The sequence below is a fragment of the Acromyrmex echinatior genome, chromosome 3 (genome assembly GCF_024713525.1).
Source record: "Acromyrmex echinatior isolate Ae372 chromosome 3, ASM2471352v2, whole genome shotgun sequence".
Classification (NCBI taxonomy): Eukaryota; Metazoa; Arthropoda; class Insecta; order Hymenoptera; family Formicidae; genus Acromyrmex; species Acromyrmex echinatior.
Window position 1 is genome coordinate 18,080,757 of NC_141854.1, and position 288,358 is coordinate 18,369,114.

The 288,358-nt window shown below is 30.9% G+C and overlaps 30 protein-coding genes, 2 long non-coding RNA genes and 1 pseudogene across 70 annotated transcripts in view; 24 read left to right on the forward strand and 9 right to left on the reverse strand.

The window, feature by feature from the left end:
- The first annotated feature begins 2,388 nt into the window (after positions 1–2,388).
- Positions 2,389–5,294, forward strand: LOC105149597 (malectin). The gene is made up of 4 exons (XM_011062145.2): positions 2,389–3,070; positions 3,145–3,327; positions 3,630–3,687; positions 3,760–5,294. Exons 1-4 carry the CDS (start codon positions 2,711–2,713, stop codon positions 3,966–3,968), a joined length of 810 nt encoding a protein of 269 aa, XP_011060447.1. The 5' UTR covers positions 2,389–2,710; the 3' UTR covers positions 3,969–5,294.
- A 6,709-nt stretch (positions 5,295–12,003) lies between these two features.
- Fabpl (FABP-like protein) lies at positions 12,004–16,456 on the forward strand. The gene is made up of 3 exons (XM_011062133.2): positions 12,004–12,565; positions 15,970–16,074; positions 16,330–16,456. The coding sequence occupies exons 1-3, from the start codon at positions 12,266–12,268 to the stop codon at positions 16,384–16,386; spliced, it is 462 nt and encodes a 153-aa protein (XP_011060435.1). The 5' UTR covers positions 12,004–12,265; the 3' UTR covers positions 16,387–16,456.
- LOC147910300 (uncharacterized) lies at positions 12,587–15,974 on the reverse strand. Its single transcript, XM_087404168.1, has 2 exons — positions 13,045–15,974; positions 12,587–12,978 (listed from the first exon to the last, which is right to left on the reverse strand). Exon 1 carries the CDS (start codon positions 14,332–14,334, stop codon positions 13,270–13,272), a length of 1,065 nt encoding a protein of 354 aa, XP_087260294.1. The 5' UTR covers positions 14,335–15,974; the 3' UTR covers positions 12,587–12,978; positions 13,045–13,269.
- A 97-nt stretch (positions 16,457–16,553) lies between the features above and the next one.
- Positions 16,554–87,287, reverse strand: LOC105151496 (uncharacterized). The gene is made up of 10 exons (XM_087404149.1): positions 86,850–87,287; positions 84,232–84,341; positions 83,537–83,742; positions 83,183–83,371; positions 82,955–83,098; positions 81,395–81,491; positions 77,696–77,860; positions 38,159–38,902; positions 21,307–21,587; positions 16,554–21,216 (listed from the first exon to the last, which is right to left on the reverse strand). The coding sequence occupies exons 1-10, from the start codon at positions 87,029–87,031 to the stop codon at positions 18,238–18,240; spliced, it is 5,097 nt and encodes a 1,698-aa protein (XP_087260275.1). The 5' UTR covers positions 87,032–87,287; the 3' UTR covers positions 16,554–18,237.
- On the forward strand, positions 59,852–86,303 carry LOC147910301 (uncharacterized). The gene is made up of 2 exons (XR_015544449.1): positions 59,852–60,452; positions 86,164–86,303. It is a non-coding gene; the product is annotated as an uncharacterized LOC147910301 (long non-coding RNA).
- LOC147910302 (cilia- and flagella-associated protein 299) lies at positions 81,499–82,948 on the forward strand. Its single transcript, XM_087404172.1, has one exon. The coding sequence runs from the start codon at positions 81,778–81,780 to the stop codon at positions 82,495–82,497; it is 720 nt and encodes a 239-aa protein (XP_087260298.1). The 5' UTR covers positions 81,499–81,777; the 3' UTR covers positions 82,498–82,948.
- A 1,172-nt stretch (positions 87,288–88,459) lies between the features above and the next one.
- On the reverse strand, positions 88,460–90,126 carry LOC147910303 (synaptic plasticity regulator PANTS). Of its 2 annotated transcripts, none has more exons than XM_087404174.1 (4): positions 89,903–90,126; positions 89,752–89,810; positions 89,506–89,670; positions 88,460–88,831 (listed from the first exon to the last, which is right to left on the reverse strand). In XM_087404174.1, exons 2-4 carry the CDS (start codon positions 89,803–89,805, stop codon positions 88,607–88,609), a joined length of 444 nt encoding a protein of 147 aa, XP_087260300.1. In that variant the 5' UTR covers positions 89,806–89,810; positions 89,903–90,126; the 3' UTR covers positions 88,460–88,606. The 2 variants fall into 2 exon arrangements, with proteins under 2 accessions (XP_087260300.1, XP_087260299.1); XM_087404173.1 differs by having other exon boundaries at positions 89,891–90,126.
- Positions 90,127–90,150: 24 nt separating this feature from the next.
- On the forward strand, positions 90,151–92,655 carry BCL7-like (chromatin remodeling complex subunit BCL7B-like protein). The gene is made up of 4 exons (XM_011062078.2): positions 90,151–90,411; positions 91,126–91,201; positions 91,284–91,389; positions 91,478–92,655. The coding sequence occupies exons 1-4, from the start codon at positions 90,320–90,322 to the stop codon at positions 91,594–91,596; spliced, it is 393 nt and encodes a 130-aa protein (XP_011060380.1). The 5' UTR covers positions 90,151–90,319; the 3' UTR covers positions 91,597–92,655.
- A 681-nt stretch (positions 92,656–93,336) lies between these two features.
- Positions 93,337–99,292, reverse strand: sni (SDR family oxidoreductase sniffer). 2 transcript variants are annotated; one of them, XM_087404171.1, is made up of 5 exons: positions 99,170–99,292; positions 97,583–97,634; positions 94,349–94,539; positions 94,118–94,270; positions 93,337–93,607 (listed from the first exon to the last, which is right to left on the reverse strand). In XM_087404171.1, exons 1-5 carry the CDS (start codon positions 99,278–99,280, stop codon positions 93,383–93,385), a joined length of 732 nt encoding a protein of 243 aa, XP_087260297.1. In that variant the 5' UTR covers positions 99,281–99,292; the 3' UTR covers positions 93,337–93,382. The 2 variants fall into 2 exon arrangements, with proteins under 2 accessions (XP_087260297.1, XP_087260296.1); XM_087404170.1 differs by lacking the exon at positions 99,170–99,292 and adding an exon at positions 98,927–99,060.
- Positions 95,590–103,230, forward strand: Trxr1 (Thioredoxin reductase 1). 3 transcript variants are annotated; one of them, XM_011062100.2, is made up of 8 exons: positions 95,590–96,527; positions 99,703–99,926; positions 100,310–100,437; positions 101,276–101,505; positions 101,607–101,821; positions 101,903–102,085; positions 102,272–102,630; positions 102,721–103,230. In XM_011062100.2, the coding sequence occupies exons 1-8, from the start codon at positions 95,714–95,716 to the stop codon at positions 102,848–102,850; spliced, it is 2,283 nt and encodes a 760-aa protein (XP_011060402.1). In that variant the 5' UTR covers positions 95,590–95,713; the 3' UTR covers positions 102,851–103,230. The 3 variants fall into 3 exon arrangements, with proteins under 3 accessions (XP_011060402.1, XP_011060410.1, XP_011060421.2); XM_011062108.2 differs by lacking the exon at positions 95,590–96,527 and adding an exon at positions 98,572–98,788; XM_011062119.2 differs by lacking the exon at positions 95,590–96,527 and adding an exon at positions 99,264–99,423.
- Positions 103,231–106,894: 3,664 nt separating this feature from the next.
- Positions 106,895–118,040, forward strand: LOC105151487 (uncharacterized). 10 transcript variants are annotated; one of them, XM_087404163.1, is made up of 9 exons: positions 106,895–107,044; positions 111,889–111,928; positions 112,033–112,048; positions 113,093–113,216; positions 113,329–113,585; positions 114,103–114,372; positions 115,403–115,530; positions 115,764–115,929; positions 117,015–118,040. In XM_087404163.1, exons 5-9 carry the CDS (start codon positions 113,331–113,333, stop codon positions 117,408–117,410), a joined length of 1,215 nt encoding a protein of 404 aa, XP_087260289.1. In that variant the 5' UTR covers positions 106,895–107,044; positions 111,889–111,928; positions 112,033–112,048; positions 113,093–113,216; positions 113,329–113,330; the 3' UTR covers positions 117,411–118,040. The 10 variants fall into 10 exon arrangements, with proteins under 10 accessions (XP_087260289.1, XP_087260284.1, XP_087260285.1 ...); XM_087404162.1 differs by lacking the exon at positions 106,895–107,044 and adding an exon at positions 111,566–111,806; XM_087404164.1 differs by lacking the exon at positions 106,895–107,044 and adding an exon at positions 111,566–111,806 and having other exon boundaries at positions 111,899–111,928.
- Positions 118,041–119,253: 1,213 nt separating this feature from the next.
- On the forward strand, positions 119,254–128,699 carry LOC147910304 (uncharacterized). 3 transcript variants are annotated; one of them, XM_087404156.1, is made up of 7 exons: positions 119,254–119,441; positions 123,335–123,409; positions 123,528–123,775; positions 124,181–124,450; positions 125,711–125,841; positions 126,063–126,228; positions 127,068–128,699. In XM_087404156.1, the coding sequence occupies exons 3-7, from the start codon at positions 123,530–123,532 to the stop codon at positions 127,464–127,466; spliced, it is 1,212 nt and encodes a 403-aa protein (XP_087260282.1). In that variant the 5' UTR covers positions 119,254–119,441; positions 123,335–123,409; positions 123,528–123,529; the 3' UTR covers positions 127,467–128,699. The 3 variants fall into 3 exon arrangements, with proteins under 3 accessions (XP_087260282.1, XP_087260281.1, XP_087260280.1); XM_087404155.1 differs by lacking the exon at positions 123,335–123,409 and having other exon boundaries at positions 119,259–119,441; XM_087404154.1 differs by lacking the exons at positions 119,254–119,441; positions 123,335–123,409 and having other exon boundaries at positions 123,485–123,775.
- Positions 128,700–130,199: 1,500 nt separating this feature from the next.
- Positions 130,200–139,161, forward strand: LOC105149528 (hypothetical protein). 4 transcript variants are annotated; one of them, XM_087404151.1, is made up of 6 exons: positions 130,200–130,551; positions 133,922–134,163; positions 134,642–134,911; positions 135,578–135,708; positions 135,930–136,095; positions 136,877–139,161. In XM_087404151.1, exons 1-6 carry the CDS (start codon positions 130,443–130,445, stop codon positions 137,288–137,290), a joined length of 1,332 nt encoding a protein of 443 aa, XP_087260277.1. In that variant the 5' UTR covers positions 130,200–130,442; the 3' UTR covers positions 137,291–139,161. The 4 variants fall into 4 exon arrangements, with proteins under 4 accessions (XP_087260277.1, XP_011060301.1, XP_087260278.1 ...); XM_011061999.2 differs by lacking the exon at positions 130,200–130,551 and adding an exon at positions 132,322–132,582; XM_087404152.1 differs by lacking the exon at positions 130,200–130,551 and adding an exon at positions 133,493–133,612.
- A 1,968-nt stretch (positions 139,162–141,129) lies between these two features.
- On the forward strand, positions 141,130–148,261 carry LOC105149531 (uncharacterized). Of its 4 annotated transcripts, none has more exons than XM_087404167.1 (7): positions 141,130–141,425; positions 144,302–144,449; positions 144,657–144,953; positions 145,358–145,627; positions 146,274–146,404; positions 146,661–146,826; positions 147,667–148,261. In XM_087404167.1, exons 3-7 carry the CDS (start codon positions 144,711–144,713, stop codon positions 148,063–148,065), a joined length of 1,209 nt encoding a protein of 402 aa, XP_087260293.1. In that variant the 5' UTR covers positions 141,130–141,425; positions 144,302–144,449; positions 144,657–144,710; the 3' UTR covers positions 148,066–148,261. The 4 variants fall into 4 exon arrangements, with proteins under 4 accessions (XP_087260293.1, XP_011060332.1, XP_011060324.1 ...); XM_011062030.2 differs by having other exon boundaries at positions 144,709–144,953; XM_011062022.2 differs by lacking the exon at positions 144,302–144,449.
- A 5,816-nt stretch (positions 148,262–154,077) lies between these two features.
- On the forward strand, positions 154,078–162,663 carry LOC105151480 (uncharacterized). The gene is made up of 6 exons (XM_011065204.2): positions 154,078–155,337; positions 156,701–156,942; positions 158,158–158,427; positions 159,087–159,214; positions 159,444–159,609; positions 160,761–162,663. The coding sequence occupies exons 2-6, from the start codon at positions 156,703–156,705 to the stop codon at positions 161,157–161,159; spliced, it is 1,203 nt and encodes a 400-aa protein (XP_011063506.2). The 5' UTR covers positions 154,078–155,337; positions 156,701–156,702; the 3' UTR covers positions 161,160–162,663.
- A 1,784-nt stretch (positions 162,664–164,447) lies between these two features.
- Positions 164,448–178,855, forward strand: LOC147910305 (uncharacterized). Of its 2 annotated transcripts, XM_087404111.1 has the most exons (6): positions 164,448–164,558; positions 165,915–166,162; positions 166,633–166,902; positions 176,489–176,619; positions 176,858–177,023; positions 177,746–178,855. In XM_087404111.1, exons 2-6 carry the CDS (start codon positions 165,917–165,919, stop codon positions 178,142–178,144), a joined length of 1,212 nt encoding a protein of 403 aa, XP_087260237.1. In that variant the 5' UTR covers positions 164,448–164,558; positions 165,915–165,916; the 3' UTR covers positions 178,145–178,855. The 2 variants fall into 2 exon arrangements, with proteins under 2 accessions (XP_087260237.1, XP_087260236.1); XM_087404110.1 differs by lacking the exon at positions 164,448–164,558 and having other exon boundaries at positions 165,857–166,162.
- A 3,151-nt stretch (positions 178,856–182,006) lies between these two features.
- LOC105149552 (uncharacterized) lies at positions 182,007–186,493 on the forward strand (annotated as a pseudogene). The gene is made up of 5 exons (XR_015544434.1): positions 182,007–182,293; positions 182,739–183,003; positions 184,550–184,680; positions 184,901–185,061; positions 185,744–186,493. The product of XR_015544434.1 is annotated as an uncharacterized LOC105149552 (transcript).
- Positions 186,494–187,707: 1,214 nt separating this feature from the next.
- Positions 187,708–194,556, forward strand: LOC105151471 (uncharacterized). Of its 2 annotated transcripts, XM_011065191.2 has the most exons (6): positions 187,708–187,834; positions 190,327–190,574; positions 191,757–192,026; positions 192,334–192,464; positions 192,671–192,836; positions 193,572–194,556. In XM_011065191.2, the coding sequence occupies exons 2-6, from the start codon at positions 190,329–190,331 to the stop codon at positions 193,968–193,970; spliced, it is 1,212 nt and encodes a 403-aa protein (XP_011063493.2). In that variant the 5' UTR covers positions 187,708–187,834; positions 190,327–190,328; the 3' UTR covers positions 193,971–194,556. The 2 variants fall into 2 exon arrangements, with proteins under 2 accessions (XP_011063493.2, XP_087260235.1); XM_087404109.1 differs by lacking the exon at positions 187,708–187,834 and having other exon boundaries at positions 189,357–190,574.
- Positions 194,557–196,436: 1,880 nt separating this feature from the next.
- LOC147910306 (uncharacterized) lies at positions 196,437–201,973 on the forward strand. 3 transcript variants are annotated; one of them, XM_087404468.1, is made up of 6 exons: positions 196,437–196,565; positions 199,160–199,419; positions 199,834–200,103; positions 200,431–200,561; positions 200,779–200,944; positions 201,505–201,973. In XM_087404468.1, the coding sequence occupies exons 2-6, from the start codon at positions 199,162–199,164 to the stop codon at positions 201,895–201,897; spliced, it is 1,218 nt and encodes a 405-aa protein (XP_087260594.1). In that variant the 5' UTR covers positions 196,437–196,565; positions 199,160–199,161; the 3' UTR covers positions 201,898–201,973. The 3 variants fall into 3 exon arrangements, with proteins under 3 accessions (XP_087260594.1, XP_087260593.1, XP_087260592.1); XM_087404467.1 differs by lacking the exon at positions 196,437–196,565 and adding an exon at positions 198,598–199,073; XM_087404466.1 differs by lacking the exon at positions 196,437–196,565 and having other exon boundaries at positions 198,598–199,419.
- Positions 201,974–204,287: 2,314 nt separating this feature from the next.
- Positions 204,288–211,407, forward strand: LOC105149559 (uncharacterized). Its single transcript, XM_011062065.2, has 6 exons — positions 204,288–204,428; positions 207,382–207,632; positions 208,034–208,303; positions 208,541–208,671; positions 208,913–209,078; positions 209,629–211,407. The coding sequence occupies exons 2-6, from the start codon at positions 207,384–207,386 to the stop codon at positions 210,019–210,021; spliced, it is 1,209 nt and encodes a 402-aa protein (XP_011060367.2). The 5' UTR covers positions 204,288–204,428; positions 207,382–207,383; the 3' UTR covers positions 210,022–211,407.
- An 818-nt stretch (positions 211,408–212,225) lies between these two features.
- On the reverse strand, positions 212,226–215,636 carry LOC147910307 (uncharacterized). The gene is made up of 3 exons (XR_015544382.1): positions 215,547–215,636; positions 214,954–214,989; positions 212,226–212,779 (listed from the first exon to the last, which is right to left on the reverse strand). It is a non-coding gene; the product is annotated as an uncharacterized LOC147910307 (long non-coding RNA).
- Positions 215,637–215,826: 190 nt separating this feature from the next.
- On the forward strand, positions 215,827–218,738 carry LOC105149522 (uncharacterized). Its single transcript, XM_011061987.2, has 5 exons — positions 215,827–216,215; positions 216,558–216,827; positions 217,453–217,583; positions 217,787–217,952; positions 218,212–218,738. The coding sequence occupies exons 1-5, from the start codon at positions 215,961–215,963 to the stop codon at positions 218,599–218,601; spliced, it is 1,212 nt and encodes a 403-aa protein (XP_011060289.1). The 5' UTR covers positions 215,827–215,960; the 3' UTR covers positions 218,602–218,738.
- Positions 218,739–219,017: 279 nt separating this feature from the next.
- Positions 219,018–224,531, forward strand: LOC105151458 (cilia- and flagella-associated protein 251). Its single transcript, XM_087403939.1, is given in 15 exon segments — positions 219,018–219,603; positions 219,691–219,837; positions 219,915–220,018; positions 220,112–220,266; positions 220,505–220,617; positions 221,344–221,464; positions 221,552–221,681; positions 221,756–222,042; positions 222,044–222,223; positions 222,352–222,460; positions 222,550–222,761; positions 222,862–223,013; positions 223,129–223,337; positions 223,804–223,933; positions 223,999–224,531. Coding segments are annotated over 15 exon segments (2,307 nt in total). The 5' UTR covers positions 219,018–219,462; the 3' UTR covers positions 224,116–224,531.
- Positions 224,437–226,863, forward strand: LOC147910308 (cilia- and flagella-associated protein 251-like; the record flags this gene model as incomplete). Its single annotated transcript, XM_087404426.1, has 6 exons — positions 224,437–224,562; positions 224,636–224,727; positions 224,975–225,209; positions 225,583–225,856; positions 226,519–226,649; positions 226,754–226,863. Coding segments are annotated over 6 exons (933 nt in total), but the record flags the coding sequence as incomplete, so codon positions are not given.
- A 1,914-nt stretch (positions 226,864–228,777) lies between these two features.
- Positions 228,778–236,272, reverse strand: MESR4 (misexpression suppressor of ras 4). 3 transcript variants are annotated; one of them, XM_011061964.2, is made up of 2 exons: positions 235,645–236,272; positions 228,778–234,801 (listed from the first exon to the last, which is right to left on the reverse strand). In XM_011061964.2, the coding sequence occupies exon 2, from the start codon at positions 234,775–234,777 to the stop codon at positions 229,006–229,008; it is 5,772 nt and encodes a 1,923-aa protein (XP_011060266.2). In that variant the 5' UTR covers positions 234,778–234,801; positions 235,645–236,272; the 3' UTR covers positions 228,778–229,005. The 3 variants fall into 3 exon arrangements, with proteins under 3 accessions (XP_011060266.2, XP_011060259.2, XP_011060275.2); XM_011061957.2 differs by having other exon boundaries at positions 228,778–234,805; XM_011061973.2 differs by having other exon boundaries at positions 228,778–234,805; positions 235,641–236,272.
- A 2,169-nt stretch (positions 236,273–238,441) lies between these two features.
- Positions 238,442–246,727, forward strand: Not3 (CCR4-associated factor Not3). 2 transcript variants are annotated; one of them, XR_846605.2, is made up of 10 exons: positions 238,442–238,905; positions 240,368–240,600; positions 240,712–240,867; positions 240,961–241,140; positions 241,232–241,519; positions 241,692–241,947; positions 242,073–242,689; positions 242,918–243,127; positions 243,283–243,913; positions 246,425–246,727. XR_846605.2 is itself a non-coding variant. In XM_011061942.2 (9 exons), exons 1-9 carry the CDS (start codon positions 238,881–238,883, stop codon positions 243,379–243,381), a joined length of 2,064 nt encoding a protein of 687 aa, XP_011060244.1. In that variant the 5' UTR covers positions 238,442–238,880; the 3' UTR covers positions 243,382–246,727. The 2 variants fall into 2 exon arrangements, 1 of the variants encoding a protein (XP_011060244.1); XM_011061942.2 differs by having other exon boundaries at positions 243,283–246,727.
- Positions 246,728–247,849: 1,122 nt separating this feature from the next.
- Positions 247,850–251,008, reverse strand: pths (probable ATP-dependent RNA helicase DDX47). The gene is made up of 9 exons (XM_011061931.2): positions 250,864–251,008; positions 250,671–250,756; positions 249,587–249,680; positions 249,356–249,520; positions 249,127–249,293; positions 248,816–249,052; positions 248,480–248,703; positions 248,128–248,389; positions 247,850–248,051 (listed from the first exon to the last, which is right to left on the reverse strand). Exons 1-9 carry the CDS (start codon positions 250,928–250,930, stop codon positions 247,923–247,925), a joined length of 1,431 nt encoding a protein of 476 aa, XP_011060233.2. The 5' UTR covers positions 250,931–251,008; the 3' UTR covers positions 247,850–247,922.
- Positions 251,009–251,955: 947 nt separating this feature from the next.
- Positions 251,956–254,885, forward strand: LOC105149461 (uncharacterized). 8 transcript variants are annotated; one of them, XM_011061919.2, is made up of 5 exons: positions 251,956–252,137; positions 253,221–253,470; positions 253,614–253,842; positions 253,939–254,013; positions 254,119–254,885. In XM_011061919.2, the coding sequence occupies exons 2-5, from the start codon at positions 253,400–253,402 to the stop codon at positions 254,566–254,568; spliced, it is 825 nt and encodes a 274-aa protein (XP_011060221.1). In that variant the 5' UTR covers positions 251,956–252,137; positions 253,221–253,399; the 3' UTR covers positions 254,569–254,885. The 8 variants fall into 8 exon arrangements, with proteins under 8 accessions (XP_011060221.1, XP_087260911.1, XP_087260913.1 ...); XM_087404785.1 differs by lacking the exon at positions 251,956–252,137 and adding an exon at positions 252,144–252,412 and having other exon boundaries at positions 253,093–253,470; XM_087404787.1 differs by lacking the exon at positions 251,956–252,137 and adding an exon at positions 252,445–252,463 and having other exon boundaries at positions 253,093–253,470.
- Positions 254,886–255,117: 232 nt separating this feature from the next.
- On the reverse strand, positions 255,118–256,228 carry Rpb11 (DNA-directed RNA polymerase II subunit RPB11). The gene is made up of 4 exons (XM_087404790.1): positions 255,953–256,228; positions 255,784–255,873; positions 255,527–255,701; positions 255,118–255,424 (listed from the first exon to the last, which is right to left on the reverse strand). Exons 1-4 carry the CDS (start codon positions 256,003–256,005, stop codon positions 255,389–255,391), a joined length of 354 nt encoding a protein of 117 aa, XP_087260916.1. The 5' UTR covers positions 256,006–256,228; the 3' UTR covers positions 255,118–255,388.
- Positions 256,229–256,898: 670 nt separating this feature from the next.
- On the forward strand, positions 256,899–266,601 carry rl (Mitogen-activated protein kinase rl). The gene is made up of 8 exons (XM_011061891.2): positions 256,899–257,269; positions 260,881–261,007; positions 261,093–261,203; positions 261,307–261,558; positions 261,652–261,819; positions 262,055–262,243; positions 262,324–262,456; positions 262,541–266,601. Exons 1-7 carry the CDS (start codon positions 257,142–257,144, stop codon positions 262,447–262,449), a joined length of 1,101 nt encoding a protein of 366 aa, XP_011060193.1. The 5' UTR covers positions 256,899–257,141; the 3' UTR covers positions 262,450–262,456; positions 262,541–266,601.
- Positions 266,602–266,826: 225 nt separating this feature from the next.
- Positions 266,827–270,703, reverse strand: LOC105149446 (uncharacterized). Its single transcript, XM_011061879.2, has 7 exons — positions 270,160–270,703; positions 269,918–270,075; positions 269,678–269,826; positions 269,224–269,589; positions 268,739–269,130; positions 268,163–268,662; positions 266,827–267,706 (listed from the first exon to the last, which is right to left on the reverse strand). The coding sequence occupies exons 1-7, from the start codon at positions 270,247–270,249 to the stop codon at positions 267,562–267,564; spliced, it is 1,800 nt and encodes a 599-aa protein (XP_011060181.2). The 5' UTR covers positions 270,250–270,703; the 3' UTR covers positions 266,827–267,561.
- A 2,708-nt stretch (positions 270,704–273,411) lies between these two features.
- Positions 273,412–285,461, forward strand: LOC105149437 (solute carrier family 23 member 1). 3 transcript variants are annotated; one of them, XM_087404778.1, is made up of 13 exons: positions 273,412–273,699; positions 279,787–279,915; positions 280,571–280,728; positions 281,285–281,490; positions 281,591–281,717; positions 282,323–282,443; positions 282,673–282,928; positions 283,136–283,264; positions 283,347–283,505; positions 284,068–284,147; positions 284,389–284,530; positions 284,601–284,745; positions 284,822–285,461. In XM_087404778.1, the coding sequence occupies exons 1-13, from the start codon at positions 273,667–273,669 to the stop codon at positions 284,871–284,873; spliced, it is 1,737 nt and encodes a 578-aa protein (XP_087260904.1). In that variant the 5' UTR covers positions 273,412–273,666; the 3' UTR covers positions 284,874–285,461. The 3 variants fall into 3 exon arrangements, with proteins under 3 accessions (XP_087260904.1, XP_011060160.2, XP_087260905.1); XM_011061858.2 differs by having other exon boundaries at positions 282,673–282,856; XM_087404779.1 differs by lacking the exons at positions 273,412–273,699; positions 279,787–279,915 and adding an exon at positions 279,932–280,180.
- A 283-nt stretch (positions 285,462–285,744) lies between these two features.
- Positions 285,745–288,358, forward strand: part of LOC105149433 (sphingomyelin phosphodiesterase 4) — a 3,952-nt gene continuing 1,338 nt past the window's right edge. Inside the window, exons 1-9 of the mRNA XM_011061845.2 lie at positions 285,745–285,947; positions 286,296–286,595; positions 286,675–286,777; positions 286,858–287,089; positions 287,182–287,407; positions 287,518–287,630; positions 287,712–287,870; positions 287,938–288,109; positions 288,187–288,358. The exon at positions 288,187–288,358 is cut by the window's right edge and continues 14 nt beyond it. Coding sequence (XP_011060147.1) covers positions 285,921–285,947; positions 286,296–286,595; positions 286,675–286,777; positions 286,858–287,089; positions 287,182–287,407; positions 287,518–287,630; positions 287,712–287,870; positions 287,938–288,109; positions 288,187–288,358 — 1,504 coding nt within the window. The 5' untranslated portion in view covers positions 285,745–285,920. The remainder of the gene's footprint in view (positions 285,948–286,295; positions 286,596–286,674; positions 286,778–286,857; positions 287,090–287,181; positions 287,408–287,517; positions 287,631–287,711; positions 287,871–287,937; positions 288,110–288,186) is intronic.

Consider the following 288,358-nt stretch of genomic DNA (forward strand, 5'->3'; position numbering starts at 1 on the left):
CAATTATTTTAATGTATTTATTTAATCGAGATTTTTATAAATATTTGTACTGCAATATGTTTTTTGTATTAAAATCTTTCGTTCATTTTGGCACAAAGAAAACATCGTCTTGACCTTGTTCTCTCTTTTTCTCTCTCTCGCTCGCTTGATCACGTTTAGATGACCTCGTCCTTTCTTTTTCCAGTAATATATATATATATATATATATATATATATATATATATATATATATATATATAGGATGTTCCGGAATATTCAACCTTCGTCTCAATGAAAGCCAAAAGAATTCCTTGAACATTCAGACTAAAAAATAAAAGGTGAATTGTACAGTCATTTAAAATTTGCTCTTCGATGCCACACGAAGTTGTTTTCCTTAACAAAAATTCGCAGTTTCGTGTTTCCTCTTCCTGAATTATCTCATTATTTTTAATAGATATTAAATACTTGAATGACCAAACTCTAAATTAAGATTCTGTCAAAGCAAGATGCACTTGAAATTATTATATATAGGAAGATATAGGAGAAGTGAGATAAAATTTCTCATTTTTCATAATTGTTTAAATATTGGAAAATATATTTTTTAAACAATTATGAAAATAATGAGTAATAATCTGTTGTCGGAGAACGCATCCTGTTTACTTATAATGGTATATAAACGTAAAAGCGAATCATGTGTTTATAAAAAATGAAATTTTTAATGTAATTTAAGACCACGTTTTGTTATAGCTATCAATTATTTCTAAACAATTTTTTTGCAAAAAGCAAGAAGTATATAAATATGTCTTACGCGAGCGGTATTTTTAATTTTCATTGAAATTCCTTATTATTTAAAATAAACGGAGAGGCCTCAAGTAAGTACAGTAACGATTAACGATATAATAAGACCACGATTTTATCTCTGACGGCAAATTGCCAATGTCGCTTGTAAATAGCAATAAATTCGATGATCAAATTGATGTAGGAGTATAAAAAGAAAGTGATGGAAATCAGTCGTTTCTCTTTCCTAAGAGAATCTTATCTAAAGTATTTATACGTAAAATGAATGCAACATTATTTCGGTTCGTTTATCATATTGTCAGTGTGTTTATCGTATATCAATTATTGATAATGAGATAAGTAAATACGATAAAATAATCAAAATAAAGGTATAGAAATTAAATTAAAAATTTATATGTTATTATTATATTTATTGTCTTGTGATAGTCAATAAATATATTATTTTATATTGAAAAAATTTAATGTGAAGATTGATGCCGATATAATTTTAATCAATTTTATTTCCGATATTATTAATGTGCAAAAAAAAACTGTCAAATCATCGTTTATTGTACAAACTTAGCGAATTTGTATTCCATTTCGATTCTCGATTTTAAGTCGAAATTATGAATTATCTATTCCCGAATTGATTTTGTTATAATTTGTTTCTAATATAAATTTGATTTTTTGTGTTAAAGATACTATAGACAATAGAACTAGAGCGATACCTGTCATATTCTGTCACGAATAGATACATAAAAGTTATATCGATCCTGAGTCGACGTTTACGACATATAAAAGACAAAAAAATTTAACGAATCACCGAAAATCTCACATATATATAAATATCTATATATTAAATTCGAGAAGACTTATAATTGTTAAATCTAAATCTTTTTCTCCTTCTTTCCTTTTAATAGTTCTTGATTTTCTTCAGCAAATTCGATACGGAATCATAAATTTCTAATCGAGTAAGTTCAAAGATCAGTTTCATTAAAAATGCAAAAAACTTGGTCTGTACTTTGTGCAGGTTAATTGAGACAATCTGGACACATATAATAGAAAATCGGATTCTGATGTTTTAAAATTATTCCATAGAAAATACAATAGAAATGTAGGGAATAATTGAATAATTCCAATTGTAGAATCCATTTCGAATAATTCCATAAAACTGATTCTACAATGAGTTGATAGTCGGTAGTCCTAAGTCTTATCGATGAATCGATGAAGTTGGCCAACAGCCAACTTTTACGACTAAGAAATCATGTATTGTGGAATACATAGTTTCTGATAGATTGAAATTCTTGTTCTCTGTTCTCTTTATTGTGCGGAGCCTCTAAAACTATCGATTTTCTTAAGACTGATCAAATTCGACTTTATTCCTTCCCATTAGTTGAATTAAACGACTCACTGCACAATTAACAACTAGTAGATGCGAAAATATCATAGTCATCTATTTAGGTTAGACTAGTAAAAACTTAAAATTTCCGATTACCAATTCATTATAGAATCAGCTTAAACATACATATCCAGTTTATCTCCGACTATGCAGTCTGTTTTGAAGCGGAAAGTCGAGGAAATATGAGAAGATAGTGTCCTCTGATGGAGGTTCTCGATATTGCGCGAACTACTATCTCGTGTCACGTCGGTAAGTCAGCGATCTAACCGGGTAACGTTGCGATATTTCAGGCCGCACAGCTGGACTACAATATTTTTTCCGTTAGCGGGATAGTGTGACGTGCCATGTGGGTTCGGTTACGTACGATATAAGATCAGTCTTATTCGTTCTTCCATGCGAGTCCACGCGATCCCGGACACGAAGTGTGCCGGACGACAACATCAGCAACCCGCTGGACAACAAGCAGAATCCGTAGGACGAGTTATGAGTACACAGCTGTTCCGGTGAATGGGTCAAATCTCATCTTAAAGTCGCGAATGCATAACAGCTCTAAGAATGTGGTTGCCAACGGGGAACGATGACCTCCCGATCTTCTTGCTGTTTCTGCTCGGTGTACTTGCCTCTCGGTCGTACTGCCTTGAGGTGATATACGCGATTAACGCAGGTGGCGAGGCGCACACGGATAGTTATGGGATACATTTTGCCAGGGATCCTCTCATGGGGAAAGTCGGCACGGCCTCCGATTATGGTAAGCAGCTTATCATCGGGCGCATCGGCAACGTGGACCAGATATTATACCAAACCGAGCGTTATCATCACAACACTTTTGGATATGACATCCCAATCAGCCAGGATGGGAATTACGTTATGATACTTAAGTTTTGCGAGGTGTACTTCAACTCGCCAAACATGAAGGTGACTCTCTTCGTGAAACATATTTGTCCCGTTAAAAATCTCTCAAGTCAAATATATAATTTATTTCATTTTAGGTCTTTGACGTGGTGCTGAATGGCGATCATACTGTGGTCACCGATTTAGACATCTTTGAGAGGGTTGGTCGAGGTGTTGCACATGACGAATATGTACCGTTTAGGGTACAGGGTGGAAAGTTGATATACAATGATGAAGAATCAGACATTCTTGCAGGGAAGATAAGAGTAGAATTTATAAAGGTAATTGATTAATATATTTTTACTGTATACTACATTCTATACATTAATATATTTCTTTACATTTGCTTGGTTTTCAAGAGGCACAGATGGTACAGTGAAATGCAATGAATTAGAGACTGTATTACAATTATTATTACAATTTAGAACCAATTCTTCATAGTATATATGAAGATTGTATAGATTGTATAATTTTTGATATAATTCAAATGATTGCAATCAACGTTAAAATGAAATGATCGCTGTGTTACTGTCTCTTGTTGAATATATATTTATTAGAATACATCAATTTTGTAATTTTACAGGGTTATAGAGACAATCCAAAAATAAATGCTATAGCTGTTGTGAAAGGTGTTTTGGATGGTTCGTATATTTTCTTTTGTTAAAGAACTTGTTTGCAACAAAAATATTATATGTGAGTATTATATTTTTTAGATGTACCACAATTGGGACCGATACCGCCTGATCCAGAGGATTATCACGGTATGCAAGAAGAGGAGGAAGAAACTACTATGCGTAGTAGACACACGAGCGGGCCCAGGACACCTGATCCGTACTTGATAGACGATTCGTCTGTAATGTTACCTGTTTTTGTAGCCATCGGCGCTTTTATTCCATTATTGTTTTGTTTATGTAAATTATAAGTGGACACACACGTACATAGAAATGCCTTGTACTTAACGGTAACAGTGTTCCCAATTATTTAGGCTTGCTCAATCTACAAGAGGATGTCTAAATAGTGTAAATAAATAAGTAATCAGTTATCTAAGCTCCTTTTTGCATTGCTAGACTTAGCATGTGAGAATATTTATTTTTAATTTATAAATATAGTATTACGTGAAATGTGTTCCTCACGTTTATCTAATTATAGATTTTTGAAGTATTTTATAATAGGAACATTGTTTTTTCGATAAAAATTGATATAATTTTTTCATAACTTCTAAGTATTTACTAAGCAATTTCACAATTAGAGAGAGAGAGAGAGAGAGTTTAAATTACAACTTAAGATTATACTAATTCTTAAACTAATTCTTAAAATTAAAGTAAATTAAAAAAAATTTACTTAGAATAAACTTGTGTTATTTACATCGCTGAGTTTTTCAATTACAAAAATCATTGTATTTCCGATTGCATAAATTTAAGAAAATTAATATACTGAATATTAATAGGTGCTCCAAAAATAAATAGACTATGAAGATACCTGATATAAAATGTGCTTAAAAATCTTCAATGTTAATTTTAATAACAAATTTTTGATAAATTTGTAATCGATGCTTAGAGAACATTTCGATGAATTTGGAGAGAGATCCTTATTTATTATTTACAATTTTTTATATGTACCTTTAAATTTCTTGATCAAATCCTGTTAAATTCTAAGAAAGTTATGTAGTATTATATATTAGCTAAAATACATTAAAATGTTATCGTTTAATTACGACACAGATATAATATTTACAAATTTTTATTTTCAATTTCATCGATTTTTTAATTCGAAAATGTTAATTTGACGTTACGTTCTAATTAAATTCAGTTGTATAAGTCAATTAAATAATCTTACTAAAATTGAGGTATTTATATTATGTTGTGAGTGATCTAAAAACCTATAATACATATACATATATCGATTGTTCCAGAAATTAAAACATTAAAACATTCAAGAAGATATGATTGTGCTATGAAATTTTTTCATTATGCTTTCCGTATTCATTCTAAATATCGGGTTTTATAAGTCGTGATTTATTACGAAACGTTCCATCTCTGATCATTACACAATTTGATCATAAAAGATTTGAATGCCGGCATAGCTCATGAAAGTAATTTTAATATAATCTTTTAGTTTTTAGGACGATTATCGAGATACTGTAATGCAGTCTTGTAATCCATTGAATACCAAAGCATGTCGATTCATATAATATAATTAATTTTTTGCACATTGGAATAAATAAAACTAATATTGAATGAGTGCAAAAGTTTGTGCCCGATTTATTATTCCAACTTCAAACAGCTGCTATTTTTGTTAAAAATAAAATAAAATCTATTCTATCTTATTCTATCTGATGAAAGAATTTAAGAAACTATTTTTTTAAATTATGATGGTTTTGATAGAGTTATGAGTAAAGTTCTTAATTTTCCAGAAAAATAAAATCGAGGAAAAAACCTGGGTTTTTTCCAGTTTTTTCTGAAAAATACGGAAAAATTTAAAAAATGCTCTTTTAAAGTATTCTTAATTTTTTGGAAAAATAAAATCGAGGAAAAGTCTTGTATTTTCCCGGTTTTTCCCGAAAAAATACAGAAAAAATAAAAAAATACTCTCTTATAGTGTTCTTAATTTTTCGGAAAAATGAAATGATGAGGAAAAAAATTAAATTTTTCAAAAAAAAAATTTTAAAATTTTGGGTTCTTTTTCGCCTATATTTGAATATAATGATAGAATGTTGCTTTAAATTATTTAAAATTATTTTTTACAAATAAATGGAAGATTTTTCTCCGTTTAGCATTATATGACAGGTTTTTCGGGTGTACTGATTGGCTGTAGGACAAATTCTCGCGTCTATTTTATGCTGCAGCCAAATAACATGAACAGCTTAAATATTTAACTATCGTCGTCATTGTTTTCTTAGAAATGACACATAATACAGAATTTTAGCAGTACAAAATAGTGCAAATTCAATCGTATTGATTTCTGATATTATTTTTTTTTTTTTTTGTTTCGAATTAGTCTTGCCAGCTTAATATTAAGCCAGCAACGTCATGATTTTTTTCGAAATGGCACACGGTACAAAATTATCATTATTAATAGTATTATTAATAGTACATCATTATTAATAGTATTAGGTGTTGGAATTAATTCGTAGCGTTTTTAATGAAAGAATGTTATTTATTTCACATGAGCATTAAAAAATACATTAATGAAAGTACTTCCCATCACTTGTAAAACGCTACGAATTAATTCCAACACCTAATACAATTTAGTACAAAATGAGTACTAAAAATTCCGATAGGTCCGATTTGATTCTGCTGATTTGGTTCTGCTAACTTTATTTCTTAGAATTTTTAAAAGTAAAAGAAATTAGCAATTTAATGACATAAATGAAATTATTGACATAAAAAACAATAAAAATAAAATTATCTTAAAAGAAAAAAGTCGTAGAAAAATATGGTAAGGAAGAAACCGGAAAAAAACCCGTTTTTTCTCAAAATTTCAGAATTTATTCGGACAAAGAACACTTATGAGAATAGTTATGAGCAATCAAAGTCAAAATATTCATTTTATTTAATTTGCAACAATTCAAGTAACAAAAAATCGTAGGAACATTTTTAAAAAATAATTTTGTAGGGAAAGCTTCAAGCGAAAGTCGAAAATTTTCTCAAATTTTTTTGGGTACGTTACGGATCTACAAAATGAAAAGAAAATTTTTCATTTTCTTCAGTAGTTTTCTATATGTAAAAATGACAAAACTCACATAAACTAAAAAAATATAGTAACCATTCGAACATAGAGATTTCAACCCTTTTTTTTTAAAACATTAAAATTACATATTAATTTTATTTTTAACAAAATTGCAGCTATTTGAACTTTGAATAATAAATCGGGCACAAATTTTTGCACAGATTCAATACATAAGACGTATTGCTTTCCCTATAAAATTTTGTATAAAAGTAATAAAGCCTGAATCGCGTTTATTGAATCGTTATCCTGTATAATACTAGTGGATATTATGTAATAATGGATATTAGCGATATCTTATACCGTAAGTTGTCAGATATAGATAATATGATCAAGTGCGAATCTTATCTCGTCGATTCTTACGTATTTTTTAAGAAAAAAGATATGATTACACATATTATTTGTGTCTTTGTTGTTCTTCAAACGTTCAGAATCTGATGTTACTTAAATTTATGTTTGTTTCACTCCAATTTGTTGCACGGTTTAGAGTGCAACAATAAAAGATAGACTTTTTATTATTTTATAGATTTTGAGGCTCTAATTGTAGGTAATGATAGATAATCACTTGAAATTCCTGTTTTTCCTTGTCTCCTGATTTTCAATATGTAGTCTGTTTGTGTTACTTGCACTTCAATTTATTTCGATTTATTAATTTATTTTTTTATTTATTTTTAATTTTTTTTCACTTTCAATTTATTTTTTTTGTGATGTAATAATTGAATTTACCAGAAGCACTATTATATATGTCCAATATTATGTCCTTGGAATGTTATAAATCATATAAATGGTCAATTTATTGAAAGACCAAAAATAAATAACAATTCAATAATAGGATCGATATATTAATTATTAGTGATTATATCGTTCGAAGATTCAAGTGTAAACGAATGCATTTATTTACATTTGAACTTTTGGACGAAACGTTTGCATACCATGAATTATAATAGTTCATTCCAAAAAAAATATATTAGGTGTTGGAATTAATTCGTAGCGTTTTACAAGTGATGGGAAGTACTTTCATTAATGTATTTTTTAATGCTCATGTGAAATAAATAACATTCTTTCATTAAAAAACGCTACGAATTAATTCCAACACCTAATATAATAAAAAATTTATATAAAAAAAAATAAAAAAATTTATCTGCACACCTATAATCCGCGCTGACTCTTATTGGTGACTTTTAATCTATCATTATTAGAATTTATTTTTAGAGCCATTATACTTAATATTATTTAAATATAATAATAAATAACATTTAACGAAGAATAGTGTTTCTATTTATTCCTTTCCTCAAAATAAATTCACAAATTTCGTCTTTAATTTGATTTTTTTAAATAGTATAAATTGTTACATCAGTATTTTTAATTAATGAAATTTTTATCGATCGCATATTTGATATCCCGTGCAAATCATCAATAACTACAATTCGTCCTATTTAGCAACATTGAGACGGAAAAGGATGAGGAGAAAATCGTCGAACTTGAACGAGGGAGCGTCGTCTACCATCAATCGCGCGATTATTCGTAAACCAAACCGGCAAATGGGACAATATATATACATAGGTACAATAAATTCAATTGAGCGTCCCGCAACGTAAAGAATCGTACGTTTGGGAACAAGCTCATTCATCCCGCATGAGACGACGGGACGTCACGTGACGGGACCCAACGCGCCAGAGCAGCGCGTCCTCGTATCGCATCGTCGAAGTCTTTGATGTGTGCTCATCATCGGCAATTAGCTGTCAATTCATGCGGCTGTACTTGTTTCGGAACGGCGGGACCGGCGAGATAGTCGATCCGCGCGATCCGGAGACGGAGATCCCCTTTCTCTCCCCGGCTTTGCGAGTCTGCTTTCCTCCTTGCCTTTGAAGCAAAGAGCTTGCGGACAAGTGCTTACTTGTAATGCCTCTTTATTTATATAACGACTGATGCATCAAAGATCAAATATTCTCACACGTAGCGCAATAAGCCTATCGGTCGCCGGCAGATATTAAATAACAGTATTTCGTCGATCGGAGTTAAACTCTCATCGAACGCGAAAAAAGATATTGGAGTAAAGAAAGCTGTAAAGGAGCGAATAAAATCTAAGTTGTGTCGCTCCTCTTCGCTCTTGAGGCTACTTCTCTTGGAATATTTATCGCATTGATCAAAATAATTGTTTTTCTTTTTCTTTGATAAAATATATAAATATAGGAAACATTTTTTTTTCTTTTTCTAGAATAAAGTATTCTCTAAAATGCATCAATATTTTATATTTTATTGTAGAACCGTCAATTCTTTGGTTGGATCTCGAACTTGGAAAGAAATTACTGAATATTTCTTCGCTCTTGAGGCAACTTCTCTTGAATATTTATCGTGTTGATAAAAATAATTCTTTTTTCTAGACAAAATATGTAACAAATATATAGAATATGTAGAAAATATTTTTTCTCATTCTAGAATATAAAATATTTTAGAATAGACTTTTTTTTAATTTTATGTTTTATAATCGACAATTTTTAATTGTAGTCTGATCTTGAGTGTGAAAAGAAATCGTTTTCTAGATACTTACACGAAAAAAAACTTAATTTTTTTTTATTCATAGTCTTTCATTAAGGAAGTCAAAAATTTACATTCTGTTTTTATGGCCAAAAGAAATATCATAAATCGACGTTCATTTTGGTCGAAAAATTATCAAAATTAGGGTGGAGAGTTTTAAAACGTTCTACGCGACAATGTAGAAATAAGTTTTTTCTATCAATTTCATTCAAAGACGAGGCTGACGCATTTTCCTTTAATAAACGAAAACAATAATGTCTCTTATGACAATGATTATTAACGAGAGATGACTAATGGAGAGATGAATATTGACCATTCCGTCTACCGATCAAAACGCAGAGCGCTCGCTGAAATCGTTCTTTTAATCTACGGTCGAGATATAAGTACGTATGTACACATTATGTCTCGATTATTTATCTATCGGATAAATTTAGATAAACATTTTTGTAAACGCCAATACGACGATAAAGGCATTTTTGATCGGCGTATAGTTTCCGCGCGCGAGATCGTCGATGTATCGGAGGAACTTCCATCATCCTCCCTCATAAAAAGAATGTTAACGAACAGGTGACAGATTGATGCGACTTAACGTTTGGACATATGTGACTTGTTTTTTGTATCTAACATGATCAGCGTAATCTGTATCTCAAGTATTATTATTCAAATTATAGCCGATCCATACGAGAATCATCTGCAATATATTATCTGTTCGTTTAATTTTGTCCCCTGCATGATAAATGGCGGAAATATCGTTTGCACGTTTATAATAAAAGATTTATTATGCACGCATATTAAAGTTTAGAGGATTATTAATAATTGGGAAAGACACATTTAAAATTAAGGTTACGATATTCACTTTCAGTACTAAAAATATACACTGAAAAAAATTATGTTATATCAATAGCATTTATATTTTAATAGAAATCCTATTTCAATCAAAGCATCAAATCAATCTTTGTGCTTAATAATACTAAATGCGAAATTTTACAGTTATTTCAATTTTGAAATAATTTAACTGAATATTTTGCATTAATTGCATATTTACAGATGGTAATCTCAATCTTTTTACTTTTTAATGACTCTTTAACAATCGACTGCTGAAACAGTCCAATGGTTAATATTCAGTTAAGTATTTTGCATAAATATTCAGTCTACTAATAAGTATCTTAAGAACCTGTAAATAATAAATATTGTTTTAACTGAAAATAATTTTAATTTATAACACTATTGATGAAACAATGAAAAAATTAAGGGGCGTATAAGAGTCAATGGTTTATGATTAAAATTAGAATAAAAAATATAAATATATTATTAGGTGTTGGAATTAATTCGTAGCGTTTTACAAGTGATGGGAAGTACTTTCATTAATGTATTTTTTAATGCTCATGTGAAATAAATAACATTCTTTCATTAAAAAACGCTACGAATTAATTCCAACACCTAATATAATGTAGAACGTAAGATGTAAAAATTAGATATAAATTAATTATATAAATTATTACATATTTCCCAACATAGTGCTCTCTTCAGATAAATAGCAATTTGAAAATATGAGACCAAGTGACTGCCTATTAATAAAACAAATAAAATTTTATTAAAACAAGACGTATTTGTATCATTAATAGTGTTATTGTGATTTAATAAAATTATTTTCCATTAAAATAATGCTGTTACTATGTCATTTTTTTCAGTAGCATAATATATTACAGATTTTCAGCGCTGGTAATAATTATCAGAACGCAGTCCAAATAAATTGCAACTGCTCTATTCCTCTGAATTAGTCTAATTCAATGAAACATGTTGATACATTTTACAAATAATAATAACGATCGCAAATACTGATTACTTTCTTTTTACAATGTAAACACCTCACACTTTATATCTAGTATCAATTTACTTGACACTCTCATACATGATATTTAGATTTCTTGGAATTTGAGTGAGTGTACTTTTAGCGATTACTTTATCAATTCAATACATGTTCTAGACAGTAATATCAACGAAACAAAGACACGATTGAATGATAATCGTATTTCTTTTTTTCTAATCTTTTTTTTAATTAAAACGAAAGATATATGGTAAAAATGTACGTCCAACTCATATTTTTATAAAAATAATATAATAATTTCTTTACAGTAAGAGTTGATCAGTGATTATATAAAGTATTAGAGTTCAAAAATAAAGGATATATAAAAAGTTTGCCGCAAGATAAACGACAAAATTGATTCTGTGCCGGTATGCTTCTAAGACATGAAGAAAGACATTAAAATTCACTGAGTCACACTGCAGGATGTAAGCCGCGAGCAGACCAGTACATACAGATGCAAATAAATGCAGCTCTCTTCCGTCCCTCGTGTACACCCACCATCATATGTGAAGGGTACATTAACAACGATGATGGAACGACAGGACAGACCGGTCTCTATCAGCCCGTCGACAATAATCCGAATACTTTATCTGGAATCATCGTAGATTGACCGGTGATTCTCTCTCTCTCACTCTTTCTCTCTCTCGCGGGACCGACGAGTCTCAGTGCGCCGACAAGGCAAGCAATAAGAACGTAGTGCAAAAAGGACAGAGCGATAATAGTCGGCACGCTTCTAACTAACCAAGTCACACGGACACGGGCTCATGCTTGTGTTGCTACCGGTTGCGCCAGGCCGCCGATCGGTGGCGCTGATCGCGTGCTGCAAGCGGCGCGGAATTCGCATCACTGTCTCTGTCAGCCCGTCGACGATAATCCGAATACTTTGTCTGGAATCATCGTAGATTGACCGATGATTCTCTCTCTCTCTCTCTCACTCTTTCTCTCTCTCGCGGGACCGACGAGATCCCTTAATGAAATCCCCTCCCGGATGTCATTATAAAAGCTGGTGCGACTCGGCGCGCTGTTTGTCTTTCTTCGGCGATTGAGATCCTGACTTGTGCGCGCGACAAGCTATCATCACGATCATCATGGTGCAGATAGTTGGCAAGTACCGATACGTGTCGAGCGAAAACTTCGAGGATTACATTAAGAATCTTGGCAAGAGCGAAAACTTCGAGGATTACATGAAGAATCTTGGCAAGAGCGAATTCGTCAACATCTACCTGCAGATTACGCCGATCGAAGTGGAGATCGAGCAAAACGGCGATCAGTGGGTCATAGTCACCGTCAGCCAGGACAAGACCAGTACTATTTTCACTATCACTACTACTTTCAACCTTGGAGAGGTCTACAACGAGCAATTTCCGACTTCGGATCTCATCTTTGAGGTAGATCTCATCGAAAGAAAAATAGAATTACTTCAATCGTTAAGTATCACGCGAGAATCATATTACGTCGTCAAATATGAATATTAAATTAAAAGTAATATAAAAGGCTCTGTAGTAATAAGCAACAGGTAGTATAAAAGAAGGGCAATGACGCAAATAAAAAATTATAATTCAGATAAGAAAACTTAATACAAAAACAATTAAAATACAATAAAATGAAACAAACGTTTCAACTCCAATTGAGTCATTTTCAATGCCATCATACAAATGACAACAATATAAATGTCGTTCTAAATTAAAAATTAATACATAATCTTACAATATTCTTAAAATTAACAAATAATTCTTTCCTCTTTCGGTGTAATACGCTGTGAGTCATTTTTATCAAGAATTAACAAAGTCATAAGAAAGTTCTGGAAAAGTAACCGTATACAAAAAGAATTAATATTAATCATATAAAAATTAAAAATATGATATACCTTAGTAAATCTGTTAAAAGTCCCATAATACACAACGAGAAAAAAATGTAAAATGTGGTCCATTTTGTGGTACAGTAAAATAGTCTTTTTAATTTAATAGGTTATTAAAGCAAATTCGCAAAAGTAACGAGCATCTGACTTAAACAATGTCACACAACGAGTCAAACAGAAAAACATTGTCGATAAAAAAAAAAAAGGAAAAATGGAGGAAAAAGACAGAAGATGTTAGAAAGGAGAAAGTGAATGTATAATGTCAGAATACAAATCCGGCAAAGACTCCGTGTCATTTTGTCTATTAATCCCATGCTTCTGTTTTTTAATATGAACCATTTCTGATATCAACCTTTTGTATGAAGGCTCAATATCCAATATTTCAACTTTATCCCATTTAAAGTTATGATTCTCCACCATATGATGGTTGGAAATCACTGATGGAGATTTTGAACTTATATTGATATCAGAAACATGTTCATGCAATCTGGTCTTTAATTGTCTTTTAGTTTGGCCAACATAACTGGCATCACAATCATCACAGGATATTCTATAAACCACATTTTGACTCTGAACGTGTTCCAAATCATCCTTTCCTCTCCTTATAAAACTTCTCAATGTGTTAGGAATAGTAAAAGCCAATTTACAATTAAGCATATTAACAACAGGTATGAATCTTTTGGATATCGTATTAACATATGGAATCGTAAAGAACCTTCCCCCAGTGTCATCCTTATTCTTATTTAAATTATTAAACTTATTAATGTGATATTTAATTCTATTATGAATGGTCGAAAAAATAAAACTTAATGGATATCCATTCTGTAAAAAAACCTTAATAGCGTCAATCAAATTATTTTGTTGGAATTTCGGATGACACAAACAAAATATCTTATCCACGACTCCATAAATCACACCTCTTTTATGACAGAGCGGGTGGTGTGAATGGAAATTAAGAAATCTGCCGGAAAAGGTTGCTTTACGGTAAACATCAAAAATGAGATTCCGTTCATCAATAATTACCATCGTATCTAAATAACTTATTCTTCCATCACCTATCTCCATGGTGAACTGTAATCTAGTATGTAATGAATTGAAAACATCCAAAATATCATAAATACTTTCAGAAGGAGCGGCTAAGATAATATCATCGACGTATCGGTAGTAAAACAACAGACGACAAGGCAGCATTCCAATAGCCATCTTCTCGAAATCCTGCATAACAATGCTTGCAACAACCGATGACAAAGGTGAACCCATGGGGGTTATGGTGTTACTAAGATACACAAACAAAACCATCCTTTGAGAGTTATTGTCTCATCGGTAAATAGCCCGTTTTATAATTTGGCATTATTTTTCATACAACAAAAGGTTGATATCAGAAATGGTTCATATTAAAAAACAGAAGCATGGGATTAATAGACAAAATGACACGGAGTCTTTGCCGGATTTGTATTCTGACATTATACATTCACTTTCTCCTTTCTAACATCTTCTGTCTTTTTCCTCCTATTTTTCCTTTTTCCGTTTATCGACAATGTTTTTCTGTTTGACATTTCGTTGTGTGACATTGTTTAAGTCAGATGCTCGTTACTTTTGCGAATTTGCTTTAATAACCTATTAAATTAAAAAGACTATTTTACTGTACCACAAAATGGACCACATTTTACATTTTTTTCTCGTTGTGTATTATGGGACTTTTAACAGATTTACTAAGGTATATCATCATATTTTTAATTTTTATATGATTAATATTAATTCTTTTTGTATACGGTTACTTTTCCAGAACTTTCTTATGACTTTGTTAATTCTTGATAAAAATGACTCACAGCGTATTACACCGAAAGAGGAAAGAATTATTTGTTAATTTTAAGAATATTGTAAGATTATGTATTAATTTTTAATTTAGAACGACATTTATATTGTTGTCATTTGTATGATGGCATTGAAAATGACTCAATTGGAGTTGAAACGTTTGTTTCATTTTATTGTATTTTAATTGTTTTTGTATTAAGTTTTCTTATCTGAATTATAATTTTTTATTTGCGTCATTGGCTCGTTGCCCTTCTTTTATACTACCTGATGAATATTAAATTTAAAAATTAATATAATAGATTATTCTTCTATATTGGAATACAATGTACAGGCTACGTTCAGTAGAATAGTTGGAAGTTTTTTTTTTGCGCTGATTGCATTATACTTTTTGACCTAGGGAAATAGTTCTATTTTAGCAAAGAAAACTTTCAATAGTTATAAAATAAATATTTTGCTGAATGCAGCTAATGCATTCAAGGCTCGTCCAAAGTTACCGAATATCTTCTTCCATGCAGCAAAAAAGCTACGAGATTCTGAGATTTGATATTCCGGAGAAGATAAGTTAGAAAGAATAGGACTCTTCGTGTGCAGAAAATCATTAGATAAAACAACTTCCGCATGTCGATTTGCGAGCTAAATAGTGATTCTTCTTTTTCTATTTCTCTCGCATAAAAGTGCGAAATAATTCAACGATAGTTGAAGAATACAAAGATCTAAGAAACTCCAATTAAAAATTAGCCGCGTTCAGAATGTTTATTTTGCAACTATTAAAAATTTTTTTTTCGCTGAGAAATAGGACTATTTTTTTAAATCTAAAAAATGATCTAATCGGTAAGAAGAAAAACTGTCAATCAGTTGCAAAATAAACATTCTAAACACGGCCAATTTTTAATTTAACATTCTACTGAATATGGCCATCATGTACTCTAAAATTTTTTAAATAAATCTCATGAAGAGATTGAAAATTGAGCAACTCTTCCAAAACTGGTTCAATTTTTATTCTGTAGAGTGAAATACCATTCTAAAGAATTTAGATACATCTTACACGTTCTAATGGTATTATTTTTGCAATAAGTATAGATGATTATTACATCGTTATGTATTCATTTTATGTCGTAGAGCGTAACCACGAAGGAAAGAAATGGTCTCAGAACGGAGACCACCTTATCCACAGGTATCACAGCGATCCGAAATTATGAATTCACAGACACTGAAATGATTGTGGTAAGTGATTTCAATAACAATGTGTTACATAAACAATAGAATATAAATGATTCTGAGAAAAATGTCTGATTCTATTCAGTTGAAAATAAACAAATCTGAATTTTCTGAATTAATCTACTAGAAATCTAATCGAGATAATCGAAATACTGATTGATATAATCAGAATCTTCTGATTCGTCCAGACATTTTTCTCAGCGTGCGACGCAAAGTGACAAAGTGCACGAGCACTTACACGGTTCTTCTTTTCCGTTTCAGCATCTATCTTCCAATAAGAGCGACGTTCAAGCCAAGCGTATATACAAAAGAGTGTAAAGCCAGTTTTCCTAATTTAAAAATAGCAGTACATAATATCACACTTCATTAAAGAGATTGAAATGTACAAGAGTACTTTTTTTTGTCTACTCCATTTCCCCGAGACGAGACGAGGCAGCAAGGTGTCAATCGGGCAGGACAAGAGGATGTATATATAATGCTGGATATAACACTGTTCAAACGTAATATTTATTTATTCAATTATGAATTCTGAGGAAAAAAAAGAATAAAATGGTGACAAATATGCGTACACAAGAAAGTCGGAATAACATGTATACGAAACGCGCATGTGAAACGCTAAGCTACGCTCCCTCGTACGCCTTGATGCGGAGCTGCATTTTAATGCATATCATATCGAATATGTGTGCGTGTATACAGGATACATATTCTCGAGAATCGCATATGAAAATGTACGAAAATGCTACAGTATATATTACATGTAACATAGATTTTTCTACTATTTTCACATGCGATATTTTTCAAGAATAAAACTCCTGATCGATAGCGTGAGTCGCTTACGCAGTGGACTCGCCATTTGCATTAAACGTATTCATCTTAAAAAGAGTTGCCGGTCTTTTAAATCCTTGATTTCATCGTGCTTGTGGGAAGGCTCATTTAACGCTCGCGTTGTGGGCGCACATAAAAAATATTGCGAGCATGTATCGATTCTGATAAAATAAGACGAAAGTATATTTCACGATCGGAAGTCAAACAGGATAAAAAAAAGGGGGGAAACCATTTTCGATCGAAGTTTCCACAGTATTAGATATCGTCGAGTGCGCGTTCCAACAGTGGAAGTTCGAAACGCAAGAGAAAAGAAAATTTGAGATATGTGCGGTGTCTGAAAGCTTTAAACGCGCGCACACGACGACTATCTACATCGATGATCGGCGCTGAGAAAAGCAGGATCCAAATGTTTAGTTAGAGAAGATTTAATAAAAGCAATCAAAATATTATATCAAAGAGATATAGTATTTGATTTTCTTTGATGAATTTTCTCTTTTTCACTGAACTTTTCGATTCCTTTTCTCTTTCTCCGTTCATATACATATATAAACTTCTTCTGGCTTCTCTAGTGCATATTATTCGAATTTATTTAATATAGTACTGTAAGATATATCACATTAAACCATAGGGTGCTGTACACATAGATTAGATAGTATTATATTATCATGATTACGAGTCAGTATATATCTCGCAATGAATTCAACTTCAAAAAATAGGAACAAACAAGAATAAATATACGCTTCCCTCTCCTCCATTCCTTTCCTTTTTTGTGATTCGAGTAAAATTATGTCGCGAGTAATCGTTATCAATTATAATTGCGCATATAAAATTAAAAAATTGTAAAAAATCCATATATTTTATCGAGTTTCGTTAAAGATTAACATACTGCCATTATCGGAGCAGAGTCTATTTTCAGAAGCCGCCACAAGCACCTGAGCCTTCTCTCAGACAATCTCAGGCCCGCGGATCAGTTGAAAATAATGACGCATGAAAACGCATCCGAATTATATTTACATAACAAGACTATCGATCCTTATTACGATAAGGCAGCAGTTATTAAAAGCAATGTTTAGGGTATGCCTCCCGTTCTTGTTAGACTAATATCTCTGTCACATATGTATGCATTCACGTAAGAACAATAAAAAATTTTTCGGTTTGACATGCATGTATAAATCCCTAAACACTACTCTAGTGGATGTCCCGACGCGCAGTCGTGCTCTGTCCGTTAAACAATAATAAGAAGGAGAAACCTATATGTCGGTTCACCCGCGACGACGTGTAATTCCTAGGCCGACGTATGTTGTCGCGAAGCGGCGGACAGTTCGCAGCTTATCGATCGATTGTTCAATCGGCGATCAGTTGATTATCGAGCGGCATATTCACCGGTGACGCATCCTTTAGCGGTACGTCGTCCTCAGGCTTCGTTGCTGTTATGACGGCGTCCTCCTTGGAAATTCCATTCTGCAATACCTTGGCCTCACTCGATATTCGCTTCGTCACAGTAGTGGAGGTTCTTGACGTAGACTTCGACGGAGTCAGAGTTTTCTTCGTTGGCGAGATCGCGGAAGCGTTTCCAGACGATTTCCCAGCCGATGTGCGAGTCTTTGCAGTGCCAATAACTGTACCGATAGGTACGGAAGAGCGAGCACTCGTCTTAGGCGCCGATGCTCCAGAACGAGAAATTTGCTTATTGACTGTCTCTTTGCTCTGTTTGTCAATCAACGGCGACTTCCCAGTGGCTGTGACCGTTTTACTTTCACGTGGCTTGGTTGTGCCACCAGAAGTCGGCGCAGTTTTGGGTCGCGATGCACCGTTAACGCCAGTTGTAGATTGCTTTAATGTTGATGTAGATTTAGTAGCTGAAGTCGCAGACACGGGTCTTGGTTTTGACGTTATGTTGGATGTTGATGTTTTTGTAGCCGTTGACGTTTTGACAAGTGTCTTTGCGGTTGTGCTAGTGGTTGTTGTTCTAACAGTGGTGCTCGCTGGTTTCGTGGTGGCGGGTTTACTGGCCAATTTCGTGTCACCGCTCACCGTTGACTTCTTCTCGATCGATGCTGGAGTACTCACTTTCGACAAGGTAGTGGTGGTGGTGGTAGTTTTTGGTCTCGTTGTAGCGGACCGTGGAGAAGCGCTGGTTCTCGTCGCTGTTGTCGTACTTTTGGGAATCACCGTTGTCTTTGTGATGGTGGTTTTACCGCTAGTGCTTGAGACTGTCGTTTTAGTCGATCCTTCTAATTGCTTAGGACGAGTCGCGGTACTTGTAGTAGGTTTTTTCAAGGTTGATTGTGATGCTGGTAATGACGTCGTAGTTGTTCGCATGATCGTACTGATAGGTTTAGAAGGCGAAGTTGGCGATTTCGTTGCTGTTTTCGTTGTTGTTTTCGTCATGGTAGTTTTTGTTGGACGTTTCGCGCTCGTTGTAGTGGTCGCCTTCGCTTTCGAGCTCGCAATGACAACGGCTGCCGCCGTTGCACCGATAGCGGCTTCCACTGATACTTGCGCGACTTCCGAAACTTCTTTCGACTTGTCTATCGTTGCGATATCTTCAAGAACTTCTACAGTCTTTTGCAATTCAATCTCTTCCTGTTTCGGAAGAATAGTTTCAAAAGTAATTTCTTCCTTTAATACCTCCTCATCAACATTAGCCGATACAAATTCCGCAGTTTTTTCTTCTATTTGCTCTTGCTTAATTGGCTCATTAGTTAGTATTGTTATCGGTACAGATTCTTCAAACATCTGGTTTTCGTGTTGCAGCTCCTCCTCCATAAAATTAGATTTGTGCATCGAGTCAGACGATATTAATTCGGTTGTACTGTCCGGTTTGAAGTCATTTTTATCGCTGTCTTTGTCTTCATCACACAATTTTTCGATATCTTCTTGTTTTTTACTTTCAAAGAAGGAATCATTTTTGTATACATCACAGTCAGGATTTTCAGTTTGTAGTATCGCCTTTTCTGTTTTACAATAATCTGTCCAATCAGAAGATTGGTTTGACTGATTTTCTGTATTGATCAGTGGTTCAATAAGATTTTCCAACTTTTGAACATTATTTTCAAGATTGACAGCGCAATAATCTAGCTGCGTCTGTAACGTTTCGTCTGGCACCGTGTGTTCTAAACTCACTAATTCTGATAACAACTTTTGTTCTGAGAGATAATGTTGTGTGGTATGTATTGCATCATCTAAATCTGAATGACTTGTTGAATCTGGAAGATTTTTCGACACTTCGGATTCCACATTTTCTGTTTCTAACATTTTTGCACTATCATCCAACGACCTCATAATAAAAGTTTGCGCGTCTTCAGCATCTTTATTATCTTCTTTTTTACATAAATTTTTGTCCTCTTCTGTGTCAGAAGAATTTTCTATGTCATAAACTTCTTTGAAGGTTTCCGTATGTTCTTTTGGGATGTTTTCATCGGATTCATATCCTTGTATGTCTATTCCTGGTACATTATTGATTACCTTCTCCGCAGTACAGCTGAGTTCTGTTTCATGCGAGAATGGATTGCTATCAAATGAACTTTCCTTTTCGTTTATCTTTGTTTCAGAGTTAGTAGTTTCAGAATTTACAGATACAGAATCATCTGGAGGCTGTGGTGTTGATGTACATAAGACATCGATCGAATTCTTGTCCTCCAAAGAAGGTGTGTTCGGACGATCCTCGTCGTATGTAATCTTCATAGACGGCTCGGGTGAACGCGGTGGTGTGCTCGCTTGTTCAGCACCATCTGAACTATCGTCCAATATGTGTAAGGCATTCAAATCAACTTTCAATTCGAACGCTTTGAAGCTAGCTGGAGTTAACGATACAGCCATAGGATCGTCCTTGGTGACGACACCGCCATCTTCTAAATCAGAACCCGCATCGTCATGCGCCTTTTCGTTCCACTGAGAAGAGATATCCGTCTGCCACTGTGAGGTAGACATTACATGCATCATGGATTCGTCATCACCGATTTCGGCTTTGGTCGACGAAATCTCGGATATGTCCAAACTCTGTGAACTATTATTCTGTAGCTCTGCATTTTCGTCGTGCGATTCCTCGCCTATCTCCTTTGGTCGACAACAGACTTCCTTGTCGAATTCACTCTGGCTCGGTACACGAATATCATCCATCGTCTGTGTTGTTTTCAGAGGAGAGCCACTAATGGCAAAATCCCGCAAGCGTGTGTTGCTTCTGTTGCATACTAACGGTGGTGATAACGGCACGAATTCTGCTGCCTCCGGATTCAATTGGAAATCCATATTGTTCTTTTCTTCCTCTAGAATACCTGGATAAATTGGAGTCAATTCGATCAACTCTTTTTCGTCGTTTATCTGAAAATGCAATGGTATTATTCGAAATACGTGCTCTTACAATGAATAATAAATATTTAACAACGAAGAAAAGTACCAAGATAGACTTACATCGATGTCGATCTCAAAATTGGGCTCGAGAAGTTTCGATGAGTCTTCGCATTTAATATCGTCTTCTGCTCCCGAAGACTGAACTTCCAAGCTAGCTTCCGCGACAGACTCGGTCTCCTGTACACTTTGCTCCTCAATGTCTTTGCGGGATTCGTCTGCCGTAACAGCTGTCACTGCAGATTCCTGCTTGTTCGGATCGGCACGATAATAATCCCACTCGTCCTCGGAATCTTCGCTGTCCGCTACATTATCCGCTACGATCAGTGCATGCTGAAGAGGTTCTGGAATAAGCGTAAGAGAAATTAGATACATTGACGAATAAATTCACTTTGTTACATTTCTTACGTCATGTTATTTTCATTTATTGATAAAAATCGTGTTCATTGATATTATATCATTTCCTTTTTTATATAGTATCTTTTAAATAGTAAATCGAGAAACCAAATCCCACAACGTGGCTTTTCATCACAAAGTTTCAAAGAAAAGTGAATTCAGTGCGCACGTATTTATATACAAATAGACGTGTGACAAGTACGTTTCTTTATCTAATAATTTAATTACTTTCTTGAATTTTTACAGATTCTCTTGCGTTATTTTATGCAGATAGCAATATTTAATAGTATCAAGTATATTATATTACAATATTAAATTTTTTTACCTGTTTTATCGATTTTTCTATAATAAATTCGTATTTTTTTTTCAAAATTATTTAAAACGAGTTTAATACCAAGAATAATCTGGCTAAACTGACAATCCATAACATAGTTTAATATAAAATCGTATTTAAATAGCTCTTACGAATTAGACTTACTTTTCACCTTTACATCGAATATTTCAATTATCGAATTATATTATAGCTTTATTTCACCATCATGTAATCATCGAGAATTTATAAAATTCTCGATACTTTCAGCAAAAACTAACGAAAGATGATTTTCGACGAAAATTGCTAGGCTAGATAATTTCAACGTAATACAGAGCAAAATTAAGAACAAAAGGAAATGTTGAAATGGTATATGGGAGCGATATGGAAATACCTCATTCCAGATAATTACCAGCTTACAAAAGAGACATGCGGTTCTCGCATCCATATTACGGAAATCATTGCCAATAATTACACGCAACAATGGGACAAGATAAATAGTTCCAGCATAATTCGTTCGATAATTCAAGGAGTATCACCCTCGAAAACTATACGCTCACTCGCACCGTTCACGTAACGAGACGATACGGTGTACGTACCTGCAAAGGTGTTCTGCGGTAGAAATATTGAAGGAAATATGAAATATCGAACGAGGAGTTCTCGGGAATCCGAAGTGAATACGAGCTATCACGTTTCGAAGAGTACCTCAGTTAATATTCAGTGCGATTATCCCGGATCATTTTACACGTCCATACAGCATTGATACGCGCGAGACGGACCCCGATACGGAGAAAGCACACCTCTCGTGAGCCGAAGTGGCTCCAACATGAAGAATACCTCCTCGTAGGTGCGATCGCCCTCCGGTGACTAAGAGGTACTACGCCCGCCAAGAGATGCATTATCGATCTAGCCCAGAGCCCCCGGAGCACTCTCTCCTCCTTCTCCATCTCTTTCTCCCCGCCCCTCTACGCACTGCCACCACCCACCTGTGAACCGTGACAGTTGGAGGAGAATTACTCTCGTCCGATTGGATGGACCTCGGAAATCGTCGAATCAATTGACCCCTTCGATACATCTATTCGCGTGAAATACTCGCGTGACAAAGGAAGGGTGCTTTTTCGCAAGTACATTTTATCTTTCCACCTTTCACATTTGACTCTGCAGCAGTGGTGAGGGAACGAGGACAACAAAAGACTACGACATTTCTATTCCGGCGTAAAAAAATTTTCTGTCACTACGATATTACAGTCGCAGTTAGATTAAATGGATCTAAAAATCGATCTGATTGTCATACTCGATACATTAATTTTTTTTTGATTAAAACTCAACTGCATTTCCTCGTATCTTTTTGTATTTAGAAAAACTTCGGCAATTTTGTTCTGAAACCAAGAATTTCCACGAGAACAATTAATGCAATATTAATTATAAATAAAGTAATCCTTTTCATCACCATCATCATCATCATTATTATTATTATTATCATCATTATTACTCAATTAACACAATAACTAAAAAATAACAAATTAATTTTAATTAACGTAACGTAATAGGTAATTTAGATACGTAATGAATTCGTACTTATTACATAAACCTATCGTAATTTAAACGAGCTGCCGAAATATAATAACACTAATTAATATTGACCGTTCATCAATTTATATTATATATCATTTAATGTATTAAATTCATAAATAGAGACAACAAATTTAGTGGACTGTGTGCGTTTCTTAAAGAGTTTCACTTGTCGGAAAAAGTTGTGGAAACATTTGCATCTTTCTCTCTATAATGAATTTATAAAAAATGTAATTAAAATTAACTGTCGCTCTATAAAAAAATTAAGATTAACGAGCAAGAATATTTGAAATTATAGGCGAGTTTTCTGCAGAGATGGTCGCGTGAAAAATGTTGGCTCGGCACTGCCGCGGGAATGAAACAAAATGAGAGCACGTCCGGAGGAAGGGAAGTAGAAAAAAAAATTGTAGAAAGGCGTAAAGAGCAGCTGATAGAAACGTCCGTCGGCCCACCTGGCCGAAGCCGGAAAAATGTTGACGTGGAAACTGGTTAAGGGACGCTGAAAAAAAGCGCAGCCTACGCACAGAGCGTTCGCTTAACAACCCGTTCTTAATTTCGTCCCAAGTCTTGGCCACCAACGCGAACTCGTGCCAACTCGCAAGGTTCTCTCCCACACGCTTGATCGCTTCTAACGCACTTTGAATCCGTGTGGATTATCGCCAAAGACCGCCATAATCTGATTATATTACAACATGATTTCGGGTAATAATATCCTGCGCCGTTTCGCTGCCATGTGTCTTGAATCTCAGGACGTTGACCTTGCAAAAGTCTTCTCCGAGAGATCGTCGATACGTAAAATCCGCTTGAGATGTTCCTCCGATTCGCCTCTTTCGACAGCTTTCGTCGATATCGCGTAATCCCCTACAAATCCTCTACAAAATTCTAATTACTATATTGGTTCTAATGAACTTCGAAGAATACGCGTAGAGATCAATCCTTTTTATTAGTTGTTACACGTTGAAACCATCTGTCGATACAGGACAATAGAAAAATATAACTTACAATCTACAGTTTTCTATATGCTTCATCAATAGCTTAAAAAAGTAGCTGTAAAATTCTTGTAAATTACTACATTAAGCTCTCCTTAGCCCGCATTTATAGAGTTAATCGGCTCTTTCTTGATTAACAGACCCCTTTAATCCCCCCCTCCCTCTCCCAAAAATAAATTGACATTCAGGTTATTCTACACTTACTTATTCTACAGAATATTATCGCAAAAATGATAAGATTGTTCGTTGTTTCTTATACAAGCTTGCGTGTAAAAAAAATGTCTGGTACATGGACATATAAAATCAGACTGCGATCGTTGTAGTCAGTCATTCTAATGTCGTCGTGTTAACGCTGTCGAAATATCGCGGAATTTCTCAAGAACGGTTAAGAAATTTGAAGCAAAATCCATCTAAATAAAATATCTTTTCTGAAATGCGACCATTGCATTCCATGAGGAGTCTCTATTGAAAAGACGTCGCGACGAGCGACCAACGCCCGACGTCGCGCAATTTCAGTTCGTCGGGAAGCACAGTGGAATCCTCATGGCATGCTCGTCATACGAGTTAAGAGAGGACGAAGGAGGAAAAAGGGCGAGCGTCCTCTCCTCTCTCCTCCTTTCTCCCGTATTTTTCTTTTTCATTTTCACAGTGAGTGCCACGTCTCGCTGCGAGTCGCAAAGAGTAAGAGGGAGAGTTAATTTTAAACCAAAGTCACACATAGAGGAGGACCGCAGGGGCGAGCATGTATATGTGTATGTATATGTATATGTATATATTATATTAGGTGTTGGAATTAATTCGTAGCGTTTTTAATGAAAGAATGTTATTTATTTCACATGAGCATTAAAAAATACATTAATGAAAGTACTTCCCCATCACTTGTAAAACGCTACGAATTAATTCCAACACCTAATACATTTTGCGTGTGTGAGAAAAAGAGAAATAGAAAGAGAGAGAGATCAGTTTCTCTTCTATAACTTATATTGCGAGACGTAAGAGATTTTGGTGTACAAAAGGGAAACTTCGGGAAAACAAAACTGAAAAAAATTGAAAATTTCTGATAAAAATACAGATACAGCTTTTAAAAAAGTATATAAATAGTAAAGAATTTAGATGATGATTATTTGAGGACAAATAAAAGGAAAGAATGATTTTGCTGAAGTATGCCGGGCAATGATGCAAAAAGTTTTGACATTCTAGCAACTAACTCCTATAATTATTTTGACAACAAGTAATTTGTTGCTCATTCAAATTTGGTACGGAGACATTGTCTAAATTTATTGCTCTCAAGATTGCAAGCAACAAATTCGTAACTTGCACATCTTGAGAGCAATAAATTTAGAGAATATCTCCGTACAATTTTAAACAAGCAATAAATTTTGTGCTGGTACTTAACCTTTGTATCGTTTACACGCTGAGAAGTTTTTCCGATATTATTTACTTATTTTGTAAGTAACTGATTCAAAACTTGAATATTTCGACAGCAACAAATTTTTACGTTATTTTAAAATATAATTTCGTTGTTTTATATATATATATATATCTGCTGATCTTCCTTTAGCGGAACATCATTAAAAAAAAACTGACTAAACAAATTTCTTTCTTTAACAACTTCTTAGCTACAAAAGAGCAACAAATAAAATGTTAGAATCGATTCTGCTCATTTTATTCCACTAACTTACAAGATGTTATTTTCAGATCTTTAAACTAAACTTTTTACTTCAGCAAAACCATTCTTACTGTGTAAAGTATAAAAGAAAAAATTGTACCCTTGATGTACTTTACATTTTTAGCATGCTCTTTCGCAAAGATAAAGGGGAGAGAGAATTTCTTTTAATTATCAATGTCTTGTTCATGCAATTATTTGCGGAACGACGACGAAATGACTGCTTATAATGGCTCGCTAATTTACATACGAAAAACGCCAGGGTGCAGCGACGCATATTTCACGCCCGAGAAACCAGACGCGGCCTAAAAAGGAATTGCACGGGCTCGAGTCGCGAGTATAAATGAAACCGATCGCAAAAGTAAATAAGATACTTGCGCTTGATGCGGCAACCGCCGATCAAGCGCAATACAAAAGTTGCGTCGACAAAATGAATTTCTGTACATGTCACGAATCAATCAGGTTTCTTCCTTTGCGCTTCAAATGTTCCGAAATATTTCTAAGCAATTATCAGATTTTCAATTGATGTTTTTTTGTCATTACAGTAGATAGACTATATTAAACCTTTCCATCTCGCTTTCGCCAAACTTCAAATATTAATTAAGTACAAGTATACCCTAGATTAAAAAATAATACCCTTAGTTTATAAAAATAGACCTAATTGATAGAGCTCTGGTATTCCGTCAAAGAATTCTAACAATCAAACGTAAAAAAAAAAAAAAAGGATTTGCCTGAGAGAAGTTCAATCAATTTTTTAAATCGAGTTTTGGACAGTCTCTCTCTCTCTTGAAAGGTATAATTTTTAATACACAAAGCAACAAAGTAGCAAATTTCCGATAATTTTTCCTCGGATAGATAAAGGATGTCTCCCAGCAAGAAACATAGATAACATAGTATGACACAATGAATCATTACCTCCTTGTTGTTTCCAATATTAAATAAAGATAAAATAATCTGTGTCACTTGCTGGAAAGCACCATCTTTCAAGTGTCTGTGCAATTTTTCTGTACAAATATTCCCTTTCCGAAAAAGAGGAACTTATATGTTACTTTACTTTATATATAGAAAGTAGGAATTTTTTTTTTTAAGCAAAAAAGATTTCTTGTTTCTCGACTCTTTCATTTCGGCGCAAAGAAGCTTAACCTTGGGATTCGCGCGAATATGAAAGACGAATAAGTTACTTAAGAGACACGTGATAAGTTTCTATTTTAAGTCGCAAAATGATACTCGTATACATAGCTCGCCAAAGTGTGAAAGGGAAGGAGAAATTATAAAAAAAAAGAGAGAAAGAGAGACAAGGTCTATGTTAAAAAGAGCGATAGGCGCCTAATTATTTCGAGATAATAAATGGCAAGTTTAATTAGCCGGCACGAGACGCATCATGCCGGTGGTGCAGTTGTTCGTTCGTTCGCCTCGGCAACAGAGAGCCGCCGACGCACATTGCTCGTTACGTAAATAGTTATCCGAAGTAATGACGGAGCGTTTATTTAAGAACAAACGATGCATACGGGTAAATTCCTCGGCCATTTTCCGTTCAAACCCGAAAGTCACAACTCTTCTTTACAATCGTCGCTTTGCACTCTCGTTGCAACCAGAGTTATATACCTTTTTGAAGAAGACATAAAACTTCTGGTCATTAATTAAAATTTTATATTTATAAAATTATCTTAATAAGAATTGTCGATAAAAATTATTTTAGAAATTTTATTTTATTAAGTACATTAATTATCTACGTTAATAATTAGAACATAATAGTTAGAACAATTATGCCTCTTGCTTCCCTGGATCATCTTTTTTTAAAAAGTATACATACATTGAAAAAAAATGATATTATATCAACATTATTTTAATTTAAAATGATTTGTTAATTCATAATACTATTAAGGAAACAAATAAAATTTTATTGAAACAAGAGTATGATGTACGTTTCTTTAATAGTGTTATTATGTGTGATTTAAGAAAATTATTTTCAATTAAAATAATGTTGATATAACATAATGTTGTTAATATCTTTTTTTTTTTCAGCGTATTCTATTCATTTTTTTGTAATTTAGAAAACTCTAATCGCAACATATTTTTGCAATGTTCGCGCGATTTTTATTTTTCTACTACGTATTTTGTAACTCTTAATGACAATTCGTTATCGTTATATTTTCGCTGCGCAGCTTTTTTACTATGTATAATACATACACAATGACAATAACAATACCGACATTGTCATTAAGTACTACAGAAGGCACAGGAAGCCTATTCTTTTATATCGCATATCTGTAATATACGTAACATATATAGAATTTTCTTCGTATGCGATATTTTTCAGGAATAAAGCCTCAAACGTTTCATTAATTCTGAAAAAATATCGCACATGAAAATACTGCAGCATACGTTACGTATATTCTAGATTTTCATAGGCGATATAAATTCAAAGAACATAGGCTTTAAATCTATAATTATAAATTTACTTTTTTCAGCTTGCACTCTTTTGCGCGGGTTTTTGTCTGAAACGCGATTTTATATTGGTACTCGTGCTTTGACGAAAGAAAGAAGAGCAGAAAGAAACGTGGAATGCATAGATAAGAGCAACAGACTATGTATGGAATTTGTGATGCGCAGTGTACGGCACATGACATTTGGACAGCGTTAAATTATAGTTATTAGAATCTAGAAAAACGTCTATTATCCGATATTAACGTGTTCTTAACGTTATTGCTACGGTTGTTGCAACTAATACCGCCATAAATCCGCTTCAGTTCCTTCTAAATGTTTTTGCACAATTTCAATTCTGCGCAGCGATAATTTTTACTCTGTATGGTCGCTTTTTAATCTTCAAAGTGCGTCAGCAACTGTCTGTTTAAAATTTACAAGATTCATCAATTTCTTCTGTATCGATGAAATTAGCAAAAACTAAATTTAAAAAAATCTTAATCTTAAAATCTTATCTCGAATAAAACGTTCCTGAGGTGGTGAAAAATTACGCTTATTATACAATCTTATGTACAGAAAACTCGCGGATATTTCACTTAAATACTATCGCTAAAAATAGCAAAAATTAATTTATATGGAATTTCGCCTTGAATAAAATATTGGTACGGAGAATTGAGTCACGCTTGTCTTATCATAATCCTACAGAAACTTCGCCGTTACTATTGTTTGTTTAAGGCTCGTCCCCACTGGCGATCAACGATCGGCTTCAGCGTAGACAAGCCTTTACGTTATAAATTTATTACTTGCATTCTTTCGAATTACGAGAAAATTGTGCAGCTGTGCACAAGGATTAATATTATCGCAGCAGTTTGCCGAGATTAATGCCGCAGCCTCCACCACACAAGCGTTATTTCTTGAAACCTACTCTTCGCTTTTTGCGCGGCGCAACGATAATTCTTGCCATGTAAGCTCGCTCCGAGAAAGAAAAAAGAAAACCGCGCAGACGCTTCTCAATCAGATCGTAGGTTTGATTTTTTTTTTGGCCGTACTAGTCGCACCCGTTTTTCATCTTTTCTCTCGTCGGAATACGCTCATTTTGATCTTACAACCGCACATCTATCGCAGCACTTCGCAAACTGCGAAGTGCGAACACTCATCGAGAAGCGGAAAATGGGCAAAAATCATAAAATCATATCAAAAACGATAATAATCTAATTATATTATTAATAATTTTTATCTTTTTAATTTTAGTACCTAATGTCAAGAGAAGTTCAAAACTATAGACATCGAGGACTATACTTGAACAAAACAAAGTTTAAAAATATTTTTATCTTATTTTAATTTTAATATCTAATGTCAAGAAGGATTTCCCTCCTTTTTGAGAATAGAAAATCTTCTTGAACTAACGGTGGACTTCATTCAATAATAAATCTTATTGTTATTATTATTATTATTATTATTATTAAAATAAACTTAATATATTCATTCTTTTCTGTATAATTTTAGTTTGGTTCCTTGAAATTGATTAGTGTCTTTTAGTCAACATAAATTAAATGGTTTTCATAGATCACTGAAGTTCAGTTTTTTTTTTCTGATTAATTTGTGATTAGATTTAACCTTATTTAACTTGATGATAATACAAAAATGTTATTTCTGTAATTACGATCAATTACTACACTGATGATTTTGTAGTGATAACTTTAAAAGTTAATTACTACAAAACTATTAGTTAAGTGATAAACCATGATAATTACAAAAGTACAATTTTTACATTATTATCTGGTTAACCACAATTAGATAATAAAAAACCAAACCTGTGTTACATTTTGATCTTTGTTTTGGAAGGTTAAAATTTATATCGAGCAGATTAGATCTGAAACAAAGTTTAAAATCCTAATTTTTATTTTATTTCAATTTTAAGTCTCCATCTGCAATCCGAGACTTTATTGGCACAAGCAAAATTTCACTCTCAAGTTTCATCCTTATTTTGCTCAGAGGGAGTAAAAATATGACTGTAGATAAAGAGTTAATGTCAAGAAGATTTAAAAGATTGGCATCGAGTCAACTATACCTGTACGAAATAAAGTTAAAAATAAAATATTAAAAGAACAAAATACGAACAGAATACGATGTATGATAATGTGACAAATTTACATACGTGCAGTTCTGCGTCAAGATAACTTACTTAAATTCAATGTCAAGTGAGACCAGTAACAGTGCTTCCAAGTGTTGGCGATAGATCCGATTACCTCGCGCCACGTTCAGGAATCACCTGAATGTTCAGTTACGAACATCGAGACGAACGCGCGCTTTACTTTCGAGTCTATAAATATACGTAGAGACGACACAGCACGCGACGCAACAACATGCGATCGGTGAATTAATTACATCATCATCATCATAAAGCCACTGGGGAACATTTTTCGTCAAAGCGTCGCGCCGCTGGTTATACTACGATTATACATATGTATATTATTCGCACTGATTTCCGCAATTATTTCTCGCCCCTGTCGCCATCGATCGTCGGTCCTGCGCTTGTATACATGTCACATGAGATAAAAAGAAGCGTCGAATCATGAGACCGAATTGTAATCTGTCTGTCAACGAATTTCGACGACCTCGGCTCTCCCCTGTCTCGTATTCTATCGCGTTTGATAAAACTTGATAAAAATTTTTTAAAACTAGATAAAACTTGATAAAAACAGAAATTTTAAAATTAAATATATACTCTTCGTCCTTTTAAAAAATCTAATTAACGTTTGTGATTGAGTATGATAAATTTAAATAATCTCTAATGTCATAACAAAAAAGATGTTAAATCATTTTGATTTCATTAAGTCCAAGAGAACCAAACTTGATTTAAAATATTCTAAAAATTTCATGTTATCATGATTTGACTTTTATAGTTAGATTAATTGAAATTTAATAATCTTAATAATCGTGCTATATATTTTCATCTTATTGTTAGTAAAATCAGATTAACATTCTGCAACTTGAGAATTTCCTTACTCTTTCTTTCTTTTAAATTTTAAAAATTAAGCATCAAAATTGTTTTGATTTTCAAGGGATTGCTTTTAAAAGTAGCTCTTTAAATATTATATAAGCGCTCACCGCGAAAATAATTGTGTACTTATTATTCAAGTGCTCGGCCTTTGTTTTGTTTTTGCTGAAATGGTCTTAGCATTGTGTGTGTTGGCGTAGATTTGACTTTTTTTTGAGTTTTCATAATACATAAACGTTCTGTATACAAAAAAAACCAGCTGTAGTTTAAACGGAGTCTACAATGACATTTTAAGATGTAAGACTTAAACTTTAAGGTGTAAGCCTCAAGCCGTAAGAAATTGACCAATCACAGTTGAAAATGGACAAATTAGAATTTCCTTAAACTTGTTATAATCCAGGTTGAGATAACCAGAGTTCTGATTGATATAATCAGAATCTTCTGATACATCCGTTTTTTTTCTTAGTATATGAAAAGAGTAATTTACTATGATTGATCAATTTCTTATGGCTTAAAGTTTAATGAGTTTTATACAATAAACCGTTAGTAATCAAGAATCAGGAGCGAATTATAAACGAGTCAGTAAGAGAGTAGTATATTACAAGACAACAATAAATCAGTAATCAGTGATTGCGTAGAAATGATGAAATTTCTTACAATTCAAAAGTTACATTGTGTTATGAATAACGAATCATATAGTATATTATTATTTCCTCTGAAAATCATCCTTTTAAATGGTTGAAATATTGTGACGTAATCTATTGTAACATAATTTATTCTGAATGTATTTCCTAAGATTTGTGACTAGTATGACTTATCACTAGTATGCTGTATGAGTGATGACTAATAGCTTATTGTATACAGAAAACCTATATGTACTACATGTTATTTGATGTTTTCCAGCAAGACATAGTGTAACATGGTAATCGCTTCATCTTTATTTAACATTAACAAACAAAGATATAATGATTCCCTGTGTTATACTATATCATCTGTGTCTCTTAGAAAGTACTCAAATACATTTTCCATTGGAAAAATTAGTGCAACACTGATGCAATGAATGTAAATCGATTAACATATTTTCAGTATTAATAAATAATTTAATCCTTTTAAAGTAATGAGGTTATCGCAAATAAAGAAATATGTAAACGATTTAATAAGTCAATAATATCTTACTCTATTTTTCTGGTCTCTTTTTAAAAAGTTACTGACTTATCAAACTATCCACATATGTAATTAAAAGGGTCAAATGATTGAACACTGAAAATATTTGAATTTATTTGCATTCAATTGTATTCAGTGTGTATCATTGCACTAGTTTTCCCGATGGAAAACATTAAAAATGTCATTGTAGACGTTTCCGAATGATTCACAGTCGAAGAATTGTCATTTTTTAATAGCACCTTGATAATCATCGAGAACCACCACTATCAAAAATTTTTAAAACATAACACATTTTAAATTTGTAAAAGATAACTATCGTTCGACATAATTTTGAATTTTAAATAGTTACATAACAATGTAAAGTAAAAAGTGCATCATTCAATGTACAATCAGTGAGAATACGTGTTTTTAATCATATTCAATGATATTCTATCACTATAGTAATAAAAATTATTAATTACACATAATAAGACGTACAAAATTCGCTGAGCAAATATGTGTCTATTTTCGAGAAGCCATTTAAGAAATTTTCTTTGTTCACGACGGAAGAATTTGTATGTCATTAAATTAGCTTCAAATTGATCCTTAAAATCAGTATAATTTCGATATCAGGGAGTTTTTGCAATACCGTGTATTCAGATACGCGCGGTATCGCAAAAATTCTCTATTAATAAAGAATTTCCACGGAATTATCTAAGTTTTCTATTAGTCGACAGAAACACAAGACGAGAGGCGTAAATTCTTTCGCTTTTAACATTAAATTTTTAATTTATCGAAACTGCATCAAAATTTGACTGCAAAACGGAGCAGCGTGAATCAATTTGACAAATCGTGAAATGCGACTTTGTTTTCTCAGTGCAACAGCGACGATGACGACAAATACACAATGCAATTTCACAACACGTTATTTTCGGGCACGCTTCGCATGACGCGAGGCACTGCCTTTTTCTTTTTCCCTCTTGGACTCTCGTCCCTCTGTCCTGAGAATGCTTCTTCTTTCTCGTTTGTATGTGCTTATGAGAGACGGAAATCGAAGAACTAAATTCGTCGAATGTTCGAGAAGGATCAGGCAGAGCAGGCCTTGATTTAAAATCGACGCAATTAGTTCCTGCGATCACCACGAGGGAGAGAAAAAGAGGGAAAAGATATCAGAACCGTAACGTTCACCTATACCATCCAGAAAGAGAGAAAGAGAAAGAACGAAAAGAAAAAGAAACAAAGAGTGGGGGAACATCGATGTAGTTTAGAAACCGGTATACCGTCAATGAGTTCGGTTTTTGTTGTAGACACGAAAACGATCTCTACGTTTATTTCTGATAACGGCGACCATCGCGTCGTACAGAATCGTCGTCGGAGAAACAACGTCGGTTTTTTCAACAGCCGGTCACCGGCCGGCAACAACATGGTTTGTTGTCATCGCCGCTTATTCCAAAGACTTGTGGACAACGCCGCGCGATGTCCCCCGCCACGGCGTCACTTCCAAATTTAAATACGCAATTCAGGGTTCTGCCCGGATTCCTTGGCGATAACCGACTGCGAAGGAACACGAGCGCGCAACGTACCTCGGAGAACGTATCTCTCATCCCTCGTCCGCGTCGTGTGTCTGTCCTCACGTCCGAGAAGTGCCGGCGGTAACGGTGTGCCTGAAGCCGACGGTATATATCTGGTATAAAAGCCGGCGATCACAGATCGGCACGCGAACCAACACGATCGTACCAGGAAAATTCACACGAGAACCGCAGACGCGCACTCATAACCGTACGAGCTCGAGAGGAACTGCCGGAAGCCCCTTCCACATGGCCGGCGACAATTGGCGGCACGCTGCCCAATTGGCCGCCATATGACGAATCAGCGACACGAGCGCATCACGTCGACCAATTGCGACGCGGCGGCGCGGTTCTCGGCCATTGCGCGCTCGATTCGAATGTCTGTAACGGGACTAAGCGGGCATGCGAGAGACACATGATGGTACTTGTTAATTAACTGAAATTGCTGCCGATAACGATAATGGCGAACTGTTGTACTTCTGTATCTGACGATTGCCTGAAATATACATGGCAAATTAATTATCAACCCTTATCGCACGTAAGCACATTTCTCGTTTCTCAATATTTAAAAATATCGTCGTTAACAGAGTGGTATAATGATTTTTGTTTAGCCTATAAAAATTCGTTTTCGCGCGATAGTGATGAGAGTTTAATAGAAAAAGTAAAATTAAAAAAAAACATGAGAATATAAAGCAGAATATTAAAATAAACGTTATCAATTTACTGTTATCGCGCGTAAACACGTTTCTCATTTCTCAATGTTTAAAAATATCTTCATTAATAGAACGGCAGAATAATTTTCCTATAGTACGTAAAACATCCGTTTTTGTATGTGATAATAACGGTTTAAGGAGATCTTCTACATTAGGAGGCCGAAAACGAGGTGATTTTTCATAATTTTTTTTTTTCATATGGAAGATTAATGTTTATCGACTTCAAACTTTTTGCATGTTTCAATATAATTATTATAGAGTACGTACACAATTTTTATGTGAGAAAAAGTATTCTAAATAATAAAAATATAAACATTTAGTTTAGTGGCACGACGTAACAATTTTCTATACATCCAGCGGCTGTAATTCTTGCCTGAATCAAAAAATTAAAAAAGATTTTTAATTTATATAGAATATCATCCTATGTAAATAATTAAAAAAATATATACGAATTATAATTTTGTCCGATTTTAAAGAACAAAATTACGATTTTCACTAAGTAGCAACCGTTTGTTTAGGCAAAAAAAATTAGCTAAAGAATGAGTCCTAAAAGAAGTCAATCGGACAAATATTTTCTTCTCAATCGTGTTCACAAAATTTTAAAAAATGCAAAAAAACGATTTCGAGAAAAACGCGTTAAAAATTTTCGATGTATATATACACTGTATATATAATCTGTATATACAAGCGCAGAATTTATACTGAAGGACTTCGAATTTCGTTCTAAAATTTTTGAGGGACATGTTCTCGTAGAGTACTATCAATTTATAGAAAAAAAAATCGAATTTTTTAATCCTCTAATGTAGGAGACTTCCTTAAGAAAATATAGATAGAGAATACAAAATTAAAAAAAAATTTAGAATTAAAAACAGAATATTAAAAACATATGTTATAGAAATGATTTTGCTTTAACAAATGCAAATATTTTTTGAAAAATAATCGTTGTTTGCAAATTTGTATCTAAGATAATACGCGGAACAATAAGCAATCATCAGCTCATATATCATATATCTTATTTTAATAGACTAATTTTAACAGACTAACTAAACATTTCGTTTGTAAAATAATAATAATAATTTTTTTCACTGTATCTTTTTTTTTCAAATTTAAGATAACATAATTTTCTAATACTAAAGTTACTTTATTATTTTTCATTAATTTAATTAGTGGATGAATAATCTTTATCTTTATCTTTTAATTTTTCATAATTAGAGTAATATATACCGTTGATTACTACATTGCTCTGAAACAATATTATCCATTTTTTGCCATAAATAATCATGATTTAGAAGCTTTTCCTTCGTTTCTAGACATAATGAGCATTTAAAAAATTGCTTATCTAATAATATAAAGATTTACGATGTCCAATTTACGCTAACGAGACTCGTTTACCTGATATTCAACATTTCCGCTTATCGAGAAAGCGTTAATAGCGTAAACGGTGCTTTTTATTACCTTTATTGAACATCAATTTCCATTTTTTGCAATGCTACCGATGCGGGTTAAAATCAATTTCAAAGTCAATTAGAGAAACAGGTTTTCTCGTACGGTATATTCGTTAGCATATCCGCTACTTCCGTCAACTTGCTATCTTTCGAACTTCCATGTTCATTAGACTGTACATGAGTCACAATAATGAAACTCATTTTCTATTTAGCGAAACCCAACTGATCTCGATAACGATTTAAAAATTACGATTTTAGCGCCATCAACATTTTTAAAGCTGCAGTTGATCATAGCTATGGCTTCGCACAGCGACATGGCATATAGGTCATTAATAAAGATAACGTATCTCCGTGACATAAAAAAACGGGAGAAACGCGATAATTTATCTGTGTGACATTCTACCGACAAGAAAATAGCAGCTCTGACTAATCTCGAACTTTATTTATCCATGTAAGATCACGGATGTAACGGATGATCGATGCTACAAGTGCTCGCTGTACTTCTGTTACCAAGGAGAGTAGAATGAGGAGGCCATTTGTGGATCGTACGTAAGTACGAAAAGCGGGTCATTACAGGATGTACTCTTTAGACCCCTAGTCTGTAACTCTTAATGACAGTATCGTTATGTTATCGTTGTGCAGGTATTGTATATGATAAAAAAAACTGCAGTTCAACGATAGTATAACGGTACTAACACTGTTGTTAAGAGTCAGAAAATGGAGATCTTAGTCATGTAAATCACATCGAATGCACTATGCATTCGAATGCGTTTCAATTTTATTCTTATATGCGTTGCATTTGCATATGTAAGAAATGTGATATGAAAACTATATATAACACATATCTACCAATAGCTGCGTACAACAGACTTGCTTTTTCGTACTCTCAAAAAAAGCGATATTGTTAACAAGCGATACTGTCCACTGGAGTTTCTAGAACTATGTCCCCATTGCAAATTTTAGTAATGAAACATTAAGAAAGATCAAGAAACTTTTGGCAACAAGCAACTTTTGGAAAACAAACAAAACTTTTATAAGAAACATCAATAAAAAGTTCAGGATATAATATATAATATTTTTATCAATAATTTTTTAACTTGAAGTCATGTAATTATAGATTAAAATTATATTGAAGAGGACTCAGAAAGGTCGGAACGATTACGTTTTTTTTATTTATATCTCTTAGATAATAAGTTTTATGCATGCGAAGTTTCTCGTTGTGTTGCAGCAATCGGGACATAGTTTAATGTTAAAAATATATTTCAGCGTTCGAAAAAATCGAAGATATTTTGCATCATTTCTCAAAGACACATAAAATACTTCATACTGCGGTATGTATAATAACTAGCGCAATCTTATCGCAGAGCATACGACGATGATTACATCGTGTTATGCGACGATTAATCCGCTGACATATCGCTGACATGTACACTTCTCGATTTCGTCCGTTTCGGTCCTCTATGACTTTCCGGTATAAATGAAGATGGAATCTTTGAATCATCTCTTGGGAGGCCGATTAAAACGCAAAGACACGGCTCAATTTTTACGTAGACCAAAAATGTGAGCGGCGAACGAATTCGAGATGTAGTTCGCCAACGACACGAACAGATTGCTCACCGCGTGATAAGCGTAACCGTATACCAGCACGGCGCACAGCCGAGCCTTTACAACGGACAAGTTGCACTTACTAGCAGCTCGCGGCGAGGGTGGCGACTCGTCATCGTCCACGACAGTATGCATGCCAGCGGTCTCGATACGCGCGACGTCGTGGTCGTCGTCACCGTGGTCGCGCAGCGTTTCGTCGTCCGCACCGCGAACGTCTTTATCATTCGGTCGGACACGATTGTCTAGATCATCATCGTTTACTACCGAATCCACCGGGCAGACGTTCGCGTTATCGCGGTTAGAATAATCGTTGTTGTCGTTCTTGTCGTCGTCGTCGTTGTTGTACTTCTCAATTTCTATCGACGGTTTCTCGCTCTCGGGGGTAGGATCGAGCGACGACGATGTGGCGAGGGCCGGGTAATTGTTGTCATGCACATCCTCGCCGGCGTCCACATCAGTCTCCGGACCTATGTCCGTATAATCATATTCAGCATCGTCGTCGTTCCGGTGCTTGCCGTTCCTGGTCATACCGCACACGGAATTTTTCAAAAGTAAATCGAAATCGGGGCGATCCATGTCGTCGTCGATCAGCTGTTTGATGTAGGCCGGTTTTACATCGAATTCATCATGATTCGACGGGATCGGATTATTCGGATCCATGTTGTTTAGTAATAGACCATTCGGTGCTTGATACGTCAGAAGCGGATTCGAGCGCGAAGCGATCTCGATCGGCGGCGTCAGGAACACCACGATTACCGTGATATTATCCAAGGAACCCGCACGCTTAGCACTCTGCAGCAAAGCCTGATGTACGTGTTTCAGGTCGTCTGAAAATATAAAATAGCGTTCGTTAGAATTTTCTTGCGGTTGTACTTTGGCATCAACTATGATTACGTCTTATGCCCAATTTCTTCACTTTCAGATAAGTTGCGGAGAACCTTATCCAGGAAATATCTCCATTGTACTCTGAGAAATATCTCTTGGATAAAATTATTTAGAGATGAAGAATTTAGGCACTAACTCGTAAAAAAAAACAAATTTTTTGATGATAAAGAAATATATGGGTTCTTAAGAGCTATTGAAGTTTTTGTTATTAGTTCCTTTTTAAGATTTCTTTAAGTTTAAAATTGTGACAAATTGTAAAACATAAAATTATTACAAATCGTGATTATTTAAAAAAAATCTTAAGGTCACCAAAGTTCACCATTGTTCCAGTTACGGATTAATTACTATTATATCGTCAAGCATAAATTAGAAACCGTTGCGTGGTCTCATTGTTAAGTCTTCTACGAAATTTCGTGGAAACATTTCGAAGTAGAAGACTTGATACGAAAGAGAGCAAAAATCTAACACTGGAAAAAGAGTCGAGTAGTAGCTATCAAATGTTGAGCGAAATAATTTCCAAATATTCGATTCATATAACGAAAAATTTGTGTTACATTGAACACATCTCACGTGTTCCAAACGGTCCACTTAAATTTATATATTAATTTAACACAAAATAAATATGTTAGAAGATAACAGAAATATCATTTAAGAAGATAAATACAAAAAAGTAGTATTGATACATTAAATAAACCGTGAAAGTATTTTTTTTTTCAATAAAATTCATATTTATAATATGCTAAATTAATATACTTTATTCATTAATCTTAGAATTTATATATTTAAACATTATTTTTATGTTTGTCCACTTGTCATTTTGACACTAAAAAATGTTGAATATTAATTTAACACAAAATTAAATAAATTTAAATAACATAATCATATTATGTTAAATTAACAATCGAATGTTCAACATAAAATTTTAACAAATATGTGAGCGGACCGTTTTCAACACAAATACAAAATATTTTTTACTATGTGTTATATTAACCGAACATTTGATTGGAATTATTTAACTCAACACTTGATAGCTATTATTTCACTTTTTTCAGTGCAGACATATTTTTCATATTGCGTTGTTCCGTAGACAATTAACTTGGCGTGAGTCATGGTAATAAAAGTACGGTTTATAGTCAGCGGAGTCAATGGCTCGTGAATAAATCGAAGCTCGAAGATCACGCGATCGCGTTGAAGACCTTCGTAGCATTGCGATATTGTTTCCTACAAAACACAAATTTATGTAATTGCATAATTCTTCAGGATCACTGCAAAGACAATTTGCAGAATTATTATTGTCACACTTTTCATCTGTATTATAAACTGGATGCAACACAATCAATTATCGTTTGCCGGATCAATGGATTCTATAATATCTCTTGAATATTTAAATGTCTCATGTCATGCAGATTTTACGGTACTTTTACCGAGTACTGCATTTACTTCTTCAAGTGACAATAACCACTTCCTGTTTCTCACACGCATGGATATTCATAAATTTGAATGTTCCGTAACTTTAGATTACAGGACATTTCTTTATATTGCTGTTGCTGCACAAAGATGTATTTTACATGAAAAAACTGTCATGAATATAAATTATATATCGTATCTTTTTATTTTTCATTAACTCTTTTTACTGTTATATTTTGTTTAAGAGACGGAAAAATCCAGGGAAATATTGAAACTGCTAGATATATAAAGTCAGATTTAGATTAAGCAAACGAGCGTGTACGAAACACAAATGAACAAGTTGCATCAATGAGTTCGAACTGCGATATTCCTGGTACCTTTCACATTCATTAAAGTAAGCTATTCATTCGCGTTTGTTTGCTTAGTCTGGATCCGGCTTAATGCGTCATACTAAATTTTTTTTTTGGAACATGCCTTTCTCAAATGGCAATTTTATTTCACATTTAGCGAAATAATAATAACAATTATATAAAGTGATGACAAATATACCAGTTTTATATGTAGAATTAATATGCACAATTGAGTAACGGTTTTATAGTTAGTTACATATAAAACTTGTTGTTACCTTTACAATTATCACTTTTTCTCTAAGTGCAAATTTAAAAAGAAAGTTTCAAACTTTCTTTAAGTTTACAAATTCTACAATACATTAATCACATAGACTGATAACAACCTTTTTTTTTTCATTTTGAAATTAAGTTCGGACACGTCTTTCTTTTTTTTGTATTTTCAAATTTGCACGCAAGGCCCTTTCACATACGTACGCTTTTCATGTATAGAACATCAAAGATTAAAAATTCGGATATCGCATGTGTTCGAACGTCAGTCAAGAGTAGGGTTGCTGATTTGCTTCGAAGCAGAGTTAACAAAGACTAATGTTTTTTTTTTAGAATAAAACATTGTGTTTCTTTTTAAACATGTTTTTAATGCTTCAAACATGCTTTAAACAGTATTATTAAAAACATAGATTAAACATGTTTTGAACTGTTCAAAACATGTTTTTTACTACATCGAAGGCATTCAAACTTCGAAGCTTCTGCATTAAAATCTTCAAAGCTTTGAACTTTCTAACCTTCAAAACAATCTGCAGAACTCCCAAAAATTAAAATTCTACAATTACTAATAAACCTATTGATTCATGCCATTTTGAGTATAATAACTGCGATTTGAATCTGTTTATCTGAATCGACTATCTTCGAAACTTTAATTGTTAATAACCTTTCAACTAAAGATGTGCAAATAAAGAATCGACTTATTTCGGAATGTGCAAACGAAAATCTATCGATTGAGTTAAATCTATTTTCCTCGTAGTTGCAGAGTTAATATGAAATTAGCATCCTATAAAATTGTTTTTTAATAACTTTTCCATCAGAAGTATGCAAACGAAAATTACACGTACCTATACGTGTAATTTGCAAATCGATGAGCAATCGAACGAGCTAGAAAGTTAATTTTTTTCAAAACTTGGGAGATCAACACACAATTTCTCAGTAAGCTTAACCAGAGATTGGTGAAAGAAATCCTTATGCTCGTTTCTACCAATGTAGATTAGCTTTAATTTATCTTACTCTTCATCTTTTTTTAATTCTTAAAATTAAAAAAAGATGAGTTATAGTTAAAACAAGATTAAAATTAAACTACATTAATAGAAACATGCATTAATATGCTAATAAATTTTATATTAATTTAGATTACGTGATAAATCAGGACAAATGTCATTCCGCCTAGGGTTCTTTTAGGACATCTCTATAGACAGCCAAAAATTGGAATGTCCCGCAAAATTTGCAACATCCCGATTTGGAATTTTGATCATCCTAATTGCATCAGTCATTCTCGGACAGTGATTTAGGAGGGTGGAGGTTTCGTGACATCGCGCGCAGCATATTTTGCGATTGCAGATTCACCGAATCAGGGAAGGTACCAACCAATGCGGCAATATATTGTGCGGCCCTGGTAGAAAGTACGTTGACCTACGCGCTATGCAGCCTATCGACGCCTGCGTCGTCCTCCCTCTCATCCGTCGCTCCTTCTCCGCCCCCTCCCTCCCCCACTCTCATTTCATTTCTCCTCTTACCCCGTTTACCTCACCTCGCACGCTCACCTCTCGTCTTCTCTTTCATTCTCTTGAATTCGCGCTCTAGTGACTTTATTACACTGCAGAAACGTTCGCTCATCATCAGGGTGGAGGAGAGGGAGGAAAAAGGATATTAATTTTCCATCGGTTTGTTTTTCGACGTATACCCGCTACTACCCCTGCTGATGGTACTCATCCAACAATATCGTGTTTCATCGCGAAGAAAATTCCTTGACATGATAAAATTCTTTCTTTCATTCGAAAACCGATATGTAAATCAAGGAATAGATTATTTCTATAGACTATGTTCTAGTTTTACTATCTGCAAGCATCTCTGAAATTTTCTTAAGACTGAAAGAAAACTTCTACTGATCCTAGATTCGATATTAATCTCTGTACTGAGAAAAAATTATGGTTGAAAATGAATGAATCAGAAAATTTTATTAATCATATCAATTAAAATTCTGATTATCTCAATTAGAATAATAGATTCTAGGAATCAGGAAATTTTAATTTGTCCTTCAACTAGAATTCCAATTAATGCAAACAAATTCTTTCTAGTGTAATTCAAAAAGGTTATACTTAATTCTCTTTCATAGGAAAATTCTGCATTTATCTCACCTAGAATTATAATAGATTCTACCAGAGAATTCTGATTTGTTTTTTCAGCCAGAATTTCAATTAATGCAAATCTCTATTTCCAGTGTATAATTCAGGGAAGCATTATAAATTCTTTCATAGAAAAATTCTTTACACCAACGGTATAAACACCATCAACGCTAAGAGTCATTGGGGATATCCGGATATGGTGTGCTGGGTGACGCATTGGACGACCATGGGGATGTCCCATCCTATGTCCCATCGATTGATAATCGGATGTGTCCACAATGAATATGTACGAGCTGATGGCAGGTGCGATAATTGGCAGGTACCTATCCTCGACGAACACGTGCTTGCAAATCGAATCGTCGCGTTGCCACGACAGCGCAAAACTGCGAATTTTGTTCGTTTTTCGAGGAAAATAATATTACCGAGGAAAAAGCGAAAAAAAAACTTCATTACGTGCACCATCGATTGTTCGGGGATTGAACGAGCGCGAGTCGCATCGTTAACGCAAAGAGGGAGGGTGTGAATGAAGGAGAACGTGAGCAAATGATGTCATCTACCGCCGCAGGACAACGATTATCCCTCTTTTATCTTCGCCTGACAAAGCGATTGGATTTTTTTTTGACCTAGGTCTCCAATATTCTTCGCGTTAAACCATAAAAAATAGGGCAGACCGTTCATTTAAATCTCAAAGAATGTATTTATTCCGTTTTTATTTTTCCCGTTCGATATTACACACTAAAAAAATATTAAATTTTAATAAATATTTGTTTGAATAGTTCTATAAATATTTACTAAATATTTACTAAACATATATCTATTTGATACTGTTAATTTTATTTAATCAGTTTTTTTATTAAATAAATATTTATATACTGTAAATTAAAATTTACTTAGCATTATTAATATATATATATAAATTTAGTAAATTTTTTTCGGTGTATAAATAATATGTTTATTTTTATATCGGTTTCATACAAAATTTGAATAAAAAAGGAAACAGTTTACAGTTACAGATGATATCGAATAAAGAGTTCATTGTGACAGAAAAAAAATTGCCATGGACGAATCTAGGTGTCTTTTATGCGACTGTCAAATAATCTTGCTGTTACAGAGGGTCAATGAATTTTAATCCCGTCTTTTTCTCATCTATTCAATATGATGACAGAAGTGACTAGTCAAGGTCACTTATAGCGACTGGTCGCATACATTGACAGTAAAGCTACGATAAAACTAATGAATGAAAGCCTCGTGCAAAGATAGCACAACGCACGCTACCTAACTCGAGGGGCTGTGCACGCACACGTAACATAACAACATATCATAACGATCCCACATGGTGAGTTGAAGGATAGCCTTACAGCCCTAAGCGACCGTATAGATAGCGTTAACACGCAATACAATAATCAAATTGTGGATGATGTTTTATATCTTGCATCACATTAAGCTTGATCTGAATCTACCTAAGGCCGGAATCAGACTATGCATTGAAGAATAAGATTGAAGACTGAAAGATTGAAGTTTGATCAATCAGAACAAAAGGAGTCAAAACTTCTTTGTCCTCATTCCTGAAATTTCAATCCTTAAACATATCTATGGGGATTTTTTAATTAATCAAATTAATTTAAGATCATTAGTGGTTTTCTTTCAAGTTTTGGAAATGTACGTAAAACTATAATAAAAATTTAAAAGTTTAAAAGTTACAAATATATAGTTACTTATTTATATAAATTGTTAAATTAATTTGTATACTTAAAGGGATAATTATAAAAATTAAATGTCAATAATTTTTAAAACAAAATAGTCTTTATGCAATTTCCTACTAAAATCGATTTTACAAATGGATAAAAAAATCCACGAATCAAAGAAAATGCGTGTAATATTCTGTGTCGTTAATATAAAATAATGATAACATAGAAAGAGCATTGACGTCGAGTGAATTTTCTGAATTGATTTTTTTATGTACTATAAGGTCCTGTTCACAATAGAAGAAAATTTAGAAATACGAATTATTAAATATTAGAAATTAAAAAATTAGAAAATAAACATAGAAACGTATCACACAATGGATATCGCACAAATAAAATATAAGACATATATTCATAGATCTTATATCTTATTTATATCCATAAGTTAAGTAAATTACGTTTAATCTCTAATTTTTTTATTTGTAATATTTAATATTTATTTCTGTTCCTATTTTTTTTTATTGTACGCAGAACAGTTAACGCGTTCGTGATCTTACATTTTTCCTCGTGATTATTATTCAACTGCACAAACTCACTAACGAGGTTCCACGTATGAAATGCGCAATCAGCTCGTCGTCAATACCATTTTTGAATCATTAATACCACCGCTAAATACGCTGCTTGAATCAATAACTTTCGAAATATTATAACTGAAATCGTCGAGAGAGAATTGCTCATCTGTAATTTTAACCATCCACTTGAAATCATATTTTTATTCCCTCCGTCTGCAATCTGGTTCTTTTTCGTTCATCATAAGATTTTTTACTGTTCTAGATTAAAAAAAAAAATGTTGAAAAATTCAAGATACTTTTCAATTACATTACATTATTCTATTATATTACCAAATAGATATTACAAGTTTTAAGGAAGGAACCGGACTCCACCCTCTATTATTTCGAAGAAATATGAGAATGATATTTTACTTGTGCCAAAAAGTTCCAGAGGATCAATTGTGTTTCTTGAAATGACGTGAAAATTACAAAAAGTAAGTAAAATTACTAGAATAGTAAGGCAATACAATTTTGAATAAAATAAGATTTAAATTAAATTTTCGAAGTTCAAGATTTTTTGCTATTTGATATCCCCTTCAGTATCTTCCACACAATGATTACAGGGTTACCTTTCAATCTCAAAAATTGGATTCAAATTTTATTTTATTCAGACTTGTACTATGAATTGTACTAATTGTTTGAAATTGCATCACCTTACCCTATTTATCAGCGGTCATCACTTGTTAAATTTAGTCACTTTTTTCGTAATTTTCACCCCGTTTCAAGATACATACGCGATCCTTAGATTACAGATGAAGAATTAAGTCTTAAATTACCGTTCACGTTATACATTTTACATTATCCGAAAACAAAGTGCCTTTCATATGATCGGTTACAAAGTCTTGCAAGCCAGGATAGACGCGCGTGCGGACTCTTTGCAGCCAACGACGATATGAATTACACGGAAATATTGAATTACGCATGTCGGTAATCCATGCAGCAGCGCGACAACCGCGAGGAGAAAGAAGAGGAGACTACTTGAGATTCTTTTACATCGGTCGTCTCGTTCGGCCGACCGATAGGAATTTGCACGACGATTTGCCCGTCTCGGTCATGAATTCTCGGCAAAACATCGTCCGCAATTTTCTTTTTCTTTTTTTCCTCTCCTCGTCAAAACGGTTGCTCTCTATACTGATATGAATTATGTAGGTGGCACACACGTAGGTATCTAGATTCGCTCGCGGAACGATCGTTGAACCAATGTTCATCGGAGCCGACTGCCTGCGTCCGCCTAAGGTTTACCTTGTACAAGTACTGAGTAAATCAATATTTTACTCTGTTATCACATATCCGGTGATTTAAAAAGGATCGCGGAGAATCTCGACATATGGATTTGACAATTTCTAATCCAACGTCGACTTCACGATGCTGCATTTCGATGCTCGGCCGATCTAACGCTTCGAATCACCAACCGGATACTCGCCTATGTAAGTAAATCTGTACGAAATATTTTCGTAACGTCAGTGCCGAATCCGAAGAGAAATTATGCTGTTGCACGAAGATTGGAATGTACAAAAAATATATATATATCTTATTTTATGCATAATATAAGAATATTAAGTGTACGCTGAAAAAATTATGTTATATCGACGATACATTAAGAAAATGTCTGGTTGAAAATGGACGAATCAGAAGATTCTGATTATATTAATCAGTATTTCGATTATTTCAATTAGAATTCTAGTAGATTTAACCAGAAAATTCTGATTCCTCCATTTTCAACCAGAATTACTTCCAATTAATCCAATCAGATCTTTTTCTCATTGCATTATTTTAATTGAAAATAATTTTGTTAATGAACAAATACATTATACTTCTGTTTTAATAAAATTTTATTTGTTTCATTAACACAATGTCAATACATCTTATTGATGTTATTACATCAATAAGATTATTTTCAATTAAAATAACGCTGTTGACATAACATTATTTTTTTTAGTACAATATTCCCGAATACGCAGTTGTTCAAAGAAATGAGTACTTTTGTGGCCAGAAATTTGTCCCAAATATTAAAAATTAATGTAGAGTCACCACTAAAAATTTGTTTCAAATTTTGAAGATCAATATTCACCTATTATACGCAATGTTGTATCTGTTATATCTAATATTCTGATGTCATGAATTCATGTATTGTCAGAGAATGGAAACGAATATCTTCTGTTCCTTTAATTTTTTATTTTGCACGTGTATTTAACTTAACACAAGGTATGTATAGAACAAAATTTATCTTCTATAAAATTGACTAGACACGATTAAATATAATTTTTAAAATCCATCAGACTCAATTACAATAGGATTAAAGTATTGGATTTGATTAAAGCGAAATTTACTTAAATTGATATTAGTTCTCTCTTTGATTGGTTAAATTGCAATTCAATCTCAATCCTAATCTGATATTTATATATAGCTTAAATTATAAATACAAATTTCTAGTGGTGGCTCTAAATTTCTAAAATATGTGCACAGACAATTAAATTCGCAATGTATAATGAATTTGTTGAATAGTAGCGAAATACTTGTAAAATGTGTACTACAATAGAAAAATAAGATATCGTTTCTTGTTGTTGTAGGCAAAAAGTGTAGCTTTATTTCTTTATTAGTTATTTTATTGTCAATATTTTTTTGGAAATTTTGTACTGCGCATAAATTAATCACGAGGAGGAAAGAAAATGTATACATCATGCTTATCAAAGAATAAAAAATTTTTAGTTGCTATGCAAATATAATAGATTTTTTTTATTGATTCGAGTCCTCATGACTATCGGGCAAATTTTTAATGTTTCAAGATGTTCGAAGACTCGTTAATGTCTATCTATAGATTAACTTCAATCTCGATTAATTTGCTCTTTATCTTTTACGCGTAAAAGTAGAAAAAGGTAAAAAACAAGTTAAATTGAGATTAAAGTTGAGATTACATTGGTAAAAATCAATCAGAATAACTCGTTTCATAGAATTATCAGGAGGCAAGATTTAACGTTATCGATAAATAAAATATCTCGACAGTTTCGCAGATGTTATAAAAAATGTTTTTTTTTTTCAAATAGGATTTCTTCAATCATGGAAACGAGAATGGCTTAAGTCCATCTTTCAGATTAATTTTATTATTTATTAACCGATTAATCTCGGTTTAATTTAGCTTTAATCGTTTTTAATTCTTAGACTTTTAGATATATAAAGAGTAAGTAAAAATCAAGATAAATATACATTAATAGAAATTGACAGAAAAAGGCGTGTTTTATTTAATACTGCGTTCAGAAATTTCACTCGGTTACATACAGAAATAATTTTATTAGGTCCGTTCATGTTATTAGAATTTTGTACACTCAACATTTTCGCTTTTCAATATACGAATATATATTTATCTCATTTTAAGTGCACAATTTTTTAGAGATTTCAACGCGAACAATTCTCTTGTTTAACATTCGGTGAATAAGAATAAAATAATATACCTTGAATTTCTGAGAATGCATTTCCTGGGGATATTATATTTTAGAGCAATCTCGAAAATGCGTGCGATCAAAAAAATTCGAATAATTAAACAGAATATTCGCTCGAATATTCATTTATTTATTAAACGAAGATCCTGCTCAAAGATCGTCTTACTTGCTAACCAAATATGAGACTTTAATGCCCATTTCTATACCAATATAGTTTAATCTCAGTTCAATTATTATCTTTTTTTAGTTCTTAGAAAAATATACATATTTTGAATAATATTTTCTAGTTCTCAAGAAAAATATATTTTGAATAAAATTTTTCTTGGAGAGGATGTTTAGGAATGTAGCCCTATATGGCTGTTTTGGACAATGTAGATTAATCTCGGTTCAATTTACTTTTTATCTTTTTTAATTTTTCTAAGCATTCTATCTTTTCTAATTCTTCTGAGAACTTCTGAGATTTTTTTTTCTAGTTCTTAGAAAAAGATAAGTAAGTTAAACTGAGATTAAAGTTAATCTACATTGTTAGAAACGCATAGAGCTACTTACTAAATTTCAAAACAACTCTTTCCAAAGAAAATTTTACTCAAAAATATATTGTAAACTATATCGGGTTTTTTCTACTTGATGACAAAAGTTGACACAAATATCATTTTTTGTTATTCTCTGAATGTCAAGAAAGATAAAAGATGTTTTGTGTCTACTTGTATCACAAATAGAAAAAATCCATTATATCTAGTAAAATTTTTTTGGAAAGGATGTTTCGGAATATAGCCTTTCCTACGCCTTTTCGCAAGCCCTTCCAGAATGTCCTAAGGTTCTTTTTAGCTGAATTTCTTGTGCACAATTAATTTCTCTTTTATTTTTTTCTCTCCAACAATCCAATGTAAAAAGATAAAGAGAAAAGATAAATCATAAAGAATTTTAAGAGGGTCAATCCTGTAACTTTTTCTAGAACGGTAACATGAAGAGTGAAAATTTTTTTATACGTATGCACGTTTTATACACGTACATAAAATATACATACATACATAAAAATTTTCACTTTTCACGTTTCCGCTCTAGTGATCGAAACTCAGCGAAAAAGAACAGGTTTTTAAATCCTTTCCACAACAATAAAAAAATCCCTCCTCTCTGTCCTTTTCTTACAAAAGAAAAGGACAGTATAATTATAAACAAAGAATCGAACTTTTGAACGTTCTCAAGAACGTTCAGAAGAAGGACAGCGAGAATCGCGAAGGGATCGAGCGAAGGAAAAGTAGTTGCACAACGGCAATGACTCACTCTGCCAGTAGCGACGAACGATCCCGGCCGACTCAGGCCGATTGCAGGCAGCTGAATCCGCAACGCACCACTCGTGTCGTCACCGGAAGCTCGATCGGCTGACGGGACTGTCGCGAGGGCGTCTGTTCCACTGGCGACGAAATCTCTTACCGGCGTAGCAGACGCGCGACTCGAACCGGCTTCCACCGGCTCTCCTCTCGCGCGTTCGCGGACAACGATCGCGCGGAACACGTAAACGCTATTCGCTTCGCGCACAAAACGAAACGGACGGATCGCACGCGGCGATCTCCTCTCGCAAGACCGGCGCGATTACAGGTGTTCGAAAAACTTCCAAAGCGCGTATAGACGTTACTACGCTCGAGATGCTGATCGCAACGTTACACCGGGCGTGGCGGATCACGACTGATTTTCGCCGGGCGCTGTTCTCTCTCTCCCTCTCCCTCTCCCTCTCCCTCTCGCCGCGCCGGTCCACCGATCCGCCGCGCCGCCACGTTCCGCCGGATGTCGCCACTGCTGGTCGGCACCCGTCCAATGACGAGCGATGACTCACGCCAACCCTCGTGCGTCGGCCAGCCGGCTACCCCCACCCCGTCATTTATGCGTCTTATACGGGGTGTTCGTTTGGTAACAGACAAGGTTTTTTTCTGAACCAGAGTATACTTTTGGAATTTAAAGTGAAATAGGTATATGTTTGATATTTGTCGAAAGCAAGAAAGAGAGTTCTAGTGCAGTCTAGTGCAGGAACAGAAACAGAACACACAACAGTGTGCATTGGTGTGCACTAAGCGGGATTTTGGAATTTTTAAGTCTTTTCCCGAAGGTCTTTTTGAAAACGTCTTGGAGCAGGATAGGCCATGATAACGTCAAATAACGTTAAAATGACATTAAAATGAATGGAAAAATGACTTTATGAATGGAAAAAAGGAGATACGATCGATATTTAAAAATAAGAGAATTATGAAAAAATTACAATTATTTCTACATCTCATTTAAAAGTAACATAAACAATTTAGCGGCGGTTTACTATCTGGATCAAGTTATTTCAATAGTATTTTTTTTATCTCTGTGCTCTAAAAGAAATGTATGGAAATGTATTATAAAATAACAAAAGAAAAAAATCTTGACTTTTAAAAATATATTAGGTGTTGGAATTAATTCGTAGCGTTTTTTAATGAAAGAATGTTATTTATTTCACATGAGCATTAAAAAATACATTAATGAAAGTACTTCCCATCACTTGTAAAACGCTACGAATTAATTCCAACACCTAATAGTTATGTCATATAATCATTTAAAGTACAAACATTAATATAAGTGCTATCCATCGTATTTTCTTAATAAACATTTTAAAGCTATATTTTGTTTTTAACACTATATTATCATGACTTTGGTTGTGTTTAGAAAAAATAACTTTGCAATTGTATTGTAAGAATTTTTAATATGTGATTAGTTTATACATTTAGATTCAGTGAGGAATTAAGGGCAAGACTAATCACATTCAAGAATTTTACAACAGTTGCAAAGCTGCTTTTTCTGCTGAGCAATCCTTACAGTAGTGATTTTATACTTCGATAGTATACACATACAAATATTTCAAATCTCAACAGATTTCTTTGGATTTTCTTTTTTTTTTTTTTGCTGCTACGATATTTTGCCAGAGAAAAATAGAGAAGATTCAATTATCCCTTTCACAAGAGACCTGTTTTATTTGTACTTTCTATATCCTCCCACAATTTCCTTCTTCTCGAACTTGCCCTCTTCGAAGTCTGAATGTGCACGTTTATGCGAAATTTTTTTCTGTCATCCGATATTCTTAAGGACACGCGATGACTCAACAGCCACCCTCGCCTACGTTCATAATTCCTGTCTCGTCATAACGAAAGAAAACTCGTTGTGGTATCATGGTTTTATCAAAACGAAATTTCCGAGACCTTAAATTATTGTTTAGATCTCAATGCTCCGTGGATACACGTGAAAATAATCTCGCTATGTTTATCGCGTCGATTGGTGCATTTTTCCATATTTGCGGTATCGAAGATTGTACTCATCAAGATTGTTCTACGCTGCTTTCACCAGCGCATAGAAAGTTTCTTTTTAACGAGTGCGATCGCTTTTACGTCGACGAGAGAGCGTTATTTAATGCAAACACGGAGAAACGCGAAGGGTGTGAAATGTATAAACGTCTCGGTTTTGTTTATATTTAATTACGTATGTAAACGACAATCTTTTCGCCCCTCACTCTTCCTTAAATCAGGAATGTGCAATCAATAGACGAGCCCGCCGGGTTTAAGAGATTTTAGGAAAATGATCGAAACAATTATTGCTATTTTAAGAAAAGGCATTCAAGCATAAAATTACTACGTACAAAGTATAGTTAAGTAATTTTGTTATTTTTGTTATAATATTATAATATTATATCATAATATCACATTATACATATATTACATTAATAGTACACTAAACCAAGAGAAAGAAAAATATTTGGTATTTGTAATTATAATTGCATAACAAAATAATTACGATTAGGATCTCCATCTTTTTTCCTGCTATAATGTTAATAATAATAATTATATTTATAGTCTTATAAAAAATATATATCTGGCATAAATGTCTATAAATTATACTTAAATTATAGTAAATGATCATTTTTCTTCTCTGTATGAATTATAATATTGTATTACACGTCCGTAGGATTTTCTTTCAACATAACTCTTAATTAAAAATTTAAACTCTTAATATTATTTTAAATAATTTACGCGTGATTTATTCTTCACAATTTGTTTTAACGTAAAATTCACTAAGCATCTAGCCACAACGTTAAGCATTAACCGATATGGAGAGGATGTATTTAATAATCTACGGATATATATTGTGCAAGAGAAATACGCTCGCGGGCATCCAAAAATATCCATCGTGCATTTATCAGTGTTGTACGAGAACAGGAAATATTTATCCTGTCGATCTTGCTGCCCTGCAAAGGATGTCTTAAGCGGTACCCACTTTTACGACCTTTCTTCCTGGGTTGGACCATGTCGTGCCCAAAGTAACGATAGCGTTAATTAACGTAATAAACGTGATACAAGCTATTTTTGAAAATTAGCCGCGAGACGTGGAAGAACGAACGGGGTCGTTCGAGTCTAATGGACAAGAAGATCACGGACCGGCAAACAACTTGACCAAGGACGTGTTTAAAAGCGTTCGCGCGGAATTTAATATTTTCTACGTGATGTGATGAATCATAGCTAACATTCCCACCAGCTGGAAAGACTCCCTCTTAAATCACGTTCTTAAATTATGTAACGTTGCGACCGACATCGCGAACAGCTACGAACTTTTTACGGGCGAATTCAAAACAGGAAGCAATAAGTTTCATATAAATTAAGTACAAGGAAACACGGTGTTGCGAGGCGCGTATTTTCTGTTATAAAAATTTTGTTCGACAGGCCATTTGTTGATCTTGCCATAATATTTTTAATATTTTTAATACGTACATTAAAAATCAAACCCGAATATTTTCTTATGGAGACTTTTAATTCCTGTCGTAATGAAAGAGTTAACATGCTTATATATGTACGAAAACATAAATCTCTCGAAAATATTTGTGGAAAGTACACATGTGCTAATAATAGTAGTGTTCTAACTTTGAGCTAATTATAAAACTGCGAGACTTCAAGAAGAAAATATTATAAGATGAACGGTGAGAGATACGTTAAAGACACAGTCAAGAAAAAAGAGAAGCAAAAAACAAATCTAAGAAGAAGAAAACAAATCTACAAGATTTTCATTCCATATTGGAAATCGAGTCAATTATAAAGCCGAGAAATAATAAATAAATATTGTAATTTTAAAATTATATTTAATAAAAAAATATAAATAATAAATAATAAAATCCGGCTGATGGATCAGTTAAAGATATATTTACAAAGAAACAACTGTAAGAAGAAAAAGTTGCTAGCGCGAATCGAAGGTTTCGTTCTCCAATCCGATTTGCGCGAAACAAATCAGAATCGTGCTAATTATAAAATCGGAGAATTTTAACAAGAAAATATTGTAATTATAAGATAATATTTAATAAGGAAATATAAATATAATATAAACGAACGATGATAGACGTTACAGATATATTTAAGAAAGAAATGAGAAAAAAAGAGCTGTTAACTCGGAGACTTTCCATTCCAGTTTATGCAAATTACAACTGGAAGAGGATCGAACGTACTAATTATAAAATTAAGATTTCAATAAAAAAAAATTATAATTATAAGATAATACTTAATAAGAAAATATATAAATATTATAATTTATAGATGAGCAATGATTGACGCGTTACAGATATTTATATTTTTTTTTTATGAGAAAAAAATGCGAAGGTTCTCCGTTTTGCACCGGAAGGAAGTCGAAACGTGCTAACAATAAAACTGTGATTGCGAGAGATTTTAAAATTGTAAAAATATATTGTAATTATAAGATATTATTTAATGAAAAAAATATAAATAATGTTGGACGATGATAGATTATTAAAGACAGATTTAAGAAAAAAAAGTTGTCAGCGCAAATCGAAGGCCTCGTTCTCCGTTCTCCGGTTCGTGCGAATCGCACCGAGAGTCGAATGTGACGCAACCGCACATCGCGCGCGGCGCGACTTCGCATCCGGGCGACTTCCAAGGAGGTGGAAACGACGGACGAATGAAAGGAAGGAGAGAGAACCGGCGAACCGTGGTGCTGCGGACGTACCGTGGCGTCTCCCCGCGTCTTTGCCGATTCACGAAGCAAAGCACGAAGGAGTTCGCTGTCGCACGTAGCATAAAGGTGATTCCAGACTAAGCCAAGAACGCGAACAAACGCGAACGAACGAGCTTGCTTTTATAAGCGAAATGCACTGCGAGTACGCACTGAAAAAAGAAGCTGATTGCATTAATCCGCTTAGCGGAGCATTTTCTAATGGGAAATGGACAAATCAGTATTTTATACACTGAACAAAATTTACTAAATCTTAATACATATTTCTTTGAACAATATCTATCAAGCGAACATTTGCTTACAGTAAATAAATATTTATTCGATAAAAAAATGATAGTTAAATCAAATTAATGGATTTTATATCAAATAAATATATGTTTATACTTAGTTAATATTTACTTAAAACTATTAAAATAAATATTTAGTAATTAATTAAAATTTAGTAATTAATTTTTAGCGCATTTAAATCTAATAAATTAATATGATCTAAATCCACTGGTTCGTTCATTTTCAACTAGAAATTTTTCTTGGTGCAAGAATGAGTTCAAGTTTATATCCGTGAAAACCTCTTATCGATACAGTCTTAACGGTTAAAAAAGCAAAAGCATTTCCTAAATTCATTCACAAACGTTCGTTCGTGATCGGTTTGGATTCACCTTAAAGCACCGTACAGAGCGCGAGCGTTGCCACATCGTGGCATTCCAGCCGGCATGAATCACCTAAGTACCTAACGTGGTCCGTACATGAAAATACGCGATACACCGCGTACGGTACATACACGTTGCCACGCGACGACAACCCGGCCGATTGCGCCGGCCGATCCGGCATAATCGCAGCATTACCGCGGCGAGGTAGAACGACGCATATCCTGGACGCATTAGTACTTGTCCGTCTAGCGGATTCCGTGCTCTCTCACCGCGAAGCACGTTACCTTTAATCGAGACACCAAATGTACAGGGTGTCCTGAAATCATCATTCAATCAAGTAGCGAGTAGGTCTATCATGTAGGTCTATCTGAATTATAAGAAAAAAAGTACGTACTCTCTAAATTCTTTAGAGTGGAATCTGCGAAGAGTGAAAATTCAGCCGATCTTAAAAAAGTGGCTTTTTAATTTTTTAAGAGTGAGATTTCACTTTCCACAGTGAGATTTAGTTTAAAAGTTTTCAGGAGTATGTACTTTTAAAAAAGATAATGATCCGAAAGCAGAAGAAAGCGGTATACTTTCTTTAAGTGTTAAATACGTTATATTTTATGAATATAAAATTTTAATTAATTAATTTTGCGAGCTCGTAAAACTAAGAGTATATATAAGTTTTAAAAAACGACCGGTCAACCCTGTAACATTCGTGAGTCTTTGATTCAGAGTCGTTTTTCTCGATTTAAAGAGATTCCAGCTTTAACATTGAGAAGCTTCTCACGAGCTGCATACGATTAAATACTAAGATCCTATTATTCATGTAAAAATTCAAATGTACAATAATCATATAATAACAATATATATTTGTATTTTCAATAATAAAGACTAACGTGAATCTCTTAACGGAAAATCAATTCGAAAATATTGTGACTCTTATAACGATAATTTGATTAAAGATTAAAAATAGGAGGATTGTCTTAAAACTGTATTTTTAGCGACATTCGTTAAAAATATTTCAAGCGCCAACCGATCGATCGGCGGGAATGACTCACGCAGTCCGGCATAATTGGCGAATTATGGGTGCACGTCAATACCGGTATGCCAGCTGCAGGCTTCGTTCTGGTGTGCAGGGCATCGGTTGCGGTAGTTTTCGCACGCAAAAATTGCGGTCCGTAGTCGGAACGCGCCCGTAACTCGTTATTAGTCCGTAACAATAAACCGAACTGAGTCTTGATTAAGCGACAACCTGGTAACGCGGATTGGAGTCTGGTATCGAAATGTGCGGAATTCTGAATTTTCTCTAATTTTCGCGTGATTTGATAGCTCTATTGCAATTCACTGCGCGAAAACCGTTTAATTCTACGATACAATATCGCGTTGCAATCTACTATTGCAACGTATCGTTCGCAGTGGGTTCAACCCTCCGATTTCACTTAGAAGTCAAAATGACTGCAATTTTCTTACAGCACTTACAAATGTAAGAGCACCATTATACGGATTGTTCCACAATCTGCAATACTTAATACTATATTCTTTTAGAAATTAATCAGAATGAAAAAAATTTTATTGTATATAAGAATATTTACAAATATTAAAAAAAGTATTTACAGAGATTGCAATAATTTTTAAGTAATAGAATTAGCCAATTTAAATCTATAAGATATATTATGATCTATATTAAATAATTTGTATAACATTCACAGATTCATCACCTCAAGTAAAAAGTAATTTGGCATTCATAGATACAACGGGCAGCGTCAAAGTTATATGACTACGTAATTTGCAAAACATTAAATCTAAAATTTACCTAGATAATATAAAAAATGTTTAATGTTCAAAAATATGAGGTGCGGCACGTCGAATTCTTTCGTCTCTGTCTAGAAAATATTCATTAATTATGAATCCAAATATGGCGTTTTTTCATTCACATGTATTTAATTTCATTGGTCAATTTTCCTTAAAATAATTATGATAATTCGAAGAAAATTTCTTTTTTAAGAACAGGTATTTATTAAGATAAGATTTCGTTAATACATTAATTACGTAATTCCAGCGATATTTCTGGTTAGTACTAACAAAGATCTGTATTCTACAATTACTTTTAAATAGAGTTCTGCAATTTTTAAATAGAGGCTGCAATTTTTTCAATTTTTGGTTTTTAGTATGAAAATAATTTAGCACGATAATTCTATCAATATAAAAAAAAATAATGACGGTTTCAATAACACTTTTTAGGTATAGTTCTAGTTATCAAAATAAAAAAATGTTCCGCATTATTTATACTAAAAAATCAAAATTGAAAATCCGGTGTGTTAACTTCGCGAATCTAACAGAATATTTTCTTTCTAAAATACAAGAAAAAGATAAATACTTCCACTTTTTACTACAGATCCCATTAGTATTACTTGAATTTTACGATTATATGCAAATTGAAAACAAAATTCTAACACTTATCAATTTTAATACACTTTAAATACACGGCAAATAAAATGTATAAATTACTCACCCCGTGGATGCTTCGCCGTCGTTCAAGGCTTCCTTATTTCCTCTGCTGTTTCTCATTTTCACTCATACACACTCGCGAAAACATTATTAATTACATGTTCGCACTTACCATTAAAATACAATAATTGCAGGGCACTTTGCACGACACTCTCGGGCGTTAATCACACTCACCGTTCACTTTATTACTTGCGTGCGGCAGAAGAAACGGCGCGAAAATATTACAATCGTGTCATACGCTATGATGCATTCGACGCACGCAAGATCTCGCAAATAAGCGGACAAATTTCAAACAGCGTAGATTTTCACCACTAATAGGGTGTGATCCACTTAACGCTGTGAATACTTCATTGACCAATCAAAAAATGCTTCAAAGCATTTGCAGCGTGAAGTGGCTCGTACCCATAAACAAACGTCAAATTTATGCCACGTATAATTGACAAATGCAGGCTTAATTACGACTACATTTACTAATTAGACGCATTGTAGCACTGCTCGATTCATTTTTCCAATTTCATATTTGCTACGTAAATGACCGAAAAATTCGGAAATAAGAATTTTATTCTGATATTGTACAATAAAATCGAAGAATTAGTAATTAATTAAGATGTGCTAAACAAATTTCAAAAATATATTGTATAATAAAAATTCAATATTTGTAACGTATTTTGAATCATAAATCCCATAATCACACATCATTAATAAATAAGCGACGATCATTGCTTTCCATTACTTTCGCTATTTAATTCAATATAATCGTGTAATATTTTTAATTCATATTACTAATCGTGTATTCGCACTTAAACAAAAAATTATATTTGGACAAATTCCAATTCAATCGGAGAAAATCATAATATGAAATCAAAAAAGTAATCAAATTTAAATGTCGCTGAGAAAGCAAGTATTACTCGAAAATATCGTAATAAGGTGATAATAATTGCCATTCTACGTCATTTTGATTCTTCGAAATAATTAAATAAATTGCGAGAAAAAGCTTCAATAAATACCTGTTGTCGATATACATACGTTCAAAAATCACTATTCATGAGAATTAATTAATCACGCGAGATTATCGTTGCTAATTATTCAGAAGGAATGATCGCGTTTCGAGAGATAACGCTGTACACGAAACGACTCGTGCTGTATTGTTGTCGGCTCCAGTGTGTCGCACGAAGACCGCCGTAAACAATACACGCCGCCGTCTGTAAACAATACACCGCGAAGGCCGCGCACCAACGTGTGCCAAGTAATTTTCTAAAATATTCAACACATAAATTATTAAAATCAACACTTTTCAACTATTTTAGCTGTTCTTTCATAACGTTAAATTTGAATATTGTTAAAAGTACGCGAACATCTGTTGTGTATTATCTGAATTTATTTGAACAGTAGATCTGCTTTGTAACATCCAAATCTTTAATAATTCATATTTTCTACTATAAAATAAATATTCATAATGAGTTATAAAGCAAATATGTACTGAATATTCTATTCCTTTGTAATGTTAAAGTTAACATTATTGAAAATAAATGTCTATTATGTATACTATTTATTTTAAGATTTAATTTAAGATTCTTCGTTCGAATTTTTAATCATTCAAACTTCCCAATTCGAAATATTCATAATGAATTATAGGTAAATGTATATCGAATATTCCGTTTCTTCTTAATGTTAAATTTTTACATTATTTTAACGTCATTGAAAATATGCAAATATCAATTATACGAATCGCTAAATTAAATAATGAAAAGATGAAATGACATATCTGTTGATTATTAATTGTATATATATATATATATATATATATATATATTACGAAATTTGCAATATAGATGCATTTGATTTTGAACGCATCCATCACAAGTTATATGCAGATAATAACAAATTTCAATTATATATTTTTGAAGTCTATCACACTTTAATAAATCAACTCGATTTTCTCGCATAATATCAGAGAGAAGCTATTTCCGAATTTTCAATTTATTTACATCGCAAGTAAATACGAAATTGACTCCGAAACGAGCGGCGTTTCGAGACATTTAATTACAATTATAACCAAGCTTGTATTTCATATTTTTCAATTGCGTAGCATAAATTCAACGTTTATACATTAGTGATTAAAAACCGCTTGACGTCCATCTGCTAATTTGCGAGACATTGCGTGCGTTGAACGTATCACTTTATGTAATCGTATTTCTTTCGTGTTATTCTTCTATCGCAAGATAGTATAAAATACATGTCGCATGTGATTAACGGGAGTGCTATACTAAACGGCTTAGCTATTATCGTATTTTGGTAATTAGTGCAAGCACGTAATTAACAATGTTTTTGCAAGTGTTGTATGGATGTCACAAGAAAATGAGAAGCAGTAGAGAAATTAGAGAGAAGAAAGGAGCCTGCAAGGTATCGAGCGGAACAACCTCAAGGCAAATAATTAATTACTTACATGTACTGAATTAATTCTCTTTTTATTTTAAGCTAAATCAGAATATGAGAAAGAGACTTATATTTACAGATTTTTATAAAAGTTTATATTTAAAAAAATTATACAATGTTCCTCGAAAATTATATGATTACTTTAATAAATGTTAATTGAAAAAAAAACGGAAAAAAATCTGAACGGATAATATTCTTTTAAATATCAAATATTATTAGTGGATGCCATATAATTTTTTATTTTAATTTTAGAAAATGTAGATAATAAATCTATGAATTACATTTAGATTTAAAATTTCTTTATAAATCTGTTATCTCTCTCTCTCTCTCTCTCTCTCTCTCTCTCTCTCGAAGTGACTATAATGCCTGTTTCTATCAATATAGATTAATCATCTGGATTAGACTTACTTCACATCCTTTTTTAATTCTAGAAAAGAATGAAGAGTTAGTTAAACCAAGATTGAAATTAAACTAAAGAATTATTTCTTAAAATTTAGCCTGAAAATATAATAATTGTGATACAATATTTTAAAGATTTTTATTATGCACTTTAATAAAATTAATCAAACTCATTATATATTTTATTGTATAATAATTTTATTAATGAATGAGAGAAATTTACATAAAATTCTTCGAAATTGTGTCCCAGAACTATCATATTTTTAGGGTAAATTTTAAGAAAAAATTCCATACACATTGATAAAACGGGCATAAGAGAAATTAATGTAAATATTTAACCCTGGGTTATAACCATTCATCAATCCATTGTACACACAAGAATGCACAATAGAATATATACATACAAAATTTGTGCAAAGAATAGATCTTATTGTTACTGATACTTAAAAATGAGATGCTGACATTTCTAACACATAAAATTTTTCCATGTTTTTTTGAACAACAAAGAAAAAAATCAATGTATTTATTACGTGCAATAAAAATAAATTAATGTCTATAAAGTAAATTAATAAAAAATCCATAAAGTGTTTGTTTAGGTTTAGATAGATAAAGTATTGACTTTCCTTGCTTTTTCTTTCTAAATATTTTTTTCATGTAATTTGAGATCTGTCCCTTTGACTTTCGTATTTTCTTTTTATCTTACAGAGTAAAATATTTAATAAATTACATAAAGCAATAAATTGCAGTACACACATCGCAAATAGATAAAAGCATGATAGTAAACCACAATCTAAGATTCTAATTAACTTATTTAATAAAATACGCGCTAATAATCACAAATTGTTTTTGTTCTTGTAACATTTATAGGAAGTTTATTGCAACCTTTTATAGTCCGTCTATATTTGTTCCCAATTCGTTTTCCACTTTCTATATGTTTATAAATAATACGAATGATTCTTTTTTATGAAACACAATGTAGACTAAGAAAAATAGGTAGAGTACATACATGTTGGCGTACTCAAACATTTAACCAAGCAAGCTATTAATGTGTTATTCACGGCCCTGCGTCGACTAAAGAGTCTATAAAACTGGCTCTAATTTCTTCTTTTTTTTCACATTAGTGAGGAATTCGAGAACACCGTGCATTCATGGCCGAGTGAATAAGCTTGTCCGAGTTTAGTCGCCTTTCTCCCAGCCGTTTGCTTTGATATTATTATTCTCCTAACTTTTTCCCAATATAATATCGAATAAGTTTAACGTAACAGCGAATGCAAGAATTCGGTAATTGAGAAAACGAATGTCAATAATGATCGTTTACCAATAAGTGTCACGTTTGAAGTGAGGCGACTCTTCACGCTTTCTATTTTTTTATATACGGAGCAATTGCACGACTCAATTTGTGAAACTCATGTGAAATCAATTTTAAGAAAACTTTCTTGGAGGGGGGGGGGGCTAATTAATATTATCAAATCAAATAGAATTCAATAAATTAGATCGTTGATACGGATTTTAATTGTAATGTGATTAGGGTGTCATTCCCAGTAAACACTAACTAATAGTAACATATATATATAACATCAATATTATAATTTCACTTAACGATATAAAAGTAACATGTTGTACATGACGTTGTTGAGTGTGAAATTATTAAATCGTTATGTTACACTGATAGTTTGTATTTATTAGGAACGATGTCTTGCTCACATCTAACGTGCAGCCGTATAGTAAAGTGCAGCATGTAAAAGAATAAATGCTTGATTTAAATAAAAGAATATTTCTATTCGTTAAAAAAATATTGGTTAGAAGTTTAACTATATCGTTGAACACAAAATCTATGTGCGAAAACGATAAGTTTAAATAAGTAACATTTACAATAATTAGCTTACATTTAGATTTAACATCTTTAATCGTTAACGCTCGAGAGATACTATAAAATCGACGTCCTCGGCGTATCTTTTTAAAAGTATTCTCCTTCAGAATCACGAAGAGATGTATTTTAAATGCGTGACCACCTTGATCCATCGCGGCTCTAAACACGCCACGTTCTACATTATCTTCGCTGAAGAAACGATCTCGACCTAAACTACAATGAATATGGATCATTCTTGTTCGATTTCCATGGCGTGGAACGATCGCGAACACGATCGTACAAGCGTAACGAACGCTCGTGAATCCGATGCGCTCGACTTTAAGTGACTTTCTCAACGATAATCTACCGTATAATTATCGGCCTCGGCGTGTTAAAATCGCGCTTACTTACACAATTGCATCGTCGATGTTTATTCGCGAGATAACATTCTTTATTTCGAGTTTATCAAACTCATATATATTACTCGACGGCCGCGTAATTACCCTGTGATTGAGGTGCGTATTTATGTGCTTGGAAAGCACTTTTCGTAGCGAGAAACTGGAAACTCCGTGCCTTAATTCGCCAATTTCTGGCTTTCTCCATTTATGAGAAGCCGCCCAGACATGACGATATTTTTTTTCTTCTACGACGAGTGCACCGTTCGACGGCGCGAATAAGAAATCGATTATTGATTATCGTATATCAAGCAATCTATTTTATAAAATAATTATTATTTTGCTATTAAGATTATGCCATAAATAAATTCATACAAAAAATAATATATTGTTACAAATTATTAATTATCTCAAAAATATATAATTATATATATGTTTATATAATATATGTACAGTTAATAACACAATTATTAATACAAATTTAATTATGTAAGAAGATCTATTTAACTATTCGGAGTTTTTTTTTATTCAAAATCACAATAAATAATAATTAGTGAAATAAAAGGAGCATATCGTATAAAGTTCTAAAAAGAAATAAAAACAAAGTAAAATTGCAATCTCGCCATTCACATCGTGAAGAATGTATAAAATTTATATTCAGATCATTATACAAGATTATAATAAACGAGGCATAATCGTGGCCTACTCTCTCATATTAATAATAATTAAAGAAATTAAACAATATCGCGTGTTAACAATTAGAAATATAAAACCGCCTAAAATTCCTAATTACTTCAGCGAAAAATTTCACGCATGGTGGGCGTGGTGCGTTCTATAAAGTGGTAGTTGATGTTTCCTGACCAACGAGGAAGTATACCAGATGGCACATATCATGTATGCTGGCCACACGCATAATATATATTTTTACACGCCTCATGACGATTAACCACTCCCTTGATAGACGCGGGTGACATCACCGCGTTTATTATCGCCACAAGCACGAAAGTTCGCGCCGCGAATTACTCATTGCTTCGGTGAAAATGTTAGAAGGGAAAATCTCTCTCTCTCTCTCTCTCTCTCTATCTCTCGCGGAATGCGAGGCTATTATTATTCAGGATGTTAAGTGCATTCTAAATAAACATCCGTGGCCGAGTTGCAGACGGAAGTCGTTAATAGAGTATTCTCGATAAAACTCGCAAAGGCAGTTAGAATGATATAACGATAAGCGTGACGTAAGAATACAAGTTGAGCAACTGGACGATGACATTCTGATTTAATATTGGCTATTGAACTAATCGAGAATCCTTCTCATACACAACACACAAACTCAGTGTACAGCAATTTCAGGTAAATTGACGCGTTTTCAGTCAATTATGTGACTGTTCTTTTGAGTAGCATTCTATTTACGATCGGGTTGTTTATTAATATCTTGTAAAAAAATTCCCGGATTTTACAAGTATTTTTATTAAAAATTCTATGTAGAATTAGAGAACTTTTTAATGCAATTTTGAAAGAAATTAGAGTTAAGCAAACACAAACAAATTACATATACAACCTTGACTATAAGTATAAAGCGTAAATATAAAGCATCCTCATAAATAGATGTATAATAAATACGTTCTACATCTATACTCTGTTAGATATCAAAGGGGCGAAGGTAACTCAATCCCCTAAATTAAACGACATTTTGATATTTTAAACTTTCAAAATGTAAATCAGTCTATTTCTGTGATTAGTTTCAAATTAACATTATCTACATTAACGTATGCACTTAATAAATAATAAACTAAATTTGAATCAAATTTCCTTGAGTTATAAATTTTAGTTAATTTAACGTCATATTCAGTAGTTGCGATCTAAAGAAATAATTAAAAACTCAATGGGTATATTACAATTTGATATTACGAATTTAACAGTGTAATGAAAAAAAAAAAAAATAAAAGAAGCAATTTTATCAAAAAATAATATTTAATTTTATAACAGTTTTTCTTTGGATTTTATTGCCGTCTTTTTCAAGAAAATGTAATAAATGGAAGGTACATGCTTCATACTTATTGGCCAAACAGTAATACATAAGTCAATAGAAGACTGGGATTCCACGAGGCTACATCTGTCCTTTTTATAATCGAAGCCATGAAACGTATAAGATATAAAGAAAGCTTATATAGCTTATAAGCTACATAGTGAGTTATTCTCTTCTATTGTATATTGTCTTCTATATTTATTGTATACTGTCATCTCGATTTTTAAAAATAAAAACTCACGAGTCATACGAGAATGTATGCGGATATGTATGCCATACTTACTGCTAGCCGATTATCACACTGGCATTTTATGACATTGTGACATTTTGAATTATCAAGAAAAAATGATCACACAAAGAAATAATATTTTCAGAAAAAGGCAGACATTTAAATTCAGAAAGAAAATTCTTAAAATTTCCTTGAGTAGCAATAAAACTGAAGAATAAAAGAGGTATCCGAAAGTTTTTCGAAATAATAAACACCTTGTTATCCCGTTAAAAAGTAGCAAAAGCAAGAAACTTCGTTGATTCATAGAAAAATAATAAATGTTCGGTATATCAGTGCAACTTGTATCATTATTTCAATAGCTTCTATGATACTTGAAATAAGAAACAAGGAAATCGTGGAGCACGATAACTCGACATCTTGTCAATTCGCGGAAATCGTGCCCGTCGTCAGATTGTGCAGGTCAGTACTACTCGAGGAACCGAGTTTACGACACTTCGAGCATTCCCAACGAATCGCTCTCGGAAAAGATGAGGTCGTCGACCTCGGGCGTGTCGCGTCCTAGGACGAAAAATGCCTTTCAGCTGTTAAAATCCTTCAAACGAGAGACTATGCCCAAACGCGAGAAGCGGTCGTTATTTTTAGCTCTCGTCGGTGACACCACGGGGAAGCGATTTTCAGCAGCGTCATCTCCGCCGCGCCCATTTCCATCTTTCCGTACGGCAGATCAAGCTCGGTGCATATTTCGTTCGGTTATTCTCTCCAGTAGAGAGATTCTCTAACGTTTCTCGCGACGATTGTCGCTATTGTTACCTAGTATCTGTCAATGGCAAAGACGATCCTGAAAAAAAAAAACATGACCCTCATTGACTGTTGCTAGTTAACGATAATTGTTCAATAAGACGTTAGAAAACCCCACTACAAGTTTCCTCCTGGAGACCTACGCGTGTGATCTCTATGTCGTCCTCCTCATGTTCGCCGGGAAAAAAATCAAATTTATCCGGCGAGCGACGCGAGGAATGTCGCCGTGAGTCAGATACGAATGTCCCGCGAGCGAATGCTCGCACGCTACACTAAAATTGGAACTCGCTGGCGTCATAAGCGTAAAAAGCACGAAGACGCCTCGCCTCTGTGCGGCTGGGTTTTGTTTTCGACCGTAATACTTGGTGCGATTATATCCGGCTCGGTTAACGTTTTGGCGATGAAAGCGTTAATGACGTCCCATCGCGAAATCCCGTCTTGAATTCCGACGGAATTCAAATTACTTTTGACGGTCCAACAACAAGTGAGAAACATCTCTCTTTTCTAATCGAAATATGTATGGAACTTTGCAATTTTTTTTCTCCTTCAAGTCTCGTTTAATTAAACCGGTCTTCATTAAAATGTTAAGACATTTGAACTTCTGATGATAAATGATGAAAATATCTGCAAACTTTCGGAGGTATATAATTAGTTTAATACCATATCGTCCATTTAATTTTAAACGAACCATAATGTTTTGAGAAGATTATATTTCAGATTAAAGTACTGGGATATCCTAACGATGGCTTCTCGCCAAAGAAATTTTTCCTGACGAAAAGATCGATTATCAATTCGTCATTAAATTTATTATTAAGATTAAGTTAGTGTACGCAAAGATTTCACACTGTAATCTCGTTTTTCGATTATACATAATACATATAATAATATAATACATACAGGATGTTCCCGGTTTAAATCATTAAATTTAAAATACGAATTTAGGATCTCAAAATAAAAATTTTCATCTGGAAGTTTACTCGCAAACGCTCTATTTAAAAGATATTGACTTTTTAAGTTACATAACTATAGGAATAATAAATAATATTGATATATCTCTTAATTTGTGAAATACCCGTTAATGATCTTCAATCAATTAAAACGAACGATAATACGAGCGTGTGAAGAAATTACAGACGTACACAATATCAATCAGCCACTCCTTCTCTTGACGATAAGTACAAACTTGTCTCAGCTGGAGCTATCACTTTGAGTAAATATTTAATAATTACATTTTCATTACTATAAACCTAAATTATTTTGAGATTATTTATTTTTACATTGAAAAAAAAATGTAAATTAAATTTTAATCAATATTTGTATGAATAATACTAAACATTTATTAACCGTAAGCATATATTTATTTGGCACATCGATTTGATTTAAGTATCATTTTTATTAAGTAAATATTTATTTACCGTAAATAAATGTTTAATCAATATTATTTAAAAAAATATTTATTAAAATTTAGTATTTTCAGTATATAGTTTCTTAACTTAAGAAGTAAAAAAAAAAAAATCTCTTAAACAAAGCGTTTGTAAGCAAACTTTCAGAAGAAAATTTTGTTTGAGGTATCCTTCATATTTTCAGTTCATATTTAAGTTTGGCGGTTTAATCCGGGAACATCCTGTATGATATTATACAGCCGGCGGCTGTGATAAAGAGACCGTTGCTAAGAGAGATATCGCGAAAGACCGGCTTTTAAACTGGCGTACGTGCGAAAGCCAAAAGGAGGTGTGTGCGCGATATCGAGGGATTAAGACGGACGATCCTCCGGGTGATTCATTCCGGGTCTGCGGTTAGGTCGCTGTCATATTATAGGACGACCTACAACGTTGCAACGTTGTCGCAGTCAGCGATTCTCATACGATGAAACGCGAGAGACTCGTTACGCGGGACAATTTCCATGCCGATCTTGCGCGGAACAACGAGGCGGATCGACACTTTTTTGGATGCGAAAAAAAGAGAATGATCGGTCTCGCCGCTCGATTGCAGCGTCAACGTTGGACCCGAACGGTTGGAGGGAGAGTCAAGATACCTCGGTCGATTGTGGCCTTCGACCGATCTTTTTGAGGACGAGGTTCGCCGCTGCCAGACCGGTCGGATACGCCGGTGTGCGTGGAGAAAATAATCACCACCGATATTTCGTTCGGCCTCGCGCAGCGCACCAACGTCCAATAACGATCTCACTCGCGTCGGTTCTTCGAACCTCACTGTCGTAATTTAGTAGCTTCCCTTTGCAGTTTTCTATAGATAATAAGATATTTCTTTCTGCGAATGTAATATCGAAAAAGAAAAAAGCCGCTCGGAAATTATAATGTTACAAACTCAGTTAAGAAATACAGAAAACTATCTTATGCGAAGGGCAATTAATGTTAATTAAGCTACAGTAATTGATAAGCTTAGAGTTAATGAATTTTAATAATCAGGTATAATTCTTCAATAAGTATAATTAAATAAGAGAATTCCTATATTCGAAGCGGATCTTAATGCTTAATTTCTGTGAATTTATATATATAACTTATATAAATTATTGATAAGCAATTTGATAATTTTTTAATGCTAATAAGTATCTTTATAAGAATATTAATAGTCAGATGTTAATAAAAATCTTAAATCCGCAAATAATTTTATTGCAAAAATATTGTCTCAGCCAAGTCAATCTTTAATAAATCTGTTTAAAACATGCTTAATGTTTTGAACATGTTCTTTTTATAATATCATTAACATGTATAAAACATTGAAACATTAAAAACATGTTTAAAAAAACAATGTTTTCTTTAAAAAAAATATATATATTATCTTTTATCAACCCTGTTTAATATATCAGGATGAGAGCAGGGAGAGGAAAGGGGGGGATGAGATGTCTCAAAAGATGTCGTTAACAGATCGAGTACAGCACGATAATGAGGCGAAGGACCTGGTGTAACCCAAATTTCACCTTTCGTGCGATCTCTTGTGAATGGATACCCCCTTCCTCCCACTTGGCGTCCCTCCCTCCTCCTTATCCTCTCCCATTCCTTCGGAGCCTCGTTCTCCAACGAATCCTTTCGAGACGAAGAAACGCTCCAGGCGTTTCGCTTCAGTAACCGCGGTCTTGGTTCAGCTCCTCCCGGATTCCTTTGTTTAATGCCTTATTGCGATCTTTTAACGCCGTTGCACTGTTGCCATGCGCCGCGCCGAGAGGAGCCCGAGCTACGCTGCGTCTGTTTCCGAAGTTTCCATTAGCCGAAATGAAACGGAATCGGTTTCGTTAACCATTTATTACCTCAGAAAGTTGTAAACCGCACGGTAATCCGTTGATAAAAAAAAATAAAGCTCCCCCAAAGTTTAGATTTAGCTTTAGTACAAGTCCCTGATTACGACTATTGACCACTTTGAATTATGACTGACATTAAAGTAATTCTTATAATTTATATCCAAATGAATGTTTAATTAAATAGAAAAAAATTTTATATAGCATTTGAAAATAATTTTATTAAATCAGATCAATTATCAAAATAATTATATAGGATATTCAAGTTGATTGTTAAAATATCAACATTTTTTGCAGCATTGATTATTATGCTTAAGTTTTTAATATAATTACTTTAATGATTTAACAAAATTATATTCACACACACAGATATTTATTTAACTAAATTTTTAGATATATTTCAGCAAAATTTTTCTTTTAGTCCGTGATAAAATTCTGCACCATAAAAAATATGATGATACAAGTAAAATTTTTACAATCTAAATGGAATTTCGAGAATGATTTAATTTTACGAAGCCAAATTGGTAAAGCAAATTAATAAGAATATTTTCTATTTTTCTACTATTCTGCAGATAATAAAATTAGAAACGATTTCGTGTCGCTCATGTACAAACATAAGTTGCAGTTATTCGATTTTTCAAAATTTCTTTGTTTTAAACATTAAAATCAAAAACGTATAAAATTGACATTCCGGGACATTTATTATATAAATTAAATAACTACTGTAACATAACAAACTCGTCTACGTCTAACAAGATACTCCACGATTCCGTCGAGACAAATTGCACAAGATTATGTCCCAGTATATAAGCAGATGCGACTCACGTACTGACGGCTATGCTGTCATCGTAGATTTAAGCGCTACGCGCCCCCGTGTGATTCAGAACGTTATTTAAAATAAGGAACGAATTATGTGTCGGAGCTGTATGTGCAGTCGTGTCAACGATGCGTCAGAGCGTGACGGAATCTCCGACGTATTTCTTCGGGATGCTGCGTGACCATCGCTGTCCGCCACTCGCTTGTCAGCCACCAAGGCTTTCTTTCTTTCTTCGCGATTTCCGAAAAATGTCATTGAAGTCAATTTTAAACGCGTCGCACGACAAACAAATTATCGACGCAAAGATAAGAAACCGTCTGTCTGTGGACCGTGGCCTCCTCCTTGAAGTCTCCCCTTTTAAAAATATTTGTAAAAAATCTAATATATATTTTTAATATTTCTGAAATATTTAATCATAATTTTGATATTTCAAAAATATTTGTTAATTCAAGAAATCCTTATAGATATAAAAAAAAACATGGATTCTATTACTTATATTATTCTTCTTTTGTGTTAATATAAATTTAAATAAAACATCTTATAAATTATATATTTAAAGACGTTTCCAATGTAATAATTTAAATAATAATTTAATGTTATATCATTTTATACTTGATCTTAAGAAAAAAATTTCACTTGCAGGCGCCAATGGCTTTCTTTGACAAATTTCTGGATTCGCCAATACACGCGCGCTATTCGCACGAACCCGCTTTCCCGAATTAACAATTATGAGAACGTGAGACGGATAGAGAAGATTCTTAATGCTACGCACGTTGCATTCCCTCAGTTCTCTCCTTTCAAGTTTTCACTGTGTAATATAGGTATTGGCCTTTACGCTTCTTCTTACGAGATCCGCGTAAAGCGAGAAGGGATCGGCACATTCCACTGGTTGTCACATATATCCTCAACTATTTATTAATTGAGAGATCAAGACGTACATGTGACTTGGTCTATTTATAAAGACGTACGTTTGGTACTATTGGTAGTTGATGAATAATTGAAGATCCGAATGAATTAGGGATTCCAGACGAATAATCAGCTTAAGTTGTTAATCTATTATTCATGATCGACTGAGTGATTCTATATAAACATTAAGGGTACACAATTTAGTTTCAATGGATTAAGTACTTAAGCCACTAATTGATTACAATTCTTATATTTTCAAAATCCATTCTATCGCTCTTCAGAATGAATTTACAATCATGAATAGAATAAGAGAAAGAGAGAGAGAGAGAGAGAGAGAGAGAGAGCGCTATTTAATTTTAATTATAATAATCTAATTAAATTAAATTGTTTTCTCTCTCGACAATAATCGAAATAACAATAGTTGTTTTCAATCGATTGCGAATAAAAGACTTCAATTAAATTGGACAAAATGATAATTGTACCTCGTTTAAATTTAATTCGATTTAATTTAATTTAAATACACAAGATACAAGTGTCCAAATCTACTACAGCTAAATTCGTGAAAAGCGGAATTCTCACTCTGAAAAGCTCTCTAAAATATTCTCCATCGTTTACAATTGAAAAAAGCTATTGTTGCTTCGATTATTGAAGAGAAAAAAATAGAACGCTTTCTGAATCGTGTTAAAAATTTTGCTGCAACGAAAACAAACGCACATAAAAAATAGAAAAAAAATAGAAAAAAAATAGATTGGCTGGTTCAGCAAAGCTAGTTTACTGGATAAGTTCAACATTTATAACTAAGAAGATTTGATGGCTCAATAAAGAAATTATGTATCTGTAAGCAATTATCAGTGTATTAATTAAGATAATTTTTTGGTAAAGTGGAAATTGTAAAGTGGAATAATATAACAAGTTTTCTTTATTACAGCAGCAAAAAATACGCGCCACCTTAGCTAGCATGTTTAATAAAAAATTTTGAATTAATTTTCATAGAAAGTTATCTTTGCTACATTAAAACAAATTTGCTGTGTTATTACAACAAAAATAATTGCCGATAATCGCTAATTTTATTCAACTTGTACAATTATATTACTTTGCGACAGAGAAAACAGGCTGTCCGCATATTACGGATGTATTTTGCTGAATAGGTGAAATTTTTATGTTTTCAAATCTTTTCCTTCCATGCAATATTCCTATTTAGTGCAATGCGGTTTCTTTTCACAGAAATTGTGGGATCTGGCATTTACGTAATATTTGAATTCCTTGTGCGAAAAGCGCGAAAGAAAGATTACGTCGGCGCGGAGGATGGCGACGATAATCGCGCACTTCCTAACGGGGAGGCATATTTTCGCGGACGCAGCGGACGGTACGGTAGTTTTGCGAGAGGGGAGAGATTTCCGGACTCCTTTCGATGAGTGTGCACGATGCCAACGTACCGTTGCTGGGAAAACGTCTGTCGCGCAACGACAATGCCGAGCCGCGTCGATCGCTCGATTACTTTGTAGTTCTCTCTCTTTCCTTTTGCTTTGCTCTCACAATCAGAAGATAGAATTGCATCGCCTTATGCGCGCATTTAGTCGCGATTGTTCGCGATTTCTATGCGCATCACGCGTACGGACGCAACATCACATGATGTCGATATCTGTGATCGATGGGCACTAATTTTCGAAGCAATATCGGATGCGACGGTGCCTTCTAGAAGATAATCGGCTTTGTGATTAAAGAAGCGAGCTGACTGAGCAAGCAAGACATGATTTCCCGATGATAAAAGATTAGCAGTTATTATAGACGTTTTTGGAAAAATGGCGAAAATAATTAATTCGTTTAGTAATTTTTCAATTATTTCCCAATTAAATTTCAGTGTTTAATTCTATAAAAATAAAAATAAAAATTAGTAACTACTATTGCAATTTTTACATAATTATAATTTCTAAAATTAATAACTACTAATTTTATTAGAATTTTTGTTATTCAGTAGTGTTTTCAGGAGTGATAAAATAGGTTCCGAAAGTACAGAAATCGATAAAATAATAGCTTATAATTAGTCTTAATCATCGATTAGAAATTATCCATTCTTATAAATATCCATTGTATTTAAAAAAATTGTTATTTCGAATTGTCATAAATAATAGATTAATGATTTAAGTTAATTTGTCTGAGTTCCTAATTTATCTGAATCTTCAATTATTCATTAATCGATAACAACAATTTCTTAATGATAATTTTATATTAACTTTTGCTATTCAACAGCTTTTTCAAGAACTTCCGTTTTCTTATACTGGTTTTCTAAATAAACTAGTAGATCTTTTAAGGATACTAAAGAGACTTTTTTTTCTTCCCTGTCTACCATTCTTTATTGTTATTCGCGCTTGACAGTCAATTGATTGCGGATAATCCGCGACTTACCGGGGCGAATTTGTACGAAGGCAATTGATCGGACTGCTAATATTCTCCTCTCGAGGTCTTCCTCCTTGGAGGCACTATGAATCACTGTGAACCACTGAGTCACCAACTGAGAGACGCGAGACGCGAGGTCGTGGCGAAAAATCAATCGAAGGGAAAATGTCCCGAGGAAAAGGCGACGGGAGAGAGAGAGAGAGAGAGAGAGAGAGAGAGAGAGAGACAGCCGACCGTGTAGACGGATGACGAGCAAGTGAGAGAATGATCGGAGGAGCCACCAAGTTTGTGCCGATCGGCCTGCTTGCTCGAGAACGAAGGAAAAGACGAGCACCAAGTTCGCGTTACATTCGACAGACCTCCCTTCAACACCAGTAAGGCAAAAAAAAAAGCACAAGACGTAGCAGTCGAGAAGAAGACGTCTACAGCATCTTCGAGACAGTGCCTTGTATTAAGGCGAGGACGATGATTCAATTACGAGTTTATACTGTAAAAGAAATGCGCCGGTTTCCGGAAAAGATTTATCGACTTTATTGCTTCCGTCCGGTTGAAGATTGCTATTACTCGGAAAAATATCGTTTGCAATAAGTGTCAAACATCAAGTCCACGTGATATCGTATCTGTCAACTATCTCAAACGTACCGAGTGTCTCGGACGTATTTCATTTTTACTGCACAAGTCTTCGACTGATTAGATGAGTAGACTGAGTAAACTTTTCTTTCTCGAGAACGTTTAGACTTTAGGTACTATTCATTCGTAATTCATGCAGAAGGTATCCATGTTTTTAAGATAAAAATTCAAAATTAAATAAAGAATCATAAGGAAGATTTTGATTTATGAAGCATATATATCTGAGAACACATACATTAAATATTCATACGGAAAAGAGAATTTTGTAGCAGCAGATAAATGAAAAATTGCCACAATTTTATGAAAATGCAGCTAATACAAGCTGTTTTTTATTTTTATCACATTTCCGGAGAAAATAAAAATAAAATAAAACATTTAAGATTTGAAATAAAAAGTAATAAAATAATGAACATTCAGATTTTAAAAATAAAATAATTCAGATTTATGCATTTAAAAATACTCATCAGCAACACGGTTGCTCTGTGTCAATACGTTAATACGTCAGTTGTATAAATATATTTTAACGATAATAATGATTACACGGAAAGAATAATTTTGTTGAAATATTTAAAAATTTTAGGTAGATATAAATCTGAAAATAATTTTTGTTCGAACAATCATGTAAAACCATTAAAACAATTATGTAAAACGCCCAAACTGATTGCTAGAATGCTAAAATTTTTTGCAGCATTTCTCATCATGTTTGAAATTCCTACGTATTTTAATGATCCAAGCAATATTATTTCCGTATCCAACTAAATTTTTTTACATTTCAGCAAAATCATTTCTTCAATCATTTCTTTACATATAAAAATTATTATTGTTATTATTGAAATACTTTTACATAACTGGCCGTGTTGTTATGTAATTGCCGATATTGTTCATTTTTAAATGTTTGAATCTAAATATTTCATTTTATTACTTATTTTAAATCTGATTATTTTATTTTTATTATTCCCTCTGGAAATAATAAAAATAAAAAAGCAGCTTATGTCAGCTGCGTTTTCATTAAATTGTGGCAATTTCTCATTCACCTGCTGCTTCAGCTGTTCCTATCTCTTCCCGCTTTCCCATCTCTTATTGTAAAAAAAGTAGCTCAGCTTATGCGAGAAAAAAATCGATCGTCGCACAGTATGTATAAATAGTGAAACTGTCATATTTCCTCGCATATATTACAGTGTATCGCATATTATTTTATGTTAACGATTCTTCGTGCACTGAAAAAGTCTGCAGGTAATAGCTATTACTAAATGTTAAGAAATAGTGCCAATCTATATTCGATTAATATAACCAAAGATAATTCTATTTTCTTAAATATTTAGGAAATATTACCAAATATACAATAATAATATAACCAACATTTATAAGTATTTAATAAATATTGGAAAAAATAAAATTTATTTTTTATTACATTAATCGAACATTTGACTGATATTATTCACCCAATATTTGATAGCTATTACCAGATTTTTTTTCCGTGAATTTCGCGCAAAAGCATCAGGAAGGTCAACAAATCAGCAGGAGAGAGCATCATGCAAAACGCTATACGCAAATTTTATGTCACGTCCGTTCCGGAAATCGAGGAAACAGAGCATGGCAAGTAAAATGCTACGAATATTAAGAGAGAAAGAGTAAGAAAGAAGAAGACAGAAAGAGTAAGACTGGATTACAAAGAGATTCGTCTTTTCTAGAACAAATTCCCCGACGAAACGACATCGTTTCCCCTACTTTCTCAAGTATCGCAGTATCACTGGAGCGCTACGAGCGTTATGGCAATGGAAACGATTCGACTTGAATTTCCTGTAAAAGCATGCTTATCGCTTAAAGTACGTCATATCGATCAATGTACATTGAATACGTGCGTGCGGTGTACTTATCCAGCAGTGATGTTCAATGGATTTTCTCCTCGTTATTAGTCGGTAAGAAATTTCTTTCACAATTTTCTAAGAATTTATCCATGAAAAGTTATTGCGATTCGCAAAAAAATCACAATTTCTTAAGTTATATAAATTATAAAAATAATTAGTTGCGCTTTAAGAATATTCTTCATTTTAAACATTTTACTACTCTAAAGATTACTTAAAAATTAATTGAAAATTAAGTCTGTGGCGCTTCAGTGCTTTTAAAAAATCTTCAATTCTAGTGAGAGTTAATAAGAGAAGTAATAGCATCTTCTTTCGGTTGATCATAAAATAATTAAAGTTGAATAACCAGGTAAATGCTTGAATGAATAATATTCGCGGACGCGATAGAAATGAGAGAAAAAAAAAGAATATGTATAATAAAAGATATACAGCGGTTGCCAAATATTTCTGGCAATATATAATTTTATGATAATTTTTGTCAATTTATTTTTTACTTTATATTACAAATAAAATTCTTATTACAATCAATTTAAAAATACTAATATTTTAAATACATTAAAGAAGACTAGAATACATTAAAAGCACACAGGCCTAATTATCAATTAATTTTTAAGCGATCTTTGAAGTGCTAAAAATGTTCAAAACGAAGAACGTTCTTAAAATATATTAAAAATATTTGTATAATAGATCTTTATTAAAGACTATTTTTATCTTCAGTAAAAATTATTTACCAAACAATATAATAAAATTACTCATTGGTCGAAAGCTTTTGGCAGCCACTATACATATTACTCACTGTCAAGTTTTGTCAAACAACGCTAGCGATTTAAATATTTTTAGTGAATTCAGTCACTCACACATATTAACGTCTACCTAGCTGGTCTCCCACTTAACCAAATCTCAATGAATAAATGATATAATAATGCACTATTTATGCGCGTTCAAAATCCGCGAAAAAAAATGTTTGCGCTCATTTCGTTCAGTTAAAAAAAAAATTTCTTGTGGAGGTACTGAATAAGCTGTCAGTCAGCCCCTCCCTCCACATGTTAATAACAACCGATTTGAAAAATCAAATACACAGGATTTATGCGCTATTTATGCGCTTTCATATTCACTTCATTTCACTTATGTCTTTTAAGAGTTGCAGCGCAAAAATTGAAACTATGTGAATATGAAAGCGCATAAATAACACATAAATCCTATGTATTTGATTTTCCAAATCAGTTGTTATTAATACGTTGGAAGGGGCTTACTCAGCCCTATAAAAAAAATTTTTTTACGTAAAATGAGCGCAAAAATTTTTTTTGCGGATTTTGAGAGCGCATAAATAGCGCATTATTATATAATTTATTCATTAAGATTTGACTAAAAGTAAGGGCCAGCTAGACAGACGTCTAGCTCTTATATTACACTAAACTAGTGCATACTAATAGTTGCTATACATAAAATTAACAAAGTTAAAGTTAATACAAATAAAAGCATATAAATATTTTAAATGATTACTCAATAATATATATTGCCATCATTCGTTATTTAATAGAACATACATATATTATTTCATTGTTAAAATTGATATTACGCCATATTTAGATACTTTTGGTACAAAGCAGCCTTTGTAATATGCACTAATCCAGTGTAGTGCGAATTCATCATTTGATTAATTACTGAATTCAGTGAAATTACGTTATACTCACAGGGATTTTGCAGCACCTGCCGGTAGACACGGAGCGCCGCGGTTCTCTGATCGACGTAGTCCCACAATCCGTCACAGGCGATTATGAGAAAATCCTCGGTGCCGTCCAGAGGTACGCATCGAACCTCGGGCTCGCCGCTGATGTACGGTTTATACGGAACATCACCTGGAAAAAAAAAAACGAAAGAGCGCTGTTAGAAGGCACGCGTTCGCGGTGGCTTACACTAGGCGCGAACGCGAAAAGCGGAAAGGAATGTTCAGCTCCGAAAGTATGAGATTAAGATTGAAGCGGAGGCAACTGTTACGGTTTACCCATTGGTAAAGCCCGTAATTCAGATATTTTACACGTGAAAAACACGCCACGCGGCGCGCAATTAAGTATAATTAACTGTTTAATGAATAGCGCGGCTAATTTAAATAACGACGCCACTGCAACAACGCCGCGCTTCCGGTTATTATAAATCTGAACGTCGCTTTTTCTTCCATACTATCCTCTCGAAACCGCGCCGGAGGTGGTTTGGTGTATACACACACACGAGAAAATATATTTGCATCACGCAACTGAATTATCTCACTCTCCATAATACAAATTAATTTTTACAATTTCGTAATGAATCCTCCGAAGCTTTTATGTTTAGGACCTGTTGCGTTAATTAATTTCAGTTAATTAAATTCTCTATGCTAACGACGGCGAGTCATTAAACCAGGCTTATTTAATTCACTTATACAATCGCTTGATACAATCGGATTTTATACGACGTAATTTGTGATGAGGAATAGAGCAACGCAAATGCTCACGCAAATAAAAAATGTCGCGGTAAGAATCTTTTACAGATCGTGCATGGTCATCTTGATCTCTGGAGCATGTCGGGAGATCAAACGCCGATAAACATTCGATAGATCGCGAGCCCTATACGCGTCTAAAGACAAGCAGGAATGAGAGAAACAGTCTTAATTATTCCGAACATGCGGTTGTGCGAGCCACACTCGGTAGAGCGCTCCCGGAGCGTAACTGCACGTAGTATTGTGTCAGCGGGCGAACGGAACTAACAGGATACCCAACACGCAGCTAGAATTTTTCTTTCCTTCTCTTTCCTTCCTCACCATTACAGGTTATGCCTTGAGCCGTAGTTGGGCACGGGCTCACCTGGCCACCCGTTCCTTACTTGGCTACATTACATATTGGCGGATAAAAAAATTTATCATTGCATTGCAAGCGAAATTTTTTTTTAAGATCAAATATGAAAAGATAGAGTATTAAATTATTATTTTTTAATTATTACATTAAACATGTATTATTTAAATGTATATAATTCATAAAACATTCTATTTAAAATTATATTATATTATAAAATTATATTATATTATATTATATTAATATATAAAATTATATTATATATTATATTATATTATATTGACATGAAAGAAGAATAATATAATGGAATATATGTTTTTTTTAGATTTAGGAATTTTTTTAAATTAAATTAAATTTTTTTATTTAATTTAATTACTTAAGAATTATTAAAAATAATATGTACATTTGCTAGTATTTTTAAAAAAAGGAGACTCCAAGGAAGTCCTTCAAGGCCCCGTGGATCTGTCAGTGATATTACAAACTAGTGATCTCAACTAGTGACATTACGACTTTGTTTCGAAATTTTGCGATGGATTATTTGCGATCAAAATACCGAAAGTTCGATATCTAAAATCATTTGACATCGAGCTTTCGGTATTTTGATCGCAAATAATCCATCGCAAAATTTCGAAACAAAGTCATAACTTCTCCAACACGAGAAAACTTGTATCGATTACGTCAATCCGAAAGTAGCATTTCCAATAAGAATAGATTACTTCCGTCTGTCGTGGTAATTTGAATCCGTCGAAAATAATGTCAATCTCAAGATTAGTTGCGAATCACGTTTTCGACTACGTGCGTAGAATAAAGAATTTCACAGACTATGGAAAGCGAAAAAGTAATTTCCTTACAATTGCCTAGGAAAATGAAGATAAATAACATTTCCGTACGAAGCGTTCGGTGTAACCGTGATTTCGTATATTTTTACAGAAATGAGGCATGATTAATTTCAAATTTGAGAAGTTTCAGATTTTATCTTTATCCAGTTGATACTAACTAAAAATAACATAATATCAATATTATAATTTCGCATTCACATGGAAAGAACGATTTTAAAGTATTTAAAAATTTAACTAAATATATAGATCGAAAAATAATTTTGTTAAACTACCAAAATTGTTATGTAAGACATTCAAATTGATTGCTAGAATGCCAAAACATTTTGCAGCATTGCTTATCATGCTCGAATTTTCTATATATAATTATTTTTAAGTCCAACAATATTATTTCCAGATTTGTATCTATCTAAATGTTTAAATATTTCAACAAAATCGCTCTTTCCATACAACGATATAAATGTAATGTAACATAATGTTACATAACAGTACTGTTGAGTGCGAAATTATAACATTGATATTACGTTTAGATGTTGACTATATTAGAAAAATTAATTAGATTGTGATGAAATCTTAATTCGTATACAATCTTACGAAGAAAATTTTTATAAATTCTATAAAGTTATACTCTGAGACTTCGAAACTCTGAAATTGGTTTCTTATGTATAGAATTCTGAACGACGTTTGAACATCATTTACTACACTGTATCACGATCGACCACGCTGCCTCCATCTATACTTTCATATCGTACTGAGTTTTTTTCATATCATGATGAAGGTCGACTGATAAATTCAAAATCAATAGAAGTTTTATCAAAAAATAATCTAATCCCTTTAAAAAAAAGCAACCTTAAACTAACTTAATCGCTGATTAATTCAATCACTAAAATTATGAGAGTTCTAGCTTTAATTCTAAGTTCGTCTAAGTTTTTTCTCATGTTAAACAACAAAAAATTTATAATAATTAAAAGAACTCTTCTATCAATTAACGAAATACCGTAGGAATTATTTGATGAATTAAGCGTCAATTAAGTTAATCGAAGTTTAATCCAAGTCATCCTTATCCTAGCAGATATTAGAATCTAAAGTTATCATAACAAAAAGAGATAAAAATGATTCTAAAATAATTATTAAAAGTTATTTTACGATCCGATTACTTTAAGATTCAGTTTAACGTCAAAATGATGTTATCGTAATCTAGTATTTTGCTTAGGTATGTCTATTTCTATGTCTTTGCTTAGGTGTCTATTTCTATGTCGATTAACTTTAATCTTGATTTAACTTATAATCTTTATCTTTTTCTAAAATTTAAAAATTAGAAAAAGATAAAGAATAGATTAAACCAAGAAAGTTAATCTATATATTGATAAAAACAAATATTTTTGGCGTTTAATTATCTAACAGTGATTAATTATATTATCTCAGCAGTGATACGCAACTTGCAGCCTATCTGCGAATTTTTTGCGGTTGGTTTGCAGCCGAAAATATAAAATCATATTTTCTATTCTATGCAAACGAAATAAAAATAAATTCACATTATGCGAAAGATTTTATTTATTTTTGAAAATGGTCATCTGGAAATGATCTTCTTAAAAAAAGGTTGCACATCACTCAGATTTTATGCTTGTGAGTATTTTGCCGCATAACGAGATTGAATAGAAATGCGAAAGTTTTTTATTTTCAATAATTTTTTATATCTTTGTGATAAAAACATATTACAATCACTTACCAATGGCTCGGGATATGCTGAGGAATCCGTTTACTCGCATTATACCCATACAATGGACGACGACTCCTCCCAGATTGCGAATCCGTTCGCTCTCATCCTGAAAGGAAAAGATCGTAATATATAGTAAATAGGACATCATAACCAGCTTGGATAGATTTTGCACGTGGCAAAGTCAATAAAAGCGAGTCGAGCACAACATTCTCGTGATAACGTATAGATGTCAAACGTGTCGATATTTCGATACTCTCGCTTGAATTACCTTTTGGATTCACATTTCACACGTCTCGATTGTTCATAATACAAAGCATTCTGAACGTCGATGACAATATAAAATTACTGGTTTAAAATCTTCTCTCTCTCTCTCTCTCTTTCCCTTTATAAATATGACGTGGATCATCGGAACGCAGATCGACAGCGACAGAAGATTGCTGAGTTTTCAAAATTATGAAGAATATTTAAACTCGCTGGTGACGCCTGCAGATATCTTCTACCTCAAAAGCAACAAAACTGCGCGTCAGTTGGCCGAGCTCGGATACCGCTGTACCGGCGAGACTTTGAGCGAGGAGAGCTTTTATCGTCGCTTACGAATCGTGAGAGATCTACTATTTCCTGTTTACCGGTATTACGAACTCACTTCGGAATTTGTGTCACCAGTTGGTACATTAATGAAGGAACTTGCCCTGCGCGAGCGAGCTAACAGATTAAGAACTCTGTCGACCATCATATTCGTTCGAAGTTTCATAATAAAATTACAGTTCGAAGAATCAGCCTATATTGATTTTTACGATCGGCTCAAGTCGGAAGATTGGCTACCATATTACCAAGGAGAGAAAAAATTGTCGCCACTCAAGCGAGATCTCGCATACTATCATTGGAGAATGGGGAAGACGTATTTGAATGAGACCCGTAATTATGTATCGATTATAGATTCCAAACGTGGACTGTTGTTTAAAAATATTCATGACAGACAGGTGATTACGGTCGATCCGGCTGCCGCATCACCTGGTGTACATACGACGCGAGTTCGGATACACTGCCCGTTTTATGAGCACGTAATATTGTACGATCATGTGATTCGAAGCAAAATTACATATGACGATTAGAGATGTTCAACGATGATAATATTCAACGTTATTACTAATAAAATTTTTAAATAATTTAAAATTAATTAGAGATGTTCCACGATGACAATATTCAACGTTATTACTAATAAAATTTTTAAATAATTTAAAATTAATCTTCATAGTTTTTATCTTCCAAAGAAAGAAGGTACAATAGCGGAAGATTTAATAAAAGTTAAAAATATAGTCTCAAATAAGCTTAAAAAAATTATTAGACTGGTGAACTATTGATTTAATCGATTGACTAAATTAGTTTCGTATCAAGAATTATTAACGTTTGGCTATAAATGAATTGGAGTTCATTGCAAGATTGAGATTTTATTAAGATTGAAACAACTGAATACGCGATTTAAACATAGAAATATTCTGTCAAAAATGAGATTATCTTATATTTCAAATTCCATTCTATTAAAAAAAGTAAAATATTTAGGTTACTTACTTCTCTCGTTGGTCGATGAGGATTGACCAATTGTTTCACGTTGCCGTATGTAACCAGCGAAGCCATGGAGTCACCAACCCAAGCAATGTACAATTTTTTATTTATCAGCAACGCGCAAACCGCGGTGGTTCCACCATTTAATTTCTGGAACAAAATGACGAATCAATAAAATTATTGGTAGCAAATTATGCAAAATAAAATATAGCATTTCACGTAAGAAACATTTACCTGCGTACTCGACTTCGCTATGAATTGTGCATCAGTCGTCAGGAAGGCATCGCGCAACGCACGTTCCGGATCTGTAGGATAGTGCACACTCTCGACCAAATATTGATGCAAATGTGTTGCGCAATATGCCGCGGCGTCTTGTCCACCGTGGCCATCGAATACAGCGTAGTAATCCACGATAGTGTCATCCTGCAAAGTACAAATTAACATATCAGCTCATATATTAATACGTTAATAATGTCAAATAGAACTAATTTTGAATATAATCGTCAATAAATTTTAACGCGTAAATCAATACTTATTATTTCAGTATTATATATTATTATGATTGCAAACGATTGATGAGATCTTTACCTGAATATTAAACATGGTATTTAAATCATGCAAGATCATGTGGCGGTCTTCCATTTTTCTTCTGGCATTTCTGATAGCACCCACTGTCACTTGCGGCGTCGATGAAGGCGGTGGCAAGAGGGCTAGCCTGCTGTTATCTAAATACCGCCTGCAGATCTCGTTTACTTCGTTTGTCACGGCTTGCATGAGTTTCAAAGGCGCGTACGCTGCGAAAAAATCCGCCGAATAATTTATATAGAATATAAATAAAGTCACTGATAAATAAAAAAATCTCTGAAAATGCATTTATATTTGAAATAAATGATTCATGCAATGATCAAAATAATAATTTATATGGAATTATAATAAATTATTATTTTAATCGTTTATAAATTATTATTTTGATCGTTGCATGAGCCATTTATTTCAAATATAAATACATTTTCAAAGATCTTTGATTTACCAGAAATTATTATTTTTATTGAAGGCACGGTTAAAGTCTCACTACGAATGCTTTGAATGACCAATCGGAAGAAAAAATTTTACTAATTGGCCAACCAAAGAACGCTTCAAAGCATTTATAGCATCCGTTGACTGTACATTAAAATTATAATATTTGGAAGAGATGCTTACATCATTTTTTAAATAAGCAGTTTGTATTTCGTTTTTTTGCGAATATTTATTAAGATATTACGAAATTATAAAAAAAAACTTACTCTTTTCTTGTTGCCTTAGTCCGCAGATTTCCGGCTGTTTCTTGCATGTTGATTTGATCGCTTGTATTACGAGACGTGAGATATAGGACTGTAAGCTTGGTGGACAGTATCTGAAACCAAATCGCATGGCTTTTATCATATTTTTTACTTCCAAGAAATATTTACAAGACGATATCAATTTCAAAAATACAGACTGACCAATTTTTAACTTTCTTAATAAAATAAAATATGAAGATATTAATAACTTCTAACGATTTTGTAACTGCAGTTGTAATTTATATCCAATAAGCAATACTAAAACTTTATATATGTATGGTTTGATCAGTTGGAGTCAGTTTCTTTTTTTAAAAAATATCGAGATGTTAATTGTTAGTGGTAGTTTTATAACAGTTACAATTAATATCTTAAGAATAATTAAGTATGTAATATAAAACATTCGCAATTCAAGTCTTCTAAACGAGAATGAAAGAAAGAGCATTTTTTCTACACTTACAAAGAAAATATTATTTTAAAAAGTTAATATAAATATATATCTTAATCTTTATCCTTTAATAAAAAAATCTATCCTTTTTTCGTTGTATTATTTACACTTTTCGTACTAAAAATAAAATTAATAAATACTCAGAATTTTTTTACAAAAGAAAAAGAAAAAAAAATCACATACACGTAACGAAGTATGTTCATATAGTGCAACTAAAAGAAGTGAGCTTAAATATTTTGGCTATCTCTCGTTTATCATGTATCGTGTGCAGTGTTTATCCTTTTCGCCTGGTTCATGATAACGATGGGCGGCGATAGTCTCGTGACTCTTGTGAGTTTCAGTTAAAATAGATAAACGCAACGGCAGTGCGGAAGTAACTTTCATCTCGCGACGATTCAGTTATTTCGCGCCTTCGAAGAACTCGCGGTTCGAGAGGGCAAATTTCTTACATAATCTTACATACGTTTCCTGCTCGCGTGAGGCACCGTGCAACTATGCGTAACTTTTTTGCGTGTTGATTTTTTTCCACGATGCACACAATATTCTCGCGTCTTTGAAACAGCTCGAGTATCTTTGTGCTATAGATGCAATATAAAAATCGCGTTTCTTGAGAATTACAAGAAAAAATATTTCGTAACTTTCTCGGCTTTCTTCTTGTATAAAAAAATAGACCATTGCAATAATACCTTCATAACATATATGTATATAAGGTGTCTCAAAAATACTTACTTTAATACTTCGGTTTATTAGATTCATAAGAGTCTTTAAGTTTACATTTACTAATGCAATAGTTAATGAATTTGTGTTTATTTATTTTTCAAAAAACAACAAATTACATGTGAGATAAACAAGAAAATCTATACATTTAAAATATTAATTTTAATACGCGAAAATTTGTTGAAAATGAAACAAATATAATTTTAAAATGTGATGACATCAAAACTAAATAAACCATCGTTAAATAATTTTCATAGAAACCTAGTTTGGAGGTTTGGAGTATGTCAAAAGAAGTGAAAAATTAAAAGATTCAAAATTGAAAAATAGTGTTTGTTCTTTGTTTCTTCATATATATTATATAAATAGATTATTTGATTTTCTTGTTCTTAATATTGCATCTGTACATCACAATATTTGATTAGTTCTAGAAAGAATCGTAAAATAATGCAAAATCAGTTAGATAATTACAGATAATATTTAATAAAAGCAACTCTTTCGGGCAACAATATATATATATATATACACACACATACACACACTAAATATTTCATAAATACATATTTCTTAATACATATTTCTTTAAATAGTACTAAGTAAATATTTACTCAATAAAAAATTACAGTTAAACCAAATTAACGTTTTTGTATCAAATAAAATATATTTACATTTCGTAAATATTTATTTACGTTAGAACTATTTAAATAAATATTTATAAAAATTTATTTTTTTTTCAGTATAGAAAACCCAAACAACACAAATTCTAAAATTGTAAGACGTCTTTAAGTTTGTTATCTGGGAATGGATACTCAAGAGGACTACCAGCATACAACAACAAACACTTATAAGAATTTATATAAATATTAGTAAAAATTGATTGGAGTTTAAATTATTGCGTCTTTTTCCACTCTACAGTAAACACAAAGTATAATATACAAAATCAATGTTATAATTTCACACTCAACAACGTTGAATTGTTACATAAAACATATTATAATATCTATATATTGTTGAGTGTGAAATTATTACATGGATGTTACATTAGTTGGTGTTTATCGTCTTATGAACAGAAATGATGAATCATCAATCAAGCCTAATCAGATCTAACGTTTATAGAAATGATTCAGAGGCAACCAAATATGTGTCTCTCTATTTTTTCTAGATATCCCGAGTATTTTGTCCAAACATAAAATTGTCTCTACAAATACAAGAGATTAGAAAGCGACGTATCTCGCGCTTCACGCGGACGAACGCAGGCGCGGAGCCAATGCGAGCTTTCGGCATGTCGGTACGGAATATCAAATACAAACGTACGTCTACAATTTGTACATACAAACACGCACGCAAAAAAAAATGCATGACAGGGCATCACACCACTTCTACATGATGATCAATCCAAACAACAAAAGGCAAGTTTGCTTACATTCGATTGAGGTACTGTAGAGTCACGCTGATGATCTCACCGACGAGCTCGTTCTCGTTGACGTCGTAAACGCTCACCTTCACCGGCAGCTGATCGTCCGGGTTCACCCTGGCGACGAATTCGGCAAAGAATCGCGAATACTCGCCGAGGTAATCGCCGTCCGCCACGCAGTCCGCGGCCATTGTCGCTTCGTTAGACGCTCGTATAAACACGCACGTGCCGCGAAGAAGCGACGCGCGACGCTACGCCACGCCACGCCACGGCAACGCACGCTTTGCTCCGGCACCGCTCCGCTTTGCTTCCAGCTCTCGATGCGCCCCGGCCCGCTATAACGTGTCTCGTTCCGCTCCGCTTGTAGTGCGCGCCGCCGCACGCGCGCTACGCTTCACGTTCGACGCGACGCGCCGAACTCGTAACGTACGGAATAATGCGGGTTCGATTATACTCCTCGACACCGATCGCACCGACTCCGACTTACTCCGAGTTAAGACACGCCAACCACGCGATCCGATCTACGCAATATTTATATATCTATATATAAGTTATGTCATTCATTCAGCGGAACGTCCTCGTGTCGCACACACTCGCCAACCACTACTTAGGTACAAACGCGGAACATGATTCGGTTGGGACTCCGACGCGTACGGCGTACGTGTATACACGTACGCATCTATGTATGCGCACGTATGTGGAACGGAAAGAGCGGCGTAATTACGAGGAAGGACGGAGAGGGAAAGAGAGAGAGAGAGAGAAAGAGAGCATGAGTAGAAGCAAGAGTGGAAGGGTCGCGCACCGCGACGTTCGAAATATTGGACGCTCGCGTCTCGCGATCCAGCGATTTTTCTTCTTTCATTCAGCGCACGAATCGACTCCTCGGCGATGTAGACGATGTTAGGAGATTAGGAAGATCGCCAGGCGACGTGTCCTCGGACAACCACGCATGTCCGACATCCACGACCTTACCGACGCAATGATCCCGCGTCGTTCCGCTCAGAGATTCTGCGCCGTTGCTTGGGGCTGGTGGTTCGGTTCAAGGTGAAAACAAGTTTCGCGCATGCGCAGCTCGCGCCTCGTTGCGTTCAAAAAACGTTGCTCTTCTCTTTCGCGGGGAATGAACGGAAAAGCTGAAAGAATTATCTATATCGAAATATGTCTGTGAATTTTATCGTTCCCTTGTGGGGAATGATATTATTGAATTGAAAAAATGGAACGAATAAAAAATTTGAGTATGATATTCAATCCAATAATCTTCCAATTATTTTCGATTGTCTATGATAAAATTCACTGAAAAAATATTTACTAAATCTTCATACATATTTCTTTGAATAGCATTAAATAAATATTTACTTACAATAATAAGTATGGCTGTTCCTAGATTAAAGACAGTAATTTCAAGAAACTGAAATAGCATAACTCATATAAAAAAAGAATGAATTCTAAGTATAATAAAAATAATTTTATAGATGTAACACAAAGGAAATTGAATTGACATTTTTGATAAAGAGATTTATAATTGAGTGAATCCATCTTCGGCTATGGAGAAGCACAATGAAATCAAGGAATACAAATCAGGAATCACGCATAGTTTGCAGCAAACGTAAGGTATATAATCCTATGCCATGATCGTATATTTATTCGCAGACTGCAAAACTTTACATATGTATTATTGTACACATGTGACTTTGAATAATAAATACATGTATGTACAAGCTACGTTTAATCTTAAGATAACATAAGATAACATAAGAAATCTGCTGTTACAATATAGTACATTTTGTATCGAGAGGAGATACCTCTGCACCCTGCTTTATCTCTTTGCTTCGTATATGCAGATACGAGTTCTCAAACTCCTTTTGCATCCATTCGGGCAGAGGAGTGTTCCAGTTCTCTGGGGGTTTCGTCCTCTTTTCCCAGACGTCGTTCTGATAATGCGCATGCAATCGGTTATATCGGCGTTGTTTCTCGCTCTTGATCAGCGCATCCTGCGAAGATTTTGTTTCAGTATTGTTTTACTTCACTGAGAAAAATTTTTGATATTTGTAATTGTAATTACATGTTATTATAATTATGATTATAACTGCTATAATGTTAATAATAATAACATGTATAATTCTATCAACAAATATATATAGTTGACTGGAAAAATAATTATTAGCGTTTTCTGTAGCAGGTTTTTAATTGACCTGGGTTGGATTAATGCTTTGTTATTGATTGACATTATATATTCTATCAATAGTACAGCTTGCAGCACTAATCCAAATCGAATCAGTTCAAAACTTACTACAGTCGAAAATGCTATATGATTAAAATTACTTATTATCATGAAAAATATTGCAATCACTATAATTTATAGTAATTTTTTGGAAAAATCATTTTTTAGCAAAAAGATTATTAAATATAAATTATAATAACTGCAACCATTATTACAATAATAAGTATAATTATAGTAATTTTCAGTTTTCACTATATATATGTTTTTTGTAGTATAAAAAATTATTATTAACATTATAGAAGTAATAATCATAATTATAATAATATATAATTATTAAAGTATTATATTAAAGTATTTATAGTTACAAATATCAAAGTTTTTTTCTTAGTGTCCACCAAAAATTCAGACGTGTTATCGTCAAAACGTTTATGGCAACCTGCATACATATGCCTCTTCCGATTTGTTTTTTTTCCATTGATAGCAATTGTGATAATCAGTCTTCCACTGGTTGCAGTCGACTGTTTCGCCGAATATAAAGTATTGATGGAAACGAGCCTTTATACTGCTACAATCATCATACTCATCTTTATACACCATACACGGTCTAATCTAAAGGAAATATGCAAATATAAATTGAATACAAATTGAAATCCAATGGAAAATGATATGAATAAAGGTGTAATCGCATACCATCCACTCATCATAGCGGAGTGGCGTTTCCTCTTCTTTTTTTGCTTCGCTCATATTCGCTAAAATATAACAATATCTTTTAGATCACACATAAAAAATAGATTTGTCTATTTACTCGCCGGACACATGTTTAACATACAGCACAATATACCTTAACTGATAAATACCGCAACTAAAAGCGATATTTAGGTTAGATATAAATTAGATTACGTTAGACACGCATGATGCACGTTAGACACGCATTCGGAACGACAACTGCTCGCTCGGCATGAATACATAGAATAATTCCCTAAATGTGCGAGCAGAGTGACAATTGTGGAAATCGAAAAATACAAGTGTATTTGAGTCGAAGACGTTGAAGTTGGTTGAACTGATTGAACTACTGTTGGTCGCGATAAAAAGTAGAATATCGCGGATGTTATTAGAGGTTCTTGGACTTCTTGGGTTTCTGTCATCTTTCCTAACCTCTCACTGCTTTCGCCCCACGGATGTCCCGGTATCTTTGGTGTTATCGTGTAACTGGTACAATAATTGATTATCGGTGATTTAATCGCGCGTGAACAATAACATGATGTCGCGGTCAGTGCGGGCGGAGACTCGTAGTCGTGCCAAGGATGACATTAAACGTGTAATGCAAGTAGTTGATAAAGTTCGTCATTGGTAAGTTTCCTGTGTTGTGTTCAGAAGGAGAGAAAAAGGCGGATAAAGGAAATTGCAAGATCTTACGTTTGTCATTTATCGTTTTTCTTGTTTTATGGAAGATACTCACGGATCGTACGAAACAAGTGCTTGTGTTTTGTTTAATTATCAGAAGGGCGTGATGTCTGATGTACGTATTGAAAGACTGCGAGGCAGTTGCTAATGTTCGAAGTTGAAATACCCGTTTCGAGTATCAAAATATTAAAAATTATATGAAATTCTGTTTGACAAAAGCTTTTAATCTACTAAAAACGAATGTTCAGATAAGAATATTATCAATTCAATTGAAGATTTCATAGCTGAGCTTTGGATAGAGTGATAGAATTTGTCATAGCAGTAAGGACAAACGTATACTTACAATTAGTAATACATAGGCCGCTATTCATAGTTGGATCTTATATTTAAGACCATCTTAAGTATAGTCTTAAGATGTTATGAATTAATCAGAGAGAGAGAGAGAGAGAGAGAGAGGGAGGACGGCATTAAGGACTTAAGACATTACTCTTAAAATAAGAACCGACTATGAATACCGGCCATAGTTTAGCTATGAAAACTGAAGGATCTTTCTTTTATTCTTTATTAAATAATACATGTTTTTGTTCCTATATTCTATTAAATTCATTATTTATATAAAAATAAATGGATAAAATTCTGAATACACATATATGATTGCAGGGAAAAGAAGTGGGTTACAATAGGAGAAACAACTATGAAAATATATAAATGGGTTCCAATCTCGACACTCGATCAGGTATTTCACGCAAAAAATATGATACATGCTGATTAAAATTAACCGAAACAAATAGTTAAGAATAAATTGTTTTATTTTATAGAAGAAAAAGGGAAAGACAGTATCCGACAAGGAAAACGGTTTACCAAGAAAAGGAGGAATAGAATCATCAAATTCCAATTTCGGTCTTACAGAAGATTCCAATACGTGTGAGTTTGATTTTGGTAATTTGTGAAAATTATTTGTGAAAATTATTGTTATTGATTAACATAAAATATGGATTTTTTTACACACTAGGTTTCTCTACTGTTAGTGATTCTCAAGGACTGACAGATTTCTCTGCACATTTGGGTTTTTCAGAAGATTCGAATTCACAAAACAGCGAACCTGCACCTAAGAGATTAAAGACTGACTAATGTTTGAGCTACAATCAACATCACCGCCAATACGTCGTATAGGGATTGACATTTAGGAATCTATCTCTTTCGTGAACTTGCACTTGTTAATTTTTTATTAAGACATACTTTTTAATATGAATGGATCACAAGAGAAATTTCTCTTTTCTGTTTCATTCGAATTTAGTGAGATATAAATTATATATATATATATATATATATATATATATATATATTATATATATATATATATATGTATACATACATATATACTTATATAAGTGCAAATAGTATCGATCCTATGAAACGTTTTGAATTATGTATAATGGAATTTATTTTTTCACATATGAATTTATTACAACTTCCCCATTGAATTTAGAAACTAGAAACAACGATCAGTTAATTGTTATTGAATAGAATAACATCAGGCGAGTGCTCAATCCGTTTATGTATGTATATTGTTTTTATTAAATATTTAATTCTTGAATCAATTACAATGCATGGAATGCAATTGGAATTGAACTTGAGATCTGTTGAATGACAAATTAACCATTCTTGAATTACATATCATCCCAATCGGTTTATTAAATTCTTGTTTCTATATATATAATCGCTAAAAGTGATACATACTTTCCGAGATATTAGACTGTTTCCAGATTTTTGGTATATTTTTAAATGCTCATTACGCGGCTAAGGCCCATTAGCGGGAATGGCTTTACAGATGTTCATTTGATAGGTTCCTCTAACATCGCTGCAAGTTTGATCAAAATCGATGAAGAGCAGAGTGTAGTTTCTCCTTGCAAGTAGAAGCCATTAATTCGTCAATAGGTTCTGAGTTCAATCTCGATTTTCATTTCATATCTCAGTTTATAAGAAGTTGATTAAAAAATTGAAAATTTTTTCAGTGAAAGAGAATGAGGTGATTGTAACACGTCGAAAATAATAAAATAATATATATGTACATGTTCCACTCTTAAGAACTTAAAGATTCTAGAGTATGAGATTGTAAAAGTGACTTCAAACATTGAAAAATGCTTGATAATAAAAGCGGATTGTACATTCGCGGCGATTAGTAACACATACTGCAGTATTATTTTTTTTTTGAAACTATATTCTTGCTATAATTATTGCTACATTAAGAATTATCCGTGCAAACTATTGGAATAGCATTATAATTAGTTTTGCAAAAACAAAAAAGTCAAGTGCTAAAAAACATACTTTTATATACAGTTCATATTTCTGATAGTCCTTAAAAATCATTGTATATATCTCGAATATCATTTTTTTTTCATTAATACTATAGGAGAACTTGCATTCCTCTGCGTTATAGCACCGTGACATGTACAAAATAAGCTTGAACTCATACGAATAAAATAGTTGATCTCTTAATCAGTATATTATACATCTCTTGAAAATATTATAAAACATTTGTAGTATGTTTGTATAAAGATATAAATGTTAGTAAGAATATCTTTATATTTAAAGATATTCTTACTAATTGTTATAGCGAGTATTCCAAAATGTAAAAAAGTGCGTGTGATTTGTGGAAATATTTAATTTGTAAGAATATTTCCACTTGAATTGTGTTTAACGAAACGTTAAGTCAAAATTTGAGGGAACGAGTTATCGAAAGTATAAAGAATATTCTTTGTTTTAGAATTTTTTTCTAATTAAAATATATATGTATATTTATGATTTTTTTTTACAAAAGTGATGTATATTTAATATTAATTTAAAATATTTAAAAATCCATATAAAACATTATGTATAAAAAAATTCATTTATTAAATATTTTACTTGATTACTATTACCAGGATAATATTTTACCATCATACTGCACGAAACAACCGGTTTGTTTTTCTGTTAACGAGTTTAAGGTATTCAGAATGTAACTGACGCTGTTGTCGACGTCCATTGGAGCGTTGCTGCCACCCAGATCGGTTCGCACCCATCCTGGATGTAAACACGCCACCAAAATCCCATCTGCTTTTAAATCGACGCTCATTGATTTTGTTGCCGCGTTAAGCGCCGCCTATTTTGTAAGTGAGATTAAATAAAATTTCGCAAAATTATCTTAAGTGTTTAACGATACAAGATATACGTATTAATTCCAAAGTGTAATGTTTCTAATTTTAAAACTTAAAAATTTATAAATTATACATACAGTAATATAGGTACTGTACAAATTTTATCAAAACTCAATTTTACATTTCAATAAGAATATACAATATTTAAATTTTAATTCTACAGAACTGATACGAAAATGTCTGTGAAAGATTCATTTAATTTATATTAATTAAAAGACACTAATTTCAGGGAATTAAAGTGACACTAATTTCAAGGAATTAAAATGACATAATACCACAGTGCATTAATACGTATAAAAGAGAATGAAATTAAAATATATAAATGTATTTTAATAAGAATAATGTTCACCGAATGTAGATGTGACATAAAGAAAATTGACTTAACATTTTTGACAAAGAGATTTATAATTAAGTGGGTCCAACAGATCATCAGTTCCAGAAGGTTAAAATTTTACCTTGCTGCATCTGTAAGGATAAAAACCACCATCGCCATTTTCGGCAATACTGCCTAGGATAGATGTCATGTTAATAACTGCTGCTCTTCTTACACTTAATCCCGTTTTATCCTCGGAATTTTTCGCAGCTGTTTTAAGTAGCGGCAGGAAAGCCTTGAATCGATTATTCCGTTATGAATCAACGTTATTCGCAATGTAACATTCATGAATGTAAAAGGACTGTAGATGTACCTTTGTTAGCATAATCGGTGCCACGGTATTTATGAGAAAAGAGTCGGTAATCTGCTGTTTCTTTACGAGGCCAAGACGTGTAAATTTACTGCCAATAGCAGCGTTGTTAAAGAGAACGTTAAGACCAACGCCATTTACCTTTTCATTCACCGTGTCTACGATTCTCTTGTAGCTATCCGTATCCATTAAATCTGTAAAAAGGTAATGTAAAGTCTTATTCGCGAACGATCGATGCTAGAACTCGCTAAATTACGTATTTGTGAAAAGAAAGTTCAGTTTTGCGCGATAAATGTTTGATAAATTTGATTCTCTTATACACAAGTTTTGTCAAAGTATGTGTGTATAGCATATGTCAATGAAGGCTTACTAAACAATGGCGTGATACAATACTTTTTTATTTTTATTAGTCTTTTATATTTTCACTAGACTGTAATAAAATTAAAGAAATTTGGCTTCAATTGTACGTGATAAGATTAAAATTCATAATTTATTTTCAATAAAATAATGAAATAGATAGTAGTACAAGTTTGATATCACATTGATTAAAATTTATAATCCTTTTGGAAAAAAGAAAGACTTTTGAAAAAATTCATCGTATTGTATTTAAATTAGTATATATTTGCTCGTTCTAATGAATACGTGTTAAAACTATATTTCTAAAAAAATATATATGTATATAAAAGTTTTAGCCATTTAATTATCCTTATTTCACTCTAATAATTATAAAGACAAAGGAATAAATGACGAAAACAAGTTTATCTATTTTTAAAGATTTCTAGACTGTTAAAGTGCTAGTCATGTTGCAAGAATCATTCACTTTGGCGGAATGCTAATTATAAAACAAAAGGCCACGGCAAATGAAGCGTGTGAATTAAAAGAATTTAAAGAATCGTTCAATTTCGCAATACACTGCTCTTATTTAAATTATTTAAGAAATACGAAGAACATGTGATATATGTTGTTATCTCGTTGAGTGTTTCATATTGATCGATGAAATTATTACATTATATGAGATGTGACGTAGAGATATTTCTGTATGTCATATATAATTTTCCCAGTAATGCGGTGACTCTCATTATCACATTTTAACAAATACAAGTCACATGTCACTCCTCGATAAAGAATAAAAAAAATTGATCTCCTTATCGTGTGCCAGAAAGAATTAATCTTTAACGTTTCTTAAGTAGAAAATTTTAAAGCTAGATGGTATCAGATAGCACATTGATTAGTATCGATCAAGCTCAGCAAAATGGCGTCTTTTTTTCTACGATAGGAATGTTTGCAACGTGTTTCGCTGTAGACGTTTCGATTGTATTCGAATTTTATTTTTCTTTATTTCACATCTATTAGTGCACGGTCGCGAATATGAAAGCGCGTAAACTGAATAAGGCGAAAGCATGGTTGATATGTTGCGAAAAATCGCAAATTGTTGATTCTGATTCGAGCGATCGAGAAGTCGAGGAGTATAAAGCGCGAAATAGAACGAAGAAGCAGCTGGATAACAAAGAAGAGAACAAAGCTAAGGATAAAATGGAGAGCGATGTGGAGAATACGGTGGAAAATCAGGTAGACAAGACGAAGGATAAAGTGAGGAGCAAAATGCAGGGTGATATTGAGAACGAAGTGGAGAACAAAGTGAAGAACCAGAGAGGCAAGATAGAGAATAAACTGGAGGTCAAAACAGAGGATGATGTTAAAATAGAGAGTCAGACAGACGAAGTAGAGAATAAAGAGAGGAACACAACGGAAGGTGATGTTGAGAATAAAATGGAAAACAAAGTGGAGAACCGGATAGACAAGACAGAGAATAAACTGGAGACCAACACGGAGGAGGATGTCAAGAACAAAGTGGAGAACAAGGTAGAAGACCAAATAGACGAAGTAGAGAATAAAACGGGAAATAAAACGGACGATGATATCGAGAATAAAATAGAAAATAAAGTAGAGAATCAGATGGACAAGACAGAGAATAAACTGGAGACCAAAACGAAGGATCATGTTGAGATGAAGAATCAAATGGAGAACCAGGTAGAAAATAAAGTGGGGAGCAAAACGGAAGACAATGTCGAGAATGAAATAAAAAACGAAGCGGAAAGCAAAGTGGAGATAGACAGCAACGTCGATAATAAAATGGATAATCAAGAAAAGCAGGAAAATATTCTTCTCACGTCACATACAAGTAAGATCTTAGCATTTTTCTTTATCGGGAATTTAGACATGCTTCTGTATGAATATTCGATTACCATAACGTGTTCCTATCCTAAAATTAATCTGTTGAAATTTTGTTTATGTCATTGTTTTATGTCATTGTCGTATACGGTATTTCATCATCGCGTTATAACTGGTATAACCAGTTGTACATTTTTTAATTTATGTGTATTTTTTAGTTATTTTGATCAAACGTGGTTTGAAGAACAGTTACTAAAACAGTTAATAAAATTCAGAAAAAAAACGAAATTTTTATTATACAATTCGAATTCTTCTAATTGCAATCTAGCTTGATTTTTAATTTAAATCTAAACAATTTTCACTTAATTCAAATCATCGAAGTTTATGGTGAACAAAAGAAAATTAAAAAATTCAATTTAGAATTATACAATTGTTGCAATTACATTTGAATAGAATGTTATTACAGTGTAATATCCGTTCTTCATGACAGTGATTCACAAACGAAATATTATTATAAGACTAAACCCTTATTTACGCTTTTAAAAATTAGATCTAAGAATGTTAATTTACAAATCATGTTCACCATTAAATATTCTAATAAGAGTTGGAATTTCAACGAAAATAATATTGACTTTATAATGATTTTATTATCCTTGATATTTAAAAGAACCCAACATTCTTAAGTTATATTCCGTAAAACGCATTATGTATCATTTTATCCTTGCTATTCCTCCTAATATTAAATAATAAACAAAGATAAAACGATACATTTAGCGTTATGTACACTTTACAAAATCAAAAGTTAATCGTACAATTGAAATATCAAAATTTCAAAATTTCGAGAGATTTCATCAGATATAATTATTGCAAGTCATCTCATTTCTTTTTTTACAAAACATTTTTTTCGCCACGATAAAAATATTAAAAACAAGATAATTTTTCCCGTCGGACGATTCAAATTTCTCTGTGCTAATCAGCGTGAATTTAACGAATGACCTAATTTATACCGTTAAGTTTAATCTGCAATCGATAACATATAATAGAATAGCAAGAATTTTGGCTTACCTATCTCGATGATCTGTACGGCCGACGATTTGTTCGCGAGCGCGCGTAATTCCTGTAAAGATATTTCGCTCATTTTTTTCCTCTTTTCATTTAAACGCAATTCAAACATGGACGGCGAAGTTCGCGTGATTATCTCGACAATATTTTAATCAGACGCGTATAATATGATAGCGTGAAAAACCGATTCGTACTCGTTTCTATCAATGTAGATTAATTTTAATCTCGACTAAACTTAAGTCTTCATCTTTTTCTAATTTTTAGAATTAGAAAAAAATGAAGAATTAGAATTGAGATTAAAATTAAACTACATTGGTAGAAACGAGCATCGGGTTTATTTCTATCAATGTTGATTAAATTTAACTTAACTTTGAGTTGTGTATTCACATTTGCGATCTTAAAATACTTCATTGATTAACTTTAATCTCGATTTTTAGCTTATAACTTTATTTTTTTTTAATTCCTAAAACTAGAAAAAAACAAGAAGTAAATTAAGATTAAAGTTAATCTGCATTGATATAAATCGGGCATAATTCGTAGAATCAGAAGAATAAGAATTATAAGAAGATTAATTTCTATCAGTGTAGTCTCTACATTTTTTAGAGTGGAATCTCACTTTAAGTAAGATAACTTTATATGTGATAAAAGTAATTTTAATTTTACTCTTGAAAAAGAGTGACTTAATTTTCAGTCCTCAAGAATGAGATTTCACTTTTTAGAGTGTCGAGATCTCTCTAATGTCTGTTTCTGTCAATAAGATTAACTTTAATCTTGAGTTAATTTACTTTATCTCTTTTTCTGATACTAAAAATTAGAAAAGGATAAATAGTACGTTAAACCGAGATTAATCTACCTTGGTACATAAATGGACATCAGTCGATTTGCGCAACGATATTGAGTATTACGGAGTATTGCATTCGCTGATTCATAGCGAAATCGCGACGATGAGAGGGGAAAATCGTGGAGGTGATGAGGAACCGTATAATAGATGGCGGTAACGGAAACTTACAGTTACGAGGACGCGTTCACCGGTGACGTAGCGATTCGCGGTGTCAGTGTGACTTAACCGTCGTTCGCATCGAGTTTAATAGGGTCAAACGACAACAGACTTTAAACACTTTGACATTCCAGTGACGCGTAAGATAAAATAATAGGGAAAAATTTTGTCTTTTACGAAAGGAGCAAAAAAAGTCGCGATGGCACCGATCGGTAAGTTTTTTCCCCATAAAGTAAGTTGCGTAACGCGTGATAATTAGTGATAATCTTTTTCGATTCGAACAAACGGAACAAAACGGAACAAAATGGAACAAAACGGAACGTGTACCCCGTTTCATCCCGCGATCTTACCGTCGCCTTGCTCGCGTCACGGCAAGTCGCGAAAATGTAGTTCGGCGGTTTCGGCGAGTCGATCAAATGTCTCACCAGACCCAAACCCAGACCGCGATTGCAGCCGGTTATAAGAATCGATCTCATCGCGCTCGGTTGCTCGGTTGCCGGATACCAAACTACCAAGACTACCAAGCCACTGGCGTCGTGGTGAACCGCGGATGAAGAGAATGCGGGGGGTATACGTGCGGCTAAGTTACGCGCCTCGGAAATCGGAGTCCTCACTCTCGTCGGTGCGCAGCACGGGGCGTCACTGACGGCTGACGTCACGTGCTCCGACAATCGTGAATTGCATTGTATGTCGCCGATGATCATGGCGACACTGACGGTGTTCGCGCGACTCGTGTCATCTCAATGCGCGCACGCCAAGTTGCTCAGGTTAACGGGTCGGCAGCCGCTCTTTGCCGGATGCGACGCCGGTCTCGTCTACGGCAGAAGCGCGATGGCCTGCATGTGCAGTGAGTGTTTAGAGGAATGATTGTGAATAATTACGATTGCGCTTCGTTATGTAAAAATTGCGCCACTTGCGGAGTCAGGTGACGCACGAATTCGAAGGTTAATCACGACTGTTTACTCCGATTTATGTCCAAGGATAACAGATTTTCACGTGTCCTCTACGTGTTGTCTATGAAAAACTTTTTTATTTTCTTGTAACGTTAATTTCGTAATTTTTTTTTTTAGAATTTACCTCGTTAAGAAATCTTTCTTGATGATATACAGTTGAAATTATCTTTCAGCGGATCAAGGTTACGATTATGATCTCTTGGTCATTGGTGGAGGATCCGGTGGTTTGGCAGCAGCTAAGGAAGCTGTCGGATTAGGAGCGAAAGTCGCAGTTTTGGATTATGTGACTCCTTCTCCTATCGGAACTACTTGGGGTTTGGGTGGTACCTGTGTCAATGTGGGCTGTATACCGAAAAAACTCATGCATCAAGCTGCATTGCTTGGTGAAGCTGTTCATGTATACAAACGTTCCTAATTATTATTTGCTTTCAATTTACATCAAAACTCAGATAATTTTTATTTAAAGTTGTAACTCGTTTATTCAACTCGTTGAATGCAAGTTTCTTTTCTGACAAATGAAAGTCAACTGAGTTTTTACCTATAATCTGCATGAACTTAGGACTGCTGTTTTATTGAATTTTATTAAAACATGTTAAAAGAGAGATTATAAACCTGTGTTTTTATACAATAACTTTATCACCAAAATAGTGACATCATTATTTGAATATAAAATACATAACTTTAATTTCATATTAGTATCATTGAGTAAAAATGGAAAGCTATTGTGATTAAAATGATGTAAAAGATTCATATTTAATCTATGAATCATCTCGTTTTTAGGAAGCAGCAACATTTGGTTGGCAGTTGGATCCCAAGTCTGTGAAAATCGACTGGGAAGCTTTGAGAACCGCTGTACAAAATCATGTTAAGTCTGTAAACTGGGTCACTCGTGTTGAGCTTAGGACAAAGTTAGTTGTTTATAATTAGTATTTTCTAATTTTTCTGTTTATATATTAGGTGTTGGAATTAATTCGTAGCGTTTTACAAGTGATGGGAAGTACTTTCATTAATGTATTTTTTAATGCTCATGTGAAATAAATAACATTCTTTCATTAAAAAACGCTACGAATTAATTCCAACACCTAATACAGGGTGGGCCATCTATTGGTACGTTTTTAAAAATGCGATCAAATGAGCATACATTGATATTTTTTATTAATTTTTTTTTTGTTGTGAAGCTAAAAGTATCCGCGTCAAGAATGAAAAACGATTTCGTTCATGTGGCTCCCTCTACTGGCCTTACAGTATGCCATTCGGTCACCCCAATTATTAATGACATTTTGGACTACCTCGGCGCCAATTTCACTCAAAACAGTCGTAATATAATGTCATCCACTAACATCCCTTTCTCACGAACTTTCCTCACCAATTTGCGTATAGCTCCTTCGGTGGGTGCTCTATCACGACCCATATTTCTTTTCAAAATTCGTACAGTTTCGGCGACACAGCACTGACTTTGAAAATAAGTTTTTAAAATTTCAAAACGCTCTTCAAGAGAAAACATGTTGTTTCGTGCCGCGGACGGTATGACTAATAAACTGTCAAAATTTCGGGTCTGTAGCTCGTTCGGTGTTGCCATACGACGAAATTCAAAAACGTACCAATAGATGGCCCACCCTGTATTAATTAATGGCTATATTATTCATTTTTATGTATCAATTCATGTTATTCATATCTATATTATTTAATTCTTTATTTGATCTATTTGTATGTATCTACTTATTTATATTAAATATTTACTTATAGGAAAGTTGAATACTTCAATGCTCTTGGATATTTTAAGGACGCACACACAGTAATTGGAATTACCAAGAAGGGGGAAGAAAAAATTCTTACAGCTAAAAATATATTAATTGCAGTAGGTGGTAGACCTAAGTACCCCGATATTCCTGGTGCTATAGAATATGGTATAAGTAGCGACGACATCTTCAGTTTGGAACGCGCTCCAGGGAAAACTCTTATTATCGGTGCTGGATGTATCCTTCAATGGCAATTTACGCAATTTTGTTTTTAGATTTTCTATTGTAATTGTGCAAATGTGCAGATTAAGATTTTCTTCCTTAATGATGAAATATAGATATTGGTCTGGAATGTGCTGGCTTTCTTAATGGTTTAGGTTACGATACAACGATAATAATTCGATCGTTAGTGTTGCGTGGATTTGATCGGCAAATGGCAATCCATGTTGCCGAAGAGATGCAGCAACGCGGTGTGAAGTTTAATTATGAGGCAAAGCTTAAGAAAGTTTCAAAACAAGAGGATGGCCGTCTTCTAGCCGACTGGATCGACAAGGTAAGCATTTGTTGAGAAACTTATATGTGCATATGAAAAAATAAATCTACATTATAGTGCAATATAATATAATTTTTTTAGGATGGCCAAATTCATCAAGACGTGTATGATACTATTCTATTTGCTATCGGCCGACGATCGCTCACTCAAGAATTGAAACCGGAAAACGCCGGATTGAAACTTGTTCCAGAAACTGGCAAGATTGACGCAGTTAACGAACAAACGAATGTTCCAAATATTTATGCGGTTGGTGACGTACTTCATGTAAGTTTTTTCAACATTTTGTAACGATTTTATCTCGAAAATAGATTAGTTTAGATAGTTCTCGATATTTTTTATCATTTTAATATTTCTCATATTAAATTATATATTAGTCGAGTTAAATTACAAATATAATAGAAAATTATAATGTAATATAAAACATGATTATTGTTTGTATATTTTTTGCAGAAAAAACCTGAATTAACGCCCGTTGCTATACACGCGGGTAAACTGCTAGCCAGAAGATTGTATGGTAATTCGATTGAGAAAATGGATTACACAAATGTAGCGACGACAGTGTTCACTCCTTTGGAATATGGATGCGTCGGGTTGAGCGAAGAAGCGGCAATCGCGCTCCACGGAGAACAGGAGATAGAGATTTTTCATGCGTACTACAAACCAACAGAATTCTTTGTACCCCAAAAGAACGTCGATCGTTGTTATGTAAAGGTTATCGCGCTTAGACACGGTGATGAAAGGGTACTCGGAATGCACTTTGTTGGACCCAATGCAGGCGAAGTGATTCAAGGATTTGCGGTTGCTATCAAGTAAGTTTTATCAAAAAATGATTCATCAATAATTTCTTCAAAAATTTGATTTCAGAACTCCATAATTTATATTTCATAATATTTTTATAGATGTGGCTTAACAATGCCGAAACTGAAGTCTACTGTCGGTATTCATCCAACTGTAGCGGAGGAGTTTACGCGCATAAATATTACTAAACGTTCAGGCTTGGATCCTAAGCCGCAAAGTTGTTGCAGTTAAATTGATATGCACGTAACATCATCTCGATGTGTGTTTATCTCGATTATATCACAGATTTATATCGATTATCCGATTAGGAGCTACGCGGCCCATATTCCTATGGCAGAGATCAGCTGAATATCTTTCGGCTAAAACAGTTTTTCCGTTCTTACGTATAAAAGTGCTGAATTACCGCAGTATTTCATAAAATAAATAATGAAAGGATACAGAAGCCAGAAAAAGAGAGAAACAGATGATTGTAATTCGTTGCGTCACATAATATCACTTTTTATACATATTATTTTTCTAAGGAATGCGCCTTACGTCATATGCGTCATTGACGCAAAAAATTATTGTAATGCTTATTTATATATAGCAATAATAAATCACTATTAATAAAATGTTGAAGTATACATGATAGATGAAGATTTAAACATGATAGCTGTATCTCTTAAAACAATTCCTTTTATGAACAAAAATAGATCGTGTAATAATCAAAATAAATTTCCTATTTAAACAAAATTATGTATATATAAGATACATAAACGGCGGTTTTTCTTTATGTTCAAGACAATTTTTATACAGAATGAATCAGAGTGATCACTCGTTGAATCAACTTTTTACCCTATGAGAAAATTATCGACTTCACCTAATTGGATTAGGGGACGTGCGTGCAGTCGATAATTTTCTTATAGGATAAAAAGCTGATTCAACGATTCTGGTTCACGTGTATATAACCAGAGAGACATGAGAGTGATTATACCGACCTTTTTATATACCAAATCTCGTAGAGTAATTTTCATGTTTTTGTGATTCTCTTCCATGCTATTACATGGGTTGAATAATTAACTTTGATAGCCTTGTAATAGCACGAAAGAGAACCACAAAAATAGATGTATATAATAGATGTATCTTACGAGATTATCTTACGAGATTTGATACACGAAAAAGGCCAGAACATACGCGGCTTTCATCAGGTTTCTCTCTGATGTATATCATAATAACAAGATAAAGTATTTAATATGAAAAAGTATTTTAATATGAAAAAAAAGATTGAAAATGTTAAACAAAAAATGACAAATATATGTACAAATTATTCAGAGCGAATATTTATACGGTTTTTACATAATTTCATAGAAATTTACGTTTGTGATTTTTATTATTGAAGATTAGGAAAAAAAGCTAAATTTTTTTATTTTTTATATTTATATTAAATTAATAGAACTAGAATTAAACTCTGAGAACGAATAATTTAACATGATTATTAAATGATAGTGATTTTCATATAAATGATATGTTAATCAATATGATAATGATAAAAAACTTACTGATCACATTCTTGTAATTAAGTATTATCACATTATAAAAAGAATTACATATATTTCATCTAAATAGGAATGCTCATTATTTATTATAATCGTGGCTTTATATCAAATCCAGCAAACGAAAATGGATTGAAATGGATTGGAAATTTTTAATCCATCCGAATCCGTATTTTAAATCCATAAAAATGGATTGGATTCCATATAAATATTTTTATATATGTAAAAGTTTAAATAAATTAAAGTAGTAATTATATGAAATTCTATAGTTATTATTTTAAAACTTTTATACAAAAAATATACGCTATATATATAATAAAGGGAACATGTTAATATAAAATATACGTAAAAAATATAAAATATAAAATATACGTAAAAGCGATTAAATTAATTTATTAATTAAAAATAAGGAATTTATATATGTAACATTTATTGTCCATATTTATGTAATTCTTTTTATGTTTCCTTAACAATTGAATGAAGGAGAATTCATGATATATTTTTACGATACAATTTTTTTTTTAAAGTTGAATTAGAACGAAAACTTTCTTATTCATATTTTTGAATAAAATAGCATTTTTAAATGAAACAATGGATTTTCTACTCACAATTTTGAATTGAATAAAATTCATGATTCATTTTAAAAGAAAAAATTTTTTTTATTTAATTGGATTAAAAAATTGCATTTCCTATCCAGAATTTTAAATTAAACAAATTATTCATGATGTACACAACACACAAAATACTATAATATTTTTAGATTGAAAAGCATAGAAATATACTCCATGCCATTCATATAAATGAATAAAAATGCATTCAGGATTGAAAAGGATTCATTTTAACATTCATGAATCTGTATTTCTGAAAATCTAACTCCATTTTAATCCATTTTAATCCATTTCAATTCATTCTCGTTTGCTGGGAAGTTTAAGAATGGAGAAAAATAAAATAATTCGTGAAATCTAATTTGTATTTGCATGTAATACGATTTATGTTGTTGAATCAGCAAATTTATTTAATATATTTTTATATTTTTTAATTTACAAAAATGTAAATTATTATAAACTTTATTTAAATATAACATCATCTTATTCTAATTATTTATATTTCTGAATTTTTATAATTTCCACAGCAATGATACAAATTTACATTTAAAAAATAAAATAAATATTATAAATAGATAATATTCCTAAAAACACCATTACGATACGTATTAACGCATTTATTTAATCCTAACTTACATACTTTCTTTTTATACACACTCTGGTTCCTGAGATTCATATTTATTATCTAAATTTAAATTTCGTAAAAGAACATATTTCACTTACTTTTTTTTCAATCTATGGAGAATTGATTAAGGAATAAGTTTACAATATAATTTTAGAAGAGTCAGAACATTCGAACGATATGTATAGTCTAAGTACTAAAATTATACTGTAAATTTTATTACACTATAATACCTATATTCTACTTTCATTTGTCTTAATTTTGTTATTGAAATTTAAATGTAAATTTAAATGTATAATTTATGAAATAATTTATTTTAAATTATATTAACAAAAAATGTAATATAATAAAATCTATGTCTGTCTAAATTTAGAACTGTCTAGGAGTACTTTAAATGAAGAAGTATATTCATGAGGCGTTTCAAGAGGCATATCAATCTTTTGAAATTTCAATAATTGAATTGGAAATGAATTCACCACGACATTGAGATGTCATGTTTAGGAATGTCATGTTTAGAAAGTTGTGGCAATGAAGTTGACAGTTTGCAAAAATTATATTATATTACATATATATATTACATTCTAATATTTGTGTTCTATTCTAATTTGCCTTAATTATTAATTAATTTTGAGAGCCAAACAAAAATTTTCTTTTTCTGTATATATATATATATATATATTTCAATTTTCTTATTTCTGTTATAAAGAAAAAAATATGATCAATATTTTGGATAATACAGAAAAAGAAAATTTTATATATATATATATATGAGATACACACACACACACACACACACACACACACTTTCTTTTTACTCTTTTTTTCTTTTAATTGGCAGAATTAAAAAATTTTTTATCTTTTTGAATAATATGCAATTTAATTATATAATTATATTTTAAGAAGAATTGTAAAGCCACTACTATATACTTGAGTTAGAATAGAAAAGTTTTTCAGTAGAAATACACAAAGATATGTATCATTTACGTTTTATTTTATAAAAATTAAACATAGTATTACTTAATTCTTATTTTTTATTTTTTAGTACAATAATTTTTTTTACATACACAGGGCGATCTTATGCGCCCGTGTATTGACTGTGTTCCTGGTTAGTAATGTATCGATAAAATGTTTTATTATTATCACGTGTTAAAATCTCGGATATAAATTGAATATCTATATTACTGTATTATGATGAAATTTTTTTTATTATTTCAATGCCATATCAATTACATCAGCAAAATCATTAAAAAAAATGACACAAATGGAAATTAATAATAGGAGATTAATATAATGATTTGCATGATGTCGTAATCTTGCATGATGTAACATTTACTGTGTGATTTTATAATTGCATCAAATAACTTCCTGAAAAGATATTTGACAATAACATATATGCTATTCTCTTATCATCGCTTTGTTATTTAATTAAATTAATGTCTATTACTTTATTATAAAGACAAATCAGAGTTTACCAAGCCTCAATTACTTATGAATCCTATGTATATATAAAGTTTGTGATGAATGAATAGATGAATGCATAGATGTAAATATATATAAAGCTTGTCACTTCTACGTGTATCATTTCACAACTAGCTTTACTACGAAATAGTGCAGTTTGTTTAAGTGAGCATTTAAACGATTGAAGTCGAAGACGAGCAATTTACAGGTCAGTGTATTCAATTATTCTTTATCAATATTATATCCTTTTGATACTAATTTTCGAGATTTGTTGATGAAAATTTTGAGCAAAGTCATAACGTAACAAACGTTATAATTACATTATAATACATTTTTTGATACATTATTGAAAACATGGGATTATCTTGCCAATGATGGAATGAGATGTGTGAAAAAACATATAAATAAAAATAATCTTAATTAATGAATTCTATGATATGTATATACAACTTAATATATAGTGTGACAATTAAATTTCCAGACTGAAGCCATCAAAAACTCACAAAAAAAATTGAAAATATTTATTTATATCATCACAAAAAGTTGAAAATATTTGTTTAATTACAGAAATTAGATTTGAAGATCGTTAAACCGTAAGGCGTGGAAATCATAATATGAGGGTATTTATATACTATGAAATAACCCATGCCATAATAAAAATCCCATGTCATAATAAAAATCTAAAGTTGCTAAAGTATAAATGTTATTGTACAATAATAAAAAGGACAATCGGAATAAACGTCGAGTGCCTATTTTTGCAATCTTGATTTCAACTACCTGAACGAGTTCTGGGTATAATATATCGTATACTCATTTTTTGCTGGCTGTGTTTGTTTGTATTTAAGAAACATTAAATAACGTTTTTTAGTAGTAATACTAATATACTTTGCGTTTTACTATCGATTTCTCGGCGCATCTCATATTAGGAATACAATTTTTTGACTTAGCGATTTTCGCTCACTTTTTACATTTCTTTAATTTTCAAAAAAAATGGGATTTGAATTAAATTTTATATAACATTATCTTAAAGCTTATTATTCCCTTCAAAATGACCCATTACTTTTTTTAATTCTACTCATAGATTTCTAGCATTTATCCAAAATGAACTCGGTTAATAATAGGGGCCTTTCCTCTAATTATATATCGAGAATATTTATAGAAAATCTTAACTCAATTTTTTGAATTATAAGGCTTAAAAGTTACAATACCGCTGGCATTAGCATTACGCATGGTATCCAATCGACGACTACGACCTCTTGAATGTTGCTCCGGATAATATTTGTCAAGATGAAGGTTATTGGAGATTTTTTCCTCTTATTTTTATTTTTAAAAATGAATTTTCAGTGCAAAAAACGAAAATAAGAGAAACAATCTCCAATGATCTTGATCTTAACAAATGTTATCCAGGGCATAATCCTGAATAACATTCAAGAGGTCGTAATTGTCGGTCGGATATCTTGGGTAATACTAATGATGGTACTGCAACTTTTAAATGTTTTAACTCGAAAAATACTTGATGAAAATGAACTTCATTATAGTATTTCAAAAAGCTTTTGATATTGGCTATTAGATTCTAGAATCAAAAATAGGATGTTCAATTTTAAAAAATCGATGTGACCTTGACCTGACTTTAGCGACGCCACCTAAGGTTAAACTGACCAGATTAATGAATAGATCTTTTTAAACCTTACAATTTTTGTCTAAAACATTTTTCTCAAAAATGCATACTTTCTGAGATATTTAGCCGGCCCGGAATTTTTGGCGGGCACTGTACATGGTATGTCTATGAAATCATAATGGAACTTGAAAGTAATATAAAAAATATATATATATAAACCAGCCAGGTCACTCTTAAAGTTCAGTAATAATAAAAAAGGCAAATAAGAGTCGATTCTTTAAAATATAAACGTATAAAAATTATTAACAGGAGTTTAAATATATACATATTATAATATCTCAGTTTTTCATTATGCCTTTTTCATCGTTATATTGTTATTGAACTTTAAGAGTCCTTGACTGGTTTATATATATATTTCTAAACGTATACAAATTATTAATAAGAGTTTAAATACATACATAATGAAAAACTGAGATATTATAATATGTATTAGGTGTTGGAATTAATTCGTAGCGTTTTTAATGAAAGAATGTTATTTATTTCACATGAGCATTAAAAAATACATTAATGAAAGTACTTCCCATCACTTGTAAAACGCTACGAATTAATTCCAACACCTAATATATATTTAAACTCCTGTTAATAATTTTTATACGTTTATATTTTATGTATGTATTATGTATGTATTTAAATTCCTAATAATAATTTTTATACGTTTATAAAAATAATATAACTTACTTAAGGAAACAATTTAGAACACGAATTGTACTTGCAAGTAATTGAAGGGTAATAATTAAATAATTTTTACTGTGTAACGTTGACAGGACACATTATTTGATAGCTCGTACAACTATTCAAGGCCATACATTTCTGACTTATATATTATATATTGTTTCCGTGAATGCAAATTTAATTTAAATTAAAGAGAGAGATTAAAATATTTTTTTCCTACTTTTTATAACAAAAGAGAGATAAAAAATATGGTAATTGAGATTAATGTTAATTTATACATTAGGATAAATATATTATTATCAGAGTAAATTTATAAATTCACTAATGGCTCGTAAATTACAAACATAAAATACAAAGAGCATTCGGCTACGCGCAGGATTTTTTGCGAATGTCATATATTTAAAATTCTTACATATATATCGTCATATGTTAAAATATAATACATCATATTAAAATACTTCATCTTACATTAAAGATACAAAGTTATCAATGTTTCGATCTATACCAATCATCTTCAGTATACAATATAAATAATATAAAAATAGTTCGCAGTCATAAGATTAAAAGATTCAATTTTAATTCAAATCTATGCTTGTGTATGTTGTCGAAAAATTCTTGCTTCTATTTGTCTTAATGAGAGATTTTTATATTGAAACGTGAGAAATGCCAGATTTCTAGATTCTGTGCTTGTCACAACAAATTAAATTATTCTCCATCAATTAAGATTATCCTTTTTCATGTGAGACAATGTGACATAAAAGTCTCTCATTAAGACGAATAGAAGCAAAAATTTTTCGACAACATATGTAAGCGTAGATTGAACTAAAATTTATAGTTAATTTATTTTTTTAATCTTATGATTAAGAATCATTGATTTTTTATTTTAATTTCCTTTCAACAATCTTTAATCTTATGACTGCGAACTATTTTTATATTGTATACTGAAGAGAGAGAGAGAGAGAGAGAGAGAGAGAGAGAGAGAGAGAGAGAGGAGAGGAGAGGAGAGGAGAGGAGAGGAGAGGAGAGGAGAGGAGAGGAGAGGAGAGGAGAGAGAGAGAGGAGAGAGAGAGAGAGAGAGAGAGAGAGAGAGAGAGAGAGAGAGAGAGAGAGATGGCCCGATAAGCCGAAACGTCTATAATTTGTAAAACGTCTATAATTTGTAAAACATCTTTAACGTAAGAATGTTAAATATATGACATTCGCAAAAAATATCCTGCGCGTGACTGAATGCTCTTTGTATTTTATATTTATTATCAGAGTATTAAATAGAAAGTAAGTAGTCATTGATAATCATAATTATAAATATATCACTTAAAATCAGTAAGATTTCATTGAAAAAATTAATTAGTAAATTAATTTTTTCAATAAATAATATTAGAAAGTAAAAAGTAGTTATTATGAACAGCAAAATTAGCACAAAATATACATAGCAAAAAATGTCACAGTTACATAACAATTATAGTTACGTCATAGTAACATACAAATGTCTGCTTTATTACAATATGATGTCACAGCAATATCATGGTCATGTGCGAATGATACATGTATTATTTTGTCATGACAATCTGACAGAGATATATTTTCTTCCTGACTATTGTGACTCTTGTGACGTGAATGTAACCCTTTGCTATGGGGGCAATATGAGCTACTCAAATCAGTGAACATCAGTGCAATAAAAAAAAATAGCAAATTGTAATTAAAGATCAGCATAACCGAAAATGGAATTATCAATGATTAGGTAATTGAGAAATAATTCTATTTTTATTTTACAATATTATATTTGATTTGCAATACTAGATATGTAAATTTACATCGAAATATTTAAGTATTAAGATCATAATCAAAAATAAAATTATTTCTCAATGATTATCTAATTTTTAATAAAAATTGATTTTCTAAAGAAATATATCTTACCTATACTGTAATACGTAATTCTTAGTAATTTTTATTGATTTCTTTCTAATTTTACAGTGAAATTTTATTTACATTGATTTATATAATTAATGACCTAGCAAACGCTAAATTCTATATTCACAACCGTACCCGAATATCACGATACAGTGAAAAAAATCACACAGAATTTAAATATCGATAAAATATTTAGAATATGAATATAGAATATGAATATAGAATATGAATATAGAATATGAATATAGAATATGAATATAGAATATGAATATAGAATATGAATATAGAATATGAATATAGAATATGAATGTAGAATATGAATATAGAATATAAATATAGAATTGCAAGAATTATTATATTCTTTGTATTAGGAAAATCATTTGTGAAAAAATAGTATACATTTCCGCCGATAGAGGACCGCGTCGAAGAGTATTCACTTGTTAATAAGAATTATGTGGGAGAGAATATATAAGGAGCGCAGCGCATTTTGCCTGCGAAGTTAAAATTGGGAAGGTGAAAGTGTGTATATAGTGTGTTTAAAAATTGATTCAGGAATGACTGAGTCTGGAATTTCTGAAAAAAATTAAAATTTTGCAGAACATACATGGAACATTCTTGGAATATATAACGATATACATATAAATGGAATTTTTAATCAATATTTGAATGTTACATTTATATTATATTTATATATCAGTTGCGTTTATATTCCGTAAATATTTTTTGAATATTCCGGGATACTCTTGAAACGATTATTTTTTTTAAATTTTAGAAACCTTTTGCGAATATTTCAGGAATATTTAGCTGGAGAGATACAGGATTCATAAGGACAGCGTGAGTGTTTTATACTAAAAATTAGTGAAATACTCATTGATTCTTAATAAAATGCTATTTTTTATCAGTTTTAATTAATAATATTTTCACTGGTACAATTTTAGAAAATAACAGGAATGAGTAAGTAAAAATAGGCATGATGGATTCAACATAATATGTGATATTGAATGATTGAACACACCGAATATTAACATCCTCATTACACGGTAAAAAATGCCTAACTTTGTCTCTTCAATTACGTACAGGTTTTGTGTTTCTAATTTATTTGTTTACTAGTTATAACACTTTGCAATTATAATTCTCTGAATATATTGCATATGCAATATATATATATATATATATATATATATATATAAGCATAATAAATAACATTACTTTAAATACGAAGCGCTATTACGGTCTGAGTGTTGAGATGTTGAACTCTAATATACATATTCGTATAAATGAATTAATTTCAGAAATGATAATTACGTGCCGATATGGATCGGACTTTCAACGCAATCAATCTGAAATATTAATAATCTCCCCAAATTTTCCAAATTAATTTTAAAAAACTGTAATAAGCTTATTGCGAAAAATATTGCCTCGGCCGGGAATCGAATCCGGGAATCTCTTGCATTCCGTGCGGCACATAATTATCATTTCTGAAATTAATTCATTTATATGAATATATATATATATATATATATATATATATATATATATTTATATTAGTTCAACATCTCAACACTCAGATCGTAGTAGTGCTTCTTATTTAAAATAATGTTATTTAACATAAACGGTCTAGTTTCCAATCTTATTAATAATAATTAAATATGAGCATTATATAATTTATACATAGATAATAACAACATATATAATAATAACATATATTTAACATATTTAACATATTTAAACAGTTTTAAGTAACACATTTGTTTAAACAATAAAAAATTAATTAATAAATTAAACATTTATTTAAATAGAGAGAATCAAAGTTTATTAGAAAGAAATAAGAAATTAATTGGAATCTTAGATAGAAGTACATGATTGCGGTTCGCAATAGACAGCTTCAACGCAAAATAAATTAATCAAAAAGAAAAAAAGAAAAGCGATTTCTCATATTATTACACTTTTAATTGAAGCAGCGTCTTTAACAAAGAAATGCATTTATATTGAATACAGAATGACTTAAGAAAGAAACGATGATAAAGTAGATAAAAAATAAAGAGAGGAAATGATGGAAAACAGTGAAGGAAAAGACCGAAATGAGTGAGGAAAACCGGCCGAAAAAACAGAGAGAGAAAACGTGAATAATTCTTGCCATAAACAATAAATTATCATAAAGAATCGCATTTTGTGACACGGCGGGAAAGAAACGATTTGTTGGGGAAATTCTCCAATCCTAATTTTAATTTCAGTGATGGCCCTAGAGACGTTGACATGGCTAAATTTAAGCTTTGTGGAGAACATCCTGCGAAAGTCAGAAGAAGATGATTCGATTCAGATGATCGATATGTCTATAAAACCAGCCACGAAGAAAGGTGACAACTATTTTAGCGATATGATCAGAATTATGATTGAATTTTCACGTAATCAAGGCGGTCATAAGATTAAAGAGAAAAAATCGATTATTATCAAACTCTCACCTATAATTGAAAGTATTCGACAAAAATTCGTAAGTTGATTTAATGTATACATTTTTAATACATACAAAGATTATATATATATATATATATATAGACAGAGAGAGGGAGAGAGAGAGAGAGAGAGAGAGAGAGAGAGAGAGAGAGAGAGAGAAAGAGAGAGAAATATCAAACTTATAATGAATGATTTTATTATATCGGATTAGATTTTTATCATGTAACGAAAAGATTAGGATATAATTTATATTTAAGTAATTAGTGGTTAAAAATAAAATCAGTGATTGAAAATAAAATTATTTTTATAAATTAAATTCGAATATACATATAAAAAAAGAGAGAAAACAAATATACATGTATTTAATAAAATGTTTTTCACTTGTTTTAAAATTAATTTTAATTTGTAAGACAAAATTATTATTTATTTGACATCAAGAAGCTAAAAATTTCTACTACACAAATTTTTATTTAGACCTTAAATTTATATAAAAAAAATAATTACATGCTTGTTAGATTAAAAGATTCCATTTATTAATTTTAAACTTGTTATAGATCAAAGAATCAGGTTCTTTTCACACCGAAATATCAATGATGTCAGATACCTTAAATAAAATGAATAAGTTGTTAGAGCCTAAGTACCGTTTAAGCGGAAAAAGCCTATACGTGCAAAACGAACATCCAACGTTTCTTGTGATAGAAGATCTCATGTTTCTTGGTTTTCGAATGGCCGATCGTTTGTCTGGTCTTGACCTAACTCATTCCGTATTGGCGTTACAAGGACTTGCCAGATTTCATGCAGCCTCTGTCGCCGTATGTGAGAAGGTAAATCACGCGTGATTCAGTCATAATATTGCAATTGTTAAGAATTTAAGTCAATAGCATGAATGCCAGAACAATCTCAGGAATAAATCTTTTGCATTAATATAAGCAATTTAATATTATATGTGAAAATATATGTGAATATTACTTTGATTGCGCATGAATATTGCATTGCTACGAAATTTTTTTGTGTTATATTATTTGAAGTATTTGTTAAAAATATGATAAATAATATGATAATCACGGAGATATTTTAAAGCTTCATATAAGAAACATTATTTTAAGGTGGCAAATAATTATAACTTTAATTGCTATAAATTTTATCAAGAGATAATTTTAAATAAAACTTATAGAACGCTTTAGGAGATCAAATATTTAATATATTTTATAATTGTATAGAGAATTATTTATAATTCTATAGCATAATTTCTAATTATCATATGAGAGTTCCATTTTAATATTTATTACAAACGTATTATATTGTCTTTATTGAGACATATTTAATTAAGAAAATAATTTGGGAACATATCTTTAACGAAAAAAGCTATAATTTACTCATAAAAATATATAAAATTATTTTTTACAATTAGTATAAAATTATTTTTTACAAAAAATAATCAACTTTTCCTTGACTGAAATATCATGCCTATGTTAAATACTTTCAAAATAAAAACAATTAGAAAAAAAAGATATGTATCTCTTTTAGCTTAAAAAAGGATACATATTTATTTAATTGTAATCAATAAGTCTTTTGCATTTGCAAAATCTTAATTTGAAATTAAAATATTAAATATTCAATATTAAAAATTATAATGAATAATAGCTTGCCTTATAATTTTTTCTAGAAACGATCTATCTTCTAAATTTGATAAAAAATTGTATGTTAATAAAATTATTGTCGTAAATAATTTGCTGTACAATTTCATTTATACAACATTCTCAATTTTCACATAATCCGTATAATAAACTTAATTATTTTAGTCAAATGGATAAATATCAATATTCTTTATTAAAAATATTTTAATATATTTAGGAACCAAAACAAAAAGAGTATTCGAAAGGAATGTTTTACCATCAACATCCACCAGAACTGCAAGCTTTTTTCGTTATGGGTACTAAAGCTTTAGCAGATGAGATTGCAAACTGGCCAGAAGTGAAAAAGTAAGATTAGCATACCTAAATAGTATTTATTGTTTTATTGCTTATTTAATCTTTATTATAACATTTTATATGACACAAGAGAATGAGGATTTAATACGAAAAAATTAAACATGTTAATGTAAGCAGCAAATGGCAAATATAAGTATAAATTGCATCATTTAAAGCGTAATATTTGTGTGAGTTTTACATAATTTTACACAATTTTATGTTTATGTGATTTTTCGTATCGCTAGATATTCGGAAAAAATTGCTAAACTCTCCGATCACATATATCAAATAGCAGAAGATGCAGTCAAGACTTCTAAGGATGATTTCAAAGTTATTAATCATGGTGACTGTCATCTAAACAATATGTTGTTTAAATACGATAATGATGGCAAACCTATTGATCAGATTTTTGTAAGTACCATCACGTTTGTATTTCAGATTGTTGGTTCCAGTCCAGCGTTGTATATCAATATATGTGTTTACAACCTTATAATTCAATCTTCTTCTTCAAATCTTAGGTTCAATAAAATTTGTATCTTCTTTCCCTAGGTTTTGAATTAATATGTAGTTCCAAGTCTAATATACAGCTCCAGGATCTTCTTTAGATTCTTAAGCTTCATATAAGTCCTTATAGGATTCATTTAGAATGTGCATCTTTTTAATCATGCTTCTTTGATTAATCTTTTCTTATAAAATGAGATATATGTGAGAAGACAGTCCGGATCGAATCTGCTGTCTGTTGATTTCTATTATAAGTTGGAATAACTGTTTTTATACGTTTATATATATATATATATATATATATATATATATATATGTATATATAAACAAGTGATGAACACGTGTGTATATATATATATATATATATATATATATACGTGTTTATCACTTGTTTTATGAATAAAAATATTAATCTTGTTTTATAAGAATTAAACTTAAATAAAATAATTCATAAAATTTTTAATTTATATTTGCATATGATATGATTTATTGTTGACACGAATTTACTTGAAAATATATTACTTTAATTTAGAAAAATATAAATCATTATAAACATAATTTAAATATAATAACATAGTTCAATCACTTATTTATTCTAATTATCTATATTTCTAAATTTTTATTATAATTGAATGCAATGATAAAAGTTTCCGTAAGAATAAACAAAACAAATAGATAATTTCGAAAGATATTATTATGGTATTAACGTATTTCAATTATCTGCAATTTAATTATCAAAACAAAGGTGGTAATAATAGGAGAAAATGCAATCTATAAATAATACAATAAATCCATTTGTTTAATTGCATTCTGCTATTGCATTCATCGCCTGTTTTTTCGCGCATTATCAATCGCGCAAATTATTAATTATTTATCGCAACTTCCTAAACGTAACATTTCTAAACGTCCTACTTCCGACAATAGAGTTTATTTCCAATCTATTTGCAGAGAACTCAAAACATTGATTAATCAAGAAAATTTAAATATAATTATAGGTAGACTTCCAAATGTGCATCTATACGACGCCGGCAGTCGATCTTAATTATTTTCTCAATACAAGTCCTTCCATGGATGTCGTGGAAAATGAGAGAAATACTTTATTAAACGAATACCTTGGCATCTTGTCGGCGACTATGAAACAATTGAACTGCAAGACACAGCCGCCCACCATGGAAGAATTGAAAGCTATTCTAAAGCGAAGTGCTAGCTATGGAATGATAATATCCTTCACGATTTTACCGCTCATGCTGTGTAGTAAGAGTGAATCGAAAGATTTGGATGAGATTATAAGTACGGGTACTTTTATAAATCCAGGTTTACAGAGTGAAAGTTATAAAAAATTAATGATAAAGAAAATTCCATTATACGACGAGTGGGGTTTACTAGGATAATTCTATATATATAGGTGCGCAACTAAGTTCGCTGTTTGTCAACAGATGGCTCCAGCAGTAAGTGCTGGTTTTATCGTGATGATTTATACGAGCTCTGCTAGAAAGATGGGAAAAAGTAGTAGCGATGGGCAATGATTCATTTATAACCATTTTTTCACAATAAAGTTGCATTTTCATCAAAATAACAGCGAGAACTTAGTTGCGCACCTAATATATGTACAATATATATGTGAATATATCGATATTTAATTAGAATTAGATTTTGGTTAATACATAACAAGAATAAATTATATATTGCATTAGAATATTTAATACATTAATTATAAATTTAGCTTTTCTGATGCCTTGTTATCTACTATCACATAAATCTTCAAGATAGTCAAATATACTTAAATTTAAAATAAATTTATGTACATAACATTTTTTAAAATAATTCTAGTTTCGAATATCTACTGTACTGTATACATGCGACACTGTATACTGGGTATTTTACGAAAATAAATAACAAAATGTGAAAAACAATTAAGTAGAAACAAAATTGCTATTGAGCTCGCGTACTACAGTGCATATCTTTCATGTGGAATTAATTGCATTATTTTAAATAAAACATTTGTTAATAAAAAAAAAAAACACTTTTGGAAGGAAAAAATTATTAAAAATTTGTTTACGTGATTTTAGTTTAAGAGACAATAAAGTACATAGGTTTTGTTGTTAAAGATTAAAATAAACTATACAATGTTAGTGTAAGATTTATGAAGATTATTTATATATATATATTATATATGATTTAATTTATTTTAAATAAAGGATAATTAATGTCCACTCAAATGATTCCGCTCAAAATGATATCGAATAATTACATAATCTTTATTATGATCGAACAATGTAATTTTGGTTATTTACGTCCATAACATATAAACAGTTGGAAATCATTATTTTGCTAGCATAAATGAACGAATTTTGTAAGAAAGATTATATTACTGACGAAAATATAACGTACTCATATAATTCAAGTTGAACACAAGTTATTATAACATCAAAGTGATAATTAAATTATTATATCACTTTCCAATCTACAACGATTCATTTTGACGTCGTATTTTTATTATTCTACTTGGATAGTTTTATCAAAATTAAATAATAAGCAAACTTAATAAAACTATTATTAGATATATGCAAATTTTTTTCAGCTTTATATCATGTCGCTTATGCGTGCTACGAAATTAATTATCATGACATTCTGTTAAAAAAAAGAAAGAAAGATGAAGAACAATTTAATTATTTTTATAATTAATTAATAAAAGAAGATCGTAAATTTGCAATAAACAATGAATTTTTTGTCGGTTCCTGATTCTATGATTAAATCTGCGTAACCAGATAAAAATACATTATTCTGTATATTAACTATTATATATATATCTGTATACTAAAGTCGTATTAAATCTTGTAAAGAAAAGCATTCAAATATCCTCCAGTGATTTTGGTGAGCTTTGAATATATTAAATTGTATTCTGAACTAAAATATTATTTAGAAATTTTATTCTGACAAAACTGTCGCGTTATAGCGAATCATTTTAATCCAATTACAATTTTTTATTAATTCGTGATGCTTTTATTGTGGAATTATTTAATAATTTGTCGAGGAAGATAAAATCTAATTACAGGTGACGTGATTTGCATAAATGTCGTAATGTTTACAATGCGATTTTTTTTTTGATGACGCATGCAGCGATGTTAATTAATTTTCTGCATCGGAAAACATCGTGCTATCGTCTTATTGTTCTGTAGATTAGTGTTTATTGCTTGACTGAAGGACAAACTTGCAGTTTAATTGACTAAGACTCAGTTATTCAAGATTCTGATGGAGGCACAAAGCCCATGATGAATGAATAGATGAATATACCGACGTAGATATAAAGCTTGTAAATTCTATTCTTTGTGTATCATTTCGAGACTGGCTTTAGGAAACTGTACAGTGAAATAAGCATTTAAGAAAAATAAACGATTGAATTCGAAGACGAATAATTTCAGGTTAGTTACTTTAGTGTATTGTTTATTATTAATACTTTATATACTTTTTGCACTAGACTGCATTAGAACATTTTTTCTCGCTATGATATATTTATACATATACATATATTTATTTCATTTTAAGTTCTAAAAGTGTAGTTCATAGAAAACAGGAAACTTTTTTTTATTCTCTTGACATTGATATTCACAGTAGGAGTTTATTGAGAAAAATTTTAAATAAAGTTCCAAACATTGAAATATCATAGTGAATTCTTTGATTTTACATATATGTAAAAAGATTTTTTCTCGACCCATTATAATACATTTCAAAAATATAAGATTATAAATAATGCATAATGATATGTATGTGAAACATATACAAATAAAGGAAGCTTAATGAATTTTATGATATAAAATTTAATATACTGAAAATCAATAAGTTTTAAAAGTGAAACCATAAAAAAATACATAAAAAAATTGAGAATAATTATTAAATATTTATCATTTTGCAATATAATTCCTATTCTTATTCGATTAACATTTATATCATTATATAACGAATCGAATGTCCATATATGGAAACTTCTTCCGAATCATCTTTTTCAAATTTCCTTCCTGATTATTGATTCAGATATCTTCTGAGACATACACATCTAAAAAATATCTAAAAGATGTCATAAAAACATCTGTTAGAGTACATTGCTCATTATCTGAATGCCAATGTGATTTAGCACCAGCATGAATTGTATTCTTAGAAGAGTTAAATTGCAACATTACGTAACTAGCAAACGCTACAAAATGTAACACAGTAAATTAAAGTCAATTAAAAGTAACATCGAGAAAACAGTTCTAATTTTAGACTCAAGAAACTATTATGTGACATATGTATTATATAAGTTATATTTAAAATGTCAAATGTAATACTGTGACATTGAAGATATTACTTTTAATTGGTGTTTATTGAGAAGAAGATCTTAAAATTTCATTTAGGATAATTTTACTTAAGACAGTATTTTTACAGACAACTTTAAAAGACATATAAATAATTTTTTATAAATAACTTTTTCTTTAAATAATCTTACATTTTAACACATAATATTTAAAAAATTGAATATTTAATACAAAATTTTAGTACAAATAACGACTATTCTTGTGTATTTCTTAAATTAAATAAGATAAATATTTTGAAACTAACGTGGTTCTAATATTAACACATATAAAAAATAAGAGCATAAAAAACCACAGCACAAGTTATAGTTTGTGATATTTAATTATTATTACATTCATTAAAACATTAAACGTTTCGGCCACAATCTGGCCATCTTCAGTAATTCAATAATATTCTTAAAACGCAGAGTTACATCTAATTGACATTAAATTCAACAGTCGAGAGTTGTAATTAAATAAACATGTTCTTTTGTATGTGAAGATGCTTCATGCAGTAATGTTACACGGTCAATTGTCATATCAAGAAAAGTGTAGAACAAGAATTTCCTGATTCTAAATAAAATTGTATATATTAAAATCTTCTAGTCAGAATATAAAGAAATAGAATCATTACCTGTTTTACAGCAAAAAAACCAAACGATGAATCTCGAATATTTCTTTTACACAGTTAGAATTTTGTCGTGACATTATGTGTTGTTATTTGTCCTATCATATATTTTACCACTATTTATATATCTGAGTCAAAATTTTTAGAAAGTTCTAGAATTGTTTATTAACAGAAAGAGACATCCTTTTTTAGAAGAGGAAAATAAACCTCAGGCAAACCTTCCATGTCACTTTGCTTATTGATACCACTTGTTTGTCTTTTTATATGTATCATTTCCGAAATTCTTCTTTTCGCTAAAGATTATTCTCTATCTAAAATTCTTATATTATCCCAATCTAATTCATGTATCTCATTCATACGGTGACGTGAGACCACAGAAATTTCGGAAGAAGGTTTTCTTATATCAGCCTTATGTTCTTTAATCCGAGTTTTTAATTTCCTTTTGGTTTGGCCAACATAAGAAGATTCACAGTTTAAGCAATTAATTTTATAAACTACTCCGCATTGGTCATCCTTAGGCAAAGCATCCTTTCCTGTCTTAATAAATGTATTCAATTTATTCATTGGTTTATAAGCTATATTAAAACCGTACATATGTGAAAGTTTTTTAAATTTTTCCGAAACTTTGCCCAAATATGGTAACGTGAAAAATTTTTTAGAAGTAACATTAGAGTTACATTCATTATTAATTTCTTTAAGATTTTTATCTAAATTAGTTCTGTTTTCCAACGTTTTAATTCTATTATTTATTGTAGAAAATATAAACTTTAAAGGATAACCATTACTTAGAAACGTGTGAATTAATTTAGAGATGTTTTTTTCATGAAATATAGGATGGGATAAGAATAGAATTCTATCAAATTGCCCAATAATATAACTCATATCACGAAAGGCTTAAATTTACTGTGGACTTTGGCGATGATAACGGCATACATTTCCTAGATGTTAAATTAATGAGACAGGAAGGAAATATCATCTTCGATATTTATAAAAAACCTACCAATTCTGGGAGATATCTGAATTATTTTTCGAATCATCCGTTAGAACATAAAAGGGGAGTTATTATTGGGCAATTTGATAGAATTCTATTCTTATCCCATCCTATATTTCATGAAAAAAACATCTCTGAATTAATTCACACGTTTCTAAGTAATGGTTATCCTTTAAAGTTTATATTTTCTACAATAAATAATAGAATTAAAACGTTGGAAAACAGAACTAATTTAGATAAAAATCTTAAAGAAATTAATAATGAATGTGACTCTAATGTTACTTCTAAAAAATTTTTCACGTTACCATATTTGGGCAAAGTTTCGGAAAAATTTAAAAAACTTTCACATATGTACGGTTTTAATATAGCTTATAAACCAATGAATAAATTGAATACATTTATTAAGACAGGAAAGGATGCTTTGCCTAAGGATGACCAATGCGGAGTAGTTTATAAAATTAATTGCTTAAACTGTGAATCTTCTTATGTTGGCCAAACCAAAAGGAAATTAAAAACTCGGATTAAAGAACATAAGGCTGATATAAGAAAACCTTCTTCCGAAATTTCTGTGGTCTCACGTCACCGTATGAATGAGATGCATGAATTAGATTGGGATAATATAAGAATTTTAGATAGAGAACAATCTTTAGCGAAAAGAAGAATTTCGGAAATGATACATATAAAAAGACAAACAAGTGGTATCAATAAGCAAAGTGACACGGAAGGTTTGCCTGAGGTTTATTTTCCTCTTCTAAAAAAGGATGTCTCTTTCTGTTAATAAACAATTCTAGAACTTTCTAAAAATTTTGACTCAGATATATAAATAGTGGTAAAATATATGATAGGACAAATAACAACACATAATGTCACGACAAAATTCTAACTGTGTAAAAGAAATATTCGAGATTCATCGTTTGGTTTTTTTGCTGTAAAACAGGTAATGATTCTATTTCTTTATATTCTGACTAGAAGATTTTAATATATACAATTTTATTTAGAATCAGGAAATTCTTGTTCTACACTTTTCTTGATATGACAATTGACCGTGTAACATTACTGCATGAAGCATCTTCACATACAAAAGAACATGTTTATTTAATTACAACTCTCGACTGTTGAATTTAATGTCAACTAGATGTAACTCTGCGTTTCAAGAATATTATTGAATTACTGAAGATGGCCAGATTGTGGCCGAAACGTTTAATGTTTTAATGAATGTAATAATAATTAAATATCACAAACTATAACTTGTGCTGTGGTTTTTTATGCTCTTATTTTTTATATGTTTAAATAAGATAAGTTCCTTAATAAATATATAATATTACTTCAATTTGTTAATGCAATAATAATTATTATATATTATTTTAGACTTTAGACTAACAAGAAACGCAATACAATATATCTTATATACCAGAATCGAGGAACCGGAAAAAGGGAAAAAACGTAATAAATTTCGTCGTGAATAAATTAATTACTGCAAAAAATTGTTTTTATGTTTTGTAATACGACGAGAAGGACATGACTTTTCGAAAAAATTCCCCAATTCCAATTCTACTTTCAGAAATGGCCTTAGAAACATCGACATGGCTAAATCTGTGCTTCGTAGAGAAGATTCTACGAAAGTCGGAAAATGACAATTCGATTCAGGTGATCGATATATTTTCAAAACCGGCTACGGTCAAGGGTGACAACTATACTAGCGATATGATTAGGATTACTGTCGAATATTCACGCGGCTCTAAAATTAAAGAGAAAAAATCAATTATTGTGAAACTGTCGCCTGTCCTTGAAGGTGTTCGACAGAAATTAGTAAGTTAATCTAATATATATATATATACGTACAATGTTTCTAATATAAAAAGAAAGGATATATATATATATATATATATATATATATATAGAGAGAGAGAGAGAGAGAGAGAGAACAGGAAAATTTTATTACTTTGAAGTACATATATTTCTATTCAAAAAGATTCTAGGATACTTATTTTAGGATAATCAGTGATTAAAATGAAATTATTTTTATAAGTTAAGTTTACATAAGCGAATATACATTACTTTGTATTTAAAGACATTTGTTTCAAACCAAAAACTTGAAACTTTCCATTAAACAAATTTTATTTAGATTTTTACGTAGACCTATATATCACAAATAATTGCATGTTTGTTAGATTAAAAGATTACACTTGATTATTTTAAATAAATTTGTCACAGGTCACACAAGGAGGTTTCTTTCACACCGAGATGTTGATGATGTCAGATACTTTGGATAAAATGAACAAGATGTTAGGGACAAAGAATCGCTTGAGCGCAAAGATTTTCCACATGCAAAATGAAAATCCAGTACTTCTGGTGATCGAAGATCTCGCGTCTCTCGGTTTTCAAATGGCTGATCGTTTGTCTGGTCTTGATCTAGATCATTCCATATTGGCGCTTCACAGACTTGCCAAGTTTCACGCAGCCTCCGTAGCCCTATGCGAGAAGGTAAATCACATTCGCGATTCACAATCAGTCGCAGCATTTTGTTGCAATTATTAAGAATTCGGAACATCAATGACATTGACGAATGCAAGGACTATTTCAAGTTCAAATTTATGCGATAATATTAAATATAAAGAGCTCTTAATATTAAATATAAAAATTATACAATGGAATCAGTGGAACATCACTTTGCATTTCATAAAACTCGATTGCGAAGAATATGTAGTGTTTTAGGATTACGTGCGACACATCTGATATAATTCTACAGAGAGGAATTGTAATATTAAATACAAGAATTCCATTTTAGCTTATTCTGTAACATTTTAACTAATGATCTTTCGATTATATGATTATGCTGTCGTTACGAAGCTTTTTCATCGTGTAAAATACCTGCACAACAACAGCATAATCATATAATCGAAAGATCGTTAGTTGAAATATTACAGAATAAACTAAAAAGACCTTATAGCATATAAAGCGCTTTTGTGCAAATTTCGCCGCATTCTTATATATTTTTATTTAGCAATCTTTTAAATAAAATACTTTTTACTTTATACCTTTTAAATATTATTAGAGAGGATACAATTTTTTAATTATACTATATTATTTCAATTTCAAGAGTCCTACCATAACTACCATTTTTTGGCAATTTTTTAATTTGTATTTCTAGTGCTGAAATGGTTCTGAGTATAGTTTTGTACATACTGAAAGATTTTAGTAACTCTGGGAAATGAACAACTATCCAATCTGACTAATAATTTGAAATTTTGTTACGTACTCTACGTATTCTTTTCATTAGTATACAGTATTTATTTCGAAATATTAAATTTCATAGAAATAAATGTCTATATGTGATGTCGAGAATGAAATATTTGTTTTTAAAATTTAATTTAGCGTACTCTTTTATTAATGCATCTACGTAATGCAGTGCACTACTTGCATATCTGCTCGGAACTTTAACCTGTTTAAGACTTCAGTAAAAGTCATCTTAAAATCATTTTATGATAAAATTTTAAAGATGTTTCTTTTAAAATGTCTTTTTAAAATGCATATTAAGCTGTCTTCTAACTTTCTCTGAAAAAAAAGTCTGCTATAAATTTGTAAAGAAATTATATATTAAAATTATATATTAAAATTATTGTGTAGATTTCTTATACAGCTTGATCTATTTGATATTTTAAATTTTCGCATTACAAATCTAACTTTATAATCAAATGGATAAATACATCAAAATATTTTTTAATAAAAATGTTTTAATATCAGGAACCAAAGCAAAAAGAGATGTATACGAAAGGAATATTTTCTAATCAGCATCCGCCAGATATGAAAGAAATTTTCATTAAGAGTATTAAAGCTCTTGCAGACGAGAGTGTGAATTGGCCAGAAATGAAAAAGTAAGAATTTATATAAATAACAACATTTATTGCTTTATTTTTAAATTCAGAGTATTTTATTGTACATATATGATAATACTTATACATGATAATACTTATACAAGGCAGAACATGTTAAGAAAATTGCAAATATGTGTACGAATTACACGGTTGGGATTAATATTTATATTATTTTTACATGTTTCCATATAACTTTACATTTATTTGATTTTTATTGCTAGATATTCGGAAAAAATTGCTAAACTCGCTGATCATATATTTCAAATAGGATTGAATGCAACCCAGCTCTGTGAAGACGAATTTAATGTTATTAATCATGGTGATTGTCACGTGAATAATATGTTATTCAAATATGACAATAATGGCAAACCTATTGATCAGATATTTGTAAGTACTATTATATCATAAAAAAATCATGTACTCCCAAACATGTGCTCATTAATTTATTATAAACATGACTTTATATTGCGACGAAGATTAAATAAGAATTAAGTTAAATAAAACCATTCGTGAAATATTTAATATGTATTTACTTGTGATAAGACATGTCCTAAATAATACGCATATTGCATTAGATACTTTTCAGACATCTTTTAGATATAAGACATTTAAAAGTTACTCACCTAATGCAACATAAATATTATTTGGGGTGTTGAAATAGCGAATTTACTTTGAAAATGTATCTTATATATTTAGACAAATATAAATTTTATTATAAACAAATTAACGTAGCTTATCAGTCACTTTATTCCAATTATTTACATTTCTGAATATTTATTATAATTTTCATAGTTAAATGTAATGATATAAATTTACATAATAATAAATTAAATGAACAAATCCTGTTTCGAAAGACACTATTCCGGTATATGTCAATGCAACTTAATTATCCATAATTTCAATTAGAACAATCGAAAATACAAACCAAATAGACGATGATAGTGTAAGATATTTAAAATTATTGAAAATGAAGTATGTTTTGAATAAATGCATCGTATACAGGCATATTCATCTGTCGATGTTATCCATATGAGCTATCAACATTGTCGTCGCGACTTCATAAATATGACGTCCTATCCCCCCCCCCTCTCCCTCTATCACCCTGTCACTCTGTGTGTGTGTGTGTGTGTGTATGTGTGTGTAATAGAATTTATAGAATTTATCTCCAATAAAATCGTAGACTTAATTAAAAGATTGATGGAATGAAAAAATTAATTTTATTACAGGTAGATTTCCAAATAAGTGTCTACGCATCGCCGGCACTCGATCTTCTCTATTTTCTCAATTCAAGTATTTCCTTCGATATCATTGAACACAAAAGAGATGTTCTATTAAATGAATACCTTGATACCTTGACAACGACTATGAAGTTGTTGAACTGCAAGACGCAGCCGCCCACCATGAAAGAACTAAAGGCTTCCCTAAAACAAAGAGCTAGTTTTGGAATGATAACATCCTTCATTATTTTACCGTTCATGCTGTGCAGTAAAGCTGAAGCGAAAGATTTGGATGAAATATTGGGCACTGGTACTTATATAAATGCAGGTTTAAAAAGTGAGAGTTATAAAAATATATTGATAAAAAGAGTGCCACTATACGATGAGTGGGGTTTGCTAGATTTCTAATGAATACTTCATATTTAGAGATAAAACATTAATATAGAAAAAAAAAGTATAGGAAATAAAGATATTATATGTAAATATAATAAATATATTAAAATTAATAACAATAGACGAAAAGTGTTGACGTTATTTTAAAAAAGGGTTTTTTTTTAAACAAATAAACGTGAAATTGTATATAATGATATTTTTGGTTCGAAAAATTAAAAAATATTTTTTTATGATAGTTTTTATAATTTCAGTTTCACTTTTGATTCATTAAAGTTTTAAAATAATTTGTGATTTTTAAAAATATTTTATCAACATATCAGAGATAACAGTGTATATACATATATGTAGATATATTTTGTTTTGTTATGTAAATATATATTTAATTCAAGGAGCAGACTTCGAAAGTGCATTTTGTCCAAAATTTCATTTATAGAGTTAAATATGGCATAGCGTTTAGTATTTAAAAACTTAAATTTTAAGATATTTTATGATGTTCTGAAAAATTTCTACACCATCAATTTATGTGCTAAAAAAATCTTGACATTCGAAATGCATTATGTCCTTCAACTAGAAGCAAACAATATGTATTTATTTAATATTTTTAGCTCATTTAGCTCATTTAGCAATTTTGTTGAACAGATCTTACTAATTGACAAATTATTATTTAAGGCACGCATATTATTTTCTTGCGGTTTTCTGAAAATTATAAATTTTGAACAAAACGCATTTTCAAAGTCCATTCCTTATATGTTAACAAAGAAAATGACGTTAAAAGATATATATATATATATATATATAATATATATATATATATATATATATATATATATATATATATATATATATAATATTATTCTATGATACCAAAAATTATATATAAATTAATAAAGATATAAAATAAAGTATTTTAAGTTATATTAACATATTACAATGCGCACAAGAAAAATTAAAAAAGATTACAAAGTAATGAAATAATCGGATCCTATAATATGTTCTACGTAAGTTCTGAGATCTTTTTTCTAACTTTTGCTGATTCTAAAGTTGCAAATTATTTAAAAAAATTAAAAAAAAAGTTCCTAAACGTTTAGTTTTGCTAACGATCAGTTAAATTCATATTCTGATTTCTTATGTGCAAGACTACATTACGTACAATTATTGTAATCCATTATTATTGATTAAGTTAATTAATAATAATAGTAAATTTTTAATATTAAATTTATTTTAATATTGAATTTGATTTGAACTGAGGCAAGTGTTACATTTATTTTTTTCGCCAATGACAATCCTCTTCCTTCTATCCTTCAATGCATACAATCGCCATATATTATAATAAGAATATCTAACATAATATCAATCAGTTCATAGAATGAAACAGAAATATACAATAATAATCAAATGCAATTAATGTGTAGGAATATATATATTTGATTGATATTTTACAAAATTTTACATTTTCAAATAACAGCACGATTAACGCGCTTTAGTATCGATTTTTGTGCGGCGTAATGTTTACGCACTGTCAACGTACTGTCATTCAACTTTGAAATTCTGTTCCGACAGATCAGTGTCACTCCGAATATCTTCAGTATTTTTTTTTTTTGGAATGCAATTGTGATAAGTAATAGATAATACTAAACATCGTATATTACACAATTGTTCACGCAATTATTATATTATCTTGCACGGTTGTTAGTTGATTTTGTAAATGGATCGAAATGACAATTCATGTATCATAAATGTTTCATGCAATTTAATCATTTAAAATTGAAACAAGATAAAAAATAAGATTTATAACTGTTTCATGATGGTTTACGGTAGTTATTTTTGTTTAATACAAAGTTTTTCTTCCGTTTGAATTTTTATACATATCTCTATACATTTTTAACTGTATCATATAAATTAGAAATAAAGTAACGTTAATAAATAATGTTACGCAAATAACACAATTTATGTAATTCCATAATTAACAGTTACATAATTACAGTTTATGTAATTAATAACAATTTAATTAATTTCTCGTTTTCGTGCATCGTTCACGATATCGACAAAAATGTATAAAAATTAAGCGTTTGAGAATTTTATGATTGTTTACGACAATGATAATAAACCGGAAATAAATAAAAAAATTATTTTTCATTCTTATTAATATCTAGCCAACTTGATTGATGTCGTAATCACATCTTACAGAAATTATAATAAAAAGTTTATCTTTTCTACTTATACTAAATTTGTTTAGTTGCACTGGTGACAAATGCTTACTTGACATTCATTTTTACAAGTGAATCATACATACTATATTTCAAACGATATTTTCCCTCCCAAGTGTACAACTTTGACGAAGTGAGAGAGTTCGGTACTTTAAGTTTTAAGGATATACACATAATATGAATGACCTTTCTTAATACCTCAAAATTTTCACATATATCTAAATTATTTAGTATATAATTAAATTTTTAGATATTTGAGAAAAATCATAATCTTCATGTAAAAGTCTAACGATGAAGAAATTGCTGGTTTAAATAACGAATCATAATCAGTTCTTTGCGTCTGCTTCGATAGTGCTCTTGAAATTATCGAATTATGAATTTTTCAAGGCTCGATACTTGGTGGAAAACTAATCCAAAATGGGATCTTATCGCTCCAATGTTTTGACGGCAAGTAAGACTTATAAAGAGGCATTGTTGTAGCGGCCAGTGTCACAATTGCATCGTCGGTATTTATCGTGTGTTTTGTATATACTTGACTATATTTATCGACTCTAAGATATTTACAGTTCTTACTCTAAAAAAATTATCTTAAGAAATGTTTTAAAAAGTTAAGTCCTGTGATTGATAACATCTTACAATTGTACTTAATATGATCTTAAATATTATATAAGAATTGACTTAAATGCTCGCCGTTGTTGATTCCATCAGCCGACTTAGAAATCCTATCATGAATTTTATAAACAAAGAGTATTGCAATATTGCAAAAAAGACTTATTAATAATTAATGCGCGCGCAATTTCATTTATTATCCGCGAGTGTTTTTTTGCAAGACGATGATAATCCAATCCTGAGAGAAGGAAAAGCATCAAGTACTGGCGGAACAAGACCTAGAAGTACTTTTTATCTATATATAAATAATAGCTCATTCTCTCATTTATTCAAACTGTTTTTATCTCGATAAATTAATATTTAAAAAAAATTCATCTAAATTTTATAAAAATTTATTTTTGTTTCTGAGATTTTTTTCAAAAAATATAAATAATTATATTCTACTTCATTTCTCAATTTTTTTACGTGATACTATTTTTTATATGCAATAAATAATTTTCTTTACACAGTATTTTTTTCGTTATTGTCATTATTTTCATTTTTTACGCAAATACGTGAAATAAATATTTTTACAACATAGACGTTTTTTTCTCTTATGTATCTTTTTTGTACTAACAAACTTTTTATTCTCAATTTTACAAAAATATCACGTAGAATGTATATTCCACAATAAATTAAAAAACAAATGTCTCTAATAAATATGTAATTGTAAAATGATTATAAAATTCGATGCGCCTAAGAACTATGAAATATTGACTATTTCGAGGGTGTATTGAATTAAAATCTTATGATTTTGTACAATAATATCGTAATTACGAAAAACTTTGTTTGTTACATATCGGAAAGATGATAAATATAAATTATTAAAATATTTACAATTCAAATTGAGAAAACGACTGTTTCGTTACATAATAATATTTAAATCTTGGATGAAGAACCGATTTACAATAAATGCCTTGTCTCAGAGATGCTTAACATTAAAAAACAGAGTAACAGTCTTAATCTACAGACGGACATAGAAGGTCTTCATAAATCATACATTCCGATAATAAACAATGTTTGACTTTGCATTGCCAAGATTTATCGCAGTACAGTCGAATCTGTCGAGATCGTTAGACGTTTTTTTTATTTTACTTTCTATTTTATTTTATACATTGGACGTTACATACTTATAACTGTGATATTATGCTTATTTTAAATAAAAAATTTTAAGTTTAACTTATAACTATATCTATCTAACTTAACTAACTTATAACTAACTATGTAATTATAACTATCTATGTAACTTATAACTATCTATGTTTCTTTATGTTCTCTCTAGAACAACGAGAAATTTTCACAATCGATCAACCAATCACTTGAGCCACGAGCAATTTTTCGTTTTCTTTATTTTAATTCATCGAATTATGTAACGAAACAGTCGCTTTCTTAATTTTTGAATAATGTATTTTATTGCGTCGAAAAAATTTTTTTGTACATTTGAAGAGGACCCAAATCAATATAAGACCAAAACATGTATGTAATTGTATTCTAACATTTTAATTTTTGTACTTTCTACAGTTTTGATTTATTATTTCTATCTTTAATTATACTTATATGTTAAACGAATAATGGAGATTTGTTAAGTTTTTTCTGATCTTATTATTAGCCTCTTATTATTAGCCTTTTATATCTCGTTATCAGATTTTGAACATTAAGAGTTCTGTTATTTCAAGTTTTTTATTCTAACTTAAATTGAATTAATTTTTCACAAATATAATGTATAATTGATACTGTTAAATTTTTTCAAAAATCATTAAAAATCATTTATCATTAAAAATTTCATTTTAACAAAATTGTTGCATTATATAGTGAATCATCTTAGCTCAATTGCGAAATTTTTCATCAATTGCTACTGTCATTTTGGAATTTTACCACAATTTGTCTATTGGTGAAAGTGAGGACTAAACAAAGCTAATGATGATTGGCACATATATATTAATATCGTTTACTGTGCGACCTTTTTATAGCTCAATGACGTTAATAAATTTTCTGCACATTGTGCGTCTTATCATCGTTCTGTAGAATTAGCATTTATTGCTTGATTGAAGAACAAATCTGCATCTGAGTTGAATGTTGATCTAGTTAAGAATAACCTCAGTTATTCACTACTCTAATGTAGATATCAAGCATGTGATGAATGAATATAACGATGCAGATATAAAGTCTGCAAATTTAGTCCTGCATGTATCATTTTAAAGCTAACTTACGAAACGGAACAGTGAAATAATTTAAGAGAAATTAACTACTCAAGACGAAAACGAATAAAACATCAGGTCAGTTCTTTTAGTGTAATTCTTTTTATCAATATTTTAGGTCCATCTTTTATTTCTGCATTAAACTGCAGCAATAGAACTTTTTTTTTACTTTCACGAAATATCTAATAAATAAAGAATAGTTGATACACGGGATATGATGATATATACATTTAAAATTGCAAAAACATTAAATATAGTATTTATTACTGTGTTTATTATATCATATATTATCATGTATCATAATTTCAACTATTTTTTTAGAAAATTTATTTTACGAGTAATAACTTATAATTTCATATATTTGAAAACATAAATATATGTATTCATGTTTTCAAATATATTTTTCGTTTAAGCTTACGCAACAATTCATATACGTAAATATTGTTTCTTATTATCATAAATATTCAAATAACACTATAATTAATATGTGTTTATACATGTCTATAATATTCGCATATTATACACATAATATTTGAAAATTATTAATAAATTTATGCACATTTTAAAATATTTTCTTTAATTATATGCATTATATTCTCAAATCTAGATCTGTAATGACTTTACAATGAGTCTGTAGTCGGAAGTCTAATGGCGAATTTGATTGAAAGAACTAGTCCGCACTAGTGCATATTAAAGGCGTTGTACACCGATTTAATTTGAGTATAAAAGTGAAGTGCAAATATTTCGTATTATGAAATATATATTTTACCTAATACATATTTTAATAATACAGTAAAATGTAATTAAGTATTTCAGGATTTAATCGATTTCTATGTTTATATATAAATATATATAAAACTATATATAAATATATTTTTATGTTATTTTGTGTAACGACAGTTTTAATGTGTACCAGTGCGTACTGAGTGCCCTCAATTGAATTCGCTATAAGTCTTAATTAGTAAAGTTGGCTAATCAGCGTTAATTGTACAAGTTGGCTATTGGTCAGCTTTACCGAAGACTTAGGACTAGCGACTACCGACTTATTACGGGATCAGTATGACAATTGATTCCAATAACAAGTGTAACAAGCCAGCATTTAGAGTCGGTTATTATCGTCAGAGGCGTCATCATCTTATTAACAAATAACAAAGATAATTATGCTATTAAATTATAAAAATATTTGTGTTGTTTATCTGTGTTGTTTAAGCATACTGAAAAATGCCGTTTATAAATATAGAATTAAGCAACTTACATCTAGCATTGGCTTTCAATCTTTAATTTTAATTGAATGTTTTTACATATTGGAACTATCGTAATTAAATTAATTGTTTAAGATAAATTGTTTTTGTGTTCTGTAACGTAGTGAGAAGGACACGATTTTTCGAAATATGTCTAATTCCAATTCCACTTTCAGAAATGGCGCTAGAAACATCATGGCTAGATCTATGCTTCATGGAGAAGATTCTACGAAAGTCGGAAAATGACGATTCGATTCAGGTGATAGATATAGTTTCGAAACCGGCTACAAACAAGGGGGACAACTACACTAGCGACATAATTAGAATTACTGCCGAATATTCACGTGATTCTAAGATTAAAGAGAAAAAATCTATTATCATCAAACTCTCTCCTGTACACGGTATTCGACAGAAGATCGTAAGTAAATTTAATGTGTACAATATTTTTAATAGGGGAAGAGAAGTTGCATTATGTATAATGTTTCTAATATCAAAAGAAAAGGGATGATAGAGATAGAGAAAAAGAAGAGAGAGAGAGAAAGAGAGAGAGAGAGAGAGAGAGAGAGAGAGAATTGGCAAATTGTATTATTTTGAGTATATGTACTTAGTAGAGATTGTACTTCTGTTCAACAAGAAGATTAGAACAATTATTTTTGGATAATCGGTGATTTAAATCAACTTTACATAAGCAAAAATATATTACTTTGTATTCTTTATTTATTTCAAAACAAAATCTCAAAACTTTATACTACATAAATTTTATATATTGATATATTTATATATTTTATATAATGATATTTTATTATATATCTTTCCGTAGACCTTTTTATTACAAATAATTACATGCCTGTTAGATTAAAGATTCTACTTATTTATCTTAAATAAATTTGTCACAGGTCACACAAGCAGGTTTCTTTCACACAGAGATGTCGATGATGTCCGATACTTTGGATAAAATGAATAAGTTGTTGGGGCCAAAGCATCGCTTGAGTGCGAAAATTCTCTATGCGCAAAATGAAAATCCAACGCTTCTAGTGATCGAAGATCTCGCATCTCTCGGTTTTCGAATGGCTGATCGTTTTTCTGGTCTCGATTTAGATCATTCTCTATTGGCATTTCGCGGACTTGCCAGATTTCATGCAGCCTCCGTTGTCTTATGCGAAAAGGTAAATCACCACGCATGACTCACAAGCAATTGCAACGTTTCCATATAATTATTAAGAATTCGGATCAATGGAATGAGTGCAATTGAAAGATGAAATTTCATTTGAACACTATTACTATTAAACATAAAAGATTCTTAATATTAAATATAATTATATAATTACATATGAAATATATTTTCCCGGCCAACCATCCAATCGGAATAAAAATTTAAAATTTTGTAATATGAATATTTTTAATTGGTATATACAGTATTTATTTCGAAACAAATTAAATTTAACAGGAACGAGCAGCCATAAATGCTAGAAAAAAAAACTTTTAAAACGTAATTTGGCTTACTCTTTTATAAATATACTTTTGCGCAGTATACAACTTGCACATGCTCACCTCAAAAGACCTAATAAAAATTTGCTTAAAGATTTGTAAATACGTCTCTTGTATTATAAAATTTTTTCGACATGCGTACTCGACTCTCTTGTTACTTTCTCCAAAAAGATATATCTTAAATTCGTAAAGAAAATGTGTATTACTGTGTAGATTTCTTGTGTAGCTTATTGATCTATACAGTAATCTGAATTTCCTGTTCCCACTACAAACTTAATTATTTAATTTCATCAAATGGATAAATACATTAAAACATACTTTAATAACAATATTCTAATATTCAGAACCCGAAGCAAAAAGAGATGTATTCAAAAGGAATGTTTTGTAATCAGCACTCGCCAGAAATGAAATCTTTCTTCATTAAGAATACCAAAGCTTTAGCAGATGAGATTGCAAACTGGTCTGAAGCAAAAAAGTAAGATTTATATTTATGACAATATTTATTACTTTACTTTTTAATTAATGTTTACGATATAATATATGGCATTAGATAAGTATTTAATATGAAGAGAAAGATCATAAGAAGAAAATTGCAAATACAAATACAAATTGCATTATTTAGTGCAAATATTTATATTACATAAGTTTTTTTTAAATATAATTTTATTTTTACTTGATTTTTATTCTATACTCTAGATACTCGGAAAAAGTTGCTAAACTTTCCGATCACATGTACCAAATAGGAATAGATGCACAAAAGCTCTGTGATGACGAATTTAATGTTATTACTCATGGTGATTGTTCCGTGATCAATATGTTATTCAAATATGACAATAATGGCAAACCTACTGATCAGATTTTTGTAAGTACTATTACGTATAATATTATAAAAAATTACGTACTTTTTCCAAATATGTGCTCATTACTTTATTATAATCATGATTTTATATGGGAAACTAAAATTAAATGAAAATTAAGTTTAACTAAAATCATTTAGTATGTATTTACATGTGATAGACGAGTCCCAGATAACGTGTATGTTGCATAAAATACCTTTTAGACATAAAACATCTAAAAGATGCTCACCTTATGCAACATAAATGTTATTTGGTGTTGTGGAAACAGCGAATTTACTTTGAAAATATATCTTTTATACAGAGACAAATATAAATTTTATTATAAACACAAATTAACATAATCGTTGTCAGTTATTATTTCAATTATTTACATTTCTGAATTATTATTCTAATTTTCATAGATAAATGCAATGACATAAGTTTGCATAATAATAAATTAAATGAACCGATACTATATCGAAAAACACTATTATGATACATGTTAATTTAATACAGTTTAATTATCTGCAATTTTAACTACGCAATCAAAACAAATAGATGATGACAGTATGAGAAACTTCATAGAATGTGTTTTGAATAAATGTTTGTATTTAGTTTAAACTTCATCTGCCGATATTATTCATATAAGCTATATCAACGTTGTCGTCGCGATTTCCTAAATATGATGTTTCATCCCAGTGCGTGCGCGCGCGCGCGCACGTGTGTGTGTGTGTGTGTGATGCACAGATTTTATCTCCAGTTGATTTAAAAAATTCATGAATCGAAAATGTTTATTTAATATTGCAGGTAGATTTTCAAATGTGTATCTATGCATCGGCGGCACTCGATCTTATCTATTTACTCAATTCAAGTATTTCCTTCGATGTTATTGAACACAAGACAGATATTTTATTAAACGAATATCTTCACACCTTGTCAATGACTATGAAACAATTGAATTGCAAGACGCAGCCGCCTACTATGGAAGAACTGAAGGTTTCCATAAAACGAAAAGCTAACTATGGAATGATGACATCTTTCAACATTTTACCGTTCTTTCTGTGCTGTAAGTCTGATGCAACAGATTTGGATGAAATACTGTGCAGTGGTACTTATACGAATCCAGGTTTAAAGAATGAGATTTTTAAAGAAATATTGATAAAAAGACTGCCACTGTATGACGAGTGGGGTTTGCTAGATCTGTATAGTGATCATATTTAGTCTTCATATTTAGTGAAACATTAGTAGAACATTAAAGTTGAAAAAAAATAGAAGTTTAGGAAATAATAATTAGATGTAAATGTAACGAATACATTAAAATTATTACAATAAACGAAGAATGTTGCCATTTTAAAAAAGATTTTTTTTTTTTAAATTAATAAATGTGAAATTGTATATAATGATATTTTTGGTTCGAAAAATTAAAAAATTAAAATTTTTTAAAATATTCTATCAAGATATAGATAACAGAGATAACGGGGTATATACATATGGTACATGTAGATACATTTTGTTTTGTTATGTAAATACTGCTCAACATACGAGAAGTAGACTTCCAAAATGCATTTTGTCCAAAATTTTATTTATTGAGTTAAAGATGACATAGTGTTCAGTGTTTAGATTCAAAGATTTAAATTTTGAACTACTCTATGTTTTGAAAGATTTCTACACCATTAATTTATGTGCTACAAAATTAACATCTTGACATTCGAAATGCATTATGTTCTTTAATTAGGGACAAGCAATATATATTTGTTTAATATTTTTAGCAACTGTTTAACAATTTTGTTGAACACTTCATATCTTATCAATTGATAAATTATTATTTTCTTATGGCTTTTTTTTCGTTTTCTGAAAATTATAAGTTTTGAACAAAACACATTTTGAAAAAGTGTTCCTCATATGATAAAAAAAAAAGATGTTAAAACTGATGTGTGTATGTATGTGTCTCTCTCTCTCTCTCTCTCTCTCTCTCTCTCTCTCTCTCTCTCTCTCTCTCTCTCTCTCTCTCTCTCTGTGTGTGTGTGTATGCAAATTTCGTAAAAAAAAAGATGTATATAATATTTTATTGTACCAAAAATAATATATAAATTAATTAAAATATAAAATAAAGTATTTTAGGTAATTAACATATTAGAATGCGTACAAGAAAAATTGAAAAAAATTACAAAATAATATGTAATAAAATAACCGGATCTATATGTTCTGAGATCTTTTTTCTAATTTTTGTTGAATCTAAAATTGCAAATTATTCAAATCTATTTTAAAAAAGTAACATTCCTGAACTTTAATTTTGCTGACGATCAGTTAATTCGTATTCTGATTTCTTATGTGCAAGACTACTTTATGTACAATTATTGTAATTGATTATTATTGATTAAGTTAATTATTAATAGCAAATTTTTAATATTAAATTTATTTTAATATTGAATTTGATTTGAACTATTGCACTTGCTTCTCTCGAATGACAGTCTTTTCCTCCATTCCTCAGTGCGTAGAATCGCCGTATAAGAATATCTTAAATGAATCAATCAGTTCATAAAATGAAACAGAAATATGTAATAATAATCAAATGCAATTAATCTGTAGGAATGAAATATATTTGATAAATATTTTATCAAAACTTTACATTTTCAAATAACAGCACGTGGCGATTGGCGCGTGGCTTTAGTATCTGTTTCTGTGCGGCGTATTTATGTACTGATAGCGTGCTGCCATTTAAATTTGAACTCTTATTTTGGCAGGTTAATGTTATTCCGAATATCTTCAGTATTTTTTTTAACGTAATCGCGATAAGTGTTAGATAATACGAAACGTCGTATATATTGCATAATCGTTCACACATTACTTGCATGTTTGTTAGCTGATTTCGTAAATGAATCGAGATTATAATTTATATATCACAGATGTTTTATGTAGTTTAATTGTTTAGAAATAAAAGACAATATGAAATAGGATTCATAATTGTTTCGTGACGATAGTTATTTTTGTTTAATAGAAAATATTTCTTCCGTTGGAATCTCTATACACATATATCTATACATTTTTAACTGTATCATATAAATTAGAAATAAAGTAACATTAATAAATAACATTACTCAAATAACACAATTTATGTGATTCCACAATTAATATAGTATGCATAATTAATAACAATTTAACTAATTTTTCGTTTTCGTGCGTCTTCCGCGATATCTATGAAAACGTATAAAAATTAAACGTTTCAGAATTTTATGATTGTTTACCGACAATGACAATAAACCGGAAATAAACCGAAAAATTATTTTTCATTCTTATTAATATCTAGCCATCTCGATTGATGTCGTAATCATATATTATAGAAATTATAATTAAAAGTTTATCTTTTCTGCCTATTCTAAATTTGTTTAGTTGCACTGGTGATAAGTTTTGTCAGAATAAAATTTTTAATGATATTTTAAAAAATTAAATAATAGTAATTGTAAATAATATTTGAAAAATTAAATTAATTTAATTTAAGATGTAAATATTTTAATGATTTATATTTATCTTTGTTCCGATGTGTAACAAACGAAGTTTTTCGTAATTACGATGATCGATATGGTTGCATAGATTTTAATTCATATACCATCGAAATAGTCGACGTTCATAGTCTTTAGGCGCATCGAATTTTATAATCATTTTACAATTACATATTTATTAGAGGCATTTGTTTTTCGATTTATCGTCGAATATATATTCTACGTAATATTTTTACAGAATTAAGAACAAAGCTAATGATTTGCACATAACTAGTAATATCGTTTACTGTGCGATTTTTTTATAGTGACGTACGTTAATTAATTTTTTGTACATCGTATGTGTTATCGTTTTATCATCATTCTGTAGAATTAGCATTTATTGCTTGATTGAAGAACAAATGTGCATGAGTTAAATGTTGATCTAATCAAGAATAACTTCAGTTATTCATGACTCTAATGTAGATATCAAGTATGTGATGAATGAATATAACGATGCAGATATAAAGTCTGTAAACTTAGTCCTGCATCATTTTAAAGCTGGCTTACGAAACGGAACAGTGAAATAATTTAAGAGAAATTAACGATTGAAGACGAAGACGAATAAAACGTCAAGTCAATTCTTTTAATGCTTTTTATCAATAGTCCGTATTTTATCTCTGCATTAAACTGCAGCATTAGAATTTTTTTCTTACTTTCACGAAATATCTAGTTAATAAAAAAATTCTGAGAATTTTTTCAGAATTTTTTCAGAATTTTTAATATCATATTTTCTCACATTGGTAAAAAAAAAGAAAATGCAGTACTAAAGTATGATAAAAAATTCTGAAAAAATTTTTATAACTTTATGAGAAGAAAATAAATGATTTTTGTTTCTCGCAGTTTTTCTATAAAGTTGATAGTATTTTAGTAAACAATTATACAAGGCCTATATTTGGCAATTTTTAGTAATTAATATCTTGTTAACTATTGCGAAAATTGCAAAATGGTAGAGGACTTTTCGACTCAGTTTAGTTCTCTCTACTTGCTCATAAAATATTTGACGATTATTTCCAGACACTATATACATAATATCTGAAAATTATTAATAAAGTTTATGTTATGCATATTTTTTTATATTTTCTTTAATTACATACGTTATATTTTATAAAATCTAGATCTGTAATATTGACTCTACAATGAGTCTATAGTCGGAAGTCTAATGGCGAATTCGATTGAAAGAACTAGACCGCACTAGTACATATTAAAGGCATTGTACTGATTTAATTTGATTAAATATAAATATACATGTAATATATACATATAAATGAAATGCAAATATTTCGAATAATAAAATACATATTTTACCTAATAGTACAATAAAATGTATTGAATATTTCAGGATTTAATCGATTTCTATGTTTATATATAAATATATTTTTACGTTATTTTATGTATGATTTTGTGTATGATTTTGCATACTGAGTACGCCCAATCGAATTCGCTATAAGTCTTAATCAGTAAAGTTGACCAATTAGCTTTAATCGTACAAGGCTATTAGTCAACTTCATCGATAAGACTTAAGAATATCGACTTATTACATGATCAGCATGACAACTGATTCCAGTAATATATTATGCATTAATACTATTTTAAAAATTCGCGTGTGAGCGTGCTAATGCGTGTACCTGTGCGTACAAAAGATTAGATTAGTGCTGACGATCAGCGCAGTATTTCAGTAATTCAGTCACACTAACTGGCAACCAGAGCAGCGTTGCCGCTGTAGATTCCTTTCGTGTCCGTGCGACGTTTTCCGCCATTAATACGTTGTAGTTTGGGAAGTCCGTAGTACATAGGCGTACATAAATAAGTTCAAAAAGGTAAGTTCGACAAGGAGACGTCCTTTCGAAAGAAAGTTGCATTGGATAGTGGTCGGGAAGGCAGGGTGCAGTTTCGGATCAATTGTGTCGACTGGCACAGGAATATAAGGCTTTCCGATCCGAGGAATCTCGTTCCGCATGCATGAATCAGCCACGTACCCGTTGACCTTGCGTAATTTTAATTGCGTACATCGTGCCGGCCTTGCTGGATGTAAAAGCTATTTATTTGCTGCATAGTAAGAGAGCTCTGGTCCAACATACATAAACACTGGATGAATGTTTGTAAAATCGTTGGATGAATGTTTGTAACCGTTAATTATTTTATTCTTCTCTTGGGTAAGTTGCATAATATAGCATACTTCTCTTGGGTAAGTTGCATAATATAGAGTATGGCCAATGCCAGTCAAGTTGGTGAGATTCTCTATACGAGTATTGACTCATATAGAGGATCTCACCAACTTGACTGCGTCCACATCTACAAAGAGATCGAGGCCTATGCGAGGACTGGATCAACGCGTATGAGGAAACATCTTTACCTGCTGGGATCCAATTTCACATGCATGACATCGATATGTATCAAAGAACTCGCACTTTTAGCAACACATACGAGGGCAAATCAATAAGTTTTTAGAAAAACATAGTAAAACACATTTTTTTTTATCGATTCATTTTTATTTCTCAACATAGTCTCCTTTCAGCTCAATACACTTGATCCAACGATTCTCTAACTTTTTCAAGCCGTCCGAATAATATGATTTGTCCTCCCCTTCAAAATAAGCCTCTGTTTCGGCGATGAACTGCTCTCTGGTGGTGAATCTCTTTCCTCCGAACCATTTCTTCAGGTTTAGAAACCGAAAACAGTCGCAGGGAGCGACTAAATCTGGCGAATATGCTGGATGGGGAAGCAATTCGTAGCGGAATTCGTTGAATTTGGTCATCAGTGCCGGGCACGCGTGAACCCGTGTATTGTCTTGATGGAAGAGCACTTTCTTCTTCGCCAAATTTATGGGAACGTTTTTTCCTTAAAATGTTGTTGAAACGGTCCAATAAGGCTGCGTAATCGCCATTGATCGTTTGCTTCGATGAAGGTAATATGAATTATACCGCGTGCATCCCAAAAAACTGTGGCCATCACCTTTCCGGCTGACTTCACGGTCTTCGCTTTCTTCAGAGCTAGTTCACTCGGTGAAGTCCATTGTTTTGACTGTTCCTTCGTCTCGAGTATGAAGAAATGGATCCATGTTTTATCCACAATAATGAATCGACGCAGAAATTCATCTGGATTATGTTGAAACATCTCCAAACATTGTTTTGAAATCATCACACGATCGCGCTTATGGTCCACAATGAGCAAACACGGCACCCATCTTGCCGATAGTTTTTTTCGTACCCAATTGCTCGTGCAAAATTGAAATCACTATGTCATGTGATGTGCCTATGGCCTCAACAAGCTCGCGCACTTTCACTCGATCAGTCAAAACAATATCGTGAATTTTATCGATGATTTCTGGCGTAGCAGCCTCAATTGGACGTCCCGAACGAGGTGCATCACATGTGGATGTACGACCATGTTTATTGGTCATTCACTCAATTGTATACAGTCGTAAACGCTGGTGCAGACGTGCTATGAATATTATTCAACTCATCTTTGATTTCTTTCAGTGTTAAATCTTTCATATGTAGATGTTCGATCACTCCACGAAACTCGTTTTTTTTCCATTTTGCAAAAAATACAAAGGTTGTTCGCTTCAATAGTCTACAGAAATGAAACCACGCGATGAATTCCGCTCAAAATTTGACAGTAATCAGCTAAAAAATGCTACTTGTCAAAAAGTAATGTGACACTGCCCTCTGATGTGAATGCCCTCTGACAGATTTTCTACTTATTGACTTGCCCTCGTATTTGTATAAAACAATCTAATTCAGGATATTCCCGAAGGAATTGTCATTACAATAACATACTCTATAGAGACTTTACACTGCTAATACTTGCGATATCTCGCTACATTCATTTAATGTAAATGTTATTACGTCGGGCGCATGCCACTGACTTACAATGATTGAATGATTGAGTTGAGAATGATTATTAACTTAACTGTATATCGACATCATCATTATTATTAGTAATAATCCCTTGATTATACTTGCATCCGTTCATTGTGCATGTTTGACTATGTTTATGTTTATGTTTATGTTATATTGATATTTCATTTTATGCTCATACTGTCGTTTATTATACTGCTATTCATGAATGTGCTTGTGTTGAGTCAGATCGAAGCTATCCGTATTCAGAGAATTAACAATTAGTCCCTCTAAGTGAAATATCGATACTTGATTTGTTATTCACAACAGAAAATATCTTTCTTTTTTGGATTACGTTTTATTAATATTTCGTGACGCGTTATTTCGATTCTTAATTTAATAAGCAATGCTAACCTTTCAATACTTAAATCTTTATTATGATTAATTTTAGATTTATTCGATCTGACTCCAGTGAATATGCAAACATTATAATAATGATATTAATTATCATAGGACAGTCAGACAATGATGCGCTGTCGTGGGAATTATTCCCACACGGGAATGTTCGTGTGCATGCGTAAGCTGCCGTTACAGTTTCGTATTGGCTGCTTTTGAACATCGTATCGGCGATACGCATCCGCAATATTCCCGTGTGGGAATAATTCCCACGACACCGCATCACTGTCTGACTCTCCTATGATAATTAATATCATTATAATAATGTTTGCATATTGTTACATCTAGTGTACTAATGTATTCATAGTGTGTTTAATTTTTTTAAATATTTTACTCGGTTAATCTCATTGATTATTATATCTCTCCCGAATTCAAATACAGTAATTTTCTGTTTCGAGTGTATGTCTCATTCCTCCTCCTTGATCAGTATGATATTTGAATGAGCACTATCGAACAAACTGTGACAAGTGTAACAACTAACTCGGCACTTAGAGCCAGTTATTACAGATGTTATCATCTTATATTTTCAATTAACAAATAACAAAGGTAATCATGCTATTAAATTATAAAAATATTTTCTGTGTTGTTTAAGCATGTCACTACTGAAAAATTTCCTTGCTCTAAATATAGAATTAAGCAACTTACATATAGCATTGGCTCAGTCCCTAATACATTTTAATTGAATGTTTTTACATATTGGAACTGTTGTAATTAATTGTTTAAGTTAAATTGTTTTTGTGTTCTGTAACACAGCGAAAAGGATGGTTTATTAATAACTATCTCTAATTCCAATTCCACTTTCAAGAAATGACGCTAGAAACATCGACATGGTTAAATCTATGCTTTGTGGAGAAGATCCTGCGAAAGTCGGCAAACGACGATTCGATTCAGGTGATCGATATAGTTTCGAAACCGGCTACAAACAAGGGTGACAACTACACTAGCGACATGATTAGGATTAATGCGGAATATACACGCGACTCTAAGATTAAAGAAAAAAAATCCATTATTATCAAACTCTCTCCTGTACATGGTATTCGACAGAAGATCGTAAGTTAATTTAATGTGTACAATGTTTTTAATAGAAGAAGTTGTTTTAATATATAATGTATAATATTTCTAATATCAAAAGAGAGGGGATGATAGAGAGAGAGAGAGAGAGAGAGAGAGAGAGAGAGAGAATTGATAAATTTTATTATTTTGGAGTACTTCTGTTCAACAGGAAGATTAGGACAATTATTTTTGGATAATCAGTGATTTAAATCAACTTTATATAAGCGAAAGTACACTACTTTGTATTTAAGGAAGACATTCTTTATTTGTTTCAAAACAAATCTCGAAACTTTACACTACATAAATTTTATATATAGATCTTTACGTAGGCCTTTGTATTACAAATACTTGCATGTTAGATTAAAGGTTCTACTTATTTATCTTAAATAAATTTGTCACAGGTCACACAAGCAGGTTTCTTTCACACAGAGATGTCGATGATGTCCGATACTTTGGATAAAATGAATAAGTTGTTGGGGCCAAAGCATCGCTTGAGTGCGAAAATTCTCTATGCGCAAAATGAAAATCCAACGCTTCTAGTGATCGAAGATCTCGCATCTCTCGGTTTTCGAATGGCTGATCGTTTTTCTGGTCTCGATTTAGATCATTCTCTATTGGCATTTCGCGGACTTGCCAGATTTCATGCAGCCTCCGTTGTCTTATGCGAAAAGGTAAAAAACCGTTTCAATGCAATTAAAATTCGGATCAATGGAATAAGTGCAAGGGCCATGAAAGATGAAATTTAAGCATTAATATTAAAAATAAAAGACTTTATTAAATATAATTACATAATTATATATGAAATATATTTTCTCGGTCAACCATCCAATCTGAATAAAAATTTCAAATTTTATAATACGAATACTTTTAATTAGTATATAATATTCATTTTGAAATAAATTAAATTTAACAGAAACAAATACTTATAAACGGTACTAAGAACAAAAAAATATTTTTAAAACTTAATTTGGCGTACTTTTTTATAAATATACTTTTGCGCAGTGTACAACTTGTATACGCTCACCTCAGCAGATCTAATAAAAATTCGCTTAAAAAGTTTTAAATACGTTCCATGTAAAATTTTTTCACATGCGTATTTTTTTGATATGCGTATTAGGTTCTCTTGTAACTTTCTCCAAAAAAGATGTTTTAAAGTCGTGAAGAAGATGTATATTATATAAGTAGATTTCTTGTGTAGTTTATTGATTTATATAGTAATCTGCATTTCCTGTTCCCTACAAACTTTATTATTTAACTTTATGATTAAATGAATAAATACATTAAAACATACTTTAATAACAATATTCTAATATTCAGAACCCGAAGCAAAAAGAGATGTACACAAAAGGAATGTTTTGTAATCAGCACTCGCTAGAAACGAAATCTTTCTTCATTCTGGCTGTCAAAGCTTTAGCAGATGAGATTGCAAACTGGCCAGAAGCGAAAAAGTAAGATTTGTATTATGACAATATTTATTTTACTTGTATTTATGACAATATTTATTTTACTTTTTAATTAACTTTATTTAATGTTTATTATATTCTATGATACATGGCATTAGGTAAATATTTAATATGAAGAGAAAGATCATGTTAAGAAGAAAATTGCAAATATAAATACAAATTGCATTGTTTAGTGCAAATATTTATATTGCCTTTACACCAATTTTTTAAATATAATTTTACATTTGGTTTTTATTACTAGATACTCGAAAAAAATTGCTAAACTTTCCGATCACATATACCAAATAGGAATAGATGCACATACGCTCTGTGAAGACGAATTTAATGTTATTAATCATGGTGATTGTCACATAAAGAATATATTATTCAAATATGACTATAATGGGAAACCTACTGATCAGATTTTTGTAAGTACTATTACGTCATAAAAAATATATACTTCCTTCAAATAGCTCATTACTTTATTATAATCATGACTTTATATTGGAATTAAGATTAAATGAGAACTAAGTTTAAATAAACATTTATGAAACTTTTAGTATGTTTACTACTATTTATATGTGATAAGACGAGATAACGTGTATGTTACATAAAATATCTTTTAGACGTAAACCATTTAAAAGATACTCATCTTATGCAACATGAATGTTATTTAGAGTGTTGAAACAGCAAATTAACTTTGAAAATATATCTTTTATGCTGAGACAAATCTAAAATTTATGTAAACACAAATTAACATAGCTCATTGTCAGTTACTTTATTCCAATTATCTACATTTCTGAATTTTTATTGTAATTTTCACAGTTAAATGCTACGATATAAATTTGCATAACAATGAATTAAAGAAATCAATACTGTTTCGAAAGACACTATTACGGTATATGTTAGCATAATTTAATTATCTGCAATCTTAGCTACAGCAATCAAAACAAATAAATAGTGATGGTATGAGAAACTTGAAAATGGAAAATTGAACATAGAAATTTTGAAAATGTGTTTTGAATAAATGCATGCAGTTTAGTCGTGTAAACATATTCATCTGTCAATGTTATCCATATAAACCATCAACATTGTCGCCGCGACTTCATAAATATGATATTTCCCCTTGTCTCTTCTACCCCACATTCTCGCTATGCACGCGCGCGCGTGTGTGTGTATGTGTGTGGGTGAGTGATGTACAGATTTTTATCTCCAATACAATTGACTTAAAAAATTCATGGATCGAAAATATTTATTTAATATTGCAGGTAGACTTTCAAATGTGTATCTACGCGTCGGCGACACTCGATCTTCTCTATTTGTTCAATTCAAGTATTTCCATCGATGTTATTGAACATAAGACAGATATTTTATTAAACGAATATCTTCACACCTTGTCAACGACTATGAACCAATTGAATTGCAAGACGCAGCCGCCCACTATGACAGAACTGAAGGTTTCCATAAAACGAAAAGCTAGCTATGGAATGCTGACATCTTTCATCTTTTTACCTCTTTTGGTGGGCTATAAGTCTGAGGCAAAAGATTTTGATGAAATATTGTGCAGTGGTACTTATACGAATCCAGGTTTAAAGAATGAGATTTTTAAAGAAATATTGATAAAAAAATTGCCACTGTATGATGAGTGGGGTTTGCTGGATCTTTAATGTATACTTTAGTGATTACAGAAATCTTGGAAATAAAGATATTAGATGTACTATAAATATAACAAATACATTAAAATTAATAACAATAGACGAAGAATATTAATGTTTTAAAAAAGGATTTTTTTTTAACTGATAAACGTGAAATTATATATGGTGATATTTTTGGAAAAAAATAAAAAAAATATATATATACAAATATATTTTTAAGGTAGTTTCATTATTGACTCCTTAAAGTTTCAAGATAAATCGTGATTTTTTAAATATTCTACCAACATATCAGAGATAATGGTATGTATATACATATATGTAGATATAGTAATATTTTGTTTTGTTATGTAAATACCTCTTAATTCAACATACGAGGAGCGAACTTTCAAAATGCATTTTATCAAAAATTTTTTTTGTTTATTGAGTGTTTAGAGACTTAAATTTTAAACTACTCTACAATGTTCTGAAAGATTTCTATGCCATCAATTTATGTGCTACAAAAGATCTTGACATTCGAAATGCATTGTGTCCTTTAACTAGAAAATATATTTTTGTTTAATATTTTTAGTAACTGTTTAGCAATTTTGTTGAACACTTCACATCTTACCAATTGATTAATTATTATTTTCTTAAGGCACGCAATTTTCTTATGGCTTCCTTTTCTCACTTTCTTAAAATTAATTTTGGACAAAACGCATTTTGAAAAGTTGTTCTTCATATGCAGGGTTGTTTTGGTTAAAACTTTTTTTTTTAAACAAATGTTTAAAACATATTTTTAGCATCAGATCAAATTAAACACGCTTTTTTTTAAAACAATTTAAAACAAATGTTTAAAATGTTATTTTTTTTAAATGTGTTTTTAATACTATTTAGTAGAGGAGGAGGTATTCCAGTTACATTTTACCAGAGAATGAAAGTAACTTGTTATTTGTAACGAAGTTACAGTTACAAGTTTAATTATCCAAATTTTAGTAATATTACGTAATATAACAGAAATATTTCGCGTGTTGTTGTTAAATATAATATATATTGCGAAATATATCGTCATATTATTGTTCCTGTAACTATACATACACGTTGTAATTGTACTTCCACAATCTGCTTGGTTATCGAGAAATTATTTTTATTTGCATATTGCAAATTTACAACGTGTGGACATTTACAACTATTACAATGGGCCTTAAAATTATCCTGTATAATAGTTGTAATTTTTCACAACAATTTTTTACAGTGCATAATGCTTGAGACTAGAGGAAGCCCCTAAGCCCATCCGCTGTGATGGCGATTGTAGAAAACGTTTAAAAAAAAGTAACGGAAAAGTAACGAAAAGTTACTTTCTCAAGCAACGGTAACTGTAAAGAGTTACTTTTAAAATCGATAACTAGTAACTTGTTACTTTTTCTATTTGATAACGAGTAACTATAACTTGTTACTTTCCACTGTCTGCATTTTACACGATAACTTGGTTTATTTGGTTAATAATGAATATTTAACTTTAAAACTTGACAATTACAGTCATTAAAATGATGTCGAATAAATTCTGAATTCAAAATTACGAAATATTTATTATTTATACGATAATTTATTACTTATTAGGATCCTATTAATAAAAATGTGGCAACAATGCATAACCGTAGCGATATCTTCCTGAACTCGTTTGAACCTTTATTTCGTGCTCTTTTGCGCAATATATCCTACCAGCACATTGTGTAGTTTACGTCACCGAATTTATTATTTTTACAATGAGTGCCAAATTCTTGAAGCGGTACGAGGCAGTGTTTTTAGTGAATGGAATGGCCGGCAATGTCCCCAGATGCTAATCCCATTGAAAATGTGTGGTCGTACATGAAGATGAAACTCAAAGGAAAGCCAGTGTACACGGTGGAGCAGCTGTCATTTCAAATTAAGAAGATATGGCGATCTTTGCCAAAGAAATATGCAGATAACCTCGTCGAAAGTATGGAAAAAAGGTGTCATGCAATAATCAGTAATGGAGGTGATTGGACAAAATACTAGGGTAGGTAATTACGCAATAGCTAATAATGTGTACTTCAAAAAAAAAAATAAAAAACTTCTAAATGTTTATAGTTTTTTGATTATGGCAGACACTTTCTTATTGAACAGACTGTAAAAAGTTAGTTTTTTGTTTAGAAAATAGTAATTTGGTTATAAAATTAACAAAAAAGTAAAGTGTATTGCAGAATATATGCATGTATATAAATGTATTTACATACACATGTATACTTACAACTTTATATATACAGGGTATTTGGAAAATAATGATCTCTGAAATCTTTTGTATAGGGGCAGAATGGACTAAACTAAGAAAAAAAGTCCTCTATCATTTTCGCAATAATTGACAAGATATTAATTGCTAAAAATTGTCGAAAATTGACCTTTAATAATTTTTTACTCAAATACTATTAGATTCAACTTCACAAAAAAACTGCAAAAGACAACAATTGTTAATTTTCTTTCATAGAATTCTAAAAATTTTTTTATAATTTTTTCAGAATTTTTTAATACCGTATTTTCTTATATTGGTAAAAAATAAGAAAATACAGTACTAAAAAGTGGATAAAAAATTCTGAAAAAATCATACACTATCATTTTCGTCAGTTCAGATATCGTTTTCAATCAATTTCTATTTGACCATGTTCTATCAAAATTAATAATATTCTTTCGTGTTTTTGTTTTGTAAATTTTAGAATCTGAAATTTAATCTTCAATTTTGGAATCTGAAATTTACGATTGAAGATATGATAGAATATTATTAATTTTAATAAAACACACGACTAAAATAATTGATTAAAACTGACTTTAAGTTGTATAATACAAACGATACAGAAATAAAGAACATATGTTACGTACTTTAAACGAGTTATCTGAAATTTACGATTCAAAAACATGATAGCATATTATTAATTTTAATACAACATGACCAGATAGAAATAAATTCAAAACGGTATCTAAGCTATATGACGAAAACGATAGACAAATATTATATAACGATATATAAAAAATTTATTTAATATAGCAGGTAAGTAATTTGAAATTTACTATTAAAAATGATATTTAAGCTATATAATAAAAACGATATAACGATATAATTTAATTTAGAATGTCCCTATATGTTAGATTTTATAAGATAGATTTTATGGAAAAATTATCGTATTCTATAATTGGCGACATTTAGATTATTAAATAATTAATTACTCAATGACTTAAATGAATTAATTATATAACAACGGTGGTAATAATTTTTTTATAACACCTATTTAAACATATAGGGACATTTTCGGATTAAATTGTATAGATTCACATAAATCATCCTGTCATTTATTTTATGTTACATCAAAGAATGTGACAAAGAAGCTTGTGTATATAATTACTTATTCTGTCGTTTAAATAAGATAAGATATAAAACGATATATTAACTGTACAGCTTTATTATGTTTGCTGAAATCTGCAAAATAATTGTTCAATGATCTGAAGAATATCATATTATATTGCCAACGCTAGGATACAATAATTTTTCTATAACATCTGTCTTAACATTTCTCAAACATATAGAAACATTTTTGGATTAAATTGTATAAATTCATATAAACATCTTTTCGTTTATTTTTTATTAAATTAGATAATGCAGTGATCTAAGTGACACATTATATTGCCAACGATTGAGTACGATAATTTTTCTATAATATCTGTCTTATTCAAACATATAGAAGACGTTTTCAGCTTAAATTATATAATAGGTTCATATAAATATTCTTTCATTTATTTCTTATTATTTCAGACAATGCAATGATCTATGTGACACATTGTATCGCTAACTTATAACTTTTCCATCTGTCGTGATTTTAATGTCCGATAGATACGATAGATTTTGATAAAAATTATATAGGATTCCTATCAGATTTCTATAAATTTCTACCGTTTTTTTATCAAAATTTTTAAGCAGGCGACACTAAAGAATTTATGATTTCACAATTTATGATTTCGACATCTTATTTTTGTCACAATCACGTTGGATAAAGACATATATATATATTTCAAAAGTAAAAGAGATGTTAAATGACAGTGATATATATACACTAATAGAAAAAGATCCTACTAATAAATTTACGAAATCTTTAAGAGATATGTTGACGAGGTGGAAAAGTCACGGACATATAGATAATGCGAAATATAGACATTTATACTGCAGTGATGGGCTGCCGAGAGCGTATGCGCTACCAAATATACACAAACCGGAATGTCCTTTTAGAATCATCATTTCAACAATTGGTAGCTCTCTTTATAATTTAGCTAATTTCATACACAATATCATAATAGAAACAATTCCCGTAGCCAGTAGCTATATTAAGAATAGTTTCCAATTGATCGATAAACTTAGAAAAATCAAGTTTAACGATGAAGAGAAGTTAGTTTCGTTAGATGTTACATCACTTTTTACCAACATCCCCATAGATATAACAATAGATTGTATTAATGATAATTGATTACATATTACTAAAAAATGCACGTTACCGAAAAAATCGATACAATATGAATAATTATACAGTCAACATGAATTTCTGAAAATTTAATTATAATTATAATTATGATTATTAATTAGGATTGTAACTTGATATGTATCCCTTACAAAAATATTGATAGATAGTGATTGATTACTTATTTTGAGTATCAAAAGCATTGTTGTTTAATTTTGTTTAGTAATGAAAATACGAAAAAAGAATTTATACTAGGAATAAAGTTTATTTTAAATTCGACCTATTTTATGTTTGATAATAGCATGTATAAAGAATTTTGGAGTATTCATAGTTATCCATTGGCGTTATCTGTTGTCGCCCATCATTGCTGACCTTATGATGAAAAGATTAGAACGAAGCGCTTTAATACGGTTCCGATTACGAAGACAGAACTTATGTTAGAGTGTTTTAATTCTTTCCATCAAGATTACAACATACAATAGAAATCGTAGGTAATACTTTGAATTTTTTAGATATTACAATCATAAAGAAAGATAATTCGTTTGAGTTTGATTGGTATCATAAACAAAATTATTCTGGCAGATTCTCAATTATTTTTCTAATCACCCGACATCGCAAAAAAGAGGTATTATTATTGAAATAGTGGATAGAATTTTGATGCTGTCGGATGATAAGTACTACATAAATAATCTAAAATCTGTAATAAGTATTTTGCTAAAAAATGACTATCCGCTAGATTTTATTTTTGGTTCGATTAAGGGATGATAGGATTCAATACCATTTAAAGAGGAAAAAAATATACATACAAGAATCATATTGAGAATCCAATAGAACGATTGGCTTGGTTTCATTCATACCATCAATCACGGAAAAATTCAATAGATTTAATAGTAAGGACACAAAAGTTTCTTTTTACAGCACAAATAAATAAAAAATAAATAAATTAAAAAAATAAATAAAAAAAATAAATAAATAAAAATTAATTAAAAAAATTTATTAAAGCTTAAAAAGATCTGTGCCCAAAATTCAATAAAAATATTATAGTAGTATATAAAATTAACTGTAGAAATTGCGTCTTATGTTAATCAAATAGGAAGACAACTTAAGACGAGAATTGCGGAACATCATAACCATATTAATTGGAAAACTTCCAATCTTTCAGTAATAACCATGCATAGATTATAATTCAAACATGATTTTGATTGGGATAACATTTTAATTATGGATGAAAAGCCGTGCTACAGTAAACATATAATTTCTAAAATGATTAATAACAAAAACCAGGAAAATAGTTTAAATCTATAGACTGATACCATAGGTCTTTATAAATCATATTTATTAATAATAAACAGTATATGACTTTGCATCATCGGTTATTGATTCATTTTTGCGAGCCTTTGTTTAGTCGTAGCTAATTTCTTGTAACGTTAACATGTATAATATTAGTCCGACCATCTTGTTTGTTAATTATGCGATTGACTCTTTTTAAGAATGTTACTGACCACTGGATACATATTTATAACATTTTCATACTTTGTGACTTCTCCGGTGAGTTTTATTTTAATTGACGTTTATAATAAATAGTCTGGATGGTTCTCAATTTTTTTAGCATTACTTAGATATTACTTTTATACTACAAGATCCATGGAAATTTTAAGCAGTCGAGCAACTGATTGGGAACAATTTCCGTCGGTCAACGTACAATCCATCGGAGATGGTTAACTTATCTTTATTTTTATTTTTATTTGATTTATTATTCCACTTTATTATGAGTTACGACTGCGATTTTAATAAATCTGAAGATGGCTCGATCAAGAAGACGAAACATGTAATTTTTATTGTAAGATATTTTATATGTTATACCATCAAAAAATTTTTAGAATAATGATATCGAGAATAAGTATTAAAAAATTGACATGTGTTTATTAAAGTTTTACTGTTTTTTATTCTTATATGCCCTTTTACTTAATTTTATTTTTATCTAATAAATATGTAATTGTAAAATGATTATAAAATGCCCCTAAGAACTATGAAACGTTGACTATTTCGAGAGTATATTGAATCTTAAAATCTTATGATTTTATGCAACAATATTGATCATCGAAAAACTTTGTTTGTTACACATCGGAACAAAGATTAAATATAAATTATTAAAATATTTACACCTCAAATTGAATTAATTTAGTTTCTCACAAATATTATTTATAATTAATATTGTTTAATTTTTTGAAATATCATTAAAAATTTTATTCTGACAAAACTTGCATTATATAGTGAATCATCTTAGCGCAATTGCGAAAGTTTTCATCAATTCATATATATTGTCATTTTGGAATTTTATCATAATTTGTCTTTTGGGAAGATAAGAATTAAATAAAGCTAATGATGATTTGCACATATATAATAATATTGTTTACTGCGTAATTTTTTTATAGCTCTGTGATATACGTTAATTAATTTTTTGTGCAATTCATACATGTTATCGTCTTATCATATAATCGCTGTGTTATCGCTAATTATCGTTTGTTATCGCTTATTATATCCTGTAAGTTTAGTGCTTATTGCTTGATTGAAGAAATGAGTTAGATATTGATCTAATCAAGAATAATCTTATATTGAAGATTCTAATGTAGATAAACATGTGATGAATAAATTTAACAATGAAGATATAAAGCCTGTAAATTTAGTCCTGCTTGTATCATTTTAAAGCTGACTTACGGAACGAAACAGTGAAATAATATAAGAAAAATTAACGATTGAAGACGAAGAAGAATAAAAACGTCATCAGGTTAGTGTAATGCTTTTAATGTAATGCTTTTTATCAATACTTTAGATCCGTCTTTTATTTCTGCATTAAACTGCAGAAATAGAATTTTTTTTTTACTTTTATGAAATATTTATCTAATAAATAAAAGATAGTTGATACATAGGATATGATGATATATACACTTGAAATTGCAAAAACATTAAATGTAGCATTTATTACTCAGTTTACTATATCATATATTATTATATATCATATAAATTCAATTATTTCTTTAGAAAATTTACTTTATGAATAATAATTTACAGTTTAACATATTTGAAGATATAAATATATATATTTATTTTTACAAATATATTTTTTACTTAAGCTTCAGTAACAATTCAAATATGATATTAAATATAAATATTGTCTTTTATTATATTACAAATAATCAAATAACATTATAATTAATATGTATCTATACATGTTTATAATAATCACATATTATACATATGATATCCGAAAATTATTAATAAATTTATGTTGTGCACATTTTTAAATATTTTTCTTTAATTATATGCGTTATATTCTCAAATCTAGATCTGTAATGACTCTACAATGAATCTGTAGTTGGAAGTCTAATGGCGAATTCGATTGGAAGAACTAATGCGCACTAATGCATATTATTAGCGTTCTACACTGATTTAATTTGAGTATATAAATGAAATGCAAATATTTCAAATAATAAAATACATATTTTACCTAAGTACAATAAAATGTATTGAGTATTTCAAGATTTAAATCGATTTCTGTGTTTATATATAAACATATTTTTACGTTATTTTATGTATGTTTTTAATATGCATACTGAATGCGCCCAATCGAATTCGCTATAAGTCTTAATCAGTAAAGTTGGCCAATCAGCTTTAATCGTACAAGTTGGCTATTGCTACGGATAAGACTTAGGACTACCGACTATCTATTTATTACGGGATCAGCATAACAACTGATTCCAATAACTGTAACAAGTGTAATAACTAACCGGCACTTAGAGCCGGTTATTATAGGCGTCTTCATCTTATATTTTCTATTAACAAATAACAAAGTTAATCATGCTATTAAATTATAAAAATAATTTCTGTGTCGTTTAAGCATGTGACTACTGAAAAATTTCCTTGCGGTGTATATATATATATATATATATATGTGTATATATAAATATAAAATTTTGCAACTTACATCCAATATTGGCTCTCAGCCCCTAATACATTTTAATTGATATTTTTACATATTGGAACTGTTGTAATTAATTGTTTTAGTTAAATTGTTTTTGTGTTACAATGTAATACAATAAAAAAGGACATGACTTCTTGATAAATATCTTTAATTCCAATTCTACTTTCAGAAATGACGCTAGAAACATCATGGCTGGATAAATGCTTTGTGGAAAAGATCTTGCGAAAGTCGGAAAACGACGATTCGATTAAAGTGATGAATATAGTTTTGAAATTGGCTACAAGCAAGGGTGATAACTATACTAGCGACATAATTAGAATTACTGTCGAATATTCACGTGGCCCTAAGATTAAAGAAAAAAAATCCATTATTGTCAAACTCTCTCCTGTACATGGTGTTCGACAAAAAATCGTAAGTTAATTTAATGTGTGCAATGTTTTTAATAGAGGAAGAGAAATTGCTTTAATGTACAATTCTAATATCAAAAGAGAGAGGATAATTGATAGAGAGAGAGAGAGAGAGAGAGAGAGAGAGAGAGAGAGAGAGGTAACAGATTTATAAAGAAATTTTAAATCTAGACGTAATTCATAGATTAATTACCTATATTTTCTAAAATTAAAATAAAAAATTATATGACTGATATTTGATATTTGAAAGAATATTATCTGTTCAGAATTTTTTTCGTTTTTTTTAATTAATATTTATTAAAGTAATTATAGAATTTTCGAGAACATTGCATTAATTTTTTTAAATAAACTTTTATAAAAACTTTTATAAAAATCCGTAAATATGAGTCTCTTTCTTACATTCTGATTTAGATCATTAAAATAAAAAGAGAATTAATTCAGTACATGTAAGTAATTAATTATTTGCCTTGAGGTTGTTCCGCTCGATACCTTGCAAGCTCCTTTCTTCTCTCTAATTTATCTCTCTAATTTTCTCTACTGCTTCTCATTTTCTTGTGACATCCATACAACATTTGCAAAAACATTGTTAATTACGTGCTTGCACTAATTACCAAAATACGATAATAGCTAAGCCGTTTAATATAGCACTCCCGTTAATCACATGCGACATGTATTTTATACTATCTTGCGATAGAAAAATAACACGAAAGAAATTTGATTACATAAAGTGATATTTTCAAAGCACGCAAATTAGCATGTAGACGTCAAGCGGTTCTAATCTATAACTATCACTAATGTATAAACATTGAATTTATGCTACGCAATTGAAAAATATGAAATACAAGCTTGGACGTATTTATAGGGATGTAAATAAATTAAAAAATTTGGAAGTAGCTTCTCTCTGATGTTATGCGAGAAAATCGAATTGGTTTATTAAAGTGTGATGGACTGTTCAAAAATATATAATTAAAATATGTTATTATTTGCATATAACCATTGTGATGGATGCGTTCAAAAGCAAATGCATCTATATTGCAAATCTCGTAAAATTACAATACTTTATATTCAAAGAAGACATTCTTTATTTGTTTCAAAACAAATTTCGAAACTTTATACTACATAAATTTTATATATAGATCTTTACGTAGCTTTTATATTACAAATAATTGCATGTTAAATTAAAGGTTCTACTTATTTATCTTAAATAAATTTGTCACAGGTCACACAAGCAGGTTTCTTTCAAACAGAGATATCGATGATGTCGGATACTTTGGATAAAATGAATAAGTTGTTGGGGTCGAAGCACCGCTTGAGCCCTAAAATTCTCTATGTGCAAAATGAAAATCCAATGCTTCTAGCGATCGAAGATCTCGCATCTCTCGATTTTCGAATGGCTGATCGTTCATCTGGTCTCGATTTAGATCATTCTCTACTGGCATTTCGCGGACTTGCCAGGTTTCATGCAGCCTCCGCTGTCTTATGTGAGAAGGTAAATCACCAGGCGTGACACATTCAATTGCAACATCTCAATGCAGTTAATAAGAATTCGGATCAATGGAATGAGTGCAAGGACCATTGAAAGATGAAATTTACGCATTAATACATAAAAAACTCTTAATATTAAATATAATTATATAATTATATAATATATGAAATATATTTTCCCGGGCAATCATCTAATCCGAATAAGAATTTCAAACTTTTGTAATACGAATATTTCAAATTATTGTACAGTATTCATTTTGAAACAAATTAAATTTAATAGAAACGAACACTCATAATAAATAGCTAGAAAAAAAAATTTTTGAAACTTAATTTGGCATATTTTTTTTAAGTACATTTTTGCGCAGAGTACAACTTGCACTCGCTCATCTCAGCAGACCTGATAAAAATTTGCTTAAAAATTTTTGAAGACGTCCCTTGTAAAATTTTTTCGACATGCGTACTAGGCTCTCTCGTAACTTTCTTCAAAAAAGATATTCCTTAAATTCGTGAAGACATATATATTACTGTGTTGATTTCTTGTGTAGCTTATTGATCTACATAATAATTTGAATTTTCTGTTCCCACTGCAAACCTAATTATTTAACTCTATAATCCAATGGAAAATATTAAAACATATTTTAATAAAAATATTCTGATACTCAGAACCCGAAGCAAAAAGAGATGTATTTAAAAGAAAATATATATAATAAAATGCCAGAAATAAAATTGTTCCTCATTATGGGTATTAAAGCTTTAGCAGATGAGATTGCAAACTGGCCAGAAGCAAAAAAGTAAGATTTGTATTTATGACAATATATTTATTACTTTACTTTTTAATTAACGTTTACGATATTCTATTATACATGGCATTAGATAGGCATTTAATATGAAGAGAAAGATAATATTAAGAAGAAAATTGCAAATATAAATACAAATTGCATTGTTTAGTGCAAATATTTATATTACCTTCACATAAGTTTTTTAAATATAATTTTATATTTGGTTGGTTTTTGTTGCTAGATACTCGGAAAAAGTTTCTAAACTTTCCGATCACATGTACCAAATAGGACAAGATGTACATAAGCTCTGTGAAGATGAATTTAATGTTATTATTCATGGTGATTGTCATGTGAATAATATGTTATTCAAATATGACTATAATGGGAAACCTATTGATCAGATTTTTGTAAGTATTATTACGTCATAAAAAATCATGTACTTCCTTCAAATAGCTCATTACTTTATTATAATCATAACTTTATATTGGGACTAAGGTTAAATAAGAACTCTAATTTTAATTAAAACCATTCATGAAATTTTTAGTATATATTTACATATGATAAGATGAGTTCCAGATAACATACATGTTGCATAAAATATCTTTTAGACATAAGATATCTGAAAGATGCTCATCTTATGCAACATAAATGTTTGGAGTGTTTGGGGTTTACTTTGAAAATATATCTTTTATACATATAGACAAATATAAATTTTATTATGAACACAAATTAACATAGCTCATTGTCAATTACATTATTCCAATTATCTACATTTCTGAATTTTTATTGTATTTTTCATAGTTAAATGCAATGATATAAATTTGCATAACAATAAATTAACCGATATTGTTTCCAAAGACACTATTATGGTACATGTTAGCACAATTTAATTATCTGCAATTTTAGCTACACCATGGTGAAAATTTTTTTTATAATTTTATACGAATTGGAGCATTTTTCAAAAATACTCAGAAATATTCGAAAAGTTTACATCTTCTCTCAGAACTTGTCACATTCTGAAATTTCTCATCCCACAATTATTAAAAGGTATTTTTAAATTTTTTGTAACATTTCATCAGAAATTATACTTACAAAAAATCTTAAAAATCTTATGATATTTTATAATTAATATATACGAAAAATTCTGAAAAAAGATATATATTTTCTGAGAAATGTTCCAATTCATATAAAAAATGTGAGAAAGTTATAAAATTATGGAGAAATTCTGAAAAATTATGTGAAAAATGCTGAGAAAAATTTTCACTAAGGCAGCAATCAAAACAAATAGATAGTGACGGTATGAGAAACTTGAAAATGGAATGAGTGAATAAATGCATTGTATTCAGTACATCGTGTAGGCATATTCGTATGCTGATGTTATCATTTCAACGTTGTCATGGCAACTTCCTAAATATGATGCTTCATTTTTTTTTCCTTTGTGTGTGTGTGTGTGTGTGTGTGTGTGTGTGTGTGTGTGTGTGTATGTTGCACAGATTTTATCTCCAATATGATTGACTTAAAAAATTTATGCATTAAAAATATTTCTTTAATATTGCAGGTAGACTTTCAATTGTGTACCTATGCATCAGCGGCACTTGATCTTATCTATTTACTCAATTCAAGTATTTCCTTCGATGTTATTGAACACAAGACAGATATTTTATTAAACGAATATCTTCACACTTTGTCAACAACTATGAACCAATTGAATTGTAAGACGCAACCGCCCACTATGGAAGAACTGAAGGCTTCCATAAAACGAAAAGCTAGTTATGGAATGATGATATCTTTCAACGTTTTACCATTCATGCTGTGCTGTAAGTCTGAGGCAAAAGATTTGGATGAAGTACTATGCAATAATACTTTTGTGAATCCAGGTTTCAAAAATGAGACTTTTAAAGAAATATTGATAAAAAGACTGCCACTATACGATGAGTGGGGTTTGCTGGATCTCTAATGTATAATTCACATTTAGTGATATAGAACATTAAAGTTGAAAAAAAATAGAAGTCTGGGAAATAATAATTAGATGTAAACATAACGAATACATTAAGATTAATAACAATAGACGAAGAATGTTGACGTTTTCAAAAAGGGTTTTTTTTTCAACTAATGAACGTGAAATTGTATATGATTTTTTTTGATTCGATAAATTAAAAAATATTCTTTTATGATAGTTTCACTTTTGTCTCGTTAAAATTTTAAAATAAATCGTGATTTTTTAAAAATATTCTACCAACATATCAGCGATAACGGGATATATACATATACGTAGATACATTTTTTTTTGTCATGTAAATACTTAATTCAACATACGAGGAGCAGACTTCCAGATTTTTGTCCAAAATTTTATTTATTGAGTTAAAGATGGCATAGTGTTCAGTGTTTAGGTTCAGAGATTTAAATTTTGAACTACTCTATGATGTTTTGAAAGATTTCTACACCATCAATTTATGTGCTGACATTCGAAATGCATTATGTTCTTTAATTAGAAACAAACAATGTATATTTGTTTAATATTTTTAGCAAATAACGCATTTTGTTCCTCATATGTTAACAAAAAAAAATATTAAAAGAGATGTGTATAGGGTAGGTAATCCAAGAATCAATAGTACATTATGAATCATTGCGATATTTCGTAAATGCGAATCCCTCCTCGACTCTCTAGTCACATTTTAAGAATTCCGGCAAAGTACATTAAAGTATAAATTTTTTTTAAGTTTTACGTATTTTTTATGTTTTTGTTATTATACTTATCTTTTTTTTCATTGTGCAATAGTTTTGTGCACATTTGGCTTTATTATTCTGTAAGCAACTTTTCCTGTTACATTATTTTACCACATTATTTAGGAGATTATCATAGAAAAGATTAGGCACAATGAATCATTTTGATATAGTGAACAATGAAACATGGTATATTATAGATCACATAATCTTTTTTACGATAATCTTTAAAATAATAATTCATTGTAGTAATTATTTATAATGCGATCCCTCTGCTCCCTCCTAAAATCTTCATAAAAATATACATTTGACGCGTTTTCACTCAAAACGAAAGAAAAACGCGGTGGTCAGCCTTGTGAATCCTTACCACTTTATAATTTATTTTATAAATAAACATTTTAAAATATAGCTAAAACGAAAATAATCCTAACAATTCGCAACAAAACATGTAGTATTAAAAATAACATGGTTCATTGTATAACACCCCCTTGTACACGATGAATTATTTCCCATTTTTTTAAATAATCGAGATTGTGACTAAACTTCAGGAATAACTTAAAAGTTATTATTTACAGTATATAGTCAACTAAATTCACACACACACACACACACACACACACACACACACACACACGCGCGCGCGCGTCTTTCGGAGATCCGTTGGATATATTATTTCAGAGCGAATATTGTATCATTCTCTAAACTAAATCCTAATAAATTTAATTATACTATAATAATATTTATACATGTACAATCTTTTATCTACCATTTTATATGTTCAAATAATAAAATTTTATTTATACATTTTATGTATTAATTGTAAACTTATAATATGTAGAGTTTTCAAAAATGTCGATTTTTGATAGTTCAAATAATTATACTTTTTTGAGCGATTTATATTGTACTATTTTTTTTTGTTAGTCCAAAGAGTCAACTAAAAATATAGGTTTTTGCTTGAACATTAAATTTGAGAATTTTATATCCAAAGTGATCATTTTTTGCGAATTTTTCCAATAAAATTTCTTTGAAGCATTGTAATTAATTAAAAATAAAATATTATTTATTATAATTCATATCTGTCTCTGTCTTTGTCTAACTTTGAGATATAAATTTCACGTTTTGAGCTAAAAAATATGTATTGTATTACTTAATAACAGCTGCTCAAGCGTTGTCGTGATTGATCTCCTATCTCCCGCCCGTCGATGTACATTAATAATTTGAATTTATAATTTGTTTTTATATTGTTCATCACTATAATATAATAATTTAATTTATGTTTGATACTGACTATATTTCACTATATATCTATTATATAGCACTATATATATCTATTAATATTGATATGTATTATATTAGGTGTTGGAATTAATTCGTAGCGTTTTACAAGTGATGGGAAGTACTTTCATTAATGTATTTTTTAATGCTCATGTGAAATAAATAACATTCTTTCATTAAAAAACGCTACGAATTAATTCCAACACTTAATATATTATATAATACATTATATATAATAATATTATTATATGTTTACTATATCGAGTATATTCAAATTTCACTTTAATATTACGATTTAATAAATAAAACAAAAAATTAATATACTTTGTATCTGTTTGAAATTTTCATTATTTTTGTTTTTTGCGCAAATACGTAAAATAAATATTTTTACAACTTATATTTTTTTCTGTTACGAACTTTTTTATATACTGACAAACTTTATATTCTCAACCCTGTAAAAATATCGCGTAGGGGTATGTTCGAATTCTCATCTGCTCACCGGATGTCATGTCATCCGAGGAGCATACAAGTGAGAATAAGAACACGACTCAGAATATATAGTCTAAGTAAATCGAAAGACAATTGCCTCTTATAAATATTTAATTGTAAAATGAGTAAAAAATGCAATGCGCGTAAGAATTATCTTTCGAAATAATAGTCATTTTGAGCGTATATTTAATCAGAATCTTCTGATTTTTTGCTACAGTGTTGATCATCGTAACTGCAGTGTGATTGAAAAACATTTGTTACACATCGGATCGGTGATGAAATTATTAAAATATTTACATCTCAAATTGGATTTGTTTAATTTTTTTATAAATATTATTTAGAATTCGTATTAATTAATTTTTTTTTCAAATATCATTTAGAAATCTTATTCTGATAAAACTGTTGCATTATGGTAAATCATTTTAGCGCAATTGCGAAATTTTTTGTCAGTTCATACTGCTATTTTGGAATTTTATCACAATTTGTCTATTGGTGAAACAAAGACTAAACAAAGGTAATGATGACTTGCATACATATTGTTTACTGTGCGATTTTTTTTTGCTCTGTGACGTTAATTAATTTTCTACATATGCACATCGTACATGTTATCGTCTTATCATTGCTCTATAGATTTAGCATTGATTGAAGAATAAATCTGCATGAGTTGAATGTTGATCTAGTTAAGAATAACCTCAGTTGCTCAAGACTCTAATGTAAATACCATGCACGTGTTGAATGAATGGATGATATTAACGTCAGATATAAAGCCTGTAAATTCTGTTCTGCGTGTATCATTTTGAAGCTGACTTACGGAACGGAACAGTGAAGTAATTTAAGAGAAATAAAGACTGAAGACGAATAATTTTAGGTTAGTTCTTTTAGTGTATTGCTTTTTGTCAATTACTTTAGAATCGTTTTTTATTTCTGCGTTAGACTGCAGCACTAAAACTTTTTTTCTTACTTTCATGAAATATCAAATATATAAAGGATAGTTGATACAAAAGACATGTTTGATTTAAAATTGTTGGAAAAATGTTTTTAAACAAAAGTTGTACGATTTCAAGAGAACGTTAAAGTTATAAAGAAAAAAATATTTTTATATTTTTTTTTGTTTAATAAAATACCCTCACCACCCATAATTTTCTTAAATTAAAAATTTTTTTTTATCAAATTAAAGATTATTTTTTTACAAATTCAATCAAGATGAAGTTACATTACGACACATTATTTTCGAGAAATAATTATTAACGCTTCCATGATTATGTACACTATCCATGCTCATATGCGTAAGTAATTGTCGTCGGAAGAATAAAATATATAAATTAACAAATAAGGAAATTAACATGATTGATATTTGTTACAAATTATAAATAATGTTAAGAGTTATAATAATTTTTATTATTTCTCCTTAAAGTGAATAAAACTTTTTTATTCATCTCTGTACTTATAATATCTTAAGAATATTTCCTTAAAGTTATTTTCAGTGCTTTTTATGCTTTAATATCTTATTTACTTGACATTAAAAATTACGTAAATGACAAAATGTGCATGACACTTTATTAAAGGAACATAATGCCAATGAGAGTTGATACAGTTGTGTGTGTAATTAAATATAATATTATATGTCAATTACCAATTAGACGCTTCAACTATAAGATTAAGTGCTTGTGTTATTTGCGATATATTTTGAAATTTGAATCTGTAATGCTAATTCTACAATGAATCTGTAGTCGGAAGTCTAACAATAAGTCATAATTGATGAAATTGATGACCAATCAGCGTTAATTATATAAGTTGGCTACTGGTCAGCTTTACCGATAAAACTATCGACTCATTTACCGAATCAGCGTAATAATTGATTCTATTAATTGTATTAAGTGTAACAACTAATCCTGGACTCACCTGATTGTTACAGGTGTCACTTTATATTTTTCATTAATAAACAAAAAAGATAATCAAACTATTAAATTATAAAAATATATAATTTCTGTATTGTTTAAGCATGTAGCTACTGAAAAATTTTCTTGTGGTTTATAAATATTAAAAATTTATTTTAGTAACATCCAGCGTTGCATTTCAACTCCTAATACATTTTAATTGAATGTTTTTACATACTAAAGCTGTTGCAATTAATTCTTTAAGTTAAATTGTTTTTGTATTTTGTAACACGGCGAAAAGGATATGATTTTTCGAGAAATTTCTCTAATTCCAATTTCACTTTCAGAAATGGCCTTAGAAACATCGACATTGCTAAATTTAAGTTTCGTGGAGAAAATCCTGCGAAAATCAGAAAACGACAATTCGATTCAGGTGATGGATATATTTTTGAAATCGGCCACAGATAAAGGTGACAATTACACTAGCGACATGATTAGGATTACTGCTGAATATTCACGCGGTTTTAAGATTAAAGAGAAAAAATCAATTATTATCAAAATCTTTCCTATACATGGTATTATACGACAGAAAATCGTAAGTTAATTTAATGTGTACAATGTTTCTAATAAACGAGAAGTTATTTTAATATGTTGTTAATATTAAAAGAGAGGGGAGGAGAGAGAGAGACAGAGAGAGAGAGAGAGAGAGAGAGGAAGAAGGAAGGGACGGAGAGAGGGAGGACGGAGAAAGGGAGGGAGGGAGGAAGGGAAGAGATAAAATTGAAACAAATTTTATCATTTCAAGATATATTTCTATTCAGAAAGATTGGAACAATTATTTTTGGATAATCAGTGATTAAAAATGAAATCATCTTCATAAATCAAGTTTATATAAAGAAATGTATTGTATTTAAAGAAGATATTCTTTATTTGTTTCAAAATAAATCTCAAAACTTTCTATTATTCAAATTTTATATATAAATCTTTACATAGATCTTTATAAATAATTGCATGCTTGTTAGATTAAAGAATTCCGTTTGATTACTACAAACAAATTTGTCGCAGGTCTCACAAGCAGGTTTTTTTCATATCGAAACATCGATGATGTCAGATACTTTAGATAAAATGAATAAGTTGTTAGAACCGAAACATCGCTTGAGCGCGAAGATTCTCCACATGCAAAATGAAAATCCATTACTTTTGGCAATCGAAGATCTTGCGCCTCTCGGTTTTCGAATGGTTGATCGTTCGTCTGGTCTCGACTTAGATCATTCTCTATTGGCATTTCGCGGACTTGCCAGATTTCATGCAGCCTCCGTAGCCTTATGTGAGATGGTAAATCATCATGCTTTATTCATAATCAGTTACAACATTTTATTGCAATTATAAAGAATTTGAATCAATGGAATGAATGCAATGATCATTCAAAATTCAAATTTACGCCTTAATATTATATATAAAAAGCTTTTAATCCTTAAGTAAGCGCACGAACAAAATCACACAAATAGATGCATGAAGTCAGAAATGATTCCAACTTCTTTTTTTTTTAAATTTAAGTAAACCAAGAGAGATATTGCAAAATAAAAATAAATTAGTTAGTTTGATAAAATCATCATTTATTTATCGATTGATAATCAACTTTTACAAGAAATAAATCAATTCTCTTAAGGTTATTAAGAAAGATAGATATCTTACATATATTCAAATTACTTAAGGGGATGCTGGAGCGAAGGCCGAACTTGATCAAGGTCGATATTACAGGTTTTCATTTCCAATGTATAATCTGCTTACGCCCTCTGAAGTTAATATGATCATGCAGGAAATTCGATCGATTAATTATCGATATTTTTATTCCGTTTCCTACATTACCATCTTAACAGGGACGTGTATTAGGATCGGTCCCACAATGTAAGATTTATTTTGGAAAATTTTCCAATTTTAGAATTGAAAAAAAAATAAACATAATTGAAGTTAATCTTATATTTGTAGAATCGGACCTTAGAAATTTAGTTGCATTATATACATATTTAGTTGTATTATATACACATGCAATGTAGACCGTGTTCTAATATATATCATCAGTACTAAAAGTCTGTAATATATATAAAATACAGATTTTTAATTAAATTAGATATATCGATACGAAACCGTAATAGCACTTTTTTCTTACATCCAATGCCATTTTAGGTTACGATAATATATTATCATAAATGAATATCATAATATATATATATATATATATATATATATATATATATATAGATATTCATGCAGATATTCTCTATGTCCATTTTTGCAATATTAAAATTTTATATTATAATATGTATAATGATATATAAAATGTAATTCTAATGTTGTATATAAAAAGACATTCATGAATACGAATTACAATTACATTTTATGTGTATTATAATATATGTGTATATACACAATAACACAAAAAATATTATTGACATATTAGTGAAGACATAAACATGTTAATGAATTAATGATATATGCAATATTAAAATTATATTTTGTACATTATTGTGTATATGTACATTATAATACATATAAAATATAATTATAATTTATATTCACTAATAATGTTTTGTTATATGTTACAACAATGTTAGAATTATCATAGTATAATGTACATACAATTTTCTATATTAGATATATAGTCGACATATTAGTAATGTATAAGTACTATAAGTATCTATCTCTTTTTATTAGACAGAGTAAAAAGAGTTACATTATGTATGTGCAATGTCGTATTCATTTATATATATATATATATATATATATGAAACACGTGTCCATATATTGACAGTAATATATGTTACATCTTGACTAAACTCTAAATGATAGGAAAAATCATAGGAAAAAGTGATACTACAACTGTATTTCGATATTCATTGCGAGTACTGAAAATACGTAACTATAGATTTTCAGTATTGACAGTGTACATTGACACATGGGCCTATATAATAGCATTTTTCCTGTCGTACAATGTCATTTTAGGTCAGGATGTGATATGTATTAGCTATATATAGATATATTACACATATAATATACATAGCTATACCATTTTTTGCTATGTTTAATAAAAATATGTAGAAGTTAATCATGTTAAAATATTAGTGATGTACTTAAATATAATACACACATAGGCAATATTGTACAATATTGCATATATGTACTATAATGTGTGAATATACATACGTTGCAGATAGAAATTATCAATGCTAAGCTGTTTATGCATTCTCTGTGTTTAAATGTGCAATATTAAAATTGTATACATATATAAATATATATATATAATGCATGTATATATATATATATATATATATACATACACACACATAAAATGAGGATTTATCAGAGGATTCGTAATTTGATTATTTTTTTAAGATGTTACGTCTGATGTTCGTTGTATATTCTGATATTGAAATATAAAAGTATATATCACTAATATTTGATCCTAAAAAAATATATCTCTTTTTATTAAACGTAGAAAAAAGAAGACATCAGTACACCTTTTTGTTATACGTAACAAAAAGAGATGAAGTAGCTACACACATATGTGAATATGAATTAGAAATATATTTTATAATGTGTGTACACATCATAATGCACATAAAATATAATTCTAATATTCACTAATAGACTGTGTCTATATTATATCTGCATGAAAAGCTAAGTATGAGTAACTTCTATCTCTTTTTATTATGGGCCTTCTACAATAACACATTAGTTACAAATCAGAAGTCAGAAGCTAAAAATTGATCAATCACAGCCAATTTTTAGCGTTTGACTTCTTATTTATGGCTGATTTATGGCTTATAATTGTAAAAGGCCCATTAAACATAATAAAAAGAGATGGAATAGTTACATATGTATGTGCAATGTATTTACGTACTGACATGTTACATCCTAAGTTAAAATGACATTGGGAATAAAGGAAAAAGTGCTATTACATTACACGTGTATACATGTATTTCAAATACATGGTTGCATCCGAAAATATATCTAAGTCACAGTCAGAGTGTTCATTTAGTAAAAATATACTTATTGTAACTTGCTGTTAGTCAACGTACATTGACCTGTAAGTGTATATATTTGCTAAAACACTTTGAATATGATATACTTACATACATTTCATAAACGTACAGCATCGTACAAAAATTATGCATGTGACTATTGACTGTGTAATGTATGTTGTATATATATATATACATATATATATATATTAGGTGTTGGAATTAATTCGTAGCGTTTTTAATGAAAGAATGTTATTTATTTCACATGAGCATTAAAAAATACATTAATGAAAGTACTTCCCATCACTTGTAAAACGCTACGAATTAATTCCAACACCTAATATGTATACATACATATATGTATAACATATATATTATATAGGGTGTCCAAAAAGACTCCGGATTTAGGAGCTGAATATAAAGATGACTATAACTAATCGTAAAGGAATGTGAACGTGTATCGGCATGCATAGTACGCCAAAATATAATGCGTTGCCCTATGATTCACGTTCTACGATTCAATTACGACAATCCTTGTGCTAAGGCTATTACATAACGTTTTTAGAAAAAACGTTTCAGACAAAAGTTGTAAGGTTTCAAAGAAACTATTTACTGATATTCAGTTTTTTTTCTTCATTAGTTTCTTTGTTTCGGTTATGTCAAGCAATTAGCTTTTGATTCCATCATGACAATGCATCTATTTGCATTTCTTTAATTGCAGACGCAAAATTCTATAAATTGATTCCGTAATTGTATTTCACCAAATTTAATAATCGAAATGCTTCTGCCAATAAATTAAAAATAGTCAGTACATATATAAACGCCTTTGACATTTATTTGTAACTAGCCAAAGCACGATTTACGGCTGTGGCATTTTGTTATAACTAGCCAGCTCACAATTAATGCCTCTGGCAGTAAATTAAAAATAGTCAGCCCACGATGAACGCCTCTGACATTTGTCTATAACTAGCCAAAATATGATTTATGGCTGTGACATTTTATTATAGCTAGCCAGCTCACGATTAACGCCTCTGGCAGTAAATTAAAAATAGTCAGCCCACGATGAACGCCTCTGACATTTGTCTATAACTAGCCAAAATATGATTTATGGCTGTGACATTTTATTACAGCTAGCCAGCTCACGATTAACGCCTCTGGCAGTAAATTAAAAATAGTCAGCCCACGATGAACGCCTCTGACATTGGATCATAATTAGGCAAAGCGCAATTTATTGTTATAACAATAAATTTAATCATATCACTTGTATGATAAATAAAAGTGATATTTTTACGAATAACATAAAGATGCTAACCTTTCTCATTCTGGCTTTATAGGGTGCCAACAAAAAACACACATCATAATAACCAATTTTGGTCTTCTAGAGTGCTTTCCAACAAAAGACAGTGTGACACGGTGTATTATTACAATCTTGTATATTACGATAATACAAGGATGAGATATTGTACTGAGTCGCTTGTTATAAAGCACCCATAACCTTCTCTTATCAAAGGCAGACAATATTCTGCTACTATTTTTTCTATTTTGTGAACAAAAAACACTATATAAATATATATATATATATATATATATATACATATACACATATATACATACACATACACACACACACATACACACATATATATATATGGTATGTGTAGAACACTACTACACTACACTACATTGATAGTACTGTTGCGGCAATGATACTGTGAACGCGGGTCATACTGGTTACAGCTGATTGACTCGTATAATGCCGTTGTTTTCTACACATACAGCGTCACGCAAAATGATATATGTATGCATATATATATATATATATATATATATATATATATATAATACACATACATACAAAAAATTGTTATTTATCACTCTAAGAAAAAAGATACATAATCGATATCATGATCACATTATCTTTTCCTTAGCGACTAATTAAGAAAAGGCGTTCACCGTATCTAAATTCACGTTATTGTAAAAAGACTCTCTATTATCTTTGAAGTTCTATTATTGATACGTCATTTAAATGTATTCTCCAGGTTTATTCCACTAAAAAAAAATACAAATAGATGACCAGATGTATGATGCGGTAAAGTAAAATTTTATATTACATTCTGTGGCATAAAAACGTGATCAGTAACTCTTTGAAACTGAATGTATCATAAAAATAATAAAGTAATATTTTAAAAGTACATTACATTTAGTAAAATGCATTAAGTTATTAATATGATGTTCAATCACCATTATTAAGAAAATACAATATTATGTAGGAAGGAAAATATTTTCATGACAATTTGCTGGAAGGTATGGTCGCAGCATGTTTCTTATACTATGACACTTTTGAGATACACGTCCACGCGTGAGCGGTTCGGCCGTCAAGCGTCGAGCGATTGTGAAGGAAAAGTAGGCAGCATTTCAGAAATCGGCTCGAAATGCGCAACTAATTTCGAGCACATTGAAGTATACGTATATAATTTTTGAAATTTTATAAAAAGTATATTTGGAGTAATATGTTTATTAATAAAATTTTTTTTTTAAAAAAAAATTTTTTTTAAAAAATTTTAAAAAAATTTTTTAAAAAAGGGGAAAAGCGAATCGAACATAGACTCCAATATTCAAAAACCCTTGCCCCAAAACGCCCAGCCCCCGTTTTTCTTGCGATCACCTCCCCCAACGCGATACTTAGGGTTGGGGAAAGTCAAAACTTTGTATATCTCAAAAATTTTTCCCCTTTTTTGAAATTTTTTTTTGGCATTCGCATTTTTTGCTGGTTTTAATGAAAAAATATTGATTAATAAATTTAAAAAAAAGAAAAAAAAAAAAATTTTAATTCGCCAAAAAAATTGGAGATTTAACCCCTTGGGGCGGATTTATTTTTCCCCCAAGAAACCAAAACCCGAAGTCTGTCAAAAAAAAAACCGGAAAAACGGAAACCTTGTTCTTTTTTTTAAAAAATTCTTTAATTTTTTTTATTTCGATAGGGGGGACAGAAAAAAAAAAAGGGATAGAAGCTCCAGGGAAATTTTGGTTCCCGGCGACACCCCAAACCTGGACCCCTAAAAAAAACAATGATCACCCCCGGGTCCTTCTTTTTCCTGGGGGTTTTGTTTTAAGGACCGAAAATATTTTCTTCGACATCTCGACCTTTTGGGGGGTTTTTTTTTAAAAGGGGAAAAAAACCCCCTTCTAGACAATTTAAAATTTTTATTAATTAATTTTTCCTTTTTGGCCCCCCCTTTTAAATTTTTACGATGGCGGTTCCTATTAATAGCCTGGAACAATTTTTAAAATTTTTTGGGGTTTCGATTTTTAAAACCGGGGTCTCAATGATATTAGTGAAAGTTTTAATCATATCCTTTTTCCCTTTAAAATATAATGAATTTTTTTCAAAACGTATTTTTAACGAAAAAATTTTTACTTTTTTCCGGGGTGTATTTTAGGTACCCGTTCTTTTTGGGGTTTTTTAAAAAACAAAAGGGGGCCGGGGGCGATAGGGTCAGATCAAATTTTTTGATTCCATGTTCAACCTTTTGTTTTTTCCTTTTTTTTTTTTTAAAATTTTTTTTTTAAAAAAAAAATCCCCCGTTTTAAAAACCCCAACATTTACCCCAATTTTTTTTTTAAAAAATTTTAAAAAATTTATGTGCTTTGTGGCCAGAACTAGTTCCAAAATTTAAAACCAAATTTTTTCTGGGGGTTTTTGGCCTTTTTCCCCCCCTTTTTACAACCGCCAAACCCCCCGGGGTTTTCCCCGCTGGATCGCGGGGGACATGCACCTGGGGAGCGCCTTTTATAAGAAACATGCTGCTATCTACCTTCCACATGAAAATTATCATGCAACATTTTAGCATAAATTTTTTATTATAAAAATTTTTCCCCTTCTTACTAATTGTTTTTTCTTAATAATTTTTTTGAAAAAAACATATTAATAATTTTTAAAATTTTTTTTTAAAATTATGTAAAAGTTTTTTAAAAATTTACTTTTATTTTTATACATTACATTGATACTTCGGTTTTCTTTCAAAGACACTGAACCCCCCTTATTTTGCCACCAAAAATTAAAAACTTTTAAAACATACTGAAATATAATTTTTAAAACCCAATTTTAAACGATACAAAAAAATGCTTTTAATTTTAAATGGAATATTCCCCTTCAATAAACTCCGGTGATGTCTTCTTTTATTTAAAAATTTTAAAAAGAAGGCATTTGAAAAAGAAAATCACAGAAAAACTAAAAGGAAAGGAAAGGTTGATATTGCTAAAATACGGGGGGATAATTTTTTTGTGCAACCTCCTGAAAAAACAACCCCCCGCGCTCGTTTTTCCGGGGTTCGCTCCGCCGTCGAGCCTTACGGGGGGGGCGGGGGGAAAAAAAAGGGGGCCCAAAAGTGCCCAAAAGTCACCCAAAAAAAAAATTTTTTCCAAAATTTAAAATTTGGGGAAAATACCGAATCACTTTAATAAAAAAAAAAATTATTTGTAGGGGTTCATTTTTAAACACAAAAAAACCCCTTTTTATTTTTTAATTATAAATTTTAAATTACAATCATCCTTATAATTATATTAAAAACCTTTTAAAATTTATTAAAGGGGGGCCTTTTTTTGATTTGATTGATTTCCCCAAATTTTTTTTTTGGATATAAATTTTTAAAAAAAAAATTTTTCCCCCAAAAATTAAAAGATCGACTTACAAAATTTTACAGAAACAAATTTTTTTTGGTTTTTTTCCCAAAAAGGAAATTAAAAATTTTTTAATAAATATAATTTCAATAAATTTTAAAAAAAATATATTTACCTGTAAATTGTTTGGGGTTTAAAAATGTCCTTTAAAAACTTTTTAAAAAAAAAAAAATTTGAAAAAAAAAAAGGGGTTACATGGGGGCTCTAACATTCAATCTCGATCTTACGCGTGAGACCACCCGATTCTTGCAAAAATTTTCTATGAAATGGTATTAAGGCTCCTGGAAAAAAATGAAAAAACCCCCAAAAATTCCCTTTTTTTTAAAAATTTTTGGGGTTTTTACATAAAAATTTTTTTGGGGGATAGGATTAGCCTAATTTTTAAACCCCTTTATTTTATCTATAATGTTCCCCCCCTTTTAATTTTTTAAAAAAAAAAAACCCCCGACGGGCCGAATTTTTTTCCGAAAGCATTTTCGGGGGCTAAAACAGCGACCGAGAAGGGGGGGGGGGGGGGAATGAGGGAAGATGAAGGAGAGGGGAAATTTGAGAGGAAAAGAGAAAAAAGAGAGGAAGAGGGGGGAGGAGAGAGAGAGAAGGGGGGGAGGGGGTCCCCAAGTTAAAACGCTTTTTTTTTTTTCCCCCCACTCGGCATGGGGGTCTCACCCCGATTTACAAAAAGTTTCCCCTTTTCCCTTTTTTTTTTTTTTTTTGTCTCACCTGGGCCCCACTTTTTTTTTCAATATTCGTTCTGCAAAATTCAAGAAAATTTTTTCTATCGTTCTGGGGTCATCTCCTACATCAGAACGCATGATTTTCCCTTCCCCCAAAAAACGTCTTGATAAATTTCTATATAAAAAAAATATATTATTATGGCTTTTTTCCCCTGAAATAAAATTTGGGGGTTTTTTTCAATTTCCCCAACCATTTCTAAAATTTAAAAACCTACTACTTTTTGCCCCCCGACCGATAGGGGGGGGGCCCTTTTACTTAAAACGACATCCGATCAAAATGGGGGTGTAAAACAATAATTTCAGACCTTGCCTAATACTGGCATTTCAGAAAAAAAAAAAAACCAAAAAATTTAAACTTTTCTATGGTTCAGCGACGCACTTTTCATGACAGCGCCGCTGTCGGAATATCGCGGAACTAAAATACTGCTCAGTTTCATGGCTTCACGTCAATTTCACTCGTAATATACAAACGAAATTTTTGGATGCACCTTTCTCTTAAACTAAAACTCCTACCGCGTTTCTAAAAGCATGGGATTGTTCGTTTAGGTTTTCTACAATACGCTAGCTACTTTTCATGAACGTGCAAGATCTGAAACTCTTATATGCAACACATATTGTGATGTGTTGACTACAGAAGCCGATAACAAAACTGTAAGTCTTTAATTTTTTTTCGTTTTTCGTATTCAAATGTAGCTGGCGCTTTGCGTTGTTGTCGATATTTTAATTGTGGAGAAGGATTTTTCAGTCCATAAACACAGTTATGAGAAAGGTGCTTTTAAAATTTAATGATAAAACAGGACACTCCAGCATCCCCTTAAGTGATTCTGATTCCATGCGCCTATTTAAAGGAAAGCTGGAGTAACTCAATTTTCAATATTGCAGTTTAATAAAAATCTTTGAATTGACTAAATGGAATAAAAAATTCTTTTATAGGATTAACGTAAAATCCTGATGTGGTGAGTGGATGTTATACTAAAATCGAAAAAAAAGTAAAAAACTTTTTTAACTCTGTTTTTATTTTAGTATAAAATTCACTGCACTACATCAGGATTCTGCGTTTACTTTAATTCTGTAAAAGGATATTTTATTTCATTGCAATGTCAATAATTGGATCACTCCAGCATTCCTTTAAAGATTATATTAAATATGTTTATATAATTGTAAATAGTAATCTTTATATATGTGAAATTTTTTTCAAGGGAAAATGTACAATCCAAATAATAATTTCAAATTTGATAATACCAACATTTTTAAATATTATACAATATTTATTTTGAAATAACTTAAATTTGACAGAAACAAATATCTGTAAATAGTGCCAGAAATAAAATATATATTTTTAAAACTTAATTTAGCTTATTGATCTTTATAGTAATCTGAATTTCTTGTTCCCACTACAAATCTATATAATTATTCAACTTTATAATCAAATGGATAAATACATTGAAACATTATATCCTTTAATAAAAATATTCTATTACTTAGGATCCGAAACAAAAAGAGATATATTCGAAAGGAATGTTTCATAATCAGCATCCGCCAGAAATGAAATCTTTCTTTATTAGGGGTACTAAAGGTTTAGCAGATGAGGTTGCAAACTGGCCAGAAGCGGAAAAGTAAGAATTGCATTTATGACAATATGTATTGTTTTACTTTTTAATTAATGTTTATGATATTCTATGATACATGACACTAAATAAGTATTTAATATGAAGATCATGTTAAAAAGAAAATTGCAAATATAAATACAAATTGCATTGTTTAGTGCAAATATTTATATTACATAAGTTTTTTTTAAATATAATTTTACTTTTATTTAGTTTTTATTCTATGTTTTTATTCTATATACTCTAGATACTCAGAAAAAATTGCTAAACTTTCCGATCACATGTACCAAATAGGAACAGATGCACAGAAGCTCTGTGATGACGAATTTAATGTTATTACTCATGGTGATTGTTCCGTGATCAATATGTTATTCAAATATGACAATAATGGCAAACCTACTGAACAGATTTTTGTAAGTATCATTTCGTTATAAAAAAATCATGTATTTCTTCTAAATAAGAATGTTCATTAATTTATTATAATCACATCTTCATATTATAACTTAAGACTAAACGAAACTCGTGAAATTTTTAATTTATAATTGCATGGGGGGGGGTGCAATCATTTATATTGCTGAAACAATTTATACTTTAAAAATACATCTTATATACTTAAACAAATGTAAATTTTATCATAAATAATTTAATAGTTTAAGCATTTTATTCCAATTATCCACATTTCTGAATTTTTATCATAATTTTCATAATTAAATATAATGATATAAATTTTAAATAACGATAAATTAAATAAATAAGTAAACTGTTCTGAAAAACATTGTTACGGTACATTGTATTAGCATAATTTAATTATCTGCAATTTTAGCTGGAGCAATTAAAACAAATAGAAGGTACCGGTATAAGATGTTTGGAAAATGGAATGTTTTGAATAAGTGCATTGTATTCAGTATAATCATGTAGGCATATTCGTATGCCGATGTTATCCATTTCTGAGCTATAAACGTTGTTGTGATTTGCTAAATACGATGCTTCACTTTTTTTTCCTTTGTGTGTGTGTGTGTGTGTGTGTGTGTGTGTGTGTGTGTGTGTGTTTGTATGTGTGTGTTGCACAGATTTTATCTCTAATACGATTGACTTAAAAAATTCATAGATCGAAAATATTTATTTAATATTGCAGGTAGACTTTCAAATGTGTATCTACGCGTCAGCGGCACTCGATCTTCTCTATTTGTTCAATTCAAGTATTTCCATTGATGTTATTGAACATAAGACAGATATTTTATTAAACGAATATCTTAACACCTTGTCAACGATTATGAAACAATTGAATTGCAAAACACAGCCGCCCACCATGAAGGAACTGAAGGCTTCCCTTCAACGAAAAGCTAGCTATGGAATGATGGCATCCTTCAACATTTTACCACTTATGCTGTGCAGTAAAACTGAAGCGAAAGGTTGGGATGAAATATTGGGCACTGATACTTATACGAATCCAGGTTTAAGGAGTGAGAGTTATAAAAAAATATTATTAAAAAGACTGCCACTATACGACGAGTGGGGTTTGCTGGATCTTTAATGTACTTTACATTTAGTGACAGAAAGTTAAAGTAGACAAAAATAGAAGTTTAGGAAATCGGGTATTTGATGTAAATAGTTAATAAATACATTAAAATTAATAATAATAGACGGAGGATGTTTTAATTTGTAATAAATGTTGATGTCTATTTTCAAAAAAGTTTTCTTTTCAATGAATAAACGTAGAATTGAGTAATGACATTTATTTTTGATGCAAAAAAGCAATTATATTTTTTGACGATTTTATTTTTGATTCATTAAGATTTTAAAATAAATTGTGATTTTTTAAATATTTTATCAATTTGTCATAGATAACGGTATATGTATATATATATATATATACATATATATATATATATATATATGTACATACATATTTTGTTTTGTTATGTAGATATTGTCTAATTCAACATATGTTAACAAAGAAAATGACGTTATCAAAGAGATGTAAAATATTACCTTTTACCCCTACAATACCAAAAATTGTGATATAAATTGTGATATAAATTAATTCGAACTGAAGTATTTAAATTGTATTAACATAGAATGTGAGAAATAAGAAAAATTGAAAAAAGTTACAAACGTAATAAGTAATAAAATAATCGGAGCATATGATGTACGTAAATTTGAAATTTTATTCTAATTTTTTGCTAAATCTAAAATTGTAAATTGTTGGTCAATAATTTAATAAAAGAATATCGTAAATTTACAACTGGTCCTTTATTGTTAGCTATATATGTTATATAATGGTTTTCTAATTGTCCCTGCGTCGCCTGATAAAAAATATATTATTTGTATAATAAAGTCGTACTATATCACTGAAAAAATTGTATTCTTGAAAGATGTACTTAATATTTCATCTCTTAACAGATATAAAAATATTTCCTCTTAAATTAATAATATATTCTTGATTTGCGAAGACAATCGTCATACATGCGCGCTTCACGTGCTTTTTGATGATGTCCTCCTTAAAAATCAATCTTTGTCTGAAACATTTTTCTCTAAAATGTATTGTTCAAAAGATATTTGAGATCGTCGTTTAAATAGCATCTTGTACGTTTTTATATTAAGAATATGATAATTTAGATAATTTCCTTCTTAAATTAAGAGGATCGTTTTGGCGATTATTTTAAAGGAAAACTATATTATAAATGGGATATTCTTAAGTTAAGAATACAATTTTTTCAGTGATATCTTGCAAAGAAATGTATTCTTTTCTGATTTTGAACTTTGAATATGTTGTTTTATAAACAAAAAAATCGTTTAGAAATTTTATGTTGACAAAACTGTCGCGTTATATATGATGAATCATCTTAGTGTAACTACAATTTTTCATTAGTTTGTGGCCATCATTCTGGAATTTTATAATTTATCGGGAAAAATAGAAACTAATCGTAGATAATGATGACTTGCACGGATGTCGTAACTCGATAACGTTTACTGTGCGATTTTTTTAATGGTGCGACGACGTCAATTTATTTTCTACTGCACCGGAAAATATCGCACGTGCTATCGTCTTATCGTTGCTCTATTATAGATTATTATAAAAACTTTAAGAACACAAATCCGCTTTAAATCATAAGTTCTCTGCGTTAGAAACAAATTCGCCATTATAAAAACAAAAATTATATGAAAAAATAATTTGTGTTTTTAAAATTTGTTTTTAAAGCTAAGAATTTGTGTAATAAAAGCAGAGAATATTTATTTTTAGAAATTAATTAATGCTGAACAAGTGATCACAGTGCATACTTATGACGCATATTCAGTATATATGGCTGTGACAGATTTTCTAACCTGAATAGTCGTCATAAGCAGCTTTAACAATTCATAGGTCGACGTTTTTTCTTGTCAAACCTTTATTTTTATGCAAAAATACATCAATTGTGAGTATATTTTTATCAAAATTTAAGTAACTAAATATTCTTAACATTTATCGAAATAAAGCCTGTGATGAATGAATAAATGTGTGTGAATGTACCGACTGGTACCGATATATATTAGTTATAAAGCCTATTCTGTTATAAAACTTAAATTCTGTTCTACGTTATCATTTCGAAGTTGGCATTACGAAACGGCATAGTAAGAGAAATAAACGACTGAAGTCGATAACGAATAATTTCAGGTTAGTCACTTTAGCGTATTACTTATTATCAATATATACTTTAAATCTGTTTTTTATACCTGCATTAGAGCGCATTAGAAAATTTTTCTCGCTTTCACGAAATAGCATATATATATATATATATATATATATATATATATATATATGTATATATTTCACTTTAAATTCTAAAAGTGTAATGTATTTCATCCACAAGAAATAGTCCTTTTTTTTCTCTTGACATTGATATTCAGTCGGGGTTTATTGAGAAAAATTTTAAATAAAGTTCTAAACATCGTGAATTCTTTGATATACATCGAAACATTATAATGAATTCTTTGATATACATTGCATTTCGAAAATATGAGATCCTGAAAAAAAAATTTAAATTATATTGCGTAACTCGCGAACATCACAAACAATTGTAGTGCTTATTGCACACTGGACGCGATGAGCGATGAGCGATACTTAATGAGAATTCTGCTATTCATCGTCACGTGCAAAAAGGCGGAGTTTTCAAAGGTGGATATAGCTCGTCGCTCATCACATCCAGTATGTAGGAGGCATAACATGCAATAAACATTAATTAAAAGTAACATAATATCAATAAATAATGATTATAATTTTACATTAACAATATAACTGTTATGTAACTTATGTTATAAGTATTATAATTGTATTATGTTGTATTTAAATTGTAAAATGTAAAATTATAATATTGAAATTATGTTATTTTTAGTTTGTGTTTACCGAAAAGTTCTTAAAAATTTATTTAGAATAATTTTACTTAGGATAGCATTTTTATAGACAACTTTAGAGCCATATATATAAATAATTTTTTATAAATAATTTTTTTTTTATATATATAAATAATTTTTTAAGTAATCTTACATTTTAACATATAATATTTAAAAAATTAAATATCTAATACAAAGTTCGAGTGTAAATAACGACTATTTTTGTGTATCTCTTAAATCAAAAAAACATTAAAATTTAAATATTGAAAAGTGTTTACACACTGCAAAAGTTTAGTTGTTAACTAGATTAAGTGCGTTTATTATAATTGGTAGTGATTATCTAGTTTAAATTTATATACTTAAATTAAAATGGATATGTGGCATATCATCAAAATCTTATAATTTAGAACATGTTATTTGTTTGAATTAATAAATATTGGCTTAATACAGCTCGTGATCATTGCATATAAGTGAAGTGTAAATATGTTTTTGTAATAGAGACTGTTTCTCGAGGGAGAGTTTAAAGAAATATTATTTCAATTTTCAAACTATAATTAAGGATTTTATATATTTTAAAAGTTATAGTATATTTGTATATTTAAAAATATTTAATAAATATTAATTCATATTTGAAAAATTAAATTAATATGTAAAAAATGATCTAAGAAGCTTTATACTCGGAACAAACATCCACACAAAGTATAATAGTTTATTCAAAAAATAATAATGACAAAGATTGAATAGTAACTTCAATTAACCATATACATTTTTAGTATAATCATTGAATACAATAAATTATAACTAATACACTAATAGAATAGGAAAACCCATATAAAACTCTTGAATGTAGACAAGAAATACAGTTAAATACTACAAAATTTGATATGTATATCTATTTATCTATAGCTCAAGAATCAAAAGATCAAAAGAGTGGAGGAAGCCAGAAGAAGAGAAAGAAAATGTAATAAATTTTATCTTTATTAAGTTACTGCAAAGAATTGTTTTTCTAACATGGTGAGAAGGACATGATTTTTTGAGAAAATTCTCCATTTCCAATTCCTTTCAGAAATGGCCGTAAAAACACCGACATGGTTAAATCTATGCTTTGTGGAGAAGATTCTGCGAAAGTCGGAAATGACAATTCGATTCAGGTGATCGATATATTTTCGAAACTGGCCACGATGAAGGGTGACAACAACACTAGCGATATGATTAGGATTACTGTCGAATTTTCGCGCGGTTCTAAGATTAAAGAGAAAAAATCAATTATTATCAAACTTTCGCGTGAAGGTGTTCAACAGAAAATGATAAGATAATTTAATATGTACAAGATTTTTAATAAAGAAAGGAGGAGAAGTTAATTTAATATATTCAATGTTTCTATCAAAAGAAAAAAGAAGATAAAAAAAAAAGAAAGAGAAAAGAAGGAGAAGAGGGGAGAGAGAGAGAAAATTGTGACAAATTTTATTATTTCGCAGTACATTTCTTTTCAAGAAATATTAGGATAATTATTTTTGGGTAATAAATGTTTAAAATAAAATTTTTATAAATTACTTATAAGAAAGCGAATGTATATGCATTACTTTGTATTTAAAGAAAACATTCTTCATATTTTCAAATCTTCAAACATTCTACATACAAATTTTATGTAGATCTTACATAAGCCATTATAATACAAATAACATATTAGATTATAATTAATTTATTAGATTAAAGAATTCCACTTGTTAATCTTAAATAAATTTGGTATAGGATACACAAGCAGGTCTCTTTCACATCGAAATGTTGATGATGTCAGATACTTTGGATAAAATGAATAAGTTGTTAGGATCAAAGCATCGCTTGAGCGGGAAGATTCTTCACATGCAAAATGAAAATCCAATGCTTCTAGTGATCGAAGATCTTGCGTCTCTCGATTTTCGAATGGCCGATCGTATGTATGATCTTGATTTAAATCATTCCATACTGGCACTTCGCGGAATTGCCAGGTTTCATGCTGCCTCCGTAGCCCTTTGTGAGAAGGTAAATCACCATGTATGACACACAATCAGTCATAATAATTATTCTCGTCATAATTATTAAGAATTCGGATCAATGATACGAATGCAAGAACCATTCAGAGTTCAAATTTTCGTGTTGATATTAAACATAAAAGACTCTTAATATTAAATATAAGAATTTTATGTGGAATTAACGGAACATTATTTTGGTTACATTTTATGAACACTGCATTGCAAAAAATTTGTAAAATTATAGAATCAACGCATCTTATATAATCCTACAGAGAAATAATTTATAATTGTAATATTAAACACAAGAATCCCATTTTGAATACTGTATTAAACTTAAAATGTTGCGCTTTTTATTGTATAAGATTTTTTTATTTACGAGAAAGACTTCGTTGCATTCATTTAGCGATAATATCGCTCGCGAGTAAACAGTTTTATTGCTAAAAGTGTGTTATAAATACATTTTTTAATGTGTTTGACTTCTGAAAGCCTTACATATCTCAAAAAAAACATCTTTAAGGTCAGAGTCGCTGTAGTGAATAAAGCGTAATTATGCAAAGAAAATTTCATCGCCTAATTCCTATAATGCATTTTTATTTAACAATCTTTTAAAATCAAATACTTTTTAATACAAGTTTTAAATATTTTTACAGAGGATGCAGTTTTTCAATTTGTGTTTCTGATGTTGCTCGGAATATTATAGTTTTGAACGTACTGAAAGATTTTATTATAGTATCTCTGGGAAATAAATAAAAAAAAAAACTATCTGATCCGATTAATAATTTCAAATTCTGTAATACGGATTCTTTTAATTAATATACAGTATTCGTTTCAAAACAAATTAAATTTGACACAAATAAATATCCATAAATGGTACTCTCTTGTTAATGTACCTTTGCGCATTGCAGTGCACTACTTGCCACATCTGCTCAGAAGCTCTTCTTAAAACCATTTTTTGGTAAAATTTTAAAAATATTTAGGCTGACTCGTATCTTTCTCCGAAAAAAGATGTGCTCTAAATTTGCAAAGAAATTATATTATATATAAAATTACTACGGAGATTTCTTGTGTAGCTTGATCTGTACGATATTCCAAATTTCCTACTCGTATTACAACAAATCTAATTATTAGGGATACACCGGATATGCAGAAAGTATTGCTGGATATCTGATTCCTGGAAATATATCGAATCAAAACTTTATATTGAAACAAGATGGATAACGAATATCTGAAAACTTTATTATTACTGATATATTTTTTAAATTTTTTATTTGGTAAATGTCCGAAATTTGGGGCCGAATATTTGTCATATATTCGGTACTAAAATATCTAAAAATTATATTAGTGATAAAAAAAAGTATCCGTATTATATACATATTATTACATTATATACATATACGTCATTTCAATATAAAGTTTCTGCCGGATATATTGCTAGAAATCAAATTCTTCCCGCAATTCTTCCTGTATATTGGATGCAACTTTACTAATTATATTACTCCAAAATAAATGGATAAACATATCAAAATATTTTCTAATAAAAATATTTTAATATTCAGGAACCAAAGCAAAAAGAGATGTGTTCGAAAGGAATATTTAATGATCAGCTTCCATCAGAAATAAGAGATGTTTTTATTAAGAGTACTAAAGATTTAGCAAATGAGATTGTCAACTGGCCAGAAGTGAAAAAGTAAGATTTACATAAACAATAATATTTATTGCTTTACTTTTTAATATTCAAGATATTTTATTATGACATATAAGATAATAATAATTTAATATGAAGAAACAGAACATATTAAGGAGAAAATACAAATATAAGTGGATACAAATTATAGTTTAAAGCAAATATTCGTATTATTTTTATATGCTTTCATATGATTTTACATTAGTTTAACTTTTATTGCTAGATACTCGGAAAAAATTGTTAAACTCGCCGATCATATCAAATAGGATTGAATGCAACCAAGCTTGTGAAGACGAATTTAATGTTATTAATCATGGTGATTGTCATGCCAACAATTTGTTATTTAAATATGACAACAATGGCAAACCCATTGATCAGATTTTTGTAAGTACCATCACAGCATAAGAAATCGTGTACTTCTTCTGAACGTGGATGCTCATTGATTTGTTATAGTTATGACTTTATTTTGCGATTAAGAACTAAGATTAAACAAAACCATTCGTGAAATTTTTAGCACATTATACTTTTGTGTGATACGACTATATTGCTGCAACTTCGAATTTACTTTAAAAATATATTTTTTATACTTACAATTAGACAAATGTGAATTTTATTATAAACACAATTCAACATAGCTTAGTCACTTTATTCCAATTACCTACAATTCTGAGTTTTTATTATTAAGTGTTTTATTATTAAGTGTTTACACACAATTTTTATAATTAAGTGCAATGATATACATTTGCATAAGGATAAATTAAATTAATAAATGCACTATTATAGTAAATGTTAGCACAATTTAATCGTCTACAATTTCAGCTTGATTAATCAAGATAAACAGATAATGATAATATATGAGATGCTTGAAAATAGAATGTACCTAACCAGTTTAATTGCGTATGCAGACATATTCGTTTGCCCATGTCATCTATGTAAACTACTGTCTTTGTCTTCGCGACTTCCTGAACATGATGTTTCATTTCTTTTCTGATGCACGGATTTTATCTCCAACACAATTGTCGTAGACATAAAAGAGTGACATTCAAAAAAATTTACTTTACTGCAGGTAGATTTTCAAATATGCGTCTACGCATCGTCGGCACTTGATCTTCTCTATTTTTTCAATTCAAGTCTTTCTTTCGATGTCATTGAAAATAACGATATTTTATTAAATGAATACCTTGGCACTCAATAATTATGAAGCAATTAAACTGCAAAACGCAACCGCCCACCATGAAGGAACTGAAGGATATTTTAAAACGAAGAGCTAGCTATGGAATGATAATATTCTTTACCATTTTACCGTTTATGCTGTGCTGTAGGACTGAGGCGAATGAATTATTGAGCACTGGTATAAATTCAGGTTTCAAGAGCGAGAGTTATAAAAAGTTAATGATAAAAAGACTGCAACTTTATGACGATTGGGGTTTACTGGATCTCTAATGTTTACTTCACATTTAGTGGTAGAAAATCAAAATGGAAAATAAATAAAAATAAATAGTTACAGCTAGAGCTGCCATTCGTCCGGATTTCCGCGGAATTATCCTATAAAGTCATTTAGGAGCGTCCGTATGGATTTTTTTAAGCAAGATTTTTATAATTTTTATTAGATATATCTATTCATGTTGCACAAAATTCCTAAAAATTTTTGTATTGAAAATGAGATAAATTTATATTTGAGCGTGAAAAGAGAGAAAACGAAGATGCTGAGTGCAAAAAGTGCAAGTAACGCAAATTCAACCTATTGCACTGTATTATTTAATAACAGCTGCTTATCTACTGATCTTCTATCTGTGGCCGCCTTGCGCCTATCGATACACATTGATAATTTAAGTTTATAATTTGTTTTTTTATTATTCACTATGATGTAATAATTTACTATAGTTGTGTGACTATATTTAAAAAAAATATATATATATATGTATATATTACTTATATATTAATATTGTTATGTATTATACATTATATATTAACTTTTATTTGTTATATATTAATATTATTATATGTATATTATATCGATTATAATCCAGTTTCACTTTAATATTGTGATTTAATAAATACAAAATTAATAAATATACTTTGTAACTGTTCGAAATTTTCATTATTTGTGTTTTTTGTGCAAATATGTGAATTAAATATTTTAACAACATACACATCTTTTTCTCTTACGTACTTTTTTTTACTAGTAAACTCTATATTCTCAAAAATATCACAAGAGCCTTCAGATTTCCACCTGAGTACTCCCCGGTTATGTCATCGTTGTTGTTTATCAAACGTTAAATAAGAATGACATGATATTTGAAAAGCACCGAGGTAGAAATCAGAACACGTCTTAGAATGTATATTCTACATAAATCAAAAGTCTCTAGTAATAATTGTATAATGAATAAAAAATTGAATGCGTGAATAAAAATTATTTTCTAACATGTCAATTATTTCAAACGTATATTTAATTAGAATCTTACATAATTTTGTATATAGTATTGATCATTCTAATTGCGTTGCTGAAAAACTTCGTTGTACATCGGATGGATGATAAAAGTAAATTATTAAAATATTTACATATCGAATTGAATTTGTTTAATTTTTTACAAATATCATTTAGAATCGCTGTTTAGTTTTTTTTTTACAAATATCGTTTAGAAATTTTATTCTGACAAAACTATTGCATTAAAGCGAATCATCATATCGTAATTGCGAAATTTTTTGTCAGTTTACGCTGCTATTATAATAAAATTTTTTCATAATTTCTCTATCGATAAAGACTAAACAGAGGTAATGATATGATTTGCACGAATGTCGTAAACGACATTACTGTGCGACGATTTTTTTTATAGTGTTAATTATTTTTGGACAAAAAGTATCAGAAAAAGTACAGAGTGCTCGTCTTATCATTGTTTCATTTCCGTTAATGTTTATTGTCTGATTGAAGGATAAATCTACATGTGTATAATATTTACCAAGCTTCTACAGTTATCTAAAACTCTGTGGGTACAAAGCCTATGATGAATGAATAAATGAATGTACCGATGTATATAAAGCCTGTCACTTCTGTTCTGTACGTATCATTTTGTGGCTGGCTTTACGAAACGGCACAGTGAAATATAATAAGCATTTAAAAAAATATAGGACTGAATTCAAAGACGAATAACTTCAGGTTAGTCACTTTAGTGTATTGTTTATTATCAATACTTTATATGTCTGCTTTTTATTTCTTCATTAGATTTAGACTATAGAACTTTTTTTCGAACTTCCGTGAAATACCAAATATATATATCTATTTCACTTTAAGTTCTAGTAAAAGTATAGTTCAGCTGTGTGCAGAAAGCAGATCATTTTTCTTTTAATACTGATATTTAGTCGGAGTTTATTAAGGAATATTTTAAGTGAAATCTCAAATATTTCCTCAAACATCAATTCTTTGATATACAAATGGATGTTTTACAACCATCGTACAATACTTTTAAAGTGTGAAATAGAAGTGTACAATACTTTAAAAAGTAAAGCAAAAAATCTTAATATGAAAATGTCGAAGCTACAAGTTTTTGAATTCTATAATTGATCGAAGATAGTTAGTAATTCAAAAACTATTATAGCCTTGACATTTTTGTATTAGGATTTTTGTCTTAGGATGTTACAAAGAATTCAAAAATAATGATAAAGACAATAAAAGTAAAATAGTTTCTGACATATAAGTATTTAAAGTTAGCTTGTAATTCAAAAAATTATTGTAACGTCGATATTTTTGTAGTAGGATTTTTACTTTACTTTATTTATAGAGTACCGTGTAAAAGTATTGTACAGTGATTGTGAGACACTGTGTATATTGCATCAAAAAATATGAGATAAATAATGCATAATGATATGTGTATGAAAAATATATGAATATAAAATTTTAATGTATTCTATGACACATAACACTCAATGTGACAACTAAATTTGCAGATGGAAACCATAAAGAAATATATAAAGAATTGAAAATATTGATTCATATCTATCACCAATATCTATCACCATCTCTGATATAGTCTTCTTCCGACCAATATTTACATCACTTAAATGTATAACGAATCCAATATCCGAAACAACTCTTCTCCTGACTCGCCCTTAATTCTTTCATCTGTACATTGGATCAATAACACGTTTTTACATCCTTTTTTATTGTAAATTTCAATTTAAGAAATAAAAAATGTTCTAGACAACATGCACGTCTAAAAGACATGCATGCAGACATTATAAAGATGTCTTCTGGGACATATATGTAAAAAAATATCTAAAAAATATCTAGAAAGCATCATAAAAACATTTTAGATATTGCTCGTCGTCAGCATGAATCGTATTCTTAAAAAAAGAAGAGTTTAAATTGCAAATATTATATATTATATGTAACTCAACGTTACGAATAAGTGTAAAACAGCAAACATTAATTAAAAATAAAATAACCTCAACAATAGTTATAATTTTACATTGATATGTAATATACGTGTTATATTATATATATATTTTTTTAAATTAATGTTTATGTAATGAGAAGTTTTTAAACAATTTTATTTAGAATAATTTTACTTAGGATAGTATTTTTAGAAATAACTTTAGAGTCAAATAAATAATTTTCAATAAATAATTTTTTCTTTAAATAATTCTACATATAAAATATTCTGATATAAAATATTATTATTACAAAATGTAATATGTTCTGTATATATTATATACAAAAATCGAATATCTAATAAAATTCAAATGCAAATGACGACTATTCCTATGTATCTCTTAAATTAAAGGTTATAGGATCTTTAATAAATATTAGGTCGGGGAAAAAGTTTCTTCATATTTAAAAAAAATTTTTTGCATACAAAAGTTTTTCATTTGTTGCAAAATTTACGTTACAATTGTATTATTCGCTAGAGCAAAGTTTCAGCTTTAAAAATCTGTTTTTTTTTTAAATTGCGGTATAATGATTTTTATGAATTATGAGCAATCAAAGTTAAAATGCTCTTTTACTAATTCGCGAAGAATTTAGATACAAAAATCATAGGAACATTTTTAAATAATAATTTTGTAGGAAAGTTTCAAGCTTTCACGATAGATAGTCGAAAATTTTCATAAATTTTTTTTTGCACACGTGAGAGATCCCCAAAAAGAAAATTTTTCATCTTTTTCAGCTCGTAGTTTTTTAAATGTAAAAATTACCAAACTCACAGAAACTAAAAAAATATAATAACCTTTCGAAAGTAGAGATTTCAAGCTTAAAATCCTTTTTTTAAATTTAAATTTTGTTCATTTTTGACAAAGATATTGTATATACAATTTTAAATTAAAAAATACGAAAAACTTTTTCCTCAACTGAATATATTGTTTCAACTTGTCAATGCAGTAAAAATTGTTGCGTTATTTTAAACTTAACAAGAAGTACAATACTATGTATCTTATATAAGGGAGACACAAAAATTTAAACATTCAAATTATTTATGAGAAAAAATTTGTTAACTTAATTTATGAATGCGGAAGCCGGTTGGAAGAAAAAAAGGAAACGTGAAATTTCGTCGCGAATGACTCAAAAATGGTAAAAAATTATTTTTGCATTTTGTGACACAACAGAAAGAACAATGATTTATCGAGAAAATTCTACAATTCCAATTCCACTTTTAGAAATGGCTCTTGAAACATCGACATGGTTAAACAAATACTTCATGGAGAAGATTCTGCGAAAGTCGGAAAATGATAATTCGATTCAGGTGTTTAACATATTTTCAAAACCGGCCACAGTGAAGGGCGACAATTATCTCAGCGACATGATTAGGATTACTGTCGAATTTTCGCGCAGCTCTATGATTAAAGAGAAAAAATCAATTGTTATCAAAATTTCGCCTGTACTTAAAAGTGTTCGACAGAAACTGGTAATTAATTTAATGTGTATAATGTTTCTAATATAAAGAGGAAAAGAAGTTAATATAACATGTATAATATTTTTAATAAAAAGAGAATAAAGAAAGGGAGAGAGAGAGAGAGAGAGAGAGAGAGAGAGAGAGAGAGAGAGAGAGAGAATTATAATTGTGGCAAATTTTATTATTTTGAAATACATTTTTGTTTAACAGAAAGATTAGAATATTTTTGTGTAATCAGTAATTAAAGTAGAGATTCCTATTTCTTAAGCAAAAAAAGTCGATTCTTTTGAGACTTTCTTTTTAACAAAAGTAAATATGAGACAAAACATTTAAATTCTAAAATGTTGTTTTGTTATACTTAAATGTAAGTTAAAGTAACAATTTTTTTATTAATTTTGATCAAAAATGTCCGCTATCTTTTCTCAAACATATAGTGCCACCTTTGTTATTGGTTTGCAAGATATTTTTCATCTAGATAATCTAAAATGTAAAAATTTGATAGCATTTGATTATATATATATATATATATATAATTATCGTTTGATAAAAAACTATCCGTTATATACGTATTTTTATTTTTATTGTAAAATAAATAAGGCAATTTTTAGAGCAAAATTAATGATTTACATTTGACAAATCGCCATTTTCTTAACCATCAATTCTTTTTTGCTTATTCATCAAATGATAAATATATGTATATATATAAAATTCAAATAGTATACATCAAACTTTTATATTTCAAAATATTTTAGATAATCTGAAGCAAAGATAGCTTGTTAATTAGTGACGGAGGCAGCACCACGTTTGAGGAGAGATAGCAGGCGTAATTTTTAATAAAATTTAATAAAGAAATAACTATAATAATATTTAAATATATTAAAACAATATTCCAAAATTCAAATACTTTACAACAAATACTTTATACTTTTGTTAAAAACATTTCCAATAGGATCAACTTTTTTTGCCCAAGAAATAGAAACCTTCCAAAATAAAATTATTTTTATGAGTCAAGTTTAAAAAAGTGAATATATACATACATATATTTAAAGAAAATGTTTCAAAACAAATCTTAAAACTTTCTACTATCACAAAAATTTTATATGGGTTTTTGTATAAGTTTTTATCACAAATAATTTCATGCTTGTTAGATTAAAGAATTTCACTTTATATTAAATAAACTTTTATCACACACAGATCGTAGAAATGGATGTCTTCCATATCGAAATGTTGATGATGTCAGATACTCTGGATAAAATGAATAAGTTGTTAGAACCAAAGCACCGTTTGAGCGCGAAGATTCTCTACGTGCAAAATGAAAATCCAACGCTTCTGGTGATCGAAGATCTTGCAGCTCTCGGTTTTCGAATGGCTGATCGCTTGTCTGGTCTTGACTTAGATCATTCCATATTGGCGCTTCGTGGTCTTGCCAGGTTTCACGCAGCCTCCGTAGCCTTATGCGAAAAGGTAAATCACCACGCGTATCAATCGCAAAATCTCATTGCATTATTAAGAATTTAGATCAATGAATACAAGAATTATTCTCCTTTAGAATGTCTTTTCAACATTCATATTATCTGGGCTCGAATTTTCTCTAAAAAACGATCAGTTTTAAATTTGACAGAAAATTTTATGATATTACAATTATTGCGTAAATTTTTTGTATATCTAGATCTACATATATGACTGAAAATTTTTTAGTCCGCACTTCAACAAACATAATTATTTATCTTCTTTAATATAAATTCTTTAATATAAATATTTTAATATTTAGGAACCAAAGCAAAAAAAGATGTATTTGAAAGGAATAATTAATGGCCAGCATCCACCAGAAATAAAAGATATTTTCATTAAGAGTACTAAAGCTTTAGCAGACGAGATTGTGAACTGGCCGGAAGTGAAAAAGTAAGATTTGCATTTAATTAAGACAATGTTTATTACTCTACTTTTTAATGTTTAATGATACGTAACACAAGAAAAGTAATATAAAAAGGGAAAATATATTAAAAAGAAAATTGCAAATAAGTACAAGTTGCATTGTTCAAAGCAAATATTTATATTACTTTTACATGCTTTCATATAATTTCAAATTTATTTGATTTTATTAACAGATACTCAGAAAAAATTGCTAAACTCTCCGATCATATATATCAAATAGGAGTGAATGCATTCAAGGTCTGTGAGGACGAATTTAATGTTATTAATCATGGTGATAGTCACGTGAATAATATGTTGTTCAGATATGACAGTAATGGCAAGCCTACTGATCAGATTTTTGTAAGTACCATCAAGTTATAAAAAAATGACATACTATCAAATTATAAAAATGATATACGTCTAAACATGCTCATTGATTTATTATTCACGACTTTATCTTGCGACTAAGATTAAATAAAACTAAGATCAAATAATTTATGAAATTTTTAATTTATTTCTTTACTTTCATATGGTATGACTTATATTGTTAAAAGATTAAATTTACTTTAAAAATTTATTATACTTACAAGTATCTTTTATATTTATAATTAGACAATATATGTGAATTTTATTACAAACAGTTTAACATAGTTCAATCATTACAGTCTAATTATTTATATTTCTGAATGTTTATTATAATTTTCATAATTAAGTATAAAGAGAGAGATATAAATTTGTATAACAATATATTAAATAAATAAATAATGTTTCGAGAAATACTATTACGGTAAGTACATTTTAGCGCAATTTAATCATCCGCAATTCAGTTTAAGCAATCGAGATAAACAGACAGTAATAATATATGAGAACTTGAATATGGAATATATTTTGAATAAATACAATGTACTTACCCAGTTTAATTGCGCATGCAAGCATATTCGTTTGCCCATGGCATCTATGTAAACTACCGTCTTTGTCTTCGCGACTTTCTAAACATGATGTCTCACTTCTTTCCTGATACACAGGAAAGTTTTATCTCCAAACAATTGCTGTAGACATAAAAAATTGACGATCGAAAAATTTATTTTATTGTAGGTAGACTTTCAATTATGCGTCTATGCATCGCCGGCACTCGATCTTCTCTATTTTTGTAATTCAAGTATTTCTTTCGATGTCATTGAAAACAAGAGAGATATTCTATTAAATGAATATCTTAGCACCTTGTCAATGACTATGAAGCAATTGAACTGCAAGACGCAACCGCCCACCATGAAAGAACTAAAAGCTGCTCTAAGACGAAAAGCTAGCTATGGTATGATGACATCTTTTACCGCTTTACAGTTTATGCTATGCCATAAAGCTGAGGCGAAAGATTTGGATGAAATGTTGGGCACTGGTACTTATATAAATCCAGGTTTAAAGAATGAGAATTATAAAAAAATATTGATAAGAAGACTGCCATTGTATGACGATTGGGGTTTACTGGATCTTTAATGTATACACTTCTATTTAATAATAAAAAATTAAAATAGAAAAGAAATAGAAATCTAAGAAATATTAGATGCAAATAGTTATAACAAGTATATTAAAATTAATAGAAGCAGAATTATGTTAACGTACTTTAAAAAAAAAAACTTTTAAAATATATAGACGAGGAATAGTATTGTTATGATCGACTTATCTTTTGGTAAAAAAAAATTGAAATTATTTATTGTGTGATAATAGTAATTTCATTTTTTATTCTTAAGATTTAAAAATAAATATATAATATATTAGTAATATAATAGTATATATAATTAGTGATAATAATATATATAGTATGTATGATAACAGTATATATACACATACGTACATACATTTTGTTTTGTTATGTAGATACTATCTAATTCAACATGTTAACAAAAAAATACTATTGAAAGAGATGTATATAATATTATTCTATTATATGTAAAAATAATGTACAAATTAATTAAGATATCAAATAAAGTATTTTAGTTATGTATTAACATAAAATGTAAGAAAAATTTAAAAAATATTACAAAATAATAAGTAATAAAATAACCGGATCCTATATGATATATCCAAGTTTTGTGATTTTTTTATCAAGTCCAAAATTGCAAATTGATTGGTGATTAATTTCAAAAAGAAACATTTCTAAACATCTTATTTTGCTGACTATCAGTTTAATTCATATTCTGATTTTTTATGTGCTATCACTATGTATAACGTACAACTGTAATTGATTATGTTGATTATTAATAGCAAATTTTTAATATTAAGTCAGAGATGCTTGCGGTACGCAAATACACTATTAATGTAAAGTATAGAGATGTCATTCGACGCTGATGATTGGACATTATTAATGTAATTGAATTTTATCTTTAATCAAATAAAAAGTATCTCTATATTTTAAAATTTTGTTAGCTAAATTTTTCTATAAATTACCTGATCACGTTTTTATTAGATTATGTGTGAGTAAAACACACATTAAATAAAAAAAGTTTAATATATAATGATTTCTTTAATATATAATTTTACATTATTTTTAATATATAACGTCATAATTATGTTCCCAGATTGAATATAAAATACATATAAAAGATACATAAAAAATACATATAAAAGATTAAGAATATTTATTAATATCGCATTCAATACAATTTCCACTAACAACGTTTACATCGCTTATACAACGATTGTCTAATGAAGTTCCTCTTTCTGAATTATCCTCGATTGTCTCTTCAATATATTGAATTGATAGCAGATTTTCGAATCCCTTCCTTTTCATTGTAAATTTCACTTTAGAAAATAAAAAAATATTGCAGGTTATATGTATAGTATGTATGTCTAAAAGATGTCATAAAGACAATCACATCATTAAAACGTCTTTTGAGATATAAATCTAAAAGGTATCATAAAAATGTTTTCTATAAGGTATCATAAAGATGTCTTCTTTGTTCATTGTCTGAATGTTAGTCTATTTTAACGTCGGCAGGAATCGCGTTCTTGAGAAAAAAAGAGTTTAAATTATAAACATTATTATGCATACGTAACGTACAAACATTATAAACGAGTATAATACATTAAACATGTATTAGAAATAACACACATTATTAATATTAATAATTTCATAATTTCACAATTTAACAAACTGTAACTGTTATGATACATGAGTTATATAAGTTATAATACATTACATTTACATTGTAAAACATTAAATTAAAAGAATAAAATCCTGGTTGAAATAACATTTTTCGTAATATTTTTTTTTACAGGTTTTAATGCTAAACACTAAATCGAAGATCTAATTTAATTTAGAAGGAATACTACTATTTCAGTTTGATTGTGTTGCAAGTTCGAAAGTAATCAGCGCAGTCATCATATACTTGACTTAAATTTATTAAAAATATTTACTTATAGATGTATTATTTCTACATTTAACTTCAACTGTAATTGATGTTTTTTTTACATACAATTAGTTGATTTATTTTTTTTCTAATATTGAAGCTATATGTTATTTCTTTTAGTTGATATTTACTGGAAAGTTTTTAGCATATTTTCATTTGTTTTATAAACAAATTTAGATACAATAAATACAATAATACAAATAATGTTCTACAAATAATTTCTTTTAAACGATCTTACATATCAATAAAATACAATATTTATAATTTCTAAAATTTGTCGTTTTTTGTTTCGTTTTAATTTAAATTAACAACATATAAAGTTTCAACGTCATCTCATTAAAAATTATAACTGTATTCTAAAAAAGACTCTGCCTGCATTTTCTTAAAAAATAAACGTTGTTCATAAAATATTCTGCAAAAACTATGACGCAATGGATGTGTTCGAGGAAACATGAACTAAATCAGCTGTATCAGCGCCATTACTGTCATAGTATATCCTTGCGTCTAATGGACGATAAAGATAAAATGCCACAAATAGCTCTAATAACGTTACCCGGAATGCAACCATTGTATGTCGGACGAACTAATAGATGCAGTTGAAGACCAGAGTTTCTGAACACACAGCAGAATTTACATCAGGAGAAATACAGCTACTCATTCGGTTGTTACTGAATTATCACAGGTTGTATCATGATCATGATTTTAAAAGGGATCATGTTGAAATTTTAAATGTTGAAATTACAAGAAATGATTGATTTCAGAAATAATTATATAGTAATAATTAAACGGTAAAAGAACGGCATTAATTTAAATTCATACATGGAATTACTTAACTAATAATGTATCATTGTTACTTAAATATTCATTAATTATTTATGTTTTCTAATGATATTTTTTATTCTGATCTTTCGACGATTTATTCTATGACATGTAACGGTCACGTACATAATCTCGGATCTGTCTTATGTATAATGCCCTTTATTTTAAATAGGTGGATCGTGCAAATTCTTTTAATATATTTTTTGTCAAGTACATTCATCTGCATTTTTAAGATCATGCTTTACGCTTAATTTATTCCAATCAATCTTTTTTTACACGATGGATTTAATTTTAAAGACTCCATTTACTTGAGATCACCCAGCCTTCTATTTGTTTATGAGATAGAAGCTTTTCGTTTCGTTTTTTGGAGTGAATAACATGAAAACAGGAGATTACATTAATAGATTATACAACATAATAAATTAACTGACTGCAACAATTTGACTCTACATTTTTATTGAGCTCGTAAAGATTAGAAAGTAACCAACGTACGTGACCTATTATATAATTTTATTATACTAAACTGTTTTTCATTATTTAAATAGTGAGTTAATTATTTACTATAAAAACCTATTTAAAATATTTAACATATGTTTGACTAAATATCAAATATTAGTTTTCAGAAAATCGGTTAAATATAGGTTTTTTATAACGAATAATTAACGCACTAATTACAGGGCCAATTTCCTGTAAATAGTAATCCTAATTTCATTTTTTTATTTGTACTTACAAAAATATGAGAAGAAAAGAAAGATTGCGATTATGGAATAAGAGGAGAGGTATGAAATATTATCAACTATATAATATATTTTCAGGCCTGTCCAATTTGTGCTCCGGAATCAAAACGCAAATCCATTGACGTAAAAAAATTCAATGTGGGTAAGATTTCGAGGATTTGAAAGTTAATACGCATCTAAATGACGCTTATAAATATTTTATAAATATTATATATTCCTAAAATCTTACTCACATTGAACTTTTTTACGTCGATAGTTTTGCTTCCGAATTTTGGTTCCGAAACTCAAAATAGACAGGCCTGGTAGGAGAGACTGGGAACAGTTGAAACAATTTTTAGAAATATTATATATTTCTTTATTTATAACATATATGCATTCTTTTTAATGCACATGATGCAACAACTATTTAACTTTATGATATGTGTAATTTTTTAAGCTGTTTATGAGTAAAATATCAAAATTCGAATTAGTACATCTTGTTCCGATTTGGAGTAAAATGAAACAAAAAGAGAAAGTTGTAACATGTTCTAAAAACAAATTATTCGTTCTAAAACAAAAATTTACTGCTTTAAAAACAAATTATCTGTTCTAAAACATAAATTTATTCCTCTAAAAACACAAATTCAGTACTTTAAAAATAAATTATCTGTTCTAAAACAGAAATTATCTCTTTATATTATTTTTCTTTTTAAATCAATAAATAAATTTACTGTTAAAAAGCAATGAATTCGTGTTTCAGAACAGATAATTTGTTTTTAAAACAGTGAATTTATGTTTGTAAAGCAGTGAATAATATCTATTGCAATGAGAAATACTTACAACGCATTCACGGCCATGAAAATGTGACTTCAGCGCGTGCTTGCATCGGTATTTCGTGACTGTGACAGATTTCTTAACCTGAATAGTCGTCAACTTAAAATATTTCTGTTAATGAAACAGAGCGATACTTATTTTCTTGTCAAATCTTTATTTTTATGCAAAAACGCGTCGATTGAGTATTTTTATCAAAATTTGAGGTGAGTGGGTTCTTCTTAACATTTATCGTTAATCGTAAAGGTGTTACAATGGCTGCGATCGATTTGGATGCTTTCAATGCTTTTCAGTACTTCTATTTTTATTTTGTGTGTGTGTAATGAATGATAATGATACAAACGCTTAAATCGCGTAAGCGTCCAAATCGACCAAATAATAAACTAATAAACAATAACAATAAATCGAATATTAATTTCATTGATATCAAGATTTATTTTTAAAAATAAACAATTAATTGCAATCCTCGATACATCATCCCAATGCACCATGCATGTCAAAAATGTTTCGTATATATCATAAATATCATATTCGACGAAGTCTTAATGCATACATTAATAGAACACATGTATGCTATATCAAAAGAAGAAAAGAAAAATCGGTTTTCCATTAGGCTCTTAATTCAAACAGAATCAATAAAAAACAAATGCAATAAAATACAGCTGTCTTAAATATGGAAAAATATAAACAAAAATACAACAAAATAAATGAAAAAAACACTGAAAAAAATAGTAAAGAAAGATGAAAAGAATAAAAATATCGGAATGAGTTTGTGAAGGAAATCAGCAGGAAAGAGAAGAAAAAAACATAATAAAAATTTCGTGGCGAGTAAATTATTGTCAAAAATCATATTTTTAATGCGATGAAAAAACAATGCTCTGTCGACAATATTCTGCAATTCCACTTTCAGAAATGGCCCTAGAAACGTCGAAGAAATGGCTGAATCAATGCTTCGTGGAGAACATTCTGCGAAAATCGGAAGATGACAATTCGATTCAGGTGACGAATATATTTTCGAAACCAGCCACGAACAAGGGTGACAATTACACCAGCGACATGATCAGAATTACTGCTGAATATTCGCGCGATCAAAACAGCTATAGAATTAAAGAGAGAAAATCAATTATCCTTAAAATCTTACCTGAACTCGGAAGTGTCCGACAAAAATTTGTAAGTTGATTTAGTGAATACAATTTTTATAATTTAGAGAGAAAAAAGAGAGGAAAAAAAAGAGAAAGAGACAGAGAGAGAGAGAGAGAGAGAGAGAAAACTAAAGCAAAGTTTTATTATTTCCGAGTACATTTCTATATATTCAGAAAGATTAGAAAGATTAGAATAATTATTTTTGGATAATCAAGTAAATAAAATTAAATTATTGTTATAAATCATTTTTAAGGAAGCGGATACACGTGCATGTAAATATAAAAAAAATATTTTTTATTTGTTTAAAAACAAGTTTAAAATTTGAAAATTCCTAGTACACAAATCTTATACAGGCCTTTATATAAAAAATAATTGAATATTCAGATTTATATATTTAGATAAAAAGATCCATTTATTAACTTTGAATAAACTATGTTACAGGTTATAGAATCAGGTCTTTTTCACACCGAAATGTTGATGATGTCAAATACATTGAATAAAATGAATAAGTTGTTAGAGCCAAAGTATCGCTTGAGCGGGAAGACTCTCTACGTGCAAAATGAAGATCCAATGCTTCTAGTGATTGAAGATCTCATGACTATCGGCTTTCGAATGGCCGATCGTTTATCTGGTCTTGATCTGGATCATTCTATATTGGCGCTTCATGGACTTGCTAGATTTCATGCAGCTTCCGTAGCTCTATGCGAGAAGGTAAATCATCAAGCGATACTTACAACCAGTCGTAACATTAATCGTTGCAATTAATAATAATTCAGATTATAACACGGATGCGAGGACTAGTTTATCTTTGGCTTTTCAACATACGTGTTACCTGGGCTATCTCAAAATTTTCTCTAAAAAAATATTTTTTTTAAAATAAATTTGTTTTAAATTCGTTAGAAAATAATATTAAAATTATTGTGTAGATTTTTTGTATATTGTGATCTATATAACATTCCAAATTTCCAATTCACACTATTATAACAATTTATAATCAAATATATAAATGTTCTTTAATAACAATATTTTAATATTTAGGAACCAAAGCAAAAAGAAATGTATTCGAAAGGACAATTTAATGAGCAACAATCATTAGAAATGAAGGATATTTTCATTAAATGTACTAAAGGTTTAGCAAAAGAGATTGCATACTGGCCTGAAGTAAAACAGTAAGATTTGCATAAACGATAATATTTATTGCTTTATTTTTTAATGTTCATGATAACATTTTATATGATACAAGATAAATATTTAATATAAAAGAAGCGAACATTAAGCAGAGAATGGCAAATGCAAACATTATATATATTATGCTGCTTATAGCGAATTTATATAGCTTTTACATAATTTTATACAATTTTGCATTTATTTCATTTGTACTGCTAGATACTCGGAAAAAATAGCTAAACTCTCCGATCACATATATCAAATAGGAATAGATGCAACAAAGCTTTGCAAAGAAGAATTTAATGTTATTACTCACGGTGATTTTCACGTGAACAATATGTTGTTCAGATATAACAATGATGGCAAACCTATTGATCATATTTTTGTAAGTATTGTCATATTTACATTGAAAATATACTTTTTCACAAATATACTTTTCACAATTTAGACAAATGAAAATTTTATCATGAATACAATTAAATGTAACGAAATTTAGTTAATTTATTTCATTGATCTATATTTCTGAATTTTTATAGCTATATAATAATAACAAATTTAAATAAAAATAAACAAAATAAACTAAATAAATGAACTAAATAAATACATTTTAAAACAAAAATTATAGTACAAATGCATTTTTTAATTATCTGAAATGTGGGATTTAACGATCAAATAGGCGGTGTGATAATAGAAGAAACTTGGAAATATTATACAATATGTATGAATAATGCAATGACCTCAGATGTTTAATCGCATTCTATACTCGTCGATTTATTTTCTGTCCAAATCGTCTGCACAAATTATAAACCTTGTTGCTGAAATTTCTAAATATAACATTTCTAAACATGATGTCTCACTTCCGGAATGAATAGATTTCATTTTCAATCCAATATTTTGCCGAGAACTCGAAAGATTGATCGATAGGACAGATTCATTTGATTATAGGTAGACTTCCAAATGTGCGTTTACGCATCACCGGCACTCGATGTATTATTTTTTCTCAATACATGTCCTTCCTTGGATGTTATGGAAAACAAGAAAAATATTCTATTAAATGAATACTTTAGCACCTTGTTGGCAACTATGAAGGAATTGAATTGTAAGACGCCGCCGCCTACTATGGAGGAACTGAAAGCTACCATGAAGCGAAAAGCTGACTATGGAATGATAATATTTTTCGTCGTTTTACCATTTATGCTGTGCTCTAAGAATGAGGCAAAAGATTTGGATGAATTATGGAGCACTGGTATAAATCCAGGTATCAAGAGCGAGATTTATAAAAAGTTAATGATAAAAAGACTGCCATTGTATGACGATTGGGGTTTATTGGATCTCTAATATATACTTTATCTTCAGTAATAAAAAACAAAAATAGAAAAGAAATAAATCTAGATGAAAATATTAGAAATGAAAATATTAGATATTAATATTTATAGCAAATACAAAAAAATTATAACAATAGACAAAGAATGTTGATACATGACTTTTTTTTAAAAGGTCCTATAGAATTATTAATAATGACATACCTTTTGATATGAGAAATCAAAAATCATTTTCATAATGATATTTTATTTTTATTTATTTAAGTTTTAAAATAAATTATGATTTTTATATATTATATTATTGTATTACAAAGATAATGATATACATAGACATACGTATAAATATATTTATTTTGTTGTGTATATAACAGATATATCTAATTTAACATATATTAGTAAAATAAGTAATATTATTAAAAGATATGTACATAATATTATTTTATAATACTATTGCGAAAATGATATAGAAATTAATTAAGATGCAAAATGAAGTATTTTGATTTTTATTGACATATATAAAATAGATATAAGAATATTCAAAGTAATAAATTATATATATATATATATATATATATGTGTGTATGTATAAAACTGAATATGATTGTATATAATGAAATAACCTATATACAATAATAAAGTAATATATAGACTGTCTGCGAGCGGTTTTTTAATTTTTTGTCTAGTTAAAAATTGCATGCTATTGGTCAACTTTAAAACTGAAAACATTCCTATACATTTAATTTTGCTGACCATGGGTTAAATTCATATTCTAATCTTTTATGTGCAAATATTACATTACAATTATGGTAATTGATTATCATTGATTAAGTTGACTATTAATAGCAAATTTTTAATATTAAATTCATTTTAATATTAAATTTGATTTGAACTGTCGCACTTGCGCACTTGCTTTTTTCGCCAGTGATAATCCTATCCCCCAATGTATACAATTTTACAGCAAATATATATTAAGTAATGTCATAAAATGAAACAGAAAATAATAATTAAGTGAACAATAATAATTAAGTGAAATTAATTTGAAACAAAATATTTGATAGATATTTTAAAAAACAACAAATTTTTTGAAATAACGATTAGCTCATGCCTTCGTATTTGTTTCTGTGCGACGCATTGTTTTTATGATTATATTATTATTACGTATTGTATTTACTATCGGTGTGCTATCATTCAATTTTAAACTCTTATTCTGACAGGTCAATGCTCCTTCCATCTTTAGTGGTTTTTTTTTTTTTAGAACGCAATTGCGATAAGTGCTTTATAATACGAAACGTCATATTTTACACAATCGTTCACTGTACACAATTACTGGTTGGTACGGTTGTTAGCTGATTCTTTAAATGGATCAAGATAACAATCATATATTACAGACGTTTCATATGGTTCAGTCGTTTAGAATTATGATAAAGAATAGGATTCATAATTGTTCTGCGATATATTATTTTTGATTAATACGAAATTTTTCTTTCGTTTGAATAATAACTTTCGCTATATACTTTGAACTGTATCATATTCAGTGAGAAATAACAAATCTCGATGTCAATCTCGACGTCGATTCGACATCAATTTGATGATTTTATGAGGTTCCCTCTACTCTGGTATTACACTCCAAAAAAGGGATTGAGATTTCACTTTTTCGGAGTGAATATCATGTCAAAAAAGTAAATCTCACACTAAAAAGAATGAAAATCTGCCACTCTTGAACAAAAGTAACCGTATTTTCTCTTTTTTTTTCAAGCTAAATTTTCAGTCTCTTCGAGTGAGATTCACTTTACCAGATTCAGAGAGTAAAATGAATATAAAATTCAATGCACCTAAAAACTATGAAATGTTGATACTTTATATTTGATTAGAATCTTATGATTTTATGTTACAATATCCATTATCGTAATTACAGTTAAAAACTTCGTTTGTTGCATATCGGAACGGTGATGAAAATAAATTATTAAAATATTTACACCTCAAATTGGATTTATTTAATTTTTTACCAATATCATTTAGGAATTTTATTCTGACAAAACTGTTGCATTATAGCGAATCATCTTAGCGCAATTGCGAAACTTTTCGTCAGTCCATGCTGCCATTATTGTGGAATTTTTTCATAATTTATCCATCGCAATGAAAATAAAGACTTTACAAAAGTATGTGAGTAACGATAACTTGTACGAATATCGTAACGGTTACTGTACGATTCTTTTGATGACGCTAATTATTTGTTGAACAAAAAAAATATCACATTGGTGCTCGTTTTATCATTGCTCCTTTATTTCCATTGGATTTATTGCTTGATTGAAAGATGAATCTCCATGAGTTTAATATTGAAGCTTCTGCAGTTACCTAAGACTTTAATGCAGGTACAAAGCCTGTGATGAATGAATAAATGGATGTAGTTATATATAAAGCCAGTAGTTATATATAAAGCACTTCTGTTCTGTATGTATCATTTTGAGACTGGCTTTAGAAAATGGCACAGTGAAACAAGTGTTTAAGAGAAATAAACGATTGAAGACAAAGACGAATAACTTACAGGTTAGCTACTTTATTATGTTGATCAATCCTTCATCATTATCAACCCTTTGTTTTCTTGACACTGATATTCAGAGATTATTTAAGAAAATTTTAAATAAAGTCATCTAAACATCGTAAATATTACGATGATGAATTCTTCATCGTAAATATTACGAGTGAATTCTTTGATATATATTGAACTTCAAAAATATAAGATTATTACTACAATGATACAATAAAGCAAGCTAATAAAAGCATGATCACCTATAATTTATAGAAAAATTTAGTTAATAAAATTTTAAGATATATAGATATGTTATATTTGATTAGAGCTAAAATTATGTTAATGCAATTATGTTAATAATGCATTCAGACATCAATAATTGATTGACTACATGATAATAATCTTAAATTTGGCATTAATCAATTTAATTAGCCGCCTGATGCAAATCCTACTGAAAATATTTGAACATATATCAAGCATAAGCTTTGTGGAAGACAAACATTCAGTTAATGTAGTTATTTCGAGAGATTCGCAGATATGGAGATCCTGGCTGCATGAAGACTGTTAAAAGACCGCCTGCATATTTAAAAAAAAACGTTCATAAAATATTCTGGAAAAAACTGTGATGCAATAGGTGTATTCGGGGAACGCACTATCAGTGCTATTTGTATCATGCTATTCTTATATGTGTCTAATGGACGATGAAATAAAAGGACACAAATAGCGTTAATAGTGTTGCTTTGAACACAGTCATTGTATGTCGGACAAACTAGTAGACGCAGTTGAAGACCAGAATTACTGAACACATCAGAATTTACATCAGAAGAAATACAGTTACTCATTCGTTGTTAGAAAATTATCACAGATTGTATCATGGTCATGATTTTAAATGGAATTATGTTAAAATTTTAGATGTTAAACAAAATTACGAGAACTGATTTCAGAAATAACTACATAATAATAAGCGGTAAAAGAATGGCAATTCATTAATTTCAATTCATATACTAGGTGAGGTGAAAAGTAACCTCCTTGGGAATGAAAAAAATTTTTTTCTTATGCAGAATCTCGCCCAAAATATGGCGTGTTCGCTCAGTACTAATCTTTGTAGCATCTGCTAGCTCGCGCACCTTCACTTTTCGGTCAGCCAACACCATTTCATGTATTTTTTTGACATTTTCCTCGGTAACCGCATCGGAGGGCCTGCCGCTGCGGACTTCATCGGTAGTGGAGTTGCGGCCACCACGAAACTCTCGAAACCAATATTTGACGGTGTAATCTGACGGAGTATTAGCCACATAATATTTATCCAACTTTTCTTTTGTTTCCTTCGCCGTTTTGCCTCTCAAAAAATAATGTTTTATGAGAGAACGAAAATCGTTTTCGCAAACACGTCAACAACAATCAGCTCTCAAAACAAAACTAAGGGCAGTATCGCACTGCCACTTGGCATGTCTGCCTAAATATGAACGGACTACAAGGCACCATAAACTTTTTTGCAGTAGTGGCGCATTCTGGCGGTCAAGGAGGTTACTTTTCACCCCATCTAGTAGAATGAATAGTGTATCATTGTCGCTTATTGTTATATGTTCACTAATTATTTATATTTTCTGATAACATTTTTTTCTTTGACCATTGATTTAAATGATGATTTTAGATTACGAATTACTGTATCACACAAAATTGTTATATTATAATTTCAGTTCCGTATTCAGTTATCGTATTCAGTTCTTCTTTATTGTATTGCGCTCTTTTTTTTTTAATAGGAGGACCATATCTTTCTTTTGATATATTTTTTGTTAAATGCCGTCTGCGTTTCTGATACTTGATTAATCCCGTCCTTAATTTATCCCGATCAATTATCCCGATCTTTTACACGATGGAATTAATTTCAAGGACTTCATAGAATTTATTTCAACTCTTATTTGAGACCATCCAGCTTTCTAATTATTAGGTGTTGGAATTAATTCGTAGCGTTTTTTAATGAAAGAATGTTATTTATTTCACATGAGCATTAAAAAATATATTAATGAAAGTACTTCCCATCACTTGTAAAACGCTACGAATTAATTCCAACACCTAATAGTTATGAGATGAAGACTATAATAATTTGTATCTACGTTTTTACTGCGCTCATGAAAGTTAAGAAATAGCCGAAATGTATGCATTTTATCATATGACTTAGTCGTTTTTTATTATACGACTAAATGTCAAATAGTAATTTTTAAAACAACGATTAAATATAATTTTTTGTTAATGAACAATTAGCACACTAATTACAGACGCTAACTACTAGAAGATCTAATTTCATCCTTTTTATTCACAATTTACAAAAAATTAAACAGAAAAGAAAGATTGCGATCATGGAATAAGAAGAGGGATATAAAATATTATCAGTATAATATAATTTTCTACATATCGATTAAGTGAACATCACATTTTGTTATTACAGTAATGTACAAGAGTCCAAATAATAAATCAATAAACAACAAATTGAATATTAACTTAATTGACAAGATTTATTAAAAAGAATAAAAAATTAATTGAAATCTCTAATATGCGCCAGACTTGTCGAAACTTTTTCGTATATACAAGTATATATATATTACAAATATTACAATCGACTAGATCTCAACATATATGTATGACGTTAACTAAAAAAAGTAAAGAAAAATCGGTTTACATTCTTAATTGACACGTTGATCTCAAAAGAAAATACGTCTGAAATATGGACGGACACAAAGAAAGAAATAATGATAAAGCGAGTAAAATAAATTATCCAAAAAATAGTGAGAATAGATGAAGGAAAGAATGGAAAGATCGAAACAAGTGTTTGTTGAGAATCGGCTGAAAAAAGAGAAAAAAAACATAATAAATTTTGTTCAAGTAAATTATTGTAAATATTATTGTTTTAGTATGATGGCAAGGACAATGATTTGTCAAAAAATTCTCCAATTCCAATTCTATTTTCAGAAATGGCGCTAGAGACATGGCTGACTCTAAGCTTCGTGGAGAAGATTCTGCGAAAATCGGAAAATGACAACTCGATTCAGATGATCGATATATGTTTGGAACCAGCCACGAGCAAGGGTGACAACTACACCAGCAACATGATCAGGATTACTGCTGAATATTCGCGCGATCAAGGCAGTTGTAGTAATAAAGAGAAAATATCAATTATCCTTAAAATCTTGCCTGAACTCGGAAGTGTCCGACAAAAATTTGTAAGTTGCTTTAATATATACAATATTTCGAATTTAGAGAGAAAAAAGAAAGAAAGAGAGAGAGAGAGAGAGAGAGAGAGAGAGAGAGAGAGAGAGAGAAAGAGGAATAAATTTGTGATATGTTTTATTGTTTTGGAGTACATTTCTATTTAACATTAAGATTAATTATTCTTGTATAATCAGTAATTAAAATGAAGTTATTTTTATATAAATCATTTTTAAGGAAGCGGTTTTATACACATGCATGTATATAAAGAAAACATTTTTATTTGTTTAAAAACAAATTTAAAATTTGAAAATTCATAGTACACAAATCTTATACAGGCCTTTATATAAAAAATAATTGAATGTTTGTAAGATTAAAAGATTCCATTTATTAACTTTGAATAAACTTGTTATAGGTTATAGAATCAGGTCTTTTTCACATCGAAATGTTGATGATGTCAAATACATTGAATAAAATGAATAAGTTGTTAGAGCCCAAATATCGCTTGAGCGGGAAGATTCTCTATATGCAAAATGAAGATCCAATGTTTTTGGCGATCGAAGATCTCGCGTCTCTCGGTTTTCGAATGGCCAATCGTTTGTCTGGTCTTGACCTAGATCATTCCATATTGGCGCTTCGCAATCTTGCCAGATTTCATGCAGCCTCCGTAGCTCTATGCGAGAAAGTAAATCACTAAGCGATACTAACAATCAGTCGTAACATCTCGTTGCATTAATAACTCAGATCATGGCACAGATGCAAGGACTATTCTTATAATATTGCAATATTAAAATTATTGTGTAGATTTTTTGTATATTTTGGTGTATATAATATACATTCCAAATTTTTAGTCCGCATTATTGTTTAACAATTTAAAATCGAATGTATAAATGTTCTTTAATTACAATATTTTAATATTTAGGAGCCAAAGCAAAAAGAAATGTATTCGAAAGGACAATTTAACAAGCAACAATCACCAAAAATGAAGGATATTTTCATTAAGTGTACTAAAGGTTTAGCAGAAGAGATTGCACACTGGCCTGAAGTAAAACAGTAAGATTTGCGTAAACAATAATATTCATTGCTCTATTTTTCAATGTTTATGATAACATTTTATATAACAAGATAAATATTTAATATAAAAAAACTGAACATTAAGCAGAAAATGGCAAATACAAATATTATACAATAACAACAAATAAATACAAATATTATACTAAGCTGCTTATAGCGAATTTATACGGCTATTACATAATTTCATATAATTTTGCATTTATTTTATTTGTATTGCTAGATACTCGGAAAAAATAGCTAAACTCTCCGATCACATATATCAAATAGGAATAGATGCAACAAAGCTTCGTACAGAAGAATTTAATGTTATTACTCATGGTGATTTTCATGTGAACAATATGTTGTTCAGATATAACAATGATGGCAAACCTATTGATCATATTTTTGTAAGTATTATCATATTTACGTTAAAAATATATTTTTTCAATTTAGACAATGAAAATTTTATCATAAATACAATTAAATATAACGAAGTTTATTTATTTTATTCCATTGATCTACATTTTTATGGTATAATTTTTATAATTGTGTGCAAAAATAACAAATTTAAATAGAAATAGACAAAATAAACTAAATAAATGAACTAAATAAATACATTTTAAAACAAAAATTATAGTACAAATGCATTTTTTAATTATCTGAAATGTGGGATTTAACGATCAAATAGGCGGTGTGATAATAGAAGAAACTTGGAAATATTATACAATATGTATGAATAATGCAATGACCTCAAATGTTTAATCGCATTCTATACTCGTCGATTTATTTTCTGTCCAAATCGTCTGTACAAATTATAAACCTTGTTGCTGAAATTTCTAAATATAACATTTCTAAACATGATGTCTCACTTCCGGAATGAATAGATTTCATTTTCAATCCAATATTTTGCCGAGAACTCGAAAGATTGATCGATAGGACAGATTCATTTGATTATAGGTAGACTTCCAAATGTGCGTTTACGCATCACCGGTACTCGATGTATTATTTTTTCTCAATACATGTCCTTTCTTGGATGTTATGGAAAACAAGAAAAATATTCTATTAAATGAATACTTTAGCACCTTGTTGGCAACTATGAAGGAATTGAATTGTAAGACGCCGCCGCCTACTATGGAGGAACTGAAAGCTACCATGAAGCGAAAAGCTGACTATGGAATGATAATATTTTTCGTCGTTTTACCATTTATGCTGTGCTCTAAGAATGAGGCAAAAGATTTGGATGAATTATGGAGCACTGGTATAAATCCAGGTATCAAGAGCGAGATTTATAAAAAGTTAATGATAAAAAGACTGCCATTGTATGACAATTGGGGTTTATTGGATCTCTAATATATACTTTATCTTCAGTAATAAAAAACAAAAATAGAAAAGAAATAAATCTAGATGAAAATATTAGAAATGAAAATATTAGATATTAATATTTATAGCAAATACAAAAAAATTATAACAATAGACAAAGAATGTTGATACATGACTTTTTTTTAAAAGGTCCTATAGAATTATTAATAATGACATACCTTTTGATATGAGAAATCAAAAATCATTTTCATAATGATATTTTGTTTTTATTTATTTAAGTTTTAAAATAATGATGATTTTTATATATTATATTATTGTATTACAAAGATAATGATATACATAGACATTCGTATAAATATATTTATTTTGTTGTGTATATAACAGATATATCTAATTTAATATATATATATTAATAAAATAAGTAATGTTATTAAAAGAGATGTACATAATATTATTTTATAATATTATTACAAAAATACTATAGAAATTATTTAAGATACAAAATGAAGTATTTTGAGTTGTATTAATATATTGCGTTAGGGAAAAAGTCCCTGTACAATTTGATAAAAAGATTTTTCCTCATTAATGTTTTCTTTAAAAATGATCAAAATTTAAATTTAAAAAAAGGAGTATAATACTAATGGAGTATAAGGATTAATCCCAAGCAGAACCAAAAAATATGTATACTCGTAGCTTCTCTCGGAAAGCAATAGCAAACCATCGAGTGATATACTTGCCCAGGAAATCTCCTAGGAAATCACCAAAAATTGCCATTCGAAATCGGCATTTAAACTGTAAATCCCTGTATACGTTGTGTACAATCAGTGTGCGCGCAAAGATTATATGAGAGAGAGGCGCCTATACGCTGAGATAGCATTTCAAGAAGAAATATAAGTTTGAATCTCTACTTTCGAATGATTACTGTATTTTTTTAATTTATATGAATTTTGTAATATTTATATATAGAAAATTATGGGTTTAAAAAAATGAAAAATTTTCATTTCACTTTGTAGCGTGTCCAAAAACAATTTAGGCAAATTTTCAACTATCTATTCAGAAAGCTTGAACCATTTCTTACAAAATGGTTTTTTTAACACATTCCTATAATTTTTTATTCCTGAGTTATTCATGAATTAATTAAAAAGGAACATTCTGACTTTATTACTTGTAACTCCGTTAAAAATCATCGTATCGGTATTAAAAATACGTTGCTCTGTCAAGTGATGTAGTTGCCAATTTTTTAAAAATAGAATAAATGAGTTACTAAAAGATTTTTTACCAATTTGTAAAGGGATTTTTTTCTCAACCTAATATATATATAATAGATATAAGAAAAATTGAAAGAAAAGTAATAAATAATATATATTGTATATAATGGATATGATTGTACGATAATAAAATAATCTATATACCCTATCTAAGCATGTGATTTTTTCTAATTTTTTTTGCCGAGTTCGAATCGCAAGCTATTGGTCAATTTTAAAATAGAAAACATTCCAAAATCATGTTCTAATCTCTTATGTGTAAGCACTTCATTACAATTATATAAGTGATTGTCATTGATTAAATTGATTATTAACAGAAAATTTTTAATATTAAATTCATTTTAATATTGAATACGATTTGAATTGTCGCAAGTGAATTGTTGCATTTGCTTTTCTCGATTTCAGCGATAATCCCTATCCCCCAATGCATACAATCTTACAGTAAGTACATCTTAAGTAATATCAAACGATTCATAAAATGAAACAAAAAATATACAATAATAATGAAGTAAAATTAATCTGGAACAAAATATTTGATAGATATTTTACAAAATAATAAATTTTTTTTTAATAACAGCACAATTAATACATAGCCTGTCTGTTTTCTTCCCTTTTTCCTTGTCCTTTTTTTTTTGTTTTTTTTGTGTTTACAAAATTTTCCAAAATAAATCTTACATTGTGGGACCGACCCTAATACACGTCCCTGTTAAGATGGTAATGTAGGAAACGGAATAAAAATATCGATAATTAATCGATCGAATTTCCTGCATGATCATATTAACTTCAGAGGGCGTAAGCAGCTTATACATTGGAAATGAAAACCTGTAATATCGACTAAATGGATCGAGGTGACAATTATATACAGATATTTCATATTGTTCAATCATTTAGAATCGAAACATAAAGAATAGGACTTATAATTGTTTCGCGATAGTTATTTTTGGTTAACACAAAAAAAATATATATATATTTTTTTTAAAGAAAATGTTCTTTATTTGTTTAAAAACAAATTTGAAATTTGAAATTTTTTACTACACAAATATACTTTTATATAAAACATAATTGTATGTTTGTTAGATAAAGTCTCCATTTGTTAAACTTACAGGCTATAGAATCAGGTCTCTCACACTGAGATATTGATGGTGTCAAATACTTTGAATAAAATGAATAAATTGTTAAAGCCGGAGTATCGCTTGAGCGAGAAGCCTTTCTACATGCAAAATGAAGATCCAATGCTTCTGGCGATCGAAGATCTCGTGTCTTTCGGTTTTCGAATGGTCGATCGTTTGTCTAGTCTTGACTTAGATCATTCCATATTGGCAAGTCGTGGACTAGCAAGGTTTCATGTTATTTCTGTAGCTTTATGTGAGAAGATAAATGAATCATCACACGGTACTCACAATTAGTCGTAACGTCCTATTGCAATTATTATGAATTCAAATCAATGGCATGAATACAAGGATTATTCTTTTTTTAAATGCCTTTTCGATATTTCTGTTGTCTAGGCTATCTCGTAACTTCCTCTAAAAAAAAAGATCTGTTCTAAATTTGTCAGAAAATTGTATGATATTACATTTATTGTGTAGATTTTTTTTGTATGTCTAGATCTATAAATTTCCCATCCGTGCTAGAAACTTATAAAATTTATATTTATCTTTATATTCAAACGATAAATACATCAAAATGTTTTTTAATAAAAATATTTTAATTATTAGGAACCAAAGCAAAAAGAGATGTATTCGCTAGGAATATTTAACAAGCAGCAATCGTCAAGAATAAAAGATATTTTCATTAAGAGTACTAAAGATTTAGCAAACGAGATTGCACTCTGGCCAGAAGTAAAAAAGTAAGATTTGTATGAACGACAGTACTACTGCTCTATTTTTTAATGTTCGTGATAACGTTTTATATGATACAAGATGTGTTTCATAAAAAAAATTGAATGTTAAACAGAAAATTGCAAATACACATTACATATATCTATGTGACTTTTACACATAATTTTATTTCATACAATTTTATATTTATTTCGTTTGTATTGCTAGATATTCGGAAAAAATTTAATGTTATTACTCACTGATGATTTTCAGGTGAACAATATGTTGTTCAGATATGACAATGATGGCAAACTTATTGATCATTATGTTTGTAAGTATCATCACGTCATAAAAAATCATGTACTTCCTCTAAACGTAAGTACTCATAAATTTATTATAAACGTGATTTTATTACGGCTAAGAATTTAAAATTACATAAAATAATTTTTGAAATTTTTAATTTATACTTACATGTGATAGAACATATACATTATTGAAACAATGGATTTATGTTAAAAATACATTTTTTTTATTTAAAAAGATTTAAATTTTGTTATGAATACAATTTACACGTAATACCTCAGTCACTTTATTTCAATAATCTACATTTCTAAATTTTTATGACAATTTTTATAAGTTGTGTGTAATAATAAAAATTTAAGTACAAATAAACAAAATGAATAAATAATAGTTTAAAAGAGAAACATTATTATAGTACTAACGCATTGTTTAATTATCTGCGCAATAGTGGCTTTAAGCAAACAAGCGGCGATAACAGAAAAATACTTGAAAATGCAACTATGCAATATGCTATGAATAATGCAATAACCTCAGCTGTTTAATCGCATTCAACTATACATACTCGTCTTTTTTTTATCCATGTCCACGCAAACTGTCTGTTGAAAGTTTCTAAATAAAATGAATACACGATTCATTTAAATCCAATCACATTTAATTAAAACAGAACTTACAATTGAAAAGAAAGCAAGAGAGGAACAAAAGTTCCAAAAAATATCACAGTGTAACATTAATCTTAATATCGAGTCAAATAAGCAGAGATCAATTTTAGTACTTCGTACAGTGACAGATTGCTTATTCTAAACTTATTTGAAACGAGAAAATTATCAAATATCGCCGCTGCAAAGCCTCGCAATTGACACAACCGCTTGGTACCAAGATCGAAAGAAAAAAGAGAAGAGCAACAGTGATGTCTAAAAATTTTTAACAGATGAGCAATTTTCAAAAATAATACCATCGCTCGCGTTTAATTTAATGTAATTACAGATCGATATTATAATTCATATTCCCAACAATCAATCTTGTTATGAAACTTTCTGAATATGACCTTCTGAATATTCCGATCGAAAGAATTCGTTTGATTACAGATAGACTTTCAACTGTGCGTTTACTCAACGCCGGCACTTGATTTGATATATTTTCTCAATACAAGTCCTTCCTTGGATGTCATGGAAAATAAGAAAAATATTTTATTGAACGAATACCTTGACATCTTATCAGCAACTATGAAACAATTGAATTGCAAGACACAGCCGTCCACTATAGAACTGAAGGTTATTATAAAGCGAAAAGCTATGAAATTCCTTGTCGTTTTATTGTTTGTGTTGTGCTCTAAGACTGAGGCGAAAGATTTGGATGAGTTATTAAGCACTGATATAAATCTAGGTATCAAAAGCGAGAATTATAGAAAGTTAATAATAAAAAGATTGTCATTGTATGACAAATGGGGTTTATTAGATCTCTAATGTATATTTTACCTTTAATGATAAAATATAAAAATGGAAATGCAAATATAAATAAAAGAACAAAATATAAATTTAAAAATATTATGTAATAGTTAATATAATAAGATAATAGCCTACCTAATTTTTATGATTTTTTTCAATTTTTTGCTGAGTCTGAAATTGCAAATTATTGCTTAAATATTCAAAAGAGGAAACATTCTTAAACATTTTTACTGACCAATTAAATTCATATTTTGAGTTTTTATTCGCAAGCATTATGTTACAATTATCATTACGATTATTACAAACGTTACGTATAATTATTATAATCGGTTAATATTGATTACGTTAATTCCAGATAGAAAATTTTATATATTAAATTCATTGAATTTGATTTGAGTTATGACAAGTGCTGCACAGCTTTTCTGGCTAGTAATAATTTAACTTTCCAATACTACCGTATCAGACTACGCGTATTGAGATTGAAAATTGAGATTGAAGATTGAGAGATTGAAATTTGACCAATCAAAACAAGAGAAGCTAAAATTTTTTGCTCTTATTGGCTAAATTTTCATTTTTTATCTTCGATCTTAATTTTTAATGTGTAGTCTAATTTCGTAGTCTTACTTTTAGAGTAAAAATTATTACTGCACTGTCTGAGTTAATTTACAATAAACAAGAAAAAAGAAACGGCTTATAAAAAGAACTGAATTATTATCAAAAGCACATACCTTCTTATCTTAAACATTATTACATGTTTGTTATATAATACCTCTTCTCCTTTTTCACAGAAGTTCCCCTCTTTATTGAGGTTCTTTGCCGTTAGTTTTCTTTCGTTAGTTTTCACGCTTACTTATATTGAGCAAAGCATTATACGTATACATTCTCAGCATTATACGTTCCCAATACGTTCCCACATCAAATTACAAAATAAAAATAATCTTATAATCTGAAGTGTTATTATCTTATCTTAGTTAATGATAAGACTTGAATGAATGGAGGGAATTGCAGCTGGAAAGAGAGAATGAGAACGTGATTTTTGCCGACCAATAAGCTATCGTAAAGAGTCGTTTTCGCGTTTTGTTACGCGACGAGAGAAACAACAATTTATCGAAGAAATTTCAAATCCAATTCCAATTTCAGAAATGGCTCAAGAAACATCGATATGGCTGAATTTATGCTTTGTAGAGAAGATCCTGCGAAATTCGGAAAGTGATAATTCGATCCAAGTAACTAATATATGTTCGGAACCAGCCACAAGCAAGGGTGACAACTACACTAGTGACATAATCAGGATAATTGCCGACTTTTCTTGTAATCAAGGTGGCTTTAAGAATACAAAGAAGAAATCAATCATCATTAAAATCTCACCTACACTCGAAGATGATCGAAAGAAACTTGTAAGAGTATTTAATTTATATAATATTTTTAATATGGAAAGAGAGAAAAAAAAGAGAAATTCAATTGTGACAGATTTTATTTCATATAGATTTATACAGATCATATTTGAAGAAAACATTTTTCAGTTGTTTGAAAATAAATTTATATGTAGAATAAAGTTATTATTTATTTGCCATTCGAAAAGCTGAAACTTTTTATTATACAACTTTTTATTATACAAACATTTTTCATATAGGTCTTCATATTAAAAAAAATTGAATATTGTTAAATTAAAGGAATTCCATTATATATGTTCCCCATAAACAAAAGATTCCATTAATTGATTTTAAATAAATTTATAGGTCACACAATCAGGTTACTTTCATAATGAAGCATTGATGATGTCAGACACCTTGGATAAAATGAATAAGTTGTTAGGACCAAATCATCGCTTGAGTGGGAAAATTCTCTACGTACAAAATGAAAATCCAACGCTTTTAGTAATCGAAGATCTTGCGCCTCTAGGTTTTCGATTGGCCGATCGTTCGTCTGGTTTTGATCTAGCCCATTCCGTATTGGCACTTCGTGGACTAGCCAGGTTTCATGCAGCTTCCGTAGCCCTATGCGAGAAGGTAAATCTCCACATATGAATTATAACAGTTGTAACGTCTCGTTACAATTATTAAGAATTCAGGTCAATAGCACAAAGACCATACAAAGACCATATCCAAAATTCAAATTTTTGTTTAAGATCTCAATACTAAACATAAGAATTATATATAAAATACTTTGATTGCATGAACATCTCACTGATATGAGATTCTTTTTTGTGTATTGTTCGAAATATCTGTTAAAAATATGATATATTGTAATCAGAAATATTCAAAAGTTACATATAATAGAGATTAACTTGAAGTGGCACAACGTATTAAAAATTTTATATGTTAAAAAAAGTACTGCCAAGAAATAATTTTCAGTAAAATTTGTAAAGCTTTAGATTTTAGAATAACGTATACTTAATACAGCTTATATATATTCCTATAAAACTCCTATAAAAAATTTTTAATTTTTAATTGTAATATTAAACACAAAAATTCTATTTTAATACTATATATTAAAACTTAAAATGCTGCGCCTTTTATTACATCCTATATAGATTTTGTTTATGAAAAATAAAATTCCGTCGCGTTCAATAGTGATAATATCGCATATTGCCCGAATTGCATATCTTCTAATAAAAATGTTTTTAATATTTAGGAACCAAAACAGAAAGAGATGTATTTGAAAGGAATATTCCATAAACAGCATCCACCAGAAATGAAAAATATTTTCATTAAGAGTACTAAAGCTTTAGCAGACGAGATTGCAAATTGGCCAGAAGTAAAAAAGTAAGATTTCCATAAATGACAGTATTCATTGCTCTATTCTTTAATATTCATAATAATGTTTTATGATTTAAGATAAGCGTTTAACATGAAGAAATATGCTAACTAGAAAATTGCAAATATAAGTATAAATTATACTGTTTAGAGCAGATATTTGTATAGTTTATACATAATTTTATGCAACTTTATGTGACTTTTATTGCTAGATATTCGGAAAAAATTGCTAAACTTTCCGATCACATATATCAAATAGGTATAAATGCAAGCAAGCTGTTCGAGGATGAATTTAATGTTATTAATCACGGTGATTTTCAAATGAATAATATATTGTTCAAATATAACAACAATGGAAAACCGATCGATTATATTTTAGTAAGTACTATCACCTTATTAAAAAATTATGTATTTCCTTTGAACACGAGTAGGTACTCATTGATTTATTGTAATCGCAGTTTTATGATGCAATTAAGATTAAACATAAAAATTTGTGATATCCAATTTGCACTTGCAAAAAATCTAACTTATATTATTGAATGACATTGAATGACGTTCCACTTCTTTTGCGGTGAATTTCATTTCCAATCTAATTGACTCAAAAGATTGATCGATCGAAAACATTCGTTGATTACAGGTAGACTTTCAAATGTGCGTTTATACATCGCCCGCATTCGATCTTCTCTGTTTTCTCAATTCAAGTACTTCCTTCGATGTCATTGAATACAAGAAAGATGTTCTATTAAGTGAATACCTTGATATGTTGACAACGACTATGAAGCAATTAAATTGCAAAACGGAGCCGCCCACCATGAAGGAACTGAAAGCTATCCTAAAGCGAAGGGCTAGCTTGGAAATGCTAATATCCTTCACGGTTTTACCATATATGCTGCGCTGTCAGACTAAAACAGATTTGAATGAGATAATAAGCACTGGTACTTTTATATATTCAAAAAACGAGAGTTTTAAACAGTTAATGATAAAAAGACTCCCACTATATGATGAGTGGGGTTTATTAGATCTTTAAAGCATACTTTATCATTAGTAATAAAATATAAAAATTAAAAAGAAATAAAAGTAATAGACGTAACTATAGCGAATACATTAAAATTAAAAACAATATATGCAAAATGTTGATGTAAATAAACTTTTTTTTAAAAAGGAGACATTATGAAATTATTGATGAGAATGATAAATTTTTTAGTAAAATTTTTTGAAAAATCAAAATTTTTTCATAACATTTTTGACTCATTAATTACGATTTTAAAATAATCGTAGTCTTTATATTGTATATTGTATATTGTACATATTGTATATGTATATGTATACATATATTTAGATATTGTCGTTTTTTCGAATAGGTTTTGAATAAAATTGTATTAAATAAATAAAAAATATAGAAAAACAGAATATATATACATATATAAAAATTTTGATATACAACCTGATCAAAAATATTAGACATCTTATTAACCATTATTTAACGTTTAATTTAGTTAAAAAATTGTTTTATGGCATTTGCTATGAATTATTCTTTGTTTCAAGAAAGTTTTTAAATTCACATATAATGTCGGTAATTAATAAGAAACAATGCAATGTTAATAGAATTTCAAATTAATGAAGAAAATGTAAGAGACTAATATTTTTGACATATGATTGGTTCAACTTTGCTTGCTAATGCTTTGACATGACATTTAGTCGTCAATATCGGTTTAACATTCGTAAAAAAAATTATATTTATATTTCCAATATACAAAATTTTAGAAATTTCATTTTGTTAACTAAATTGTTTTACAAAACGCTAGTGTGTATATATACATAGCATGCGATGATTTTACCTGAAATTAGCTATTTAAACTTAAACTTGATATTTGATATTTGTTATAAAATGGCGAGATATTCTTCCATTTTTCCGTCGATTGCCGGTCGATCTCAAGCCGAAATTATCAAAGATACGGAAAACATTGAAATAACTGTAAAGAAAAAATGTCTCGAACAAGGATTCACAGAGGACGATCTCTGTCCATTCGTGAGTAAAAAAAACATATAAAAAAATAGTGTATCATTGACGAATCTAGCATTTTTTTATTTAACAAAAATTGTTGCTTTTCTTCAGACATTACAGTGGTCCTTCGGATTAAATCCGGAAGTACCGGTCATAAATCTAACTACTGAAAATCGTACGTTATTGGCGTACGCCTGTTCGCACATAGCAATAATTTACAACTATATTTCAAAGAAAATGTTACCACTCCTAGGTCACGTTGGTATACTTTTGAGTTTGTCGCGAAACAACACTTAATTACAAATAATATTGAAGAATCTTATAATCCTTTTTAGCAAAATCCTATTAAAATGTTGTCAACCTCGCGTGACGGCAAGTGGTTACTAACAGCGGATTCCGGAAAGAACAGTGTAGTAATAATTTGGGATACAGAAAAGGGGTAACTATATTATTTTTTCCGAAATTGTAAAGTTATGTCGAGTATTACTTTGAGATTCATGTATTAAGTTAACAGAATTATTAATATTCTTAGGATTTCCGTTTGCACTTTATTTAATCCACATAATAGTGAAGATATCACAATTGCTGCTATTAGTCCTGATGCTAAACAAATAGTCACCGTTGGCGGTGGAAGATATCAGAATGTGCATTTCTGGTTATGGACTTATAGAAGAGACAAACCAGATGGTTTGTTGTCTTCTGTTCATTAATTATTTCCTCGTCTTAAAAAATTTAATATGAAATACGATATGAAACATCAATATGTATTTTTATATTAATTATTGTCAAGGATTATATCCTTTTATATTATTATTATATAATTACTATTTATTTACACAAAAAATACGATCTTTATAACTAAAATTTTTAAGAATATTTATAATTGTTGAATAATCCAGAATTAGCTAATTTAAAATATTTTTAGCATCGACTTCGTTAATCAACATTACTGAACGTGTCAAGGGAATAACTTTCAACGACGAATGTCCGGAACAATTTGCATTGACGACCGATTATCACGTTTTATTCCTAACTTGGGTTAGTGAAAAATATTATATATATTTGTATATAATCATGTTATATCTTAATTGGAATGAAATAACGAAATAATAATATAAATAAGTAAAATAGAGTTTCGAGATAATAAAAATAACAAAGATAAAAAAGATTTCATGCAAAATTACTATTTTTATTTTTACATAAAATTTCAAGTTTTGTTCTTTAAAAATTAGATGTTACAAATATAGTTAGATTTTGTATTGATTGTGCAAAAAGGATAACATAAACATCTTTTTTTATTAAAATTAAAAGAGAAATGTTGAAAGAAAAATACTTTACTTAAAACTATTTCATCTAACATTTGATTTAATTCTGAAGGTATGACATACGACTTCAATTACAAAAATACACATTTCTTGTGTATAATAACAACAATAATAATAATAATAATAGTAATAATAATAATAATAACTTTATTTATACGTATAAAAGACAAGAAATGTATTTTATATGATATACATACATGAACAAAATAATAGAAAGCAGCACCTAGCTCATAGATGATAGCTATATGATGCTGCTTTTATGACTCTTGATATACACATACTTAAATAACACATATAAAACTCATAATAGTACATTAAAATAGATAGTTTGAGAGAATCATTGATATAATAAATATCATTAGAAATTATAATAAGAATGAAAACCATAAAGTATAAAATAAAATAATATAACGTGTTTCTTCTTAATTTCATAAATAAGAATGGTCACGCTTTGATTTACGATTGTCCCAAAGTTATGACAAAAGTTCAACATACTGGTGTCTTTAATGCATCATGCTACGTTTCAAAAATACAACAAGTATTTACAGCAAGTACAAATGGTATCGTCTATATTTATATATATTAATAGTTTATTAATGACTTAATTACCTATTAAATAATATTTTTCTTATATTGTTATTATTTAGGCTATATTTTAGTATGGGACAATATTTCCTACGAAGACAAGCATGATGATAATATTTATAAAAAGAAAAAACATAGAAAGACTCTTAACTTACAGAAAAGCAGTATTACTGTTATTATTGATAACGAAGGGTATATGAATTTAAAGCCTAAAATTACTTTAGTAAATCTAGTGGTAGTATTCTTAATGTAATTTAATTTTGAAGTATGCTTGTTACGGGAAATTCAAATGGTCGTGTTACTTTCTATGATTACCAATTGAGACTTTTATATTGGTGTGAAACTTGTGATCTTGATTCCATTCGATGGCTAAGTTTCGATCTTCAATCTAATTTGTTAGCTCCGATATTTGCCGTCGATGTAAAAAGTAAGCTTTATTTTGAAAGCCTGATAAAAAAATATTTATATATCGAAGTTTATTTAGAAGTTTTAAAAAATTCGGAAATCTATATAGATCATTATTATTGTTTATATAGTTTGAAAAACTATAAATGAATTTTAAGGGAGACTTACCAGCAAAGTGGAGATACCAAAATTCACTGTAAATGGAAAACATATTTCACAAAATCACAAGATTAGTAAAGACGTCAAGCCGGCTAATAAAATATTGAGTTCTATATTAACGTCTGCTACTCTATATTGTTCTCCATTTGATGTCCGAAATTTTCTTGTGTGTAAGAACTAAACTTTTGTAAAATTACCGTATTATATGAATTATATAACGTTAAAACATCACAATATATGTATAAAACATATTACTCGCTATATCATCATATTCTTTTTTTATCTGCATTCGCTTTAGGCTCTCCTGCAGGAATAATAGCAATAATGAAAATTCCAAAGCAGAAATGTTACTTTGTGTCTCGTCACCCGGTTGCAATCGTGACTAGTATAGATAGTCACCCAGAAAGGTGGACAAATTTCAAATTAGCTTAGCAAGATTCTGTTGAAATAAATATAGTATAATAACTTAATAATAATAGTAATGTTTCAATGACAGCAATTACATGGTTGTGGGCGACGCTCAGGGAACCATACGTTTATATAATCATGAAAAATGCGTTCTGATAACATCGAAGAACACGCCACCTCTTCCAAACTATCGACCGATTCTCGAAAAACAGAAGATTAAAGAAAATATTATTTATGTCACCTGTCCGCAAAGCCACGAGACCCTGAAGGCCGTTACGGCTCTGAAATTCTCGCCAAGATGTATATACATAAATGATGTATATTAATGGATCTTCAATGTCTTTTTATTATTATAAAGGAAGAAAAGGAAATTCACGAAAAGAATATTTATTTTTTTTAGGCGATATGTTAGTGTGTGGTTTGGAGAACGGGGCGATCTGGATTCTACATCATATCACCTTAGATCCTATAGATGAAATACCATATAAGCATTCTTCGGCAGCCATTAATAAAATTACTTTCACACGGTGTGCCGAATACATGGCTTATGCAGTAAGAAATCCCGCATTCCATAATAATTCGCGAATAATATTGCACATTGTGGCAATAATATTATTAATTAAATTAATTAACCGACTCTAAAGGTAAATAAAAATTTTATTTGTAGGATAACGCGTTGACTGTAGTAGTATTTAAGAGAAATAATACGGCCGTCGCTTCAGAATACAATATGTGGAACTTGATCGGAAAATATCATTCGCATTATTTACCTATCAAAGATATACTTTTCGGCCCGGCCGCATCCGATTCCGATGTACCGCGGTTTTTCTCTTTGGGAGAGGATCGAGAGCTCGTCGAATACGATCTCGCGCACAGGTTGTATCGTAAATGTTTCATTGTGTTATTTGTGGAAAATAGTTTAAGCGATTTGATTGAAATATTTATAAGCGTAAATATCATGTTAAAAATGATGTTGTGAATGAGATTAATATAATAGAATTATAAACGTGTAGAATAATATGAATGCGATATTATGTAAGGTAATAAAACAAATATTTATTTCTGAGTCATGATAAGAGAAATACGAAACACAATTTTAATAACATTTGATTTTTATGATTTTCTGGATTTGAATCAGAGATGTATTGTATTTCTAAAATTTATAAAAATTATTGTTTTATGATTATATTATTAAAAAAAAGAGTACTACAATATTACAACCTTGAATCGCGATTAACGTAGCGATTTAGATTCTGTAGTTAAATAACTATAAATATTTGAAGTAGGTAATAATTTTCCTTTTAGAGAGGATAATGTTTTACGTTTTATAATTACATTGCAGCGGACCATATCCAGTACCAGGACTTAAAATCTTGCGTATCGATCAGATCGAACAAAATGCCATTCCTCTTTGCCTCGCGTGGTATCCTGTGTCCAGCATTGAAAAATTTTTTATGATCTCAAATTCTGAAGTAATAGTCCTGCGATTCTTCTAGATCACGTCAGCAAAACGTAATATTTTAATTCACAATTGCAGTACAAATATAAGATCTTCAGTGATGCTACCAAGGTAATTTGCGGTACTTATTTAGGACCCACGTTCGCAAAGCCAGTAAAATATATTCAAGTAATACGAGAAATATATAAGATATAACAGTTTATTTAAATGCTTATATAACTATAAATAGAAAACATAAATTATAATAGAAACATTGAAAATATATTCTAATAGATATGATTAAATTTTAATCATATTAATATAAGTAGATAATTGTTCTTTTTTTTTTCCCCAGAAATATCCGTCAAATATTTTATAAACACGGTATAAAGTATATTGTTAAAGAACAAAGAACTTATTTCTAGAATTTATATTTAATTCAAACTTTCTCTTTTTCTTGATTTATTTATTAGAGAAATGTCCCCCTCCCCTTCGTAATTAATCAATTATTATATTAAAAATCAATGTCGTTAGATCTTAACTGATAAAGTTATTGACAATGGCTATGTGGTATTTGCGACCGATAGAGAAATTGGTCTTCAGTTAATGCCTTTTGATGGTAATCCATACAAGATTGTCGGCATAACTGGCCATCCTCAAAAAGTTAGATACTCTATATATTTATGTTAACAACTGGCATACACGAAAGACTATTATGATCCATTTTTATTTACAGATAATAGGTATCTCTGTCAGCTACAATAAAAAAATACTTTTTACCGCAGGTTATAACGATCCATGTGTGTTAATGTGGAAAATCAAACTGAAGTTAGTTGTCTCAATCGTGTTAAATTTTACGTAAAAATTAAAAAATCACACACATTTTTTCTTATACTAAAAAAAATCACTGGTTATTATATAATACAAGCTCGTTCTATTAAATATGAATATGCGAACGAAAAATTCATTTACTTTGATTGTATATAAAGCTAAATTTCTTGATTCTGACATCATCGTTTAATGACTTTAATGAACATAATGAATTTTATTATTAAAAAAAAAACAATTTTTCCAGATCTGTTGACATAATGGCACGATTAGGCGGAGAAGGATTATCGCCGTTTTATTGCCTCATCAAAGGTGGGAAAAAAGGATGGTTAGTAAATGAGATGAAGGCTCTGTTCTATTATGCGCAGATATTACATCAAGGCGAGAATACGACCGCTGCTAGAATCATCTCCGATACTGTGGTTGTCGATCAAATTTCAAATCTTATGCGAGCTATTGGATATTTTCTGACCGACAAAGAAGTATCACAAAGCAATATATATATATATATATATATACAATATATATACGCAATGTTTCATAAGTCAAAATTTTAATTTTAAATGTCGACCTCTTTAACAAACTCCGAAAACATCTTTTTTACTTTTTAAAATATTTAAATTACTTTTATGATTGAAGTAATATTTACATTTTTTTTTAAACATACTAAACATCTTTCTTCTGCCACAAATTAAAAATTTTCAAATATAAAATTGTTTATGTCAAAATAAGCAACAAGTAAAACAATTGTTTTTCATTAATTGCACGAAAATTATAATAAAAAATTCATTTGCTTTAAGATATTACGAATATCTTTTCGTTAAGATTTGCTAAGACAAAATATCTGTTTTGAAGATAGAGAATATTATGACAGAAATATGCTACAAACGTTACGTTAAAACCGATAAACTTGTCCAAGAGATCACTTTTGAAGAATTCGTACGACTGTATGTGAATCACCGACCGGTGTTTGAAATTTGCATGCGTCACATAAAGGAAGCTTTTCGTATGCTCATCAAAGAAAATTCCGACAGTATAAAAAATCCTACTTTAACGCGAAAGCAGCTTGTGGATATTTTATTAGGAGGAACGGTATTGAAAACTTTACTGAAAGAAGATGAATCTATTGGTGAATTAATTATTAATTAATGTGAATTTACTATTATTATGACCTTTTATTTACTATTATTATTTACCACTAACTCTGGAACTGATATTAAAATCTGTAAAGTAGATAAAGCTATTACATATTTAATTTATATTTATATTTAATTTATATTTATTAAAAGGTACTAATTAATTTCAGAAAGAAACCAAAATGTAATTCGCATTAAAAAATGAATTTAGATTCATATCCTTTAGAAAATAAATATTAATCAGAATAATTCAAATTTGCAAATGTAACACAAAGAAAGTTAAATTATTTTTCACAGATTTATATTTAAGAATGAGCCTAATAGATTTACCATTAACTTTGGAAAGTTGATTGATTGGTTTATTGATTTTGCCAAAACTATATAATATCAAACTTTAATCTAAAAAAAGCTAATAAAGTAGATACTATTATCTCCTTATTTACTTTATTAGCCCTGCTTCTATTAAAATTATTTATTGTATTTTAAATTAAATGCACATTAATAAATGCAACAAATTATTTCAAATAAACAAAACAGAGACATTATAAAAATCTGGATAAACAATGTATATGTGTGTATGTAAAATAACTGAAATTGAACTTGCACTACTTTCAAAATAATTTCTTATTATTTTTTATATTGTTATTTGCCGTAGGTGAACCGTTGACTTTGCAAGAAGCATATACAAATCTCAAGACACTCGTGTTTCCCAAAGAGGAAATGGTTGAGACTCAACTAAGTCTGCCTCCAAAATCCATATCCTTCAATTTCCATTTCCTTCCGGAGGTAACTATCTTCCTCATATGTTTAAAAACATTAAATAGGCCATAAATAAGATAAACTAGTAGTTAGGCTTCCCGAGAGTAATGTATTATTACGTTATGATACAGAGGATATCTTACAAAGATTTTACCATGGACATCGTGGGTGTTGAATCGTTGGAGGAAACTATGGCTGACAATTGAAAAAATCAGCACGACGGTTACTTGAAGTATTCTAAGAGGAAATTTTTTACAGCTATGTACCGCTGTGACAAGGTTCGTTAAAAAGAGATTGATAAACCAAAGACAAAAACTGCGCGCGCGACTATTTCTTTCTTTTAAAATTAAAATTAAGATTAAAAGAAGCGCTAGAAGAAAACACTGGCAGAATCGTCGCCGGCATTTGTTCGTCGTTTGCTTCTTCGGTTCGCATAAAAATATTTAAACTATACAGCATATGAAACTCGAAGAATAATGTAAAAGAGCATGACGTAGATTCGTTTCCTCATACTTACTGTAATACTGTTTAGCAAAATTTTCAATAAACATTTTGTAATTCATCATTATTTCTAATATTACAGTACTTGTGATTACGTTATTTTATCAATCAAGTTTATAGCCAAAAAACGTCTATCTACTATTCACCGATATTTGTAAATCCATACAATAAAATTAATACAACCACAGACAATTACCATAGACCGGCTTTTTTTACGTGGTTGAATTGTCAGTGGAAGAGATGTTTTGATTTCTGAAAGAATAAGATTTTATTCCAAGACAATACCTATACGATAGACTAGAAGCAAGGAAAGATTCGCCTTCCGAGAAGTACATTGCTTTAAGGAAGCGCTATACAACAATATTTACTACACCGCACCGTCATCATTAAAGAAACCAATCAATGACATTTAGCGTATATAGCCATTAAAAAATTTAGAATAGTTTGATATCAATAAAAAAAGAAGACAATCATAATTTCCGTACCTGCGGTTTTAGAAAAATTAAAAAGACTGTGATACAGATACCGCCAGAAATACTAATTTCGAGTCGAATTGCAATCAGGCGATTCAAGTGAAGATCCTAAGATTCGTGAGGTGCAACCCTGCCATTATTAGGCTCATGTACGATTTCGCATCGTTACCTATACTATCATCAACAAGGTACCATTAAACACCAACTTATAGAAATTTGCAGGATTCTTATTAGCTTATACCATATTAATTTTATTCAACTAAATAACGAGAAGATTCAGACTTATCAGTTTGAGCTGGATGTCAATGCCTAAATAATATTAATATATATCTATAATAATATTAATATATATCTATGTAGTGTTCCTGAACATAGACACATTGTGAACAACATAAGAAACTCAGCACGAATTAAAACTGACATCACAGCGGGTAGAAAAAATAGTTGCAAGAATTCTGACGATCAATTTTTTAACTTTATTACTTAGTATGTATATTTCAACGAATTTAAAAATTCACAGTTAATGTTATCATAGATAATGATTCGATAGGGGTCAAAATGTCTAATGTTAATTTGTTATGATTTAATAATAAACGTTATTATAAAAGAATTTGCGCAAAGAATAATTAACATTAGCACTCAGCCCTTTCGTTTTTCAAATTTTTTAAATATATATCTAATTCTGCTGAAATAATATATATATATTATATATATATATATATATATTTCACATCGAAATATTATTTAAACATTAATTGATAAATAAAATCTATCTCAGACCGATAAGACTTTATTATTTAGTTGTGTAATTATATGCGGTCTAATGTCGTTTATTATTAATTTTATTATTATATAGATATCTGACAATGTTTATTACGATATCGTATTTCCATCCGCGTTCATCCCTGTAAATAATAGTTGGAAAAAATGTAGTTTTCAGCAATATATATTGTTGCTGTAAATATGTGCTTATTTATATGAAGCATCTGTATAATAATTAAAAATCATCAATTAATATTATTATACGCTAATTCAGATATAGTTAAAAAAAAATTTTGTTGATAATGATACCTTGTCGGTGATATTATCTACCTATCTACTTATTCATCTATCTATCAATGCTATATATTTATACATAACGCTGTCATTAAAAGAAGTACAAAGAAATGTACACAAAAAACCTCATTTCATTCTTATAATTCTAAGACGTATTTACATAGTATATATACAAACACTCTGTGTATTGGCTTAAGAAAAATATCAACATGGAACAGTGTAGCAATTTTTTTTTCTTTTCATACGCTCGTGAAAAAGAAAGGAGGAAAATTCTAGTATTACGCCTAAAAAGCAACGATCGCTCAAATTTGGTAATAACATGCCGTTGTCGTTAATATCCCGCGTGGCAACTATCAATCGCAGTACTCATCATTTTGCACAATACCGTGTTTCTTTCTGCAGTCCGGGCAGTACCACCTGCCCTTGGGCGGCACCATTATACCAACACATTCGAAATGAAACCACTCGATGCGGCAATCCTCACCGTCACAGGCTATCATCTCTGATACCTCATCATACGGACATTGACAGTAACAATAGATCTTGCCAGGTCGCTCCGTCGTTGGTGCGCTAACAGGTAGTATCGTTGGTTGGTTGATCTTTGACTGATTTACAATATTCTCCGGCTCAGATTCGCTGCTATCACTGCTACTCTCCGCGGGACCCTCGGACTCGGTGGCGGATGTCGCTGCGACGATTGGCGATGCCTCGGGTAGAGCCGTTTGCTGCTGACTCGCTGCCTGCTCCACCTGAGCAGACCTGTTACTATATGTCTGTATAGTCTTTCCGCTCAAGGACAATCTCGACACCAGCGGTTTCGGATTCGTTGGCGTTATCGTCGTCATGGGTGGCAGCGGTGTGAAAGCTGGGATAGTAGTGGCGATTGTGGAAGTGGTTGTTTCGATTTTCCGCCATCGGCTGAACGACTGTTTTTCTTGTGGTTCATCGTCGCTCGAGTCACCGTAAAAACGCTTCGGCACGCGTTTTCTCTTCGAAACTCTCTTGTTCTCCGTCTCCATGCCACCGACTCCGTTGCCACCGACATTTTGATTCGATGCACCAATGACAGCGGTAGTCGATGCTTGCTGCTGTTGCATTTCTATCGCAATGCTCGTAACATTGCCGCTGTGGAAGTCGTTGCATGTTGCAGCTGGCAATAGATTCGGCGTCGAGGATCTACTATTAGGATGCATTACCAGCGTTGACTGTGACGATGCAACGAATCCCGGATTCTTTTGGTAAAGTGCCTTGGGAATGTTCAGTTTGATTGATTCCACGGTGGCTGTTGTAATCGCGTTACGCTTACCGCCCCTCTCACCCTTTCGTCGTTTCTTCGTTTTCGTTTTCTTCTTTTGCTGCTGCTGTTGCTGCTGTTGCTGCTGCTGTTGATACTGTTGTTGATTCTCGATAGTCATTGTAACCGGATCTGGTGTCGTTTCCGCGACTAGAACGCCATTATTCAATGGCATCGATGATTGGTCCATCATCGGCATCAATGTCGAAGTTGGTGTCGAGGTTGGCGTCGAGGTCGGTGTTGATGCCGGCGCTACAGTAGCCAGAAGCAGCAACTGATTGCGCTTCTCCGCCATCAACTTATTAGCGAGCAACTGCGGGTACTCATCATAGAAATCCTCATCTGTTTCGGTTTCCTCGGTTTCCAAATCAGATTCCCGCAAGAGAAGCTTCGCTGGAGAAGGCTCGCTTGTTATCTCGGGGAGGACCACAGGACCATTCTCTATTGCAATCTTCTTGTCTTCCAGCTTATCCTCTGGCTTGTTCTCCGGCTCAACGGACTGTGATTTGTTCTCTCGTGTAGTTTCTCTTTCTTTTTTATTTCGGTCCTTACGATTGCTGGATTGCTTTCTGGGTGAGCTCTCGGACGCGGAGCTGTCGGAATCGGAACTGCTACTAGAACTGGAGGAGCTGCCAGACGAAGAGCTGCTGCAGCTACAGTTGGTGCCACACGAGCAACTGCTCGAGTCGGTATCGCTCGAGGAGTCGCTCGTGGATGATGTGCTGCCACTCCGTTTCTTCTTCTTAGGAGTCTTTACTTTCCGTTTGTTCGCGTCACTGTCGCCTCCAGTATTGCGACTCGGAGTACCGGGTGACGGACTTCTTTCAGATTTGGTATCGTTCGCTTTCGTGTCATTGTCCTTAGAAATAACTTGATCTTCATTCTTTTCTTTGTCGGATGTATTTACTACACAATAATCATGATCAGAAAAAACGATACTCCTCAAATATGCCGCGTCGGTTTCAGGTACGCTCTCTTTCAACGCGACATTCTTGGCGGATTCCTCTACGTCCAAACTGGCAGCGTACGTTTTAAAATTGTCCCAAATGCCATCCATAATACGCGCTTCCTGTTTTTTTTCCTCCTCGTTTCGTTCCACTTCAACTATATCATTGTTCAACACAACACTGTCATCGTCATCGGCAGCGATTGTTTCAGTAGTTTCATTCTTCTTTGCTGCATCTTCATCGATATTCTCTTTCTCCGGTGGTTTTTCCGTGGAAGCGGGTTTTTCCTCCTCGCTATCAGTATCACTTTCGGACGATAGATTGAGCGGCGGTAGATCGTAAACATCGACTACTTTTTTCACAGCCTCTTTCACGTTCTTTGATGTAGTCTCAACTCCTGTCAGGTCTCCATCGGTTATGGTTACGGATGTATTCTTATCTGATTTCTCATCCTTGTCCGTTAGTGAAGTGTTAACTACATCCGTCACATTCACATGGACATCCTCAGGTTCAGGTTCTCTGTGAGCCGCTTGATGCTTAGCTAGGAGCTTTCGTGATATGAAACGCTGTTCGCACTCGTCACAGCCATATGGTGAATCGCCGGAGTGCAGTCTTTTATGCACCTTGAGCGCTACCGCGCGTCCAAAACTCAAGCCGCATTCCTCGCAAACGAACGCTGTAGGCGGTATACAGAAATGATATATGTGCGGCCATTTCTTCTGCAGGCATTTTCGACACAGAACGCTCTCCGTGCCGTGTTTCCAAAATAGATGTTTCGTGATATCCGGTTTATTACGATACGCGATGCCGCATCTGTAACACAAATGATGTAGCTTGTGCTTCCATACGTGATTCGAAAGACGCTGCTGATTGCCTGTAGACTCCAGACAGACGTCGCAGGCATGGTGACGTTTGCGCACGTGAACCATCAGTCGGAATGCCGACGGCAAATTCGCTACAGAGCAGAGGCAACATCGATATCGTAGATTAACATTTGGCGAATAAACTCCAGGACATAAGTGGCACACTAACTCGCTATAACTGTAGAATGTCGATTTGCACATTATGCAAATCAGTATGGTCTTCTGATGCATCTTTCGATTATGCAAATAAAGCTCCTTGTGCACTGTCGAATGAAATCTACAATGAAAACACTCGTATATCAATACATTCGGCACATTATACGTGCCATCCGCGCTGTTATACGTATCTAAATTGAAGTAACGAGACTCGAGCTCGTCAAGGGATCTCTTCACCCGTGCAATGAACTGCTCCGCGTGTATGATTATCGCGGGATGCTGTGGTTGAAACTTGTGCTCTGCTAGCATGTGCAGACCCAGTTGTCTGCCGTTAACCGCGATGTACCGTGAGTGATTGCAGTACACGCAGATGGGACTGGCTGCCTCTATGCAACGTTTTAACAAATCCTCCAACTCCATGCTGTCCAGAGTGCCCTCGACATTTAAATCAATACATGGAACATTCTCGCCAGCTAACACGATACCGTTGTCAATCGTATGACTTTTCGTGTGCTCGTTCGCAACACTTACAACTGCGTTGTTGACGGATGTTTCATTGGTGTTGCTAATCGGCATCGTTTCCGCGACAGAGAATAATTCATCAGTATATGTCCCAGTTTTAACTTCATTTTCTTCTTGATTCCTTTGACTCTTGTCTTCCATTTCGTTGTGCCTTTCTTCAGTTTCATCAGCTTCGCCTTCCTCGCCATCTTCTGCTTCCTCGTCTTCTTCGGGATTGCTGTCTACTACCGCCAATTTATCGCTGTCAGAATCACTATCGTCCAGCTCGTTTGCTTGATCATTATCAATGATGTCCCTCCCAATTTCCGAACCGTTTGGCATTCTCTCCTTCGATGTCGACCCTTCAGCGTTGTTGTTTTCCTCGGACTCCCTACTCGTAACAGTGGTTGTTGCGACACTGAACTGCGAGTTCCTGTTGCAAATCTTAATAACCAAACTCCTATCGGAAGAAGCAACGGCGTTAAACGAGACCGAGGCTTGAGATTCAGTGGCATTTGTCGCAACAGGTTTCTTCACCTTCTTGTCGTTATCCTCGAAACTTTCTATCTCTTTAGACTGCGGGTCCGATATGTGCGATTCGTGTTGTGGACTAAATAACGATCTACTGAAGGGACTACAACTTCGTGCATCCTGTGGACTGTCGTATTTAGTTCCAGTCTCGCACATATTATTCGCTTTTGTATCCACTGTCGTAATTTCCTCGGTATCAAATTGTGCTGGACTAGGTGTTCTCGAACTGGCCGAGCGTGTCGGATCAACATCGCTTTTGTCACATATTCCCTCGTCTTCGGTATTCACTTTTTCAATAGTATGTGACGCACATGCGTTTGGAATATACGTTACGTCTTCTTTCTCATTTTTAACTTCTTCACCTGTGTAGCGTGATACTTCCATGATGGTCTCGGTTACGCTATCGTAAGGTTCACTGAAATCAAGCTGACAATTTTGAACCGGAGATTTTCCTCCCGACCCTTTATCACGATTGTTGTGCACATCTTTATTCACTGCCTGTTCATCATTCTCATCATTTTCATCAGATGAATTGCCGCCCGTGTACCTGGACACTTCCATTATCGTCTCGGTAACTGTATCTCGGGGTAAGTTATTTGCAATTTCTTTTTGGACATCGAGATCGCAATCGAGTTGAGTTTCGTTACACTGAACTTTCGCACTGAGCTTTTTCATTAGTGTACTTGATTTTTGTTGGCGAGAATTTTGCATACTGTCTCTTTCACGTTTCCTCCTGTTGTACTTTATCGCTTTTCTTGGCAGTCCCTTACCCCCGAGATTTGTAACTATTTCCGATGAAGGGACCATCGTCGGCGATGAATTGTCCGTATACGTTGCATCAGCGACTGCCAGTGGCGTTGATGTGCTACACACTTCCTTATCTGTATCCAATGACAGCGTAAAATTACAGGTACTCGCGTGTGTTCCGCTTTGTCTACATATAGTGCATATTGACGCAACAGTAACAGTTGGATCCTGCTCCAATACTGGAGAGCAAAAGTGGTTAAAGAAGTTGTCGGTCTCTGAGAATACCTTTTCGCAGCTGCAACAGATAAGGTAACATGAACCCTTGAAGGAGTTGTAGAAATCCTCTACCGAGGAAAACGCCATCTCTGGAACACTGTGCTTCTTCATCAGATGATATGACAGCCTCTCCGCTTGGCCGAACATACCCAGGCAGTAGAGGCATATGTGACGCTTGTGTGTATCTCTCATGTGTAAGAATAAGTTCCAATTTTCGAAATATGTGCCACACGCCGAGCATAGATAGACCTTCCTCGTGATTTTAAAATTGCTCGCGTGCGACACCGAGGCATTCGATTCAGAGGTACTGGGCATCGGTGTCATATTAGGATTACAAGCACACGAGTTCTGTCTTGAATTGGGACCATAACCAGACCATGCGTGACACTTGAAACACTTGTACTTCGAGGATGGTCGAAGACCCAGATATTGAGCGTATTCCGTTATCTTACGCTTTCGCTTCCTCTCCACCTTCTTGTCTTTGCCAGTCCTTGCATTGAAATGCTTCAATTGTCGCAGCTCTGATGTACTGTTCTTTGACGCAACGGTAGGAACTTCTCGAGCCTCGGCCAAAATATGCTTCTTAAAACCCTTAAATACAAAATTTGGCCCCGCAACGATATTTTTACCTGACGAATCATTCGTTAAGATCGAGTTGTAGCGTATTAACTGCTTCTCCTCCTCGATTACAGCAGTGTATACATCGTCGATGGAATGTTTCAATGGGTTATCCAATGTGGAATCATTGAGTCGCTGCTTGTCCAATATGTTCCACATATCTATTTTACTTTCTCCATCCTCATCTTCCATAATAGTGCAAACTGTTACAGCGATCTACCTAAAACACATAATTATATATTGCATCTGCATATGCATATATAGTATATATTTAAATATAAAATACACATGTAATGATTCATAACTACATGTAAATTATTCAAAATAATATATTCATCGATTAGTTACAATTACGATTTAAAACTAAACATGCACCGAGTATATTTATTTACAATTAAAAAAAATATTGTTAATCTCAGCGATTAAACTCGGAATTATCAGAGCCTTCTAGAACACAGACGATGTTTCAATGCAACATTGCAGAAAAAACACATCGACACATCATTTCGTTAACGATTTCTCAGTGGTAATAAAAACAAGACAGTCTTATTGCGTCACACTACGCACGTTGATGACTCGTCACGTAGACGACGATCACTCGTCACGATTCTATTCTCAGAGGATTTCACACCTTTGCTAGCGTAAAGGAAAGGCGAAAAAACAAAATTCGGACTCGGATTCACAGTCACATGTCACGTCCGGAGAAACACGAGGCTCTCGCTGTGATTTCAGGCTTGCAGATCGCACGGGATCCGTCACTTTTCGAAGAAACGGCGGAGAAGGAGAAGCGGCGTCCGAGGAAGGCACGCCGATCCCGGAACGAGATCAACGGATTGCATAGCGGTTGGCTCTATCGTACTTTCTCCTTCGTTCGCACGAGCCTCGTGATGATTTCTGGCGGAAGCTGGACGACGCGTGGCGTGGACAAAGACGACGGAAATGTGCACCGTACGCGAGGATGACTCGCGGGGGAGAACGGGTGAACGAGAGAGCGGGGCGCGCGCGAGTTTTCTACGATCATACGGTCGACCGAAGCGAACTTCCAAGAAACTTACTTACTTTAGCAGAACACGAGTCGGCCGTCGCGGCCGAGCGTAGTTCGTACGACGATGAGATCAGCCTTGCGCGGCACACGGTACGAAACGTTTCGGCGACCGCGAACGACTTGGAGAAACTGGTAGTTGTACGCGACGAAAAGGTTAGTAAAATGGCGTCATATCAATGAGCGCCGCACTGTCCGTGCTTCCAACACATTCCCAGTGATGCCACCCTTTGTCATAGCGACCGTACGCGCGCTCGCCCTGAGAGCTGCTGAGAGCCGCGTGCAGAGGTTAAGCCCGAGTCCAATGGGCGGTACTGAGATTACTGCTGGCTGCTGCTGACAATGACGTGACATCCGTCGTAGACTTGGATATGTATACGAGCAGCGACAGAGACAGAACCGAGGTGCAGACGCGGAATGACAATGAATACGAATGTCGCTTGCTCCAGTCACCAATGCTCAGGGCCGTCGTACAATGATACGGTGACATCTCTCGAAGATGCACACGCGTACATCCAACGTGATGCCCGCGATACCCCCCATCCCTTGATCCCTTACTCCAACGATGACATGCGACCGGTAAACACGACCGGCGAGCGATCAGCGAACCGGCAGCGACGGCGACTCGAAACTCAAAACCGTCGAACGTAAATTCTCTGATCAACGAAACTCTTGATATCTTTCGACACTTTGTTCGCGCGCGAACAGCCCTGTTTATAAATGTGCCAATAAACGCGTCTCTAGTGTTGTCCAGATGGATTTTGTATGGCTGCAAAAAGAAACGTATTATTTAACTACTTTAGCCATTCAACCAGTGCTTAGAATTTTTCATTGGACAATCATTAAGTGCATTTAGCGGACTCAACAGTTAAGTGAGCGCTCACTGTTATTGATGTATTCTTTTAGTTCAGCCAATCAGAATTTTAGATTTAGAAAAATACATTAATAGCGAATGCTTACTCAACTGTTGATAGTGGTCTAGTTTTCACCGAAGGTTTAAACCGGATCAGAGTGTAAGGACCAATCAACTATAGTTGAGTATTCCCCTATTACAGTCGAACGACAAGGGAATGCTCAACAGTAGTTAATTGATTCTTACCATTGTTGTATTTGCTGAATGCACCCATTGTGAATGACTTGTGTGGACAATCAAAACGTAGGACATGAATACGATATTAAGCATTCGGTACATTTAAAACGACAATCGCTCAATGAGCTCTTTTGTCTGATTGGCATATTCCATTAGATCCTAAAATATAAACCAATCAGATAAAAGACCTGACTGAGCGCTCAGTAAGCGCTCGTAATACTGAATGCACCCATTGACTGCGTTCAGCGAACTCAACAGTTAAGTGATATTCGCTGCTATTGATGTATTTTTTTATATCTAAAATGCTAATTGAATGAAATGCTGATTCTAAAAGAATGCACCAATAAGAGCGCTCACTTAACTGTTCGCTGAACGCAGCCCTTATGTCTACGACACACTGATTCCGGCCTAAAGCCGTATGTCCACGATGATAAAAATCGATCCGAGACCTCAGATGAAGAAAGAATTGACCAACTGCATTCTGAAATCCATCGAAAAAAAAAATATTGCAATCTTTCTATGACCAGCTTGTTAACAATTCTGATTGGCCAATGGACATGCACGAGCATATCCTTGTCGTTATATCATGAGCATTTCCTTCTTTTTAAGGCCGTATCAGACTACCGATTCTGACTGCTGATCCTCATAGCGAACCAATCATAGCGAGACGCTGACTGATTGGATCGGTCAACTTGCGTTTAGATTCGAGTTTATTTTTCGAGTCAGCATCGTCAGCGACTCAGAGGGTACGTGATGCTGCAAACGCTTTGAACCGTTTTGTAACTAGTCAGTTTGTAAAATTCTTTCTTCTAACTGGTTGATAACATCAATTGCATTGGTCCTTCAAAGCATTTGTAGCGAAACTTCTACCCAGCCAAAGTCAGTAGTCTGATACAGCCTTTAAGATGGTTCTACATTAGTTGCAAGCCAATCGCAAATTTGTTGCAACAGCCAATCTGAAGCATGCATTTTGAAATCAACACTTCATATTGGCTGTCACAGCAAATTTGCGATCAGCTTGCAACTAATGTAGAACCGGCTTTATGGATGCGGTCCACTTGACGCTATAAATGCTTCAAAACTTTTGATTGATCAAAAAGAAGAACTTTATTAACTGACCAATCAAAAAATGCTTCGAAGCATGTAGTATCAAATGAACCATAGCCTATATCATGTCTATATCACTTATCCTTGTTTAACATTGCGTGAACAACAAAGATAAGGCCCTGAGCATAATAGAAGGAATAAGGAATTAGGAATAAAAAATAAACGATTTCAACCTATCAGAAACCGTGTATTCCGATGTATCCGATTTCTAATAAGTTAAAATCGTTTATTCTTTATTCCTAATTCTTTATGCCGTCTGCAGACCAGCGCGATGTTAGTCGCACGCGACATGTGATATCCAATGAGAGTATAGTTTTACCGATGTTCTCATTCTTAGAAAGCGTTTATATTAGCCGTAATCGTATGCCATAATCCGTAAAAATTCACCAATCACCTTTGAGTATTCCTTTCTTACAGTCGAATGGAAAAGGACTCGACTGTGATTAATCAATTCTTACAGATTACAGAATACGGTTACGGCAAATATAAACACTCTTTAAAGCTATACGCTGAATGCAGCCAATTTCAGAGATATCATAGGGAAATTACATCTAGACCGCGTCTAGAGTCAAGATCAGTCGAGATACACGTCATGCAATATTTCGCATTTACGAACATACCCTAGAGTGTATATACGAATAGAATGTGTGCGAGTGCGTCGACGCGTATCACGTTATCTCGCTCTTCGTATCTCGTGTATATCACGTTTGTTGATGCTACTCGCCTCTCTCGCGATTCTTTTACGGGCGGCAAAAGCAAGACACGCCGGCATCTCGGCAGAAAGTTCCTCACATACGCGAACGACGTTAAACGGGCTCGTGATTACGCGTCTTAGGAAATCTCTAGGGGCAGAATCGCGGAGGGTCTCTGTGCCTGTGCGCGACACACGGACGGTCGGACGTTGTCATTTGAAAACGGAAGCCATCTTGTGGCCGAGGCTCCCATATCACACGGGAAATAATAGTTCCACAGCTATTTGTTTCGATAAATTGCTTTGTATCTCACCAAATACGTCTAGACTATGCATGAACCATTTTATCACACGTTCACATAGCCATGGCTGCGACAAGAAAGTTGCAAGGTGAGGAGAAAGTGTTACCAGCGTGTTTACATTTGGATATATTGTTCGTTCCTGTTTCTTGCCGCGGTCGCCGCTGCATCGGACTGGACGAGTCGTCCGGGTCGTCGCGTGCTCTCATCCTTTGTCGCCGGTCTCCCGCGATTCCGCCATAGGCGCTTTTGCGAATCGCGCCAAGTCGTCCCGCCGACTCGGCGCGATCATGAACGGCACGATTTCCGGCATACAACATATCGCGAGGCGCCAATCCAGCGTCATAGCCCAAATGGCTATAACGGCTTACGATGACGCGAACGACCTGGGTTCATGGACTCTAATTCGCTTTGTCTCGCTTACCTCCTACAGTAGCGATGGGTCTTCCATTGTGCGGAACATGACGGCTTTTTATTTTGTCAGCATAACCTTTAAAGATTTTAAACTTCAACTTTTTTAATTAACTGCAATAATGTGAGCCATACGCTGTGTACCTTGAAATCTGTTTCATCATACTTAAGCTGTCCTTTGTCATTACACTGGATTGCATTAAAACTTCCTATTCCTTTGACTTTCGCCAAACTTCATATATTTGTTTCTTTTACGTACAGTGCATACTAGTTCGGTTACAAAGAACAGATTTCTTGCTACAAGTTATTTATGTTTTTAGATGTAGAATGTGAATGTTCTTTATCCCAAGATAATTATGTAAAAATGAAAATTTGTTTTCTATTGTATTTTTTGTGATCATTGAATGTATATATTTTGGTTGCGTTCTGTTATTCACTGCGAGTATTAAAAATCTATAGTTCACGTTATTATATACTATATATTTTCAGTACTTGTAGGATACTTTCCATTTGGTAAATCGACACAAATATCAATCTATCTGTCTTGACATTCAGTCAAGAAAAGTAGAATGATGCTTGTGTTGACTTGTGTCAGCAAAAGAACTTGTAGTGAATACATAACAAAACTTAGTCTTTGTTTTCTTTTTTCTTCGTCCATCAAGCAACAGTTTATCAAGGGATTCTGGGAACATCCTTGGAATGTCCCTTGAAAAGTCTGTGCTATGTGAAGATTTTGCTTTTATAACGATTCTATTTATAATATATGTTATCATCTTTTTTTCTAAAAATTGTGTGATACAAATATCAATATGAATTATTATTTATACGAATTATTATTTATAATTTTTATTTTATGTGAAGAATAAATTAATTAATTATAATATTAAGTGAAACTTCAATTTGTCATTTTTGGCCAAAAAAAAACAAATTAATTTAAACTTTGGAAATAATTTATACAATTTATTTATGAATCAAAATAAGTATTGAGAAATAAAGAAAGCTGATAAATAAATTTGTTTTTTTTTGTATTAAAATTTCTATATTAATGTTCTATTTTAAGTAACTTTTAAGTGAAATTAAGCAGTTTATATCAAGGGACTAAATATAAAACAATAATAATTCATGTATGTGTATCATTTCAGGTGAAATAGATCGGTGCCTTAAAAAAGTAACGGAAGGTGTGGAAACCTTTGAAGATATTTGGCAAAAAGTTCATAATGCCACGAACAGCAATCAGAAAGAAAAGTACGAGGCTGATCTCAAAAAGGAAATCAAGAAACTTCAAAGGTTACGCGATCAAATTAAGAGCTGGATCGCGTCGGGTGAAATAAAGGATAAGAGTACGCTTCTGGACTATCGGAAGTTGATTGAGACTGTTAGTATATTTGCATGTAACATGTATTTCTAACGATTGAGTTAGAGCAAAATATATTAGAATAAATAAATTGTAAGTAAATTATATAGTAAATGTTTTTATGCTTTATAGCAAATGGAAAGATTTAAAGTTGTAGAAAGAGAGACAAAAACAAAAGCTTATTCTAAAGAAGGTTTAGGCGCTGCTCAGAAATTGGACCCAGCTCAGAAGGAGAAAGATGAGGTTACTAATTGGCTTGCCAATTCCATAGACGCTCTCAATCTGCAGGTACCAATCTTCGTATTGATGATGTTTTGGATAAATTTTGATAATGATTGAATATAAGTTGCTGTAACACATTTATCATTACTTTTGATGTAGATGGATACATTTGAATCGGAAATAGAATCGTTACAAGCGGGAAAGAAGAAAAGGATAGACAAAGATAAGCAAGATAGGGTGGATGAATTGAAGGCAAAGCTCGACAAACACCGCTACCATATCCGTAAATTGGAGACATTATTACGTATGCTTGATAATATGTCTGTCGAAGTCAATACAGTAAGCGTTTTCAGATTGGCATAATATGAAGCGATCATATAACAAGTTATATTAGATAATTCTATTAATTTCTCTATGAAATTCTTAACAGATCAAGAGGATAAAGGACGATGTTGAGTATTATATCGAATCTTCGCAAGATCCTGATTTTGAGGAAAACGAATATATTTACGATGATATTATCGGCCTTGATGAAGTTGAGTTGTCAGGAGTTGGTATCCCCTCGTCAGCAACAACAGATAGTAACAACAGCAATGAAACCGGAGGAACGCCAACCTCAACTAATTCCTGTACTTCGCCTATACCATCGCCGTCGTTGAGCTCCACTATGCATAACCATTCGAGCGATAGTTCTACAGATAATGACAAGAAAACCAAGGTGTGGGTCCTTTCATTCTCCATTTTTATTCGAGAAAGTCGAAAAGGGGATCGATACCTCATTTTCGAAGGAATCAAGCCATACAGAATTGAGAAGTACAGATCGATAAGCCTTGTCGAGATCTACTTGATACGGATATATGGAGCATCGCTTTCAATGTCTTTGATTTCAGCCTGTGAAACCAACAGCAGTCAGGCCGCTACTGAATACGCAAGCGAGCATTCCAACCACGGGAAGCACTGCCACCATAAAATCGAACATGTTATCGAGCAGCACTCCAAGCAAAACCATTCCCATGACACCTAGCCATAGCTCGCCTAGTTCTACGAGCAATCACATTGCCACGACTAATGCCGGCAATTTCGCCACCGTAGCTGCCTCGCACAGCAATTCGCAAGCCATCCATTCTACCTCCAATAAAACATCTAGTAAGACATTTCGTTTTTTTCTTACACAACTAACAATTCATGTTCGTGGAATATTATGAAAGATCAATTTGCGCTTTTGCACATATTTCTCAGTAGATAATATTAAATCTCTTTTTTTTTTGTAGCTCACAACAGTGAGAATAATATCTTATCATCATCATCTACGTCCAGCGTTACGTCGAATGTGCCGCAAACGGTTACGCAACAGCACAATAATAATCCGGCGCCGGCACAGACGACGCACGTACTGCACAGTCAACAGAGTCAGAATCACAATAGTGAAACGGAAATGACTACACCGGTACCGCCATCTTCGTCGCCGCAGTCGTCGGTCAGCAGTAGATCCTCGCCGATGCCCGCAAACTCCTGCTCGCCAGCACCGTCCACTGCCAATGGTCTCATCCCTAAGCTTCCTGATGGAAGCATGTCCTCTTTAAAATCCATTGCCCAACAAGTAATTGTCCGAGCAGGTCTCGAGATACCACCTTCCGAGCCGAATAGAAACATCTTTGACAGTGCCAAGACGAGCAACAGTAGCAACAACAATGCCACGTCGGAAGCACACATTCCTCCGCTGCTTGGGGTCGCGCCCTTGGGGCCTGTACCATTACAGAAGGAGCACCAGTTGCAGTTCCAAATGATGGAAGCCGCCTACTATCACATGCCGCATCCGTCTGACTCGGAAAGATTACGTTCATATTTGCCGAGAAATACATGTACCACGCCACCTTATTATCAGCAGGTACATTTCTTTAGTCCGATACTAAAGCAGTGGCTATGTTCAACAGAAAAAGAAAATTTTTTAATATAATTGGTCTTGCCCTTAGTTCCTCGCTGGATTTAAATGTATAAACCAATCATATTGAAAAATTTTACAACAGTTGCAAAGCTGCTTTTTCTGCTGAACGCAGCCATTAATTCACTCTCCGCGTAGCGAACAACTACTAATGCACACATATGCTCCGTTTAGGTTCAGCTTCCCCATTCGGATACTGTGGAGTTCTTCCAACGTCTTTCTACAGAAACTTTGTTTTTCATATTTTATTATATGGAGGGGTCTAAGGGGCAGTATTTAGCAGCAAAGGCTTTGAAGAAACAAAGTTGGAGGTTTCACACCAAGTATATGATGTGGTTCCAGAGGCACGAGGAACCGAAAATTATTAATGAAGAATACGAGCAGGTTAGTGTATCTTTTTTTTAACTCTTCTAAAAATCGTCTAAAATGAGTAATTTAAAGGAATCGTCGGATGAGATAAGAATAAGCTGATCATGATTTGATAGCACATCATCTTAGACATGTTTAGTGATGTTCTATAAGAATCGCTTGCGTTTCAGGGCACGTACATCTATTTTGACTACGAAAAATGGGGGCAGAGGAAAAAAGAAGGATTTACTTTTGAATACAAGTACTTAGAGGACAGAGATCTGAATTAACAGTTCTGTCGCTCGTTGAGTCTTCGAAATACGCCGTTTCTGTACCGGTATTGTGTTATCTGAACTTTAGAAGATAATTCTGTTCGGTATAAAATCGGTAGAGTCCAACATAAGAGAAAAAAAATCAGTTTATAAAAAGAACAAATTTGTGCATAGAAAGCAATGAAAGCATTTCATTATATTTCGATGTCGCGATGACAAAATCTTTCTTAATCCTTTTTTTTCGATGAAGGATAGATCAAACGAAAAAAAAAGAATGAAAAAAGATACAAGCAGAAAGATTGTATGGGAAATAATTATTGTAAATGATACCAAGGAAGCAAAGAGGGAGATTGGAGAGACAATGAAGAAAGAAGCATTGCAGAAACACTTGGAATGATTCAGTATGCTGTGTGATAACGGGAAGAATGAAAGAAGAGAGCGTGAGAGAGGGAGAGAAAGGATGATATACTTGCTGGCGACTGACTCTGTAATACCAGTACAAACATGCGTGCGGCCCGTCTGCTGTCTGGCGGAGGGCGCTCATGCTATGGTACGTCTTAATGTTAGATTATAAGTAGCCTTTTTGTATAAAGTGTATCGAGGTATAAAACCCTTAAATTGAATTAATGTACAGAATGTGTAGAAATAGTGAATAATAATATTATGGAATATATTTTATTTCTCATTTGAATGAAACCTAAGTTGTTTCGATTTTTGTTGACGCACTAGCACATCATCTCAACCTATGTTTGGAAAACATTCCATCCATCGTGATTAGAATCCGCTTTTGAAATAGGTTACTTATATGCGTTCTAACGATTGATAAGGCCGGGGCTCGTCGTCGAAGTTTGAGATTGTACGCGTATTGTTAACAGTAGCGTGATAGGCTAAGCTTTTCATGCTACAGACTTTGCAAGATATTTCCTCAGATTATTATACTTTATAAGCATTTCAACTTTACTAATTCGTCGAGTGACGTTAATCGCGGTCAATATGCATGTGCATATCTGTTTAATCGAGAATTGCAAAGAGGAGTCATACTGTGCGAATTTATTTATTATAAACTCAGTATTACCGCAATAATGTTAACCTATCGTAAATGCATTAATATCTGAATAAATTGCTGATACTATGAAACATAATTATAAAACAAGATCAAGTACATCATAATTGTTTCGAAAAAAAAAGAAAGAAAAAATATCTATTATCCAGTGTTATATTAACACGTTACAGAAATGTAATAATTGTTACCATTTTTTATATTAAAATATTTTGTACATATATTTACAATTCTTTAATTGTATTAGGCATTGTTGACCATGTTATAAGAATAGTATCAGCATTTAAAATAAATAATTTCGCACAGCATCGTCACATCATAACGACTCCTTTTTATGAATGCGTTATTCATTATCACAAGAACCTTCGACAACGAGATTAAATATACATCCCCTTTCCCTAGTAATAAAAACTAAGTTGAGATTCTCATACAATTATTTAACGGGATAAAGATGAAATTATTGAATAAAGCGTAGCGTATACATGTACTCTAAGCAGATACTCTTGTTGCAGAGAGATTTCGGCAATCGATATTATTTGCATAACGGAATCGCACGATCACATTTTTTTTCAAATTTATTTTAATTTATCGAGAGAGATTTTAAACATTATTATAAAAGATATATAACATATGTAAAAGAACAGCGGTAAAAATACGTCGCGGCAAATGTTTACGAAATTTACAGCATACGATTATAAGAATTTTTTTAACTCTTTGCGGCATAGTGACATATGTTGTCTTTCACTATCAGTTTTTGCAATTTTTACAAATTACATATTTTTTTTACGTTTTTTATTTTTTTGTAATATATGAGTCTCCTGTAAGATGTCACATCTTGGTCTCCCCAAAAATCTCCCATCAATGAAGTTTTGTTGAAATTGGGCTGATAGAAAACTGTATGCCGCAAAGGGTTGACACATTAAGTCCCAGAAGATCTCTATGCGATTTTCTATTTTAAATCCTGTTATACATCGGGTTTTAATTAAAATTTTTAGATCCTAATTGATATTTAGATATAAAAGAATTGCTTTTTCCGATAATCTAGTTGGTAATGGGATGAAATGTCTGAGAAAAAGATATAAACATTGGGAGAAGTGAACTCCATGCTTTTTTAGGTTTGATAGGTATTCGATTAATAAACGATTTCATTTTTTTTTTTTAGAACATATCGATATAATTATTACAGGTCACTTAAATAATTATATCGATTTATTGTAATAAAAAAGATAGACGAAATCATTTATTATTAGTTGAATATTCATCAGTAAAAAGTCAGATCATCATTTATTTTTTTATTTTCATTTTCATATCTTTTTTTTTAACATTCTCTCCCATTGCCGATTTTCTAAAAAGCAACTCTTTTTACACCTAAATACCAACTGTCTAAAAATGTTAAATAAAATCTAAGTTTACAAGGTTTTAAAACAGTAAGATTCTCTTAAGACTTAACGATTAATTTGGGCATGAGATCGGCCGCGATTCCGACCACGTTCAAAACTTTATGTTTGATGCTGACAATTTTATTGAGTACTTGCTTGCACATAAAATGTGTTTGTTAACCAGCTTGCATCTAATTGATAACCGAATTAAATGCGTGATGGATATCGCAGTTAAAAATTGCAGCATTTTTAATTAATGCTTTTTGCAAGAACAAAATGACAATGATAAAACACCGAAAAATATTCTCCAAGCACGTTTATATTTGTTGATCAGCGCGATATGTGATTATGTGCGCCGCTAAGCAGTTTCAAACGATCACGAAAAATAATGAGGATCTGTTGCCACTTTATACAATTAATAATCTCCTAGCGATTAGATGCATCGTAGTTGTAAATTCGAAGAAATACTTACAGTGTTTCTTGTACCGTATTTTGTACTACAAAAACTTGTACAATGGATTACTGATTTTCTATAGAAGTTTGATGAAAACAAATCAATTATCGATTTTACAGTAGTGTAAAAGCTGTACATAACGATCGTTATAACACTTTTCTGCTGTAGGGACGAACGTGCTTTCCTTTGTCTGCATTTCTTCTTGTAAACGGGATTTCTGCTTATGTGATAAAACTCAAATAGAAGCGTGCAAGAGAAAGAAGACCTTCGTTTGTTATATAATAACAAATTTTGTCTTCAATGCTTCTAATTAATTTTCCTTAACGCGTTCACTACAAATGATGAAGAAATTGTGATTTTACTTAATAATATATTTTATTGTGATTATTTGAGTGATATTTAAATACCATACTGCTTTGTGCAAAGACTTCAAGTCGTTAAAATACAGTACTAATTTCTTCAGTATAACAATGTTTACCTTATTGCTTGAGTTAATTATATTTCAAGTCTTACAGGAGCATCTTCATACAAGTTTCCGTCCCATCATCATTCATCCGGTAATCTAGTCAAGCTTGCGCTACTAAACTATGCACGATTCCTAATTCTTGATTCGCAGTTTTCGTTATTCGTATGATATTCGTGAATGAGCAAATTTGTCAAATTTGTTGCTCATCAAACTTCAATTCGCCAACGGAGTGGGATTTTACAACAAATTCAAAAGACATAAATTATCCCGAAAATCGGTTCATATTAATTCGTGCATAATGCTATACATTAAGATTCATATTTGCCTTAGTACTATAAAAGAGCTGATTAGAGTAATCAATATAATCGATTGGAAAATCGATTAGATTACTATGATGGATTTTCCATTATAGCAATAATCGACTTTCCATAATGTGATTTAAGTGATGATGATAGCTGATCGCATACTTACAGTGTGCTTAAAGAAAATATAAAAGAATACTCATGTAATTATAAAATTCAAAGATTAAAAATTATAAAAATCGAAAATTATCATCAAAATATAAGAAATCATAAATTACAGTGTATGAAAGCCTACATTTACGAATAACGAAAACTTTAAATAATAACGAACTGTGAATCATGCATATTCTGATATTACTTTTAGAATGACATGAATTTTAGTATGAATTCAGAATCTCTAATATAAAAATATACAATATACAAGAAAATATGAGAAAATATATAATGTTTAATGAATGATTTATGAAAAAAAATATTTTTTACTTTGCAAATAAGATGTGCAAGGTCGTTGAATTTTTGTTTTCTATTAAATCATATATTATCGAATAAAATTTCGAACTTATTAAATCTTATGTGCAGTTATGCGATCTACAATATTTTGCTACAATCGTACAATTCATATTCGCGTAACTTAATTCAAAGTTTAGCTCGCAACATACGAAGCATGTAAACTTTATCATGTAAAATATGTATATTTTGATATGATAGTGAAATATCAACTTCTACTAAAACACTGCGAGTCCAGCCAGGTAATATTAAAATATTCGTAATAAAGTTTTCTAATAATACTCCAGCAGTACGGAAGTCATTTTTAAAGAATGAAAGTCGTAAAAAAACATTTTATTACATCCAAATTAATTGCAATTAATATTAACAACCATCTTATCTAACTTCATCCTTATTTTCTTTTGGTTTTTACTTTTATTCTTTTCCTCACTCCAATAGATTGTTCTGTATCGTCATCCTCATCACCACCGCGTTTTTTCCGTTTGCCTGACTTTTTGTTATCTTCCATGTTTTTCATGTCCTAGAATGTTGTAATAACATTTATATGTAATTGTCTATTTCAGTTATCAAATTGTACATTATAAAATTGTTTTTACCATTTTTACTATTCGCTGCGCTTCGCTTACTCTCTCTTGCAGCAACATTACTTCTTCCTCTTCCGTAGGAAATAATGGCAATTGTTTCGATATCAACTGTTCTATTCGTTGATATAACTCCACGTCGTACTGTGTAACAAATGTGATGGAACGGCCTGATCGACCTGCACGTGCAGTTCGACCTACTCTGTGTATATAATCTTTACTATGTGTAGGGATATCAAAATTGATGACGATATCTACATGCGGAATATCAAGACCTCTACAAGAATAATGCAAAAATGTTTAAAAATTTATTTTTAATACAAAACATTTTAATATGATATCTCTTTGATTCAGATTACGAACTAACCTGCTAGCAACATCCGTTGAAATTAAAATAGACCTGTTTTTTGCTTTAAATTTCGTAAGTGCGGCGATTCTCTTATTTTGCGTCATTTGCCCATGCAAAGGAACCGCTGTGAATCCCAAGTTTCGTAACAATAGGGCAGTCCTTACTGTGTTATTACAGGTTCCGCAAAATATCATGAAACTATTACCCGCCAGTTCATTCAAGATATGTACAAGATATACATCCTGCAACGATTGTTTTATATACAACTATTTTGATAAATATTTTACAAATATTATATGTGGTAATTGATATTTTATTTTGCGATTTAATAGTTACGTCGTTTATATTTCGTACCTTGAATTTCACGGGAATAAATATGTAATATTGTTGCAGTTTTTCTACAGTCTGATATTTGGTGGACACTTCAACTTTTACAGGATTTCGTAAAGATGCACGTTGTAACTTCTGGACTTTCTTAGTCATCGTCGCCGAAAATAATAACGTCCTCCTTTCCCGTGGTATTACTCTGAGAATTTTATCAACCTCTACCTCGAAATCCATGTTCAAGATACGATCTGCCTCGTCCATAACCTTGCGAATAAAACAAGTAATAAAAAAATTAACGTGATAACTATCAAAATAAAGAGTCTCTGTTATATAATTACCAGAAACTTTAACTGTCGTAAATTGAAGCCTTTTGTATTCTCCAAGTGATCAACTAATCTACCAGGTGTAGCAATGATGATATGAGGTTTCTTCTCCAGTATCATTCCCTGCGCATGCATGTCCATCCCCCCTACTAGCACTACAGTTTTTACGCCAATACTGGAACCTAAAATAATTGTGATGTAAAATAAAACAAAATATTTAACAGACAAAATAAGCAGTTCTTACCTAATGCATCAAATTGCTCTGAAATTTGAAATGCCAATTCTCTTGTAGGTGTTAGTATCAGCGCAAAGTATCTCTGAGGATTCTCTAATAATGCTTGTAATATAGGTAATGCAAAAGCAGCAGTTTTTCCCGATCCAGTTTCTGCTAATCCAATCACATCCTTGCCTAACAGTAAAAAATCGTTGTTACTTTTTTAGAACTTGATTATAATTAAATCATTGTTTAAATTACCTTGAAGCGTCAAAGGAATAGCTTCTTGTTGAATCCTGGTAGGTTCCTTCCATTTTAAATCTAAACATGTTTTGCAGAGTGTATCCACAAGTCCCTATAATGATTATTCCTTTGTTAATCATTTAAAATGTTCTACCAAAAAAGGTTCATAAAAATATTTACAATTTATATTTTTATAAGTTATTTTAATTATGTAATATAGCTTAATATAGTAAATAAATATTATATGAAATGCAATTCCTTTTATGCTAAATATTATTCATACATTTTGTTCATTATAAAATTTAAAGATTTGTTTGTTATAATGTGTTTGATTCATATATATTTTTAAAACATTTTTAAAAAACTTTTTCAACCGTCAATAATTTTTATAAAATTGACGAATTATGATCTTAAGATATATTCCAGAGTGTTTGAATATATATGCTTCTTCTCTTTATCTTTCTCTTGCTCTTTCCTTCTCCCTTCCATATCCCTCTCTATTTGTCTCTTATCGCTAATATTTAAAAGATAATTATTATTATATTATATATTCCTCTTTTTCTCTTTCTTTAATTTCTTAATTACTTTGATAAATTAACAATTCCCAAGATCATAAAAATTTACGGTAATAAAATGTAAAAATTTGTTGATATTCATGAAGTGATATGAAATGATGACACAGTCAAACACATCATTTAAGCTGTGTATGATTGTGTCGACTTGTGCTATAGTTGGAAAGCACTACACAGTGTTACATATGGTTTGTTCGCATTGTGTGCTCCAATAAGCTCCAATAGAGCTTACAGTGTCGTCTATGTATGTTGCTAGAAAATACCTTTCAGTAAACACTCTAATATAAATAATCCATTTGTTATTATTCTTACACTTTATAAATCTTTTTCTTATAATTTCATAATTATAAAATGCCACAGAAGAGAATTAGGATACGTAACTTGTTTCGGAAACAGTATAAACACATACATATTATAATTTAATACCATAATAATCTTTCATATAAATTTTCATAAGTACTAATCAAGTACTAACAATGTGCGCAATTTTGAGGTTATAATTGATATCACTACAATTGTTGAGTACTTACCAAATCTTTCCATGTGATTTTTTCGACGTTATCTTTAGTATCTTCGACTGATTTTTCTAAATTCTCCATGTTTTCACAAATCGTAACTATGTCCAACACAAATAGTTAAATCATAAATTCGCAGCGTTCTAAGATTTTCAAAATCCAGGTCACAGTCACGTTTTTTAACGTTCTTCGATTTGTTTCTACTCACTTCCATTAACATCCACCGATGTAACTAGGCAAGTGTGCTTCCTCTTCCTCTTTAGGCAAGTGTGCATAAAGGCACAAATACGTAAAAAAATGATTTATTCGGAATCCAGATGGCATTACGTATTTTGGCGTTCCTAAAGCTTCTCGTACAAACAGCATTTTATTAGAATATGGTGTGTTCGAGGAAACATTGGTCTACTTTTCACTGAGGGTTTAATCCAGATCAGAATGTAAGAACCAACCAACTACTCGAACTTCTCCTGTCGACTGTAAGACCGTGTTCATACCTTGACGGAAAAGAGGAAAGCGGAAAAGCGGAAGCCAATCAGAATTCGTGGAAAGACAGAAGCAGAGAGCGAAATGTACCGTCTACTACAACTGCGAGTTCCAATTGGACCCGACCTGACAGGGAAATACTCGACTGTAGTTGGTTGGTTCTTACATTCAGATCCGGATTAAACCCTCGGTGGAAACTAGGCCATTGGTGGAAACGGGCATTAGAGCAACTCTACTGTTATACTTTATTTTGAAGCGCCTCTATGTCCACAATATGTGAACATTGAACTAAGTAGCCATGTCCATGATCCGGTCGGTAATGCCCACGATTTTTTGATTGTATTCTTCGCTATGTCCACGAATTTCGGTCCATTAGACAAAACTGTGAATTGCTTGTAAAGCCGGTTCTACATTGATAGGTTGCAAGCCTATCACAAGTTTGTTCCACAATACATGATTTCTGATAGGTTAAAATTCTTATTCTCTATTCCCTGTTCCTTTTATTGTGCAGAGCCCCTTAGATAAACAAACAATCTGTCGGCGCTTGTAAAGCCAATTCTACATTAGTTGCAAACTGATCGCAAGTTTGTTGTGCGACAGCCAATACAAAGCGTTGATTTCAAAATGCAAGTTTCATGTTAGCTTGCAATTAATGTAGAACCGGCTTTACAAGCGCCGACAAATTAATTGTTTGTCTACTAAAAGCTCCATGTAGTAAAAGGAACAGGGAATAGAGAATAGAGAATAAGAATTTCAACCTATCACAGAAATATATTGTGAAATACACAGTTTTTGATAGGTTGAAACTCTTATTCTCTGTTCCCTGTTCCTTTTATCGTGCGGAGCCCCTTAACGTTCGCAATGCTCGCGAATATATTATCTTTGTTTATTAAATATTGTATTTGAAAACGATGAGGATGAAATGGTGCTCGCGAGCATGTGAACATTAAGTGCAAAGCACCCTAGTTGTTTTCACGATTTTAGCCTGGTTCCACTGATGTAAGAATAATTTTAATCCCTGTTCAATTCACTCGTTTTCTTTTTCTAATTCTAAGAATTAGCAAAACGTAAACAGTAATGTAAAATTGATAATTATTTAGAATACGACCATCACTTCCGATTTTGATGAAATTAGGTTTATTTGATGTGTTTTTGTACAGAACGAAAGAATCTGTAAGAAAAAAACATTAGGATAGTCCCACGAACCAAGATATTAAGCGTTATATTTGACGACTATAGAGGTTAGGAAATCCGTCGACAAGATACAACGACATGTACGAACATTTTGGTTACATCTGAGACTCGATTGTGTATTTTGAAATGAGGTAAAAATTACAAAAGTGAGCAATGATTACTAGGTATTGACCAATTAAATTATGAATATTCTAGTGAGTTTGTAATTTTCATTTCATTTCAAGATGCACAATCGACTTTTTGCATGCGCTGTGGTCGTGCGTTTTAGTAACTACGTTAGAGATATCGAATGATTGTAGTGAACTTCGCATACGTAAATGCTATTTCGGAAATTTTCTGCACATTTAAAGAAATGTTAGATCTAAACTTTAATCCATATAAAAAAGTAATTTTCTTTAATATCAATATTTTATAATTACTCATTCACAATTATATTCTCTGCTTGACAAACAAATTATCTGCTTTACGCTGGTTCTACAATGATCGGTAATCATAAATCTTATTGATGAAGTTGACCAATAGCCAACTTATACGACTAAGGCTGATTGGCCAACTTCACCGATTAAGATTAAGACTTCCGACTATCGACTCATTGTAGAATCAGCATTACAAATACACATTTGTGTTTGTAAAGCAGAGAATTTATTTTTAAAGCAGACAATTTGTCAAGCAAAAAATTTGTTCGTACATGTCGCTGCATCTCGTCGATAAAACGAATTTTCTAATCTCTAGTCGTCAACTTTAACGCTTAATATTTCAGTTCGCGGAGTCGTCCTAACGTTTTTTCTTACAAATTCTTTCGTTTTGTGCAAAAACGCGTCGAATAAGCCTAATTTCATCAAAATCGGAGGTGATGACCGATTCTAAATAATTTTCCCAAAATTAAAGTTAATTACAATAGTGCAACTGGGTCTTGATGTCAATTTTAATTTAAAAAAGAAGAAACTGTGTTGAAATAGCTAAAACAGTAGAAGACACCTTATGTTTCCTCCAATCGAAGGAAAAAAAAAATTATCTCTATTATAAATATTATATTGCTTGATATTAAAAAAAAATAAAAATAAAAAATGGTAGTTACTTGCTGTATTGGTAACTGTAAAAGTTTATGGATAAGAGGCGACATTATTACTTTTCATTGGTAAATATAACTAAAATATATATATATAATATGTGTACATAGTTATTAAGTTAAAAAAAATATATAATTATAAGATATAAGAAATGTTATAAAAAAATGTAAAATGTTTATTTTATTCTTTCATGTACAAACTTTATTTTTAGTTTTCCTAAAGATGAACGTTTACGCAAACAATGGATTTCAGCAATTCCATCTAATATTTTAAGAACTACAGATATTAACCAACATTCTAGATTATGTAGTAAACATTTTACAGCAGAATGTTTTGCTGAATCTACTTCATTTAAATCTCTACGAAATATGTTAAATAAGAATGCTATTCCAACAATATTTGAAGAGTGCCAAGAGTCCCAGTATCAGTTAGTTGAATTAGTAAGTAAATCTTATAAATTTATCATGTTAAATCTATTTTAATAATAAGTTTATGTAATATAAATTATTTACAAAAAAGAATTGAATTTTTATTAGGGAAAAGAGATCTTGCCAAATATATTAAACATCGAAGTTGATCCGCTAGACATTAGTAATGAAAATTGTAAAATGGTAATTATGTAATCAAGATTTATTATGCTATAAATTAAAATTAGATTTTTAAAATATAATTATAATATAATTTAATCATATAAAAAAAATAATTATCTTATACAGGAAAAACCCAATTTATCATATATTTTAAAAAGAGAAATTGGTGTGCAAACATTAAAACGGAATTTTGATGAATCAGAAAAAATTATACAGAGTTTGACAAAACGCTTGAAACAACGTGATGAAAAAATTAAGAACTTGGAGGAACGTCTGAAAAAGAAAGAAACTGAAGAAAAAAATGATAGCATGAAAATGATAAAAGATGCTGTTAACAAGTATATCTGCGAGGAAAGAAAAGAATTATTTTTGCATGAATTTGCGAATAATGAGACTGGTTCTAGTAAGAAAACTTATAGTGAATATATGAGGCAATTTGCCGCAGCTACATATCATCATAGTCCTAAAGTATATAAAATTTTGAAGAAACTGATTACTTTACCGACTACTTATACCGCAGCTAGATGGTTGATAGATTTTAGTCAAGATCCACAATTTATGGAAGAAATAAAATGAATTATTCAACTTCATACAATTTTAATTATAAAACGCAGTTTATTCATTTCGTACTCAGTATTTCAATATCAAAATTATAACCATAAATATGATATTGTATGATTATAACCGTAAATATATTGTGATATGATAATTATAAATAAATGGTAATTGTGATCAATGCAATTATTTTATTTGTATTTTTTGATTATAACCGTAAATATATTGTGATATGATAATTATAAATAAATGGTAATCGTGATCAATGCAATTATTTTATTTGTATTTTTTTTGTATATTAAAGTGTGATAATAAAAAATGTCATTATTCGAATTAAATTTGTATATTTGTATCATATATGCAGTATCTAACAATATTACACAGCATCAGCAGAGACAAATCTTTTTATTAACAGTATTAGATGTTGAAGATGGAACATACCTTCCTCAGGATTTAATTTCCCTTATTGATGAAATATATAAATATTTTTCTTAATAAAACCAATTTCATATCCACATAAACTTGTGTTTATAAGATATACATACAAATATAATTAATTAAAGAATGCAATTTGATACACAAATTTATTCACAGTTAATAATAAAGTTTAAATATATTTACAAGAATGGAATATGCAAATACAAGACAGAATAATCGAGCATGTTTAAACTAATTATTCCCAGCCTCTTTAACATTCTGCTTGGATTCAATCAAATCCTTCATAATGTAATTATTTACACGATTGTATTTGTTATGTGTCTGTGATATTCAATACACTTTAATAGCCTAAATTAAGATCTAAATATAAAAAAATATAACTATAAAATATAGACTCAGCTGCTTAATCCAAGCCTTCTTTCTTCTCTTTTATTGCTTCCTTAAAAAAGAAGTACTTTCAGTTATGCATATATATATATATATATATATATATATATATATCTATACATATATTAACTTTATATCTTATATATGAGTATACCTTAAAACGTTCTTCGAACAACGAGAGTTCTGCGATCAAATCAGTGATGGCATGCATAAACGCTTCGTGTGGAGTATAATCAGAAGTTGTCTGTATTCTAATAACAAATTTGTGTTCCAGGGGATGAGGAACTTTGTAGCCAGCGAATAATACTTGAGGATCCTTCAATAACTGACTGAAGAATTGAAAGAAATTCACAAAATTAGCTAGCTACCTAAAAAAGAATCAAAGTACAACATGCTCGTACGTTTACTCACTTGCGGATCATATTTCCCAACGTGTGATCTTCCTTGTTAATCGTAAAAATCGCAGCATTTGGTACTTTGGTGTCCTGTTCCTTTATAATCCTACAAAAAACGCAAATATTAATGTGTTTCTAGAACCTAAACGTGGTTAGATCTCGATAAATATCAAAGATCAGCATACTTTTTTTCTCCCTCATATAATAAGAATGACTCAAAGGTCGGAGGTGCGTTCATCTCGCTTGGTCAATTATTAACAACACTTCAAAACTAATTGCTATTGAAATATCGATAGTGAATCACCGGTTGACGAACTGTCGTAATCGTAATTACTGTTGATGACCATGCGTCTGTTGCATGTTGCGTCTACAGCTGTTACTGCGAGTTGACAATCGATTGCGACAAATCGATACGACGATTCGATAGCAGACAAATTTGCCATGACGTCATTCGAACGAGTTCAAATATTTGTCAATGGCTTCGTCTCTTTATCGATGTTTTTGATACTTTAATACCTGTAATCGAAAAAGGCAAATGGAAACGTAATAAGAACGGCAGGAGTAATAGTAGGCGTAATATTTTAGTTATTTCTTACAAGTTTACTTATTCAATAATAATAACAACATATGTTTTTATCAAGGAAAACTTGTTTCAATTTTCTAGGAAGAGTGGAATATATCCTAATGTGTTTATTATTGAGACAAAGAGGTGGAAAAGAAGGAGAGAGAAAGAGAGAGAGAGAGAGAGAGAGAGAGAATGAATGAATGAATAATAAAGAATAAAAGAGTGAGAGGAGAGGGAGGGGAAGAGAGAGAGAGAGAGAGAGAGAGAGAGAGAGAGAGAGAAAGAAAGGAAACTTCATTTCAAAGAAATCACGCGCTTTCTCTCTCTTTCTTAAGTTTGAACGTGTACAGATTCCGTGTCTTTGTCTCTCTCTTTCGAGCATTGGACTCGCAAATTGAACTCGACTCGGTCGTCATCAGTCGTCATCGTGTCCGGATGGTTCGGGTGCCGCGGGATTAATCGCTGCTTACACCTTCGCACGACAGGGGCGTTGCGAGCGTTCGTTTTTATCCGCCTTTTACATTTCCCACGCCGCGCCCACCCAAACTGAAACCCAAGGCGAAGGGCGAAGGCGCGGGCTGCGGGCTGCGGGCTGCGGGGCGCGGATAAGGGATAGCTGTGGCTGGTGGAAGGTGGAAGGTGGAAGACCGAAGGCGAAGACTGAAGAGCGCGGCGGCGTCAGTGACGCGGCGTCGTTGCGCGTCGCTCTCTCGACGAGAGTTTATCGCGCGGGTAGCGTACAAGGAGCGTTTCGCCGAGCCACACTACTCCCGACAGTTCCGACTCCGGGACGCAAAGTAGTTGTCAAAATGGCGGCGTGCGAGGGTTCCGCGAGCGTGAATCCTAATTGCGAGGTGGTGCGCGGGCAAACGTTCGAGGTCGGGCCGCGCTACACGAATCTGTCATATATGGGCGAAGGCGCTTACGGCATGGTCGTGTAAGTGTTCATCGGTCGTGTCACGACCGCTCGCTCGATCGGCAGCTCGATCGCCGCTTGCGGCGGCCGGCCGATCTTCTGATTTGACAGATCGACTGACAATAAACATTTGAGAGCGGCGACGCGAACGGAGACGCGACGGCGACGAGCGGACTAGCGGTGATCCACGGCGATCGCCGACACTCGTCAAGATGAGAGAGCCGTGTCCTCGAATCACGTCCGAAGACAAAAGCCCCCTTCCGGACAAAAGCCGCCGATCGGTGTACGCTGTCGGCTGTACGCGTCGACGTCCGCGCGCCGCTCCGCTCGCGCTCGACGCTCGTATCTCGTATGATAGTATGTACGCATGACGTACGCACACACGCACGCATCATGGTTCTCTTACACGTTCTACCGTCTACATCACTTTCAAATGCACGTCACGCCCCTTTCACCGTATTTTTCCCATTCATATCTTTTCTACATTTCCTTATTTTCCCTTTCTTTCTCTCTTCCTTTTTTTTTGTCTGTCTCCTCTCGTTTTATCTTCTTGCATTCATCCATACGTCATGCTAATCAGATGAAAATTCTTTCTCACTTTGAGATTTACTAATCTTATCTTATCGTTTTTATCATCTATTGCTATTATATTTAACATGATTATGATCTAGCATGAATTATATCGCGACGAATTTATGTTAAAAAGTGACGAAATATCTTTGCGCGCCAAAAGATATTTCGGAGAGAATTCCGTTTCGCGAATTAAATAATCCCGACGCTCTTGGATTCTGACGGTAGATTCTTTGAGAAATTCGGAATTGATTTTTCTATAATTACGATGTTGCGTTGATAATATTGATGTCGAATAAAAATATCGGAGCTCCGACTTATGCGCGATTAAAAAGAGATTTCCTCTAATCGCGTTGCCTTTGATGTATCCTGATCCTACTAGCTTTTCTTACCTTAATCTCTCACTTTAATCTTCTAGATCTTGTTTTAATGAAACGAACATAAATTGCAGGGCACCATTTTAATAATCTATTTATAATTTTAATATTATTTATCGGTAATAAAATCTTTCTAAAAAGATAAAGCTACTTCATTATTGGACATTATTGGATCAAAAAAATAATTACAATCTGATTTCTTAAGCTATATAAATAATATTGTTTTTAACTTTTATGTGTGTCAAAATGTAAATCTATTTCTGATCTTTTCTCTAATGATTAATTTAAATATAAACAACATTCATATTGACATATATATATATACTTGGTAAATAATAAATTATCTTATATCAAATTTAATCCTTTGAGTTTATTTAATACATTGTACAAATTTAATATTTGAATTAAACAATTCAACTCCTTTGTTTTAGTTAAATTAACGACATATTGAATCAATAATGATTTATAGAAATTATTAAAAATAATTCAAATTGGGTGTAATTTGGGTTATGAATTTAACAGTATTTATAACAAAGAAAATTATTTATTGCATTTTTCACTTATTTCATTACTTTTACATCTTCACATCTCCATATTCGGTTATCTATCCCAATAGATAAGATTAAATAAAGATTAGAGTTTTAATAGATTTCAAATGTATATCGAGTCTTTCTCTCAGATATACCTAATTTGTGTTATTTTTAATAATTTTCTTTAGATAGCCACTGCTCATATTCGATATATCCGTTATTCGATATATCCGTTATTCGATATATCCGTTATTTTGATTAAAATAATGAAGTTAAACAATTTAACTAAAAAAAAAATATAAACATCGCCCATATTAACGTGCATATCCTATATTTAGTAAATAATAAATTAAATTTAAATCAAATTTAATTTATTATTTACTAAATATAGGATATGCACGTTAATATGGGCGATGTTTATTTTTAAAGTACAGAAATGGATTGATTTATATTTTGATATACGTAAAGTTAAAAGTAAATAAAATGTTATTTTCTAAATGTGTACGTAAATATGGATGATGTTTACTTCGAAACTAATCGCGGAAATGGATTGATTTATATTTTTACACGCATGAAATTAAAAATAATAAAATGTTATTTAATTCAAGGAATTGAATTACCATTGTTCCTTTGATATCTAATCGATGTAATCGATCAGCCGGAACTCTTAAGATGCGTTCCGAGTCGCATGAAGCGTATGATGCATCATTTGTCCTTGTTGTTTACCAAATAATAAAGAAGGATAAAACAATAAATCATCAGTTTCATGCGTAACTCGGAACGCATCCTTAGTCACGGCTTCTGATGTAATACATCTGGACACATTGAGCGAATTTGATTTATCGCTAAGAATCCTGTATCGCGCGCGAACCACATCCTATCACCGCGATACCGACAAAGACACAAGTTTCTCTATGGATAAACTCACACTAAGTTAGGTCAAGCTTTCCAGACGATAGCAGAAAAGATAAACAAATGCGCTGAATGAATAAAGCGACTGCTCCAGTCTCCAGTCTTTAGTCACCGAAAAGTAATGCGTTCTGAAAAACATGAATAAAGATATTAGATTATTGTGCTTGCGCTCTGAGCAGACAGATAATGGCTGCGTTCAGCATAAAAAGCAGCTTTATAACTGTTGTAAAATTCTTGAATATTGGTTTATACATTTAGATCAAGTGAGGAATTAAGGGCAAGACCAATTATATTAAAGAATTTTATAACAGTTTCAAAGCTGCTTTTTCTGCTGAACGCAGCCAAAGGCACTTGCTTTTGTGAAGCAAGTTTGTGGAAATATATGAATAGAAGAAAATTTCATTTATATGTAATTTAATTTAAATTTAATTTAATTTTCTACTTAGGAAAATGTATATTTTGAAATATAAAGATTGACGCGTTTGAAAACTTTATTTCCTTGTCATCGAATGTATTCGTTTCATTCTTCAATAATATATATACGGATAATTTATATTATGTATAACTATTTATAAATGATATATTATTTGTAAATATATCAATTATATATATAGTATATATTTTTTTACGCTTATACTATCGATCGCGAATAAAATACGAAATAAATATACATATAAAAAAAGTTTAAAAACAGAAGAATATGTATGACGAAATAAAAACCGTCTTCTTATTTATCAAAATTTTTTTCACTTTATTTCATTTTAAAATAAATAAATCGCAAGGCTAGATTTCTTATTTTAAAGATATTTTTTTATACTTACAAAAGAATTCTTTTTCTTTTTTCTTTTTATCTGTTAGTTTATTATTTTTATTAATCTGTCTTTCAAGATAAAATTTTGGATTCATAAGTACGTGAAAAGATTGTTACAATTATTAAATCATGAATGTATGAAATATATTGCGAATAAAAGATGTCAGGAGTGTGGAGTCTCTATTGCTTTTCTAGCAAAGGATTACTCGTACAAATTGCGTTGTTTTTATCCTGCATTTTTATTTTAAAACAAATATTTGCTCTTCTACTTTTATTGTTTGTTGAAAAAGACTTTCTTTTATTCATATGACCCGAGATGTACTGTGAGATAATTGGAGAATTATGAGGCGCTTGGAGTAGCAACGCGCGCTAAAGAGGTCTCCGCGGAATAATAAATGTGGCTAGGTTTACCTTTATAATATTTTCTTGCAGGTCCGCCTACGACAACCTCACCAAAACGAAAGTAGCCATAAAAAAAATCTCACCTTTCGAACATCAAACGTATAGTCAGAGAACCTTAAGAGAAATAAAAATTCTCACAAGGTTTAAGCACGAGAACGTAAGTTGGACGTCCCAACAGTTTGCGCTAAGCGTACCTTTTACAAAGTATCGTTATTAATATATTGCGTTCTCTCTTACAATAGATAATAGATATAAGGGATATATTAAGAGCGCCGACTATGGAGCAAATGAAAGACGTATATATCGTTCAATGTCTGATGGAAACTGATCTCTATAAATTACTAAAGACACAAGTAAGTATTGGCATGCATTCTGTAGATCTGCGTTAAAGACGAAAGAGGAAAAAAAAACACTGCAAATTTAAGGAAACGTCCAAATAAAATTCTCGTTTTGCAGGCTATTAGTAACGATCACATATGTTATTTTCTGTACCAAATATTGCGGGGGTTGAAGTATATACACTCGGCGAATGTGTTACATAGAGATCTGAAGCCGAGTAATCTGCTGTTGAATACCACCTGTGACCTTAAAATCTGCGATTTCGGTCTAGCGAGAGTCGCGGATCCAGAGCACAATCATGCGGGTTTCCTCACGGAATACGTAGCGACGAGGTGGTACAGAGCTCCGGAAATTATGCTTAACTCCAAGGTATTCGTTTCACAAGTGAAAACTCATTCAAGGAATGAGAACCATGCACATTTCACGCGTCTACGTGGCTCTAACATAGTTCTCTTAACACAGGGTTATACCAAATCCATAGACATTTGGTCGGTAGGCTGCATCCTGGCGGAGATGCTCTCGAGACGAGCGATATTCCCCGGCAAACACTATTTAGATCAGTTGAATCATATTCTCGGTGTTCTCGGATCGCCCTCGCCGGAGGATCTCGAGTGCATCATAAATGAGAAAGTACTGGATGCTTACATCTACCTCTGTTTTTGCATCTCATAGAATCTAATCCAAGAATATATATGCATCTTGCATTGCACTTTATGGCTCGTTGACTCGCATTTTACATTTATAATATAATGATATCAAAGCATTCTGATTTTCTTCTTCTAGTTAGTCCTGTATGGATTTCTGACCCTATGATTGGGTCATAGTACTATATGTAGAAAGGATCTGATGATCATTCTGATTTTAGGCACGGAATTATCTCCAATCGTTGCCATATAAGCCAAAGGTACCGTGGACGAGTCTTTTCCCCAATGCCGATCCAAGAGCCTTGGACCTCCTAGACAAAATGTTGACGTTCAATCCTAATAAGCGTATCGTGGTGGAAGATGCGTTGGCGCATCCCTACTTGGAGCAATATTATGACCCTGGCGATGAGGTATATTTCTATATGCAGTAAAATTGCAATCACGAATGTTAATTGTAATTACAAGTAATGTTGTTATTCGTAAATTTTAGCCTGTGGCAGAGGAGCCATTTAAGTTTGACATGGAGTTGGATGATCTTCCAAAAGAAGTATTAAAACAATATATTTTTGAGGAGACTCTATTGTTCCAAAAAAATCATCAAGAGAACGCTATGTAGTCGACTGGTAATTGTTAAATTCGTCTTTTATCGTATCGCCAATCTCTTGATGCGCTGACAATTAAATGTTACTTCCCTTTCTTTTCGTCAGGCATGCTGTTGCCAGAATTGCAATAGTGGATACGCGTGATGAACTGAAAAAAGAATAGAATGGAACGGAAAACGAACAATATCAGGATTGGTATGAAGAGTGCTTTTAAAAATCATCGCCACTTCATCGCCGCTCGAATTGCCGATGATACAAAAATACTAGGATATTGATGAAAGATTTAGTTCAGCGATCAACGAACGATTAATCAAGCCGATTAATCGGGTGAGTGAAACAGTCGCAATGCCGCGCATACGCTTGTACATTCGCATGTCCTTACTCGGAGAAAGCAAATATAGTGTTTCTTATGTTATACCGAACATAGCATAATATCAATTGGTACAACATGTATTTTTAATTTATCATCGTCGTACCGTATCGTACCATACCGTCTGTCTGTGATTTAATTGCGAGCGTGACGAGGCGTGACACGCGAAACACTTTATCTTCATTTCATCGTTTCTTTTCGAATTATTTCTTTTACCTTCTGAAAGTGAAATGGCTGAAATTACAACGCATAATTATGTGGCGTAACTAAGGCAATATATTCGGCTTATCGTGCCTCGATATTTTCCGATATCGGAAATATCATAGATATCGAGAATATCGACACTAAACTCATTCACTCTACGTCTACGAGATTCGAACACTTGTAGCGCACTCGTATAATTCATTTCGTATGATGTTTTTCGTCTTATGTGTGTACGTATGACTGTGTTTGCGTGCGTATGTACGTACGTGTGTGGCAGAATTTCTTTTGGTATTTAATCTGTTTATAATAGTCAACGTTATAGCGAATACGCGACGTGCAATAATCGGCGCGTTCACGAAAATATTAGTATATAATTTATGATAAAAAGAGAATCGTGATCTTCTTTCTGAGCGTGTGATAGTAACGACGGTGCCCGAATCATGAAAACTAAAGTGAAAATTTGAATAACATGTAGAAGAAAGTCCCAAGTTAGTATTTCGGAAATTTTACAAAATGTTATTACATCGTTTGAACTTCTCATCTGCTCGTAGAGCCTCCCAAAATTAATAAATTAATCGCAATCCAAAATCTATTTACGATAAAATTAATTTGAATTGCTATAGAAGTCGAATTCGCTGACAGATATCAATAGCTCCATTCGGCCTTACTGTGAATATAGAGAATTTTTTTAATCCTATTCTCAAGAAAACTATAGGTTGTGAGAGACGAGGTGAAAATTAAGAAAAAAAGAAGTGAAGGGCAAAAAATACTAAAACAGGGACAAAGTATTTACTTCCTCTATTAACTGTTACCGATCTTCACTTTCTTCGATAATCTAATAATAATAATTAAAAAATAAATTAATAATAAAAATTCGTTGTTCATAAGATTCTTATCTAGGTCTAAGATGCATTTCTAGTGATTACGGATTCTCGTTGAGGCTGATTCATGCTGATGCTCCTTCCTAAGAATACGAGGGACATAACAGTGAATAATGTTCTATCATTACCATAATGTCATGATTTCAATCTCCGCATCTTCGATTTAATACATATTTATCTTCCTTCAATGTTTATCCGTTGTTCGTTTGGCAAATTGTCGTGAGCAAAAGAGTTAAAGAATCTCTCGCGGTTTACAGTTTTCTTGCGCGGTACAAAAGTCTCGATTACAAAACGCGAATAAATTACACTTAGATGGCAAGTAGTTCGATTATCTCACGACGTACACACAGGCATAATCTCTTCCAAAATAAAATTACCAAGTAAATCCTTTATAACGACAGATTCTAAATTAGTGGTCATTTCACGTTAGTTGATGCTATTGGATAATGAATTCGGATGATTTTAGTTGTACGTGTAACTCAAAGTAAAGTAAATGTATATCAATCTTCCAATGATCCACGGATGGATCTTAGTCGTTATTTGAGTATTTCACATGCGGATACAAAGAACTACTTTCGATAGATACATACATATGTGCTTCTATTTCTTACAAGTTTCTCTTCCCGTGATAGAGTTGAATTAAAAATTTAAATTAAATTGATATAATAAATCTTGCATTTGAAATTTCTGAAAACCGTATACTAATAATGTATAGTGAGTGTGATCTCTTTATGAAGAATTTAATTCGTCTTGACAGAAAACCAGTTCATACCAGTTCACGGTAATATGTTAGAATTTAATACACAATATTCAGCTATTTTCTCCCTGTAAAACGCTGACTCCGCAGACGAAGTCTTTTATGACCTTATGTCACTACTGCAGAGTTAAATAAGACACCTGTTACATCAACGGATGCGATCCGTATATCGAGTCCTTTTGAAGAATGCTCTCTCACGTCCGAGGCCTTTTAAACAGTTCGTATAATATCGTAGATCATGGGCAAGCGATGATAAAATCGTGCGCTCAGCGAAATTGTAAGCCGACGAGAAATCGAAGCTCTCGCTGTCAATGATAATTGGATACGTAGTACATACACATAGATTCCTAAATAACACAACAGCGCTTGCAAAGCGCTAAAAAAGCGCTTATGTAAACTTTAGCGCTTTCTTAATGCTTTGTAAGCGCTGTGTTACTTGGGTTGTGATATAAGGTGAAAAACAAGTGTTTTGGGGAAAATGCTGAGATGATGAACGTAGAACGTTACGCGTAATATATCGATGAGACATCGTCGATATCATCTGGCCTAATATACTTAAAGTTATGTATGTGTACTTGTTGTTGTTGCCGATTCTTGTATATCCGGTGCATTCACGGAATATTTTCGTCTGTCGATTTTCGATGTTATTTCGACGGTTATATCATTGAATTTGTAAAGAAGAGTAGAAAGAGAGGCAGCGGAGCGAGATGGAGGAGTAATATGCCGTTTCCTCAACTAATTGTAGAATGACAGTTGTTAATTTTTGAGTTAACGAATGGTTGACTAAATTATTTAGCGTTTTTACGTAGAATAGAAGTGAAGGAGGGGAGGAAAAAGAAGCCTTTGAAGAGAAAGGGCCGTACGACCGCCTCTTCAACAACGGGCAAGATCGGATTTTTCACATTGTGCGCAGCAAACGTATGCAGATATGTGCGGCAAGAATTCCATCGCGGGAAGATGTATTTATACCATCGCAATCAACTTGAAACAATTTGGGACGCAAAAGCCTATAAAGCTGCGGTTCAACTGAGTGGCCCTTTTAGCTTTTCGATTAAATAAAAAGCCCAGCATTTCGTCTCCCGAGATTGTTTCTATCCCTCGGTTTCTTGTCGTTCCAATTCTAATCATATCGAATCCTCGAATGGCAATACCGTGAAAGATATCTTGTCCGTTTCAATTGTGTCGCTGTGAATCATTGATAGTTTTTTGTCGCCGAAGCTGCATTCATAGCGTTTATAAAACGACGGTAAATATTATCTTATTATTTAACTAACAAGATTGTAGAGCTGAAACCGTAATGCTTTTAATCAGGGTGGATTATTCTGCCGCGTTGGATCGATCACATTAATCGGATTTGCTTCTCAAATATGCTAAATTTATAATATTCAGGGAAATTTCATTAAAAATAGAACGATTCAATGAATACAATAAATTAAGTAATCAGAAAGCCAAAATTAAAATAGATTAAATTTTAATTCTACTTATAACGAACATAATTTTATGTTTGATGTAAAATCATCGTGTGGGCGAAGGGATAATCGAATATGCGGATAAAATTAAATACGTAATTTTTAATGCGTTGTTTATTCGATAAATATGAAACATGATAGTATAAGAGATAAAAAATTAGCCGCAAAAGCGGTGAATGGATCGTTTCGATATTTATAATCGAATCGAATAAAATCACTTCGATTTGGAATTATTTTTTCAAAAATATAATATTGAAATTTATAAACGAGAATCTATGAATGTAGCTAAGCAGTCATTTAAGAAATAAATGTACTTACTGTGTTCTTTACCCGATTTCTTTATTACCTCGATTGCTGTTCCAAATGATTGTTATCCGTAACGAACCGTCATAATTCATGTTAATTAATCATTATCGATTATTGTATTTTAAATAGCTATTCCAGTTATTATTGTGCTAATATAAAAAGAGACTATTGGCCAATTATCTTCACTGTGTTATTTGTCCCTGTAAAGTTTTTAATTTTTACGAAGCAATAATTTCTGTAAGTTTCGTTTTTGGTTATATCATGTTGAAGAATAATAAAGTTTAATGCGCTTTTCGCATAATTTTTCACAATTTATCGGATCACATCGTCAAAATTTATCAACCGGAAAATTCGACGATAAAAGAATGTATCAGAGAAATGGTATGAATATAACACAGCATAGATTATCATTATTTATTATTTATTTCTTTCATCACTTTTTTTTTGCAGTGATATATTATCCTGAATCATCAGAAATGCTTTTACAAAATATCTCAATTCATCAATTCTGAAAAACGCGATGCTGTTCTGAGAGCTTACGAAACTATACTTTCGTATGATATTCTTCGTGCAAAAAGTACATTGTTTTATATTATAACTTCGAAGCAATATGAGAAATTTCTTCGAAATTTTTCTTTTCCCATAATTGCACAAATATTTCGGTCAAAGTTAGTTGTTCAAAGTACTCCGTTTTTCTTTTCTGTTCGCAGAAATGTAACATTAGTTTGTAGATACATCATCTATGTTATATTATATCAAATTATCATCATCAAATTTATACGCGATATTATCGGAAGCATTCATTATCTGTCTAATAATAAAAACAATAATGATTATTCTGGAAGATCAATCATTAACGTATAGTATAAAATAAAAATTTTTTATATATCAATATTTTCCTCTTCTCATGATATATGCATGTGTGTAAAAAAAATTGCAATCTTTTCAATGATGAAAAAAGAAAAATTCACATTAAGTCCGTAAATTATGTAAACTTGAATACATATATACCCACATGCTAATTTACAACTATATTCCACCGTAGCCGATATAAAATGTTACGAAAAAGTCTTAAAACAATACATCTGCGCTTTTTACAATTTTCGAACTTTTAAACAATTAGATTGTTCATACAGGAATCAATCTCCGCCACTATTGTCTTTTGTGTATTTGTCGTTTTTTACTTCTATTCTCAACGGAGAACGTCCTCTGGTGTGATTTCCGATACGTGATCGCAGGTCACCGCCTTTTAGGGTATTCCTCAAATCGCGGCTGTTTGATGACCTTTAAAAAAAACAGAATTCGTGAATTCGCTTGCAGATATATACATATAATAATAAGTACGCATACGTTTAAAAAAGATGCGCATTTTTTCAAAGATACTGGAGGGCATACATTAAAAACATTATTGTATATCACAATTTATATAACACAAAGTATTATATACGCTCTACATGTATTCATCTACACTTTTTTAACAAAATCAGCAAGATAAAGAATATTGTCGGAACATTTAATTTTAAAAATTGATTAGAATATATGAAATATTTATTCCAACAAAAATTGACAAAAAAATACATTGCAATTGTAGAGATTTTTGATAACCAAGTGACTTCGGTGAAACACATACTGCCTCCGTTTTTTGCCAACTTATAGTTGGAAATAAAAATATATGATTAAAAAAAATTATGTTATTTGTCGTATATTAAGTAGATAACATTAACTAAATTATTTCCTTACCTGCTTTTTAAATAGCTGTCACTAGCTTCGCTTTTTGCATGATTTAATCTTGCCCATACAGTGGACGCAATACGCGGTTTGGGTGGGACTACTTTTATCACACTGCCTTTAGGGCCCTGAATCTCCTTTGCAAGCACATCTTCTTCGCTGCTGTCCTCTTCATCTTCATTGTGTTCACCTTCTTCATCTTCTTGCTCTTCTCCTTCTTCTCGCTCTTCCTCTGAGTTCATCTGGCCAAGCCTCTGTTCCTCCTTGTCTTCTTCTTCATGTCCATCCTCTTCCGATTCCTGCCATTCTCCTTCTTCTCTTTCCATCGAGTGTATTTCTTTCACGTTCTGATGGCTCTGCTGCCGAATTATCCCAGAATTATCGCGTTTTGAATTTATTGCGTTCGTATTTGTGACCACTACTTGAATGGGCTCGCGGTATTGCATTTTCGCTTTCGGTTTTCCCAGCTTTGATCGTAAGTCACCGCTGTTATTTAAGTTATTCAGAATCATCTAAAAGAAAAAGATACATCTTAGATATAACTTATGGAACACATTAAGAAAAATTTTAAAAAGATAAAAAACTAACTTGGACTCGAAGTTTCGCCCGACGCTTCTGTACTTTTTCCTCCTCATCATCGGCGTGCATTCGCATACGAGGAATTTTACTCCGTTTACACCAACTCTCATCACTGTCGCTATCGCTCAAACTGGCCTCACCCGATTCTTCAGTTTTCACCATATCCTTTTCCGGGTATTTGAGACCCAATCTTTCCTTTATGCTACGTCCTTGATCTTTAACACCATTCCTTGGAAGAAAATCATCCTCTACAACATCGTTCAAGCCCCACGTTTCGGACAACGCACCCCATGGATTTTTTGTTTGATCCTGATTTGTTTGATCCTCGTCCAATGATTTACGTTTTTGTTTTATTTGCTTGTACATACGCTTACGAGATTCCGTTAAAATTCCTTTGAGACCTACATATTTACATAGAAATAAAAAACCATTTTATCATCTATCCTCATAATTTTTAATTCTAATTTAATTTTGCTACACATAATTGCATTTACCTCCAAAGTTGGGATTTCCATACTTTTTATAGTATTCACTTCTTTTCTCTGCATTGACCTGTTTTTTGTCTGCCTTGGTAGCGAATCTCAAGTAGATTCCTTTAGATTTTGGATAATCGATACCTTTTCTCCATGTACCAGGAGGTAATGGATAATCAATATCTTTAATGCTAATGCAATTGTCCTCCTTTCCATTCTTATCTGCATTGATAGATTCGTTTTCTTCATCTGCTTTCGCTGTGTCATCTTTCATATTCTCAGAATCGTTCTCTCGATCCGAATATTTTACAATACTGCCTAAAATTCTCCTAGATAATCCCATCATAGCTCTAGCTGCTGTTTCTTTATCAAACCAGACTACATTGCCTGTAATATTACAAATTATATATCAAAATATCAGTCGAATGATATGGTGTCATTTTATTTCAAATAAAATCAAATTTTTTAAGCATACATGATACATCGTTGATCCATTCAATTGACATTGGATTATAATCTTGGAAATATTTGAATACATCTTTGGTACTCATATCTTCAGTTCCTCTCATGTGAATTACATTCAGTCTAATGTTCTTTGCGTTCTCATCATCCACAATACCCATGCTGCAATCATTACATAAGTATATGAAATAGCAGCAATAGCTTTTCAATTTCAAACTAAATCAATTTATCGAATCAATTAAGTATCTTATACCTGCTATACAGATCGTCTTCTAGTGATAATTCCTTGCATTTTTCCGTCAAGCCAAAACGTTTTGCTCGTTCCTCTAACTTCAATCTTTCCTCTTTGCTAAATATATCTATGCCTGACGTGTCTATTGATTTTTCAGAATTACTCTCTAATGTCTGTATCTAAAACAATTTAGAAGTATAATTTGAAGCACACCTGAAATATAAACAACATATATATCAATTAAAATCATTCATTTCTGTTACCTGTAATTCTGGCTGTAATATTGCTTCGGATCTCTCTATTTCATTGAAAGGCACCATCTCGACGTCTGAAGGTTCGTCGTATTCGTCCATTGTATAAATACGATACAAATGCGTTAAACGCTTAAATATCGCTAGGAAAAATCGATAGGTATCACTAATTTCACAGACAATCCGATCGTTCTGTGAATAACGGCTTCTACCATTAAATGGAAGTAATAAGTTTATAGTTTACAAATATAACTTAATCATAACACGGCAGATATATCTGCTACCCAGGTGTAGACAGGCTGGCCTGCTATAGCTACAGCTGGGATGATGATGGACAATGATAAATCACCACGATAACATCAATAAGTCTGTTCTATTTGTAACTGATTGTGAGTTATACGATTTGCCAAGAAATGACGCGTAACCAATCACCTCTTGGATATAATCGGTACGTTAAGTAAATACAACGATTGAATCAGAGAGAAATCTGAAAGCGGTCACACTGTCCTTTTTCGTATAAAGATGTTTTTTATACTGGTCACGTGATCAAAATTAATGCTTGAGTTGAGCGTCAGCATGAAAAGACACCTTTAGGGTATATTTACATGGGAGCATCAAGTCTCAAGCGTCAGAGCATGCGCAGTGATATCACAGTATAATCAGATAGAAAAGTCTCTGGTATAATCATACCCAGTAGCGACAGTGAACTTTTTTGTAATCTGCAATTTTTAGTGCGCATGTATCGGTTTATACTCTTAGGAATATGGCGGACGTATTAGAAATTCAAATTTAAGAGCCTGTCCTATCAAAACTCTACTGTATACATTTCACATGGCGATGAATTATGTGATCTAAGAACACTTAGGGATTCCGCATAATAAAGGAACAGAGAACAGAGAATAAGAATTTCAACCTATCAAAAATCATGTATTGTGGAATACACAGTTTCTGATAGGTTGAAATTCTTATTCTCTGTTCTCTGTTCCCTGTTCCTTTTATTGTGCGAAGCTCCTTACATCAAAGGTGCCGACGTTCAGTGTCGCTACTGGATATGATTATACCAAAGGCATAGAGAAGTCTTTGGATTATCGACATTGTTTTTAGATTACCTTTTTAGCAAGATTAAAAGATGTTTATAAGAAATCTCTTAGTTTCGTTGGAAAGACAAACTAAAAACAACTTAAAAAAGACATCTTTTCGTCATCTTTCTATGGTTGTCATTTTCTCAAAGCAAAAGGTCGACTAAAAGATATCTTTTCGTTATTTTGATATTTTTTATCACTCATTTGCGAGATCGTCACCAGATGGATGTGAGTTCAGTTTCTCGTGTTTGAAAATCATACGAGACAGAACAAAAGGTATTATAAGAAATTCTACTCGTGTTCTAATCATGATGTAAAAAGATAAGTGTACCATATGATGTCAAGTATCATGACGTAACGATCGTAGTGGGCCAATAAAAAATGCCTAGAAGTGCAGAGCGAAGTGGAGTAAATGTACAGCAGTGCAATGTATCACTTTGCAGCCATATTGAATTCTGACATCCTGGGCGATTTCTGATTGGCTCTTTACTTTAGACGACTGCGCATTCACGGAAATGATACACCTGTCTTTTTACATCATGGTTCTAATGAACACTAATCAAATATTTTTTTGTAATCAAATCCGCAAAGAGGACTATGCTGAAAGATAATGACTTGTACATAGGACACGACAAAAATTGCAGCAGACGTATATTGTCAGTCATGCAATTTTATTTCGTTTTGTGTAAAAATTAATTTAAGATGAATTAATTTCGACGTTATTAAATGTTACATGTATCAAAATATAAAAGCTAAAAGAAGTATTAAAGATGATTAAAGATATCCAAAGAAGTCATCCTTTATAGTTATCATATGGATAAGACTATAAGATGTGCGATTAGCAGTGCGACATCTGTCGTCTTTTTAGTCATCTTTTCGTCGACTATATTCTTTCACTAAAAGATATCTTTATAACAATTTAGTCGTCTCTTAGTCATCTTTTAGATCTCTCCATATATAATATATAAAATTTTTAACGCTTAGATAAAGCGTATTTTATAGTTGGATAATTCGTAAATTTATATTTTTTTACGATTAGATTTTTCTGTGTTTAGTATGTAATTATTAATGCGAATTCGTTAAACATTTATTACGCACTTTTAATTCTTTAAAGAAAAAAATAATTACTAAATAAATTCTATAACTTTATATATGGTAAAGGTGTTATATAAATAAAAGTCCGCTTTTATTCTGATCCGCTTTTATAAGATCAGCAAATGATCGAGTCACTGATATAATAATTTATTTAAATTTAAGCAGCAATAAAATCGTAAAAAGATGATATCGTAAATAAATTACATAGAGTTTAGAATTAACAAGCAAAAAGCGTTACATAAAATCAAGATAATTCATATAAATTTACAAGATTATAGCAAAGCACTTTTCTGCAATCAGATATTGTAATAACATTGAAAAGATAAAAATTGTATGCATGATTATTTAAATAAAAAAATCAAGATTGATTAAATAAATTTCTCAAAATTACTTTTGTTTTGAATAATCATGCTTAATAAAAAAAGTAATAAATATATAAAAGTAATAATATATAAGAAGAAATTTAGAAGTACGCCATTGATTATTATTCATTGTCGACCGTTTCACAGCCCTCTGATACATAATACGGTGATTAACTTTATTTTTTAAATGGCCAACGCAAGAAAGCGCCGAAACAAAAGTGATATATGTTATTATATTATTAGGTGTTGGAATTAATTCGTAGCGTTTTTTAATGAAAGAATGTTATTTATTTCACATGAGCATTAAAAAATACATTAATGAAAGTACTTCCCATCACTTGTAAAACGCTACGAATTAATTCCAACACCTAATATTATAGAATGATATAAGAGTAATTAATATTTTTTGGTAGACGTAGGCATTTGTTTTGAAATTTGAGAAAATAAAATAAAAATTAGAGATTTGTGAGTCTCACAACCTCATACTACCTATAATCTGAAATGAACTCCTAACAGCACAAAGTTGCATAAAAGTTGCAGCAACATTATATGTTGCAGCAATATTCTATGCTGTATGGAACTTAATTTTTTTCGCCTTGCTATCCTCATATAAAAGTCTTTGTCTCAACTTCCCCCTCATTCCGAAGATGCTGACCGATCTCGTTATTAAACGGTTGAACGTCTGCAATTATATTATCCATTATCGACGTCTCGCGCTTTGCTCGGAGGGGATAGAAGGCGCTATGGAGAATGCGAAGCAGCCGCTTAATAGAGACAGACATAGGCTGCGGATCATAACAGTACATTTAACAGAAAATCGTGTGATATATTTTTCGATACGTCTGATATATTTAGATGTGAGTGGAAAGAAACTTCGCGCAACTGCTTAAATATATGTACACCTATCAACGTACTTTCGCTAGATTTTCGAATTAGATTGGTTGCTCGATCGGGTTTGTGAGACCGTATTTTTTGCTAAAATGTCAGAAATCAGGATGTCAATGTGCGAATTGGTGAGTAATTTTTGTGTACTCTTGAGCAGAAATCGACAAATATTAAAGCACTTTTGTTAGTGTCGCCTTTTCGTTTTTTTATGAAAAAAATGTACAGAATGTCTGATAAATTAATAAAGATAAATTAAGAAAGATTGTTTTACTTATGATTAAAAAGTAAATTACATTTCTTTACGAATCGAGCATCAGAGAATGTAAATTTTTTGTGGTATAATTATATCAATGAATCAATTCTAATAAAGTTCCACTTTAGAACTTGATATTAAAAAGCGTTATATTGACGATTGCTAATAAATAAATAATAATTAAAAATTGCAAATCTTCCTCCATATAATAATTTCTAAAGAAAAACAATTGCGAAATGACCATTAGACAATCTAATTATTATTAATAGATCAAAAGTATGATCAAAGCAGAATATATCATAATTAAACAATACTGATTTACAAAAATTCTGTAAAAATTCTTTTCTCCATATCTTAATTTTTATGAAAATTTATATGTATTTACAGCTACTAAAAAAGAATATAAGATTAAAAAATTCTATCGCTCACAGATTTTAAATAATCGAGGACTTTATTTTGGACAAAAAGTATAAATAATTTACAACTTTTTTCTTTTATTTTATTTATGGAATAAATATTAGGTGTTGGAATTAATTCGTAGCGTTTTTTAATGAAAGAATGTTATTTATTTCACATGAGCATTAAAAAATACGTTAATGAAAGTACTTCCCATCACTTGTAAAACGCTACGAATTAATTCCAACACCTAATACATAAGAATTATCATTCAGATTTGAGTAAATCTTCTCAGCTAGAAATAAAGCGATGTTGAATCAACATCGATTCAATGTCTGAATTAGCATAGATTTCCATCTCATTTTTTGCTATAAATTAATAAAATCGTTCGATATTACCAATAAATTTTATGTATTTTATGTCTTAAAATTGTATATTATAAAAGAAACTTTATATCATCACATTTTCATTGTAAAAGAAAGAAAGATCTTAAAATTACTAAAATTTTCTCCAAGCAAAAATTTAAAAAACGAATAATATTTTTTCCATAGTATTTTTTAACATATATGAAAAAAAAAATTAATATTATAATGCTAAGAAGTGCAAAGTGCTGATAACAATAAAACGTTTTATTGTTATCAGCAATTTTTCTAATGCTTCTCAGCATTATAATAAATGCGTACTCCAAATATTTCGGTTTTCTTTATTTCTGTACAATCAGATCTGCATGTATATCTAATATCTATAATATTATCTATAAATATGTATATATATATATATAAATTAACAATTAATTCTTGATAAAAATGACTCGCAGCGTATTACACAGAAAGAAAAAATTTTATATTAAGGAATTGTAAGAATATTGTAAGATTATGTACGAATTTTTAATTTAGAACGATGTTTATATTATTGTAAGATTGCATTGAAAATGACTCGATTGGAGTTGAAACGTTTGTTTTATTTTATTTTAATTGTTTTGTATTAATTTTGCTTATTTAAATTAAAATTCTTTTATACGTTATTGGCTCTTTACCCTTCTTTTATACTACCTTTTGTTTATAAGTACAGAGCCTTTTAATTACTTTTAATTATAAATAAATTGTAAACTATATGAACTGTATAACATATTTATATACATATATATCCTAGTAAACAAGAATGGATTAAAATGAATTGAAATTGTTTTCTATTCGAATGCGAATTTTAAAAAATATGAATACTTTTTTTTGGATTTAATTGGATTCAATTGGATGCAGTTGGATTGAAAAACTGCATTTCCTATTCAAAATTTTGAATTGAACAGTATTCACAATGTGTGTGTTGTGCATAGAAAAAGCTAATATTATTTTTAGATTGAAAGATATAGAGATATGCTCCATGCAATTCCCAATAAATGAATACAAATGCATTCAGGATTGAAAAACATTCATTTTAACATTCGTGAATCAATATTTCTGAAAATATCTGAATCCATTTCAACTCATTTTAATCCATTCTCGTTTGCTGGGATAATATATAGAAAAAAAATTCTAAATATCTCTAATAAACAGCACGGACATTGTTAAATTTTATATTTATCTTTACATAAAAACCTATAAAATCTAAATAAATTTTACATCATTGTGATCTATTTCCGATACGATGACATATCGAATATTTATTTCGATACATATCTATATTTCGTAATCTTCTTGCATATACAATTACATTATTTTTCGGATTAATAATAAATACAGGGCATATAAATCAAACACAAGTTCTACTCAAGTAGCACATGCAATATCTGCAAAGCATTAAAAAGGCATTAAAAAAGTATATAAGCGCTGTATTAGTGCTTTATAAGTGCTGCTGTGCTACTTGAGTGAGTGAGAAAGAGAGAGTGCAATTATCTATGCAACAAGTCATTGAAATAATTCATATGTACATGAAATGAGACGTTTTGACTTCGGATTAAATCATCTTCAGTATTAATATGATTATAAATGCCATATATGTTTATAATGACATTTAAGATAATTTAGTCGTGTCATAAATTACATTAGCACATAATATTTCAAAAAATTTTATATTCAATCTTCAAACTTAATTAAACTCTTTAAAATTTTTCTCTTTTATTGTTATATGCAAAAGTTCATGTTATAAGTGCATGGAGAAATAAATTCAGTGGTTTTTTATCAACTCCTCTTACATCTTGCAAAAATCAATTTTTCAGTAAATAGTTAATCGATCTTTAAATTCGTCTTTTTATATTTAATAATCCTTATATTATATTTGTACTTAAAACGTATGTTTAGCTTATATGTGCTTGTATTAATTATTGACAGAAAGACATTATCTTTTATAATTTTATTTTTGAATTAAATTATAATGCTTCATGTAAGCAATGGAATCTTCCCTATAAACCTTCTAACATGACATCATTGAGGAAAGTTCCAGCTCGGAAAGTTTCCAGATATTATCGACAAGTATTTAATGCATTTGTCAGAATATGTCGGTCGGAGCTTTGTTTGCTTAGTATGAGCATCGCAATCAATAAAAATACGAGATGAGAATTACTTAGATATACAAAGATACACTTCGTGAGATAAACGCGTCTAACGCAAGAACAGAGACTATAAAATATTTTAAGATTTGATTTTGTTTTGGTTATCATTACAGCCACGAATAATGTAATCATATTAATTATCACAGCCACGATTAATGTTTACGTGGAATGCTATAAAGTTAATAAGTTAATTGCTGATAAATCTTCCTTTCTGGAAGCAAACGTGAAACTGAATTTTCATTCAAGCATGACTGTTCGGATAAAAAAGACGCATCATTATGTAATGCTTTAACAATTCTCGTTTTTTTTTGTATTGATCTTATTCCATTAATACTAATTAGTATCGGTCGGCGCATACCATCACAGAAATAGTAAATTTTTTACAAGAGATAGATATTATCAATAAAGCTTATGTAATGCTAAAGCAAGTTTATGTAACAAGTGTTGAAAAAAGATCTAGAAACGTTCACGTCCAAGATACGTGTACATAATAACTCGCGGAAGAGAATTAAAATTTTTATTTTTATTTTCTCTTAAGTAATGTCATATAATTATAGTAGATTTAGATGTTTTAGAATATTTCATATAGAGAGAAATGCTGGAAAATAATTTATAATTTATAATTATCGAAATGAAGTGCTTGATCCTCACAAAAACTGGTAGTTCTTTTTCGTGGGATTTATTATGATAGCACATGTATATTATATTATAACTTCTCATTAATATAATTTGCAGATTGCATTATTTTAATATAAAAATTTCAATAACACAATTCTCTTAGACTTTCTTAATTAAATTAAGTAAAATATAGGATTCTCTCTTGTTATTAAATACAGGGTGGGCCATCTATTGGTACGTTTTTAAAAATGCGATCAAATGAGCATACATTGATATTTTTTATTAATTTTTTTTTTGTTGTGAAGCTAAAAGTATCCGCGTCAAGAATGAAAAACGATTTCGTTCATGTGGCTCCCTCTACTGGCCTTACAGTATGCCATTCGGTCACCCCAATTATTAATGACATTTTGGACTACCTCGGCGCCAATTTCACTCAAAACAGTCGTAATATAATGTCATCCACTAACATCCCTTTCTCACGAACTTTCCTTACCAATTTGCGTATAGCTCCTTCGGTGGGTGCTCTATCACGACCCATATTTCTTTTCAAAATTCGTACAGTTTCGGCGACACAGCACTGACTTTGAAAATAAGTTTTTAAAATTTCAAAACGCTCTTCAAGAGAAAACATGTTGTTTCGTGCCGCGGACGGTATGACTAATAAACTGTCAAAATTTCGGGTCTGTAGCTCGTTCGGTGTTGCCATACGACGAAATTCAAAAACGTACCAATAGATGGCCCACCCTGTAGAATTGAGATTAACAGGGCAATAAGAGAGAGAAAATAAAAACATCAAATTTAGAATACTTAGAGAGTTAAAACAGTTTGCCCAATAATCGTCACGTTAACCAAAAACGTTTAACTTTGAAAATTTATATTTTTTAGATTGAAAAATGAATGATAGTTATTTTAGGTTATTTTAAATCAATTTTTTATGACGAATAAAACGTCACTCTAAAATTCTTATACCTATTGCCGTTGTTGAGAAAATTCTTCGTAAAAATTAGAAGGCGCAAATGTACGAATTATCGCTATACTGCCATAACAGTTTGCCCAATAATCGTCATGGGTATGTCTCACAAATCGCCATACATGTTACCTAAAAGCACAAAATACTAAAAGATAACGAAAAGAGATCTTTTTTAAGTTGTCTTTCCAACAAAGCGAAAAGATATCTAAAAGACGAAAAGACATTATTTTTAAAATTGTCTTTTTAGCAAGACTAAAAAATGTCTATAAGACATCTTTTAGTTTTGTCGGAAAGATATTTTAAAAAAGATATCTTTTTGTCATCTTGCTATGGTTATCATCTTTCTATGATACGTAATTTTTCTTAATACATGTAACTCTCTAATTATTTATTGTAAATTTGATATTTTTATTCAACTTTTGTTGCCCTGTTAATCTAACAATTCTCTTAATTAAACTAATAAATTATCTTAATTTATTTAGTATAAAAGCTTTTATTTCACGCTCCCGAATTTAAGATTTTATAGAATATTGAGACAGACCTCTCACAATCATTTTTCAATTTGTACTTAAGTGACACTGGTGCGATTACTTGACTGACCATCATATATAGGGTGAACCAAAGTCGTTTAACCAGCTTTTTATCCTATGAGAAAATTATCGACCGCATGCACGTTATAATCCAATAGAAGTTGATTCTAGAAGTTGATTGAAGTTGATTTTCTCATAGGGTAAAAAGTTGATTCAACGACTTTGATTCATCCTATATATGCCAACGATGCAACGCATCAAGAATATAATTGGGAAAATAATTTTCCTGATCTACTGGGAACTCTTTTGATTTTTTAATTTGTTGCTGAAGATGCGAATTCGCAACGTTCAATTAAGTAAATTGAATAAAGAATATTTATTCACAAAATTAAAGAACATTAATTAATTACCGCTCCAATTGTTACGCTTGGACTCTCATTAGCTCTTGTTCTTTATACATTTTAATTTTTTTACAATTTTGTGAGTTCTTTAGAATTTTTAGAATCTTATTTATTTTTAATCACGATTATATTATACTTTAAGACAAGTGTATATATCACATGAAAATAGATGTGTTTTATAAAAAAATCACGTCTTACTGTTTTTCATATTTTCATACACAATAAATATTTTCATATAATAAATTTTCATAATTGTAAATCACAGTACGTGAATTTTATAATTGATAATTACTTAATATATTCAATTAAATTTTAAAATGCTGAATATAAAGATGTTATTTTGTTTTAAATTAATTTATTTTTCGATAAAGTTTTGTAATATTAATATTATGTTTTAACAGCGGTTTGCCTCATAATATATTTTCTATTTGATATTAATTTTTGTAGCATTTTAATTGTGTAGATATAATCATCATTTTTTTATTTTTTGATCTTTTAGAATAGAGACAATTCAACGGCCATTCCAATAACAAAGGAAGCAATAAATGACACGAACAGAAATTCAGAACTTACTTATGGTATTGATGACGCTCCGCCATGGTATTTGTGTTTATTCATGGCATTACAGGTTTTGTATATCTACTTTTTTGTTTTATTTCCATATTTAATTTTTATTTGAACTGATTAAACGAATTATTTAAAATGTATATACACCTCGACGTTATCGACCTCATATGAATAAAAATGCAACAAATATTCCAAAAAAGAGAGTAAAAAGTACAAAGCAAGCGTCATATGATTTCGTACAAATAGGAAACTTGAATCTTTTATTGCGAGGCATTTACTTTGTGAGATAAGAATGGAGACGCGTCTACGTTAAGTATATGTTAAAAGTATGTTGCAACATCTTACGTATTATCTTGTGCTATAAATTTTATAGTGGGAAATGTCATTATTTACATGATTTTTGAAAATATGTACACATAATACACACACATATATATATATATATATATATATATATATATATATATATATATAATCTAATATAGTTGTTTAACTTGATATCATTGAACAAGTAATCACATTATTGAATGAATTAGGAGACAGAAAAATAGAAAGAGGAAGAGAGAGAGAGAGAGAGAGAGAGAGAGAGAGAGAGAGAGAGAGATACAGTACTCATACATAATTAAACAATTCAAAAATAATTTTCTGAATCTAGTGCAAGTATTATTTTTTTTATTATTGAAAGTGCAATGTAAATAAAACAAATGTTTTTCTAGCATTATTTAACCATGATTGGCGCCATCGTTTCTATTCCTTTCATTCTGACGCCAGCCCTCTGTATGGCCGAAGATGACCCTGCAAGAAGTCATATTATTTCTACTATGATCTTTGTTACTGGTTTAGTGACGTTTATTCAAACTACTATAGGATGTAGGTAAGTGTATAAAATTCTATAATAAGACAGAATATATTTATAAAGTTTATTATATATACAGTAATTATTGCATACGAATTTTTTTGGTACAACAAAAGTTAGATACATACAAACAACTACTATTATATAATATATTATATAATATATCCAAATCAATTTTTGGCACTTATCTCTAATACTTTAAAAAAAAAATTAAAAAATGTGATTATGTCTTTATAAGTATAAATTAAATAGAATAATAAAATTATGTATTATATTTAAAAAACTAACTAAATAATATTAAGAATCTATTTATAGTTAATTTTAAATGAAGTTTATTTTATTAGAATTTTTTATTTTATAAATGATGATTTTTTTATGTTTTCGCTTAAAAAAAAGATCTATTTTACATTGTCCAAAAATTCTTACTAAAGAAATATCTGTTTTTTTTTAAGCCATCTTGTTCGCTGAGAAACATTTATAATATGTTCTAATGACTATTTCCACTTGCAAATATCACGCTGGTAGGAATACTGATAACAAATTTTAATCGTAAAGAAATGTGTGTTTGCATTAGGTTGCCATTGGTGCAGGGTGGTACCATATCATTCTTGGTGCCAACTTTGGCGATATTGAATTTGCCACAGTGGCAGTGTCCTGCACCGGAAGTTCTCGAGCAAATGTCCCACGAAAACCGCACCGAGCTCTGGCAAATCCGAATGAGAGAACTATCAGGTGCCATCGCTGTTTCCGCCTTGTTTCAAGTGATCATTGGATTTGGAGGTAAGCGCCTTTTAATTATCAAATCTGTCGCGTAATATAATTTTTGTTCTCTTTATTTAATTCATCTTTTTATTTTAAAATGTTAAAAATGCATTTACAGGTATCATCGGATATTTGTTAAAATTTATAACTCCGTTGACAATTGTGCCGACGGTTTCGCTAGTTGGATTATCTCTCTTCGAAAACGCAGCGGATGCCGCATCTCAGCATTGGGGCATCGCAGCTGGGTATGTTTGTACGGCATAAGTGATATATACATATATGCGTGTATATATAATAATATATATAATAATAATTACGACTAAAAGGTTTTCTACAATAAGCCATTACCTAAGCCGTAAATCTTAAATTGTAAGAAATTGATCAATTACAGCTGTCGAATGTTCAATAGAACAATAAACGGTCTGTAAATTTCATTTCGACATGCTCTTTGATATATGATACTGTCTGGCTGATTGATTATTCAATTGCAGTTTTTTTAGAATAAACCTTCGTTCAAGAACCTTGGCCGAGCAGACGAGGACCAGACCTGCTTCATGAACGGCCAGCTATATTTTGCCACGTTCGCCGCGTTCGCTTTCATTTGTATATCCTTCTCTGACACATAACAAAACAATTCTCAAGCCAACTTTATACTCATTTTATCATCCAGCATTTCATTTCATCTTCGGGAAATGCTCGTGAAAAGCGACTATAATTGATCAATTTCTTGTAGCTTAAAAAATTTTAAACTCAGATAAAGGCTTATTTTTAAAAGCCTCTAATTCTTACGATTAATATCTAATAAAATTATATATCTTAGGATTTAATGAATGCTCGTGTATATTTTTAGAACAATAATATTACTGACGACATGCTCTCAAATAATGGTCAACATTCCATTTCCGTTTTTAATATATCGCAAGGGCCACGGACTCCACGTTATTTGGTTCGAATTGTTCAAACTCTTTCCAGTAAGGATTAACAGAGATCCTAAATTTCGTAATGATAATGCGAACCGTAGAAATAAATGGTGATTCTTAAGCATTTCTTTTTATGTTTTTTTTACTTAAAGATATTTATATTCGTAGAAATTTTGTGTCTATTTACGAAATTGCAGATCGTTATTTTAGAATAAAAAATTTATATATGAAAATATCGTCAATATTTACTCACGTATATTTAGAGTACTTGTTGTATTAGGTTTTGCTGACGATAGTTGTCATGTGGATAATCTGCACCATACTAACAGTGACTGATACGCTACCGTTTGGTCATCCCGCTAGATCGGATAGCAAATTGAGAATTATAAGCGACTCACCCTGGTTTCGGGTACCGTATCCTGGACAGTGGGGTGTACCTACCGTAACATTATCAGGAGTACTTGGTATGCTAGCAGGAGTATTAGCGTGCACTGTCGAGTCCATCAGTTACTATCCGACCACCGCGAGAATGTGTGGTAGGTATATTAATTTTAGAAATGATTTCTTCATTTTTTCCTTTTATAGCCATTTCTCATTTATGAGTGCTAATAATGAAGTGATAAGGAAGAATCTTTCTAGGAAGAATTTTTTATCATTAATAAAAACGACCTAAATAGAATAAAACTTGTTAAGAATAAAATTTTTGTTAATAATGAGCTTATGATTTATTGAGAAACTTTCAGGAGCTCCACCGCCGCCGGTTCATGCGATCAACCGTGGTATCGGTATAGAAGGTCTGGGTACGATACTGGCCGGACTTTGGGGTAGCGGCAATGGCACAAATACATTCGGCGAGAATGTCGGCACAATAGGTAACGATTATACATTTTAACCGCGAGTTTAATGCAGATTTTTGGTGTAACAGCATTATCTGAACGTAATGAAAACAATTAGGGGTCACCAAAGTCGGCAGCCGCAGAGTCATACAATGGGCGTGTTTCCTGATGCTCCTGCAGGGTATAATCAGCAAATTTGGTGCGGTATTCATCATAATTCCCGAGCCGATAGTTGGTGGAATATTCTGCGTAATGTTTGGAATGATTTGTGCTTTCGGTGAGCATAAATTAGTTCTACGATACGTTCTTAATTGCAAAATAATTTATTTATGAATATTAAACCTCAGAGTAAAAGGTGCATTCAGATGTCCCATAAATAAAGTATATATACTCTTAAACGAGATATATATAATATAAATCAAATATAAATAAAATGTCAATATGAGCTTCCGCAGTTGTTGGTGCGTGAATAATTTATGAAGCAATAAAATATATTATTTACGCATTACTAAATATCAAATCGCTTATATTGATATTTTACTATATTTGATTTATTCTCACTGCCATAAATCTATTTTTATTTTTATATATTAATTAAATTTATTAATATTTTTTAATATTAATTAAAGAGATATGTAAGACTTATATTAGAAAGATTTTATGAAAAGATAGCAAATTTATTTGTAGTACTTATAATTTAGATGTATAAGAAATTAGAAAACTGTTTTTAATTTAAAAATACTGTTTTCTTTCTTTCTTTTTATTACTTATTTCATCTTTTATATATTTTCTTCTTTATTATTTTTATTTTATTTTTAATCCGCAGTTCTTTTTTTCAGGTCTGTCGGCATTACAATACGTTAATCTCAATTCCTCGAGAAACTTATTCATTTTAGGCTTGTCCATGTTTTTCCCTTTGGTGAGTACACTCCCCAGGATACGAATATATACTCAATTACATTAATTTTTGCTATTTACATCCCTGCAGCATAATTTATTGGAGAAACGTTGGTATATATTGGGGATATATTGGGCCAATGTTGCGCCGATGAATTATGCTGCTAAGAATGCATAAATACTTTCATATAAATTACATATCTATATACATATATTTATAGGCAAGAGTGAATGCACGCATGTGATTTTATGATCTATTTCAGGTCCTGTCGAAGTGGCTGATTAAATATCCGGACACAATACAAACAGGAAATGCCGTGGTGGACAGCGTAGTCACCGTATTACTCAGCACCACTATTCTAGTAGGTGGTGCATTAGGCTGTTTACTGGATAACATTATCCCAGGTACTATTGATAAAGGTTAATAATAAATGGGGTATTTACTTATTGATTTATTTATATTTAAATTTATAAGGTAATGCAAAAGATCGCGGCTTGGAAGCTTGGGCAAAAGAAATGGAATTGATTGATGGCGCGATTGACAAAAAAACTGAAACGTCTGATGCTGAATACGTCCAGAATACCTTTGATTTTCCGTTCGGAATGAGTCTGCTGAGAAGGTGTTATTAATACACATTATAGATTTTATCTATATATGTATGACGTGCAGTTAATATTTAAATTAATATTTTTCAGATGGAAATGGACATCATATGTACCGTTTTTACCTACTTACCAAAAATTATAAGTGCGTTAAAATTAAATGACAAAACTGTCTCATGTGCATATACTTGATCTATCGTAAGATATGATCTTTAAATTGAAAAATGTGACATGTAAAAAATCAACAAATGTGACACCACAATGTTACACAAAATTTTATAACACATAATTATTGTTCCTAATCTTAATTTCAGCCATATCATATTTGCTTTGTCAAATCATGAATAACAATTTCTTGCATGAAGGTCTTCTCTATCTCTCTTTCAAGAAAGATAAAAATTTATATAAAGATAAAATATTATAATTGTAATATAACTATACAAAGAAATTAATCATATTGATACCTAGATGTGTATTAATATTACACTTTTTTTTTTAAATCGAGAAATAAGTAATAGTTAGAAACTTTAGAAATATTGAAGTGTATGTAACAATCATGTAAAAATCAGTTATTTCAACTTACAATAGTTAATTTGATATTTTTAGTTAATTATGTCACTTTTGCAATAAGGATTATGTTTATCTCTTATATCTGTTAAAAATTATTTACATTAAAGTTGTGTAAATATTTATTGTTATTGAATATAATAGATATATATTAATTTCTAATACCTATATTTATTTCTTTTATTTCAAATGATACAATATATGTATATATAACTTATATAATTTTTTAAAATTATATATTTATATATTTAATTTATTATAGTATGTAACATATAAATTATATGAACTTAAGAAAGAGGAAAGATGAGAAATATAAATAAAAAATTCAGTTGCAAAAAACAAATCTTTCTTTTATAATTATACGGCACTCTCACGATTCTACCGATCGCGCAATTGTTTTCATAAGTGAGTTCTCGCATTTTTTAGTAGCGCTACTGTAGCCTCCTATCCAGATATTCCAGTGCCTCCTACTAGATAAATATGAATTACAGAATTCATAGGGTAGCGTAACTGACTGGTGTGAGTTTTTGAAAGAAAGGACATAAAGGATAATTTCATACAAACGATATTATTTAATTGCAATTTTTTAATTTTATAATTTATCTAAACTCGAAAATTGTGAACAATGGCTTCGTCTACCGATGTTGCTACAGTACGTATTATTGATTGATACATTGTAAGAAACAAACATCAAACAATACCTAACAATGTAGAGTACGTAAACGTGTAACGAGGAGTAACACCAAGATTTAAATACGAATATTACTCGAACGTAATCTTAAGTGTGTATTGATTAACAAACAAGTACTTACAATAACTATTATATGTTTGCTAAAAATTGATAAAAAATTTAAAAGTATTTTTTATAATGAAAAAAATATAATGGGTTATATTTTTACATTTTTATTAATTATAATTCTAACATATTTATATTTATATTTTAACATATATTTTATACTTTTGGTTAAATTTTTATTGTGTTATATCCATTAATTTTTAGATCAGAGCTCAGAGATATTTAAATGAGCCCTTGGTTGAAAGATGCAGAGATTTGTCTATTTTAATAGATGAGTCAAGCACCACTGAACTGCAGTTAGTCTTTCCTTTGCTGATAGACTCCTTATTTGGAATAGTAGACAATATTGGATGGGGTTTACACAATATTACCCTTAAGAAAAATCCACATGAATATTCGGCACTGTGTCACTTTCTTAGTCCACAAGGATCAATGTTTTCTTTATGTTATAAACTGCTTCCAGACTGTTATCTCAAGTATAATTTTCCAGTGTCATATCTTCCTGTACGTTTAAAAATTAAATTTATAGTACATGTAAATATTTTTTTACTATTGTAATGTATCGTAATGTTTCTCATTCTAGTCGAAAATACGCTCCATGTTGGAGGAAGCCATAATATCACCATTTTATCTGGATAAAATTAGAGATGATCAAGGGACACGTGTTCCTTCAGCTTTATCTATGAGTATCCTTTATTAAATGTTATATTTGGTTATTGTTGCATTATGATTTACTAACATGAAATTTTTCTTAACATAACCACATATCCCTTTGAGTACTATATCTTTCATTTTGCTTATCATTTGACCAATCCTTGGTTACAACTTCAACAGCAAGAAAATGTATGGATGAATTGGGAAACGGTTTATGTTCAATTAGCGCACTGTTATCTATACCATTTTCTTCCGAGAGATAATTCTCCGGTTCTACCGGTAATTGGACCATATGTAAAGAAGACACCGCCAAGAAAATTAACTCAGTCACCAGAATTCCGAAGGTGTGGAGACACTTTGTGCTTCTAGAGAGATAAGACGTACATATTCGAGTATAGCAAGTACACTTTATTTATATGTTTTAAATTTTAATCAGAGATTGTCAAAAATTGCAAACTCTGAGACTTCTAAGAGCATCTATATTATCCTCGGGATCAACGAGTCCTGGAACAGGCATACCGCAACAACAGCAATGCTTACCGCAAGTCTGGAGAAGCGAGACTGTAGTACAAGTTTTTCTCGATTTTTGGTTGGAATATACGGAGGACGCGCAATTGACCTCCCAATTGAGTACATCTTACTTGTCTTCGATACCGCGACGAGTAAGTTTTCTGTGTAATAAATGAAGCCTTATATGTTACATGGAAAAATAATTTGCGGAATAAAAATAACTTGCATCTCTTCAAAACTTGATTATAATTTCTAATTTCAGCATAGTATACATTCTGGAGAACACATACGTCTTGTAAGAGCGTTCATAAAAACATTGCACGAGTTTACGAATAGCGCTACGGGTGACAAGAGTGCAATGGATGAATTGAAGAGGTAGTGAGATATATTTTACAAATTCTATAACACGTTATAGTTACACTCAACATTATATTTTGTTTTATTTATATTTGGCAGAATAATTCTTCCCTCGGTTCAAGGAAAGATATATACATTTTTGAGGAAAGCAATATATCATTGGCCTCTAGATAGCTCATTTAGGTTGATACTGGAGGCTTGGTTAAGTTTTATTCAACCATGGAGATATGTACCAGGGGTAACATATACCAAAGAAGGGTATATATAATACACCACCGATAATGTTGTCGTTCTTGTTAATATTTTTTGTCTTTAATATTTTTAGTAAAGCGGAGGAAGAAGAAAGAGGCAAGATTCATGATCCTGGCAGATGGATCTCTTTCGTTGTTAATAATCTGTTAGCATATACGGTTGTGTTTCAGCAGTTGCTTCCACGATTTATGAGAACTGATCTAGTAGCGCCTAAGAATGCATTAATGTTATTTAGAGTTACAAAAGTACGCGAATTTTATCAGCTAAAATAAGTATATTATCTTATATTAAAAAAATGTACTTCTTATCTATGTTTATATAGGTATTTTCACAACCATACTTAGCAAAAATGATATGTGAAGTAGAGAATTGTGTGGATGATGCAGGCCTTAGCAAAGGTCGAATAACTACAAATCAATGGACATCAATTATTAGACAACAGATTCTTGAACTGGAAGGTCCAATGTATCAATATGTTCCCATGTTTTCGACAG

What these genes read in the sequence shown, in the direction of transcription:
- LOC105149597 (XM_011062145.2), top strand. Translation starts at nt 2,711, where the DNA reads ATGTGGTTGCCAACGGGGAACGATGACCTCCCGATCTTCTTGCTGTTT. An exon ending in TCAACTCGCCAAACATGAAG is followed by an intron (nt 3,071 to 3,144) that starts GTGACTCTCTTC and finishes ATTTCATTTTAG; the next exon opens with GTCTTTGACGTGGTGCTGAA. An exon ending in TAAGAGTAGAATTTATAAAG is followed by an intron (nt 3,328 to 3,629) that starts GTAATTGATTAA and finishes GTAATTTTACAG; the next exon opens with GGTTATAGAGACAATCCAAA.
- Fabpl (XM_011062133.2), top strand. Translation starts at nt 12,266, where the DNA reads ATGGTGCAGATAGTTGGCAAGTACCGATACGTGTCGAGCGAAAACTTC. An exon ending in CTTCGGATCTCATCTTTGAG is followed by an intron (nt 12,566 to 15,969) that starts GTAGATCTCATC and finishes TTTATGTCGTAG; the next exon opens with AGCGTAACCACGAAGGAAAG. An exon ending in CAGACACTGAAATGATTGTG is followed by an intron (nt 16,075 to 16,329) that starts GTAAGTGATTTC and finishes TTTCCGTTTCAG; the next exon opens with CATCTATCTTCCAATAAGAG.
- LOC147910300 (XM_087404168.1), bottom strand. Translation starts at nt 14,334, where the DNA reads ATGGTTTTGTTTGTGTATCTTAGTAACACCATAACCCCCATGGGTTCA.
- LOC147910302 (XM_087404172.1), top strand. Translation starts at nt 81,778, where the DNA reads ATGACGTGGATCATCGGAACGCAGATCGACAGCGACAGAAGATTGCTG.
- LOC105151496 (XM_087404149.1), bottom strand. Translation starts at nt 87,031, where the DNA reads ATGGCCGCGGACTGCGTGGCGGACGGCGATTACCTCGGCGAGTATTCG. An exon ending in CTACAGTACCTCAATCGAAT is followed by an intron (nt 84,342 to 86,849) that starts GTAAGCAAACTT and finishes ATTTGGTTTCAG; the next exon opens with ATACTGTCCACCAAGCTTAC. An exon ending in TAGCGAAGTCGAGTACGCAG is followed by an intron (nt 83,099 to 83,182) that starts GTAAATGTTTCT and finishes ATTTTGTTCCAG; the next exon opens with AAATTAAATGGTGGAACCAC.
- LOC147910303 (XM_087404174.1), bottom strand. Translation starts at nt 89,805, where the DNA reads ATGAGCGAAGCAAAAAAAGAAGAGGAAACGCCACTCCGCTATGATGAG. An exon ending in TCCGCTATGATGAGTGGATG is followed by an intron (nt 89,671 to 89,751) that starts GTATGCGATTAC and finishes TATTTCCTTTAG; the next exon opens with ATTAGACCGTGTATGGTGTA. An exon ending in ACAAATCGGAAGAGGCATAT is followed by an intron (nt 88,832 to 89,505) that starts GTATGCAGGTTG and finishes AAATCTTCGCAG; the next exon opens with GATGCGCTGATCAAGAGCGA.
- BCL7-like (XM_011062078.2), top strand. Translation starts at nt 90,320, where the DNA reads ATGATGTCGCGGTCAGTGCGGGCGGAGACTCGTAGTCGTGCCAAGGAT. An exon ending in CAATCTCGACACTCGATCAG is followed by an intron (nt 91,202 to 91,283) that starts GTATTTCACGCA and finishes TTTATTTTATAG; the next exon opens with AAGAAAAAGGGAAAGACAGT. An exon ending in TACAGAAGATTCCAATACGT is followed by an intron (nt 91,390 to 91,477) that starts GTGAGTTTGATT and finishes TTTACACACTAG; the next exon opens with GTTTCTCTACTGTTAGTGAT.
- Trxr1 (XM_011062100.2), top strand. Translation starts at nt 95,714, where the DNA reads ATGAAAGCGCGTAAACTGAATAAGGCGAAAGCATGGTTGATATGTTGC. An exon ending in TCTTCTCACGTCACATACAA is followed by an intron (nt 96,528 to 99,702) that starts GTAAGATCTTAG and finishes ATTATCTTTCAG; the next exon opens with CGGATCAAGGTTACGATTAT. An exon ending in TAGCCGACTGGATCGACAAG is followed by an intron (nt 101,822 to 101,902) that starts GTAAGCATTTGT and finishes TAATTTTTTTAG; the next exon opens with GATGGCCAAATTCATCAAGA.
- sni (XM_087404170.1), bottom strand. Translation starts at nt 99,052, where the DNA reads ATGAGATCGATTCTTATAACCGGCTGCAATCGCGGTCTGGGTTTGGGT. An exon ending in GTGACGCGAGCAAGGCGACG is followed by an intron (nt 97,635 to 98,926) that starts GTAAGATCGCGG and finishes ATATCTTTACAG; the next exon opens with GAATTACGCGCGCTCGCGAA. An exon ending in CACCGATTATGCTAACAAAG is followed by an intron (nt 94,271 to 94,348) that starts GTACATCTACAG and finishes AATCGATTCAAG; the next exon opens with GCTTTCCTGCCGCTACTTAA.
- LOC105151487 (XM_087404158.1), top strand. An exon ending in CTGTCGCCGTATGTGAGAAG is followed by an intron (nt 114,373 to 115,402) that starts GTAAATCACGCG and finishes TAATATATTTAG; the next exon opens with GAACCAAAACAAAAAGAGTA. An exon ending in AACCTATTGATCAGATTTTT is followed by an intron (nt 115,930 to 117,014) that starts GTAAGTACCATC and finishes ATATAATTATAG; the next exon opens with GTAGACTTCCAAATGTGCAT.
- LOC147910304 (XM_087404154.1), top strand. Translation starts at nt 123,485, where the DNA reads ATGACTTTTCGAAAAAATTCCCCAATTCCAATTCTACTTTCAGAAATG. An exon ending in AATTGGCCAGAAATGAAAAA is followed by an intron (nt 125,842 to 126,062) that starts GTAAGAATTTAT and finishes TTTTATTGCTAG; the next exon opens with ATATTCGGAAAAAATTGCTA. An exon ending in AACCTATTGATCAGATATTT is followed by an intron (nt 126,229 to 127,067) that starts GTAAGTACTATT and finishes ATTTTATTACAG; the next exon opens with GTAGATTTCCAAATAAGTGT.
- LOC105149528 (XM_087404151.1), top strand. Translation starts at nt 130,443, where the DNA reads ATGCGCGCGCAATTTCATTTATTATCCGCGAGTGTTTTTTTGCAAGAC. An exon ending in TGGCGGAACAAGACCTAGAA is followed by an intron (nt 130,552 to 133,921) that starts GTACTTTTTATC and finishes TTCCACTTTCAG; the next exon opens with AAATGGCGCTAGAAACATCA. An exon ending in ACGGTATTCGACAGAAGATC is followed by an intron (nt 134,164 to 134,641) that starts GTAAGTAAATTT and finishes AATTTGTCACAG; the next exon opens with GTCACACAAGCAGGTTTCTT.
- LOC105149531 (XM_087404167.1), top strand. Translation starts at nt 144,711, where the DNA reads ATGACGCTAGAAACATCGACATGGTTAAATCTATGCTTTGTGGAGAAG. An exon ending in ATGGTATTCGACAGAAGATC is followed by an intron (nt 144,954 to 145,357) that starts GTAAGTTAATTT and finishes AATTTGTCACAG; the next exon opens with GTCACACAAGCAGGTTTCTT. An exon ending in AACCTACTGATCAGATTTTT is followed by an intron (nt 146,827 to 147,666) that starts GTAAGTACTATT and finishes TTAATATTGCAG; the next exon opens with GTAGACTTTCAAATGTGTAT.
- LOC105151480 (XM_011065204.2), top strand. Translation starts at nt 156,703, where the DNA reads ATGACGCTAGAAACATCATGGCTGGATAAATGCTTTGTGGAAAAGATC. An exon ending in ATGGTGTTCGACAAAAAATC is followed by an intron (nt 156,943 to 158,157) that starts GTAAGTTAATTT and finishes AATTTGTCACAG; the next exon opens with GTCACACAAGCAGGTTTCTT. An exon ending in AACTGGCCAGAAGCAAAAAA is followed by an intron (nt 159,215 to 159,443) that starts GTAAGATTTGTA and finishes TTTTGTTGCTAG; the next exon opens with ATACTCGGAAAAAGTTTCTA.
- LOC147910305 (XM_087404110.1), top strand. Translation starts at nt 165,872, where the DNA reads ATGATTTTTCGAGAAATTTCTCTAATTCCAATTTCACTTTCAGAAATG. An exon ending in CCGTAGCCTTATGTGAGATG is followed by an intron (nt 166,903 to 176,488) that starts GTAAATCATCAT and finishes TCTATTACTTAG; the next exon opens with GATCCGAAACAAAAAGAGAT. An exon ending in AACTGGCCAGAAGCGGAAAA is followed by an intron (nt 176,620 to 176,857) that starts GTAAGAATTGCA and finishes TATATACTCTAG; the next exon opens with ATACTCAGAAAAAATTGCTA.
- LOC105151471 (XM_087404109.1), top strand. Translation starts at nt 190,284, where the DNA reads ATGATTTATCGAGAAAATTCTACAATTCCAATTCCACTTTTAGAAATG. An exon ending in CCGTAGCCTTATGCGAAAAG is followed by an intron (nt 192,027 to 192,333) that starts GTAAATCACCAC and finishes TTTAATATTTAG; the next exon opens with GAACCAAAGCAAAAAAAGAT. An exon ending in AACTGGCCGGAAGTGAAAAA is followed by an intron (nt 192,465 to 192,670) that starts GTAAGATTTGCA and finishes TTTTATTAACAG; the next exon opens with ATACTCAGAAAAAATTGCTA.
- LOC147910306 (XM_087404466.1), top strand. Translation starts at nt 199,123, where the DNA reads ATGCTCTGTCGACAATATTCTGCAATTCCACTTTCAGAAATGGCCCTA. An exon ending in GAAGTGTCCGACAAAAATTT is followed by an intron (nt 199,420 to 199,833) that starts GTAAGTTGATTT and finishes ACTATGTTACAG; the next exon opens with GTTATAGAATCAGGTCTTTT. An exon ending in TACTGGCCTGAAGTAAAACA is followed by an intron (nt 200,562 to 200,778) that starts GTAAGATTTGCA and finishes TTGTACTGCTAG; the next exon opens with ATACTCGGAAAAAATAGCTA.
- LOC105149559 (XM_011062065.2), top strand. Translation starts at nt 207,384, where the DNA reads ATGGCGCTAGAGACATGGCTGACTCTAAGCTTCGTGGAGAAGATTCTG. An exon ending in GAAGTGTCCGACAAAAATTT is followed by an intron (nt 207,633 to 208,033) that starts GTAAGTTGCTTT and finishes AACTTGTTATAG; the next exon opens with GTTATAGAATCAGGTCTTTT. An exon ending in CCGTAGCTCTATGCGAGAAA is followed by an intron (nt 208,304 to 208,540) that starts GTAAATCACTAA and finishes TTTAATATTTAG; the next exon opens with GAGCCAAAGCAAAAAGAAAT.
- LOC105149522 (XM_011061987.2), top strand. Translation starts at nt 215,961, where the DNA reads ATGGCTCAAGAAACATCGATATGGCTGAATTTATGCTTTGTAGAGAAG. An exon ending in AAGATGATCGAAAGAAACTT is followed by an intron (nt 216,216 to 216,557) that starts GTAAGAGTATTT and finishes ATAAATTTATAG; the next exon opens with GTCACACAATCAGGTTACTT. An exon ending in CCGTAGCCCTATGCGAGAAG is followed by an intron (nt 216,828 to 217,452) that starts GTAAATCTCCAC and finishes TTTAATATTTAG; the next exon opens with GAACCAAAACAGAAAGAGAT.
- MESR4 (XM_011061964.2), bottom strand. Translation starts at nt 234,777, where the DNA reads ATGGAAGATGAGGATGGAGAAAGTAAAATAGATATGTGGAACATATTG.
- Not3 (XM_011061942.2), top strand. Translation starts at nt 238,881, where the DNA reads ATGGCTGCGACAAGAAAGTTGCAAG. An exon ending in TGCGACAAGAAAGTTGCAAG is followed by an intron (nt 238,906 to 240,367) that starts GTGAGGAGAAAG and finishes GTATCATTTCAG; the next exon opens with GTGAAATAGATCGGTGCCTT. An exon ending in ATAATGACAAGAAAACCAAG is followed by an intron (nt 241,520 to 241,691) that starts GTGTGGGTCCTT and finishes CTTTGATTTCAG; the next exon opens with CCTGTGAAACCAACAGCAGT.
- pths (XM_011061931.2), bottom strand. Translation starts at nt 250,930, where the DNA reads ATGCACACTTGCCTAAAGAGGAAGAGGAAGCACACTTGCCTAGTTACA. An exon ending in ATCGGTGGATGTTAATGGAA is followed by an intron (nt 250,757 to 250,863) that starts GTGAGTAGAAAC and finishes TGTTGGACATAG; the next exon opens with TTACGATTTGTGAAAACATG. An exon ending in TATTCCTTTGACGCTTCAAG is followed by an intron (nt 249,521 to 249,586) that starts GTAATTTAAACA and finishes TTTTACTGTTAG; the next exon opens with GCAAGGATGTGATTGGATTA.
- LOC105149461 (XM_011061919.2), top strand. Translation starts at nt 253,400, where the DNA reads ATGGTAGTTACTTGCTGTATTGGTAACTGTAAAAGTTTATGGATAAGA. An exon ending in GACATTATTACTTTTCATTG is followed by an intron (nt 253,471 to 253,613) that starts GTAAATATAACT and finishes CTTTATTTTTAG; the next exon opens with TTTTCCTAAAGATGAACGTT. An exon ending in GTAATGAAAATTGTAAAATG is followed by an intron (nt 254,014 to 254,118) that starts GTAATTATGTAA and finishes TATCTTATACAG; the next exon opens with GAAAAACCCAATTTATCATA.
- Rpb11 (XM_087404790.1), bottom strand. Translation starts at nt 256,005, where the DNA reads ATGAACGCACCTCCGACCTTTGAGTCATTCTTATTATATGAGGGAGAA. An exon ending in TTATATGAGGGAGAAAAAAA is followed by an intron (nt 255,874 to 255,952) that starts GTATGCTGATCT and finishes CGTTTTTTGTAG; the next exon opens with GATTATAAAGGAACAGGACA. An exon ending in TGTTCGAAGAACGTTTTAAG is followed by an intron (nt 255,425 to 255,526) that starts GTATACTCATAT and finishes TTCTTTTTTAAG; the next exon opens with GAAGCAATAAAAGAGAAGAA.
- rl (XM_011061891.2), top strand. Translation starts at nt 257,142, where the DNA reads ATGGCGGCGTGCGAGGGTTCCGCGAGCGTGAATCCTAATTGCGAGGTG. An exon ending in ATAAATTACTAAAGACACAA is followed by an intron (nt 261,204 to 261,306) that starts GTAAGTATTGGC and finishes CTCGTTTTGCAG; the next exon opens with GCTATTAGTAACGATCACAT. An exon ending in AGTGCATCATAAATGAGAAA is followed by an intron (nt 261,820 to 262,054) that starts GTACTGGATGCT and finishes TTCTGATTTTAG; the next exon opens with GCACGGAATTATCTCCAATC.
- LOC105149446 (XM_011061879.2), bottom strand. Translation starts at nt 270,249, where the DNA reads ATGGACGAATACGACGAACCTTCAGACGTCGAGATGGTGCCTTTCAAT. An exon ending in TATTACAGCCAGAATTACAG is followed by an intron (nt 270,076 to 270,159) that starts GTAACAGAAATG and finishes AAATTGTTTTAG; the next exon opens with ATACAGACATTAGAGAGTAA. An exon ending in TGGAAATCCCAACTTTGGAG is followed by an intron (nt 269,131 to 269,223) that starts GTAAATGCAATT and finishes GTAAATATGTAG; the next exon opens with GTCTCAAAGGAATTTTAACG.
- LOC105149437 (XM_087404778.1), top strand. Translation starts at nt 273,667, where the DNA reads ATGTCAGAAATCAGGATGTCAATGTGCGAATTG. An exon ending in AGTGATCATTGGATTTGGAG is followed by an intron (nt 281,491 to 281,590) that starts GTAAGCGCCTTT and finishes ATGCATTTACAG; the next exon opens with GTATCATCGGATATTTGTTA. An exon ending in ACTGGATAACATTATCCCAG is followed by an intron (nt 284,531 to 284,600) that starts GTACTATTGATA and finishes TAAATTTATAAG; the next exon opens with GTAATGCAAAAGATCGCGGC.